The sequence below is a fragment of the Mustela lutreola genome, chromosome 10 (genome assembly GCF_030435805.1).
Source record: "Mustela lutreola isolate mMusLut2 chromosome 10, mMusLut2.pri, whole genome shotgun sequence".
In the NCBI taxonomy this organism is placed as follows: Eukaryota; Metazoa; Chordata; class Mammalia; order Carnivora; family Mustelidae; genus Mustela; species Mustela lutreola.
The window spans coordinates 17098377-17381654 of record NC_081299.1 but is presented as its reverse complement, the minus strand read 5'-3'; the positions used below and the strand labels follow the sequence as shown (position 1 = coordinate 17381654).

At 46.5% G+C, this 283278-nt stretch overlaps 10 protein-coding genes, 2 long non-coding RNA genes and 1 pseudogene across 27 annotated transcripts; 6 read left to right on the top strand and 7 right to left on the bottom strand.

Moving 5' to 3' along the window:
• The first annotated feature begins 50981 nt into the window (after nt 1-50981).
• Nucleotides 50982-64205, top strand: SRSF10 (serine and arginine rich splicing factor 10). 8 transcript variants are annotated; one of them, XM_059135027.1, is made up of 6 exons: nt 50982-51199; nt 52683-52789; nt 56334-56435; nt 57649-57811; nt 58044-58094; nt 58228-60285. In XM_059135027.1, exons 1-6 carry the CDS (start codon nt 51135-51137, stop codon nt 58523-58525), a joined length of 786 nt encoding a protein of 261 aa, XP_058991010.1. In that variant the 5' UTR covers nt 50982-51134; the 3' UTR covers nt 58526-60285. The 8 variants fall into 8 exon arrangements, with proteins under 8 accessions (XP_058991010.1, XP_058991014.1, XP_058991009.1 ...); XM_059135031.1 differs by lacking the exon at nt 58228-60285 and adding an exon at nt 61398-61626 and having other exon boundaries at nt 50985-51199; XM_059135026.1 differs by having other exon boundaries at nt 50985-51199; nt 58041-58094.
• Nucleotides 64206-65280: 1075 nt separating this feature from the next.
• PNRC2 (proline rich nuclear receptor coactivator 2) lies at nt 65281-68908 on the bottom strand. Its single transcript, XM_059135035.1, has 3 exons — nt 68724-68908; nt 67629-67834; nt 65281-67334 (listed from the first exon to the last, which is right to left on the bottom strand). Exon 3 carries the CDS (start codon nt 67314-67316, stop codon nt 66897-66899), a length of 420 nt encoding a protein of 139 aa, XP_058991018.1. The 5' UTR covers nt 67317-67334; nt 67629-67834; nt 68724-68908; the 3' UTR covers nt 65281-66896.
• A 29451-nt stretch (nt 68909-98359) lies between these two features.
• On the top strand, nt 98360-121674 carry CNR2 (cannabinoid receptor 2). Of its 2 annotated transcripts, XM_059135907.1 has the most exons (3): nt 98362-98746; nt 113009-113096; nt 120062-121674. In XM_059135907.1, exon 3 carries the CDS (start codon nt 120107-120109, stop codon nt 121187-121189), a length of 1083 nt encoding a protein of 360 aa, XP_058991890.1. In that variant the 5' UTR covers nt 98362-98746; nt 113009-113096; nt 120062-120106; the 3' UTR covers nt 121190-121674. The 2 variants fall into 2 exon arrangements, with proteins under 2 accessions (XP_058991891.1, XP_058991890.1); XM_059135908.1 differs by lacking the exon at nt 113009-113096 and having other exon boundaries at nt 98360-98746.
• LOC131809173 (uncharacterized) lies at nt 108474-125266 on the bottom strand. Of its 3 annotated transcripts, none has more exons than XR_009345079.1 (6): nt 125137-125266; nt 124359-124756; nt 115355-115545; nt 111156-111447; nt 109207-109263; nt 108474-109110 (listed from the first exon to the last, which is right to left on the bottom strand). It is a non-coding gene; the product is annotated as an uncharacterized LOC131809173 (long non-coding RNA). The 3 variants fall into 3 exon arrangements; XR_009345077.1 differs by having other exon boundaries at nt 124359-124416; XR_009345078.1 differs by lacking the exon at nt 111156-111447 and having other exon boundaries at nt 124359-124416.
• A 784-nt stretch (nt 125267-126050) lies between these two features.
• Nucleotides 126051-138379, top strand: FUCA1 (alpha-L-fucosidase 1). The gene is made up of 8 exons (XM_059135906.1): nt 126051-126493; nt 128307-128441; nt 130289-130426; nt 132903-133008; nt 134487-134687; nt 136009-136199; nt 137288-137387; nt 137605-138379. Exons 1-8 carry the CDS (start codon nt 126114-126116, stop codon nt 137743-137745), a joined length of 1392 nt encoding a protein of 463 aa, XP_058991889.1. The 5' UTR covers nt 126051-126113; the 3' UTR covers nt 137746-138379.
• A 4538-nt stretch (nt 138380-142917) lies between these two features.
• HMGCL (3-hydroxy-3-methylglutaryl-CoA lyase) lies at nt 142918-158313 on the top strand. Of its 2 annotated transcripts, XM_059137044.1 has the most exons (9): nt 142919-143046; nt 146475-146558; nt 148352-148459; nt 149139-149234; nt 150776-150924; nt 153199-153262; nt 154613-154801; nt 156430-156555; nt 157682-158313. In XM_059137044.1, exons 1-9 carry the CDS (start codon nt 142987-142989, stop codon nt 157781-157783), a joined length of 978 nt encoding a protein of 325 aa, XP_058993027.1. In that variant the 5' UTR covers nt 142919-142986; the 3' UTR covers nt 157784-158313. The 2 variants fall into 2 exon arrangements, with proteins under 2 accessions (XP_058993028.1, XP_058993027.1); XM_059137045.1 differs by lacking the exon at nt 149139-149234 and having other exon boundaries at nt 142918-143046.
• Nucleotides 158314-158661: 348 nt separating this feature from the next.
• GALE (UDP-galactose-4-epimerase) lies at nt 158662-163521 on the top strand. Its single transcript, XM_059137042.1, has 11 exons — nt 158662-159156; nt 160777-160902; nt 161052-161167; nt 161251-161364; nt 161652-161828; nt 162116-162229; nt 162325-162391; nt 162495-162580; nt 162677-162754; nt 162869-162983; nt 163151-163521. Exons 2-11 carry the CDS (start codon nt 160782-160784, stop codon nt 163207-163209), a joined length of 1047 nt encoding a protein of 348 aa, XP_058993025.1. The 5' UTR covers nt 158662-159156; nt 160777-160781; the 3' UTR covers nt 163210-163521.
• A 49-nt stretch (nt 163522-163570) lies between these two features.
• Nucleotides 163571-168157, bottom strand: LYPLA2 (lysophospholipase 2). 2 transcript variants are annotated; one of them, XM_059137046.1, is made up of 10 exons: nt 168001-168157; nt 166404-166506; nt 166088-166119; nt 165892-165957; nt 165378-165425; nt 165195-165265; nt 164978-165051; nt 164800-164901; nt 164524-164715; nt 163571-164438 (listed from the first exon to the last, which is right to left on the bottom strand). In XM_059137046.1, exons 2-10 carry the CDS (start codon nt 166479-166481, stop codon nt 164388-164390), a joined length of 714 nt encoding a protein of 237 aa, XP_058993029.1. In that variant the 5' UTR covers nt 166482-166506; nt 168001-168157; the 3' UTR covers nt 163571-164387. The 2 variants fall into 2 exon arrangements, with proteins under 2 accessions (XP_058993029.1, XP_058993030.1); XM_059137047.1 differs by having other exon boundaries at nt 164524-164697.
• Nucleotides 168158-170160: 2003 nt separating this feature from the next.
• Nucleotides 170161-176961, bottom strand: PITHD1 (PITH domain containing 1). The gene is made up of 6 exons (XM_059137048.1): nt 176704-176961; nt 175964-176007; nt 175527-175604; nt 172455-172559; nt 171649-171757; nt 170161-171094 (listed from the first exon to the last, which is right to left on the bottom strand). Exons 1-6 carry the CDS (start codon nt 176899-176901, stop codon nt 170993-170995), a joined length of 636 nt encoding a protein of 211 aa, XP_058993031.1. The 5' UTR covers nt 176902-176961; the 3' UTR covers nt 170161-170992.
• Nucleotides 176962-177085: 124 nt separating this feature from the next.
• Nucleotides 177086-223731, top strand: LOC131809726 (uncharacterized). Its single transcript, XR_009345271.1, has 4 exons — nt 177086-177300; nt 177400-177564; nt 207936-208128; nt 221882-223731. It is a non-coding gene; the product is annotated as an uncharacterized LOC131809726 (long non-coding RNA).
• On the bottom strand, nt 186699-203030 carry ELOA (elongin A). The gene is made up of 11 exons (XM_059137041.1): nt 202851-203030; nt 197673-197729; nt 196736-196842; nt 194144-195332; nt 193666-193780; nt 192774-192929; nt 192570-192667; nt 191467-191647; nt 191035-191146; nt 190194-190372; nt 186699-189275 (listed from the first exon to the last, which is right to left on the bottom strand). The coding sequence occupies exons 1-11, from the start codon at nt 203001-203003 to the stop codon at nt 189214-189216; spliced, it is 2409 nt and encodes an 802-aa protein (XP_058993024.1). The 5' UTR covers nt 203004-203030; the 3' UTR covers nt 186699-189213.
• Nucleotides 223732-232604: 8873 nt separating the features above from the next.
• Nucleotides 232605-237072, bottom strand: RPL11 (ribosomal protein L11). Of its 4 annotated transcripts, none has more exons than XM_059137040.1 (7): nt 236989-237009; nt 236705-236797; nt 236064-236214; nt 234765-234871; nt 234233-234364; nt 233116-233226; nt 232605-232679 (listed from the first exon to the last, which is right to left on the bottom strand). In XM_059137040.1, exons 1-7 carry the CDS (start codon nt 236992-236994, stop codon nt 232650-232652), a joined length of 630 nt encoding a protein of 209 aa, XP_058993023.1. In that variant the 5' UTR covers nt 236995-237009; the 3' UTR covers nt 232605-232649. The 4 variants fall into 4 exon arrangements, with proteins under 4 accessions (XP_058993023.1, XP_058993020.1, XP_058993021.1 ...); XM_059137037.1 differs by having other exon boundaries at nt 236064-236211; nt 236989-236998; XM_059137038.1 differs by lacking the exon at nt 236705-236797 and having other exon boundaries at nt 236989-237072.
• Nucleotides 237073-239314: 2242 nt separating this feature from the next.
• Nucleotides 239315-249443, bottom strand: LOC131809936 (elongation factor 1-alpha-like; annotated as a pseudogene).
• Between the last annotated feature and the right edge of the window lie 33835 nt (nt 249444-283278).

Genomic DNA, 283278 nt, shown 5'->3' with positions numbered 1-283278 from the left:
AGAGGCAGGCAGAGGGTGGGGGGGTGGCAGGCTCCCTGCTGAGCAGAGAACCAGATGCAGGGCTCGATTCCAGGACCCTGGGATAGTGACCTGAGCCGAAGCAGAGGCTTTAACCCACTGAGACACCCAGGCATCCCTATATCTCTGTCTTGTGAGAGTGTCTCAGCCAGGAGTTCTATTTGCCCCTTCCTGATCATAAACTCTGTGAGGATAAAATGACAGTACGTGAACTCCCCTCAGCCCCCACCCTGATTCTCACTGCACCATAAGCAGCAAACAGTTGGTGCTTAATAAGAACTCATTGGTGGTTTGATACTGGTTTCAAGTCTATTCCTGACAGCTCCTGCTTCTTTTTCCTCCATCTCTCCATCTTTCCCCCAAATATCCCCCCAGAGATTCACATAGTAGAGTTCCAAGAAGCGTGAAATGAGACTATAAGGTGGCAAAAGTTTAAGCAGCTTCTTGCAACCTGATAGGCAACAGGTGAAGGGAAAAGCTGAAGGGCTTCTAGCACAGGGTTCGGCGTCTTCCTTGGATCATCAGAGGTGGCAGAAGCATACAAATAAGGGGGAGACTTTTCGCGCTCTGTTTCTCTTCGCCCACTTTGAAGAGGACTCCCAAGTCATGCTGTGAATTTTGAAACGAATTTGGCTCAAATTAAAACACAAGCTAACTCTCTCTATGAACCTTTCCTCAAGAGTCTGCTTTTAGGCCAATGTTCTGAATTTAATGTAATTCTGAGCTGCTTGAGGACAGGTACAGGGTCTTGATCATTTTGATATCTCGGGTCTTCATGGTGTTGGGCAAACTGGAGACCAAAAAAACCCAAAAAACTCTATGCTGGCAACAGAAAAATAAATAGAAGCCAAGACAGCAGTTATGAAGGTCAGGAACTTGGGCCGTGAAGCATTCACGGACCGCCACCATACACAGAAGTGTGATGACAGGCCGGGGCCTCATGCTAGGATGTGAGCCGTTGCATTTCATCCTCTTAACAGCCCTACGAGGTAGGTGACAATTATGTTGCCCTGTTCAGTTTACCCGAGAAATGTGTTCCTTTCTAAAATATGTACTGAGCTCCTACTGAGGGTCAGGCACTACTGGAGGCACTTGAGTCAGTATTCTAGTGGAAGGAAGATAATAACCAAGCAAATAAATAAACAATCGTACCATCAATTCCACTCCTAGGTACGTACCCAAGGGAATGGAAACCAAGGATTCAAACAGATCCTTCTTTTTTTAAGATTTTATTTTTTTGAGAGAGAACAAGCAATCGAGAGAGAGAGAGCACAAGCACAGAGGGAGGAGAAGCAGACTCCCTGCTGAGCAAAGACCCCCCCCTCCACCCCAACACACACCCCCGACCCTGACACAGGGCTTGATCCCAGGACCCTGAGATCATGACCTGAGCCGAAGGCAGACGTTTAACCCACTGAGCCACCCAGCTGCCCCTCAAACAGATCCTTGTACACCTCATAGCAGCATTGCTCACAATAGCCAAAAGGTAGAAACAATCCGAGTGCCCATCAACAGGTGAATGGATAAGCAAAATGTAGTACATCCATACAATGGAATCTTATCCAGCCTTTGAAAGGAATGAAAGTCTGACACCTGCTGTAACACAGATGTATCTTGCAAGCCAGACATAGAAGGACAAGTATTGTATGATTCCTCTTACAGGAGGAACCCAGAATAGGCAAATTCATAAAACCAAAAAGTGGGATAGAAGGACGCTTGGAACGCTCAGTGAGTTAAGCCTCTGCCTTCGGCTCAGGTCACAATCTCAGGGTCCTGGGATGGAGCCCCGCATCAGGCTTTCTGCTCAGTGGGAAGCCTGTTTCCTCCTCTCTCTCTCTCTGCCTGTCTCTCTGCCTACTTGTGATCTCTGTCAAATAAATAAATAAAATCTTAAAAAAAAAAAAGAAAGAAAGAAAGAAAAAGTGGGATAAAGGTTACTAAAAGTAGGATAGAGAATGGGAGGAGAAAGGAATGGGAAGGTATTGTTTACGGGTGTAGAGTTTCTATCTGGGATGATGAAAAAGTTCCAGAAATAGAGGTGATGGTTATATATAACATTGTGAATGTACAGTGCTACTGAGCTATACACTTAAAAGTGGTGGAAGTGGTAGATTTCATGTTATGTAGATTTCACCACAATTTTAAAAAAAATCAATTAAAAACCCAACCATTTCAGACAGCAGCATGTGAACAAGGTGAGGCCATAAGAGACCAGGACTGAGAAGGGAGTTATTCTAGGTCGCGTGTCAAGGCAAATCTAGAGGATGACATTTGAACTGAGACTTGAAACGTGAGAGGTGTCAGCCATGTAGAGAATGTCCCAGGGGAAGGATCCTGCAGGCAGAGGCAACAGCAGAGAGAGGTTCTCTGGCAGCTGAAGGAGCCAAGGGCAGCAGGGACATTGGCAAACAAGAGGTGAGTATTAGGAGCTGTGGAGAGGTCAAGAGCCCTGAGGCCAGGAGGCCGGGTAGGAGGCTACTCCACTGTCCAAGATCTTCTCTTTCCTATCCATGCCCTCAGCCCAGATTATTCTCCCAAGTTCCGTGGCCTTAAGGTCCATTTAGCTGCTCATGTTATCCCACTTATATCTCCCCATTTGTAAATCAAGTTCGCATGCATCATAGATACTACTCAGGACCAAACCCTACTATTTCAAAGGATACAGCAACCAAAAGACATGCACAAAACATTCCTTCCTTGGGGAAGTCTGAGACCATCAGCGTGGCTCTCATAAGTACTTCCTCGCCCACACAGGAGACATTGTGATTTGGATTTAACATGTAAGTCTTAAGCAATTACATGTGCCATCACTTACATGAGGCAGCCATATTGGTTATGCGGCACCTTCTTTTTTTTATGCCCCATTAAATACACAGCGTATGTAACATTTTCCAACAAGCAATGCCCCATGAATTCATAAACTCTGAGTTTATTTATAATAAACAACCCAGGAAGATCAAATATATACTAATAAATGCATTTTACAGATAAAGCTTATTATCTTTCTACTAGTACATACCATTTATTTGCTTACCAGGAGCCCTGGGTTGGTTGGTTTGTTTGTTTTTTAAGGATTTTATTTATTTTATTTATTTATTTGACAGAGAGAGAGAGATCACAAGTAGGCAGAGAGGCAGGCAGAGAGAGAGGGGGAAACAGGCTCCCCGCTGAGCAGAGAGCCTGATGTGGGGCTCCATCCCAGGAACCTGAGATCATGACCTAAGCCAAAGGCAGAGGCTTAACCCACTGAGCCACCCAGGTGCCCCCAGGAGCTCTGGTTTGAATACAGAATATTTGCAATGGGATCTGAGTGGAGATCTTTTTTTGTCCCCCTGAAGGGTCCTTGGTAAAAAAGAATAGGTTACAGGTCTGCTGTTATAACTGTAAATGGAAAGTAACTATGTTCTCACCGAAAAAAAAAAAATGTAAACAGAACAAAAATACCTAAAATAAAAAGCAGAAGTCTCCCATTCCCCTCTCCAGTGTCACACACTCAAGACCTCCCTTCCCAGAGGTAACTACTGTTAGCAGTTTGGAGTATATCCTTCTAGTCCTTGTTCATACATTCATATACATACATGTATATATAAAAATATAACCACCTGTGCATTTCTTTTCATATAAACAGAATCATACTATTCGTATTTTTCTACTTGCTTTTCGAACATCAGTGTTGAAGATTTTTAATGACCATTCCTCATCCTGTTTAACCAATGTATGGTATTTTTTTAAAGATTTTATTTATTTATTTGACAGAGATTACAAGAGAGGTAGGCGGGGGGGGGGGGAGACTCCCTGCTGAGCAGAGAGCCTGACGTGGGGCTCCATCCCAGGACCCTGAGATCAGGACCTGAGCCAAAGGCAGAGGCTTAACCCACTGAGCCACGCAGGCACCCCAGTATTTTATTTTATATCCAGAACTAGTGTTTAGCCACTCACCTATCAGTAGGCATTTAGGCAGTTTCCTATTTTTTCATCATTACAAACAATGACAACAGGCATTGTATGGGACCCTTATTCAAACACCGTTGGGCCACGTGCCATATTTCTAAAGAATAGAATATTTCTGTAGGATATAGTATTTCTTTTTTTTTTTTTTAAAGATTTTATTTATTTATTTGACAGAGAGAAATCACAAGTAGATGGAGAGGCAGGCAAAGAGAGAGAGAGGGAAGCAGGCTCTCTGCTGAGCAGGGAGCCCGATGTGGGACTCGATCCCAGGACTCTGAGATCATGACCCGAGCCGAAGGCAGCGGCTTAACCCACCGAGCCACCCAGGCGCCCGGATATAGTATTTCTGTGGGATTAAGTAACTAGAGGTGGAACTTCTATGTTGAATGGGAGGCATATTTAAGTTTTTGATAGATATTGTCACGTCTTTCTGGCCTCCAAGAAAGTTGATGCTAATCTATGCCCCAGACAACAGGGTAAAACGTACCTATATCCCAGCACCAATAACCAACGCTTGCTATTATCGAACTCTATAATAGTCTATAATAGACTACTACGTTAGTAGTCTAATGGGCTTAAAATGACAATCTCATTCACTAATGGATTTGTCCTACAAATATTTTTCAGAACTACTGTGTGCTAGTCTCTGGGGGGCTGTGTCCAGGAGGGCAGAGAAGAGAGCAATTGGCAGGTCATTAATTAAAAGGCATCCCTCAGAGGAAAAGAGAAAGCTCTAGCACAGAGCTGGGCATATGCACAGCCAGGGTAGGGATCAGTGGCTGAGCTAGAGAATGGGATAGGGGAGAGTTGGAAGCGACAATACGTGGCCAATTACAGAGGGCATCCAACACCTGGGAGCAGAGTCTGGACCCTTCTCAGTGGATGGCAAGGAGCCAATGCAGCTTCTTAAGTGGCAGAATGGGAAGACCAAAACGAGTGAGTTCCCCCAAAGGCAGTCCCCAAGACAAGGATTTGAGTATGAGGGGTTTATTTGAGAGGTGATCACAGGAAGCACCAGTAGGGAAGTGGACAAGTGAAGTAGGGAAGAAAGGAAGACAAGAAAGGGGTTGGGGGGGGGGGGTTTGCTGGGTGACTCAGTGGGTTAAGCCCCTGCCTTCAGCTCAGGTGATGATCTCAGGGTCCTGGGATCAAGCCCACCCCTCTCTCTGCCTACTTGCCTCTCTCTGCCTCTCTGCCTACTTGTGATCTCTGTCTGTCAAATAAGTAAATAAAAGCTTTAAAAGAAAAAAAAAAAAAGAAAGGGTGTGTTGATGAGCAGGCTACTGCTGTGGCTAGGTGGGGCCCCATCCCACTGGGAATCCTCTGAGACTGTGTGGAACAAAGAGTTGTCCACCCAAAGGGCACGGGGGCTGGGGTATTTATCCCCAACTCCACCTCTTATTAACTGGGGCATCCATCATCTGGGGCACTAATTCCCCAATATTTCTAGTATTCCTGTGCACGAGACAAGCAAATTCCTGCAGCCTGAGGACACCTTCAGGCAGGGAGAAACAGGAAGCCATTCAGATGTAGATGATCTACAAGTCATCTCCAGGGTAGGCCTAGGCAATGTGAGCTGGCACTCATGGTATCTACGACAGAGTTTTAGGACAACTGACTGGCCCTAGTACCATGACCACAGAAGAACCTTGAGTAAGAGCATGTCTTGTGTTAAAAGAAATTAAAAGAAATCTGCTGAGAATGTGTTATAACTTAACCTACCAGCACCTTTATATCCAAAGCCTAATCTAATAATCGTAACTGTAGTAGTTAAGACAAATATGGAAAAGTAAGTCAGATGATCTCCATAAAACACAATAAAACACAATGAACTACGAGTAATTAGCTGTTTCCAAAAAGTCACTTACAACTGTCCCTTAATAATTTTCCCTGTGCCTCATGAGATCCCACATGTAAATAACTTCAGATTCTTTATGAAGACATAAAGTTTCTTCCTGACTTCACCAACCACCATCTACCAACTACCAACTACATTCTAGTTCCAAAGAGGATTTCAATGAAATCTAGCAAGCATATTGGCAAGAAAACCTTGATGATCATCCGAAGGTTCATGGTAAGCTTAGTCTCATTGTTACTAAGGCTAGACTGTTTTTTTTAGTAGAGTAGCAAGACGATGTTAGTCACCTTGTCAGGTCACCTGGTAGCTCAGTCGGTTAAGGGTCTGCCTTTGGCTCAGGGCACAATCTCAGCAGGGAATCTGCCTCTCCTTCTGCCCCTCCCCCCAGGCTTAAGCTCGCTTTCTCTATCACCTGTGCTCTCTCTCTCAAATAAATAAATGAAGTCTTGAAAGAAGAAAAAGAGAAGAGAGGAGAAAAGAAAAGAAAGGAAACGAAATGAAACAAATTCACCTGGCCTTTGCAGTTTCCTAGAAAATTTTCCCCAGTAGGAGGTCAATGGGGGCCTCAGAGCAAATCATGGTGACAGCGGTAAGGCTTGTAAAAGCTATACTGGGACTAAAAGTCAGAAGTCCTAGATCTTAAGGCCCCATTACTTATTTGTTGCAAGTCCCCCCATTTACTTAGCTAATATTTAATTACTTCACCCAGAAATCATTTTTCTGAGAATCTTTTTTGTGCTAGGCCCTCTATTAGGCACTAAAAATACAAAAAGTAACAAATGGGGGATCATATGATCACCTCAACAGATGCAGGAAATGTATTCGGTAAAAGTCATTATCCTTTCACGGTAAAAATTTTCAGTACACTCGGATAGAAGGCAAATCATTTAATCTGATCGTTGATATCTATTTTAAAATAAAACCCACAGAATACATCATACGCAATGGTGAGATGTCTGGCATCAGAAATAAGACCAAGATGCCCAGCATCACCATTTCTTCTCAACATTGTACCGAGGGTCCTAGCTAACGCGATAGGCCAATTAGGCGAAACAGAAAAATAAGAGTTACAAGGATTGGAAGTTGTCAACTCTGTCATAATATCAAGGGTCCATAGAAGTTTCAGTCTGTTTCTGGGATCTCTAATCTGTTTCATTGGTCTATTTACCTACATGTTATATACATAGAAAATTCAAAACAACTTCTAATGAACTATTAAAGTTAATCAGAAAGTTTAGCAAGGCTCCTGAATATAAAATACATACACAAAAATCCATTTTATTCCTTTGCACAGTTACAAATAGAAAATGAAAATTTGGGGCCCCTGGCTGACTCAGTCACAGCATGTGACTCTCCATCTCAGGGTTGTGATTTCAAGTCCCATGCAGGATGTAGAGCATACTTTAAATTAAAAAAAAGATAAGAAAATGAAAATTTATAAAAAGATGCCATGTGAATGGACACAGCAACCACAGGAACAGATTGTAGAGCCTGGAAACATACTTGAACTTCTAAATAGCCTTAAGAGATGATAGAGTGACATTACCCACCAGTCAGAGGACAGTCTTTCAATAAATGGTGCTAGACACTTGGCTATCCATTCAGCATTCATCAGAAACCTAAATATGAAAAATAAAAAGTATAAAAATTTTAGAAAGAGTGTTCCTGGCTGGCTCAGTCAGTACAGCATGGGATTCATGATCTCAGGGTCATGAGTTCAAGCCCCACATTGGGGGTAGAGATTACTAAACAAAAAAAAGATTTTAGAAAGAATACTTTCATGACCTCAGGGTAGGGGAGGATTTCTTTAAACAACACACGAAAAGCAATAATCATAAGAAAAAGATTGACAAATCTGATAACCCTAAAATGTAAAGTTTCTGTTTGTCAAATGGTATAACATAGAGTGAGAAGACAAGCCACAGAGTGAAAAAGATTTTGAAATACAAAATACCTACCAAAGACAAGTAGGACATAGAATAAATTAAGACCTCCTACAAATCAGTATGAAAATGACAGACAACCCAGCAGAAAAGTAGGTAAGAGACTTCAATATAATATCGCCGAAAAAGGCAACACCAATGGCCAAGTTTTAAATGCCAGTTAAAATCACAAGATACCGGGCGCCTGGGTGGCTCAGTGGGTTAAGCCGCTGCCTTCGGCTCAGGGTCCTGGGATCGAGTCCCGCATCGGGCTCTCTGCTCAGCGGGGAGCCTGCTTCCCTCTCTCTCTCTCTCTCTCTCTCTGCCTGCCTCTCCATCTACTTGTGATTTCTCTCTGTCAAATAAATAAATAAATAAAATCTTTTAAAAAAAAAATCACAAGATACCATTACACATCCTCCAAATTAGCCAAAAATATATTCATAATAATAACAATAAATTTTGATCTGGTAATAACAAGCATTGAGTGTGACCGTAGAGCAAGAGAAATGGCATCCCTATTTGGATGAAAATGTGTTTTGGTGCAACCACTGTGGGAAACAATTAGGAATTATCTAATGAGGTTGAAGATACCTAAATCCTTTGACTTAGCTATTCCACTTCTAAGTATGTGCTGTAGAAAATCTTGCCCAGTCATAGCTGGACACCAATTCAAAACTATTCATAGTCACATGGTTCCTCATAGCTAAAAACAATGGAAAACTCTGTTGTCTTCCACCAGTAAAATGGAGACACCCTGTGTCACAAATTCCCACAATGAAATACTATACAACAATCTAAAAGCAAGGATAGTGTCATTATAAAAGCCAGATTAGTTATCTGGAGTAGGAAGAAGGGAGCTGAAGATCGAATTGTGAATGGGGAAGGGGCATGCTGAGAAATTTCAGGGTGCTTACGGTGCTGTACATCTTTACTTAGGGTGGGAAGATACAGAAGTGGTGTCTTTAATCATTAAAAATTCAGGACAGCTAGGTGGCTCAGTCAGTTAAACATCAGCCTTCAGCTCAGGTTATGATCTTGGGGTCCTGGGACAGAGCCGTGCTTTCTGCTTTTCCCTTTCCCTATGTCCCTCCCCCCAATTTTTGCACTCACTCTCTCTCTCAAATTAATAAAATCTTTTTTTAAAATTAATTTATACACATGTAGGGGCACCTGGGTGGCCCAGTCAGTTAAGCATCTGCCTTCAGCTGAGGTCACGATCCCAGGATCTTGGGATCCCTGCTTAGTGGGGAGCCTGCTTCTACCTTTCCCTCTGCCTCTCCCCTTGCTTGTGTTCCCTCCCTCTCTCTCTCTCTGTCAGATAAATAAATAAAATCTTTTTTTTTTTTTTTAATTGCACATGTGACGAAGCACCTGGGTGGCTCAGTGGGTTAAGCCTCTGCTTTCAGCTCAGGTCATGATCCCAAGGTCCTGGAATCAAGCCCGGCATCGAGCTCTCTGCTCAGCGGGGAGTCTGCTCCCCCTCCCCCTCTCTGCCTGCCTCTCTGCCTACTTGTGATCTTTGTCTGTCAAATAAATAAATAAAATCTTTTTTAAAAATTGCACGTGTGTACTTTTTTATAAAAGTGAGAGTCTGGGGAAAGAGACATGACAAATACATAACAGAGTATTAAGATTCAGAATATACCAAAAAATTACTAAAAATCAATAGGAAAAAGACAAATCTATTAGTCCGGGTCTAGTCAGGAGACAGGACGCGCACAGTAATTTGAACAGGGAAAGCTCAAGAGCTAAGAACGGGGGTTAATTACTAACGCCAACCTTGGGTGCCACCCCCTTCCCAGTGTTTGCCCCAGCGGAGGCAGAGCCCCCACCGGAAAGAACGAATGTGAAAGAGCTTCAGACCTCATTGCAGGAAGTGTGTCATGGCCCACTAGATGGCAGAGAAGTTCGCAGAGATGACACAGGCCAGGGCTGGCCGGCAGAAAACTGGCCCCTTGAGCATCAACCAGACTCACTAGGACACCACTTGTCTAGAAAGCGGCCCAGTAGGGGCCAGGAGCACTCACTTAAGAAGATGCTCATGGGAGGCCCTTAACACTCACCAGGAAGCCCATGGGGGTGGCTCTAAAACTCAGTAGGCATAGCAGCCCTCGTCCCACATGCTGGTGGTCACTACGCATCACAGGAGCGAGAAAAGAAGAACACAGGCATCGGGAAGGGAAGTGTCCCTCCAGTGTGCTCTACACACAAGGCCTAACATCATGGCGGCCGCACAGTAGAACTACCTGCAGGGTTCCAGCTTCAGTAACACAAAGCAGGGCGTTAAAGGGTGGTTTTAGGGCCAAGATGCAAGGAATGGGTGACTGGCATCACAAACAGTAACCCAGACTGTCCTTAGAGGGATAGAAAAGAAGCTGGTAAAGGATTTATTGCCAGGGAGAGAAATTTAACCTACAGCAGGGTAAAGGCACGTGCTTTCCACTGGCAGACCCGCAAGGGAACTTCCGGGTGTGAGAGGCCCAAAAGGAAATCTGATGGGAAAAGTTACCTGCCAGGTGCCATCAGCAGAAAGAGGCTGGATACTGGACCATCAAACCCTAAAGCCAAACTGGGGTGGCCAGCCAGAAGAGGCATTCTCCTCTCCATGGAACTGTAAGTGGAGGTCTGCAAAAAAATGTGAGAGGACCTCAAAAAAACCCCACAAGGGGCGCCTGGGTGGCTCAGTGGGTTAAGCCTCTGCCTTCGACTCAGGTCATGATCCCAGGGTCCTGGGATTGAGCCCCCAATCAGGCTCTCTGCTCAGCGGGGAGCCTGCTTCCCCCTCTCTCTCTCTGCCTGCCTCTCTGCCTACTTGTGATCTCTGTCTGTCAAATAAATAAATAAAATCTTTAAAAAAAACAAAAACAAAAACAAAAACCCACAAAATCAGTTCACAAGACAGTCATCCTTGGACTTCCATCCAGCGACACCAACACCAGATTCCTGCTAAAACCACCAAGAAAAGCCTTTCCCTCTCCCTATTCCCACCCTCAAGGGACCCAAACCAGCAGCTGGTGAGACGGGGAGGAAGTGGAAGGAAAAAGTGACGATGACTACCAAACCTGGCACCCACCCTGCAACATTCCAAGCCTCGGGAAAGAGGAACTTTCTTTTTCCTGGAGAGAAAGAGGGAGAGGGCGCACTCTCGCAGGTGCACGGGAACTTGCAGGTGTGTGAGCAGGCTGTGGGGTGGGAGGCAGAGGGAGAGGGAAAGAGAGACTCCCCAGCAGGCTCCACACCCATCGCGAAGCCTGACCCAGGGCTCGATCTCACAACCTTGGGATCATGACCTGAGCCAAAAATCAGGAGTCGAACACTTAACTGACTGAGCCATCCAGGTGACCTAGAATGAGAAACTTTACACCGGACAAGAGTCTTGAGTTTTAAGTCTGGTCTTTTTACTACCTCATGTGCCATACCCACAATAAGGGTAAACCCATCAAAATGGTGTCTCTTGGTCCCTTCCCGCACCTCCAAATGACATTCATTCAATTTCTTAAGGTTTCGTTTTTTTTTTTTTTTTAAGATTTTATTTATTTATTTGACAGAGATCACAAGTAGGCAGAGAGGCAGGCAGAGAAAGAGGGAGAAGCAAGTTCCCTGCTGAGCAGAGAGCCCGATGCAGGGCTTGATCTTAGGACTGGCGGATCATGACCCAAGCAGAAGGCAGACCAGACTTAACCCACTGAGCCACCCAGGCGCCCCTTAAGGTTGATTCCTATCAACCACTTTCACAATTAAGTGAGGTGGCTTTTTTTTTTCCCCTTCCTACGCACAAATATTGTCTCTTTGTTGCTTAGAAACTTAATGATATTAATCCCCATTGGAGACCAACCCTCTCTACTTCAAGCAATAAGAGGTGCTCATTTCACTTGAAAGATCTTTTTTTTTTTTTAATTTCAAAGTTCTTTCTGATTCAACATAATGTATACGGTCCCTGTGTGCCTCAGACTTCTGAAGAAATGGAAAATTTTTTCCCAAAACACAAGTTTAGCTAAAATATGAACCACAACAAATAGTAAGTGGCCTAAGTCATGCTGCTTTGGCTAATAAACATTGCAGAAACTCCAAGATGTAAATTAATCTGAATTTGTGCCGTCTTGTCAGAAGACATGTAAAAAATTAATCCTGGTTTACCCCAATTATTCTGAACGAAAGAAAGAACATAAACAAACAGAAAAAAGACCTTCAGAAGCACTCGTGGGGCACCTGGGTGGCTCAGTGGCTTAAAGCCTCTGACTTCGGCTCAGGTCATGATCCCAGGGTCCTAGGATCAAGCCCCCGCATCAGGCTCTCTACTCAGCGGAGAGCCTGCTTCCCCCTCTCTCTGCCTGCCTCTCTGCCTACTTGTGATCTTTCTCTCTCTCTCTCTCTCTCTGTCAAATAAATAAATAAATAAAATCTTTAAAAAAAAAAAGTACTCATAAAGTTGTAAGCTCCTGCCAAGTTCTTTTTTTTTTTTTAAGATTTTATTTATTTATTTGACAGAGATCACAAGAAGATGGAGAGGCAGGCAGAGAGAGAGAGAGAGAGAGAGAAGCAGGCTCCCTGCTGAGAAGAGCCCGATGCCGGACTCTATCCCATGGACCTGAGATCATGACCTGAGCCGAAGGCAGCAGCTTAACCCCCTGAGCCACCCAGGCGCCCCCAAGTTCTTTTTTGTGCACCACAAAACATTTGCGCATATCCTTCCCTACTTCTGCCATCGGTTTATACCCTGGTTGATAGATCCATTTTCTTTTCTTTTCTTTTCTTTTTTTTAATTTTATTTATTTGACAGAGAGAGAGAGAGACAGTGAGAAATGGAACACAAGCAGGGGGAGTGAGAGAAGAGAGAGGCAGGCTTTCCGCTGAGCAGGGAGCCCAATATGGGGCTCGATCCTAGGAACCTGGCATCATGACCTAAGCAGAAGGCAGACGCTTAACAACTGAGCCACCCAGGCATCCTGATAGATCCATTTTCAAGACTACCAAAGGAAAACTTCAGATGCATGCCAGAAAAGACCATACCTTGTTCTCCTGAGCCCATAAACTGCAGCAGGGCTCCAGGACTTTCTGGCATAACTATATGAGTCACTCTATACAAAGATACCTACCCCATGCAAAGATCCAGCAGACCAGACTCTTTTCTTAAAGCATTTAATGGACATAATCACACTAATGATGACAGCATATCGAACTTGTATCCATGCGATCTCCCTATAAGTTAAAATACCATACCCCCCCCCCCAAAAAAAAAACCTGACCCAAATTTACTCCATCATCCTAATTTTCCTCGGGAAGCCAAAACTTAAGGCTCTATGATCTGTGCTGCTGGTAAGTAATACATTTTCAGACTGAACTGTCCCTGAGGTCCGTGACAGTGTTTACGATGCTGTAAAAGTAGACAAATCTTAAAAAGAATTTTTGGAGGTGCAAACCAAAAGTCAGACTCCACCTGAGACTAACAAAAGACTAGTGAAAAAATTATTTCCACTAACAGCAACTTTCTGAGAGTCCCTTCAAGACACTGTTGGATCCCAGCCACTCGTTCTCCGATCCCAAGGAAGACCCCTGCAATCGTTCTGCTGATTGGACCAAGTGCCACCATGACTTCATGCAGTCTTGGTGTTTCTTGCTGGAGAGACTGATCTCTATTTCTGTCTCCGTCCCTAAGGTTTCCAACAGCGATCCTACCCTGACTGTAAAACACTTGTTTCCAATGATTGCCTCAAATATATTCTATTCAATGTACTGATGCCCTGAGTGGACCACTCATTAGACTAATACTCTGCTGTCCCTATCATCAGCAGCCTTATCCTGCTTTTTTACCTCCCAATCCATGGAGCTCCCCAAAACGTCACTGGATGACATTTTGAACATGCCACTCTCTCCTATTCAAACCTCCTTTTACAATTAATCAGGACTCAGTCCTAACAAAAACCTAAATAGAAAACCTCATCAAACAAGTAATTCAAATAAAACTGTAAACCAACAACCATCCACCCACCCATTCATACAGTCCAGTAACATTGATGGAGCACTTACAAAGTGCCAGGCAGTTTACTAAGAGTTTTAGAGTAGCTTAGTGAAGGAAAAGACAAACTGCCTTCCCTTAGGAAGCTTCTATGGGGGAGAGGGGGCAGACAACAAACAATACACTGATTGTTTCAAGAAACAGAAAACACACCAGATTTTTTTTTTTAAGACTTTTTATTTATTTGACAGATCACAAGTAGGCCAAGAGGCAGGCAGAGAGAGAGAGGGGAGAAGTAGGCTCTCTGCTCTGCAGGGAGCCTACTTCCTGGGATCATGACCTGAGCCGAAGGCAGAGGCTTTAACCCACTGAGCCACCCAGGAGCCCCCACACCAGATATTTAAAGAGAGAACTTAGGGGGCGCCTGGGTGGCTCAGTGGGTTAAGCGACTGCCTTCAGCTCAGGTCATGACCCCAGAGTCCTGGGGTTGAGCCCTGCATCGGGCTCCTAACTCTGCGGAGAGTCTGCTTCTCCCTCTGACCTTCCCCCCTCTCATGTTCTCTCTCATTCTCTCTCTCAAATAAATAAGTAAATTTTTAATTAAAAAGAGAGAGACAGAGAGAACTTCAAGAATTGTTAACTAGGTAAATAAAGCTGTTCGCCGGGTAAGTAAAGGGTTAACATGCGAAAAGACTCTCAAGATTATCCTGGAAGTGGCCTCTGCAGGAAGCAGCTCCCACCCCTAGGGCAGCGGGAACTCAGGGTGGAGGTTAGGACCTTCCCAGTGGAGAGAACACAGGGTGGAGGTCAGGCCCGGCAGAAGGGAAACTCGGACTTCTAAGGAGGAGGTGCTGCCTGGCGGCTGCTGGACTCTCAAGAAGGTGCAGGGAAACTGCTTCTGGAAGGTTTACAAACACCGCAAAGGACCTGCCACACTGCGATGATGATTTGTCGCTGGGGAGAAGCTCAGGAAAGCAGGAAGCAAACCGGAGGCTGCAAGTCCCTTCCCCTTCCTCCTCGGCTGCCCCCGCCCCCGCCCCTGCCTCCTCCCCCTCCCCTGCCCCTGCCTCCTCCCCCTCTCCCCCACCTCCCCCTCCCCCCCACTTTCCCCCCACCTCCGGAGGAGGAGGATGTTACATTTTGAATAGGGTAATCAGGGTGGGCCTCACTGGGAAGGTAATGTTTGAATTGTAATTGAGAGTAATGAGATTTACTACTAATCTAACAATGATGGCCTCAAGGTGATTGTTGCACTACCAGTAACTGACCCGGACTAGCGAAATTCTTCCTTCCTAGGTTTCTATTTAATTCAGAGCTGCTCTCACGTCTCCCTTGTCCCTTCTCCATCCTCTATAACAGGCTCTCGACAGAGTGTGGGATGTGAGCTTACAAAGTCCTTTCCTGAAACTGAAAAGATATTTAATCTGAAGAGTTTTTTACAGGTGAAATCCCCTGGAATGACTCCCATCTGCCAAGAACATTCTAGAGAAAGCTTGTTCTCAGAAACCTACAAGATATAAACACACACACATTCTTCAGGCTATGAAATTACTGATGGCCAGGTTGGGAATAATCAAACTGGTAAAAACACTCATCATCTCAGAAACCCTCTTAAACAGTTGGCCTATTCCACTACACAAAATGTAAGGGCGTTCAGATAAAAAGTCAAACCCTGAATAGAGTGACCCACAGACTCAAATAGCCTAGAGCTACAAATGAAGACCACAAGGATATACCACAACATACCATCAGAATGGTTCCATTAGACTGAAAATGACAAGTGGTAACAGGGACCCAGAGCCACCGGAACGCCCCTATCTTGCGGGTAGGAATATAAAATGCTACCAGCTCTCTGGGAAACCTGTTTAGCAGATTTTCCTAAAGCTAAATACATGCCTACCTTCACATTCTGCAATTCTAACCCTAAGTATACACCCAGGGGAAGGGAGTGCACAGAAGGACCTGCGAAAGAATGTTCCCATCGGCCTGAATGGTACTAACCAATGACCGGAAATAACTCAAAGGCATCCAGAGATAAATGGAATAACAAACTGGTGTGGTCACAGGGTAGGCAGGACCCAACAGCAACAAACAGCCATCCCACACTCACCAACACAGACAAATCTCAAAAACATGGAATATTAAGCAAAAGGAGCCACACCAAAGAGCACATACTATATACACAAGAACAGGCAGAACAAGACAGAAGTCAGAACTGTAGTTACCTCCAGGAGGGGGCTTGTGTGGACGTGGTCACATGGATGTGTCCATAGGTAAAAAAAAATGTAAGGAGAGGGAAGGGGAAGAGTCCTGGGACCAGGAGCCACGGGTTAACTGTGGAGCTTCTGGTTGCCCACCAGCCCACCAAACTGTTCCACTGCTCGAGGGTTCCACGTATTTCTGCTCCTTACAGAGAAACCATGGGAAGGGGGCTGATTCCCCAGTCCTGGGGGGGTTGGAGGAAGAGGGAAGAGTAAATGATGCTCCCGCTTGCACGCTAACCCTCAAAGGGTTTTCGCACCTGTGCGGGAGGAACCTGAAGATTTGTCCTAAGCCACTCAAGGGACAGGCAAGGTAGACCCATAAACCAAACCAAGTAAGTCCTGGTCACAAAGGCAGTCATCCAAATAAGTCCCCGAAAAGGAAGCAAAATCCTTTACTTCTAGATGCCCCCTCGCCCCATGGCAGGCCTGCCCCCCCCCACCCCCACAGGCACCTCCTTCCCTCCCACGTGCAGGTTCAAGGCAGCCTCCATCCAGGGCTGGCTGGCGGAAGGGGAGGGAAGCCTCGTTATTTTCCATTGGTTCTGGAATCTTTGTTTCCCTTTGACTTGCATAGTTTCTCCAGGGTTGATTTTAAGGAAGAGAGCTCATGAAACTGGTCACCAAGGAGTGACCCGGACAGGTAAGCAAAACGAGCGTTTTACCATTTCTGTCTCTTCTCGGAATGCCATCTGCCACCATGTCCCTGTAAGATAATATTCTTGCCTGATGCCATGATAACCAAATGTTAATGGAATTATTTTGTAGGAAATCAAGCTTTCATCAAGAAGCCACACGGGGGGGGGGGGGGGTGCTGTGTGGGAAGAAGCCACATTGGGGGCCACCTGGCTGGCTCAGTCCTGGAGCATGTGACTCTTGATTTCAGGGTTGTGAGATCGAAGCCCCATCTTGGGGGTAGAGCATACTTTAAAAAAAAAAAAAAAAACAGCAGCACCAGAAGCAGCCAGACTGAACTGAACCAGTCAGGACCACTGACCTCCCCTTTGAGCTCAACAAAGGAAGATAACCGTCTTCTACTTACCGACTTCTTTTATCTGATCTTGAATCTCGTAGCTCCTCTCCCCTTTACGCAGACCCTTTTCCACTTGCCCTTAAAAAAATCTCTGACTCTGCTCTTTGGGGAGATGGATTTGAGGTTTGTGCCTCCCTTCCCCATCTCTTCTCCTTTCTCCGCTTTTCGAGTAAGTTTTTCTTGGCCTCACCCTCAGCATCTCTGCAATGGGCTTTGCTGCATTTCTGGCACAAACGAACGTGGACTAGCAACCCAAACCAGTTTATCATTAAAAATGTGGAAGCTTACAGCATCTTTTAAGGTTTTTTAAAAATTATTGTTGAAGTATAATTTGCACACAGAAAAATGCACAGGTCTTTTTTTTTTTTTTTAAGAGATTTTATTTATTTATTTGACAGAGAGAGATCACAAGTAGGCAGAGAGGCAGGCAGAGAGAGAGAGGAGGAAGCAGGCTCCTGGCTCAGCAGAGAGCCCGATACAGGGCTCGATCCGAGGACCCTGAGACCATGACCTGACCTGAAAGCAGAGGCTTAACCCACTGAGCCACCCAAATACCCCTAAAATGCACAGGTCTTAAGTGACGAGTTTGGACAAATATATAAAACGCTTAATACCAATACCTAAAACAAGTATAAAGAGTTAGGAGTCCCCAGAAAAAGAAAGATGAGACATAGCTTTCTTGACATAAGAAAAGTCGTGTTAGACCCCTGGACATCTTGCATGATCTATGTGTAACCCCCACTACTTGCCCAAAGCACATTTCTTGCAGAAGTTCGTGGGATATGTTGAAATTGCAAAAGAATCAACCCCAGCAGTCAGTGATTTTAAGGGAACAAAAGAATATCAGAACAGCCACTATCCGGCCAGGAGATGACCTAATAATATCAAGGACAGTAAGTCAGTGGTAAAACTCCCAGTGCTGATTCAAAAGTAAAGATTGGCCTGATACACATTCTTGAGTTATCTCTGCAGAATTTGAACCCCTTGAGTGCTCAGATACCGGACCAACGAAAGCCAGGGAACTATGGTACTGACCCTTGCTGGCCTCGCGACTTCGATCTCCTAAGACCTGGACTCTGTCATGTGAAGATGACTTTTGCCCCAAGCCAGGCTGCATTCCCCATCGTACAAGTCCCTTCATGAATCTGTGTGCTTATGTGCTCCCTTGGCTTCCCTCTTCCCCAGCCTTGGTGTTGGAGACACAGCTCCCTGGTTATCTCCTTTACTCACTGCAACTAAAACCCCTCCTTTTGTTTTTGTTTTTTGTTTTATTTTATTTTATTTTATTTGACAGAAAGAGACACAGTGAGAGAGGGGAACATGAGTAGGGGGAGTGGGAGAGGGAGAAGCAGGCTTTCTGCCAAGCAGGGAGCCCGATGCGGGACTCCATCCTAGGACCCTGGGATCATGACCTGAGCTGAAGGCAGACGCTTAATGTCTGAGCCATCCAGGTGCCCTAACACCCCTCCTTTTGCTATTCTTTGGCTCAGTTGTGTCTTTGGCTCAACATCCACCAACAGGTGAACCCAGGTTTGGGTAACAGCAGGACCTTTTTATCAACCATGAACCTTCATGAACCTTTGCCAGACGAGCCCCTTCAGAGGTGACCCATGTTCTGACTTTTACAGCCATGTATTAGTTTCTACCTGCTCGTGAACTACAGATCATATTGATATATATCATATGCTACAGATCATACAGATATATTATCTTGCTTATTTCATTCAACCCTAAATATATTTTTAAATCTAAAAAAAAGTTTATTTTTGATTATAGGTTGGGAGTGTGACTAAAGTTATCCAGCAGCTCTTGTGTCAGCCAAGTTACCACTTGCTTTGGGGTACCCCACTTCACTTAGCATGTGCCTGGCTCCACTTACAAAAATCTGGAGCAACACTTCATCTTAACACAAAAATTAGAAGGAAACATCGTCGACTGCACGTAATATCACAAACATTAAGTCCACATATAAATATTGAATATTACTCAAAATTCAGGTTTGAAATTATTGTTAGGGCAACTGGGTGGCTCAGTGAGTTAAGCTTCTGACTCTTGATTTCGGTTCTAGTCATGATATCAGGATCATGAGATCAAGACCCCACGTTGGGCTCTGCGCTCGGCAGAGAATCTGCTTGGGATTCTCTCTCTCCCTTTCCCGCTGCCCCTCCTGCCCCACCTATCTAAAATAAATCATGAAAAAAAAATAATAAGTAAAGAAAAAGAAATTACCACTCTTGGTCCCCATGAGGCAGGTGGGAACCTCTCCTGTCTATAGAGCAAGGCAAAAGGGCCCGCAGTGACCACAGACCCAGATGCAAACAGGCTCATTAAATGACCCACTTCAAAATAGCCATAGGCCCTAGCTGACCAATTGCAATCAAGAACAGGTCCTAAGATTACCAAAAAAGGGAAAATTCCATACATCCTTGCTCACTGCACCCTGTTAACTGTTGGGCCCTCACCACTGCCTCCAGGCTGGACATTCTCTCCTTTGCCTTCCTACCTGCCACTCCCTGGTTGTGTGTTCAGTAAGCTTTGGTATCTTTTGTTCTGCCTGGGGTGAATTCTTTCACAACTGCAGAGCCAGCCTCCACCGGATCCAAGAGCACTCCCATCCCAGACAAGCTTCCACATTGTCCTGGGTTCTGGGCTTCCTACCCTGCTTTTCTTTTTCTTTTTTCTTTTCTTTCTTTTCTTTTCTTTTTTTTTTTTTTTTTTTTTTTTTAAGATTTTACTTACTTATTTGACAGACACAGCGAGAGAGAGAACACAAGTGGGGGGAGTGGGAGAGGGAGAAGCAGGCTTCCCACTGAGCAGGGAGACCAACCCATGTCTCAACCCCAGGACCCTAAGATCATGACCTGAGCCGAAGGCAGCCGCTTAACAACTGAGCCACCCAGGCACCACCCCCCCCACCATATTCTGTTTCCAACTCTCCTTCCCCCACCCTCAATGGAGCTTCCTTAATTTCCCAAAAGTCTGACCTCACCCTGAGAGCCCCCTTATATTTGCCAAGTGCAGGCAAAGCCTTCCAAATCATTTTCCATTTACTAGAATGTTCTTTTCACCAATTTTTTTCTCCTCAAAAGGAACTTGTCTCTCCTGCTGGAAAAAAGACAAGTTCTTTCAGTCAGAAGGTTAGTGACCGTGACCCTCAGAAATTACACCCAACAAAGAGATTCATGAGTAAACAGGAATGTCCCAGAATTGCCACAGTGACACATGGGGCAGGGGGTGGGGGGTTTGCTTCTGCAGTTTGTGTGCACAGATGAAGTCCCATCAACAGACAGAAAGATTGTGGGTTTCACTGGATGACACATGGAAGGGCAGGAAACCAACTGCCTCCTCTCTGGGGCTCCTGGCCCCTTACTGGATCTCTCCAGGGGGGCTGCCAGGAGGTATCTCCCATGCTCTCTGCCCTCGCTGACCCACTCCCAGTACACACCTTGCAGCCCGCCTAGGACCAAGGCCCACATGTACCGTTGGAATGGCCTCTAATGTAATTGCCAACACTGCCCAAACCACTTCTGCCCTAAGGCACCCATCCCAGTGGTCACCTCCCTTGTGCCACCAGCATCACACTGACTTGGACACCCAGCTCAGCTCTGATTGCCCCGCATCTGGCCTGTAGCTTTGATTTCCCAGAAGCCGTTGCCACCTCCTTAGCAACTGTCAAACAAAGCTGGACAGGAGTGAAAGCAGTAAAAACAGATTCTGTTCCGTGACTGCTGAGGGTTGGGAAAATTGCTGAGCTCTGTTCCAATTTGTGCAAAGGTGACTGGGTGTTTTAAAGGAAAGATGAGGGAGGAGGAAGGGGAGAGGCTGGGAGATTATCCTTCCTAACAATGACTTTGCAAAAGGAATGGCTTTTAGGACCCTGGGAAAGCCACTCCTGACTTGTAGCAGATACCTGAACATCTGACAAGGACAGAAGAAGAAATTCTAGGGGCGCCTGGGTGGCTCAGTGGGTTAAGCCGCTGCCTTCGGCTCAGGTCATGATCTCAGGGTCCTGGGATCAAGTCCCACATTGGGCTCTCTGCTCAGCAGGGAGCCTGCTTCCCTTCCTCTCTCTCTGCCTGCCTCTCTACTTGTGATCTATCTCTCTCTCTGTGTGTGTGTCAAATAAATAAATAAATAAGTAAATCTTAAAAAAAAAAAAAAAAAAAAAAGGAAGAAGAAATTCTAACCTCCTTTTAGTAAATGGTCTAAAAAAGAGAGGTTAGAGCCTATGCCAGGTTCTGAATAGAACAGTGTAAGTTCTTTTTTTGACAGCCCTGAGTTTTTCCAAGAAGGACCACAAAAGGGGGCTGGATCAACCCAGAGACTCCTCCATAGGCTTCTAGAAGCCCTGCTGGGGTTGGTCGGGTCTCTTAGTGCTGGGCAGGGTAGGGGGGTGGGGGTTGGACAGAGTCATCATGTGCCAAAACATCTTGCAATTCTCAGTACCTGTTGCCCTGATCCTCCCCCTTAAGCTACTGACCTTGCCTTTGCTACTTGCCTACATGACTCCAACCTCCGTTCCTGCCCACAAGCTGCCAACACCACCACCAACTGCCAACTTATGTGTCTGTCTCTGCTATGGCCTATCTGCTGCTGGCAGGGGAAGAACTCCACTTTCTCTGTTGCTACAACCCTCCCATCTTTTCCGCCCAGAGAACTAACCTTGCCCAGGGTCACCAGGAGGCATCACCCTGGGCAGAGGGCCACTGCTTATATCCCACCCAAGGCCCCATGTCTGAGTTCAGAGAGGCCGAAGAGCTTCTTCCCCCATTGTCACCTTTCTCCCTGGAATATAATCCACCTACAGTTGGGATTATGAGAATCTATTCATCCCACCACCATCACTCCACCCCACCCCACCCCCACTGTCCCAAGTGAGAGCAGAGTTACCAAATTATTTCCCCTGGTGCTCTCAGACTTCTGTAGATAAACAGCTCTAATGCAGCAGGTTCTTTTTTTTTTTTTTTTTTTTTTTCTATTTTACAATGTAATCCAATGTGGATGTTATCTTTGAATCCTTCCCCTCATCAAGAGGCAGCTAAGCATTTGAAGCTCTCCCTCTGGGAAGTGATGGAGGATATAGCAGAACAAAGAGTCCATTCTTAGCTTTTGAGTTTCAAAATAGACCTTGAAATTCATGGCCAAGGCCATATTTGAGGTCGGGGTGGGGACAGGAGGAGGAAGGCAAGGGTAGAAGGATGTTGAATTTTACAATCTAAGTCATGAAAGATTCAGTGCATAAAATTTATGTCTCAATAAATTCAGAAGAATGTACAATAAATTAAGAGGAGTTTTTCTAGACCCAGGATTTCGAGGAGAGCAGGGAAGCTTAGTGCTGGTGTGGCTCTGAGAAGGGACCTTCTCCCTGCCACCCTCACCTGTCCCTTCCCAAGAACAGGAATAACAGTGGACTCCATAAAGGCTCACAGAGGGCACAAGAGCAGAGAAGACCAGAAGTGGATGCCCTAGGGCGCTCATAGAAGCTCAAGCTCTGGACCCCCAACTTCCAAGGTGCTATACCTGATTTTAGAGTAGTAAAATCTACTGAGAGGACCCCTGAAATGGTGTATGCTCCAGGATCTGTCCCTGAAGGGCCACTGAGCAGACCCAGGGAAAGCAGCAGGCCTGGGAGGACCTGACCCTGCCATCCAAAGAAACCCAGGCAGCCTATTTGAAGATAAAACCACAAGGAGCAGAGCGATTCCTCACTGAGGCCCCAAGCAACCCACCAGCCAACTGAAGTTGTAGAGTGATCCCAGCCAAGACCAGCAGAAGAACTGCCATGCCCGGCCCACAGAAGCCTGAGCAAATAAAATGGTGGTGGTTATAAGCCATAAAGCTTGAGCATGGTGTATTACACAGCAATAGATAGCTGATAAAGGGAATTTGGACAGGACATTTATTGGTAAAAAGAAATTTTTAAAAAATAATAGTTTCTGTAGCATGAGCCTTCTGTTTTTAAAGATGTGTATACCCATGTATTCTGAGTATATGCAGAGAAAATGTCTGGAAGATCACACAAGAGACTGGTCAGTGGTTGGAAAAGGGGGCTGTGGGAGAAGACAGGACACTTTCCATAGGTTTAGGCATTTACAAATGTGAGTTACATTTAAATAAAAGGAAATTCACTGAATACTTGGCTATGTACCAGGCACTGCACTAGGCATTAGGGTCCAAAATGAGCTAGGCATTGTCCCTGCCCTCAGGAAATTCCCAGCCCGAGTGTGGCAACATGCAAACAGTGGAGCCATGCAGACACTATGATAGCAATTTGGGAGTTGGGGGGCAGGCAAAAGAAGCAAATGACCTATGCCATGGGGCAGGGTGGGAAATGATAACACCGGGACAGGCTGAAAAAGTTCACAGCAGAGACTAAAAAATGGCTAAACTCAGAGAAGTTTAACAAAGTTGAACAAACTCAGAGAAGGCCTGAGCATTGGGCAGGAGGTGGGGATGGCACTTCCCTCTCTGGGCTTCAGATCTTCATTCCAAAATGAGGGAATTAGGCTAAGTAATCTTGGGTCCATTTCTAGTTCTGAAGCTATAGACCTTCACCTTCTCTCTCTCTACACAGGTAGCATACAGTACAAATTACAGAACTAATACCATTTTTAGCGGGGGCTCAACATGTGGACAGAACTAGAAATCAGGTCTCAGGATGTGAGCTTCTTAAACAGACTTACCCAGGCAAATACTTGTTTGTGCTTCCATGAATCAGATGACATATGTGCGGATTTCCAATGTCAGGTATAGTCCAGGAAAAGTTTTCTCTCTGCCATCTCTCTCATCTCAAGTTCTCAGCTAACACTCTGTAACAAAAGACAAATTAACAAGAGCAAAACAAACAGAACTTTATTAACATGCATATCTCAGGCATACATGGGAGAAACTCAGGGCTGAATAACTCAAAAAATCGCTTAGAACTCAGGCTTATGTAGCATCTGCAACAAAGAACAATACATTTCTAGAGAAATGGCAGCACACAGGAAAGTGTTTTCAGGTTTCCAAGGATAGAAAACTGTGTGAAAACAAATAAATGAGGGAAATTAATGGAGTAAGGGTTTTTTGAAGATTATTCTGGTGCCATCTCTGGGCTGGTAAGAGTCTAAAGTAAAGGAAAATTTATATCCTGTCTTTAAGCAGAAAGGGTGAAGGTATACTAACTTTCCCTGCATTTCCATTTTCTTTTTTTTTTTTTAAGATTTTATTTATTTATTTGAGAAAGAGAGAATGAGTGAGAGATAGAGAGAGCATGAGAAGGGGCAGGGTCAGAGGGAGAAGCAGACTCCCTCTCAAGCAGGGAGTCTGATGCCGGACTCAATCCTGGGACTCCAGGATCATGAACTGAGCCGAAGGCAGTTGCTTAACCAAATGAGCCACTCAGGCACCTTCATTTCCATTTTCTTAGTTGCCTTCAGCTCAAAATAATTCTTACATTAAAAAGGCATCTTTTAGGATTACATATTCTGGGGTCCATCACAAGTTATATGGACCAGGCATCCATCTGCAGATGGAATCACTGAAAAAGTTGGGATTTACAAAACAAAAGGTGATGTCTTATCCTCGTACCCAAGGAAGTTCCTAGAAATTGTCCAACCCTTGAATTCAGCTCAGGTCATGGTCTCAAGTTCATAAGATAGAGCCCTGTGTTGGACTCCATGCTCAGCAGGGAGTCTGCTTGAGTTTCTCTCCCTCTCCTTCTTCCACCCTCCCCCCAGCTCTTACTCTCTCTCTCTCTCTAGAAAAAACAAATAAGTTAAAAATAAATTAAAATTTTTTAAAAATCTGGATCCAGATGTGTGATCTTGGGCAACTTATTCTCTCTCAAATCAACTGTTCTCTGTTTCTCCATTTACATGTAATCCAAATGTAACTAAGCCTCCTTGGACCTACCCAACACTTAAAATCAATCTCACACATAATCACATTAATATATGCACACATACACATACAACATGTGTACAACACACATCCAACTGCAAAGACAAAGATGAATAGTGTGTGTTTTTCCTTAAAGTTTGGAGGAGGGAATTATAGTGTATATCATGGAGAAAACTTCCCCAAAATCTTGGCTCTGTAGGAGAGGAAAAAAAATTTTCCTTTACACTTCTGAATTCCTGGCTGAGATCCCTAAATGAAAGATTAACTAGAGGAAAAAGCCACCAAAGAGTTAGCTGTAGACTTCAGGATTAAATACCATCTTAACAGGGAAAGGGGAGAGGGGATGTAGGCATCTTAGGGGAGAATGAGTGATTTTCAGGAAAGCTGAATGGGCCCTTAGAAGAATAGGGAGAGATGCAATAGCTTTTTCCGTATGGAGGTGTCACTTCCAGTCTCCTCTCCTATGGTAAGAGTCTGTTTCATTTTTCAAGTGCCTATAGTTCAAAATAAGCACTCTGCCAAAGCGGCGTATTTGGGGCCAGCAGGTCCTGAACTCCCACCATCATATATTGGGGTAGCATGTTATGCTGACCTTCAGCTCTTTTCTCAAACTTCTCCCCTTCTGCAGTCCACGAGTTTCCTCTCTCCATCTCTTTCTCTGTTTCTCTCTCTCTCTTGGTCTCATCTCCCAGCCTCTCTCCATCCTCTCAGCTACTGAAACCCCTCAAGCCTTACCCCCCAGGTCCGGCTATCCCTTTGCTCAGAATACCAGTGGCTCTACCCGGCACCCTCCTTGGAGGATTCTCTGTAACGGATTGTTGAATTACTTCTGGTTTCAAAAACCAGAGGAAGAACACAGACCCTACCAAGTCATTGAGAGGATTCAATGAGATAAGTATGTCAAGCACCCTGCACAGAGTGGCAAATACATGGTTTTGCTTTCCTTTCTCCTGGACAGTAACTGGGAGATCAAAGTACAAAATGGGACAATAAAGCAAGCAGCCCTAAAGAGAACTGATAATCACTGAAAACCAGAATTCACACTGAGATTTTGGTGTACGTGACCTTGAGCCACCCTCCCTCTACCACATCTTTCTAAAGTCCCCACTATCTCCCTTCACCCAGTCATCCCATTGTCTTCAGGTGTTAATTCTTGTGGCCACTTTCCTGTTCTCTTACCCTGTTAAGACTACCTGACTCTTGCCCTGTTCTCAGCTATCTCCCAGTAGGTGTCCATGGACTTCCCTAAGTAAGCAGGTGAGTTACAGATAAAGGACCCACTCTCCATCCTGCTGCCTTGGAATGAATGCCTTCTACATTCTACTCGGGAGCCATAGATTGTTCCAGTCCCGGGCAGCAAAACCCAGCTACCCCCAGGTCTGCCTCCAAACATGTGGTTTGGCAACTTTTTAATAACCGAAGCATTCCTCTACTACCATGTGACCCAGCCCTTCCACTCAGAGTGTTACCCAAGAGAAATGAGAGGATATATTCACACAAGGACTTATACACAAATGTCCATAGCAACTTGATTTGTGGTAACCAAAATCTGAGAATAACCTAAATGCCTACCAACAAGAGAAAGGACAGACTACAATCACTCCACATGATGGAACCGGCAATGGAAAGGAATGAAGGGCCAGGCTGAGAAGCCACGCAGATGAAGCTCAGAAACATCGTGCAGAGAAAAGAAGGCCACCCCAAAAGGATACATGCCAGATGCATCCATTTATATGAACTTCTAGAGAAGGCAAAAGGAATCTGTGGGGACAGATAAGGGATCAGCAGGGGCCGGGGATCAGAGGAGGGGGCTTGAGGGAGGGGGGATGACTGCAAAGCATCAGGAAGAAACGTTGGGGGTTGATGGAAAAGTTTCATAACTTGATCACGGTGGTTCTTCCCTGCATGTATACACTGTCAAAACTCATCAAACTGTACGCTTGAAATGGGTACATTTTGTCATGTGCAAACTGTCCTCAGTGAAGCTGAGGTCTTAAAAAACACTCTGTTTCAGGGGTGCCTGGGTGGCTCAGTGGGTTAAGCCTCTGCCTTTGGCTCAGGTCATGATCTCAGGGTCCTCGGATCGAGCCCCACATTGGGCTCTCTGCTCAGCGGTGAGCCTGCCTTCCCCTACCCCCACACCCCCGCCTATCTGCCTACTTGTGATCTCTGCCTGCCAAATAAATAAATAAAATCTTTAAAAAAAAAAAAAAAAAAACTCTGTTTCAGCAGGGCTCTCAGTGGCGGGCTCTAAAGAGAACAACTGGAATGTAACAGCTGGGAGAAGGAGCCGTCCCCGTAACCTAAGGAAAGCCATTTCCAGTTCTATGGGGGGTGGTCTGCAGTATGCTCCTCAGAAGGCTTTGTCACCTAGGGTCCAGTTTCCTAATTCAGTTCACCATGCCAAAGTTCATCCTGCTGTGGGCTGAGAGCAGGCCAGAACTATTTCAGGCCCAAGGGCAACATCCTTGAGAAGTTCTATCTGGAAAGAGTAGGAGATCACCATGGCAACCTGTCCCAGGCCCAGCCCTGGCAGGGCTCCAAGGCACACAAATAAAGCCATAGGAATGTGGAGTGGGGCTGGGGCAGGGCAACTAGGAAGTTGCCAAGTTTCCATGAAAATCAACTGTGGGAGGCCTCAGCCTCGAGAAGGTGTCAGTAGGGAATTTGGGGTCCAGATAGAAACAGCCCTGGGAAATGTAACACATTCATACATACATGCATGCGTGCACGCACACACACACACACACACACACACACACACACACCCTGCTTGGAGGGCAGCAGTACTGTTTCTTTTTGTTTTTGTTTTTGTTTTTAAAGAATTTATTTATTTGACAGACAGAGAGTGAGAGAAGGAGAGAGAGCACAAGCAGGGGGAGCAGCAGAGGGAGAGGGGGAAGCAGACTCCCTGCTCAGCAGGGAGCCCAATACCAGGACCCTGAGATCATGACCAGAGCCGCAGGCAGAGGCTTAACCCACTGAGCCACCCCCGTGCCCCTACAGTACTGTTTCTTGAAAAAGAGACCTGATAAATAAGACCACTGGCTTCTGAGCCTGATCACAGTGATTCCAGTGCCTTTGGTCACTTCCTGGTAATCTCAGCGAGTTTCTGAACTGGTTACCCACATGGCCCACGCCCTGCCCCAGGCCTCCTTGGCTGACCTTCTCCATGAGACCTCCCCTGATCACCTTAAATCAAACGACAGCCTCCCCTCAATCCCCTACTCCTGCTCTGCTTTATTTTTCTCCAGGGCACTAAGCACCACTTGACATAACCATGGTTTACTTTATCTGGTTTGTTGCCTTGTTAATGCCAGCTCCGTGAGGGTGGGGATTGTCTAGCCTCTCTAATGCCCAGGACGGTGCCTGGCCCGTGGCAGGTACACAAGGAATATTATAGAGTAAATGTGTGCAGTTCTCTGAAGATGAGTTTTCTCATCAGCAAAACGGAGATAGTTCTACCTCTATGGGGTTCATGTGAAGGTAAGATGGGTTTCGGGCTGTAGGTCAAACACCCAGCCCTTAGTGGGGGCACTAGTATGGTTCACAGTTACAGCTTTCCTTCGGTGAGATGTCATCATGAACGGGCTTCACATTATCACCCCTTAGCCTTTTGGTCTTTATTTAAGAACACCTTTCACTGGGTCTTACCTTGCCTCCCTGAACCCTGAGCCCAAGCGCTTACCTCTGTCCTAGTTCTACAAAACCGCTCATTGGTAAAGACAAGGGAACCAGAGATTGGGTCCTGTCTCCAAATATTTGTTAGGAAACTGAGTAAATGAATTAATCCATTCCTAGGAAAGCAAGCTCTTAAAAATAGAAAGGCAATTTGAACAGACAGGCAATGTGTCACCTATTAAAAAAAAGGGAACAGGTATTTCTCGTATCTGTAACACGTGCCAGATGCCGGGTTAGGCACCTGACATGCCTTATGTTATTTTACCCTTGTGTCAACCTTACCAGGAAGGTATCTAAGAAGGAAGAAATTGAAGCTAAGAGGCTATGACACCAGCCTGAGACCTCACAGCACTCAGCACTGGGGCAGGAACTAAAGCCAGAGTTGCTCAAGCCCCAGAGCCTGGGTTCTTCCCATAGCCTACCCCACCTTCTTTGAAACTTCCCTTGATAAGAGGTCTCTCTGCCAAGCTAGGGAGTTTGGATATATTCTGCAGGCAATTCTAAAAATAAAAAAGCTACTGAGTGGAGATATACGAGAACTCCTAGGAAGGAAGAATTAATTTTGCCTGCAATAAATCTGAGAAGTTACAGAGCAGAGCTGCCAGGGACTTGTATTTCTGGTTCATTAACTCCTCTTTGTGGGGGCTGTCACTGGCGTTGGGTTCCAACACAAGACAATGAACAGCCCTCTCTCTTCACACAAGTCTTCCATCTTGTCCTATTTTCAGCAGATCTTCCTTTGGGATTTTTATCTATAGCCTTGTGCATGATTTCACTGCCAGAATTCAGCACGTTCTGGCAACAGCTACTTTCTGAGGGGCCGGGACCACCTGTGTTACAAACCTGTAAGAAAAAGCAGAAAGCAGGGACTCTGAACCAACTCTTCATGTTCAACAACTTCAGGCAGGGAGCTTGACGTCAGCCATGGTGAAAGTCTTTACACCCCAGAAACTGACAACTTCTACAAATCGAGGTTTTGTCCTCCTGCTCTAGAGAGCCAGTTGTGAAACACGGCACCAACAGGTGACTGGCACAGCTATTGTGAAAGGAGTCCGAAAACGTGAGTTTTAGCTTCATGTCATTCACTAACTCACTGTAAAGCTTACAAAGTCATTTCACTTCTCTCAACCTCAATTTCTTTATCAATTAAATAAATGCAGGGAGATTGAGCAGATTTAAAAAACAGACCTCCTTAGCAATCTGTCAAGCAATTTTGAATAATTTTTTTTAAAAAAGGCGGTGGACACCAAGGTGGCTCAATCAGTTAAACGTCTGCCTTCGGCTCAGGTCATGATACTGAGATCTTGGAATCAAGTTCCACAGGCTCTCTGCTCAGTGAGGAGCCTGCTTCTCCCCCTGCCTCTGCCCCTCTCCCAGCTCATGCTCACTCACCCTCTCTCTCTCTCTCTCTGTGTGTGTGTGTGTGTGTCAAATAAATTTTAAAAATATTTCAAAAGAGAGAAGAGAAGAGAACCATTCATTAATCCCCTGAGAAGCCCAAACAAGTTAACGTAAAAAATAAATTGTGTCTAGCGGTGAAAATCTTTCAAAATCTGAAACTGGGGGAAAGAGCAATTAAAGCAGTCAGCCCTCCGTTGCCTTCAGCCCAATGTGCAGAGCACCTGAAATGGGGCAGTCTCTGCCAGACATTGGCACTATCATGCTGAAGAAGCCCCAGTCTGCCAACCCCCACCCTCACCCTGGGAACTTACAGGGGAGGCAGGCAGAGAGACAAGCAGGCATGCATCGTCATAAATGGAATCTGGGACTCTGATGGGGTCAGAACCAGGCTTTAAGACGGCATACAGCAGGGGCACTATCCAAGTTGGAGAGCTGAGCATGGCTTGGGAGAAGGAACATCTAATGGGAATTAGGTCCAGAAGTTGAACATCTTAGGAATGTTGGGGATTTGCAAGTCGTCAAGACTAGCTGGAAAGCTTGGTACAAGTCATTCCTGGAACATTGCGTAGAGCCTTTGGTATCGGGGAGAAGAGTTCAGAATTTATCTTTAAGGGGAGTAACTTGAGCTTTAAAAAGCTCATTCAGGCTGTTATGTGGAAAATAAATGGAAAGGAAGCAACGTTGGAAGCTGGGAGACCTCTTGTAGCAAATGGGAGTCTGGGGACCTAAGTGAATGGATTAGGGCCTCATGATACTGTGATTTATAGTAAGGAATTCATATCTGGTCTTTGTCCCCAGTCCCTGACACAGGGCTACCAAAACCCTTATAAATTCCTAAGTGAGAAGAACACTAGGAGCATCTTATTTTACTGAAGGGACTCTAAGTGGGCTCCTGATGGTTCTGGGTAGGAGTTGCTCACCAAAAAGACCAAGCCATCATGCAAAGCTTAGAATTTCCAGCTACCCACCTCAGCCACCACTTCTCCAGACAAGGGATAGGGGCTGAAAATGGAGTTAATAATTGATCGTGGGGCGCCTGGGTGGCTCAGTGGGTTAAAGCCTCTGCCTTCGGCTCAGGTCATGATCCCGGGGTCCTGGGATCAAGTCCCACATCGGGCTCAGCAGGGAGCCTGCTTCCTCCTCTCTCTCTGGCTGCTTCTCTATGTGTGATCTCCATCTGTCAAATAAATAAATAAAATATTTATAAAAAAAAATAATAATAATAGTAATTGATCGTGCCTGTGTGCGGAAGCCTCCTTGAGACCCCAGTAGTAGAGGATTTGGAGAGCTTCCAAGTGGGTGAACTCTCCCACCTGCATAGGGACAGACACTCCAGTGCTCCAGATCCTCCCAGACCTCACCCTACGTATTTTTTCATGTGGCTGTTCATCTGTATCCTTTATCATATCCTTTAATAAATAATATCATATCCTTTAATAAATAACTTCTGTGAGGTATTCTAGCAAAAATCAAATCCAAGGAGAAAGAAGTCATGCAAACATCCAATCTGTAGCCAGGTCAGACAGAAGATGTAGGTAACTTGGGGACTTACACTTTGGGGTGGCATTTGAAGTGGGGGGTAGTCCCTTGGGACTGAACTCTTAACCTGTGGGATCTGACACTATCTCTAGGTAGACAGTCTCAGAAGTGAGGCAAACTGCAGGATATCCAGCTTGTGTCACAGAATTACTTGGTGTTGGAAAAAACCCCACACATTCTTGACCAGAAGTGTCAGAAGTATTCTCTGCGAAAGCAAAGGATAAGACTCTCAGGTTTTTCCAATACAGGGCTGTCTGCTTTTTGGGTGTTCATTTTCTTTGGGGGGGGGGTGGTTTCTCATGATTATGTAAATGTCTGTGTGCTTTTCTTGTTCATCTGTCTTGGTCAATTTAATTCTCAGATCCAGTCAGAAACCCAGATAGCATGGGGCAAAGCTTTGTCTCCCCTACAGAGCCTTTAGAGTTCCAGACCTGATTTTTATTTTTTTTATTTTTTAAAATAGGCTCCACACTCAATGTGGGACTCAAACTTGGGACCCTGAGATCAAGAGGCAGATGCTATACTGACTGAGCCAGCCAGAGGCCCCACTGATTTTTACCTCTGTATTCTGCCAATTGTCTTCTCAATTAAAGGTCTTTGTCTTAAGACAATCCAAAATAATAGGTGGCGAGGGTTGGAGTAAGGAAGGAATTGCCTTTAATGTCCTCCTTGCTGGTAGACTTACTCCCTTGAACTATCAGGTAATTCTTACAGAAAATCCTCTTGAAAGACATGACCCTTTCTTGAAGGACTTTGCTAAAAAGGGCAAAAAATCACAGAAATTAAACAGAAAATTAAACAGAAACTAAGAGCATTAAAATGACATTAAGAGCCCACAGAATCTGTGTGAAACTAAAAAAAAATTAAAAAAAAATTCAAGATTAAGCATCCAAGATAAATACTAAAACCAAAACCCTGGCTTCAGGAAGAAACTGCTGTTTCTGTTGCCGCCATGTTGCCTCAGGCCATCATTGGCTCTGTGGCCAGCATCTCTGTTTGACTCCAACCACTACTGTGCCAGGTAATGCTGTCCCTTCCAGTCAAGAACTCAAGTCAGCTTGCAACTACGGCAGCCCTGAAAGCCATTCACCTCTGCCACCACCCTTGCCGGGAAAATGGTGTCCACTCCAAGCCTTCTTCCTCATATCCCTCCTTCCTGAATCAAAGTCTCACATGACTGGGTCTCACTGGCACAGAATAATTCACGGGCCTGAAGCCTTACCACAAGAAGACATGGGAAATACCTTTCCGGGTTCCCCCTTGGGGAAATGGGACTCATGGGGCTGGAAATTCCCCACACAGTGAAACGTGCTGAGAAGCCAGAAAACAAAGCGTCTAATACAAGGTTTACATGGGGCACTCGAGGGAGCAATCCTGCAGATGATGAACATGTATATCTGTAGTTCTGGAAAGCCAGGGAGCATAGAGATGGTATCACGGGTTCAATTGTGTCCCTTACCCCCATATTCATATGTTGATGCCCTAACCTCTAGTACCTCCTTACAAATGTGTCCTTATTTGAAGATGGGGTGATCAAGTTAAAATGAGATAATTAGGGTGGCCCTAATCTAATATGACTGGTGTCCCTATAAAAAGGGGAAATTTCAACACAGGAGGAAGACCGTATAAAATGAAGGCAGAGATCTACAAGCCAAGGAGCAACAAAGATAGCCAGTGAGCCACCAGAAGCTAGGAGAGAAGGATAGAACAGACTTTTCCTCACAACCCTCAGAAGGAACCAAACCCTCCATCTTAGACTTCGAGCTTCCAGAATACAAGACAACAAATTTCTGTTGTTTGAGTCACTCAGTCTGGTGTTTTGTTACTGCAGCCCTAGGAAACAAATACAGATTGTAGCTATGCAAAAGCATAGAACAGGGAAGGCCAGGGAGGACCAGAATCTGGGGGACGTTGTGAAGAGAAACCAGCTCTTCCTTTACGATAAGAGGAGGAAAAGCTGGGCGAGGATTGTCTGAGACTGATTCCTCTGAAGAGGATGCCTGTGCAGGGATTTAATAGGAAACATTCCTGGGAATAACCTGTAGGAAGGAGCAGGAAGGAAAGGGGCAGAGCAAAAGTGCCATGACAGCAAAGGGTCCTGAAGGGCAACTTGATGTCCCTCTTACGCCTTAGTGTTGTCCCAGTCTGAGGGTAAGCTTGCTGGAGGAGCTATTCTCCCAGGCCGCAAGTCAGAGGTTAAGGGCTGCCCTTTGGAAGTGGGGTGTGAGGTTAAATTTCTAGCCACTTCTGGTTCTCTGCCGCAAATGACTTTGGGTAGCCCGAGGGCAGTCCTCAGGCAGAGACAGGGGTGCTGGCTGGGCAGTGGAAGCACAGGGGGAGTTGGTGTGCCCCCAGGCCGTGAAAGAGTCCAAGGCTACACAGATGCGGGTTGGGAGACCATTAAGACGTTGACACACCGAGAGGTTCTAGATCCCCTTCTGTTCTAATGAAGGGGGTTTAAAGTATAAAAGAGAAAGCGGATCAGGAAACCACAGAATGATCACCAGGCAACACTGAAGACCCAGCTGCGAGAGACCGTGACCTTGTTATAGCAACAAACACCAAAGCAAGCAGGTGTGACAGGATAACCGGGAAAAGAGGAACTTAGAACAGAGAAAGCGAATAGACCCAGAGGGGCCCAGTGTCTGGCAGTTTTAACCAATTTAAAGAACAGGTCTAATGGGAACAACTGGGTGGGAAAACTGGGAAGGGTGTGAAGGCATGGTGCGCATTTGAGAGTTAAGAAAGGAGTCCTGGGGAGTCAAGGTCCAGCATGTGGCCACGGCAGGGGGTACCTTAGGTGGAGCAGAAGTGATGGTCACTGGAGTTGAGGAGGTCAAAGAACTAACAGGCCACCCTTGCCACGTCACTGGCTGCCTGTGCTGCCCACTCCTTCTCATCTCTCCCCCCGCCCACAGAAGCCCCAGGACCAGAGCAAGAACCCAGGACCGGGTCACAACCATGTCACAACCACGCCAGCCTCAACTGCAGCAAAAATGACACATGACTTAGAAACTTCATTATGTAACTCAAAGGCTTTATTATTTAGCTTTACTATTTAGCTCACAGGAACTCAGACTCTACAAGACTGAAGACAGAAGTAATTTAAGAAACATCCACAGCAGTGATGGGTCCGGTTTCTTTAGAAAAGTATCCCAGAGGTGTTAACCGTCCTTTCAAGATGCAAGATGGCCAAGAAACAACAGACTGTCTCCTTGGTTTAGCCATTGGACTTGAGTATGAGGAGAATGCTGAAAACTGCAAGGACTTGGTACCAGATAATGCAAAACATACTGACAGTGAACAAAAAATGCAGAATCAGGGGTGCCTGGGTGGCTCAGTGGGTTAAAGCTTCTACCTTCGGCTCAGGTCATGATCCCAGGGTTCTGGGATCAAGCCCCAAATCGGGCTCTCTGCTAAGTGGGGAGCCTGCTTCTCTCTCTCTCTCTCTGCTTGCCTCTCTGCCTACTTGTGATCTCTGTCAAATAAATAAATAAAATCTTTTAAAATAAAAAAATTAAAATGCAGAACCATCGATCAGTCTGGATGTAAATAACCCGGGTTTTCAGGCTGATGTGATGGTTTTGGCTAAACTTCTTCGGGAAGTCATGGTGAGGACTCGGTCATGCTTAAGGCAATTTGTATTTTTGTCCAAGAGCTCCTGGAGCATCTTAGAGGTCCTGGAGGGAGGATGCAGTTGCCAAAGCAAATCAAACAAAAGGAGGGCTTTGTCTGGTGCCTTCATCAAGAATATCTCAGAACAGGAGATCTAGTCTTAAAGAAGCGGCTCAAATTCCACCATTGCCACACATTAAGGAGCTCAGGCCAAGGGCAGTGGTGGTGGGGGCCGGGGGGGGGGGCACACAGACTGGGGAAAACCGGAGGATGAACACTGTTAGGAGTTCAACTTCTCACCTGCTTCATACAACCGGGAATCACATACGCTCTAGCATATGCCTGGAAATCAAATGCCACATTTTCAAGGGAGGTTACCCAAAAGATTGATGATGTTCTAGGGATATACCATCATTGCTTTTTCTTTAATAAAGTTCAGGAAAGCGTGGAAAAGGAAATGGAACAGGAGCCTCTGGGGGGCTCAGTTGGTTAGGTTTCTGACTCTTGATTTCGGCTTAGGTCACGCTCTCAGGGTCCCACGTTCAAGCCCCATGTCTCCTTCTCTTTCTGCCCCTCCCCCAGCTTACACTTTCACACTCTCTAAAATAAGTCAATAAATCTTAAAAAGATAGAAAAAGGAACAAACAGGGCGGATGTGGGCTGGGTCATTGGCGTGAACACTGAAGACTCGGAGGAAGGCTGAGAGCCAGGTGCACAGCACAGCAACACTAAGGGGAATAATCATCACTAACATTTACTGAGTGCTCCCCACGGGCCAGCGCCGTGCTGAGTGCCCCACATGTCTCTATCCCATATCGTCTTCCTTCTCTTCCTTCGGGTCTCAGCTTAAGTGCCCCCTCCCGTCTAGACCCCCTCCCCAACATTTGCCCTCTCTATTCTCTACCTCAAGCCCTTCATAGAATATACATCAATTTATAATTATCTTAGGCTGTTTACTTTCTAGCCGAATGAATGTTGGATGCCAATAACCACTCGACAAGACTGTTGCTTTACCATCCCATTTTCCACCTAAGAAAATAGAAGCTCAGGGGCACTTGGGTGGTTCAATCAGTTGAGAGTCTGCCTTCGGCTCAGGTCATGATCTTGGGGTCCTGGTATATGGTCCTGCATCGGGCTCCCTGCTCAGTGGGGTGGTCTCCTTCTCCCTCTCCCTCTGCAGCTCCCCCTGCTTGTGCTCTCTCTCTCTTGCTCTCTCAAATAAATGAATAAAATCTTAAAAAAAAAAAATTGAAGCTCAGATATTAAGTTGCCCATGATCACATAGCAACATAGTGGCACACCCGAGGCTGGAGCCCAGGAATGCATGACTTCATAAGTCTACATTCTTGATGATTCCGGCTCCAAAAGATCAGCAGTGAGCAAGTGGAGATAACCAGGAAGAGGGGAGAGGATGGGGCCGAGCTGGCCGAGCTGGGCATACTGGGTGATACAGTAGTTATAGGAACAAGGCCTTCGTGCTAGAAATGGTTCAGAAGTAGCCCTCAGGAGGAAAGAGGTCTCCTAACCCACCTCCTGCCCCCAGGTGTTGGAGAAGCCGGCAATGAGGGCAATCTTTTAGAAAGAGCTGCAGGAAAACTTTTAGAGGGGCAGTCAGAACCCCACAGCTTAAAGGTTAAGTACCTGCCAAGCTAGACCCGGCTTCCTTTCGTGATTTCACAACACTCCACTGGGAGCCATCCATATTTTATTTCCCAAATGCATCTTGTATATTTCTCCCTCCAAGACTTGGAAGCTTGTCATTCTTTGAACCCCCAAATATATTCCCCATCTCTTCTTCACTCCCTCCTCTCCTGCGAGTCTACCTAATTATCAAGCCATGGCCCAAGTTCAATTCCTCCACTCGCCCTCTCCGAAAGGCACCAGCCTCAATCAGCCTTGTGACTCTTTCTATTCTCAGAATGCCACCTAGCCTGTGCCACTGACAGAGACCAACCAGCCTTCCTGGCGTCCCCGCAGCACCGAGTGGCATATTGCTTCCCACAGATCCATTTCCTGGCTGATACCTGGCTGTGGAGGAAAGGGAAAATGAGTTGGCAATGCATAGCTGGCTATTAATTGGTAGATCAAGGCACTTATCGCCCCATATCTAGCTTCTAGCAGCCTCCCATAGGCCCCACTAAGTTTCTGCCTATTTGATTCTGAATTATTATTTGAAGCCATTTATCAGTTTTGCACAGCAAACTTCGAAGGAGTTCAGTGGGCCTCCAGAGACACTGTTCTCAGATTAATACCAAGCTAACAACCTAGCTGGGTGTATTAGTAAACTGTGTAGTTTGCCAGCTAATATCAAGTCAAAATCAGAAGCAAGCAAGAGGAGATCAGGGGCTGCTGCTCAACAGGGACCATTTCCCAAGAAAACTTTGGAGACACTGAAGTGCAAAGATCCAGAACTAAATAAATTTCTGCTTAGCCATCCTGAGTCTGTTCCTGACAACGTTTAGAAGAAGCAAAGCAGCTATAAATCTTTCTCTGTGGAAGTTTTAAGACACAGTGCAGGATGGTAACTCCTATCCACAAAGAAAATAATTCACAAACACAAAGGGCAATTAGTAAAGAACGTGAAGACATGATTCTTTTTCCAGTTCTGCCCTGGATGATGTCCATTCCTTTCCCTCTCTGGATCTCAGTTTCCACACCTGAAAAATGAAGCCATATACCTCCAACCATAAAATCTGTTAACTGCTTTCTGCTCTCCTTATTACAAAACATCCAATTATTCATTAAAAATCATCAATCATAGGCTATCCTCAGGGCCACCACATATAACTGTCCAGGTTGTACACTGAGCAAACCCAGAGGTCACCATTCACATTATAGTCTGTGTAAACTATACCCTTGTGCTGGGTGATGCACAACCTAAACACCCATACATCACGACCTTGATTACGCTCTTCAATCTTGTAAATATTTAATGTTTCACTTTTTATTTTCTTAATACCCATCATTTCCCAACCTTGGGTTCCTAGCAGCAGAGATAAAACTACGTTAACATCTAGTACTAAGCAAAGTACTCTCTCACAGATTAACTCTTACTTATGGACTGGAACTGAGGACAGTGACATTAATACACTCTATTTATTGATCCCCTACTAGGTGCAAGACACTTACATCTGTTACTACATATACATATTTAATCCTTATGAAATGCTATGAAGTGTAAATTATCATCTCGATCCTTGGATTAAGTAAAGAAGATTAAGTAAACTGCCCAGGGTTCATAACCATAGCTAGAAAGGGCCTGGGATAGGATTCGAACCCACCTCTGAGTCCAAAGTTCATCCTCTTTTAATTCCACTACCCATTTCACCTGCTATATGCTCTGGAACCCTGCCCTGCCCCCTACCACAAACCTGATGGTGTTGTGACATCAGTGATCAAATGCAAGTAATTAGAATATTCAGTTAACTGGAAACAACAGTAACGGAGCATAACCACACTGGAAAGAAAGCCAGCACTCTCCAATTTCCATTGCGATGTTGTCACTAACTAGCCATGTATTCATTCAGTTCTCTCGAAACCTCAGTGTTCTCATCTGCCAAATAGGGATGATGGCTTGGGTCCTTTTAAGGCTATTCAAGTACCAGAAATTCCTATAGCCACAACAACGTGATTATTTGTATTCTATGGCTTTTAAAGTTCATCAGTCTTTTTGGCCCCAATTAAACTCTTGACTCTCTCAATCTATGACCACTTTAGCCACCATGGAGGATTCCTCGTGGTCCCTGTTTCTTCGGACATCCCTAAGGGCAGTCGTTCCTGTACTTCCCCCCTTGCTCTCAAGACCCCAGATCTGATAAACCGAGTTTATTCCATAGAATTTATGGAATTATATTCCATATAATTTGTAGCCTTTTATTTTTTTATTTTTTTTAAAGGTTTTATTTATTTACTTGACACAGAGAGAGAGACAGAGATCACAAGCAGGCAGAGAGGCAGGCAGAGGCAGAGAGAGAAGCAGGCTCCCCGCCGAGCAAGGAGCCCGATGCGGGGCTCGATCCCAGGACCCCGATCATGACCCGAGCTGAAGGCAGTGGCTCAACCCACTGAGCCACCCAGGCGCCCCAATTTGTAGCCTTTTAGACACTTGCTTATTACCATCACTGCCCTTGTGTGCTTTCCTCTCAGGTCTCTAGATTTTAGGGGATCTTCCTAGTGAGTCATGCACTGCATTCCTAAAGAGGGATGGCATGAGAGTTATGGTCAAGCAGGGGTGAAATGGAAGAATGGAAACTTTGCTCTTCACAGACCCTGTCTCTTGACTCAACATCACCCAACAGAACTAGAAGACATCCTAATGAGGAAATGCACAAACTTCAGATGCAGACCAGTTTTCCCAGTCACTCCAAATAGCCAGGTCACTGTGATGCTGATTAGAAGGGTGGACACAAGCAGAGATTTAAAAAAAATTATAATCTGTGCATTATTTTCCAGGTATAGCTAAAATTTTATGCTTCATAATACTTAGATGCAAGATATACTCTTTTCCTTATTTTTCTATGCCAAATTCTATCTGGCTCTGAACTCTTACCTGTCTGGATAGAAAAATGTAATCCTAATTGGAGGGAGGCCTCTACCTTCCCAGAACTGTGCTTGGGTATCAGGGCCTTAGGCAATCCTGAAATTGGGGGTAAGATTCTCTGATCTTTAGTCTATCCAAGTTGATGGGGAGATGCTCGCTATCCAAAACCATATGGCCCATTAAAAGATGACAGCCCAGGGGCACTTGGGTGGCTCAGTGGGTTAAAGCCTCTGCCTTCAGCTCAGATCATGATCCCAGGGTCCTGGGATGGAGCCCCGAATCGGGCTCTCCACTCGGCAGGGAGCCTGCTTCCCCCCTTCTCTCTGCCTCCCTCTCTGCCTACTTGTGATCTGTCTGTCAAATAAGTAAATAAAAACTTAAAAAAAAAAAAAAAAAAAGATGACAGCCCATAGCATCCACTGCTTCCATGTCGAGCCCAACCATGGAGACCCCACTCACCCCCCAAAACTCCCATGATGCTTAGGGTCTAAACCTCAGGGCTCCATGCAGCACTTAAAGCAGAGCTGCTGTCTGTCCTGGCATGCCGAATGATGGCTGGCCAGGCCCTGGTTTCTGCCACTCTTGGGACCACCACAGCCACCAGAGAGAGTTCTCTGTGGTCCCTGCTTCTTTGTGGCTCCAGCCCATGCTATCCAAGTCTTGAAAAGAAGGGTATGATGGGTAAAGCCTAGAGCACATGTTCACACTTTAGCTGCAAGGAATGCTGGGAAAACAAGGCTTTATAGTAACTAAACTGAGAGGCAGGCTTTGCCTCTCGCTGAGACACATGAAGTGGGGAATCCCCTGAACAGGGCGTGGGCAGGAAATAAGAACAGCAAATGTCTACACAGCTTCAACCTGTGGATCCTGGGGAAATCCCTGTCCTCTCTTAGCTTCAACTCCGACCGCCAGAAATAAAGACAACAGCACCTACTTCGCAGGGCAAAAGCCCAGGAGACAAGGCAAACCTAGGGGATCTGGCCTCCCCGTCTCATGGGTATGGCAAGATTGGGGAAAAGGAGACTGGATCCCAGGAAAGGGATGAGTCAGCCATAAGGAACATAACTAGAGGTGATTGTGTTTTGACCATCAGGGCAAGTAACTAAGCTGAAATGTCCATTAAAAGTGGGTATGGTCCAGGGGTACCTGGTTGGTTCAGTCGGTAGAACATGCAACTTTATCTAGGGGTTGACCCCCATGCTGGGTATAAAGCCTACTAAAAAAAAGTTTGATTTTTTAAAAGATTTTTTTATTTGAGAGAGAGAAAACATGAACAGGGGGAAGGAGCAGAGGGAGCAGAAGAAGCAGACTCCCCATTGAGCAGGAAGCCCGACTCAACCTGGGGCTCAATTCCTGGACCTGGGGATCATGACCTGAGCCAAAGGCATATGCCCAATAAACAATCACCCAGATGCCCCCCCTCAAATTTTTTTCAATAAATAAAAGTGGGAAGGGCCTAGAAGTCATTCCTTTCCAGCAGTTACCAGTGAGCAAAGAAAACGCTAGAAAGAGTCAGACTTAAAGAAAGGAAAAAGAGAAAAAAAGAAATGCTCTAAAGTGGGACACACTGTGCATAGGAGCCAGGACAGAGAAGAATGTCAAAAGATGGGGCAGAGGTCATCTTGCCCTAAATCAGAATGGGGTAACACCTTCAACTTCTCATCAAGGGCTCCAAGTCGCCTGATCCTCCCCCAGGCCAGCAGGCTATGAGGTAACCAAGTCACGCAGCTGTGAGTACAGTGAGAGTAAATAATTAAATCTCTGTGTCTTTGCTTTTTGTGCGTAAGGTCTCCCGTCTGTGTGTGGGTCGGAACTAAGGCGATTTTTTCCCATAATTGTGTGCCTTCTCCCATGTTCCAGGTACGAACATAAATAACAATTGATTGTGAAATACAGTTCCAAAAAGAATGTTAACAAACTTGTTTACTAGTATTTTTTGAACCTCTTCCATAGTTTGAACTTAAAAGTAATAAGAAAACTATGATTACATACAATGAGTGTCTGTATGTTGTATTTAAAAAAAACTCTGCACAATTCTCTGCTACATATATTTATATACCATACTGAGAATATATGCAAACACATACAAACTCTATGTTACATATACATATACATGTACATATATAAATACTTGTGTATACATATATACATACATGCATATGTATAAACAAACAGTACATTTTATTTTAAATCACTGAACTGTATATTTATAATGGGCATTATTTTATAATATATAGATTAAACCTCAATAAAGCTGTTTTTTAAAACCACCATGCATGAGATCTGAAAGCAAACCACAAACTAGCTGAATATATTTGCCACGAAAATAACTGGAATAGAGGCATCCTTACAATAAAAAACCCTTCAGGGGTGCCTGGGTGGCTCAGTCAGTTAAGCATCTGCCTTTGGCTCAGGTCTTGATCCCAGGGTCCTAGGATCAAGCCCCAAATCAGGCTCCCTGCTCAGTGAGGAGCCTGTTTCTCCCTCTGCCTGCTGTTCTCCCTACTTGCACATCCTCTTTCCCTCTCTCTCTTTGTCAAACAAATAAATAAAATCCAGAGGCGGGGGGGGGGGGGGAGATCCCCTCAAAATACTAAAAAAAAAAACCTTTATATCCCAGTAGGGGAATGGGCCAAAGAAGAAATACAAATGACCAATAAATATGAGAAAAACCATCTTCTCTAGCAATCAAATATATAGGTTAAAAAAAAAAAAGATTTATTTTAGGCAGAGAGAGAGAGGGAACCCACATGAGCACAAGTATGAGTGGTGGGAAGAGAAGAAAGAGAGAATTTCAAGCAGACTCCTTGCTGAGTTCAAGCCAGATGTGAGGCCCCATACGGGGCATGATCCCAGGACTCATGAGATCATGACCTAAGCCAAAATCACCAGTTGGATGCTTAATGGACTGGACCACCCAGGTGCCCCTAAAATAAACATGGTTTTAAGAAGCAAAAATTTGGAGACAAGGGGCTGGCTCAGTGGGAAGAGCATGCTACTCTTGATCTCAGCATTGTGAGTTCAAGACCCACATTGGGTGCAAAGATTAGTTAAATAAGTAAATAAACTTTTTAAAGATATTTAATTTATTTGAGAGAGAGAGAGAGCGAGTGCACGAGTGGCGGGGAGAGACAGGGGAACAGGGAGAAGCAGGCTCCCCGCTGAGCAGGGATTCCAATGTGGGGCTAGACCCCAGGACCCCAGAATCACAACCTGAGCCAAAGGCAGACTCTGAACCAACTGAGCCACCCAGGTGTTCCATTAAATTATTTTTTTAATGTTAAAAAAAAAGAAGTAAAAGTTTTAATTTGTAAAAATGGCAATTTCCTTTTTAAGATTCTATCCAGAACTGGGGAGGGTAACTGGCCCAGACTGAGGAAACTCCCGGGTCTACCAGATATCCACCTCCCTTCGCAACTAAGACTGAATTAAGTTCTCCAGCTCACACTTCCGTGTCACCCTTAATTTATATCTATTATGCCTTCTTGTTACTGGCTGTTTACATGACCGCGTCACCCAGTTAGATTTCAAAACCCCGAGACTGTGATTTATTCTTTAGTTTATCCCCACGGCACAGAATATAAACCCCACATATATTCATTGTATGTTTATTGAATGGATAAGGAGGGTGAACTGGTACAAGTTTTCCAAAAGGTATTTCGACCAAATATATAAGTCCTTAGAATTCATATTCTTTGACTCACCAGTTCAACACTTAGGAACGTGTCCTAACCAAAATGTACATAGAAAGTTGGATATACAATGATGTTCCTCTCAGGGTGAGTTTTAATCATGAAAATTTGGAAAAATGCAACTGTCCAGCATTTAGTAATGGATTAAATATTTTTCTATCTTTATAGTCTGTTTTTTTAATCATGGTGAAATACACATAATATAGCAATTTATCATTTTAACTGCTTTAAAGCATACCATTCAATGACATTTAGCAGATTCACAATGTGTAACCATTACCACCATTTAGTTCCAGAATATTTTTATCACCCCAAAAAATCTTGGACCTCTTGAGTAGTCACTCCTCATTTCCCCTTCCCCATCCCCTGGCAACCACTATCTCCTTTCTGTATAGATTAATTATGCTGGGTATTTCATATAAATGGAATCATACAACATGCAGTCTTCTGCATCTGGCTTCTTTCCCTTAGCATCATGTTTTCAAGGTTCACCAATGTTAAAGCATGGATTGGTACTATACTTCTTTTCAAAGCTGAATAATATCCACTGTGTGAATATACCATATTTTATTTTTCATTCATCAGTTGATGGATATTTACATTGTTTCCACTTTGGAGTACTGGGAATAGTGCCGCTATGAACATCCATGTCCAAGTTTTTGGTTGAACACCTGTTCTCAGGAGTATATACCCAGGAGTGGAATTACCAGATCATATGATAATTCTATGTTTAATTTGTTGAGAAATTTCCATACCATTTTCCACAGTGGCTGCGCCATTTTACATTCCCATCAGCCATGCACAAGGATTCCATAGACTAAAATTTTAGTTCACAGTTTTGCAGTGCAAGACCCTCCTGCCATGAATAAAAGAAAGTCTCTGCTTTTAATAAACTGACATTTGGCTTAGGGAGTCAGGGAATAAACAAGGAAATCAATATTAATCTTCTTCTGATTTTTTTTTCAGCCACTTAAAAATGTAAAACCCAGGGGGCCTGGGTGGTTCAGTGGGTTAAAGCCTCTGACTTCAGCTCAGGTCGTGATCCCAGGGTCCTGGGATCGAGCCCTCCATCTGCTCTCTGCTCAGCAGGGAGTCTGCTTCCTCCTCTCTCTCTGCCTGCTCCCCTGCCTACTTGTGATCTCCATCTGTCAAATAAATAAATAAAATCTTTAAAAAAAAAATGTAAAACCCATTCTTAGTATGCAGGTTACACAAAAACAGGCTGCAAGCCCAATTTGGCCCAAGGTGCTATGGTTTTCTGACCTGTGGCACAGATTCCCACTTACCAAGGCTGATTTGGCTGCTGCCAACCTGCCAGGTATAAAGATCAAAGCTGACCCCTGACATGATTTCTCACCATTGGTTACAATCAACCCTATGAGTAGGAAGAGGGAGGATTATTGTTCCGCCATGGGGTTTGGGAAGAATATGTACGAATCCAGATGATCCGGTTGGATGCCTCTGGATATCCCTGGACAGTTGTATTGTGAAGGGGCAAGTGCTGTAACCCTGGCCTAAGAAGGGCATGGTGACCAGGGGCTCAGACCACCACTGGGTAATCCATCGGGATTTGACGAAATGCTAGTGAGGATGAGGATAGAGGAGGAAGGAGAGGATGGTACCAGCTGTGACTACAGGGGCCCTCGTTCATTCCAAAAGCCTCCCTCCTTCAATTTTTCCCCTTAGTAAGAGACACCCCTGGAATCTATGAAGGAGCGGCGACTCAGTGATGTATAGAGAAGGGGATCTGCATAAGGCTTGAACTTTGGCCACCACGGAAGGTTGCCACTCAGATCTTCCATCAGGGGTGACCCTACCCAAAGGATGTAGTTAGCTGGGAGTCTCAGCCACAGTGCCTTCAGGATCCACTGCAATGTTTGATCCGAGGCTGTGCTCTTCCTAGGCAGACCCAACCAAAGACTGAGCACAGGGAGGATCCTAGGGTCTGGCCATTTCTCTCCAACAAAGGACTCCTCGATGCTCAATGAGTTGGTAAAACTCTCTAAGCTGTACTGCAGTACGAGCTTCTTCTTAGCCATCTCTCTTCCCTTCCCCTTTCTTCTCACAGGTTGAGATCTGGTCTGGAGACCTTCCTGGCCTCTCCGGCTCCCTTTCCTCCTTTTATTTCATAGACATTAGCCTCAAGAAATCACTTGCATTTTTCACCCCATCTTGGTATCTGCTTCCTGGAGGGCATAACATATAACCTAGCAATTCCCTTTCTAGATATTTGCTCATGAGAACTGAAAACATATATCTGAAAAAAAGACTTGTGCACAAATGTTCATGGAAGTTTCATCCCAAAACCAGAAACAACCCAAATGGACAGCAACAGGTGAATGGATAAACAAATTAGAGTATAGCCATGCATATTAGTCAGGGTGTATGTGTATTTATCCATTCATTCATTTATTCATTCATATAAAGAGATTTATTGTAAAGAATTGACTCACCTGATCATGGAGGCTGAGAAGTTTCAAAATCTGCAGTTAGTAAATAGGAGACTAATGAGAGCCAATTGTGTAAGTTCCAATCTAAGAGCAGGAGAAGACCAATGTCCTAGCCCAGTCAGACAGACAGCAAAATTCCCTCTTTTCCAACTTTTTGTTCTATTTCAGCCTTTCACTGAGTGGATTCCATTGTTCTATTTCAGTCTTCCATTGACCCACATTAGGGAGGATAATCTGCTTTACTCAGTCTACCAATTCAAATATGGGATGAGAGGGTTCAAAAACACCTTCACAGACTTACCCAAAGTAATGTTTGACCAAATGTCTAGCATCCCATGGCCCCGTCAAGTTGACTGTGTTTGCTTACTTTGTGTGTTTCAGTGTCTGACTATAGCTTGGTGATACTCAGTGATACTCAGTGTAGAGTCTCCTTAAGATTCTCTCCCTCTCCCTCCTCCTCGGTCCCTCTCCCTGCTTGCGTGTGCGCACGCTCTCTCTCTCAAATACATCTTTTTAAAAAAAAATCTACATTTATTAAAACTATTTAATGACCCTGGAAGATATTCTTTATAAAATATTTGGTGGGGAAAGAACACATTATAAAACTATATGTACAGTATGATTCCAGTTTTAACAATTACACAAATGCATAGAAATACATAAAGGTTTAACAGTAATTAGTTCTGAGTAGTAGGATCACAGGTGATATTTGTTTTCTTTATAGTTTTATTTCCGAAATTTTAAAAATAAACACTGGACATTTATAACTAAGGAAAATGTTACTTTAAGACAATAAAATGATGCCAAGATGGAACAAGTGATTTTACCTTAAGCAAATTCAAGATAGCAGTTTTTGTGCTAATAGATCATCTAAGGAATATAATGAACAGATGTGTGCATTCACAGTGAATTTACCCACCGAGCAGGACTAGCAAGAGCCAGAGGTTAAAAGAACCTTGAACATAAGTAAATTGATAATGTGTATATTATTTTTGTGCTGCAAAATTTCCAATTCACAAGTAAGAAATGTCTAAGCTAAGTCCTCCTCAGTCCAGAGAAGTTGGCCTGTTGCCTACTCATTAGTGAAAAGCCTTATAGGAAACATCAGGTGTGTCTTATTAAAGAAACTTAAAAAGCATGCTCCTAATTGATTGTTTGCCCATAGACAGAGACACAGTGCTGAGCACTGTCTGTGACAACTGCCTGAATTAAACAGTCGTACCAGGAAAATTAATCTTGATATATAGCTCAAACTTTCGGTTCTGCTTATGGAGACAGACTCAGAAGTCCTAGGTTTTAACGCACAGAATTTGCACCACTGAGTCTCCCTCTAGCAAGTAGCACAGCTCACTCAGGCACGATGTCTGTGCTACGGCACATAAATTAAAAAAAAAAAAGCTGTTTCAGGATCAAGGAAATTCATAGTTGTGTATTTTACATTTTGGTCTTTGTGTGGTTCTGAGAATACTATCCAAGGAAACTGGTTTTCTGACATAAATGCCAATGAAACATAATTTCTTTTTTTTTTTTTTAAGATTTTATTTATTTATTTGACAGAGAGAGATCACAAGTAGGCAGAGAGGCAGGCAGAGAGAGAGAGGAGGAAGCAGGCTCCCTGCTGAGCAGAGAGCCCGATGCGGGACTCGATCCCAGGACCCTGAGATCATGACCCGAGCAGAAGGCAGCGGCCTAACCCACCGAGCCACCCAGGCGCCCCTGAAACATAATTTCTTTACGAGGAGATGCAGTACCAACAGACCTTTCTCAGAGATGAACATTTGGCCTTGGGGAAAATTACCAGCCCTAGTATTGTGCTCAGAGTGAAATGTACCTCTCTTAACCACTCTGGGCAGCACTTTGATGAGGGAGTGTTGTGCTTCCATAGTTCCTCTGTATAGCTTCTTGCTCTCCCACCTGCACCACATCTATAATTTGGTAAAGCTGCAGCTGGCTAAAAGATGCTCACTCCTTCTATTTTTCCCAATATCATCTCTTTTTTTAAAGATTTTATTTATTTATTTGACAGACAGAAATCACAAGTAGGCAGAGAGGCAGGCAGAGAGAGAGGAGGAAGCAGGCTCCCTGACGAGCAGAGAGCCCAAAGCAGGCAGAGAGCCCGATGTGGGGCTCAATCCCAGGACCCTGACATCATGACCGGAGCCGAAGGCAGAGGCTTTAACCCACTGAGCCACCCAGTGCCCACCCCCCCGCCCAACCAATATCGTCTTTTTCAAGGCTCTGGGATCCTAAAGCACAAAAGATCACAGGGGCATTTGGTATGTGAAGCAGAAAGCAATTCCAGTTAGTAAATATTTGTGCCTCACTTTTCCTTTTATTTCTCAATCATTATGAGTAAGAACAGTAATTGCTAGCATTTAGAATGGACTTCATGAGCATGCCATCTGTGCGGGTTACACGGGCCACCACACTCCAAACTACCCTGCACTTGGCTTAGTGTTTGGCTACTGCCATCTTCATAATTTTTTATTTTGCCATGGGCCCCAGAGATTATGTAACCAATCCTATTAACATTTGGAGGGCAGAGTCTATTTATAAACCTTTACACACACTAAACTGAGTGGCTGGAGTACCCCCTGTATAAATTTCCTCCATCTCTTAAAGTAATCTATAGAAGGCTGTTTTCCAGCCACTAAAAAAATGTCTAACTCAAGAGGAGGGAGAGTGCTCAGCAAGTTCCTCTTACACAACCTACACAAACTTCTGGTTTTGTTTGTTTGTTTTAAAGATTTTTATTTATTTACTTACTTATTTGACAGAGAGAGATCACAAGTAGGCAGAGAGACAGGCAGAAAGAGAGGAACAGGCTCCCTGCTGAGCAGAGAGCCTGATGCAGGGCTCCAGATCCCAGGACCCTGAGATCATGAACTGAGCTGAAGGCAGAGGCTGAACCCACTAAACCACCCAGGCACCCTACAACCTTCTGTTTTAAGAAAAAAAAAATTTTTTTAACTTTTTGCATTACTGTCTTATATCACAAATCCACAATCACTTCAGTTGTTATTCGCTAATTTTTCTATGAAAACCTGTTTCATGCTTTTCATCACTGAATTTCCAGCATCTAGCACAATGTCTGACACATAATGGGTAATTAATAAATGTTTTTCTAAATTGTGTGCAAAGCTTCTTGGAAAACATAAACATAGAAAAACAACAGCTCTGGGGGCACCTGGGTGGCTCAGTGGGTTAAAGCCTCTGCCTTTGGCTCAGGTCATGATCCCAGAGTCCTGGGATTGAGCCCCGCATCAGGCTCTCTGCTCCTCGGGGAGCCTGCTTCCTCCTCTCTCTCTACCTTCCTCTCTGCCTACTTGTGATCTCTGTCAAATAAATAAATAAAAATCTTTAAAAAAGAAAAACAACAGCTCTGCTACAGAGCACAACAGACCATCACCACAGGTGTCAAGTCATGTAATTGCTTGATGCTGACCAATGCAAAATAATGCTTTTATGGCCCTTTATAAAATAAAAGCTCATTTAAATTAACAGCGCTTGGGTCCCTGCTATCTGTTTGGTATTGTGCTATATGCCAGAGGCATTTCAGTAGGTGATCCCTCATCTCCAAAAGTTGAATCTGATAGACCAGGGAATGATTCTTAATCTGTGGTCTGGTTAGGGTCCCTAGGACCCTTTCAAGGGGTCAAAACTATAATAAATATTATTTGCTTTTTCATGGGTAGTCTCTCACAAATATAGAGCAGAGCTTCCCAGAGGCTCCATGACGTGTGATGAAGGATAGTGGAATGTGAGTTTGTGTGTTATTACGACCTAAAACTTTCTCCATTTTAAATTCTAGTTCAGTAAGTATTGAAATGCCAATTGAATATTACCCCCACCTTAAAAGACCACCAGAGACGTGAGTCAAAGCCAATCAGCAAGGGTCGTTTATTGCAGGTTCGAACCTGGACCTCTGCGGCGCTCGTTGCTGATAACACCGAGAGGTCCAGAGCTGGGTCGGTGCAGGATTTTTATAGACAGATACAAACAAGTTTCGGGTGGGGCTGAGCTTATTGATTGATAGTTTGAACACAATTGGGAGTCTCCTGGTGGAATGTTACATTCCTGCTATCAAGCATCCCTGTTGATGAGATTTAGGTTTAAAAGAAATTTAACTTTATTTACTTTTCCTTCTACCTCCGCCTCCTTCCGTTTCTCATGGAGGGGAGGGTGACATTAGGGCTATTGATAAGGTAACTTCTTTGTAGTAAATCTCAAGGATATTTGCAAACCAGGGGAGACTCCTACCTTGCAGGACTGTGATCTCTGCAAGTTAACTATTTATCGTTTTATGGCAGTCAGGAGTGCCTGAGGAATGCTACACATATGGAGGGGAGCCGGTGAAGGGGGGGGGGGAGGTGCAAGGCGCCAGCTTTTGCTTTGCCCTCAGCCAGCCTCCTGCTCCTTCAGTATTAACAGCTGTAACCCACATAAGCAGAACTCTTTGGCGTCTTCCATAATTTGTAAAAGCGTTAAGAGGTTCTGAGACCCAAACTTTGGAAGGACCGTTTGCAATATAGGCCGTTGGCAACAAAGAACAGGTGTGGATGACTATGGAAACTAAAATGGGAGGTCTGGGTTCCAATCGAAAGATTGAGAGCGGCCTTTAATCAGAAGGAAATAGGATGGACAGGTGGAGAAAATGACCGAGTAGGGTTTGAGCGCGGGCAGCCCCCGCACAGGTTCTCAGGTAATGCTTCCACGATGTGCACAAAGCCCCGAGGAGGCAGGCCCACCCCTCGGCAAGGACACACGCCTCCTTTCCTTTCACACTCAGTACCAGAGGCTGCAAATTCTTCCCTCGCTGGTCAGCGATCTAAAAAAAAGCCAGGGCCTAACTTGGCCGAGACAGGAAATCATATGGCGGTCTCTAATATTTAAAACTCTGGGTAGCAATAAGTGTAAAAGTTCGTCGGAAGGGTTAAAACGTCTGCTTCCTGTCTTGGATGGGCAGCAAGGGGAATACCCGGGCAAGGCAGAAAAGGGCGGGAAAATAAAGCACTAAAGAAAGAAAGCGCGGGCTTGGGGGAGGGGAAGAGGCCGCGCAAAAAGCCAATGAATGGGAACGAGGCTGCGGCACGTAGACCCCCGCCGCCCGCCTGCGCAGGCGCACGCCCGGCGATCTCGCGGGAAAGAACCGTTGCCGGTCTCGGCGTTGAGCCCCGCTCGGCGGGGGTGGAGGCGGGAGTGAAGTCTCGCGAGAAGAGGAGGTTTCCTAGCGGAGCCCTCTGGCTGAGAGTGTCTGACGATCCGCCGCCGCATCCGCGGACGGTTTATTGAGCCCGTTAGTGCCCCTGCCGAGGGAGACTCCCATCGCCGTCATGTCCCGCTACCTGCGCCCCCCCAACACGTCTCTGTTCGTAAGGAATGTGGCCGACGACACCAGGTGTGTACAGAGGAGGGACCCTGGGCCTACCCGGGGAGGCCGCAGGCTCTTGGGGAGGACCCGTGCGGCGGCGGCGGCGGCAGGGCGCTGGGCCGGGGGAGGGGAAAGCGAAGATGGCGGGTTCCGCGCGGGCTTTCGGGCCCCAGCTAGGCCGCGGCGCCGGCTCAACCGCCGCGGGGGAGCGAGGGCGGCTACCCTGGTCCTCCCAGGCCGCCGCGGGGCACGCGGGCCGCGTGGCTGGGCTTCGGCCCCCCTCCCCCTCCGCACTTCAGAGCCCCTTCCTCCCCGTTTCCTCTCGGCACGTCCAGCCCCCGCCGCGGCCGAACATCCATTCCCCATTGATTTGAAGTTCACGTTCTTTGGGGTACACGCCCCCTCGCCCCAGGGGTTTTATGTTTGGGGTTTTTTTGTTTTTTTGGCTAAAGAATTGCAAGGAAATAACGGGATCGGGAGATGGGCGTGTATGGCGAAGCATTTGCAACCCTTTTTGTTGTTGTTGTGCTATAGTTCTGATTTTTGAAACGTTGGAGATGTTTGGAGAGAAGGAATGTCAAAAATTGGTAGATAAAATTGTTCCAGTTAGAAGGTGCGAAGTAGTTCCTCTCATTTCCCGGAAATAACTGGTCGCCCTTTGAGAAATGAGTCTTAGGGAGTCTCTACCATTCGGATGTTAATAAGCTAAATTGGATTAATCCAGACCGTGTCTTTGTTCTCACCAATTGTCTTAATTGCTTGTAGTTGCCGTCAGAATTTCTTGGAAGAGATCATATCACTAGAAGAGACGTTATGTTTCACACAATCACTCTAACCCCCGTACAGTCAGATTTATTTTGGTAGCCTTGTGCGATTTACATTTTACCGTCCTAACTTCTAAGTAGGAAAGTAATTCGTGTTCTAGCATCTAGAAAAATTTTCCCTTGTTGTTTTGACCTTCCATTTAAGGAATTATATATATATGTGACTTCTGTTTTTCAAATCTTTATCTACCTCCTACTAGGTGCCTAAACCTGTAGCTAAAATTTTAGGATAAAAGTGCTTGGTATTCAGAGTACTAATGTTGATTTGATCCTGTAAAAGTAAAACATTAGTATATGCAACCTAATACTACTATGCCTTTTATGAAAAATTAAAGGTGTGATTAGAAACTAGATAAATTTGTGATCAAATTTCTTTAGATGTCTTTAACTGTTGTTAATGTAAAGTAATAGATTTTATTACAAACTGCATTATCTTCCAAAAATCTTGGATCTTAGCATTCCTTTTTCGAAAAGATAGGTTACCTGGTTATTTCTCCTGTGCTCTGAAAGTTGGCTCTTGATGTTGAGATTTAGAAAGCTTGTCTGTTTCTGGTCACCCAGGGATACAGCACATTCCCTGTCATTAATTGACAGATTACAGAAAGTTACCTGTTTCTTACAAAGAAATTTTTTTAAAGAAGTGAACGTAAAAATTGGGGTGTTTTTTTTTTTTTATGATGTTTTAGGTCCGAAGATTTACGACGAGAATTTGGTCGTTATGGTCCTATAGTTGATGTGTATGTTCCACTTGATTTCTACACGCGCCGTCCAAGAGGATTTGCTTATGTTCAATATCCTTTCTTCAGATGGCTGATTAGTGAGGGGTGTTGAAGTTTGAAATTCAAGTTTATGTAAGAGGTAACATCTAAAAAGTAGTTTACTTTTGTCCTCTAATGTTTAATGTCTTCAAATTTTTGAAAATTAATTGACTCACACATTGCTCTTAACTATTTCTTAAAGTTAATCCAAAAATAGTAAAATACTTAAATTCCCATTCATGATGCTGAAACTCAAATCAATGATGATAAAATGTGATTTAAATTTGAATACACTCTCGTTGCTACCACCTTTAATGTAAGTCAAATTAAAAGTTAATATGTTCTTGTGCTTAGCAATTAAAGTTTGGTGTTGTCTGTTAATTTGAATCACTTGATCAAAAACAAATTGTATAACAATGAGGTAAACTTCTTTAATATTGTCCCCTAATTTGCTGTCCTCTGTTGTTACCTCAGAGAATGTAAAGCTGTACAGTTATGGCGACCCCAAAGAGAAAGCATGAAAGAACCTTTAGAGTAGAGTTCAACACTTAAGGCAAGTAGACAAGCCAAAGACCTCTTAAGGATCAGGCTTGAAGAGAAGGGAGAGTTTGGGAAAAGAAAAATTAAAGAAAAGCTGGAAGAAGGACAAGCCTAATGGGAGACAAAGCCTCGCTTTATCTACAAAAGGGGGAAAAGGTTGTTTTTCAAAGTTAAAGATAAAGCCATCTGTCATATTTGGCCAAGCATCTCATGACAAGTCCTTCTGACAAGCACTTAAAGAGTTAAAGGTCAAGATGAAGTTGAATGATGGCCAAGATTAAAGGAGTCATACCTGATGTATCCTACAGAATAACTATTTTCCTTTTTATTTATTTATTTATTTTTTAATGTTTTGTAAGCAGTTAATTTTCAAAACTATTCTGGTTTGGTCTAGTGACAAAACCTGTAAGTTGATTTATGTGGGCCTTTGATGTTGTGATTGTGGTCTTGTATAAATGCACTCTCTCAGCTTGTCAAGTTAAAGTGTACCAGGATATTATGTTGTTAAGCTTAAACCCGGCATATTTCTGTTTCGGACCAGATGGTCAGATCCAATGGTAGAAGGCAGTGCTCTTTGGAATAGCATGAGGTTCTGGGGTCAAGCCGACTCCCTAGAGCCATGCTTAACGGGGAGAGAGGTGCTAGCACTGGGAACTATCTAGAAACAATCTCTGGTGGTCTTGTAAGGTCAAATCCACTGGACATAACTACCTGTTTATAGATTTTAAAGTGGCTGTGGGTGGGGGGGTGTACACATACTCCAGACTTCTAAACTTAGCTCTGTGAAGCCTGCTGGTCCCTGCACTGCTTTAGCACATACCCTCAGTTAGCACTGAGTGGATTGCAGAAGGCCTTATCCTTTGTATGGGTGCCTAATCAGGATCTACAGAAAGTCAATCCCTGACCCAGAGTTTTAGGTGACATTACTTATTCAGTGAGACAGCAAAGGTTTGGGCTGTGGGCATCCGGCAAGGAAAAATTGTTACTGATTAAATTCAGTGGGTCTCTTGAAACTTAAGAGGGGTCCTAGTGAGATCTAGGGGAAATGTTGAAAGCTGCTACTTCAGCAAAGGTAATGATAAGGACAGTTGGGGGAATTGGTTGCAAAGCTCTGTTACAGAGAGGATAAGAGCTATATTTGGCTTGCTTTTTTTTTTTTTTTAAAGTGATGCTTTCTGGCTTACAATGTTGACCTGATTTTACCTGGTTTGGGGTGGCCTGGGAATCAAGATCAACAGTAGTTTGACTCAAGAATATGTAGTACTTGGGCCAGAGGAGAGTTGTCATCTAAAGGAGAATCATATACTTCTTATACAGTCTTTCCATGGTCTTAAAATAGTTGAAAGTGAGTAGGTCTCAGGATTTTGCAAAGATACCGAGTACAAATTTCTCTATAACTAGCATCCAAGTGATACTTGACCCTATTCCTAGTTAACCTTCTCTTAATACATATAGTAGAACTTTGCCCTAATTCGTCCAGCCTAGGTCTGTTTTTGAGGGTAGATCCAGAGAATGAGTTAATCTCAATAATTTTTAACATCTTTTGATTTTAATCCTCTAAAAAGTAAATTATATTCTGTCTTCTGGCATAGTAAGTAGTATACCATTAAGTGAACTTTTAATATTTTAAAGCCCATCTACATTAACCTTGAGGGGTGTTCAGTTTACAGCACTCAAGGTTCTAAACTCCCCATCAGCCTTTGCCTTTTCATATTGGAAAAAACGCCCCAATGATGTAGGACTTGGGGAAACCTGTCTTTCATTAACATATACGTAGTAGCTTCAGGAAGAGAGAGCTGGGAACTTGCTATTGTCCTTAATTCCTTTCAAAACAAAAAATAAGAAATCTGGTGAGGCAGACCTTTTAATACCTGGAATAAACCGTGGTATCAGTCTTGAAGAAAGTGTGTCTCTTTGAGGGTGTTTTTTAATCAGCTCAAGATCTGTACTCTTGTCTCCCAAATTTGAGAAAAAAAATGGACAAGTTGCAAGAGTGATTTTTAGGATAGAATTAAAATCTACACTCAAACTTAATCCCTTTTCAAAGCTTTTATATCAGCCACTGCTCTGAATATTTGCTTGGCTTCATCAGAATGGTGGTTTTAGGAGAGGAGCTGAATTTGGGCAGAATTAACTTTGTAAAGCCTAGAGTTCTCATAGTTAATTGCTGACAGTGAGGGAAGAGGGCGGGCAAGACAACCGCCTCTCCAATCAAAAACCAGTACCAGTAGTTCCTCTGTCAGATTTATAAATGTTATCTTGAAATTCTCAAGTTGAAAACCAGTGCCAGACCCACTTCTTTGCAGGGAGCTGTATGTTTAGTACATATGGTTAAGACTTTCCAGTCCAGGAATCTTTAGAAATGGTCTGTTATTTCTTGACCGCATGCTTTTATAGTCTATGCATGGGTGTAATATGCTTTTGGTATAGTGATATCTTCAGTATTTAATGCTTGATTCTGTTTTGATACCCACAAGTGGATAGCATACTAGTCTTCCCGTATGGTATAAGGAAGACAGCTACATGAAATAGTAGTGTCAGAGCAGAGAGAAACAGCAAAATAAACTTGAAGTTCATGTTTTATCACTTGTAAGGTAAGGTATATTCTGCTTGCTTACACAAGAACTATTGGCATTTTTTTTTCCTTTGAAACAAAAATATGAAAAAGTTTTGGTTTTTCAGAAATTTTTGTTTTAGTATACAACAGAACTGACATTTATTTTTCTTTTTTGCTTCTGTAAAACTTGAAACTCAGGAAGAAAACTTTTGATAGGATTACTTGGTAGTTCAGCTATAACCAATCTTATTTTAATAACTTTATAATATGTAATCACACGTGTTTTCACATGTATACTGTAGGAAATCACAAGTGCTTTAATGCTATGAAGTGTCTATAGCTGAATCAACCAACCTGAGTAGGTGAGGTCTGGATGATTTTCTAGAATAATGAGAGACTGAATTGTTCCAGACCTACCATCCAAACGTTCATTTGTTATCAAAGTATGCAAAACTTCCCAAGCCCCTTAACATTTAGCACATTTGAGGATGTCCGTGATGCCGAAGACGCTTTACATAATTTGGACAGAAAATGGATTTGCGGACGCCAAATTGAAATACAGTTTGCACAGGGGGATCGGAAGAGTAAGTACTCTTATGCTTAATACATGTTTATATATAGTATGTCATTTTTAAACAGTGCATTAATACCTCTTTTTGGAAGTATTCACAATTTGTCTATCTGTTCAAAATCTAGAAAGAGTTCTCACATACTTTGCAGAAAGTTAGAGTGCCTGAAATGTGTTTGGACTTACAAGAATGTGGATTTATACAGTCTGCTGTACCATGTTTTTAATAATTGGGGGTGGAATTAAAAGGGAAATAATTTGGAAACTCTTGGGTCTATTCAGCCATTTCTCTTCATAAAGATCTTCAAGTTATAATTGGGTATTTGACTGCTTGACTCTGGAAATGAACAGATAAAATTAACCTGAGAAAGATTACAGGCTAAACCTAGAATTGGTTTTATATTAGTCTGTGGTTTTTATTATGTGGGTAAACACCAGGTGTTAGCCACATACTAATGATGCGGGAGAATAGGCTTTAGAGTCTGGTAGGCCGGGGCTCAACCATTTTGTTACCTTGGGCAAGATACTAAAAGATAGAGATGAAAATAGCTGCTGGAGAGAGGAGGAACATGGAAGTTGACACTAGCTGCCAGTAATTCTCTGGTTCTTGGGTGTTTGCTGTGGTATTTATATAAACACACAAACTTGCAGTATCACTTCATAGACTTGAATAAGATAACAGGAATTCAGGACTGTCCAGGGATGCAGGTATGTCTGAGGCATCCAATAAGTGCTCTTTTCCACTTTTATTGTGATCTCTCAGAACCTTTTAACCATATAGCTCTGCATTTTAATACTAAAATACTGTTCCTAGGCCACCAATAAGTGTTTTGTCATTGTTAATTATGTTCCTAATAAATGAAAACCACACAGAATAATTCCAAATTAGCATATGGCTCAGTGTCATGTTTTAATTTGGAAATCTTAAAAATGTGAATTTTTTTAATGTTGAAATAATTGGCATATTTTTGGACAACAAGCTAAGCTAGATGGTGAAAAAGTCTCTGACAAAAAATAGTTGGGAAGGTAATTGAGAGTATCATTTTTAACAGAAAACAATATTCTGATAGACACCCTAAAAAACAAATGCCCTTTCTAAGACTAACAGTCACAATTGATCTTGACACAATTCGGGGGTGTAAGGGAAGACAGAAATTTTTCCTGTAATTTAAAGACTTAGAATACTAGGTTTTAATGTCTCTAAATATTTGTTCTATGTATATCATTAGCTCCAAATCAAATGAAAGCCAAGGAAGGGAGGAATGTGTACAGCTCTTCACGCTATGATGATTATGACAGATACAGACGTTCTAGAAGCCGGAGTTATGAAAGAAGAAGATCAAGAAGCCGGTCCTTTGATTACAACTATAGAAGATCTTATAGTCCTAGAAAGTAAGTGTGATGTGTAGTACAGTAATCTGTCAGAAAAGATAAATGTTTGTTAGCATTTAATTTTATCTTTCTGTACACTTTAATTATATACATTGTATGCTTCATTGAAACTAAAAATATTTTAGTGATTCATTTAAAAAGTTTTATGGCTCACTTTTTTTAATTAGAAACTTTAGAAGACTGTAAATAGACATTTGTCACTGTTTGCTCTTTCTGATGTACTTTTTAGCAGTAGACCGGCTGGAAGACCACGGCGTAGCAGAAGCCATTCCGACAATGATAGGTAAATAACTTTGCTTTGAAAAAGACTTCTATGTTTTTCAATTTCAGAGTGAACTTTTGCTCTAAAAATAACAAATTTGATTAATATAGAATCTAATTTTTACTCTAATTGTATCTCTCCTCTGTTTTGAAAGATTCAAACACCGAAATCGATCTTTTTCAAGATCTAAATCCAATTCAAGATCACGGTCCAAGTCCCAGCCCAAGAAAGAAATGAAGGCTAAATCACGTTCTAGGTCTGCATCTCACACCAAAACTAGAGGCACCTCTAAAACAGATTCCAAAACACATTATAAGTCTGGCTCAAGATATGAAAAGGAATCAAGGAAAAAAGAACCACCTAGATCCAAATCTCAGTCAAGATCACAATCTAGGTCTAGGTCAAAATCTAGATCAAGGTCTTGGACTAGTCCTAAGTCCAGTGGCCACTGATAGTATAAACCTTGATATTTTTAGGCATGTATCATTCATTTACTCATAGTTTGGTTTACTTAAATTATCAGGAATACAATGTTGCAATGATGCTTAAAAAACACTTGTCAGTTTTCCCTGTACCAGGCAAATGGTTATAATTAAAATGATATGCTGTTGAGAAGCCACTCTTAAGAGTCCAGTTTGTTTAATGTTACGGGCAGCTACCAATTTGTGGTGTCTCTGTATATTTTTGTAAAGATTCTCATTTTTTATGCTTGAAGTATTGGTGGAAAGATGTTGGTTGACCATAATTTGCAACATTGTCTTATTAAAAATAAACTTTCATAACCATATTTGGTAGAACTGTTAACCTAGAAATGTAGCTTGCTAATAAGATAGAATGATACAAAAGTGAAGTTGTAGCCACAGTACAACACTGACTGATCAGACACATGTAGGTTCAGGGTGGACCTTTTTGTCTTGTTAAGATGTCTAGGCCCGTGATAATAGTTAATTTATGACAGAGCGTGGAATAGTTCTTTTGTTAACCCCACTGTCTTGGGGAATGATGCCAACTGGGTTAAGTAGCATTTGGGGGAAGATTGAGTTTTTAACTGAAACATGGAGCCTTCACTGCTTTTTTCTGGTTTCTGTGAAGATTTGAAACATATAAACATCAGAAGAACTCACCTTAAAATTTAAGCAGGTCAATAATGGCAGAAATAATTTTAAGGGAAAAAAATGCTCTCAAGTAGTTCCTCTCAACTTCAAGGAGCATTGTTGGTGATACTGCTTAGTTTTCTTAACTGCTGTTAAAAAGCAGCAATAAATTGTTTCAGAGTAGATTTTGTTCATGCATATGCGTAGTGTAAACTGAATTTTGATGCTTATAGCACTTGGTCTGTGCATTTGTATCAAAATTTGCCTCCCACTTTATGAAGAGACTTGTTCTTCACACATCAGCTAATTTCAGGTGAGGCAAGTTGAAAGAGAACACTCCCATTCTAGGTGATCTGTGGTGCCATGAAATTTAAAATATTTTGGAAAAAGAATTAAAGAGTCCCATCTCTGAGTTTGATTTTCAATGTAGTACCTGACTAAAAAAGAAAACAAGACCCTAATCGTTTATAATTTCTAGCGTTTCTCTGAGAGATCGTTTGGGGGGGCAATAAGAGGGACTTGTCCAATCTCATTTCAGAATAAAAGCTAGCATCTTTAAAAATTTTAGATTGCTTGCTTGCAGGTATAAGTAAGAAATATTGTGGAGAAACGATTCCTTTTAGAGGATTACTTTTTTCCAATTTTGGTTTTAGTAATATAGGCCTTGCCTGTAAAGAACAAAAAAGATGGTTTTTAAATACTGTTTGTGGAATGTGTTTAAAGGATTGATTCTAGAACCTTTGTATATTTGATAGTATTTCTAACTTTCATTTCTTTACTGTTTGCAGTTAATGTTCATGTTCTGCTATGCAATCATTTATATGCACGTTTCTTTAATTTTTTAGATTTTCCTGGATGTATAGTTTAAACAACAAAAAGTCTATTTAAAACTGTAGCAGTAGTTTGCAGTTCTAGCAAAGAGGAAAGTTGTGGGGTTAAACTTTGTATTTTCTTTCTTATAGAAGCTTCTAAAAAGGTATTTTTATATGTTCTTTTTAACAAATATTGTGTACAACCTTTAAAACATCAATGTTTGGATCAAAACAAGACCCAGCTTATTTTCTGCTTGCTGTAAATTAAGCAAACATGCTATAATAAAAACAAAATGAAGGAAATAATGATTAACTGGAATTATTATAGTTTTGGATGAGATTCTAAAATAACAATGGAAACAATTCTTTGTAGATTTAGGAATATTTTTAATCAGTGTTGCACTAGGCACAACTTTTCTTTGGAAATGATAGAACTTGCCAGAAAGGTACATCTTTTATATACTACTTTAAAATTCCTTATGTGATGTCAGAGTTGTTTCATGATTGCTTATTAAGCCCCTTGGGGTTAAATAACATAGAAATTACTGGTAGAATTAAGATAAGTATTAAAATGAAATTTGAGTCCGCTAATTGTAAATTTATATTTTCATTATTGGATGGACCGGTAATTCTGCTCTTCCCGTCCTAAACAAGATGAATTGGGCCTTTTAGTTATGGCTTGATTTAAAATACTTTTGAATTGAATGTCAGTGAGCAGTTTAATATACTGATAACCACTTCGGGGAACTGGTTTAGGTATTTTATGGTTTGAATTCTAGCTGCTTTATAATGACAACAGTTATAGCTGATAGTTAGTATTTATGATGTGCCAGACACAGTCCTAAAATTTAATGCGTTAACTCATTTACTTTTCACAAAACCCTAGGAGAGAGATACTTTGGTTTACCCCATATCATAGGTGAGGAAATTGAGGCATAAAGAAAAGGCTATAAAGGCAGATCTAAAATTTGAGCTCAGGCCTGGTCCTTACTGATTTGTTTTTAATGGACTGTGTTTTGATGAAAGTATACTGAGGAGAGAGCCCATTGAAATTGCTCTCAGTCTTTGTGTTAGAAACAGAAGGCCTGATGATTTCATTTTTATACTTATGTCACTTAATATGACTCACCTTATTTTTTTTGAGAACTTTATAGTTATTTCTAAAGTGACATACCTAACCACTTCGAAAGGACTAAATTATAGTTGAACCATGATAGTTAGGATCCTATTCATACTTGATGAGGATCCTTGCACAGTGCTTTAATTTTGGGCTACATAGTTCACAGCTGTGGATATCTGCTATGTGTCTGGCACTGTTGTCAGTATTAGAGCAGATCATATGAAGACTCAAGTGAAGACTGACACTTCACCTCTCTTTTACTTAAGATCTCTGCATTTTGTTTTGTTTTGTTTTGAAGCCAAGTAAGCAAGAAGAAAAATGACAGATAATGCTTCAGTGAGAAAGGAAAGGTGCTACATAGAGTATGAGCTGTTAAGTTTACAACCCAGGGAAAAAGACCTGGGAACTATTGTACTATTCTCTTGAAAATTTGGCCCAGTAAGCTGCTACATCCAGTTCAACTAACAAAATCCTGTATACCACAGAGAAGAATAAAGAAAACCAAACTGACAAACATCCTTCTTTTATTTAAGACCAAACTGCAGCTGGAATACCCAGTACAGTTCTGCTTACTACACTTCAAGAAAGATCTGAGAAAGCGGAAAAAGAACCAAAGAAGGGCAGTTCAAGCGACCAAAGGGTGGGTGGAAGGTGCTGCAGTATGAATACTGTACGAATATTTTGACTCTGGTCTGAAAAGATAAAAGAATGTTATCGAAACTACATGGAATAATTGAAGTCCCTTCAAGTTTGAAAGTAAGCATTTTAGGACAAATAAAAGGAAATTCAACTTTGTACTTGTGGAAAACTAATCCCTAAATCTGAATAGGTTTATATTGATTCATGGGTAACAGGTCCGTAATAAATTACTGGAAACTAGGATGTCTGAATATCAAGGAAGACAGCCATAGTCTCTTACAGTGCCTCTATTGGTCTGTCTCAAACTGAATTGGGTGAGAAAGGGTATGGTCCAATATAAACTTTTTCTTGGTTATCTCTTAAAGTCAGTTTCATTTTTGCTATTGGCAAATCTTACCGTTGTTTATTCCAGTGCCAGTGTTTTTCTGCTTAATGATTTGCTTTGTTGGCATCTGAGTTTATTTACTTGTATGCCATGTGCAGTTTACATCTTCCTTACACTCTCCCAGATAAATTCCGATTATAATACTTGACATCTAGCTAAGAGGGTCCATCTCTTCTCACCTCGGTCCTAAGTCAGTATATTCAGCAAACATTTATTTACTGAGCCCTTAACTGTGGGCAAAAATTGTACTGGGTAATTGGGGAGAAAATTCACTTACTGAATAAATGTCTACTGAGCACAATCTAGTGAATCATTACAGTGTGACCTCATTGTTTGAGGCGTATTCATAACTCTTTTACACCATTCGTATCTTAATGTAATTATAAAACCCAGAATACTATCAAAGATAATTTTTGTGGTTATCTGCCATTTAAAAGTATCCAGTATTTGTTTGCATCCCATTAATACAAATAATGAAAAAATGTTTTAATCTGTAATAAACTGATTTATTGTGCAGTGACTGTAATATACTAGAGTCATATTAAATTGTTAACTCTGCCTCCTCAAACACATTAGGAAATAATCCCCAAAATAAGTATTTAACTTTGCAATAGATATAAAGGAGACTCTGGGTGCTATAATTAGATTATTTTGAGGCAGACAGAGAGCTGTTATCCCAGCTGATTTAGTATGTTCTGTAATTGAGAAAATGTTCACCAGATTATACTTTTTAGTGATTTACATGTACATTTTATAGGGGACATGTTCTGTGTATAGTGAATAAATAACTTTTATAGTATCACAAAAATGTTTTGGATTCCTTAGTTCCTTATTAGGATATGAAGTTTGTTTATATGTTGATTCTTCCATCACTCACATTTGATTTTTGTCAAATTTCTGCCGCATATTTTAAGCCTTTTATGTAAAGTTATTCATCTAAAAATATGGAAGTGTTTAAGCCATTTATAAAAATTTTTGAAAATATTGCAGAATACACATAACTGGGAAATAAGAAAGGGGAGGTATTTTTACCCCCATTTGGTTAAAAAAGTGTTTTCAAACTTGCTTAACATCACACAGCAATTAAGTGGCAGATCCCAGGTTATTCATGGTTTTTTCATTTGATGGTTCCTCTTTACTGTTTTGTGCCCCCGCCCTTTTTTTTTTTTTTTTTTTTTTTTTTTTTGTAATGGGAAGTTTTTTATAACAAAAGTAATATAATGGAATATAGAGTTCACATGTAAGGAAGAATTAATAGAATAATGAAAAAAGATATAGTATCAAAAAGTATTTTGTTTGTAATCTTTCTGGATGAAAAAGAGGTTAAATACAACATGAGATGACACAGCTATTGTGACTCAGGCTCTCTATCCTGGCTTTCCAAATTTCAATCTTGTATTGGTTTTTGACCATATTCTTGTTTACAAAATCCTGAGATACTTTGAAAAAGGGAGGCTATGACTTAAGACAGCACAGTGACAGCTGAGGAATATCTTAACAGCATTTCTACCAGGAGGTCAGAGCTTTTTAGGAGTAAACTGCTCTCGTTGATAAATGAAGTAAGCAGCCTATTTGTTGTCTGTCATTCAACTACTGACATCTGTTAAGATGCAATAGGAAAGTTTCCTTCTCCAGGTTTCTTTTTCCTCTGCCCACCCCCCCCCCCAACAGTGTTGGTTATGTTTATTGCATTGTGTTTATGTATTCCTAACAGTTGTTTCACCCTATTGAAGTCGGGACTCTATTTGGAATAAAAAGCAAGGCATGTAAATTCCTTTCATTGATAACTGACAGAGTAGTTTGTAATGAAGTAAAAAAGCCTTTGTGTCTAGTATTTTGTAGATCCCATCTCTTTGAATGCTAGAGTGAAATAAACTGGTCTAGGAGCCAAAAATTTTGGGGTTTTTTTTGTTTTGTTTTTTTTGTTTTGTTTTGTTTTTCCTTAGGTTTAGCTCTGCCTTCCATGTTTATGGCTGGGTAGGCTTTCTTCATTTGTGTAAGAGACTTTAGAGATGTTCTCTTCCTCCTGTTTTACAGAGTAACTGCCAATGAGAATGCAATTAAAGAAACTAGAAAACTTAATCCAAACCCTTTGTGCTTGCTTTGGGGAAGAATAGAACTTAACCAGAAATTAAGTGTAAGAATAGGTGATGTACCCAGACTCCCATCATACTCTACACTGCCATCAAAAAGATAATGACAAAATTCTAGCACTGACTATAGGCTCATGCTGCGGCTGATGCCTTCAGCCTTAAAGGATAGAAGGCTGATGCCTTCAGCCTTAAAGGATAGAGGTTCCCTTTAATAACTTTATGGTTCTCTCAAGTTAAGTAGTTTGGGAAAATCCTGTAGATTAACCAAAACTATTAGTTCTTGAGGAATGAGATCTGATAATTATCCTTAGCTATTGAAAACTTTATGGTTAGGTAAAAGCCTTTGGTACTCCATCCTCAAGTCTGAAGACTGGCCGTGTGAGTCAATCCCAGACCAAAAACCTCATACATAAGAAGTCCAAAACTAACATGCCTGGGCTGCAAACTATTAAATCCAGTGAAATCCCAGTGCAGTTAAGTAATATAACAATCCTTGGCATTGTTCGTAGACTTTACACTGGGAATGGAACAGGAAGAAAAATGAAGACTCCGATTTTTATTTTCTCCAAATTAGTTACCTCCTGATTTGCATGATAAAGTAATGGCCTTGCCCTGGGGTTCACCTATTGAACTAGTTGAAGCTACCCCTCTCACTTAGCAAATGTGGCTCTTGTGATGCCTTCCCCCACGCCCCAAAGATCCCTGGTGTAAATTATGCTTTTATATATAGCAGACAAATTGCAAGGGTCTTACAACTTGGGAGGAACTTTTGTTTTCTATAAATCTCAATCACCTTAGAATGTAGAAGAAGAGAGGCAGGTAATTAGTCCTGCTGTATTTGACTTGATGAATCAGAAGCTTAGTTTCCATGAAGTATTCTGTGGCCTTTTACAGTTAAATCTGCTGGGGATGGGCAGGTCATAATACAGTGTATCAGTCAGCACATTGGTTGCCTCTTAAAAACCAAATGTCCTTCCATTTTTCAGTTGGGTTAATTTATGTGCATTCTAAGAGTAAATGTTAAAGATAGTCATAACAATTTTTTATGAAATACAATTTAGCCATTGGGGGGGAAGAAGCAACTTTATTTTTTAATTTCATGCTAAATTCACATATGTACATTAAGTACTATGTAAACTTGAATTTAAGTTAGCATTATTTGACTTGCGCAGTATCACCTCATCTCAGTTCATTGGAGAACTACAGCTTGGCCCTTCTGCTTTAAAAGGTCAAAAAGTTGCCAAATTGGAATAGGGCACTTAAAATCAAATTTTAAATTGACTCTCCCACACACGTTTGTAATTTACTGTGTTAGCTGTTATATTTAGGTAAAACATGTTATCAAGGTTATTATGCAAGAAATTACATCTTTTGCATAAATGGTCCCCTGGGTTGCACTTAGACTAGTAACAAAAAATATATATACTGACAAACACTACACTATATTTGTTATAGATTACAAAAGTTACTGAAAGCCAGAATGAATCTTTAAAGTTGGAGGGACCCTTTAATAGTTAATCTTTGGGCTTAAGGAAGAAAAAATTAAACAGTCCCATACTGCATTTCACATCTCTTAAAAATAGGAAGTGTTTTAGCAGCTTAAAACCTTTACAGTTATATAAAACTTATTACACTAGGATTTACTTTGAAATATAGTTTACAACCAGATCAATTATACATACACTGGCACTTTAGCACAAGGGCAAACTTTAAAAACAAATTATTTTGGACCTTTAAAATCAGGCCATAGTATAAAAACAGTCCATGGTCTTACATTCAGCAAATTCATACTAAAATATTCTATTTTTGTAGGATAAATGCCAACAAAACTTTACATATGCTACAAGTTTATTACATATATTTACATGGCTCTTTCCTAGGTACTTAAAACTTTCACATTATATAGCTCCCCACTTTTAAGTTTTATAGGGAATGATTTTGAGACCAGATCACTGTCAGAACAGCTTATGCAGTGCTATAGTATAAAAATGTATTCTGAAAGCTGCTCAGTAACCACCAAATACTGTTTCTGTAAAAACGGGTTTTGGTGCATTAGTTAGCAGACCTACTGCATGAAAGAAATGGCCACTGGGTATATGGTCTCATTCTAAATTGGAAAGCCTCTAGTGCCCTTTCCACATTCACCAGCATACAGTTCACTAAAATCCAACTATTCGCTAAAAAAATTCACATTTTTTGGCAGTGCATCAGGTTGTTGGCATATTACTGGTTTGGATGTTTATAGGACTTCAAACTGTCAAATACTCAACTACCTTTCAATCCTTACATGTATTTTAACTTGGGTGCTCATAAGCAGATTGACTAGCTTTCAACAAGTAAATCTGATCCATGAACGATAACTCTTAGTTATTTCTGCCCAACAAACAAGAAAAGTTGATTACCATTCCCCAAATCTAAATTTGACAGGTTTAAGAGTTACACAGTTGAAAACACCATATCAATGTATAATTATCAATAATTTAGTTAATTTTTAAGTTGCACTGATACTACCATTACTTCACAGTGCACATAACATGTAAAATAGGTAAGATGAAGTCTAATTATATTTTCTACATTAGCAGTTTTACAAATAGATTAATTCCCTAGTGAATTTGGCCTGAAACAATGGACAACTACCCTGAAATATAACTAAATTTAAACATTAGTATTTTATCTTATTTTATACCTGCACTTTAAGTAAGGTTTTAAGTTGAAATGTCATTATCTCCTTATCAGAAGGATTAAAGGAGACTGGAACCCAGTGGCTTGGTGGTTTAGGAAGAACACTTGGTGATGGTGGCTCACTAAACTTGGCTCCAGCATAGTTTTGATTAGTTTGAGACTTAAAAAGTAAGCTAGGACTTGATAAGCTAGAGTTCCAGTTTTGATTATTTGGAAAATTTTTGTTCTTCCCCCCATTTTGCATGGCCTGCCGTGCAGCTGCTGATGAGGTGTAAGTATGTCCTCTTTCTTTTTTCTTATGAACAATCTTCATTTGGGAATTCTGATCCTTGGTCTTCTGTCTATTAAGCTGTTGCTGGTTCTTACTAACGTTTCTTGATTGAGGGGCTGGAATGTTGTACCTCTCTCCGCCACCCATCTTCAGCTTCTTTGTCACCTATAAGTAAATGGAAATAAAATACTTAGCAAAATTCCAGTAAGAGAAGTTCAAAAATTTAGGAAAGTTCTGTAGCCCCAACTTGTAACTCCAGAAATCATTTTGGAAAGACTCAAAACTGCTATCCAACTGCTTTAATAACTTCACCGGATGTTCACACTTAATTATGTGCATAGCCTTTATTACCTTCTTAAGAAAGCTTATCTGCAAATGTGAATAATCACGTGAAAAAGACAATTGGTTAAGATCAAAAGGATAAGACATCCTTGTAAACTTATAAAAATAATTTTATACCTTTCAGTCTGTTTTTCGGATTGCAGGATTTCGACTACCTGTCCCCTTCCTTGCTGCCAAGCCCAGGATAATAGATGTTGCTTTCTGCTGGATCCTTTCCTTTGTCTCAATACAGAAGTTTTCATGGGCCAATCTGCTGAGTTCAGCCTAGGAGCTGAGGCCAACATCTGAGTCTCCTCAGCACACAAGTTTGAGAGAAGTCCTACCTAGAAAAGAAAAGATTACTTCATTACTTCAATTCAAAAAACAAGGGGAAAGTGATCGCTTCTATTTACTACGTATGGAAATACAGTTAAGAATGGCTACTTCCTGAACTAATAAGATGGAAAATAATCTGGTAACTGTCGTCTTTAAGAACTCTTCTCGGCCTTGCGATCCAGGAATTGGGGACGGGGGTGGGGGGGTGTGGAGACAGGAGTCCCAAGTGCCACAACAAGGTGTGTTTTTTCCCCCCGGGGGAAGTTTTCAAAGTCTCACACGGATTTTGTCACTAAAACGTTCAAACCGGGGAACCATTAGCTTTTACAGCCATCCCAAGAAACGGGCTAAAAATCAGTTTTCTAAAGAGACGTTTTAAAAATCTTTTTCGAAATTTCCCATCTTGCGACACAGCACGTATCCTTTTTCGAAAAGCCTCCTCTCCCAACACGTCTACGTCATAAAAAGTGTCTCCTTTAGTTATGAACTCTCAACTCCTCCCCATTTTGGAAGTTTTCACAGGCCATAACCTAAGCCGATTTTCATCTAATATACCCAAGAATTCCTCTACAGTGAGCATTATACATCCGGGGTTTCATTTACTATCCCAAGAAATCATTTACCAAACAAATACGCCCTCTTTGTGGAAGGGTTAAGGGCCTTGCACACTTATTTTAACAGCCCCTGAGTCATTCACCGCGCGAGCCCAGAAAGTTCGGGTCTTCCGACGGGGCCTGGCTTCCGAAAAGCCCACTGTTCTCGAGCCCGGCTGGGGTGCTCCCCGGCTCCCCGCGCCCGACGCGGTTTCCGGGATCTCGCCTCCCCTCGCCTCCTTCCCCCAACAATGGGGAGTGCGGCCGCCAACATGGCCGCTCCCGCGGCGCCGCTGCCACTCACCGACTTCAAACTCGGATGGCGGCGGCTCCTGCTCGGCGTCGAAGCCCCCCTCCCTTTCCAGGGAGAGACGAGGCACGGAACGAACAAAGCCCACGGGCACCGAGGAGCTAGCTGCTGACCACCTCTGTGCCCCGACCCGACCTCCTCCTTCCGCCTCTACCGACAAAATGGAGGTGGCGACGAGCGCCGAAGCGGGGCCGGGAGGCCCGGCGGCCAATCAACAGCGGCCGACGCGCCGCCTGGCCAATGATAGGCGCGCCACCGCCTGTTGCTGGGGCCGGCGGGGGCGAGGGAGGCGAGCTTATGGCCCAAGGTTTGAAATCCTCCCCGAGAGGAGCATGTCGGGAACAACTGCTGCGGTCGTGCCCACGGCCAGCCGGTCCCCGGACGCGCCGGCCACGCTGCCCCCGGCCCCGCTGGGTGCGGCGGCGCCCGCGACCCCCCGGGCCCGTCTTGCCCACGCGCGCTCGGCGCCTGGGAAGGGGCGTCAGCCCGGGCGCTCGGCGCGCGGGTCCTGCGGCACCGAGAGACCCTGACTGGTCCCCAGCCCCCCCGGGGGCTTTACCCAAGCGGCCTCGGTTCCCGACTTGGGTTCGCTGGGCCGCGTGACCAGTTTTTAAAGCCGAAAGATGTGCGCCAAAGTTGCCTCCCGAGGCCTGGCCTCTGCGCACTTTGCTCCGGACGCTCCTCTCATCATCCTCGGTCGCGAGAACTTCATTGCAACCCCCAAAGCTCGCGGTTCCCTCTGGTGTCCCCGACCCCAGCCCCAAAACTTCCCGAAGAGGCCTCCCCCTGTGAAGGCGTTTCCCACACATGCGCGGATCAAGTCAGTCAGTGCCCCCTGTGTGTGTGTGTCCCCATGGGTCCTTAACTTCAGTGAGAGCCCTAAGTCGTCTCGCATGGTAACTGCTGCTGTCCCTATTTGTCACCCCTCTTCCCCACCAGGACCACCGCACCCTCAAGGGGCGAGGCCGGGTTTTAGTTTTCTGACCACAGTGTCTCGTACATTGTAAGTGCGCAAGAAAGGTTTGTTGAAAGAACCGGGGCTCCCTGATTCCCCTTTCCGCCCAGTAGTAAGTGGGGAGGGGGAGTAAAGCTGTAGCTCCGGTGATGATGCCGCGAGGTGTAGGGAAGAGGGAAAGGACAACAACTTTGAGGTAAATGGATAAGCGACCCAAAATGAGTGTTTTAAAAGAGAACGCCAAGTTCTATGAACGTGGAACGTGTTCACTGCAGAATTTATATATACTGTTTATAGGTCCCACATCATTCGTTATTTAACCTGCAGTTTTTTGCTTCCATCATCCCCCACCTCTGTGTCTTTCTGGCCACGGACCTTATGTTTTCTTTAATTTAAAAACAACAACAAAAAAAAAAAAAAAAAAAAAACCTTCCTTAAGCGACTGAACTTTAAGAGAGAAGTTTGTTAATCAAATTAATTTGGTGAAATTTATAGAAGATATATTTTTGAGCATGGGGCTTTCTGGTGCTAATCATATTATAGTCAAATAAGATGTGTATAATAAGCATCTGCTAGCTTACTGAAAATGTAATCTGTTTCCTAAAAACTCCGGAAGCGGGCTTAGACATCAGATAGTAGCCAGGCTGTATTTAATTAATGAGTTCAAGACTTTAACTTCGGAAAAGGCCCTTACTGTGAATTTTTTTTTTTTTTTTTAATATAACGGTGTGGTTTCAGTCTGAGCATTTTTTTTCTAATTCTTTTTTTAATAGCAAAGATTTATGAAGTGCCAAGTGTTTATCACTGCATTTTACATATTCTATCTGGTTGGATACTTGTATGAAAGTGTATTTTATATCTCTAAATGTTTCTTTTTTACTCAAATTCAATTAGCCAGCATATAGTACCTCATTAATTTATATGCAGAGTCCAGTTATTCATCAGTTTCATGTAACACCCAGTGCTCCTCACGTCACATAAGCTCCTGAATACCCATCACCCAGTTGCCCCATTCCCCCCCCAGCTCCCCTCCAACAACCTTGTTGGTTTCCTATAGTTAAGAGTCTCCCATGGTATGTCTCCCTCTCTGGTTTCTTCCCATTCAGTTTTCACTCCCTTCCCCTATGATCCTCTGTGCTGTTTCTTATATTCCACATATGAATGAAATCATATGAAATTGTCTTTCTCGGGCCCCTGGGTGGCTCAGTGGGTTAAGCCGCTGCCTTCGGCTCAGGTCATGATCTCAGGGTCCTGGGATCGAGTCCCGCATCGGGCTCTCTGCTCAGCAGGGAGTCCGCTTCCTCCTCTCTCTCTCTCTCTCTCTGCCTGCCTCTGTGCCTACTTGTGATCTCTGTCTGTCAAATAAATAAATAAAATCTTTTAAAAAAAAATTTTCTTTCTCTGATTGACTTATTTTGCTCAGCATAATACCCTCTAGTTCCACCTACAATGATGTAAATGGTAAGAGTTCATCCTTTTTGGTGGCTGAGTAATATTTCATCACACACACACCCCACATCTTCTTACCATTCATCTGTCACTGGGTATCTGGGCCCTTTCCACAGTTTGGCTATCGGGGACATTGCTGCTGTAAACATTGGGGTGCATGTGCCCCTTCAGATCACTACATTTATATCTTTGTGGTATCTAGTAGTGCAATTGCTGAGTCATATTTATTTTTAACTTCTTTTTTTTTAAGATTTTATTTATTTATTTGACAGACAGAAACCACAAGTAGGCAGAGAAGCAGGCAGAGAGAAAGGGGAGGCAGGCTCCCTGCTGAGCAGAGAGCCTAGCGTGGGGCTCTGAAATCATGACCTGAGCTGGAGGCAGAGGCTTTAACCCTCTGAGCTACCCAGGCGCCCGTATTTTTAACTTCTTAAGGAATCTCCACACTGTTCTCCAAAGTGGCTGTACCAGCTTGCATTCCCACCAGCAGGGTAAGAGGGTTCTTCTTTCTCTGCATCCTCACCAACATTCGTTGTTTCCTGACTTGTTAATGTTAGCCATTCTGATCAGTGTGAGATGGTATCTCATTGTGGTTTTGATTTGTATTTCCATGATGCTGAATGATACTGAGCATTTTGTCATGTGTTTGATGGCCATTTTTATGTCCTCTTTGGAGAAATGTCTGTTCTTGTCTTCTGCCCATTGTTGAACTAGATTATTTGTTTTGGGGGTGTTGAGTTTGGTAAGTTCTTTCTAGATCTTGGACACTAGCCCTTTATCTGATATGTCGTTTGCAAATATCATCTCCCATTTGGTAGGTCTAATTCTTTTTTATTCATATCATCCAAATATCAATCAAATTCATCTCCACTACACTCCCTCCCCATCCTCCTTCCTCCCTACACCAATTTGATTGTGTTACTATTTATTTATTTGGGGGGGGTGGAGAGGGAGACAGAAACTGAAGAGTAGCCTCCACACCCCATGTGAGCCCAATACGGTGCTCGATCTCATGACCCTGAGATCATGACCTGAGCCCAAATCAGGAGGCCTACACTTAACAGACTGAGCCACACAGGCACCCAAAACAAAAACAACAAACAAACAGAACCCACTTCACTAGCTCCAAATTGTATTACAGAATTCAGTCACCCTGCTCTCTGATTCTTACCTGTGTAAACACACGGGTAGTATTTTGGACAGTGATCAATACACACGATTTTCAACACACAGCGATTTTGATCTCTACTGTGCAGATGAAAAATGTGAGGCCCATAAAATTTAAAGCTGAGAGCTACAAGCTAAGTCTTCAGAGCCCGTGCTCTGTGTCCCCCTGAAGCACTTGTGTCTGAGTCCCCTCTGTCTTCCCCAGTGCCTGAAAGGTCCTCTGCCCGGAGCCCACGCTGAATGGGCTGGGTCAGAGTCTGGCTGCTCTCAGGAGAGCCCTCTTAAAGCCTTTACTATGTCCGAGACTCCCAGCAGCCTCCCAATACAGCTCCAGCCTCAACCTTCATTAATATTTACCAAGCACTGGTAACACTCAGAACTGGGCAGCAGGGGCCAAAAACACACCCTCTTTAGGACATCCGATGCAGCCTCTGCCTAGCCCCTCCCTGCCGGTCTGCAAAGTCAGGGCCACCAACACAATGCAATTAGTGGTTCTCTGTTCAAAAAGGAAAGTGGTGATACAAAGAAACAGCTCTCAGGATATAAATCAGCTACCCATGCTGGGAGCCAAACTCATAATAAATGTGTGGGTGTTTAATACAAAACATTTATTTAACCAAGATTTATCTGGTGCCTTCTTTGAGGCAGGCACTCTGCCAAGCCCTGGGGCTACAGTAGTGAAAGAGGCTCCATCCCAGCGGTAAAAGAACTCAAAGGCTCTTCCCTTGACAATTTATCAGAGAAGAAAGCGGGGTATCTGGAGAGATTCATTTCCTCAGTTCTTCCCCTGAGAGTCAAGGTCAGACAATGCCAATTGTCAACACAAAAATTAACCTGCTTACATTGCTACAGAGTTCGGGTTACAAACATTGAACCTGGGCTCCCTGGAATGGAGGGAAAAGGAAAGGGATTTGCACACCCCCTAAAATCCTCTCCCAGGAGGATGCATTTTGAATTACATACCAGTGGGAGCCAAAATCAACAATCTTTTACATCAAGTTTACCTACCTAATGTGTAAGTACAAGTGGGACAAAAAGGTGTTTCAGAGAGTCTGGCTTTGCAGGATTGGCAAGTTGCAGGCTGATTCTCGTACTTTAAACCCCATGAGTGGCAAGGTAGTGAGGCAATCACACAGGTTTGCCACACCTTTCAAGCATGTCTCTTTAGTCGGACCCACTGGCTTTCAGGCTGGATCACGCACCTCCCAGTTTGTAACTCAGGCTGGTTTGGTTATTGATCTGTAAATTCAGAGTACAACTTTGAATGCTGGCAGGCCCGTCAGTTGCTGGCTAATTTCAGTCAGGAGAAGCAAGTTCTTGGAACTTACCAAGAAAGCAAAGTAGAACACCTGTCTGATGTTTTGATGTGCCTTGCGGCTCTAATCTTGTTGCCAGACTGGTATCGAAACACACACACACACCCTTCAACACAACCTGAATGTGTTTCCTGGGGAAGCATCTGTCGCGCGTTCCCCAGTTGCTCATACATTCCCAAGCCTTTGCAAATCAGTCCTCGGCCATTACAGCCAATTCGGTGTAATCACTAAATAGGGTACAGGAAGTCAATGCTAAACTCCCACACTTCCTGTGACTCTGACCCAGGGCTTCTCAACCTCCGGGACCTTTAAAGGATTCTGAAGCATGGACTGCCACCCCAGAATCAGGATCTTTGAGGATGGTTGCTTTGGTGCTCCAACCCCAGCTAAAGGGGGGCAGAAGGCTTATTTTGAACTAAAAACACTTGAAAAACAGCAGGTGCAAAAGGTCACTCTAACCTCCCCTTCCTTTTTCTTCCTGAAAACAAAAAAGAATATTCCCATGTGAAAGATGTCCTCCTACATCCGGAGAGAAACATTCTTACCATCAGAGATGGGGGCGGAAGCCAAGAGAATTCCCTACAAACAGACCTGGTTAAAATAACTCTTACCTTCCTTTAGACTCCCCACATATTTTAGTTACTTTTCCGCAATTGTATCTCTTATTCAACCTATTATAAAAGCATTTAGGCTTTGCCAGGACTTTAGGTCTTCATGTCCTCATCACTTAAAATTTAGAAATATATCTGTGTGCTTGGGGCATCTGGGTGGGTCAGTGGGTTAAAGCCTCTGCCTTCAGCTCAGGTCATGATCTCAGGGTTCTGGGATCGAGCCCTGCAGCATCATCATCGGGCTCTCTGCTCAGCTGGGAGCCTGCTTCCTCCTCTCTCTGCCCGCCTCTCCACCTACTTGTGATCTCTGTCAAATAAATAAATAAAATCTTTAAAAAAAAAAGAAAGAAAGAAATATATCTGTGTGCTTTTCTCCTGCTAATGTCCTCTGTCAGTTTAATTCTCAGGCCAGAGACCCTAAGAAGGTAGAAATAAGGTTTCACTTCCCCTACACAGCTCACTCTGTGTTGAGAACTATGGCTCTTAAGTTTTTCTAAGAGTAATCCCCTAATGTGGGAGAGTATATATGAAGAGGACCCGGTCTGTCCTCTGTAATCCTCAAAGGTAGTCATTATACCAAACAACCAGCAAAAAAAATGAGCACTCAGAGTTATTTTAGATCAGTTTTTTAAAGTGTTCATCACCCAGGTAGACACCCAGAGTCCACCCTCAGTTTCCTTGCTAGTCTGTTGATCCAAGCTCTCCATTTCTTGGCCCGCTCCAACGTCTGAGCTCTCAGTACTTCAGGTCAGAAGCTGTGTGGACAGAAAGATGGGCAGCAACCTTGGGAAGAACAATCCAAACAGGTTCATGCTGGCAACCAGATTGATAACCAAAGGAAATCTGGAACACTTAATACTCACCGAAAAAAATAGTGGAACATGGGAGCCATCTAATTCTATTAAGACCATGACTATACCTGTCTCCCAGCTACTCACACTCATGGCAGGAAGAAGAGACGCGCTATCTTTAGGAATCATGGAAGGCTCTAAAGAGAATCCAATGAGAGAAGAAGCCAACTCAAACTCCCACTGTGTTTTCTCACAGTCGCTGAATTTCTGTAGACATTTTTCTCTTACTCCATTGTAAAACCTCACATTTTTAACATATTCCAAATCTACAATAGGGTTTTTCCACATCCATTATTACACTCAATCCTGGCATTAGTTCTACAGGATCAGCACTATTATCATTCTATGGGTGGAGAAACTGAGGCTCAGAGAGGCTTATCCGGTTAAGATCTTCTATCTTTAACATTTTTATTGGAGTGTGTCTTTTACATATGTGCATGTATTAACCATAGAAAAAGCAGGTCAACAACAACCCCAAAAACAACAACAAAAATCACTCCATGTCTTACCTCCTAGAGACGAGGTTTTGAGGGAATGTCCTTCCTGTCTTTTTTCCATACTGAGAGGCAATGTGTGGTGGGAAGAGCACAGACCCCAGAGCCTGCCCTGGGTCTCAGCTCTGCAGCTCACTAGCATATGGTATCGGCAGGCTTTTCAACCTTTCAGCATGTTAATTTCTTCATCTATCAAATGGGGATAATACCAGCACCTAACAGTGTAAGGATTAAACAAATCAACATCTTTGAAGTCTTTAGAGCAAGTGCTAAGAAAGCCCTCAATTACTGAGTTTGGGGGGTTTTATTTTCATAAAAATGGTAATGATAATAAATGATACATATTCTTTTGATCCCTGGTTCTTATTTTTCATGATTTAAACTCAGTATACTGTGAACCTGTTTCTGTGTATATATACCTACATACCTACATCACTAATGGTATTTTTTAAAAAGATTTTATTTATTTATTTGAGAGAGAGAGATTACAAGTAGGCAGAGAGGCAGGCAGAGAGAGAGGGGAAAGCAGACTCCCTGCCAAGCAGAGAACCTGATGCAGGTCTTGATCCCAGGACCCTGACACCATGACCTGAGGTGAAGGCAGAGGCTTAACCCACTAAGCCACCCAGGTGCCCCCACTAACGGTATTTTATGTTATGGCTTATCTGTCATTAATTTCACCATCCCCAACTGTTGCTTCCAGTTATTTGGTATACACACTGAGCTGAATATCCTTATAGATAAATCTTCCTTTTCTTAAATAAACTTCCCTTAAATAAATTCCTAGAGGTAAAACTACCACGGTAACTTTATAGGTTAGGACTTTTGATTTACACACCCACCATTAGGGCTTCAAAGTCAAGTCTCAGGCTTCTGGATCTACAGATACTATTCTCCCTCCTGGTTATTTATAGCTGCTTCTCTGACATGATCTGTCAGAGGAGAGGGTGAATTAATGTAGGAATGAATTAGTCAAAAGAATTTTAAAAGTTTTGTTTTATGGACCACAAGTTATGAATTGCCCCCAATTTTAAGAAATATGCCTGTGGGCCAGCTCTTTTTCAGGGAAGCTTGATGCTAGTAAGATCTACTTACTCTGGGCGCCTGGGCGGCTCAGTGGGTTAAAGCCTCTGCCTCTGCCTCTGCCTCTGCTTCATGCCTGAGCCTTTGGCTCAGGTCATGATCCCAGGGTCCTGGGACGGAGCCCCATATCGGGCTGTCTGCTCAGCTGGGAGCCTGCTTCCCCCTTCTGTCTCTGCCTGCCTCTCTAGAGGCAGTGATCTCTGGAGGCAGAGATCTTGTGATCTCTGTCTGTCAAATAAATAAATAAATAATCTTTAAAAAAAAAAGATCTACTTACTCATCACAGCTGACAACCTCCATAGCTATCCACTTGACAAATGTCTGGACTTTTCCACTGACTCACGCAGGCCAGTGTTTGTCCTCTGGCTGACTGCTTGGGTTTGGGAAGAAACCATGAGTTAAGCTTCTGTGGCAGAAGAGATTGGGTTTTGCCACAACAGAAAAAATGCACAGACTGGCATAGTTTTCATAGATGACTAAAGTGCTTGGCCTACTGGACTCCATGGAGCGACTCCCCTTCGTGTGAAAAGCAGGCACCAAGGCTGTCTCCATGAAAACCAGAGCTTCTAGGGCATGGAGAGAAGCAACCTGCCCAAGGACAGCCTGATCTCTTGACTCTGGTTCCCCAGGGCTGAATTTTTATGTCATCTCCTTGCCTATAACTGATATCTCTTTATTTTATTTTGTTATAACCATTAACTTGTAGGATCCAAAGGTGTGATCTTTTGCATATTCTAAATGCGCCCCTCATTAGATAATAGTATTAAGTATCGAGCACTTTGTTAAGAGCAAGACACTATGCTACACAATTTATATGCATTATCTTCTTTAAAAAGATTTTTATTTGTTTGAGAGAGAGTGATGGAGAGAGAGAGAGCGAGAGAGCGAGCATGAGCAGGGGGAGGGGCAGAGGGAGAAGCAGGCTCCCTGCTGAGCCAGGAGCCTGAGGCCTGGCCTGATCCCAGGAAGCTGGAATCATGCATGACCTGAGCCAAAGGTAGACGCTTGATTGAGCACTCAGATGCCCTATATGCATTAATCTTATTAAATTCTCACAATAACCCTACAGGGGTCAGTACTATTTCTATCCACATTTAACAGATGATAAAACCAAAGCTCAGAGAAATAGGTTAAGTGATTTGCCCAAAGTCACACACAGAGAACTCCAACATGGGTCAGTGTGATACCAGAACCTCTGCTCGGCCCCTCCGCTGGACTCTCCAGGGCCCATATTCCTAGGAAGAGCTCAGAATATGGCTTGCTGTGGGATGGGAGGTAGCCATGTTTCCAGGCTATCAGCAGCCCAAGAAACTTGCACAATATGTTCTTAATGCCTTTTAGGGGGAAAAAAAAAAAAAGCAAAGAAAACCCAGAGCATTTATATTCCTTCCTATATGGGTTTTTTAAAAAAAGGCATCCTGCCCACGAAGGTGCCTGCCTACAAGTGGGGATCCTGCCCTAAAAGGATACCATGAAGAGGTAGAAAATGAAGGAGGTCCTGCAGCAGTGAGCCTAAAGGGGGAACACTGCCCCCTGTGAAGAAATTGCAACCAGGTAAACTCACGAGGAGGAGTTACTGAAGAACCCCCCCAAAGTGCCCATGGTAGAAAGGCAGCTAGGAAAACACAAAGCCATCTGACAAGATTTGGGGTCCAGAAGGAACTTTTTTGCTCTTCTTCACCCTTCTTCCCTGACTACAATCCCAGAGATGTCAAAAACGAGCCAGCTGTGAAAGGCAGAATAAGGAAGAGCAGAGCATCCAACTGTCAGTCACTTTAGAGTCGTGATTACTATCTGGGCTGACCCAGTTTAATCACCAAATCAAAATTGAGTTTAAGATTTAAAATGATGCTGTGGGGTGTGTGGACCTGGTGATTCACGGACCTGTACCCCTGGGGATAAAAATATATGTTTATAAAAAATTAAAAAATAAAAAATTTAAAAATTTAAAAAAAAAAGATTTAAAATGACATGGGGCACCTAGATCCTGAGATTGAGCCCTGCATCAGGCTTCCTGCTCAGTGAGGAATCTGCTTCTCCCTCTCCCTGTGGCCCTCCCTCTCCATTCATGCTCTGTCTCTCACTTTCTCTCTCCCAAATACATAAAGTCTTTTTAAAAAATAAAATAAAATAAAAATAAAAATAAAATTTAAAGTGACATATCCAAAATCTATAAAGAACTTATCAAACTCAACACCCAAAAAACAAATAATCCAGTCAAGAAATGGGCAGAAGACATGAACAGGCATTTCTCTGAAGAAGACATACAAATGGCCAACAGACACATGAAAAAATGCTCAATACCACTTGGCATCAGAGAAATACAAATCAAAACCACAATGAGATACCACCACACACCAGTCAGAATGGCTGAAATTAACAAGTCAGGAAACAATGAAAGTCATCAAGGACACAGTGAAAGGGGACCCTTTTTACACTGTCAGTGGGAATGCAAACTGGTGCATTCACTCTGGAAAACTGTATGGAGTCTCCTCAAAAAGTTAAAAATACAACTACCCTACAACCCAGTAATTGCTCTACTAGGTATTTATCCAAAGGACACAAACATAGTGGTATGAAGGGGCACATGCACACCAATGTTTATAGCAACAATGTCCACAATTGCCAAAATATACAAAGAGCCCAGGTCTCCATCAATGGATAGATGGATAAAAAAAGATATGGTACACACACACACACACACTGGACTATTACTCAGCCTTCAAAAAGAATGAAATCTTGCCATTTGCAACCAAGTGGATGGAGCTAGAGGGTGTAATGCAAGCGAAATAAGTCAGAGAAAGACAAATACCATATGACTTCACTCATATCTGGAACTTAAGAAACAAAACAGATGAACATAGGGTAAGGGAAGGAAAAATAAGATAAAAAACAGAAAAGGATACAAACCATAAGAAGCTCATAACTCTAGGGAACAAACTGAGGGTTGCTGGAGGTGGGGTAGGGGGATGGGGTAGTTGGGTGATGGGAATTAAAGAGGGCACTTGATGTAATGAGCTCTGGGTGTTACATACAACTGATGAATCATTAAATTCTACCCCTGAAACTAATACTACATTGTTAATTAACTGAAATTTAAATATTTTTTTTAAATTTAAAGTGACCACAGGATTTTATCACCCTAGAAAAGGGTGGTAATGAAAATATCAACTAGTTTATTATACACAACATCCAATCAGACATTTGATTAATCAACATTAGACCGCCAATAGGGCCATCAGAAACATACTGGTTAAATGTCACCCTTCCCTAGGAATAGGCAAAAAGGTCACCTCACCATGATAATGAATGTTTTGTCCACTGGCTGGAGAAGAATTATCAACCTTGAGTGTATGTAAGAGAAGGACAGGGGCACCTGGGTGGCTCAGTCAGTTAAAAATCTGATTCTTGGTTTTTGTTTGTTTGTTTGTTTTTTAAATTTTTCTTTATTTACTTATTTGACGGGGGGGGGGGGGGGGCAGGAAGAAAACACGAGTGAGAGGAGAGGCAGAGGGAGAGGCAAAGTCCCTACCGAGAAGGGAGCCTGAGGCAGACTCCATCAACCCCAGGCCCTTGGGATCGTCACCTGAGCCGCAGACAGACGCTTAGCCGACTGAGCCACCCAGGCCCCTTCCAAATGGCTAATATTTTAGGTTCTGTGGGTCTGTCGCCGTCAAAAAGGAGACAGCACCGCGGCTGCAGCTTGAAAAGCAGCCACAAACAACATGTGAATGAGTAAGTGTGGCTCTTTTCAAAGAAAATGTTATTTGTGAACACTGAAATTGAAATTTCATCCAATTTTCACATGTCGTGGGATCCTCTTCTTCCGATGTCTTCCAACCACGGCAAGCGCGGAACCGTTCCGAACTCACAGGCCACAGGCGGCCAGCCCGCTGCAGGACCCCCTTGTCTAGATCACAATGGGAGAGAGCCGAGCGGCGCTCCCGGCGCGTTGGGCCCGGACACAGAGCCCCGGCAGAGGGCTCAGCTGGCGCGCAGACCCGAGGGCTGGAAGGAGTTCGGCGCGCTCCGAGGCCCGGGGGACCCCCGTGGCTAAACTGCCCCGAGCAAGAGGGGAGCATGCGAGCCGGGCGCGCGGAGCTTCGTGAGCCTTAACGAGAGGCTCAGAATTCACTCCCAACTCGGCAGGGAGCTCTCCCGGCGCGCGGGGCAAGGATGCGCCCTTGATCTAGTCTGTATTTAAGGACTCCTCCGCCTGCCGCTGGGCGCGACCGGAGCGCGGGGCCCGACCGGAGGCGGCGCGGTGTCCCCGGGGCAGAGGCGAGGCTGGCCTGGCCCCGCGTGGCCCGTGGCCCGGCGACCGAGCAGAGCCAGGAATGCGTTCAGACGGACTCCCGGCAGGTGAGCCGAGGCGGCCAGGAGCCGCGGCGCGCCCGACACCTTCCCTCCGGCCCGGCTCCCAGACCCAGACGCTCGAGGCCCCGCCGCGCCACGCGCCGTCCCGGGACCCCCATCCCGGTGCCCACGCCTCCCCGCCGCGGGCCCTCCCCGCCTGATCCCTCCGCCCCCTCCCCAGCTTCCCCCGCCGCCCCACGTGGCCTGAAGAAAACGCTGGTCTGAGTAACTGGGCCCTCGGAAGGGGAAACTGAGGCGCCCCGGAGCCCTCCTGTCAGGCTTGCGCTCGCGGAAAACTACCCCCGCCGCCGCCGCCCCCCCCCCCCCCCCCCCGATCCAGAGATTCACCTCGCGGAAGGCCTCGGTCGCGGCTCCCTCGGCTGCTCACGGCTCCACCGCAAGGAACTTGGAAACGAGCAGAAAGCTGCGGCGTCGAAACACAGCCCCCTCCGCGCCGCCTCACAGAACGTCCTGATTCTTGGTTTACACTCAATTCGTGATCTCGTGGGTCATGAGATTGAGCCCCCCCTCAGTGTGGAGTCTGCTTGAGATTCTCTCCCTATGACCCTCCCCCTACTCTCTCTCTCTCTCAAATAAATAAATAAATCTTTAAAAAGAAGAAGTTTGTAGCACTGGCTGGTTCAGTCAGTAAAACATGTAATTCTAGATGTCTGGATTGTGAGTTCAAGACCCTCAGTGGGTATAGAGATGACTTAAAAAATAAAATCTTGACAAAGAAGAAGGAAATGGAAGAAGAGGAGGAAGAGGAAGAGGGGAAGTTGTTTATGAAAGTAGTAACAGATCATTAAATGTGTGAGCCAAAAATTGAGAGAACTGAGGGGAAAAAGACATTTCAATAATAATCATTTGAGACTTAATACCACACTCTCAATAATGGATAGAACAACCAGATGGAAGATGAGTAAAGAAATAGAGGATTTGAACAATATAGTAAACGAACCAGATCTAATAAATATGTAGAGCATACTCTACACAACTACAGCATATATTTTCTTCCCAAATGCACACGGGACATTCTCCGGGATGGACCATCTTTTAGGTCACAAGTTAAATCTCAATATTTCAATAGACTTAATAATACAGGCATCATTCAAAGTATCTTCTCTGACCACAGCAGGATGAGGTTAGAAGTCCATAACAGAAGGAAAACTGGAAAATGATCCAAACTGTAGAAATTAACACACTTTTTTTTAGCAAATGCAAAATATATTTCAACTGTACATAACAGATTTTTTTTTAAGATTTTGTTTATTTATTTGACAGACAGAGATCACAAGTAGGCAGAGAGGCAGGCAGAGAGAGAGGAGGAAGCAGGCTCCCTGCTGAGCAGAGAGCCTGATGTGGGGCTCTATCCCAGGATCCTGAGATCATGACCGGAACCGAAGGCAGAGGCTTTAACCCACTGAGCCACCCAGATGCCCCCATAACAGATTTTTTAAAAATAAACTCTTCATTGCCATAAACAACTACTAGCAATAATACACATCAGTACAGTATGATGCAAGATTTAGCTATACATCCAACTGAGTCGTCAAATGGCAGTCATCCACTAAAAATGGCTTTCCCATTCACAGAGGAAAAGCACAATATAGATTTTTTTTTTCAAGATCCTATACCATCATATACCATCACTGTGTTTTGGCAATTTTATGCAAAACACATAATTAATATAGTTTATATACTATGGCAAGTTTAAATTCAGTGTTAATACCATGTAGGCTTCTTGCAAAAGGTCTGGAGATGGTTTATACCTTCTGATTCAGGGTCTTCACCCTCCCACTACAACACTAACTGTACATGTGGCCATGACAGCTGAACAACACACTCTTAAACAACAAGTGGGTCAAAGAATATATCATATGGGAAATTAAAAAATACTTAAAGTTGAATGACTATGGAAGTACAACTTACCAAAACTTTTGGGACCCACTGAAAGTGGTGCTAAGGGGGAAAGCTTTATATACAAACACATTAAAAAAACAAGACAGATCTCAAAACAACCATGTAACTTTACAACTTAAGAAAATAAAGAACAAACTAAACCCACACCTAGCAGAAGAAAGGAAATAATAGAGATTAGAGCAGAGATAAGTGAAATAGAGAATTTAAAAAAAATAAAAAACAAACAAAAAGAGGGAGAGAGAGAAAAATCAATGAAACCAAAAGTTATATCTTTGAAAAGAAAAAACAATGAAATTGACAAACTTCTAACAGATTGACTTAAAAAAAAATACTCAAATGACTAAAATCAGGAATGAAAGTGAGGACCTCACTAACAAATTTTACAAAAATAAAAAGATTATGAGAAAACTATGAACACTTGTACTCCAAGAAATTGTATCACCCAGATGAAATGGAAACATCCCTCAAGGTAGAAAATCTACCGAGACTAAATCATGAAGAAATAGAAAATCTGATTACACTTATAACTAGTAAGGAGATTTAATCAGGAGACTGAAACTCTTGAGAAAGGAAAGCCCTCCACCTAATGGCTTCACTGGTAAATTCTACCAATATTCAAAAACTAACACCAATCATTCTCAAACTTTTCAAAAAAAAGAAAAAAAAAAGAAAAGGAGGGAACAAGTCCTAACTCATCCTTTACTATTCTGATTTCAAATCCAGAAAATGACACTGCAGGATAGGAAAACGGTAGACCAATTTTCTTTATGAACATTTCTACAAAAGCTTTCAACAAAATACTATCAAATTGAATCCAATAGCATAGTGAACCAATTATATACCATGACCAAGTGGCATTTATTCCGGGAATGCAAGGATGGTTCAACATACAAAAACCAATCAAGGTAATACACCATATTAACAGAATGAAAGAAAAACACATGATCATCTCAACTGGTGCAGAAAAAACTGACAGAATTCAACAATTTTTCATGATAAAAATACTCAACAAACTAGGAATAGAAGTAAACTATTTTTAACATAATTACAGTCATATCTGAAAAACCCACAGCAAACATCATATTCAATGTGAAAGATGAAAACTTTTCCCCTAAAAGCAAGAACAAGGCAAGGATGTTCACTTTCACCATTTCTATTAAACATAGTCCTACAAGTCCTAGGCAGAGCAATTAGGCAAAATAAATAAATAACATCTAAATTGAAAAGGAAGAAGTAAAATTACCTCTGCTCACAGATGATATGATCTTATATATAGAAAATCCTAGGGTTCCTTGGGTGGATCGGTTGGTTGAGCGGCTGCCTTCGGCTCAGGTCATGATCCCAGGGTCCTGGAATTGAGTCCCGCATTGGGCTCCCTGCTCAGTGGAGAGTCTGCTTCTCCCTCTCCCTCTTCCTCTGCCTGCCTCTCTGCCTACTTGTACTCCGTATCTCTGTCAAATAAATAAATAAATAAATATTTAAGAAAACCCTAAGGTTTCCATCAAACATCTACTGGAACTAATAAATAAATTTGGAAAAGTAGCAGAATACAAAGGCAACCCTCAAAAATCAATTGCACTTCTCTACAGTTACAATGAAAATATGAAAAGGAAATTAAGAAAACAACTCCATTTATATTACCACTAAAAAGAATGAAATACTTAGTAATTAAGTTAACCAAGGAGGTGAAAGACATATAATGAAAACTGCGAAATTAAAGAAGACAAAAATGAATGGAAAGATATCGTGTTCATAGATTGAAAGATTTAATATTGTTTAAATGTTAATACTGCCCAAAGTGATCTATAGATTCAATGCAATTGTTATCAAACTCCCAAAGACTTTTTTTTTTTCAGAAATAGAAAGATCCCTCCTAAAACTTAGGAATTTTAAAAACCCTGAACAGCTAAAACAATTTTTCAATAAAAGCAGAAGAACAAAGTTGGAGTCTCATACTTTCTGATTTCAACACTTATTACAAATCTACAGGATTCAAAACAATATGATACCAATATAGAGATAGATCTACACATCAACGGAATAGAAATAAATCTTCAGGGGTACCTGGGTGGCACAGTGGGTTAAAAGCCTCTGCCTTCAGCTCGGGTCATGGTCCCAGGGTCCTGGGATCGAGCCCCACATCGGGCTTTCTGTTCGGCGGGGAGCCTGCTTCTCCCTCCCTTTCTGCCAGCCTCTCTGCCTACTTTTGATCTCTGTCTGTCAAATAAACAAATAAAAAATCTTAAAAAAAAAAAAAAGAAAGAAAGAAAGAAATCCTCATGTGTAAGGTCAACTGATTTTCAACAAGGGTGCCAAGACAACTCAGCAGGGGAAGGACAATCTTTTCCGCACATGGTTCTGGGAAAACTGGAGATCCACATACAGGAGAATGAAGTTGGACTCTCATCTCTCATCCTATACCGTAGACAAAAAATAACCCCATAGATAGATAGAGTTAAACAAAAGAGCTAAAACTCTTAGGAAAACTGGGAATAAAAGCTCACCACGTTAGATTTGGCAATGATTTGTTGGATTCTGACATCAAAGGCTCAGTGAGTTGAGCTTCTGACTCTTGATGTTGGCTCAGGTCATGATACCGGAGTCATGGGCTTGAGCCCCATGTGGGGCTCCATGCTCAGCGTGGAATCTCCTTGAGATTCTCTCTCTCCCTCTGCCCCTTCCCCACTCACTCTCTCTAAATAAATAAATAAAGTCTTTAGAAAAAAGGCACAGATAACAAAAGAAAAAATAGGCAAACTGGACTTCATGAAACCTAAAAGCTTCTGTGCATCAAAGGACAATATCAGTAGAGTGAAAAGGCAACCTATGGAACAGGAGGAAATATTTGCAAATTATATATCAGATAAGGGCTTCATATCCAGAATATATAAAGAAATCTGAAAAATCAACAACAGGACAACCTAGTTCAGAAATGGACAGAGGATATGAACAGATATTTCTCCAAAAAATACAGATGGCCGATGAACACTTGAAAAGATGTTCATCATAACTGATCATTAGGGAAATACACATGAAAACCACAATGAGATATCACTTGACAACCATTAGGATGACTATTATAAAAACAAAAACAAAAAGCAGAAAATAAAAAGTTTTGGCAAGGATGTGGTAACATTGGAAACTTTGTGCATTGCTGGTGGGAAAGTAAATTGATATGGCCACTGTGGGAAATAACACAGTGGTTCTGGAAAAAATTAAAAATAGATTTACCATATGAACCATCAATGTCACTGCTAGGTAGACACCTAGCAAGCAAATTGAAATGGGGTCTTGTACAGATATTCATTCTCAGCAACATTATTCACAACAGTTTATTTGTGGAAACAACCAAGTATACATTCACGAATGGATAAACAAAATGTGGTGTATATAAATATATAATGTGATATTATTCAGCCTTAAAAAGGCAGGACGTCTTGATATATGTTACAACATGGAGAAAACTTGAGGACATGATGCTAAGTGAAGTACACCAATCACGAAAAAATAAATACTGTTTGATTCCACTTACGTAAAGTTCCATGAGTCATCAACATCAGAGAGAGAAAATAGAATGATTCTACATTCCTACCCTGGCAAATGGACATTCATAACAACAAAAATCAACCTCTCTGGTCTGAAATAAGAGATGATGTATCTGCTTACCTATCCCTAAAATCCAATAGAAATGCAATCAGGATCTACTGGGATATCCCACAGTCCTGTGGCCGCTATGTCCTCAGAAGGACCCTGGAGCAGGCAGTGAGCACCTAAGGGCCTTGCATTGCCTTTCATCCTATTAATAGTGTTATTTGATGCACAGAATTTTTTAGTTTTTATGAATTCCAATTCGTCTATTTTTTCTTCCATTGTTTGTGCCTTTGGTGTCAGAATCCAACAAATCATTGCCAAATCTAACGTGGTAAAGCTCTTATTCCAAGTTTTCCTAAGAGTTTTAGCTCTTATGATGAGGTCTCTATCCATTTGTGGTTTTTTTCCATCTGTGGTATAGGACGAGAGTCCAACTTCATCCTCCTGTGTGTGGATCTCCCATTTTCCCAGCACCACGTGTGGAAAAGATTGCCCCTCCCCTGCTGAGTGGTCTTGGCACTCTTGTTGAAAATCAGTTGACCTTACACATGAAGATTTATTTCTGGGCTCTCTATTCAATTCCGCTGATGTGCAGATCTATCTTTATGCTGGTGTCACATCGTTTTGAATCCCATAGATTGGTAGCAAGTGTGGAAATCAGGAAGGGTGAGACCTCCAACTCTGCTCTTTTGTTTTCAAGTTTGTTTTGGCTCTTCTGAGTGCCTAACACCTCATCGCTTTCACTATATAATGTTTGTTAGAAGCTAGTCACTGAGTCTGGCCCACAGTCAAGAGGAGGAGGTCACACAAAGGTTGGGAGTACCAGGAGGCAAAGATTATTGGGAGCCCTTTTAGGGGCTGCCTACTACAATAGCTAACGTTTACTGAGGACTTCATACTTAAGTGATATGTATACATATTCATTTCATCCTGACAATAACCCTGGGAATCTGGAACTCTTATTATACCTAATTTTTACTAGAAAGGATTGAAGTTGAGAGAGATTAAATCATTTTACCTGCAGGTCTAAGGCTATAAATGGTGGAGCTGGGACTCAGACCCAACCTGTCCAAATCCAATGCTATGCTCATAAGTGTTGTCCTTACTACCCACGCACACTCCGCCGCTTCAATATATCAGATGAATATAAAATGTTATTAGTTATAATTAGAGCTTACATTTACGACTGGTTAAATCTCAGATGAATGCTCATGAGTAGAATGAACTCTTTTAGCTGTATTTAGCACTAGTCAAATGAATTGACTATTTTGGTTCAGAGTTAGCATGTTATGGAAATTGCTACCCACTGTGGAAAAGTGGGTAAAAAACTCGTTAACACAGACATGCTGAAGAATTTCCCATCTTGCTACCCTGGAAAACTATTTAGATTCTCTAGGCTTCTAGAAGTAGGACCTCAGCTTGAGGGAAGCCTCTGGAACTGATTTCATGGGCAGCTGCTTCAAAACATCAAATTTCACCTGAACTTCCCCAGAATTTCTGGGTCAGGCCACACACAAGAGAACTCTGTGAAAACAAGTTTCCACAGAACTTCTTGGCCTGAGAGAATCCTGCTTTCAAATAACCCCACCTCCTCCTCCTCCCCAGTCAGATTCTGCCTCTTGTGATGGAAGGCCTCCTTCCCAGTCTGGGAAATGTGTCAGGGGGTGTCTGATGGAGTCACAAAGACTCTTTGCTTCTCGTTCTCCCCTTCTTTTGTGACCACATTTGCAAACTCTCAGAAGGAAAACATTGGGTTGTGTTTTAAAGCCCAGGATAGAAAGCTTGGGTTAAAAGTGTTTCAGAAATGTCAAGAATGTTTTTAAACTTGGTCTTAAAAGATGTTCTTGTTTTTGTTATGTTTTTAGAAGTAGGTGTAATTGCCTTCGTGCTTCAGTTTAAAAAGGGAACCCACGCCGTCCCCATTTTTATCCCGGAGGCCCAGTTCAATGCCTGGAGCTGGGCTGGATGCAGTGCAAGGGCAAATAAAGACATTGGGTCTTGCCTTTAAGGAGCTTTGACAGTAGTATCCAGACTTTGAGCGACTAGTCCTGTCTACTGCCAGTATGTCAAGGGGCCTCAGACCTGGCGTACACCTCCCCAACCTCAAGTCACACCTCTTTTCACACAGGAGGGTTTCCAGACGTGAGCAGGGCAAGGATTTTAGTCTATTTGGGTCACGGGTATATCCCCCAGCACCTAAAACAGGGCCAAACAGGAATTAGGACCTCAGTAAACAGTCTCCTCGGAATGAATGAGGCAGTTATGAGATAGAGGTTAAGTGGGCTGAGTCCAAGGTCATCTTGGTTCTGGGTCTGAATCTCAGTGTGGCCCCTTGCTGGGTGGATTACACTGGGTTACTTATTTAACCTCCCTCTGACTCAGCTACTTCATTTGTTCATTTCTTCATTCGGCAAATGTTAGCTGAACACCTATTACATACCAAACACTGTTCTCGGCACCGGGGTGTAGTAGTGACCAAAACAGACACAGATCCCTGCCCTGGGCCGGGCCCGCCGTGGGCCGGGGGGGGGGGGGGGGGGACAGACAAATGCGCCAATAAGTGAAATATATAGTGGGTTTCAGATGATGAGTGCTCTGGAAAGACCGGGAGACGGGGAATTCTGGGGTGAGGTGGGAGAAGTTTTGCCTCCTGGCCTGTGGAACCATTCAAAGGCAAAAGTCCAGGGCACAAAGGGCTTACCCAAAGCACCCAGAGCTCCAGATATAGAATAGAATACTATGCTATGTTTCCATGTATAACATCGCACACATAACAAAGATCCTGACTGCTAAGTGTTGTGAAAATGAGATGAGAAAACATCTGTGATGAGTCTAGCTCTGTGCCTGGTACACAGCTCACCATGTGGCGATTATTATAATTTTCCTCTCCTACACTCCATGGGCATTTAAGTACCGACAGAAGGTGAGACCTGAATACTCCATTCCATTCTCTAATTTTATGGGAAGAGGGAGCTAAGGTCTAGACTTGTCCAAGATCAAATGGCCACGACAAGGCCAAGTCAGAACTAGAACTTGGTCCCTCATGCCATGCACTGTTCCTTCCTCTTCCAGCCAAGGATTCCCCACACCCCCTGCTTGCAAGCTATTGTTAAAGAGAATTATTCACAACACTTACAGAAGGTGATAAGGGGCGGGAGGGCGGGACCCACGGATAAAAATAACAAAGAAACAGCAGGAGTGAGGAGGGATTCTGGTTATCCTGATCTAAGGAGATTCTTGCTACAACTCAACAAGGCAGGAATGAGCACAGAAATCCCAAAGTGAGGGCCTGAGACCTTCAGGGGAGCCTGAAGAGAGCTTGGTCAAGGGGAGAGTATTTGCCACGGTTCAGCTGACAATTCAATACCATGAAATAACTTTGTTTTCCTGGAAGGCTCACGATAAACCGATCCATACTTCTCGAGCCAACTCTGGGTCAGGAGTATTCAGCCAACTGGATGATTTGGCCTCTGTCCAGAGTGGAAACAGCAGCTGCTGACTCCCTCACCCCACCCTGGGTTGCTTACTCACCAGGCGCACAGCCAGCCAGGCGGCAGGAAGCGCCTCCCTCTGACCCATTTCCCTTGACCCCTGCACTGGGACCTTGGATGCAGGCCCCTCTTTGTTCAGGGGACAGTTCTTCCTGCTCTTCCCCCAGCCTAGTGGCTCATTTTGTCCCCAACCCTCTGTCTCCTGTTCATCCACTCCCCTGAATTCTTTCAGGCAGGAGTGCAGTTGGGGAGTGAAAAGAGGGTAACCCCCCCCTAGGGGTTGTCACCCCCTCATTAGCTGTCTTCCCACCATCTCTATTCCATGCATCTTGCGCTCTCCAGCTCAACACCTGGACCCTGAATGTGTCTTTGGCCTTTTTGACTCCTCCCCTGTCCCAAGCACAGGTGGAAACAGCTGAGTACGCAATAGGTAGGTAGGACCCTTTACGAAAAATGAACCAGATCGGAGAAGTGGGACTGGTGCTGTGGCAGAGAAGACTCTGTGGGAGAAGGACTTGGGTTAGGCCTGGAGGAGTCAAGATCAAACAGGAGGGATGGGCCTGAGGGCTGGCAGAACAGCAGAACCGAGATGTGGAGACAGGAATACATGGGCAGCCTGAGGGAGGCCCTCTAACGAGTGGTTTGCAAATTTCAGATCGTGACCCTTCGGTGGGTGTCAAAATTATTTCTTTGGCTACAAAGAGCATTTTTTTAAAAGTGAAGTAGAATAGAGTAGAAGTAAGATAGAAATGAAACTGTCAGAGGGTTTCCCACATCGTAAGGATTATTACCATTTCCTGAAATTGACATTGCGATTTTATGTACAGTATGTAAGTGACAGAAGTGGACTGGGTCGTGATGTAAAATGAATTTGTCATAGATTACACTTAAAAAGAGTTAAAAACTGGCTCAGTGGGTTAAAGCCTCTGCCTTCAGCTCAGGTCATGATCCCAGAGTCCTGGGATAGAGCCCCACTCGACTCTTCAACACTCTGGCCTCTATTAGTTTTACCCTCCCAAGGGCATTCCATTTTTTTTATTTTTTTACGATTTTTATTTAAATTCCAGTTAGTTATCATACAGCATAATATTATTTCAGGTGTACAGCGCAGAGATTGCTACATCACTTCCCTCCATCAGCCTGTGCTCACCACAAGTACCCCCCTTAATCCTCATCTCCTGTTTCCCTGTCCCCCCCACCCAACTCCCCTCTGGTACCCATCAGTCTGTTCCCTAGAGTTAAGAGTTTATTTGCCTCTCCCTCTCTCTCTGTCTCTGCCCCCTCTCTCTTTTTTTTACCTCTTCTTCTTTGTTTTGTTTCTTAAATTCCATATATGAGTGAAATGACACTTGTCTTTCTCTGATTTATTTCATTTAGCGTACGTAATACTCTAGCTCCATCCACATCACCGCACATGGCAAGACTTTATTCTTTTTCATGGCTGAGGAGATGTGGTATATATATAGATAATATATATCACATCTATATACTGTCTATATATATACCACATCTTCTTTATCCATTCATCAGATATTTGAGCTGTTCCCATAGGTTGGCTACTATAGATAATGCTGCTGTAAGTATCGGGATGCATGTATCCCTTTGAATTAGTATTTTTGTATTCATTGGGTAAACATCTCCTAGTGCAATTGATGAATCAAATAGCAATTCTATTTTTAACTTTTTGAGGAACCTCCATACTGTTCTCCAGAGTGGCTGTACCAGGACTCTCATGCTTGTGTTTTCTCTCTCTCTCTAAGCATAAATAATATTTTTTGAAAAATCAAAAATAAACAATACAGAAGACTTTTTAAAAAAATGTGTTTGTCAGAGAGAGCACACAAAGCAGGGAGAGCAGCAGGAGGAGAGGGAAAAACAGACTTCCCACTGAGCAGGGAGCCCCCTATGGGACTCAATCCCAGGACCCAGGAATCATGACCTGAGCTGAAGGCAGAGCTTATCTGACTGAGCCACATAGCCATCCCAGTAGGGAAGACTTTACTGAATACTGCAATAGGGGAGAGACATGGGGCTCTACTCCCAGCATAGCCAGACAGCTGGGGATTCACTGCCAAGGAGCGAGGTAAAGGGTCAGTAGACAGAAAGTCGCTCACAGAAGACCTCCACCATAGGGACACTCTAAGCCAACCTAACAGGGTTCTTGTTGAAGGCAGGCCAAGGACTTGGACATCAAAGGTGAGAGATGAGGAACTTAATGTGTTTCAGAGGTGGGTACGATTTAGCAGGATTCTTTGCTAAGACCTGGCTCAGACAGGATAGGGACCAAGGTCAAGGCTGACTTGGAAAAAGGGGCTCAGAGGAGCCCAGCTAAAGTTCCATCAGAGTCTTTGTCAGCAAAACATCTCTCTCTGTGTTTCTACTTGTCCCTGATATTTATATGATGCTTTCCAATTTTTGCGTATAAATGTTAGGTAGTATTAGTAGTTAGGAAAACCGAGACTTAAGGAAACCAAGTCCCTTGCCCAAGGTCACATAGCTGTTCTCAGGCAGAACTGGGAATAGAGGCCCAGGTCCATCTGTGTTTAGACCCCAGATGCCTATTATCCTGCTTCTCAAAAATCCAAACCCAGCGTTCTGTTACTGAAGATGCCCCAGCGGAGTGCTATCTTGGAACTGGGGTGCTACCCCGCCTATGCTTGAACAATTGTCTGAGCCCGGTCATGAGCACCCAGGCTATTAATGAATGCTTCAAGTCTCAGATCTGAGCTCACCCCAGCCCACAGTGTTATTTATAGCATATGAGCTGTTTACTGCTGGGGCTGAGCAGGCCACAAGGAGAAAGAACAGACTGAAATACTCCCTTACAGGGGTTGGGCACCCAAACCCAAAGTTTAGCTCCAAAGTCCAGTTCTGTTGATCACCCCATAAGGCATCTCTTCAACTGTCCTCTCTCCTCTGCCCCCAGGGCCCCGATGGGCATGCTGAGTCCCTCAACAACTCTGGCCTGGATGCGAGGCAGCCTAGAGGGAAACACCGCGAAAGGTCAGTGATGGCCACCTCCTCCCTGCAGCAGGTTCTGGGGGCAATTTTTGTATTTTCCTGAATTTCAAAAATGTCTTTCTTGAAAATTATTGCTTGTTCTGGGAGACCCTTGGGTGAGTTTAGTCTTTTTTTTTTTAAGGTTTTACTTATTTATTTGACAGACAGAGATCACAAGTAGGCAGAGAGGCAGGCAGAGAGAGACGAAGGGAAGCAGGCTCCTCTGCTAAGCAGAGAGCCCCATGTGGGGCTCGATCCCAGGACCCTGAGATCATGACCTAGAGCTGAAGGCAGAGGCTTTAACCCACTGAGCCACCCAGGTGCCCCTGAGTTTAGTCTTAAGCAGACCCCTTTCGTCTGTAGCTCATCGTCATTGCACTCTGGGCAAGGCCCCTCTCCTGCATCAATTTACAAATGTACTGAGTTTCTTTTCTCCCCTTTCCTCCCTCCCACACCACAGGTAGCCCCTCTGTGTTACCTCTTGGATCCCTAAGTCTTCTTGACTTTAATGTATCCTTGCAAACTATGCTGCACTGCTTTCTAGGAGTGGGTGTTCTTAATCTACAAAAATAGTAGATTAGATAGTAGAATAGATCCTCGCTCCCTGTCTCATTCAGGGTCTTCTCTTTTGTAATTGACATCTCCCTCTGTGGACATCCTCCATTACTGCTACTTACTTTCATAATCAGAGAAAAACCCTCACAGCTAACCAAGGCTGAGTCTGAGGGATTTCAAGGGGAGCTGGGGAGGGACGTGAAGTCACACGTTTCCATCTTCTGAAACACAAAGGCTATGCCTTGGAAAAGAGGAGGTACCCCTGCAGAGGGGATGTGTGGGTATTCCTCTAGAAGTCTCCAGCTATCCTCACTGGGAGGTGCAGGAAGGGGAAGCAAATGGGTCCCAAGGGAAATGCCAGAGCCTCACTCTATTCGATTACAAAATCAAGGAATTCCACTCCTTTTGAGAAGTCCTATAGTTTGGCCACTTGAGCCCGTTCCCACAAGGAGCAGTGAGCAGAGCTGAGAGAGGCCAGGGCTCGACCGCCAGCCTTGGTTCTGAAGTTACAACCAGCTCTCCACCTGCCCCTGCACAAAGCTGTGTTTGCAATACTGGCCTTAAATTTTAGCAGATCCTTCATCCTCTTCAAGGGTTTAAACACTGACCCCACCCCCCAACACCTTAAGAATTACATTCCAAGGATGCTAAAACCTGGCCTGCAGACTACTGCGACCTGTCTTAGCCACTGCAGACCACCTTAATTGATCAGAGACATTTTCCTACTGAGCTCATACTCAGCTTCAGAATTCTTCTCGACCCTATGGTCGGGTTAACACACCAGACTTGGCACTAAAGCTAAAATCTAACTGCCACTATTAGAAACCCAATCATCTCATCTTTTAGAGGAGACTAAGACCCAGTGAGGGGAAAGGACTTGCCCAAGGTCTGTGGAGCTTGAGGATAGCATTGCCTAAGGATTAACATGATGATGCTAACCAAGTCTTCTCCTGATTCCAATTTGCCTCCAAATAAAACTTGAGTGACTTCACCTAAGTTGACTTGGTCACAAAATTTTATTGAGCATGTACTAGGTGCCAGGCATGACAGCCAGGTGCAGAGGATACAGCAGTGACTATGATGTGCTGTGATGATGACTGTGACTGTGCTGTGATGGGGTGGACGGTCATCTGAAAGGGAAGGACAAGAACTATAATGTAAGACATGTTTACGACTGTGGGGCTTGACCTTGCCTGGGTAGTCAGGGAGGGCCTCCCAGGGGAGGCAATGGCACTGCAGCTGACATCTGAATGATGAATTAGGAGGGAAGCGATTTCTAGTTGAGGGAACAGCAAAAGACTCTGAGGATGGAGAAAGTAGGGCATCTTTGAGGAACTGAAATAAGGCCCCAGACCCCAGTGGCTCAAATCTAGAGGGGAGAGGGGAAGAGGCCTCACCCCTACCCCAAATCCCTACCTCCCATCCCTGCCCTGTTGAGCACCTCTTCATTTTTTTAACATATGGATATCGTCTAATAATATCCAAGCCTTTTGCTCTTTTCTCTTAATATTATATTGTGAGCATTTTCCAAAGTGATTGTGATTTTTTTTAAAACTTCCTTTCTAACAGCTACATTACACTTCAGCACATCAATTACCATAATTTATTAAATAACACCTCTATTATTGGGTGCTTAGAATGCTTCCTGATTCTCACTATCATAAATAATACCAAGGTAGCCATCTTTGATCACCTTTGATCATATGATTAATTTCTTAAAATAGATTTCTGCAAGTTAATTACTGTTTCAAATGCTATGAGCATGTTTAATATTCATGAGAGCAACGAAAGCTTTGTGCAGTGTTGTCTCAGCTAATACCTGCGATCACCCTTTGAAGATTCTCAGGTGAGGAAGCTAAGGCTTGCAGGGGCGCATTTGACCCAGTTGTCACACAGGTGACAAGGGAGCTGGTTAAGAAACATGGACTGTGGGGTGCCTGGGTGGCTCAGTGGGTTAAAGCCTCTGCCTCCAGCTCAGGTCATGGTCTCAGGGTCCTGGGATGGAGCCCTGCATCAGCCTCTCTGCTCTGCTACTTGTGATCTCTGTCTGTCAAATAAATAAATAAAATCTTAAAAAAAAAAAAAAAGAAACATAGACTGTGAGGCCCACCTGGTCTTGTCAAATCCGCATCTCTAGACTGTGAGCTCTTCCAGCCGTCCTGCTGATTCTGATGAAGTTAAAGTTTCAGAATCATCGGGTGCCTGGGTGGCTCAGTCGGTTAAAGTGTCTGACTTTGGCTCAGGTCATGATCCCGGGGTCCTGGGATCGAGCTTCTTCCTGGGGCTCCGCACTCAGCAGGAAGTCTGCTTCTCCCTCTAACCCTCCCCCCACTTATGCTTTTTCTCTCTCAAATAAATAAATAAAAATCTTTTTTAAAAAATTAACAGTAAGAAAAAAATAAAGCTTGAGAAATATCCACCGTATTCAAGATCCTCATTTCCGGTTGAAAAAATTAAGACCAGAAAAAGAAAGTGCTTTGTCCCATGTAACATAGCTTCTGCCCAGGGCCAACAATGAATCCTTGGTCTAGACCACTTCCAGAACCTGTACTCAAACCTCCATCCTACACTGGAAAACCCAGTGTCAGCTTCCTTTCTTTCAGGTCACACTCCCACTAAATGTATGCGCGTGTCTGTCTCAGCACATGCTTGCTGATGTGCTATTGGTATGGGTTTTTTTCTTAGTTTGATAAGTGAGTCACCACAATTTAAATGTGCCGTATGCAACCCCCCAGAAGAGTACTTGTAGTAAAACTTTGTAAAGATAACACAATCTTTTCCCATATAAAAATCACCACCAACATTTGTGTTTAGTAAATTAAAGTAACTGGACGTCAGGCCTTTAAAAGCGAAATGAATAACAGTTTGGTCAAAACTTATCCCACAGGCTTGCAAGTGAACGCTGTTTTCACGTTCCTAGGTTAATTCAGGCACCAGCATCTGTATGGGAAACAGAGTCACCTAAAGGAGCCAGATGACCCAGATGTTAATGATTGCTTCCCCAGGGCCTGCTGGGAGAGATGCCATCTGAATACTTCTCCCTCCGTTGGGCGCTGGATACAGCCCTGCCTGAGGCCCAGCATGAGATTGATGCCTCCAGTAGATGGCAGAGTCTCACAGAACACGGGCTGGTGAGGCTGGCTGTCCCCACTGGAAAAACCAGCTGGAGAAGATCAGCTCCTGGGTCCTCCCCCTCCAGATGCACCCTCCCTCTCTGGGAAAAGAGAAAAGAGACTTCCTGTGTGGGTCCCATCAGCCCTGCGCAGGGTACCTGGGGAATCCAGAGATCCTGGACCAAGCCTGCAAGAAGGGCCTTTACCCACCGTCTCATCCGGGCCACCCAGGGTGTGTCCAAGGACCAACAACATCCCCTGGGAACTTGTTAGGAAGGCAGATTCTCAGACATCTCCCCCCCCCAAGCCAACTTCAGCCCTAGGGTGGGAGGAGCAGCAATCTGTGTGTTAACAAGCCCTCTGGGTGATTCCAATGCATAAGGAAGTTATAGAAACACCAATTAACTCCAACTTCCTCATTTTAGGAATGGGAAAATACGGACTAGACCAAGGAAGTGAACCCACAGCCGGGCAGTGGCTGAGACCCCCCTATTACCCAGATTCCTGATGTTTGCTCCCCCTTAGTCTTTGTTGTCTAGCATCCTCTGCCTCCACTCCCTGGAGGTCAGTAGAACCATCCCAGCTGTGCCATCTTCAGACGTTGCCAGATGTGCCCTCTTTGTAAGGTTGCTGGAGAAAATACAGAATGCTCAGTTAAATGTCAATTTCAGAGAAACAACAAATAACGTTTCAGCCTGTGTATGTCAGATACTGTCATCCCATATTTTTACTTGCTGAATCTGGCCGCTCTCTGCCTCAGGGGCAGAATCTCCCTTCCTGAGAACCATTGGCCCAGGTCCATTCCTTGGGGTCTGGGATGTGGGGGTCGTAAGTAAAAATATCGGATGAAATAATCAATTGCCATTCATTGGGGAGGGCAGGAACTTTATCAGACTCATCTCTGTACTCCTAGGAAGAAGTAGATTCTCATTTTACCTATCCGATAAACCATAAAACAGACTCTTAACTACAGAGGACACACTGTGGGTTGCTGGAGGGGACATGGGCGGGGATATGGGGTATGGGATACGGGTGATGGGTAGTCAGAGGGAACTCCTAATGATGAGCACTGACGGTTCACCTGAAACTAATATGACACTGTAGGTTAACTAGCTAGAATTTAAGTAAAAACTTGAATCAATCAATCTTCTCCCTGAGAATAGGATGGAAAACCCTTTCTCAGTACCAGGTACCTGAATACTTACTAAGCCGGGGACTGGGCATTAGGGACACAATCCCTGCCTTCAGGCAGCCTGTGGCCCGGCAAATAGAAATGAAAAATGGGGTTGGTTTGGACTCACATAGCATTTTTGAAAAGATTTGACTTTGTGGTCAACATTTGAAAATTGGAAGCCATTTTTACATAAAAGTCAGGATTTCTATTCTCTCTTGGAAAATGGGGCACATGTTCCAAATGCGTGGGACAACTGGCCCTTGGGTCTGCATTCCCATGCAGCAAGGCCAGGCCCTTGGTGAGAGAGGCCAGCTGCCGTTGACTGGGTCATGTGTCCCCGGCCCCCCAGGGCCCCCCACCACTCTCTGTCGTCCCATACCAGCACCCTTCACCCAGTTCTGTTATCTGGCGGGTGCCTATAGGCACTGGATTTCAAAGCTCTGATCTGATAGGCGGGAGGGATTGGAATGGAATGTCCTTCCAGGTGATCTGTGTAAGGCTGATGCCGTACCTCCATTTTGCAGAAGAAGAAACTAAGGTTTAGGAAGATTGAGTGAATTGCTCAAGGTCCTAACAGCTACGTTGGATTAGAGGACTCCAGGGCCTATACCTATGCCCCACCCTGACCAGGGTTCCTTGTGAGAAATAGCTCAATTACAGGGACAAAAAAGCTGTGGCACCGGGGACCCAGAGGGGAAGTGGTGACGAGGACGGAAGGCCAGACCTCCTCATGCTCACTCATCTGTGAGAAAGAGTAAACGCGAGAGAAAGCCAACTTGGGTGGCTGAGAACAGGAGCTCTGACTGGGACCCAGGGCAGCTCCCAGACACACCACCACCAGGACTCCTCAGTGCCCGGCGGGGCCTGGAAACTCAGCCACAGACCACAGTGAGTAACTTTCTGTTGTTGTTTTATTTGGGGGCCTCTTCCTCATTTCAGAGAACCTGTGTGTTTTGTGAAACCTGTGTTCCTCCTTTACCCCTTCTCCCCAGGGATGTCAGAAGCTGGGGGCGTGGGGGTGGTCTGTCCAGGGGCGGGAAACTGATCCCCTATGGGGAGGACTCCTAAGGTGTGTGAGGACCACTCACAGGAAGGCTCGGGGCTGTGCGGTCCTCACCCTTGGACAGGACCACGAATCAGCACTCACAGAAGGAGGTAGTCACCTCTACGCTGACAGCCTGACCGGGGCGGCTCAAGAGTGTGTTAGCGCCACACTAGACCCCGGGGAGGCCAAGGGTCTGTAGCAAGCCAGCACCCAAGTGACTCTCGGCGCTGGTAACTCCACGGCCTCAGGAAAATCCGCCCCCCTCCTTCCCACTCAGCTTGCTCTTCTGAGAGAGCAAGGGCCCAAGACCAGCACTCATGGGCCTGTGGGGAGGGCTGGCTGTGGTGATACTGGCTGAGAACCCCGGGATTAGCAAATGGCTTGAAGGTGGCAATTCGGATCGTCACACCATCTGCTGCTCCTGGGGAGCAGAGCCAAGGAGGAGGGGGCTGCAGGCTGTTTTTCCCTCGAATGGGTGGCAGGTAGACACCTTGAAGACACAAAGCCCAGGACTGAGGCAGAGAAGGGGCACAAAAGGAATTGGGGCAGACCCTGAGAGGCAGGACCCCAACGACGCTGGCCCTAGCATCAATTTCTACCAAAGAACCACGTCATCTTTTGGTGGGTTGAGAGCAGGTGGCTAAGGTGGGCAAAATGGTAGCACGGCTCAGCTGAGCAGAGCCCTCCAGTGTGTCTCCTGCCTTCCCTCCCCATCTTTGTTGCACCTGTTACTCTTACCCTGAGCTCTCAGATGTACACGGAATGTTCTTTGAGTCTTTCTCATTAAAGCACATTCAGTAGGACTCAAGAGCTCTCACTCTACCAGACTGGTCAGAAAAGGGGTCTCAGTGTGTAGTTAGCTTCTCTCCCTTGCCAGCATTGCCCACCGAATCCTAGGGCCTCATACAGAGCACGGAACAAGGGCGGCACCTGGTCTTCATGCTGCCCTGGCTTCTCCTATGATGGATGCCTGTTGTCCAAAGGGGTTGGATCCCTGAAGTCCAGCCTGTCCACTTCCCTCATGTGCCTGGAGTCCAGATTCTTTGCCACAACTTGAAACCACTGTGCCTTGGATTGGGTTACCACCCAGTAACTTCACCCAGAGGCCCCACGATCTCCCTAAGACAGCAGAGCCCAGGATGTGAAAACTCAAGGGACCCGGGACCCGGGGACCACCTCTCCTGTGTCCTTGGCTTTGGATCACAGATAGAGGGTCTTCTCCCCACCCACCTGGGACCCCAGCTTCACTTTCTCACTGAACTCGGGCTTTCACAAAGAACAGAAAAAAGGGATCTCTTCACACAGTTTCTGCTTTCTACCTCAACCCTTGTAAAATGTCCCTTGGCTGGGAGACACCGAGGCTGCTTTTTGAAGGGAGACCAGCAGTTGTACCCAAGTCCTCCTCACTGATAGGTCAGGTGGCCTGAGATGAGCCGCATCACCCCCCCCCTATTTTTTTTAAAGATTTTATTTATTTGAGAGAGAGAGAGCACAAATGAGGTGAGAAGCAGAGGGAGAAGCACACTCCCCTGCTGAGCAGGGAGCCAGATGGAGGACTCGATCGCAGGACCCCGGGATCTTGACCTGAGCCGAAGACAGACACTTAACTGACTGAGCCACCCAGGTGCCCCTCACGTCATCTTTCTAACCTGTAGTTTCTCCAGCTCCAAAAATGAAGCCCAACATTACCATCCTGCCTCAAAGTGTTCACTACGTGCGGTAGCTCTGTTAGCTCTGCTGCCTTCTCTTGCCCGGCGCTCACAGCAGCCCTAAGAGAGCTGCACCGTCAGCACCCACATCTGAGAGGTGAGAAACTGAAGCTCACGCAGGATTGAGACCTTGCCTAAGGTCATATAGCTGGTGGTAAATGGCAAAGCCAGGAGTCAAGCCCCGGGCTGTCTGAACACAATACCGGCTCTATTGCCATAAGAACCAGCAAGGGACCCTGCTACGGAGAGCTCCTTGAAAGTGCTGTGGTCCATCGCAGCCCCGAGGAACCATCAGCCCCCTTCCAGCTAAGCTCAGAAAAGAATTTAAGACCCATTATTCCCTGTTCCCTCCATTTCCTCGGGAGAGAGGGGGTCCACAGAGCATGGGGTGTGTCCTGCCCCACCCCCATGCAGTGAAGACCCCCAAAGGTCAAGGAAAGAAAAGGACAGATCAGTGGGGTAGACCAGAAGGGCAGGATCCCCCCCAAGAGTCATTAGGGCCAAGTGTGGGAAAGAAGGTTGCTGGGATCCCATCCAAACTGGAAGCATGTTGGTGAGACCTCTGGGCAGAAATGGGTTGGGTCAGATGTCCTGTGGGCTTTGCTGCCTCTAATCTCCTCCCCCACCCGCTCCTATCCCTACAGGGGAGCCCCTCAGTCTTCTACTCACATAGTGAATCAGAGGAAGCCCCTCCCACCACAACTCCCCTCTCCCCTCTGCTCTTCTCTCCCTGGGGGGTTGGGGCCACCCCAAAGTTCCTCTGAGAACCACAGCTGCGTTCACGGTGTTGCCTCTGCTAGACAGCAGATCCACACTCTTCGTGGATCTGTCTGGGTCCTGGGGGTATCTGACGGAGCTAAAAGCAGGGGACGGAGCCTGCTGAAAACCGGGAGGGGATGCAAGGTATTTCACGGACCTTCTCCAAGACTTCACATGAGTCCTATCTTAATGGTACCCACTTGGCAGATGAGATCACCTTCTCCAAGACTTCACATGAGTCCTATCTTAATGGTACCCACTTGGCAGATGAGATCACCAACGCTCAGTCACAGCAGGTAAATGGCAGAGACAAGCCGCAAACCCAGATCTGTGTTTTCATTATTTTCCACCAGCTTTGCCTAACAGGAAGGGAGGTGTTCCAGAAGGTTCACACCATTAGAAGGTCATGGAGCTTGGTTCCATTTTTTTAAAAAATTAGTGAGTAATTATTTTGCTACTTAAAAGGTATTTTTCTCAGTGTGAGAGCTTCTTAAGATAAACAGAAGAATCAAAAGCAGAAGTTAGCAGTGATCAAACAAATGATGATCTAATTTCTTCCAACCAGGATGTTTATCATTTGGCCATTGATATACAGTTTTAGGTTGATCTTTTTCTTCATCATTTATTATTTAATTTACACCCTTAATGAACCAGATTAAAGACATGATGCAAAAGGAACTCTGATGTCAGAAACACAAGGAAATAAGGAGAAGAAAGTTGATCTCTTCCCTGCAAATTTACCTCAAGCCTTAAATTGTGTTTATCTGATCACATTTCTTATATAGCTTACCAGGGAAATTACTGCACATCCCGAAATTCTGAAAAGTGTTAAAAAGAGAAGGGCGCCTGCGTGGCTCAGTGGGTTAAGCCTCTGCCTTCGGCTCAGGTCATGATCTCCGGGTCCTGGAATCAAGTCCCGCATCAGGCTCTCTGCTCAGCGGGGAGCCTGCTTCCCCATCTCTCTCTCTCTCTCTCTCTCTGCCTGCCTCTCTGCCTACTTGTGATCTCTGTCTGTCAAATAAATAAATAAAATCTTTTTAAAAAGAGAAAGAGAAAATAACATGTGCTCTGTCTTCGCCTGTGTCAGGCCTAAAGGCGATCTCCACTTGCAGGGGACATGCAGGGAGATGCTTGCCAACAGGGACCCGAGATCTATTTTCTCTTGCTTAAGATTCTTCTAAAAAGGTCCAAATCAGCTGTCTAAGTGTCACATGTCAGAATTCAAACCCTCCAGTCCCGAAAATGATTTCCCTTCTCCTGTTATATCTCAGCCTACTTTAATGTCCATTTGGTCCCCCAATAAAACATCACTTCAAAATGTGTTCACCCACCAGGCCATCTCTTCCATCCTGAGTGTACAGAGACCAAAAACAGGTGCCCCTTGGAAAGTGAAGAGAAGTCAGAATTGCTCTTCACAGATCATACATGTATTATAAATGGTTTAAAATAAATGCGAGGGAAAATTTTGAACCGATTCTCTTATTGAAAATAGTACATTTGACTTAAAATCACTTCCTTCTTCACGGGCCATACAAAATCAAGAAATGGCCCAACTGGGACACCTGGGTGGCTCAGTTGGTTAAGCAGCTGCCTTCGGCTCAGGTCGTGATCCCAGCGTCCTCGGATCGAGTCCCACATCGGGCTCCTTGCTCGGCGGGGAGTCTGCTTCTCCCTCTGCCTCTGCCTGCCATTCTGTCTGCCTGTGTTCATGCTCTCCCTCTCTCTCTCTGACAAATAAAATAAAAATAAAATAAAAATAAAAATAAATGGCCCAACTAATTCCCATTGGGGTTTCTAACATGATATATTACTGTGAAACAGTTCCTGAGTCACAAGAGACTAGACACATTCCAGTCTGACCCCCTCATTCTATTTTATTTTACTCTTTCTGTTTGGGGTACGATCCTCAGAGAGCCCAGCACATAGACAAGAGACATAATGGTTAACATTTACTGAGGGTAGACTGAGTGCCAGCGAGGCACTGTGCTACGCATCTGCAATGTGCCGCCTTCTCCATTTACTCCTCACAACGGCCCTGAGTGGAGAAACTTTCATTATCCCCTTTTTACAGATGAGGACACTGAGGCTCCGGGAGGTGAGGCCATTTGCCCAAGAGACCACAGATCTAATAAGAGAGGCAGCAGCAGAACTCACAGCTATGACTTGGGGCTGCCTTTTAAACCTCTGTCTATATATTCCTCCTCTTTTTTTTTTTTTTTTTTTAGATTTTATTTATTTATTTGACACAGAGAGAGCGAATGAGCAAGGGAGAGGCTGGGGGAGAGGGAGAAGCAAACTCCACACTGAGCACAGAGCCGGACACCGGGTTTGATCCCAGGACCCTCAGATCATGACCTGAGCCGAAGTCAGACACTGAACTGACTGAGCCACCCAGGTGCCCCTGTAAGTTTCCTTCTTAGCCTCCATTGATCCTTATCTGTTTATCACCTCCCTTTACGGAAGCAGGAGATGGAAACCCAGGTCTTCTTGCACGTTATGTACCAAGGGAATCAGTACACTGGGTCTGATCCCAAATTCCAGGCCAGAAATGAGAACAGGCCTTCCTCTTCACCACCCCAGGCCCCAAAGCAAGCAAATACGCATGTGCACATTATTCGCTCTATCACAAAGGGGTAGGCGGAGTGCGTGTGAACATCACCTCCCCCGAGGTCTGGCCCGTCTCCGGCTTCTCCCCATCTCTCCATGGCCTGATGGCCCACTCCAGATTTAATTCATTCATCAGCCTGCATTCAGCTTCTCTGTGACCTCTAGCCACTCTGTCACCACCCAGACGTCAGTGGCCTCAAGCCTGTGCATCAGCCCCCTCGCAGGTCCCAGTTTCCTCAATTATAAAATGGGACTACTTCCAGTGCCCTGGTTGGCTTGTCATGCAGAATATATGAGTTAATATGTCAAGTGCACAGAACGGTGTCCAGCACACGGTATACAACAAGCGCTCACTCAGTGTTACTTCCTATTACTGTCATGCTCACTGCTGTTTCAAGAACTGGCCTGCTCTGTCACCACTCCTACCTGCTGGGAGAACCAGTCCGAATCGCAAACCCCACTGCGGCAACTAGAAAGAACCAGAATCAAAGTTAGGGTAGGGACCCTGCCCTTTAGGATCCGGGGAGCCAGGAAGAAGTCAAGGAGGCTGGGGGAATGGCTCATGATTCCCAGTGTCCGCCACTCGGGAATATAGCCTACTCTCTGCTGTATAGAGAAGCCCCATAAAAAGTTCTCGTCATCATGGTTTTAAGGTCTTGTTTGCCCTACAAAGAGCACTTCATGGTCAGAAGGGGTGACCAGCCATCTCCAGGTATGATTTTAACAATGTTCCCTAACTGGGGTGCCTGGGTGGCTTAGTCAGTTAAGTGTCTGCCTTTGGCTCAGGTGCTGAACTCAGGGTTCTGGGATCCAGCCCTGCACTGGGCTCTCTGCTCGGTGGGGAGTCTGCTTCTCCCTCTCTCTCTGCCCCCACCTCACCTCCCACTTGCACTCTCTTTCTCTCTCTCCCAAATAAATAAATAATATCTTTAAACACACACACACACACACCACACCCTTCCCAATGACGGATAACCAAGCTTTCACACGTAGCCGGCCACCCTCAGGGTCACGGAGATCCACGCGCTGTGATCAGTCATTTAGACTTTACAGTGACTGAGCCTTCAAACTTTTCTGTAGCAGGTTTTCTTTGAAAGAGAGGTAGAGGCCTTTTAATTCCTATTATAAAGATGAAGGAGAAGGGCAGAGAATGGGAGCCCTGAATCACAGGGGAGCTCCCTGTTGGGACAGAACTAAGACACACGTCACCAGACAGCCCATCCTGAGACCCTCTGAACCCTGGGATCTGGTGAGGCAGGAAGCAGGGGACCTTATGCTACTCACGGAATTTCAAGGAGCCCCCCAGAAAGGATAGAGGTCCCCAGGAGAAGGCTGCAGAAGCCAGCTGAGCAACCGGGAGCAGAAGGTCTGATGATTACAGGTCTGAGCGTGGGTTCAAATTGGGCTCTGCCCTTCTGTAGGACCTCAGGCAAGTCACTTCGTCTCTATGTGCGTTGGTCGCCTTGTCTGCAAAACAGTGGCAAGGATAATAGCACTGCCTTCCCTTGCTTCTTGTGAGGATTAGCCAAGATCACAGGCAAAGCCATGCTTGGCACACAGCAAGTGGCGTGTATTAAGGTGCAGTCGCCCACGATCCTACCCTCCCCCGTTTACAGCAGGGTAGGTGAGGCTCCGAAAGGTTTGTCCTAAGTCCTCTCGCCATTGAGCCTTTGGGAATCACTTCCGAAATGCTAAGCCTGAGATGCCCTTCTTGCTGATACACACTCCGTCGGCCTTCTTTCCCCGAGTAAAGAGATCCATTGTGTCTCCTTTGGAAATCTTGAAGAAAGTCACCCTCCTTCAGGATTTTCACAAGTATCGGCAAGAAGTCCTTCAACCAATTCATTCGGCAAATATTTACCGAGTAGCTACCATGTGCCAGGCTGGGTGCCAGGCACTTGAGACACAGTAGTGACCGAAACAGACAACGAACACCTGCTCTCTTGGCGCTGAGATCCTGGCAGCTAACAGAGGCGCTGGCGGCCCTGGCTGGAGCAAACAGTCCAGGGAGGAAAGGAGGAAAAGGAGAGGGAAGAGATTGTTGCCCAAAGAATGGGAAAGATGCCCCTCCCTCCAGGCCGGCCACCAGCATCATGGCCTAAAACTGAGTTCTGACTCTGCCACCTGCAAGCTGCGCCACCTTGGCTAAATCCATCTAGCTAAGCCTCAGCTTCTCATCTTAAAACAGGGAAAGCAGTGCCTGGGTAGCTCAGTGGGTTCAGCGTCTGGCTCTTGATTTTGGCTCAGGTCATGATCGCAGGGTCACGAGATTAAGCCCTGTGTCAGGCTCTGTGCTGGAAATGGAGCCTGCTTGGGATTCTCTCCCTCCACCCCACCCCTTTGCCCCTCCTACCCACCTCTTCCTCTTAGAAAAAACGTCCGGGGAGTGGATGAGACAATCTATCCAAAAGTGCAATTTACAAGATAAAGGAGACTTTGTGGGTAAAATACCTCTTAGAGTGCCCGCCACAAAGGAAGTATGACAGGACAGTGACGAATTCATTTTCTTCACCTACTTTAACCATAGTGACATATGGCCATGGGCTGAACGCAGAAGCAGAGATGAAAATCCTCAACTGCCCAGACCGTTAAGAGGTTTCCCCCAAAGACATTCTCATGAGAAATATGTTATCCCTATTAGCGTGTAATAGGTATCTTCAATACATTTTTTAAGTTTTCAATTTTATCTTCTAATACAGTACATAGTAAAAGATGGAACCTACCTCAATGAGAGCCCTTTAGAATCTGGGTAACTTTTAGGAGGATAAAGGGGTGCTGAGATGGCAGAGTTTGAGAACCGCTGCTCCAGGCTTTCCGGAGCAGGCTTTCTCACGCCAGCTCGTCTGCAACCGAATGACCCCCCCACACACACACCCGGCCTCCACCGCATCCCTTGGGGTTAATTGCACAGCTTCCAAGCTGGAAGGACCCTTTGAGGTATAATCAAAAACCCAATGGTGATGCAGATGAGCAGACAGAGAAGAGGAGCCGTTTCGCCTGAGGTTACCCAGCCTTCAGTTCCATCCCAGACTGGAACCTGTCTCCTTGGCCCAGGGCTCTTGTCTGGACTGCAGGCTGACAGGTGCTGACTTCCTTTTCCCAGCCTGGTTAATAATCCGTCAGACTCCCCCGGCACTCCCCCTTTCATTCCCGTTCACTCAACGCCAAACATCCTGAATGGAAACATGATCTTTTCCCTCTGTTCTCCTAACACTGTCCCATCCCCCTTCATGACTCTCAGCCTTTCTCCTTGACCCCCTTCACCAGCCCAAGGGCATGACAGAGAAGCCATAGTCACTCTCATTCAGTGCCAGTTAGCAAAGAACTTGCGGAAGTCAGAAGAAAGCTGTAATATGCATACGTATTTTATATATATTGTCTGGCTACTGTATATTTTACATATATATATATATATATATATATATATATATATATATATATAATCTGCCATCAGTGGAGGGCTCACTGTGTTTCAGGCACCGTATTAAGCATGATGCTATCTCAATTAATTCTTGTGCCTCACCACCACCAATGAAGAGTGCGCTGTTTGTTTACTCCCATTTTACAGATGAGGAAAACAAGTGAATAAAGTAGTGACTTCATCTGAGGGCATAGAGCTAACGTTTGGTGGTGCCAGGACTGGAAGTCAGGTCTGTCTAACTCCAAAGCCCAAGAGCCTCACTGGCAAATCCTTGGAGGTGAGGAGATGAGGACTCCACCAGGTTGGTGGGGATAAGACTAAAATTTAGACCCACTAATGTAGCCAGGGAGGCATTACTGAATGAAATTGGTCAATAGAGGAAAAAGCCAGAAAGAGAAATGATGCAAATTGCCCCTGGGGCTAAAGACCAAAGATGGCCTGTGTCTGTTGTTAGAACCATCACCCTCGGCAGGGTCCTGCATTAGCTCCTGTCCCATTACGAACCTGACTTTGTCAAAGCACAAGGGCTCAAGTCCTAGTTCTGCCCGTCACTTGCTGTAAATTTTGGGTGACATGGCTTCTCTGAACTTGTTTGCTCAAGAAATGCTACCTGCCTCAGATAACAGTGGGGAAAATTATGCAAACTGTCAAATACGATATGGGCATTAGTAGTTCATTCCTTAAAAGGTACGTTGCTGGAGTATAAGGTAGCTGAAAAAAGGAAAAAGATATTTGAAAAGACTCAACCAAACTGTCCTGTGGGGAGATTTCAGATCAGTTAGTTGATTACGAAGAATTAAAGAATGTAAAATAACAGGGCTTTCATGCTCTGGGGCTTCAGAGGCATGAACAAGACTGCGGGTTCCTGGGGCCCCCAGCAAATTTCTTAAATCTCTGGGCCCCAATTTCCTCATCTGTAAAATATGGAAAATAATTATACCAGCTTTGCAGGGTTGTTTGGAGGTTTGAATGAGATAATGTGCAGAAAGTGCTGGTCCAGTGCCACGCCTCATCATCGTTATGCCCTGATCCTCTTTGCAGACGGCAGTGCAGGGCAGAGGGAGAGAAAGTGACTACGCCCTAGAACCATCTGGTGTCAGAGCCAGGCTCCAACCCTGAGCGTCCCATTCCTAACCTGGGACCCTTTTCTTTCCACCGTGTCACACACAAACACACTACAGCTCACTCAGAAACCCACGCGATTGCTTAATTGTTTTAAATCATTATGTAATCTGCACATCAACAATGCAGGTAGTAATCATGTCCCCAGCCACAGATGAAGAAACTGAGGCTCAGAGAATTTGAGAAACTGGCCCCCCAGGTCACACAGCCCACACACAGGGCTGGGATGTGAAGCCAGCAATGTTTCATTCCAAAACCTTGGCCCTTAATCTTTGCTGCAGTGGAAAGAGGCCTCAGGCACCATTTAGCTTAATTCCTCCCAGGAGAGAGGCTGGAGCTGATACAGATAGATGAGGAAGGAAGGTCCAGGGAGAATGAGTGTCGAGACAGCAGGCGGTGGCCCCACAGACTCCTGGATGGGAATGGTGAATGGTGGATGGACAGCCGACTTGGGATGGAATCTTCTAGCTCCACACATGGGGCATGAGTTTCTTTGCCAACCACTAGATATTTAAGAATGGCCTTAATGATGATCCTTTGTGCCAATTCTATAAATTACAAATTCTTTCCTTAAAGGACTGGAGGTGGCCTATATTATGAATTAGGGCAGTGGAAATAAAAGCAAAACATTAGAAACCACTTTTAAAAAAGAAGAAGAAGAAGAAGAAATGAATCAGGAACCAACCTTGAATGACTCAGGACTGCAGGTTTACATCGGATTTAGTTCTGAGCTTCCTGGCAGCTGAGGGAAAAGAAAACACAGAGTCTTTCTGAAGAAGACTGCTTTTTTCCCCAGCTTACATTTGTTCATTCATTCATTCATTCATTTATTAAATAAGTTGATTTTAAAATATCTAAGTGCCTGCTTTATGCCAGGCCCTGTGCTCCAGTGCTGGAAATCCAAAGAGAAAGTACTAAAGAAATCAGCCTTGGGGGTGCCTGTGTGGCTCAGTTGTTAAGCATCTGCCTTCAGCTCAGGTCATGATCTCAGGGTCCTGGGATTGAGCCCCGCATCTGGGTCCCTGCTCAGGGAAGAGTGTGCCTCTCCCATTCCCTCTGCTGCTCCCCTGCTTGTGCTTGCTTGCTCTCTCTCTCTGTCAAATAAATACAAATCTTAGAAATCAATCACTCAATCAATCGGTCTGGGCAGCCCTTTGCTTCTCTCCCCTAGGACAATTTCCACATTTTGCCTTGCATCAATAAACTTCTCCTGGACTTACACCGCAGAAGGGATTTTAGGTTCCTTCACCCACATGCTGTTCCCCCACCCCTCGGATGACTACCATAGTTGTCTATTTACAAGGTCAAGAGTACAAGGTCAAGAGCAAGGACAGTTGCTAGTCTTTCGATTCACTTTCTGCTTTTGACCTGCTGTTTGTGGTTTCCAGTCTTTCCAGAAATCTGGTTCCCTGGGCAAGCAGTGCTATGGTGAGGAGCTCATGGTGAGGCTCGGGATGAGGGACTGGGCAATGTCTGTCATGATTTGGGAAGAGAGAGTAGAGGCTCAAGGGCCATCTAATTGTCTCCCTTCTCAGGGCTGACTTCCATCTCCATAAGGGCTGCTTAGATTAGCTTGGAACCTGTCATTAAAAGAATTTTGTTTCAGTGTGAGGGGAACTAGAATACAAAGATGTCATCACTCTCTCGCCCAGATTCTACTCTCAAATCTAGAAGCTCACAGTCCAGGAAACAAGATGAGACATATATTATTGATACAAAGAATAGAAGGTAGACAGTGATCCATGCAGCAGGACTCAATGAGTTTGATCCACCTGGAGGGACTGGGAGAAATCAGAGAAGACTTCCTGGAGAAGGTGGCCTTGATTTAGGACCTGAAAAACATAGATAAGATTTGGGCAAAGGACAATAGCCTACAGCCCGAAACTCCAGAGAACTTCCTTACAACCTGCAGCCAAGTGCTGTCAAACACCAAGGGGAACTGGGAGAAGGAATGTGGAAGGAAGCCCGCATGAGTCCCTTCCTACAGCTGGACACAGCACAAGAGCCCAGCCTGCTGGGAAGCAGGTCCAGAAGGTCATGCAGGTCAAACAGATTTTTATTTTTTATTTTTTTTAAGTTTTATTTATTTAAGTAATTTCTACACCTGATGTGGGGTTCAAACTCACTACCCCAAGATCAAGAGTAACACGCTGTTTCATCTGAGCCAGCCAGGCCCCTCCAAATAAGTTTTTAAAAAACGTGATGGCTTTTTTAAAGCGTGATGGCAAAGTGTCAGCTGAGAATAAACAGAGAGATTTTCATCTGCCTCAGCTCTCAGATGTGGGTCAGACAAGACTGAAGCACAGAATCCTGTAAAATCCTATAAACTAACTCAATGAAGTCACTTCCTGCCTTTCACTGGACATGTGCTGGGAGCCAGGCACAGTGCCCCAAGTTTAGTAAACTCCTGTTACTTAATCTGCACAACAATGTGATAAGGGTGGTATTTCTCCCGTTTACAAATGAATGAGACAGAGGCCCAAAAAGATGAAGTAACTTGCCCAATGTCACACAGCCCATAAAGTAGAGAGCTGAATTCCAATCCAGAGAGGTCTGGTTGCAAAACCTGCAACACTGGGATTCGATGTGGTGAATATCCCGGAGGAGACTTAAAAAATCACCCAGTCTACCCACCTGCTTTAAAGATGAGAAAAGAGGGGCGCCTGGGTGGTTCAGTCAGGTAAGCAACTGCTTTCAGCTCAGGTCATGATTCCAGGGTCCTAGGATAGAGCCCCAGGTAGAGCTCCCTGTTCAGCAGGGAACCTGCCTCTCCCTTTCCCTCTGCCTCTGCAGGTCAAACAGATTTTTACAAAGAATAGAAGGTAGACAGTGATCCATGCAGCAGGACTCAATGAGTTTGATCCACCTGGAGGGACTGGGAGAAATCAGAGAAGGCTTCCTGGAGAAGGTGGCCTTGATTTAGGACCTGAAAAAAATAGATAAGATTTGGGCAAAGGACAATAGCCTACAGCCCGAAACTCCAGAGAACTTCCTTACAACCTGCAGCCAAGTGCTGTCAAACACCAAGGGGAACTGGGAGAAGGAATGTGGAAGGAAGCCCCCATGAGTCCCTTCCTACAGCTGTGATCTCCCCTTGCTTGTGATCTCTCTCTGTGCCAAATAAATAAATAAAATCTTTTTTTAAAAAGAATGAAAGAGGGGCGCCTGGGTGGCTCAGTGGCTTAAGCCTCTGCCTTCGGCTCAGGTCATGATCCCAGGGGCCTTGGATCGAGCCCCCGCATCGGGTTCTCTGCTCAGCGGGGAGCCTGCTTCCTCCTCTCTCTCTGCCTGCCTCTCTGCCTACTGCCTACTTGTGATCTCTCTCTCTGTCAAATAAATAAATAAAATTTAAAAAAAAAAAAAGAGTGAGAGAAAGGAAGAAGAAAGGAAGAAAGAAAGATGAAAAAAGAAAGACCCAAAAAGGAGAAAGGAGCTATCCAAAGACGCTCAGTAGCAGAACAGGAACTGGACCCCAGGACGGCACCCACCCACCCCATCCCCCACTCCCAGTCAGAGAGAAAAATGCTGGCTCTTGGCCTCTAATCTCAGCTTTTCACTGTAGGTGTAGTGACCACAGTCAGAGAGTCACGTTCTTTTCACCTCACAGGTTGTCCCTGGCTTTAAACGCTAGGAACAAGGGGGCAGTTGTTACCATGGCATTCATTTTCACTTCGTACTTTCAGTTCAGGTGGAAAAACCCCCCAGGGGCAACTCCCTGCACCTTCCCACCACCACCCCCTCACCTGAAGGTTCTCTTCCCACCCACTCAGCCCAAGCAGGCTACAGGCTGCGGCTTAGCTGCCGAGCACCAACATGCTATCTGACCAAAGCTTGTCAGGTAGTTCTGAGGCTTTGGCTTGTTCTAAGGCGGGGTGGCACTTGGTTGGTGGATCGGTTCTCTTTCAATTGTCCTTTTGTACAGAGTCAGTCACGAAATGGTTTTGTCTGCCTCCGTCCTTCTTACTATTTGGAACTCCCCGGACATGGGGTAAAAAACATGAACGCTTTCCCCTGACAAATGCACAGGTGTAAAGTCTTACACATGCTTGGAAAGGATGGAGACCCCATCACAGTGGACCCAGTGAAAAAGCCTCGGTAGAAGCCATCCGCCAACAGCTTTTTCCAAAGAGACTGGGACAGGTATTGTCCTTGTCATTTCATATGAGAGAAAAGGGGCTCAGAAAGTTGAAGGGACTTGCCCAGAGTCACATGACCAGCCATGGCAGCGGGTGGAACTAGTGGCCCTGCAGAGTCTCCCTCCGTGCTGGGCACTCAGATGCCGGTCCTTGCCCTGGGGAGGAGGCCCGTCTAGGAGTCAGACACTCTGATTCCAGAAGGTTTTTCTATCTGCCCACAGGGGAACCAGGCAGGGAGCTGGGTTTCCTGTTGCTCTCCGCATCCTGTTGCAGTCGGATGTTGTCTTGTTAGGCCCCCCCCATCCAAAGGCCTGCGTTTCCTGCCCTTATCTAATTTGGACGATACCACAGGTCAGTGGCCAGACCAGACCTGGGTGAAGCTCAGCATGCCGGCAGCCACCACACCGGCCTCGCTCTTCTAGGCTGGACTCTGCGTGGGGTAAGCCATTCTCTGATGAGAGGGGGACTGTTTCCTAAGGGAAATACGGGGACGGGGGAGTTTGGCTGGGGCAGTAGGGTGCAGGGAGGAAGCTTCCCAAAGTGGCAGGGTGGGGACATGGGAACTGAGAAAGCCTTGCACTGTCACTCATTCGTGACCAGTGCCGAGAACGAAGCTGGCACCGTTTCCTGTCTCAGCTCTGGTGTGGTTCTGGCAACACTGAGCACCTGCTCTCTGTCCCAGGCAAATGCCCCTTCACAGCTTCTGTGCACAGGGTCATCTCTGCGCCTCCAGACCAAGGGTCTCGTCTTGTGATTTGGGATATGAAATCTAGTTCCAGCTCCGCTGCCCTTTGGTTGGGTGAGCTCAGGACATTACATCCCTACCCCTGGACTGTTTTCTCAATGCTGAAATGATGGAGCTGAATTAGATGAGAGGTTTTTGATCTCCTCTTCAGACTGCCTTGAAGAGAGGGCAAAGGTGATATGAACACAGATTTTACCTGACTTAGGAACAGGGGTTCCATCAATTGTAAAAATTGTTCTGCTCTCTTAAAATTTTTAAAAACAGGGGCACCTGGGTGGCTCAGTCAGTTAAGTATTTGCCTTCAGTTCGGGTCATGATCCCAGGGACCTGGGATCAAGCCCAACATTGGGCTCCCTGCTCAGGGGGAAGCCTGCTTCTCCTTCTCCCTCTACTGTTCCCCCTGCTTGTATGCTCACTCTCTCGATCTCTCGGCCAAATAAATCAATATAATCTTTTTTTTAAGATTTTATTTATTTATTTGAAAGACAGAGATCACAAGTAGGCGGCGGGGTTGGGGGGTGGGAAGCAGGCTCCCCGCAGAGCAGAGGTCTGGAGGGCTCCATCTCCAGACCCTGGGATCATGACCTGAGCTGAAGGCAGAGGCTTTAACCCACTGAGCCACCCAGGTGCCCCTTTTTTTTTAAATTTTAAAATACGGGATTATAATAAGGGCTGCCATTTATTGAGCTCTTCAGATGTGTCAGGCATGTTATTCTTAACAACCACAGACAGTAGATGAATTATCCTCATTTGAAGATGCTCGGAATAATAATAATAAGCACAGGTATCGTATTAACTTACTTAAACCCTCACAAAACCCATCTTACAGATGAGAAATGGGAAACCCGAGGCATTTGGTATCTTGAACAATGCAGCCAGGCTGGAATTTCAAGGTACAGGATGTGCTGCTCTCCATACACTCCTACTTGGGGCCCACTCCATTTGAGGCAGCCCCTTTCCATCCAAATGGGTTCATTCCATAGGGAGTTTTTGAGCACCCACTGTGTGTAGGCATGTACAATGCACTGAAGACCCAGAAATAATGGAGACCCAGTCTCTGACCTTGACAAGCTGTGGGGCCTCTGCCAAGTGGTTTAATGTCTCTGTGAAATAACAATACCCATAATTTTTATTTTATTTTATTTATTTGGAGAGAGAGAACATGACTCAGGGCGGGGAGAGGCAGAGAGAGAAGGAGCAAGAGAATCTCAAGCAGACTGTGCTGAGTAAGAAGCCCGACCTGGAGCTAGATCCTAGGACCCTAAGATCATGACCTGAGCTGAAGTCAAGAATCTGCTGCTTAACGGACTAAACCACGCAGGCACCCTTTATTTTTGAGCTCCATGTCCCCTGTGGGGCTCGAACTTCCAACCCTGAGATCGAGTCACAGGCTATACTGACTGAACCAGCCAGGCACTCCAATACCCATACGTTTTATATTATAAAGTTATACGGATTATATTAGATTGTGGCTGTGGAAATTATTCTGTAGAATTTAAATTCCATACAAACGTTGGTTAGTTCCGTTATTAATCTGGTTGGAGAAAAGCCTAGTGCGGAACTGGTTACAAACTAAAGCAGAGTAGGGCTGCGAGCTTCCTGTGTGACAGGGCATCAGGGAAATCTTTACGGGTTGAAAGATGAGTTCTGAAGTAGGGTAAAGAAAGAGAAAGGAACCTTAGTGGGAAGGTGTGGGCAAAGGTGCAAGAAAGTAGAACAATCTGGGAAATGGCAGAGGATCTTGGGGAGTAGGGGAGCCAGGAGGGGCTTCCGGCAATGGCTGCTGAGCAGGGTGCCCTGCCCTGGCTCTCCAGGAGCAGTACACCACCTTGGCTTGGGCTAGCGCTATTCCCCTAAAGACATGAAGGAAATACCTGTCGTTTACAATTTCCTAGTTGCCACATTATTAAATAAATAAATAAGGAACAAGAGAAGGAAATGTATACTCTTACAGTCCTGTGTCATCGGTCACACGTGTCAGGGTCCCTCAGGAGCACATTCCCAGGAGCTGATGCATCCAAGTGCCCAGTCACATGGACCAGACCAGATTTCGCAGAGTTGCTCTCCAAAGTGGTTGTGCCAACTTGCCCCCCTCCCCTGGAGGCGCTGGAAGTCCTCGTTGGTCCGCGCCTTCTTCAACACTCTGTCATAGAAAGGTTGAATTTTTTACCAGTCTGGTATGAGGGAAACTTGCATTTCTGTGGTTGCTACTGAGGGTAGATATCTTTTCAAAGGATCATCGACCATTTCTTGTTCATGTCTTTATTCTTCTGTCTGGGTTCTCTTTTTTTCTTCAGAAATCTAATGTGAGGTTTGCCTGTTTTATTATCTTTTCAAAAAACTGGCTTCAGTCTTTCCAGTTTTTTCTAGTCTCCTTTGCTTTCCTATGTCATTAATTTCTGGTCTTATGATTTCTGTCTTCTGCCTTCTTTGTATTTACAGTTGTTCTTTTTCTAATTTTGTGATGTTTAGGACATTTGTCTTTTTTCTTCTCTAATATGAGCACAAAGGGCTATACATTTCCTTTTTGGTGCTGCGCAGATAGAGCCCACAGGTTTTAATGTTACAATTCTAAGTATTTCCTAATTCCCTTTCAGATTCTTTGACTCAAGAATTACTCAGGAGTCTATTTTTAATGCTTCGTACTTATGAAGTTTGTTAGTTATATGTTTAAGTTCTTGATTTTTAAAAAAAAAGATTTTGTTTTTTGACAGAGAGAGAGAGAGATCACAAGTAGGCAGAGAGGCAGGCAGAGGGAGAGGGAGAAGCAGACTCCCTGCTGAGCAGCGAGCCTAATGCAGGGCTCCATCCCAGGACCCTGAGACCATGACTTGAGCCGAAGGCAGAGGTTTAACCCACTGAGCCACCCAGGTGCCCCTAAGTTCTTGATTTTTTAACAAATTGCACTGTGGTTAGAGTACATGATTTATATGTTACAGATTATTTTAAATTTGTTGAAATCTACTTTTCACCCAAGACTCAGTCAGTTTTGATAAATGTCCACCTTTACTTGAAGTCAATGTGTATTCTCCAGTTATTGGGTGTTGAGTTCCATATAGGACTATTTAATCCAGGTTGTTAATTGCATATTCAAATCTTATACATTCTATTAATTAGTATGTTGTCTGCTTAATTGATCAGCTTCTGAGAAAAGAATGCTAGAATCAGTTGCTATTCAATCTCATTTCATCTCAAGCCTACAAGTATTTATTGAGTACCTATTATGTATTAGATACTACTCAAAGACCTTGTATCAGTGGACAAAATAGTTCCTTGACCTCACAGAATTTAAATTCTAGTGGAACAAACAGACAATGAACAATAAAACAAAATAAATAGGTAAGTGATGTAGGGTATATGTTAGAAGATGGTAAGTGGGGGCGCCTGGGTGGCTCAGTGGGTTAAAGCCTCTGCCTTCAGCTCAGGTCATGATCCCAGGGTCCTGGGATTGAGCCCCGCATTGGGTTCTCTGCTCCTCGGGGAGCCTGCTTCCTCCTCTCTCTCTGCCTGCCTCTCTGTCTACTTGTAATCTCTATCGAATGAATAAATAAAATCTTTAAGAAAATTAAAATTTAAATTAAAAAAAAAAAAAAAGATGGTAAGTGATATGGGGGGGGGGGTGGGGACAGAGCAGAGTTAGGGAGACCAGAAGAGCAGAAGGATAAGGTGAGTTACTGTATTAGAGTGGTAGGAAAGCTGTCATTGAAAAGGTAAAACTTGAGCCAAGACTTGAAAAAAGTGAGAGCCTGAGTCAAGCATATATCTAGAGAAAGAGGGCTCAGGCAGAGGGAACAGCCAGTGCAAAGGCCCTGTGACAGGGGGTTGGACCCATCAGGCAGCCAGTGTGGCTAAAGCTGGTTGACCAAGCAAAGCATGACATGAGGGAGATCAGAGAGGTAATGGGGCCAGAACACTTAAAGCCTTCTAGGCCACTGTAAGCACCTTGTTTGGCTTTTGCACTGAATGGAATGGTCCCTGTGCAAGGTTTCGAACAGAGAAGTTGCATGATCTGAAGTATTTTAAAGGGATCACTCCTGCTGCTGTGTCGAAATTAGATTAAAGATGGGTCTGGTTAAAAGCATGGAGCCCAGTTAGTAAACTATCAAAGTCAACCAGCAGGTAAGAGATGATGCTTGCTTTTTTTTTTTTCTTTTTGGTGGAAAATGGTGGTTTATTAAAGCACAGGGACAGGACCCATTGGCAGAAAGAGCTGCTGTACCGGGGTTGTGAGGAGTGGCTGGCTGATTTTATACTCAGGAATTCAATGCTTGATTTTTAAAAGCCTAAATAGTCTAAATAAAGCTTCAACTCCATCTTTTTCTTGGCTTATATTACTGTGATTCACAATTTTACTTCCATTTTGTTTTTATGACCTCCAAATCAATCATTAGCATTATTATTATTGCTTTTCTTAAAATTTTATTTATTTATTTGACAGAGATCACAAGTAGACAGGGCGGGGGCGGGGGGAAGCAGGCTCCCTGCTGAGCAGAGTCGGTCCCATGCAGGGTTCCATCCCAGGACCCTGAAATCATGACCTGAGCTGAAGGCAGAGGCTTTAACCCACTGAGCCACCCAGGCGCCCCTATTCTTACTGCTTTATACAGACATTTGTTTTCATTTGCTCATACATTTAGAAACATATCTGTTCACAATTCCTTCTTGCGTCTCTGTTCTTCCCTCTGTGAAGAATTTCCTTCTGCTGATGGCATACCTTTTAGATGTTTCTTCAGGAAGCGTCTGTTCATGGACAACTTGACTTTATTTCTTTAGTTTGAGTTAGAGTTTAGCGCCCCCCCTCCTTTCTTCTGGCTTTTGTTGTTATTGGAAAATCTGCATTTAAGTTTCATTATAATTCACTTGCTACTATTGTGTCCTTTCTGATTGCTTTTAATTTTTTCTCTTTGTCTTTCGTGTTCTGAAGTTTTATGATGATATATGTGAATATGGAATTAATTTGTTTTTAAAATCCTGCTTGTAGGGGCGCCTAGGTGGCTCAGTTAGTTAGCATCTGCCTTTTACTCAGGTCATGATCTGAGTAAAATCTTGATCCCATCTTGTCATGGGATCAAACCGTGGGACAAGCTCCCTGCTTAGCAGAGAGCCTGCTTCTTCCTCTCTCTCTCTCTGCCCTTCTCCCCAGCTTATGTTCTCTCTCTCTCTCAAGTAAATAAAAACTTTTTAAGAAAATAAATAATAGGAGCACCTGGGTGGCTCAGCCAGTTAAGGGGCTGCCTTCAGCTCAGGTCGTGGTCCCTGGTCCTGGGATGGAGCCCAACATCAGGCTCCCTGCTGCATACGCAGCCTGCTTCTCCCTCTCCCTGCTTGTACTCTCTCATGCTTTCTCTCTCGCTGTCTCTCAAATAAATAAATGAAAGTCATAAATATATAAACATATAAGTAAATAAATTAATAAATTCTGCTTGTAGTGCACTGTGATTTCTGCATCTGAGGAGGATAAGGAGAATTCTGGACAATTCTCCACTCTCCACAGCCCCTTCTATGACCTCCGCAATGCCCACCCCCACTTCTATTCTTCCCTTCTGAAACTCCAGTTAGATATATTCTAGGACTTTTCATTCAGTCCTTAGCCTCTCTTTCATCTGCCCCATCTCTTTGTCTCTTTGTGCTGCATTTTCAGAAATGTCCAGATCTACCTTCGGGATCAATGCTTTCCAACTAATCTGTTCTGTTCTTTCACCTACCTTTAAGGGTTCTTATTTCAAAGACTTTGTTTTTCACTTCCAGAATTCCAGATATTCTACTTGATTCTTTTTCAATCTGCCTAGGCAGTCTTCCATTATGTACTCATGGTTTTGATTCCTTACGGTTTAATTATATTAATCGTATTCCCAAGAATGACTGAAGTCCTTGAAAGTCTCATTCTACTGACATTCCTGAGAACTCTTATTCACATGTCCTTACATATTTTGTTATTTTACATTGGGAGTTCAAATCCCATGGGTCCCTTCATGTGGGAAACTCATGTACCCTGGCTAGAAGGTATATTCCTCTGGAGAAATTTCAAGTTTGCTTTCTAATAGTATCTAATGATGTCCCATGTAATATTTGGGTGCTCTGGTTTGGTGTTTCTCAATATTTAAAACATACTTATAAAAAAAAAGATTAATTATCTGACATTCAGGTTTATCTGGATTCTTATATTTTATCTGGCAACGCTGCTGATGTGACGACAAAGTTTTGTCTTTGTTGTTAAAACCTCAGCATCTTACTTACCAAAACAGACAAACAAACAAATAAACAAAAACAGAACAGAAAACCAATGGAAAAATCCCCTCCATCTTAGTATTCTGGATTCCTTTTTTTCTTGGTTTTGATCTCTTAGTTATTGGCCCTTGAAGATTTCTCTTTTAAAGGGAAGTCTCAGGATTGGTCTTTTTGGAAACAAAAGACTGAAAACCTCACAGGCCACTTCTGCATCTTGAATTCCCACATACCTTTCCTAAGGCAACCGGTACAGATCTAGTGACCCAGTAGAATGGAAAGAGGGCAAAATATAAAGGAACAAAATGTAAATTGCTATTTCAAGATGTGATTCCTCAACACAGGTAAAGGGTTGGTCTAGAGCTATATTGACTGTGTGAAGTCATTATTGCCTGATTGAAAAAGACTCCTTTCTTCTTCTCATTGTACTACAGCAAAGGCTTCTTGACAAGCCCAGCAGGAGCCAAGGGACCCACCTCATGGAGAGACGCTGGGTGATGGAGGCAGCCAATGGCTGTAAGGATGGCTTGGATTTAGACCCCATGAAAGAGTACATGGTCCTGAACAGTTCCCAAAGGATAGCTGTTGCCGTGCTGTGCACCTCTCTTGCCCTGCTAAGTGCCCTGGAGAACCTGGCTGTGCTCTGCCTGATCCTGTCCTCCCACCGGCTCCGCAGGAAGCCCTCATACCTGTTCATCAGCAGCTTGGCGGTGGCTGACTTCCTTGCCAGTGTGATCTTTGCTTGCAACTTTGTGGAGTTCCATGTCTTCCATGACATGGATTCCAAGGCTGTCTTCCTACTGAAGATTGGCAGCGTGACTATGAACTTCACAGCCTCTGTGGGCAGTCTACTACTGACTGCCATTGACCGCTACCTCTGTCTGTGCCATCCACCTACATACAAAATCCTACTCACCCGTGGGAGGGCACTGGCAACCTTGGGCATCATGTGGGTCCTCTCAGCATTGGTCTCCTACCTGCCCCTTATGGGATGGACTTGCTGCCCCAGTCCCTGCTCTGAGCTATTCCCCCTGATCCCCAATGACTATCTGCTGGGCTGGCTCCTGTTCATTGCTTTCCTCTTCTCTGGCATCATCTACACATATGGGCATGTCCTCTGGAAAGCCCATCAGCATGTAGCCAGCTTGGCTGAACACCAGGACAGGCAGATGCCAGGAATGGTGCGAATGAGGCTTGATGTGAGGTTGGCCAAGACCCTGGGGGTGGTGCTGGCCGTGCTTTTCATATGCTGGCTCCCAGTACTGGCCCTCATGGTCTACAGTCTGACCACCACCCTAAGCGACCAGGTCAAGAAGGTCTTTGCCTTCTTCTCCTTGCTCTGCCTTGTCAACTCCATGATCAACCCCATCATCTATGCCCTGCGGAGTGGGGAGATCCGCTCTTCTGCCCACCACTGGCTGGCCCACTGGAGGAAACATCTGAGGAGACTCGGACTTGAAGGAAACAAAGAAGTCCCAAGGTCCTCAGTCACTGAGACAGAGGCTGATGTGAAAATCACCCCGTGGTCTGATTCTAGAGGACTAAACTGCTCTGAATGCTGATGAGTTTTCACAGTTTTAAACAAGCTGAATCAGAGTCATTTCACTCCCTGGAGGAGCAGCCTTGACTCTATTGTCTTACTTGATCCAGGCCCCAGAGGCTTGCACACTTACCCCTTTTCGCTGATGACTGATGGCATTGACCCTGGCAGGTAACCTGGCCATACCTGTTTGCATGCAGACTGTTGAATACCTAAGCCCTGTGAGGAGTGGCAAAGTGGGCAAAAGGCTTGAGGAGGCTCAGTGCACGTTCAGGTTAGGAGAACCTCCCCTAACAAGAGGGCTTAGAGCTTGCATCCTCCAGAGAGCGCGGGAGCCAGATGGAGCCTTCAGGCTCAGCAATGAGGGACTCAGAGGACATCTGAAAAGATGAATGGATTATTTTCCCAGGATCTCAAGATGTCAAATGGGATGGCTGGCCAACCCTGTTCTTGCTTGATTGTTGGGACTTCCTTGGTTCTAAGGCTATAAAAGACCCCACTCTCTGGTCACCCTTTCCTACTGAGGACCAAAAAATTTGATACAATGAGGACCAAGGGTGTTGATCCTACCTCTTTCATAGGTAATTGACAAGCCTCTAGTTCAAGGAATCTTGTTATTAGGGCAATGACCCCACTTGACTCCCTGATAATCTCCACTCACAGCCACTGTGACCTCCTAGGTCCCTGGGAAATACAAGGGAGGCTGGGACTGGCTGACACAGAATTTTCAGAGAATTTTGTGGCCCCTCTGAAGTCCTTCCACTGGAAGCAGGCAATGGCTCAGTCTAACTCCAAGAAAAAGGAAGGCATTCACTAAGATTTTATAAAACCCCAAATCGTTCCCAGTTGCCCCTCAGTTCAGTTCCATTGTCTGTTTGCAAGACAAGGTACCCACTGTCCATTCACTCATGCACCCATCTCACAAATACATGCCAGCCTTTGTGCTAAGTCCTGGTTGTGCACCATAAATTAGATAGGTTCTCCCCCTGTCTAATGGGGTTTACATTCTACATTTTGGTGGGAAGACAGCCACTAAAGAAGATAATTACTGGTGGTACAATGAAGGAAATCATCAAGGTCATGTGATAGGGATTAATTGAGGCAACTTTAGGTACGGTAGACCTACTATGTGCTCTGGTCATAAATGCCAGCTGGTCTTTATTGAATCTTTACTATGTGCCACACACTGGGATAAGTGCTTTCAAATGAAGTATTTTACTTAGTCTTCAGAATAACCTGAACAAGAGGGTCTTGGTACCTTCATATTTTTTTGATAAGGAAACATTTAAGAGGCAAAAATCACTCGCCTGGGGCGCCTGGGTGGCTCAGTGGATTAGGCCGCTGCCTTCGGCTCAGGTCATGATCTCAGTGTCCTGGGATCGAGCCCCGCATCGGGCTCTCTGCTCAGTGGGGAGCCTGCTTCCCCTTCTCTCTCTGCCTAGTTCTCTGCCTACTTGTGATCTCTCTCTGTCAAATAAATAAATAAAATCTTTAAAAAAAAAAAATCACTCGCCTGAGATCACACTGCTGATACATACCCAAAGCTGGAGTTTCCAAAGCCTGCCGCCCTTTACCACTAACCTCTTGGCCTAGTTTAGTCAATTTCTGCTTGATTAGGAATAATACTCGATTTCTATAACATCAGATTGCTGCAATCTTAATGTTATTTCTCAATATACTTCATTTTATGTCCTGTATCAATTTCTTGGGGGTTCCTGGCTGCCTCAATTGGTGGAATGTGTTATTTTTTATCTCATGGTTGTGAGTTCGAGCCCCACGTTGGGTGGAGGGAGTACTTAAAAATAAAAATCTTAAAAAGAATTTTTTTCCACCAAGTGGCTTTAAACAACAGAAACTTACTCTTTCATGGAAGCTTCTGGAAGCTAGAAGTCCAAAATCAAGGCATCACCAAGGCTATGTTCCCTGCAAAGGTTTAAGGGAGTATCTTTCCTTGCTTCTTCCAACCTTTGGCAGCTCCTGAAGTTCTTTGGCTTGTAGCAACATAACTTCAATCTCTGCCTTCATATGACCCTCCTCTCTTCACCTTATCTCTTGATGTCTTCTTTCAAGGATGTCAATCTTTGGATTAAGACACATTCTAATCCTGTATGACCTCATCCTAATTGAACAAATTACATCTACAAGGACTATTTCCAAATAAGGAAACATTCACTGGTTCCGAGTGTACCTGAAATCTGGGGGGACATTATTCAACTCAATACAGTCCCCCAAGAACAAAGTAAACCCCTCGATTACAGTCCATATCATGGACTGTATTAAGTGGCAGTCACTGGCTAGTCTTCCCCCATGAGATGACCTCCATGTTCGAGTCTTGGTCCCCAGTTCTCTGGACAATCCAGCATAGAGCCTTTTTTTCCCCTAAATTTTTATTTAAATTCTAGTTAATTCTAGTGTTCAACGTGACGAGTGCCCTCCTTAATACTTATCTATCACCCATTTAGCCCTTCACCCAACCCCTTCCCTCCGTCAACCCTGTTTGTTCTCTTGTTAAGAATCTTTTATGGTTTGCTTCCATCCCACTTTTTTTCCTCTTCCCATATGTTCTTCTTGTTTGTTCCCTAATCATAATATATATGTATATACATATATATGCACACATATATAATATAAATATAAATAAATATATAAATATATATAAATATAAATTTATATATAAATTTATAAATTTATATTTATATATATATTTATTTCCACCTCCCCACATCTTTAACCATTCATCAGTCAATGGGACACTTGGGCTCTTTCCATAATTTGGCTATTCTTCATAACAGCATAGTCTTTTTTTTAAGATTTTTTTTTTCTTTGAGAGCAAGAGAGAGAGAGAGAGAGCCTGTGCACAAGTGGGCAGGGGAGTGGGGAGAGGCAGAGGGAGAAGCAGACTCCCCACTAAGCATGGAGCCCCTTACAGAACTGGATCCCAGGACTCCATCCCAGGACCCAGGGATCATGACCTGAGCCCAGTGCAGACACTTAACCAAACAAGCCACCCAGGTGCCCAAAAGCACAGAGTCTTAAGAGTGCTGGTCAACATCTGTGGAACAAAACTGCTCCTGAAAAGCACTTTGGAACATCAAATTTCATTTTAATCCAGATACCTATCTTTTTGTAAGGCAAAGACATGGCATGAGTTTTTAAGGTAAACTTGTGACTCCTTAAAAGTTTGGACATACCTTTCTTTATTCGTTGGCGGGGTCTTTTCTCCCTTTAGCAAAGAAAATGCTTAAGTTCCTAGAATAAATCAGTAAATATTTAATGTTTAAGGAATAAAACTAGAGTTTAAAAAATCATTGAATTAAATGCACTTCATCACTTTCTACCTCTCTCTTTTCACATCCACGCTTCATTTCTGCCCTAAGTAAAGAACTAGTTTATGGAGGAGGAGAGCAAGCAGAGAAGGAGGGCCCTGGATGCAAGAGAGAGCTGCCCGCATTGTTTGGATGATGGAACGGGCCCATTCAGTGGACAAGACTTGCCCAAGACGACCCAACAAGATGGTATCCAGTGCTAGAAATGCAGGTTTCCCAACTTCCAGCTTTGTCCACTCTGTCGTCATGTCTCTTGCTTGTCCCTGCAGATTTACATGTTGGTTATGAGAATAAGGAGCTGCGAAGGCCATAGTGTCCCATTTTATCCTCCCCATGATGAGTTCTCTAACACCAAAGACCATTACTCACTCTGATCACGAGAAGATGTGTGCAAACAAAATGGGTTTTGTCTTGGTTTGGTTTTTTGAGGTGTCAGTGCTTACTGTTCTGGGCACTATTTCAATATAATCTTGCAGAGAAAACACTAGAGATAAAACAGCTGTTCAATCAGCGAAAGCTACTGTGTTTCCTTGCAGCTCCTGGAATGAGGAAGTGCTTGGTTCTGTCAACACAGGTCCCTGCCCCTCCCAGGGTGTGAGAGAGGAGCGGCTTGTTCAGAGGTACAGATTCCCCACCAGGATACCTGGATTCTCCTCCTATCCCTGCTCAAATGAGCAGTGTGATCTTGGGCGACTCCAGTTCCCTCCCTGGGCCTCAGTTTCCTCCTCTGTAAAATGGGAAGAGTAGGGAAAGGGATAGCATCCACGATCTCCAAAGTCCCTTCAAACTCTGATATGCTGCAGTTCTCTCACTGATAGGTGGGGACTGACTGTGTGCCACGTGGGGTCATTAGACCTTTCCCACCTGATGACCTGTTTGAGCACACAGCATACAAATTGTAAAGCAACCGGTGACCTCCCTACCAGAGAAGGTTGACATGGGAACTTCTTTGACCTGCGGCTCTCAATTTCTCACCCTGCTTACTCGAAAAACGTTCCTTTGGGGGCAGCCAAAGGGTCTTATTTTCCCAATAAGACATTAAGCTCTCTGTATTGCCTCAGAATCCCCAAAGCAAGCTCAATAAATACAAGACAGACAAAATGATCACAGAGGCTCTTCCTTATTCAGTGCCCACCTTTCTCCTTCCTCTTCCCTGGTAATACTTCCTCTCCCTATACCTCCACCCCATATTTCTGCTAGGGCTATCACGATGCCTTCCCATCTGGTATTCCTGCCTCCCGGCTTGCTCTTCTTTACTACAGTTCAAGAAGTCCCCTATGGCTCCCAATGCCAAAATGGACTACTCTCAGCGCTCGGCACGCACTGGGGCTCCCATACTTTCACGACTGAACCCGGCTGTGATGTCCCTTCCCCAGCATTCATTCGTCCGTCCCGCGGAGCGCGGTCAACGACACTTTGTGTCTTTCTCCGTTTGAGCACCAGGGGGCGCTGCAGGAACGGCCGATCCGGAGGGGAGGACAGTCGCCAAGCAGCCTGGGTTGACACGCCCCTTTTCCCTTCCGAGCCAATCATTAGTGAGAGTGGGCGGAACCGCGCGCCGCGTACCTGCGCGTTAAGAGGCGGCCGCGTAGGCTTGGAGGCAGCGACCCGACTTCCGACATGAAGTCGAGGTCGGTGGGTCCCGGGCCGGTGCTGGTGCTGCTGCTGCTGCTGCTGCTCCGAGCGGCGTCCGTGCGCGGGGTCCAGCGTCCGCGCCGCTACACCCCGGACTGGCAGAGTCTGGACTCCCGGCCGCTGCCGGACTGGTTCGACAAGGCCAAGTTCGGGGTGTTCGTGCACTGGGGCGTGTTCTCGGTACCGGCCTGGGGCAGCGAGTGGTTCTGGTGGCACTGGAAGGGCGAGGGGCTGCCGCAGTACGAGCAGTTCATGAGCGACAACTACCCGCCCGGCTTCAGCTACGCGGACTTCGGGCCGCAGTTCACGGCGCGCTTCTTCCACCCGGAAGCCTGGACCGACCTCTTCCAGGCGTCCGGGGCCAAGTGAGTGTCGCCGCGGAGCCCGGCGGAGCCCCGTTCCCGGCTCGGGCTGACGTTAGGCAGGTGGGAACCGAGCGGGGGGGGGGGGGGTGCGCCGGCTCTCCCGGGGTCGCTCAGCTGCGGGTCTGACTTCCTGAGCCCCCTGGTCCAGTGATTTGCCTCCTGAAGGATGCAGAATTGAATGTGGCACGCCGGGTCACGCGGAGGAGGCGTGTCTGCTTGAGGATTAGAAGAAAATAAAGGTTTTCTGAAAGGCCGTGGGCTGGACAGCCCTCGGTGGCTACGCCTGTATATCGAGACGATCGAGCTGGGTGATACCTAATGTCCCTTCCAGGTCATCAGGACAATCAGGATTCCAGAATTTTCATCCTGTGGTCTGGCATTTTGTCACCTCCCTGCAGCCTCCTTCCATGATGATAGAAAGGGATTGTGTTAGTTCCTTTCAGCTTTAACATCTCCCAGCGGAAAAGGGAGGGAAAGAGAGTTCTGGTGCGCAGTGTATTTGGACAACGGGACCGATTCCCACTCACCTGCCTTCTCTGTGCCTTGCACACAGAGAGTGCTCAAGAGACGTTTGAGCTATTTTGAGAGCTGTCAGAGCTTTGAGTGTGGAGGGTTCAGAGAAGTGAAAGTGTGGCGTGCTGAAATGGGGAAGGGAGAGGCTGTTGAAGGCTGGGGCCAATACCGAAGGACTAATCCTGGAGGGTGGTATGTTGCCAGGCTTGAAGTCAAAGAATGGTTGCCCTCAGCTTCTAGAAGAAATAGCTTGGCGGCCAGGAAGGAAGCGGGTTGGAGGAGGGTAAGATGGAGGCAAGGAGCTCCTGGCTTAGAGCAGTCTTCCGTCCTTACCTTGTCTCCTTGGTCACCTCCTGGGTTTTTGTTTCCCTTGGACCTTGTACTGAAGAAAATTTACAGCTGATGTTTAGTGTGTGCCGATAAATATATGGAAATATAAGCGTCAAATAAACACATGTGGTGGTCACTGTCTAATAGGAGCCTTAGAGATCCCTAGTTTACAAATAAAAATTGAAATCTTGGAGAACTTTGTCCAGACCCCTTATTCTGTGGCCCAGATGACAAGCCCAGATGGAGGAAGGGAACTAATGTCCTACACCCAAATCTCAAGACTCCAAGCCAAAGGTTCCTTTCACCATACCAGGGGTCTGCAAACCATGGCCAGAGAGAGAGAGGTCCTCTGCCCGTTCCCGTAAATTCCATGAGATGAAAATGATCTTTACATTTTAAAAAGGTTAAAAAAGAAAAAGAATATGCCACAGAGAGGAATGGAGCCCTCGAAGGCTGAAATACTATCTGGCCCTCTAAGTCTTGGAGCTCCCCACACCAGCCAGTGATTAAATGATCATGTGCAGGTATCATCAGTTTTTCTGCTGTACAAGCAAATGAAATGTTGAGTGTTATTTCAACACTGCACTTTTCTCCCCAGCTCTTTTGGTCCTGGTCACCTCTGTAAATGAGAGGCAGTTCATGTGACCTTTTCTTTTGCTTTTCTGTCATCTGCTATTTCCAGAACAAGAGAGCTAAGGGCCACTTCTTTTTCTTATCTACTCCTTCCTTCCCTCTGGGCCTCCTCCTTGGCTGGGGACTAAGGATTCTGGCTTCCTTAAGTTTGATTCCATCCCTAGAGCAGTATCCACGGGGAGATGTGCCCGCAGCATCTCCCTGTGGATCACCAGCACAGTCACTCAGGCAAGTATATTTCCTGTGGTCAAGTTCTTGCAGCCTTTTCTAAAAGCGTGGGGCATGCGGGGTAAGCTCATGCTTGTGGCCCACCACCTGCTTTCTTTGCTGTCCACAGGTATGTAGTCCTGACGACAAAACACCACGAAGGCTTCACAAATTGGCCAAGCCCTGTGTCTTGGAACTGGAACTCTAAGGATGTGGGTCCCCATCGTGATTTGGTTGGTGAGTTGGGAAAAGCCCTCCGGAAGAGGTAAGTATCTACAGATGGTTAATCTGTCATCTCTTTTCACCTCTCATTCCTCTTTGCTCTTGTGTGTTTTCTAAGTTTGCGTGTAGTGAGTAAACCTAAAAGGCTCTGGCATTTGAATTAGCAGTGTTTGATGCTTGGCACTTTACAGGTGACCAAAGGTGACATCATCAGAGAAATTCATGGTCCTGTTTAGGTGAGGGATACCCAACGTAGCCCACAGTGCTTTGTTTGCATTCTGCGAAGGATTCTTTCTGGAAGGCCTTCCAATTCAAGGCCTTTTCCAGGGTCTGACGAAGGACTGGTTCTGTCATCTTTGTGTCCCCCTTAGCTGTCCACCTGCAGCTAGAAAGTTTGGGTGACTGCTAGGTCAAGAGGGAGCTGACAAAGGCAGCAGTTAAGGGAGCCAGAAAGTGAGGTAAGGAGCCGCTTAGACGATTCTAAGTAATGTTCCCAAATATATGCCACTTAATAAGAAGTAACTTGCCAAGATCAAATAGCTTGGAAGTGGCAGAGGCGGGATTTGAACCCAGTTATTCTGGTTTTGGCCCCTACAGTTCTGGGTGTGATTGTCTACAGAGAGGAAAGGTGGTATTTGTACCTTACCCCATCTCAGCTCTGTTGTGATTTGGTAAACTTGATGCACTGTTTAAGGAGTAGGCCAGCTACTTGTTTGTATAGGTAACATTTGATTGGAACACAGTTACGCCCACTCATTTATGTGTTGTGTCTATGGGTGCTTTCAAGTTACAGTTTCAGAGTTGGACTAGAGACCGCAAGGCCTGCAAAGCCTAAAAATGCTACATGGCCCATAAAGAAAGAGTTTGCTGTCTTTGAAGACCTGCTCAGTATTCAGTTTCCCAGTGCGGTGCGCAAAGTCCTGCAAAGAAAACAGTCCTGCTATAAAAGTCAGATGTCGATCAGACTGGACTTTACCATCCTTGATTTTTACCTTCTTTGTATCTATTTAGTCCCGGAGTCATATGATGAAATAGCTAACTCGGATTCTTTCTGTCTTATCTGTGCTATTGCAATGTGATCCTTACTTCCCACTGCAGTAAGGCCTTTCTGTGACACTCACCATTCATAACTCAAAACAAGTTCATTGTGTACGAAAATAGGTCACTTGGACTCTTTCATTTTGGTTGAGAATTCTTGACATTTTAATGTTAAGAACTGTTAGCAGATCTTAAATAAATGAAACAATAAACCCACGTTCATTAATTTCAGCTACATAGAAAATGTTGTGATTTTCTAAAATGTTGTGATTTTAGGAAACTGTGATTTCAGTTTCCTAGTATCTCTACAATATGTATTCTTACAGTTGACAGAGAAAACAGTTTTTTAAAAGGACCATGTGTCATTACTGAGATAACTGACATAGATAAAAAATGGCTTAAATGACATTTGAGGGGCACCTGGGTGGCTCAGTGAGTTAAGTGTCTGCCTTTGGCTCAGGTCATGATTTCAGGGTCCTGGGATGGAGTCCTGAATGAGGCTCTCTGCTCAGTGGGGTGTCTGCTTCCCCCATTTTTCCTCCCCCACTGCTTGTGCTCTCTCCTGCTCTCTCTCTCTCAAATAAATAAAATTTTTCCAAAAAATGACATTCGGTGCTAAGGTACTTAAATATAAAAAGTAGTCCTGCGTGTGATCAAAAACCCAGTAACTTTGTTTAAGTTAACGATAAGAGGTAATTTAAGGAAATGGTTTGCGGTCCCCCTTGCCCCTGCATGCCCTTACTGGTAAGTTTCGCTGAGATGTAAAAATGCTGCCACATGTTGATTTTTCTTAAACAACATTATTTTTTTCTTTGTTTGATGGACATTTGCTGTTCTGTTTTTCTATTTAAGGAATATACGTTATGGACTCTACCACTCACTTTTAGAATGGTTCCACCCACTCTACCTACTTGATAAGAAAAATGGCTTCAAAACACAGTATTTTGTCCGTGCAAAAACAATGCCAGAACTATATGACCTTGTTAACAGGTAAAAAAAAAAAAAAAAAAAAAGTTTTTGTCCTTATGACTTTTATTAATGAAATCAGAACTTCCTATAGGATACTGTTAAGTTAGGGGAGAAGGGGAAAAGGAAGGAATGTGGGGAAAAAAATCTATAAGACGTCAAAATGAAAATAGTGGTTTGCATTAAGACGGAAAATATTTTTTCTTCCTACTATTCAAAACTCCCATAATGTGGTCATATTGCTTTTATAGATTGAAACAGACCGAGGATGGGGGTTTTTAAGTTTTAAAGTCAAGACTTCAGTCCCTCCTTGCATGCTGGTTTCTTTGTCAGGACCTTGGAGAGAGGCAACATGACCCCCAAGGACCTTGCACTGGATTTGGGATCTGGCAGATTTGCATGTGAACCCTGGCTTTTGTTACTCACCGGCCTTAAAGGAAATACCTTCAATACAGGGCTCAGAATGACATGTGAAAAACACTTGTCATCTTGCCTGGTACAGAATAAGGATGCTGTTACCGTTATTTTTCTTAAAATGATCACTTTCACATTGGGACTCATCACTAGTCTTCACTGTGCTTTATTTCTGGTTTGCCCTTCTTGCAAAGGGGGCTGGCACACCCAGGAGGGTGGATCTTTAAAGCTCTAGGGGCAGCCACCTCTGCCTGGACTCTCATTTTAGACCAGAACCAAACAAAGTTCCTTGCATCCAGATGACTTCCCTAAGGAAACAGTAGGTCCTAAGAGACCAGCAGAGGCTTGGAGACAGACAGAACTGTATCTGAAATCCACTTCTTTTTCTTGCTGGCTGTGTGGCCTTGAATACCCCCCCCCCCAATCTATTGAGATCGCAGTTTCTTTATCTGTGAAATGCGGATGACATACACCACAGTGGTGCTGTGAAAACTAGGGAGGTGCTGAGTAGAGAGGGACTCGCACAGTTTCTCGTTGACAGTAAAACACAGACCGTCTGCATTATACTTGCCTCTTAGACAGGCATTCTTTTCCTTAGAATCTGCATGCCGTCCTGATTACAGAAGACAGCCTAGGACCAGGCATCAGCAGGTGTGCATTTGAGTTCCAGCTCCTGTTACTTGGAAGTTTTGTCACCTAAAACAGATTGCCCTGTTGAGCCTCCAGTTCTTGCGCTCTAAGTGGGAATAATCATGCTTACCTTATGGGTGTGTCTGAATGCACGTGCGTGCACACGCACACACACACGCCACGTAGAGGTCAGAGTGGAATATGTGGAAGCTGTGGCTGTGTGGCTCAGGGGGACTCTAGAGATCCTTTGTAGTGGAAGCTTTGGGCAGTTGTCCAAAACAAGTGCATTTCCTGGAATAGTTCAAGCTCTTAAAAAAAATTTTTTTTTAATGAAAGACAGATAATTTTTTTAATTTAAATTGAACTTAGTAAGTAACGTATTATTAGGTTCACGGTAGTTTAGTGACTCATCAGTTGCATAGAACACCCAGTGCTCATCCCATCACGTGCTCTCCTTTATGCTCCTCAGCCAGGGACCCCATCCACCCACCCATCTGCCCTCTAGCCCCCCTCAGTTTGTTCCCTAGAGTTAGGAGTCTCTTACAGTTTCCTCTCTCTCTGTTTTGATCTCATTTTATTTTTGCTTCCCTTCCCCTATGTTCTTAGTGTTTTGTTTCTTAAATTCCGCATATGAGTGAAATCATCTGGTATTTGTCTCTCTGTGACTGATTGATTTCACTTAGCATAATACACTCTAGTTTCATCCGCATCTTTGCAAATGGAAATATTTCATTCTTTTTGATAGCTGAGTAATAGTCCTGTGTGTGTGTGTGCCTGTGCGCACATGTGTGTGCCACATCTTTATTTTCTATATTTTGGCTGTTGTGGACATTGCTGCTATAAACATTTGGGTACACATGCCCCTTCGGATCCCTACATTTATATCTTTAGGCTAAAGACCCAGTAGTGCAATTGCTGGGTCATAGGGTAGCTCTATTTTTAACTCTTTGAGGAACCTCCATGCTGTTTTCTAGAGTGGTTGCACCAGCTTGCATTCCCACCAACAGTGTAGGAGGGTTCCCCTTTCTCCACATCCTCGCCAACCTCTGTCATTTCCTGACGTGTTAATGCATCTTAAATGCAGAAACCTTAAGTCTGTACTTCTGGAGCACAGAAAAGGGTTCTGGACTCTTTTCATTGGAATTAGTTGCTGCAAGGGAACCAAATTACTTATGTGCTGATTACAACCCTGTTTTTTTCAGAAGACACTGAAAAAAGATTAGGAGGAAATGTTCCAAAATACTGTGTACTAAACAGCGGTTCTGTGAGCGACATTAACAGAGCTATGGTTGTTGTTTTGTCTCTTTACTTTTCCGCATTGTCTGGACCATGGTAATTATATGGCACTTTCACAATGAGAGAAAATCTTAAAAGTATTTGTTATAAAATAGATCCATGACACTTTACTGTGAATAGATTCAGATAACAGATGTTGTCCTAATCGCGTGTCTTCCAGATACCAACCTGACTTGATTTGGTCTGATGGAGAGTGGGAATGTCCTGATACTTACTGGAACTCTACGGAGTTTCTTTCTTGGCTCTACAATGATAGCCCAGTCAAGGCACGTGATTGTACGACTTCTCTCTTATGAACCTGTTATGAGAAAAGAAAGAGTAAGAAGCCAAGATCCAGAGTAATAACAGTGATAACAGCAACAATAATAAATCCTAGTGGCAACATGGAGGTGGTAGGGACCAGGGGATTTCATGGATGTTAAAGGTTTCTCCTTTAATTCTTTTCCCCGCCTTCCTTAGTATAAGCTTTCTTTCTCTCCTTTAATTCTTGATTTCGACAGCAGAGGTTTAAAGCTTGTTAAATTTAAGTAATAGAATAGAAGCAGTACGTAGAAGTCCGAGAGAGTTAGAGAAAGTAAAATAAATATTAAGCATGCAAACATTATAAATGAGAAAAACATCCCCCAAAATTAATATACAAAACCTATACAATTAAATGATGGGAATAAGATGCACCTATTTATGCCCTCATCTATCTGTGCTGGTTATGCAGCTTAATTCCCTCTTAAGTGGGAATTTCATTTCTCTTACATCCATGATAGATTAGGTGACATCACACCTGGATCCTACCCACCAGGATCAGTGTTCCCCATTTAAGTTAGATAAATAACTCTGATGTGATGTCATATTGTCCACATACCTGTCTACTCAGCCAGTCTTTGCTGGATCTCTAAGGGCAAGAGCAGTTTTATTCCCCTTGGATACCCCAGTACAAGAATCATAGAAGTGTTCATCATTAACCTTAAGATATTATGGGGGGCACCTGGGTGGCTCAGTTGGCTACGTGTCTGCCTTAGCCTTGGATCACAATCCGAGGATCCCAGGATCAAGCCCCGCATGGGGCTCCCTGCTCAGCGGGGTTTCTGCTGCTCCCTCTGCCTACTGCTCCCCCTGCTTGTGTTCTGTCTCAAGTTTTTAAAAATCTTAAAAAAAAAAAAAAAAGATATTCTGCATTATGATTTCTCGTAGTTCAGCCAAGATTTGAAGGAAAGAAAATGTTTCCTGACTTATCTTTACCTGGGAAAAAGTCAGGGCCATGCAGTGGAAAGCAGTCAGGTTCACATACCTGATTCACTGTCAGCTTCCTGAAACTGCCCAGGGGTATGACCTTGGGCATGTCTTGTCCTCCCCATTTCTCCTTTAATAGAAGAAATAGTTTACCGGATGATCTTTCAAAGAGGCTCTTCCAGCTCTGACATTACATGTGGCTTGACCAGGGTTTCTCAGCCTCAGCACAATGGACATTTGGGGCTGGATATTTTGCTGTGAGGGGGCTGTCTTGTTCGTCCTAAGACATTTAACAGCATGCCTCGCCTCTACCACTAGATGGCAGTAGCACCCCCACCGTGGCAACCAAAGTGTCTCTAGACTTTGACAAAAGTCTCTCGAGCACAATAGCCCTCAATTGAGAACGGTTCTAGACCAAGTCCATTCCTTATGTTCCCAAACACAACTTATCAACCTGCATTACGTAAGGAAATTAAGTGGTTTTACCCCCAGATGACCCAGTACTCTCTTCTTTTAGGAACAGGTAGTGGTAAATGACCGGTGGGGTCAGAACTCTTCCTGTCACCATGGAGGATACTACAACTGTCAAGATAAATTCAAGCCAGAGAGCTTGCCAGATCACAAGTGGGAAATGTGTACCTCCATAGACAAGCTCTCCTGGGGCTTTCGTCGGAACATGGTGATGGGGGACATTGCAAGTGAATGTGAAATCATTTCGGTAAGAGCACCTGTGAGTTACTTGTTAACTACTGTCTCAAATTACCCTTCTAACTAAGAGTGTTGGGAGCACTCTGGATGGAAGTGCAGGTCGATAGAACCCTCTGGGGTCATTGTCGATAGAACCCTCTGGGGTCATTGAACATAACCATAGACACCTGTCCTGGGGAATCTGGGTGGCTTAGTTGGTTAAACATCCAACTCTTGGTTTCGGCTCAGATCGTGACCTTGGAATTGTGAGACTGAACCCCACATCAGAATCCGCGCTCAGTGTGGAATCTACTTGGGATTCTCTCTCTCTCTCCCTCTCCCCCACTATCCATCCCCCTCAAATAAATAAATCTTAAATTGAAAAAAAAAACAAAAAACAAAAAACACCTGTCCTAAGGAAATAATAATAATTACAGAAGAAAGTCTTACATATAGAGATGTTCTTCCCAGAATTTTTTGCAGTTGGATATGTGGGTTGTTTTAATTTCTTGCAGCCATAAAGGGATATTTAAGTAGATCTGGGGATTTTTCTTAACCATTAAAATTTTTATCAATGCAATATAGGTCAATGCATAGGGTTTGAGTGAAAAAGTAAGTTACAAATTATCACAACTGTATAAAATGTATTTCCATCGCACAGAGAAAAGACCAGAGGGAATATCAAAAGTCGATGGTGTGGTGTCTTTGGGTCACTCCAATACATTCTTTTTTAAATTTTCTGAATGTAATTTTTCTGGGTCCATTTGAAGCATACCTATTCAAGGTCACAGCAAACACACGCACGTGCACACACACATGCATGTACACACCAGGCACACCACACCACTCCAGAAGCCTTGAAGAATATATCCCTTTACAACATGTTTTCCCAAAGGGACAGCATATACATTTATGTCGCCCATTTTATACAGTGTTCCAAATTCTGCATTCTCTTCCATGTTCCCCAAGTCTCCCTGGCACCCACTCAACAACCTCTCTCCTCTGATCCGCATACTCTTTCCTCCTACTTCTCAGCTTCCCTGATCACACTCTGTGCAGCCGCCACCTGGCCCATCCCACTGTGTGCCGCACTGGGGGAAGTGTAGGCCGGTGATCAGTCCGTGGAATTCGAATTAATATATTTCTCCACTTGGTAGCAGGATTTTTAATTTTCTCATATAAGCCTGTCCTGCTTTCATGATGACAAAAAACAGACTTTTCAGAAGGATAAAGGCTATTCACCAAAGGAGAGAATGTGCCCCAGATTCTTTTTCTTCTCTTCATACCTGTGGGCTCTAAGTGTCCTGCTGGACTTGGCACCCGATGCTGGGATTCCATTGTTCTCTCTCCAGGAACTGGTGCAGACCGTGAGCCTGGGAGGCAACTACCTTCTTAACATTGGAGCAACTAAAGATGGACTGATTGTTCCCATCTTCCAAGAAAGGCTTTTTGCTGTGGGGAAGTGGCTGAGCGTCAATGGGGAGGCGATCTATTCCTCTAAACCATGGAGGATACAACTGGAAAAGAACACGACGTCTGTGTGGTGAGCTCGCCCCCTGTCGCGTACGGGACCAGGACGACAGCCCCTCCCTGGCTGGCGCCGCCTCAGTCCACAGTGTTACAAGCCAGGGTAGAAGCTGTCAGGAGGAAACCCCAAAGCTGCGCTTTTGCTAGTAAATTTGTACCCCAATTTATGCCTTAAGCCACCAGGGTATCTTTGACTAGTGAGAGGTCTGGTGACTTGCTGACAGGAGGAGCTACCAAGTATCTGTGAATATACTTGACCTTGTTACCCTTCCTCCCCAACATGGTACTAGCCGACGCTTGCACAGCACCTCCAATGTGTAAGGCTCCAGTCCAGATTCTTTCCACTCACTGAATCCCCTCAACAGTCACACGAATGGATACTGTTAATTATCCCCATGTTCCAAGTGAGAAGGGGGACCCAGAGCAGCGCTCTTCCTCGCCTGGGATCACAGACCCAACTCACGGAGAAGTCGTGATTCAAACTTGGCTTTGTGGACCTAGTTATTTGACCTGCGGCCTGTGTGTTACAGTCTGAAATAGGGTGATGATACTTAGCTTCCTGTGGTGGTTATGAAGTGTAATTTACGGGAAGCGCCGAGCAGAGCACCAGGCGTGTGCAAAGTGCTTGGTGAAAGGCCTCTGCGCCTGTGATACCAGCGGACGAAGCTCTTTGCATCCGGGGAAACACGTTCATCTTAACATTTGGGCTGAACTCCTGTTTAGGGATTTTCACCCTCTTGTCTGTGCACGGCGAACTCCCGGAACAAATCCCTCTTCACTGCACATTTTATTGGAGCCTCTGCCATTTTCCCATGGATTTGGAGTTGAAAAAAAGATTTGAATTAAAAGGCCCATGGCTTCAGTATGCGATAACTAGCGTAAGCGTTAAAGATGTTTAAAGAAAACTTAAGCAGTCCCCAGAAAGAGTCTTACCGGGCTGCCTTCTTCCCCCAGAGCTCTATAGGTAGTGAGTTAGCGCACTTCCTAGGGCACTGACAGACTCAAGGCGTTGGGGTCGGTAGCCAATTGAAGGGGGACTACATGAGGCTTTGTGTCAGGCTCTCAAGCCAGGTGTTTCTGACATTGATGTTTCTTTTTTCCCAGGTATACCTCAAGAGAATCGGCGGTTTATGCCATTTTCCTGCACTGGCCAGAAAACGGAGTCTTAAACCTTGCATCCCCTGTAACTACCTCGACTACACAGGTGAGGAGCCTCAGCCAGTCTGTTCCGAGAGGCACCTTTCCTAAAGGAACTGGAGGTCTTTTCTACTTCTTCCTTCCTGCCCCAGGTCTCCCCTGTATTGCACCCGCCCCTTCTAGATCATCCGCCCTGCCCCAGTGTGACCGCCTCCCATCACGTTCCAGCCATATTCTGTACTCAGTGTGCTGATGTCTTCTCCGTTCCCTTTTGCTTTCTGCAGATAACGATGCTGGGGATCCAGAAAGATCTGAAGTGGTCCACAGATCCGGAAGAAGGTCTGCTCATTTACCTGCCTCAGCTGCCACTCTTCACTCTGCCAATTGAGTTTGGCTGGACTATAAAGATGACAGGAGTCCATTGATCGTTGGGAGTTCAGGCAGAACTGCCTCCTCTTTGCTGCTTTGGTTTTCCTCTTATAGCACCAGCATTGTAATAAACTACTTCTCTACTCAGAGATGGCTTTTCCAACACATTTTAATCAAAGGAACTGAGTGCATTATACTGATGTCTCAGTGGATCAGTGGATCAGAGAATCTGAGATCCATTGCTAGCATACCTCTCCCTGATCAGCAGGAGGCACTAACCGGTTAAGCTCTGAATTCATCCTTCTGTTCCTAACCTGGGAAATTATCTACCCCAGAAACTTCATTCCATTCTCTGTGTTTGAAACCTGTCTCCTTAATCAATGACTTCAGATTAAGGAATGAGCCAAGTCACCCTACTGCCTATGGAAAGAAGTAGAAAGGATTTGGCAAGCTCAGCCGTTTGCTGTGTACTTAGCATCAGTTGTCCCCAGCACCCCTCAGAGGAGGAGAGCCTGGAAGGGAAGGAAAAGCTTTGCTAGAGCTGCTAGTGATCAGCCCTTTGGAAGTTTCCAAAGCAAAGTAGGGGCTCAGAAAATCAGTCTGTTTACAGTGGTATTTTGAAGAAAATGAATGTGATTCTGCCCTGCTTTTTAAAATATGATCCAATAAATAAATTTTTATGTCAAATCATTTCTACCAAAAAGCATGTTGTAGTTTTCTTCTCCCAGTTTCTTAAGGACTGCTTATGAAAAGCTTTGTTTCTGTTAAAGACAAAAAACAAAACCCAAAGGACTTGTCAAGTCTTCTTAATGCCAAACAAAGAACATAATTCCTTTGGTGTTTCTGCTTCTCACTTCTAGTACCATCCTTTTGAGTTGGCTACTAGTTCAGCCCCTTTGATTATTACAGATATAATCAGATTTTCTCTTTCTTTTTTATTTAATAGATATATTTATAAATCTTTACCCAACATTTGAGGAATATTTGTTTTTCTCAAGCACATGGAATATTTACAAATGTAAATACCAAAGGAGCACTATCATACAGATGGGTGTATCTGCAACATAATTAAAGGACCATAAAAATATAAAAACTTGAAGGAAAAAAATCTATATATTTGGAAATTTTAAAACACACTTCAGAATAAGTCACTGATCAATGAGGGCACCATACAAGGAATTAGGAAATACTTAGGATAATACTGAGACCACAATGTACTGAGCTTTGTGAGATGAAGTCCTTAGGGAGGATTCTGGGAAGATGGCAGTGAGTGGGCACCAGGAATCTGTCTCCTGACCTCGACAACAGTTAACACTGGCAGAATCTGGTGGAACTCTTGTACAAGTCCGGAGTCTCCCAAGGCTCCGGTTCCAGAGGAAGATTCAGATAGTAAATTGTGGTTTGGGTCAATCCACCTACCTATCCCCCAGCCACAGCCATGGAGCTGGCAGTGATGAACATGTTCCTGGAGCAACTTACACACAGCCTGTGGGAGTCAACATGGGCAAAAAGGACGCTGTTCTCCAAATATCTGGGATTTGAGTTTTGAGCTCTGATCTCTGATTGCTGCTTCTGATCACAGAGGTACAGGCAAAGGGGTGGGCAACCGTTGTTGGACCTCTCCCACGGCGCAAGCCCTGCCTCTGGCTGAAGTGATTTCCAGTGGATTTAAGGGACTGATACCCCCCCATTCAAATATTCCCCCTTTTGGGAGCCAGATATTAAAAATTAGGACATTCAAAAACAACTGCATGTATGAGGAAAATTAGAAAATGACCACATGCCCACGGAAAGGCTCAGAAAAGAGCCTAAGTTTACACCTCTGGCTCATCTGTAGCCAAGAGACCGACGACAACAATCAAAATGCAAAAATAAAAAAACCCAGCAAGTCCTGGGAAGTGGGTAGAGGGAGGAGGTATCTGACTTCCAGAGTTACCACATTATTAGAGTCCAATGTCCAGATGTCCGCAAAGAAATCACAAGGCACAAAGAGATACAGGAAAACATGGCCCATTCAAAAGAAAAGAGTGAATCAACAGAAACTGAAACAAGCCCCTGAAAAAGACCTGGTGGCAGATAAACTAGACAGACCTTAAAACAGCTGCCTTAAAGATACTCAGAAAAGTAAAGGAAGCTGTGGGGAAGTCAAGAAAATGATGTATGAATGAAACAGATATATGAAGAAATGGCTAGATAGATAATCTAAGAAGAAACCACACACATAACACAATTTTGGAGCTGAAAAGTACAAATGAAATGAGAAATTCCCCAGAGGGATTCAAAGGCAGATTTGAGTAGGCAGAAGAAAGAATATTGTACCAGAAGATAGGACAATGTAAATTACTGAGTCTGAGGAATTGAAAGAAGATTGAAGAAAAACCACGTTAGAGCAAAGATAAACAAAATAGAGAAAAACAACAGAGAAGATAAAGTTGGTTTTTCGAAAAGATCAGCAAAATGACAAACCCATAGCTAAGTTGGACTGAGGAAAAAGATCCAAATTACTAAAATAAAAATGAAAATGGGACACTACTATGAGTTCTACAGAAATGAAAAGGATTATGGGAGCACTATAGAGCAGCTGTACTCCAACAAATTGGGTAACTAGATGAACTGAGAAATTTTCTAAAACACAAAACCTACCAAGACTAAATCACAAAGAAATAGAAAACCTGAATAGACGTAGAACAAGTAAGGAGATCAAATCAGTAATTTTAAGATCTCCTGACAAAGAAAAGCCCTGGAACCTTCTTTGGTTCTTAGCTTCTTTGGTGAATTCTACTAAACATTTAAAGAACTAACATTTCCAGAAAAGTAAAGAGGAGAGAAAACTTCCTAACTTACTCTATGAGGCCAGCATTAGCCTGGCACCAAATCCAGACAAAGACACTAGCAGAAGACTACAGACCAACATCCCTTATCATCATTGATGCAGAACTCTTCCACAAAATACTAGCAAACCAAAATCAGCAACATATTCAAAGTATTACACACCATCACCAAGTGGGATTTATTCATGGGATGCAAGGATGGTTCAAGATACAGAAATCAGGGGCGCCTGGGTGGCTCAGTGGGTTAAGCCGCTGCCTTCGGCTCGGGTCATGATCTCAGGGTCCTGGGATCGAGTCCCGCATCGGGCTCTCTGCTCAGCGGGGAGCCTGCTTCCTTCTCTCTCTCTCTGCCTGCCTCTCAATGTACTTGTAATTTCTCTCTGTCAAATAAATAAATAAAATCTTTAAAAAAAAAAAAAAAAAAAAAAAAAAAAAAAAGATACAGAAATCAATCATTGTAATAAACCACATTAACAAAATGAAGGGAAAAAAAACACTGTAGCAGAAACACATTTGACAAAATTCAACACCTTTTTGTAATACATATGCTCAAGAAACTAGGAATAGAGTGGCACTTGGCTGGCTCAGAAGAGCATGCGACTCTTGATTTCAGGGTCATAAGTTCCAGTCCCACACTGGGTGCAGAGATACTTAAAAATCTCCTTTAGGGAGGCCTGGGTGGCTCAGTCAGTTAAGCATCTGCCTTCGGCTTGGGTTATGATCCCAGGGTCCTGTCAGAGAGAGAGGGTGTGCTCCAGCAGCAAGGGGGAAGAACACAGGGAGAGGGAGAAGCAGACTACCTGCTAGGCAGGGAGCCCAATGCAGGGCTCCATCCCAGGACTCCAAGATCATGACTTGAACCAAAGGCAGACACTTAACTGACCGAGCCCCCAGCTGCCCCTAATTCCTGTCTTTTTAACTTCAGGAAGTGTTTGCAGTTTTCACTGTGCAATTCTTTTTTTTTTTTTTTTAAGATTTTATTTATTTGTTTGACAGAGAGAGACCAAGCAGGCAAAGAGGCAGGCAGAGAGAGAGAGAGGAGGAAGCAGGCTCCCTGCAAAACAGAGAGCCTGATGCGGGACTTGATCCCAGGACCCCGAGATCACGACCTGAGCTGAAGGCAGAGGCTAAACCCACTGAACCACCCAGGCGCCCCTTCACTGTGCAATTCTTGAAAGTCAAAAATTATAGTCATGAACATCACACATAAATATTTTGAAATAAATGTCATGCTAGTAGTTTTGGGTCATGTTCAGTCCTCTAGCTGGAGGTTTGAGAATTCTGTGAGTACAGGTCTGTTATGACGGAGGGAATTTTGGGTGCTGCAGAAGCAAAACAGAACACTTACCAGGTTTTGTTCTCTCCATAGCTAAAATCTGAGCCCCCTGGAGGCAGGGACAGTACCCTCTCTGCTCCCCTAAGAATGCCAGTCAGTGTACTTAACATTTGGATATCCACCCACCCAGAAGCCACAGTGACTAATCACGAAATGCAAATTTGATCATCTCTTTGTTTAAAATCCATTAAATGAATTGCTATGTGTTCTCCAAAGTCGGTGCTATGGTCCCTGTCAATCTCTCCCATCTTAGTGGAAAGTCTGTCCCTACTCCCTCGCAGCTCTGCAGTCATTCTGGCCTTCTTTCCATCTTCCTAAAACAATTTTTTCCCCCAAACATTTCTAATTGAAGCCTACAGTAAGCCTACATTGCAATCTTGTTGACATATATAACAACAAACAAGATTTGCAAAGCAATACTTAACTTTATTACTTACACAGTACACTCCAATGCTTTTTTTTTTTTTAAGTTGGCACCCATTAGATTAATGTTATAACCAGTTAATGGGGTACAACATGGTTGAAAAACACTGCTCTAAGCATTCAATTGCTTTGCCTCAGGGTCTTGGCATATGTTATGTTCTCTGGAAAGTTCTTCTTGTGTCTTCTTTATCTGCATAAAATCTTACCCATTTTAAAAGGATGAAATCAAAGGATGTTTCTCGCTCACTAGAGCGCGCGCGCGCTCTTCCTCTCCCTCCCGTCGACTGCCAGCATGTAAATCCTGGAGATCGTGATGGAAGAGTTAACACGGCCGGAGAACTCAGAACAGCGCATGGCAAAATGCTCCGTCTTTTATTGCGAAAGGTAGTAATTATGCAACTAATTGTGTGATTATTAATATGTCTTCCCAGAGCTCCCGAACTCTAAACCCCTTGATTATTTCTTGTTCATTTTCATAGTCCTAGCCTCACTTTGCCATGGCAAGTAGAAAGCACTCAGAAAAAACATAATGGATGAAAAAAAAAACTGCCCAAATGGAATGAAAACCTCCTAGAAGCTGGAAACAGCCCTCGCAGGGCGTCTTTACGTTACTCCAGAAGCACCGCCCCCAAACGCGGGGCACGCCCACCCGGCTGTCGGCGGTCACGTGGGACTCAGCTGGGGGCGGCGGGGGAAGCTGGGCCAAGATGGCGACCATGAGGAACGCGCTGCCGCGGAGACTGGTGGGCTTAGCGTCTCTCCGGGCTGTAAGTGCCCCGGCCCGCCGAGGGGTGGCCCTACAGGCACCGTGACAGTCGGGGTCGGGGCCCTGGCCCGTGGTGGCAGCGCTCTGAGAGGCGAAGCCGGGCAGTTGCCCAGGCCACTGTCCGGAGGGCCTTGGAGTCTCGATCTTTGTTCCGCCCACATCTCTTGAGGGACTTAGGGAGAGTGAGGACCAGAGATGGGGAACGACTTGCTCGGGTCGTGGAGACCTGGGGCGCCATCCCAGGTGCCCTGATTCCGTCTAAGGCTCTTCCCGGCCACCCTGGCACCTTCTCCCTCTGAGCTCTCCAAGCTCCTCAGAAGTGATACGTATAATCTTCCAGTTCCGAGTGGAAAAAGCGAGGTCCTCCCTCTCCCTCTGCCTGCTTTTCCAGCTCTTGCTGCGTTTGGGGACTTAGGACCATGTGCGACTGATTGCCTTGGAATTGTACTTTGGGCATGTTGATCCTGATGTTTCCCCCACCAATGCTCAGTGACTGGAGGGGAAGTGTAAGAGACCTAGTTGAACGAGGGGTTGAAGAAATAAATGGTTTTGGCTAAAGTTGAAGCTGTGGTTTCCCAGTGGTTCTGCCACTTTCTAGGTCGCATGACCGTTGTTTGCTCTCTAAACCTCAGTTTGCTCGCCTGTAACATGGGTAAACATTATCTAAGTTCTTTAGAGGTTAAGGGAAGCAATTTGACATTGCTTTAGCTCAGAATAAGTGATAAATGAGGTGCATTAATTTTGCTTTGATTTAAAAGGAGTCTAAGTGTGTAGTGGGGAGATCACACCATCTTCACAAGTGGGCCCCTCAGAAAGCCACTTTACTGTCTACTAGGCCACCCACCCCTACCGATCATTAATGTGTAAAATAAAGATGGTACTTCCAACTTGGAAGACTAAGAAAATTACGTGAGATGGTGGATATTAATATGCTTTGAAAAAATTCCTGGTGTAATGAGGTCATAGATCTGCCGTGGGGTTACTAGCAGAGGGTTGGTGTCAGAAACAGATGGTTCAAGCCAGAATTCACTTGCTAGCTGTGTGATTTTGGAGAATCTTTCTGAGACTGTTTCTTCCTGTATGAGGTTGAGATAATGATAGTCCCTGCCATGTAGGTACTAAATGAGGTACAGATCCTGAAGTTAGCACTGGGCTTTAGTTGGTATTAGCTGTTGGTATAGATAGGCCATAGCTCAGGAGGCTTGGCCCTGGACTTCTGTGGTTAGAGGAGATACTCTCTGAGCAGGGCTATACCGAGGGAATGAACTGGGTGTTTAACCAAGACAAGAGAATACTGGTGGTGGCGGGGGAGGGTGTCGAGGGCAGAAAGGTGGCAGAGGCAACGTGGCCCAGGGGTTAAGAGCTAGCGCTGTAGATCAACACTGCCAGGTTCAGATAATGACTCTTGCCCAGCTAACCATGTGATCTTGGGAAAGTTACTCAATCTCTGGGCTTCATATTTTTCACATTAAAATGGAGATTGTAATAGTTCTACCGAATAAGCTTGAGAGGTTGATAAAGGTTAATGTGTCAAAGGCTCGTACGAGTGCCTGGCAAATATTAAGTGCTTAATAAATGTGATTGTTTTATTTTTATGTGAAGAGTTGTTATGGGAAAGGAGATGGAATTTTTTTTTTCTTCAGATTTTATTTATTTGACAGAGACACAGTGAGAGAGGGAACAGAAGCAGGGGGAGTGGGAGAGAGAGAAGCAGGCTTCTTGCCAAGCAGGGAGCTTGATGCTGGGCTCAGTCCCAGGACCCTGGGATCATGACCTGAGCTGAAGGAAGACGCTTAATGATCAAGACACCCAGGTGCCCCAAAGGACGTGGAATTAAGTTTGTTCTGTTTTCGTAAAAGGAGCTTGGAAGCAGGTCTTGCGTGCTTTCAACAATATCCAGCAGTTATCTCTCAAGCCCCTGTTATGTCCCAGGGCCTTAGAATTACAGCAATGGATAAAACAAAGTCTCATGCAGCTCACATTCCAGTGGGATCAACTTAGGGCAGTGTATCAGCAAAGGCTGAACAACCCTGTTGTAGGGACATTCAACTGGCAGGGACCTTCCAACCTAGCCTGGTAACTTCATGCAATTCAATGGCTCGTCACTTTAGTCTCTAGGAAGTTTTGCTGGCTGAAGGCAAGGCCAGTTCAGGTGAGTTGTTCAAGTTCCAGCTGATCTGTAGCAGGGAGCGCTTCCTTCCTTGAGGGTTTCAGGTGTTTGGGATCCTTAATAGATTACCGAGTGCACGTCTCCCCTTGCCCCACTGCAGTATGTTTATCCTGCCAGATTTACCAGGTTAAATCTGGTAAAGCAAAGTTAATTTGAAGAGTTACAATATTAAGAACAGAGGAAAGAGGGAAAAGAAGCTTCATATTGCTTGGGGGTAAGGTGGAGAGGATTTGGGGCAGACTCTAAGTGGAAAAGCCTTTTTTTTTTTTTTAAACTGTCTTCAGCTGTTGGTGTCCTCTCTCCCCAGTCGTACCCCTTGCCATCACCCAGCCTGTGACTGTTACATAACAAGTCCTCCTCCTTCCCCCGGGTTGGCTATGCCCTTCATGCATTTATTTGCTATTCCTGGAGAGGGAATCTCAAGCAGGCTCCATACCCAGGGCGGAGCCTAATGCAGGGCTCAGTCTCACAACCCTGAGACCATGACCTGAGCTGAAATCACGAGTCGGACGCTTAACCGACTAAGCCACCCAGGCGCCCCGGGAATTAGAGTTTTTAAATAGAAAATGTTGAGGGTCAGGGGATCGGCAGCTTTACAAAGGGCAGTCAGAGGAGGCCCATCTGGCTGAACGATGAGAAGGAGCCAGATGTGGAAGAGCATTCTGGGCGGAGGGAGTAGTAAGCCGTGGGGCCCTGCTGTGGGAGGAAGGCCACTGGGGCTGCAGTATAGGGACCCTCTACTGGGGGTGGGGTGGGGAGGGGAATATGAGGGAGTCAGGACAAGTAAGGAGTTCATTGGGGATGTGGGACAGTAGAAACAAGTCATGAGTTCACTGAGATCAGCAGGAACCAAATGATAAGAACCTTCTAGCCCACGGGGAGTGGGGTAAGGGGATGAGTCAGGTTTCTGGCTTAAGCAATGGAATACATGTGTTGCTTTTTACTGAGAAAGCATGAAGCCAGACGGAATTTAAACAGTTCTGTTTGGGGAGGTGCAAATAGGTTTGTGTAGGAAACAACCTACATGCTCAGCTGGCAGACGGGCCGTTGGAAATGGGCCGGTACTAGGAGCAGGAATCTCGTGCCCATTCCTCAGTGAAATGCTTTTGTTCTTTACGTTTTTCCTTCTAAAACCATCCAAATGAGAGATGCTGCGTCCTATCTCAGTGAAGAGGGGTCCCTTCTTTTAGATTTGTCTTCTTGGAGAATTGTGACAATCTTCTCCCAACCCTTTTTGTTTTTCCTCTTTTAAACCAAAGGTCAGCACCTCTTCTCTGGGTACTTTCCCAAAGCGAGTGAAAATTGTGGAAGTTGGTGCCCGAGATGGACTGCAGAATGAAAAGGTAAAGATGGAAATCAACCAAAAGAGGTTTTTCGAGCAGTGAGAGTTGCCTGTGGTGGGCGCAGAGGGGTGGACAGAGCTGTGCCAGATCGGGTTGCCCCAGCTGATGCCAAGCAAAGTCGAGAGGTTGAGGAGGCCAGGTGGGGTGGGGTGACAGTACAGCAGACTAAGACGGTGGCATATCAGGTGTGGTGTTGCCCGGTCCGTGCGGCAGGGCAGATGGGAAAGGCCACAGGAGAGTGGACGGAAGGTGAGGGCATGCCTTTCACCTGGCAATTCCAATTCCGCATGAGGGGACTTACCAAAGGATGTCATGAAGGCCACATGCAAAGACTTAGCCTTGGAGATGCTCCTCACAACCTTGTTGTAATAAAATAGTTGGAAACCGCCTCAGTGCTCAGTGTGGAGAAAGTTAGCTCAAATATACTTTAATGACTTCATTAAATGGATTAGGAAGCTGTACTAATATAGGAGTATGTTAAGTGACTAAACAGATTATAAAATCATAGGCATTTTCTTTAATCTTGCACTTCTATGTAAAACAAAAAGCTTATACATCTGTGGGAACATCCGCCTAGAGAAGGATCTAGAACAGTGCTGTCCAGTAGCACTTTCTGTGAAGATGGAAATGTTCTAGATGTGATCTGTCTTGGACACGTGGGTTTTGAGCACTTGAAATGTGACTGCTGTAGCGGGGAAACTGAAATTTTGTTTTTATGTAATTTAAATTCATGTAAATTTAAATAACCACTTATGGCTAGTGTCTAATATATTGGACTGCACAGATCTAGAAAGTCACATTATGATGTAACTAGTGTTATCTCTGGGAGATTTTAAGGATGTTTTTGTTTGTTTGGGGCATGTTTTCTGAAATAATTGTGCATTATTTTTTTTCAATCGGAAAAGCTTTTTCATTTTTTGGAAGGCATAGCTTCAGTAGTGAGAACTTATTGATAACAATAAACTAAAAGTTATGTGAGGGCAGAATCGTGTCTGTTCTGTCCACTGCTGTATCCCTAGCACCTAGCACCATGCCTGGAACATGGAGGGCTCCAGAAATTACTTATGGGATGGATTAAGGTAAAGTAATGGGAGAGAAATTGATGGGGTTGGTGTGAAAAGGCCTGGGGAGAAAGACTTTGAGTTCTTGGAATTTTTTTTATCTAATCCTGTAAGCACTAGGGAGCCATGGAAGGCTTTTGAGCAGGAGACTGAAACAATGGAGACTGTTTTAGAAAGATTCCTGTGTGGGATGAATTGGTAGAGTGAGACCATGCCATAACATACAGGGAGGAATGGTAGTAGATTTGGAGAGAACCATAGAATCTAATGAGCAACTAGGCATGGTGGGGGAGGGAGAGAGAGAAGCGGGAGGCCAACCATGGGAGGATCAGGTCTGGTGCGAGTTCAGAGATGGAACAGGACCCAGACAGAGGGTTAGTCATCACTGCCCTATCAGGCCACGGCACATGGCTCTCAGTTGGTTTACGATGGGGTCATAAATCAAGAAACAGTTAAGAAAAAGGCTTTATGATACAAAACTATTGTTTCCGTGTACACATTTAGTCCTCTCAGGCGAGAAGCTGCCTCCCCTGCAAAATACTATCTGTAGAACTTGAAGCTGTCCCCCACCTGTTGGCCTGAATTACACGTGGATTCGTGCTTGTGTCTGAGAGTAGAGATAGCGAAGTGCATGCTGTAGCCAAGCTTTGGACTAACAGGCACTGTGGCTGAGGCCATTTGGTTCCCACTTTTGCTGACCCGTCTTTTCTGGTGTTTCTTTCTCCATCACAGAATATCGTATCTACTTCTACAAAAATCAAGCTGATAGACATGCTTTCTGAAGCAGGACTCCCCGTTATAGAAGCCACCAGCTTTGTGTCCCCCAAGTGGGTGCCCCAGGTGAGCCCCAGCCCTCAGTAATCGTTTCTCAGATGAGACAGATGTGAAGTTTTGCAGTTGCCCTGGAAGAACGTAGATGTTGGGAACATAGGGCTCCAGACCTCTGGCTTGCTCTCGTGACTTCTGTAAGCATGGGGCAGCAGAAGACCATCACCCGGAAGGCAGGAGGCTTGGATTCCATCTTGGCTTTGGCCCTGACTTGCTTGGGGACCTTGGTGAGATCTTCCCCTCTCCGAGCTTAGGGTGGCCTCTCAAGCCTCTTCTGGCTCTGGAAGTCTAGAATCTCTAGCCCTGTCTAGAGATGTGGCGTCTGTGTTTGTAAAAGGGAGAGACAGATGACTCCTGGTTCACAGAAACAATCAAGTAGAAAGAGAGATCTTGTTTCAGCTGAGTGTTAAGTAACAGAGTTTCTCGGTAAATAGCTGGTAGTGTTGTCGCCGCTTGTGAGAAGCTGTTAGTATTAGCCGTAGGAGAAATTGGGGGACTTACTTGCACCAAGGAGCCCTGGGCCCATCAGCGGTCAAACAAAGAGTACTGGAGAGAAGCACTGGAGAGACCCAGCTCTGCAAAAGGACTCCTCCAGGGCTTCTAGACAACAGAGATTGTGTGATAGAAACACTTTTTCTACCTGTGCTCTCTGCCTTGGCAGTGACCTGGTAATGTCTCCTTTGGCTCCCAGATGGCTGACAATGCTGAAGTTTTGAAGGGCATCCAGAAATTTCCTGGCATCAACTACCCAGTCCTGACCCCGAATATCAAAGGCTTCCAGGCAGCAGTAAGAGACTCGCTTGATGGCGGGGGGCCCCTGAAATGAGATTGATGATGTTGGTCCCTGTGTTGTCGCTGGGCCTAGTCCCTGTCCTGGGCCATCTGTCTGAAGGGCTTGCCTCTGGTAATGATGAGCACTGTCAGACAGACCCAAGGCAGTCCTGGCCCTGCCACCCCCAGCTCTCTGACCTTGACCAGCTGTTTAACCTCTCTGAGCCTCAGATTATGCCTGTAAATTAGGGCTGATCATAGTACCTAATGCTGGAAGGATTTCAGAGGCTAGAATGCACCCTTATTACTTAACAAGAGGCTTGAAGAAAGTAAGTGCTTAGTAAATATTAGCTCTTGTTGTCATTATCCATTTTCTCCTTAGAGAAGATCGTGCTCCCCACAGTGGTTGCTGGTATCTGCCATCTTTCCTGGAGTGTTGGACAAGAATGTCACTGGGGATGCTGATTGTGAATTTAGGCAGAAAGCTGTTCTCTCTCTATATATATATATATATAATTTTTAAAAAGATTTTATTTATTTATTTGACAGAGAGGTGATCACAAGTAGCCAGAGGCAGGCAGAGAGAGACGGGGAAGCAGGATCCCCGCTGAGCAGAGAGCCCGATGCGGGGCTCGATCCCAGGACCCTGAGATCATGACCTGAGCTGAAGGAGAGGTTTAACCCATTGAGCCACCCAGGTGCCCCAGAAAGCTGTTCTTTTTTTTTTTTTTTTTAAAGATTTTATTTATTTATTTGACAGACAGAGAACACAAGTAGGCAGAGAAGCAGGCAGAGATGGAGGAAGCAGGCAGAGAGCCCGATGCGGGGCTCAATCCCAAGACCCTGGGATCATGACCTGAGCCGAAGGCAGAGGCTCCAATCCACTGAGCCACCCAGGCGCCCCAGAAAGCTGTTCTTAAGAGTGACATCCAGGACGGTGATGACAGCAGCCGTGCTGGGCCCTGGGGGAAGGCTCAGGGTGGTTGTGTTTCTTTGATGGGGCTAGAATTCACTGTTTTCATTCCTAGGGCTGCCATAAGAAAATACCAAAAGCTTAGGTGCCTTAGAACAACAGAAATGTGTTCTCTCACAGCTGTGGTGGCACAAAGTCTGAAACCCTGGGGGTACTTGGTTCCTCCACATACCACTGTTCCCTCCTGGGGGCTGGGAGGATGTGGCTGTCCTAGCTTCTGGTGAAGACCGGCAGCTCTTGCTCACCTCACTCCCATCCCACCTGTGCCTTCACTGGCCTCTGTGTGTGTCCTCACATGGCCGCCATCTTAGAAGGACGCCATTCCTATTGGAGTCACGACCACTATGACCTCATTTTAACCAATTACTGCTACACCTACCCTATTTCCAAATAAGGCCACATTCTGAGGTACTGGGGATTAGGACTTCTACAGACCTTCTTTTGGTGGGGGGTGGTCACAGTTCAACTCATGATATTTGTGTGTTATAAAATTCACTGTAAGACAAGGGCTTTTGCCACTTTGCCAACGCTGGTGTTCCTCAAAGAGAAAAAAAGCTGAAAGGAATTCACCCGGCTATTGGCAGATTGCCGCTGGAGCCAAGGAGGTGACGGTCTTTGTTGCTGCCTCAGAGCTGTTCACCAAGAAGAACACCAATTGCTCCATTGAGGAGAGTTTACAGCGATCTGACGAGATCCTGAGGGCGGCTCGGGCCGCCGGTATCCCCGTGCGTGGGTGAGTCACTCCATGTCAGTGCCGCCTGCCTTCTCCTCAGAACCATTCTGGAAAGGTGGCCAGGCTCTGACTCAAGCCACCTTCCCCCTACAAACTCCTTATCCTGAGCACAGGCTGCCTACACTCTACACCTTGACATCTCTCCTCGAGTAGATGTGGTCAGAAGAAATCCTGGCAAGTGCTTTCTCCAAACCTGGTTTTGGGGTCTGTTCCCCAGAGGAATCCAGCAGGACAGGACACTCCCTGGAGTCTGTGGAGGTCAGATGAATCCCAGCTCCAGCACCCCCAATCACACAGGTCTGAGGAGCCCTCTCGGCTTCTAGGTCTCCAGCATCACATCTTTCACGCCAGAGTGCTAGGCATCATCCCTGTGTTATCTGACTGTGACCCCATGGTCATCCAGCAAGCAGGGCTGTCCCTGCTTCCAGAGGACAGAACCGGCTCAGGAAGGCCGAAGAGTCGGCTGTGAAGTCATACACTGTCTACACTGCAGCCAGCGTGCTCTTTCAGAAAGTGCACGTGTGATCACCTCACTCCCTGGTTAAAACCTGTCAGTGATGCTCTCTGGACTTCCCACTTGGCTTCCGAGACACTGCCTTTGTCTGCAGCCTCGTTGTCCACTGCTGCTAACCATCCAGCCCTGCCTCCTCAGCTTGCTGCATTCCAGCCTGACTGGAACTTCAGTCCTTACTTCCATGCTCCCACTCTTGCCTCTGGGCCTTTGCATGTGCTTTCCATAGACTTAGTCCTCTCCTATCCTACATCCTACTTGTCCAGGCTAACTCTGCTCATCCTCTGGCTTCTCCAGGAAGCTTTTTCTGGCCTCAGCTGGTGTTAGTACCCCTCATCGGGCTCTCAGGGCCCCCAGATATCCTCTGACAGAGCACTTGGCTTCATGTTAGCTTTTTCCCTGCCTCCCACTCCCGATGGACCCCGCACCCCGTGAGGGCAGAGCCCACGTGCCACAGTTCATGGTGGGCTCCCTCCCGCAGTGCAGGGCCAGCACGCCAGGGCGCTGGGGAAGCAAGGGGTAGGTGGCTTTGGGGGGAGGGGTGCGTGGGGAAGCAGGGGCCCATGGGGTCTCCCTGACTCCAAGCCTGTGCTCGTTATCAGCATCTCCCATCTCCTTGCTCAGCAGTGACTGCAGAACAAGGAGGAGAAGGAAGTTGGGAAAACACTCTGAGAACTTTGGGCCCAAAATGATGTATCCAGACAACATCTGTGTTGCTTCTCACATGCTGAAGAGTTTGCCAAACTCTAAGAGCTCTCAGTGGGGCCTTAGCTCCAACAGGGCAGGTGGGAACAGAAGCCCACCAAGATCCAAAGATCCAAACTCCTTCCCACAGCCGCAGGGCACCGTGATTGGCCTGCGCCCTCCTGTCCAGCCACGTGCTGTGTTCTCTGTCGCTGGCTGGCTGTGCCCAGATCTTCCGTCCTTCTGAGCTTGAGCACATCTTCTCTACATCCTGGGCTCCACGCTGCTCTACTCTCTGCCCGGGACGCTCTCCCAGTGGCTCCTGCTGCCTGCTCCCCTCTTCGCTCCCGTGTCACGGCCTGGAGGTCTTCCTGGGCCACCCTGGCTACGGCCAGCCTCTCCTGGCTCCCGCCACGCCGCCGTTCTTCCCTTCGTGGCACATCTCTCTGGGATCATTTCACCTGTTCCTTCGGTTGCCCTTTCACCAGCTCGCTCGCTAACTGGAAGTAACCTCCATGAGCGTAGGGACCTTGTCCGTCTTTTCACTGCATGACCCAGTGCCGGGCACGTAGTGGGCAGCTCTCTCAGTATCTGTTGAATAAATGAGTGTGAATCTTCGGGCAGCTCACTGGAGCAGCCGATCCTTGGCCCTCAGGCCAGCCCAGCCCTTTTGTTCCTGCTTGGTTTCATCTGTCCGTGGTCCCCTCCTGGGACCAAGGAGTATGGGAGTAGGGGACCCAGCTACCTTGCGGCACATGTTCTGCTTGATCTCAACGCCCTACGGCTCCGATGCCTGCTCACTGCCCCCTTCGGCTGGCTTCTCTCCTCAGGCCTGTGCAACCCCAGCTTCCCCAGCAAGCAGCAGAGGAGGCCCATCCCTTCCCTGCCCTGGCTCTCCGCCGCCCCCTCCTGGCCCCCCATGTGCTGCCCACCCCCCCCCCCCCGAAGGAATCTCCCTTTTCCGGGGGCATTTGACCTTGCTGCACCTCAGAGATGACTGTCAGACAGCTACCCAGGTCAGCCCTGCGGGCCTGGGAGCTCTGGGGCCCTGATACCATCCCTCCCCTGTCCTCCCGCAGGTATGTCTCCTGTGTGCTTGGATGCCCCTATGAAGGGAAGATCTCCCCGGCCAAAGTAGCTGAGGTGTGTGTATATCGGGCCAGGGGTTTTCCAAGGGTTGTCTGCCTTGCCTGCTTGTGAGGTTCCCCTCACCACCTGTTCCTGGTGGGTCACTGATGTCATTCGTTCCCGCAGCTCCTTCATTGCGCCCCTCTGGGAGCACCGCCCAGCACTTGCTCCTGGAGGCCCACCTCCTAGTGCGCTTGAAGCCCTACCCTCTGCCCCAGCCTGGAAGCCTCTGACTCAGTTTGCCGTCTGGTCAGTGGACAGGTGATAGTTGAGGTGATCCGTGGAGGGGCTCCCTGCCCAGGCTCCCAGAAGTTCCTCACCCTCGCTGTCCTCCAAGCGGGAACCAAGTCAGCACTGAGGAGAGCAGTGTGGGAACAGGGTCTGAGCAACCCAAGGACATATGCCCCTTCGTTGTCAAAGTTACTGTGCAAATTTGGTGTTATTGTTAGTCCATTTCTCAAGCGAGGAAACACACACACACACACACACACACCCCCGCCCTTCCGGCATAGCAGGGAGCATCAAGGAGAGAGCGGTGCTCCCGAGAGTGGCCGCTCTGCCCCTGTCCCAGCCTCCCGTCCCGCCAGCCCTCCCTGCCGCTGCGCAAAGCCTCGCCACTGCTTCTTGGAAGGAGAGATGGAAGCTCCAAGCACCCCCGCCCCAGCCAAGGAGCAGCCGAACTGGGTTGGGGCCCCAGCGTGTGTCACTCCAGAGGCCCCCCCCCCCCCCCCCCCCGCTTCGCTGTGGCCTTTGCCTCCACCCGCTGTCCTCAGTCTGCTGCCCGGGCGGTGGGGTGCTCGCCAGTCCCATGTGCCTGGCAGGCCTGTGCTGAGTGTCCTCTGCATCCCTGCCCTGTCGCACCGTCCACTTGTGGCAGCGCCATGTGGGGCAGCATCTCCTCGAGAGGGGCACACGTTGCACTGGTTTCTCAGTGTTTTCAGGGATTTGCAGATGAGCTTCTAAAAGTTTAAACAGGTACCTCTGTTGAAAATAGCTGCTCAGACCCACGAGGTCGCAGATCTTACTGAAGACGGTTCTGTGAGAGGAGTCCGTGTTCCTGATTCCAGTTGTTGGCTCTGACACAGGGTGTGGAGGTGGCACGTGAAGTCAGAGGCCGCGGGGGTAGGAGCGGGTGGGAGGAGAGCTCGGGCTTGCAGGGCCAGCTCTGGTCCTTCCATCTCCGCTTCCTAGTGAGTAGAGAGCGGTTTTCGTCCCCACTCAAACTTGTAAGCAGCCTACGATCGGACAGGAATTTAGCGTTTTGGACAGGGAGATGTCCTGCCCAGGATCTCTGCTTCTGAGGTCTTGGACACTTGGCTTGAGGAATCTGATGTCCTCCAAGTGCTTGCTTGCTTGCTCCCCCAGGTCACCAAGAAGATGTACTCGATGGGCTGCTACGAGATCTCCCTGGGGGACACCATCGGTGTGGGCACTCCTGGGATCATGAAGGACATGCTGTCTGCGGTCATGCACGAGGTGCCCGTGGCTGCCCTAGCTGTCCACTGCCATGACACCTATGGCCAGGCCCTGGCCAACACCTTGGTGGCCCTGCAGGTAAGGTGGGTCCGAGGAAAAAGGCGCGTGTCCGTCCTCCAGGAGGACATAGTGGCAGGCCAGCTAGGCTCCTGGGTTCTTTCAGTGAGCACTCACGGATACTTGTGTGCCAGGCCCTGGGCGGCCACAGAGGACACGGACATGTGACCCTGGCCTGTAAGGGTGTGTGAGGGGGACAGTCAAGGGAGTTCCGTGGTAATCCTCATGTGTTAGGACAGGTCACTTGCAGGGAGGAAGCACGTGACTAAGGATGGCCTCCGTCCCAGCTGGGGTGGTCAGAGTGGATTTGCCATGAGAGACCTGAGTGAGGCCTGGAGGATGTGAGGAAGAAAAGCAGTTGGAAAAGGGGGAACAGGAAGCTGACTAGGCAGCCCTGGGCTGAAAGGCTGAGGTGGGGTTTGGGGAGGACACACCCCCCAGGCCCACCAAGTGTTGTGACTGCACATGCGCTTAGGGAGTGGGCAGGGGAGGTGAGGCAGAGAGGCAGCAGAGGTCACTCCAGGGGTGCTGCTCCCCAAAGATTGAACTGAGGCTTCAGATTGGGTTACCCTCGAGTTTTGCTCCTTGTGGGCTAGGAAGGAGGATTCTGTGAACTGGCCGCCCCTTAGAAGGAAAGTTCTGTGTCTGACCACAGGCTGTGTTTGTCTTGTATCTGACCTTCCTGTCACATTGGTTGAAGTCTGGCCTGTGGCCTTTAGGTTTGCTAAAGCAGTCCTGGGCCGTCTTTGTTCTTAGAGTTTTTTTTTCCTTTTTTGGTTGGTTGGTTGGTTTTTTTTGTTTTTTGTTTATTGTTTTATATTAAGTTATCTCCTAGAGGCTCAGGTCTCTAAGCCACATGACTCTGTAACTTTGTTTTCTCCATTGTAGCTGTCCAGGTTAAGGTCTGTGAGAGGTTTGAGGGGAGAGGAGAAAGGGAAACGTCATTAGGAAAGTGGGCTGCCCTGGCTGGGGAAAAGGGATAGGCCGCCTGGGGTTAGAGGTCCAACTTGAAGTGAGAGCAGCCTTACTTAGGTGGGGGTGGTGGGGGGTAAATGAATCACCGGAAACAATAGAGGCCTGAATCACCTGAAACAATAGAGGCTTCCTCCCTGCAAGTGACCTGTCCTAACACATGAGGATTACCACGGAACTCCCTTTAGGTTTGCGATCAGGAAGGACCTGGGGAGACGTTTCAGGGTCAGGAATTGAGCATGAAAGGAACCAGGGAAGATAACCCTGGCTGAGGAAACTGTCCACAAAGGAGACTCACACTGTTTTAGGAACTGAAAAGAACCATTGAGGGACACCTTGGTGACTCAGTCGTTAAGCATCTGCCTTTGGCTCAGGTCATGATCCCAGGGTCCTAGGACAGAGCCCAGTGTCAGGCTCCCTGCTCAGCGGGAAGCCTGCTTCTCCCTCTCCCCCTGCCTGTGTTCCTACTCTTTCTGTGTCTCTCTCTGTCAAAGAAATAAAATCTTTAAATTAATTAATTAATTAATTAAAAAATAAATAAACTCCTTAGCCAAAGGAAGGAGTAACTCAGTGGAATTTCAGGCAGCAGTTGATTGGGAGGTTTGCAAGGACCTCCTGGCTTTGTAGACTCTTGTCCCCACAATGACACCCATGTTTCACCATCCTTGTGTTTCCAGATGGGAGTGAGTGTCGTGGACTCTTCTGTGGCAGGACTCGGAGGCTGTCCCTATGCACAGGGGGCATCCGGAAACTTGGCCACTGAAGACCTCGTCTACATGCTGTCTGGCTTAGGCATTCACACGGTAAGCTTGCCTGCCCCCTGGTGGCAACAGCCCTGAAATGACTAGAACTCTCCTTGAAGTCCGAGGACAGAAGCGGATTGGGGGTTTTTTTGTTTTTTTTTTTAAAGATTTTATTTATCAGAGAGAGCGAGCACAGGCAGACAGAATGGCAGGCAGAGGCAGAGGGAGAAGCAGGTTCCCTGCTGAGCAAGGAGCCCGATGTGGGACTCGATCCCAGGATGCTGGGATCATAACCTGAGCTGAAGGCAGCTGCTTAACCAACTGAGCCACCCAGGCGTCCCAGAAGCGGATTGTTTTGTTGAGGTTTTTTTGCTGATAGCGAGGAGAGTTAAGAGGTAGCAGAGGAGGCACCAAGGTGTAGGGAAAGGGCCACATCCGTGACCTGAATCAGTTCCCTCTGGACCTCTGTTTCATTCCACAAAGAGGGCAGGAGAAGGAGACAGCCCTCCCCAGGGCTCTGTCAGAGTCAGTGAGGACCCTCAGTGGTGGGTTGGAAGCAGTACCGCGTCTGAGCTTTGGGACCAGATGGATCTTGGTTTAAAACCTGGTCCTCCACTCACGAGCTGTGTGACCTGACAAATGATTTCACCTCCCAGGACCTAAGAAATGTGAATGCTGGCAGCACCTCTCTCATGGGGCTGCAGTGACTAGGTAGGAAAGTGCAGAGTGCCCAGCCCAGAGCTGAGCGCATGGTACACACCAGTACATGGGAGCTCCTGGCACGGACAGATTTTTGGGATGGTCCTTTCAGTTGGTGCTTCCCTCCTGGCTCGCTTTACCTGGCGGTCTTTATCACTTCAGTCCGCACTTGCTGACTGCTGCGGGCCGGGCCCTGCGCTGGGCGCTGGAGACGGGGATGGAACAAGACTGGCAAGATCCCTGCCCTGGTGGCAGCAGTAGAAACCATTCCACAGACGGAGACATCTTACAGAGGGGGAGCCTGGGGGGCTCACCCCAGATGGCAGAAGGCTGCAGCCTTGCAAGGAGAGGCTGTCCCAGCACAAGAGGAATAAGAACCCATCTGTCTTCACCATTACTCTCTCAGTACTGGTTTTGGGTCCAGTCCAAGGTCTCCCTGGACACTGCAGGCATGGCATAACCTAGAGCATCCTCTTGTTTCTCGAAGGGTGTGAACCTCCAGAAGCTCCTGGAAGCTGGGACCTTTATCTGCCAAGCCCTGAACAGAAAAACCAGCTCCAAAGTGGCTCAGGCTACCTGTAAGCTGTAAGCCCCTTTGGGGGACTCTTTGGGAATAGGGGCACTCATGAATGATTCAGGAAAGAGCATGTGGAAATGGGAATGAAATCGACCGGAGCGGGCACCTCCCTAGCAGGTCCCCACATAGGTCTCCTGCAAAAGGGAGGCAAGGGACAGGAGCTGCTTGGCCTCTGGCCCTCCTTGCCAAACTCTAGTCTGAGTGAGAAGCCTGGAGGGCTGTGGGTCTCCCTGCCCCATGAGCCCCGGCCCAGGAGTTGAATGCCCAGTTCCCTGGTGCTCGGGCCCCATCTCTGGGTGAGGTCCGTCAGCAAGCTACACAGCCTGACCCTGCTGTGGCTCTGGGGCCATCGCTGACTTCGGAGGACAGAGGGGCCTGGAGGAGTTTTTCCCCAAGCTGACAGAGGACATTTGCAAAAGGGGTGAAGGCTGAGCTGCTCTGGTGACCACCTGCCAACGCCAGCGTCTTTGGAAAAGGCCCGCTCTGAACATGATTTCAGAGCACAGCTTGTGTAATTAAAGGTCTAATGGCATAAAAGCGTGTACCAGTCTGTGTTGTGCAGTTGTGTGCGCAGGAACGGGGGAGACCGGTGGGGAACAAAACCTCTCCACAGCAGGGCATTCTGAGAGGAACGTGTACACCTGGAACTAGTCTGCAGGTCTCTGGATCTTCTCCGTTTCCCCGCCTGATTCCGGAATTCCTAATGACTGCAAACCCATGGCTTCGGGCCCGCTCTGGCCTGGCCGGAACACCCTGGCGAGGTGGTTGCCGAGGCTCCTGGCTCTGTGGGCAGGGAGGTGCGGGTGTGGGCGCTGCCGTCTGTCCCTGCAGGACTCCGGGCCGGGCTCCGACGGCGGCTCATCAGGATGCCATCACTTGGCCCCACCTTTCCTTGAAACCGAAGCGCCGCCTCATTTTCTAGCCGACTCTGGGAGGCGGGATGCGGACACACCTATCATCCCTGGCGGTTCGTGGTGGGGGCTGAGCGCAGTCGGCAGCGCGATCTCTCCCTTGCCCGCAGAGCCTTCCCGGCCTCGCGGGGAGGAGGCCGGGGGAGGGTGCAACCAGACCTTCCAGAACTAGCTTCCTTCGGTCAGCGCCGCCCCAGATGGCCTCTGGGGCTCGCGGTCGCTGATTTCCTGCGGAGCAGGGCTCGTCCGCCCCGCCCCTCGCCCCTGAACCGAGCCTCGCCGCGCAGGCGCCTTGGCACCACAGCGCCTTTGGTCCTTCCCCGCGCCCGGTAGCGCGCTCCCCGGTGACACGTTTCCTTGGGGGCGTGGAGGGGGCGGGGCCAGGTGGGCCGTCGGCTCTTAAAGGGACCCGGACGCGGGGCGCGGGAGGCGGCGCCGCTGGAGGCAGAGCGGGGCGCGCGCGGTTTGGAGCAGGTTCGCTAGGCGAATGGGTGGGAGGCCTGGCGGGCTCGCGAAGGACTGGGTGGTCTGCGGAGAGCGAGGGAGGGCTTCAGGGATCCGGGCCGCATCCTGGGTAGAGTCCTACTAGGGCAGGCTCCTGCAGCTTTCAGCTCCCGCTGCCTTGGCTGGGGCGGCACGGGTTCATTCATTCCCGACCCGGGGACTCCGAGCTCGGCCCCCTCGGAGCCACGGCCCAAATCCCAGACCGACGCTCACCGCCTCCTCCCCTCCATTTTGCAAACTGGGAAAGCCAAGGCGGCGACAGCCGACCGAGGTCACCCCGCTGGTCCGGGGCGAGGCTGGCCTCACCAGCCTTTCCGCCTCCTGCTACCCCATCCGCGACCACTTCTAGGGTTTCCGCACGGTGGGGTGGGGGTAGGGGCGGCCTCGGCCTCCGGAGCAAAGTCCAACTGAAAGCAGTGGTGAGGGGGAAGGGTGAACCGCTTGGCGCGAGATTAGCGAGTTGTGAGCGTGGAGATCCGGATTCTAGCCGGGCTATCACAGCTGTGTGTCCTCAGGCAAATTACTTAACCTTTCTGACCTTAGTATCCTTCTTGGTGAAGTGCCAGCCGTCACACCTGGCTCATCAGGATGTTAAGGGAATCCAAGAAAATAATGCAGAAGTGCCCGGTACAGAGTCTGGCACGCAGCAACCGCTAAGAGTGTGGGAGTGGATAAGCCCAGAGGGGGGATTGAGGCAGCCAGGAGGAAGGCGGCTGCGGGCCAGGCCACTCCGAATGAAAGACCTGAGTGTCTGGAACCTCCTCCCCCCACACCCTCCCACCCGCCCGCAGAGTTTGTTCAGGGCGGAGGTGCACACCTGGCAGTGGATTCAGAACCAGGGCCACGTCTACACTGCCTGTCTCCGTGGGGCCCAAAGTTGGATGGGATCGTTAGCTCCTAGCGGGCAGTGACCCAGCTGGCCCTGGCATGCATTGGTAGAGGCCAAGCCAGCCTGATTGACCTGGGGTGGGGCCCATTCCCGGACCTTGGTGCTGCAGCCCCAGAGTTGGGCTTTGCCTGCCTGGCAAAGCACCCCACCCTGGGGCCATTTGGTATATTTCCTGCTTCCTCCCAGCTGACTGTTGGAGAGGGAGTCTGGGGCCCTGCCTAGAGCAGGCGGTATTAATCACTGGCCAGTTTGCACCTAGTGATGGCAGGACTGGAAGGCCTGAATCGGAAAAGGCAGAACCTCCTACTGGGCTCTTGGGAGGCGCAGTGCTGCTGCCATGTTTACTTCTGGCCAGGATTGCCTAGTCCCCAGACACTTTGGAGGCTTTGGGTTTCATCTTCAGTCCCAGGTAAATTGGGAGTAGAAATTGTGGTGCCCGCACATCAGTCTCCCCACCCGTTGTGCCAGGCCTTTCAAAGCACGTACCACATCACGTTTGTACAATTACAAGCTCAGCTTCTAGAGCTAGAAAGTGAGGCCAGGAGAGAGTAAGTGAGCTCCAAGGCCTGCAGCCAGATGTGGAGCGGGGCCGATTCCAGAGCCGCGCTGTTCACCAGGACACCCTGCCAATGCCTTCCGCTATGAGCCGGAGGCCCTGAGCGGGCAGTTTCGGCCCCCTCTGACACTGTGTTCTGGGCCAGGTACGATGGCGGAGAAGGTGCTGGTGACGGGCGGGGCTGGCTACATCGGCAGTCACACCGTGCTGGAGCTGCTGGAGGCCGGCTATTTGCCCGTGGTCATCGACAACTTCCACAATGCCATCCGCGGTGAGCACAGGGGCGGGGGCTCGGGCTTCAGGCGGGGATGGAAGGAAAACAGTGGGTTCCACACCACCTTCTATGGGTGTGGGTCTCCCTCATCACTGGGGAGCCCAGGACCCATGTCCTCCTCTGATGGCACCCTTGTGTTCAACCAGGAAGGGGCTCCATGCCTGAGAGCCTGCAGCGGGTTCAAGCGCTTACAGGCCGCTCTGTGGAGTTTGAGGAGATGGACATCTTGGACCAGGCAGCCCTACAGCGTCTCTTTAAGAAGGTAGGTGCTTGGAAGGCAGGGAGGGGGCACTGCCAAGGGCCAGGCCTATGCAGCAACCTCTGACCCTGGCTTCACCCCTGCAGCACAGCTTTACGGCAGTCATCCACTTTGCGGGCCTCAAGGCAGTGGGAGAGTCCGTGCAGAAGCCTCTGGATTATTACAAAGTTAACCTGACTGGAAGCATCCAGCTATTGGAGGTGAGACAAGCGGCAAGGTCACAGACACCGGGAGGCCCAGGCTCCCACCCGGGCAGGCAGGACCAGACACTGGATGAGGGGCCTCGAGGGGACAGTCAGGCGGGGCCCAAGCTGTACCATTTTAGACAGGTCTCTCCACCTCTCCCTACCTTTCCGCCCCAGTTTCACCATCTGTAAACAGGAATGCCCAAACCTCAGCCCCTCTCCTCTCCCCTGTGAAGGAGGAAGGGGTGGGGTAGAAATAATGTGCCAGGCAAAGGCCACTGACACCTCCCCTCCGTGGCCAGGTCATGAGGGCCCACGGGGTGAAGAACCTGGTGTTCAGCAGCTCGGCCACCGTGTACGGGAACCCACAGTACCTGCCCCTGGATGAGGCCCACCCCACGGGTGGCTGCACCAACCCCTACGGCAAGTCTAAGTTCTTCATCGAGGAAATGATCCGGGACCTGTGCCGGGCAGACAAGGTGAGGGCCCTCCTTGACCCAGCCCTGGCTCCACTCACAGACTCCAGGCATCCCGGGAAGCTGAGGGTGGGATCCTGAGCATCACCCACCCAGGAGGGAGGACTCCAGGAGCTGCAGTGACTCGCCCCATGTCCTGGCCCTGGGCGGGTGGACCCAGCTACTTTCCAGGGATAGAGATCAGGCATGGCTGGGGTGCTGGGGGTGCAGGTAAAGAGCTTGGGATTGCGCCGGCACGGGGCCTGCACCCTCACTCTGCCCCCACACGTCCCCTGACCTGTGTCCTGCAGACCTGGAATGCAGTGCTGCTGCGGTACTTCAACCCCATAGGTGCCCATGCCTCGGGCTGCATTGGCGAGGATCCCCAGGGCATCCCCAACAATCTCATGCCCTATGTCTCCCAGGTAAGGGGGAAGGGCGGGGGCGGGGCGGGGCTAGGATTGAAGGGTGCAGCTGGTTCCCAGGGCCTGGGAAGAGCTGACTTGGATCTCCACTCCAGGTGGCGATCGGGCGCCGGGAGGTACTGAATGTCTTTGGCAGCGACTACAACACGGAGGATGGTACAGGTGAGCCGAGGACCAGGAGGACCCAGGAGTGGGAGCTGGGGGGAGAGGGAGGGCTGACAGACATGGTACTGAACATCCCCCACACCCAACCACCTCTCTGCAGGTGTCCGGGATTACATCCATGTTGTGGATCTGGCCAAGGGCCACATCGCGGCCTTGAGGAAGCTGAAGGAGCAGTGCGGCTGTCGGGTAGGGAGAAAGGGAGAAGCTCGTCTGGAGAGGGAGACGGGGTCCAGAGAGGACAGTTGGTCCGACCCGCTCCACCACTCCTTCTCTCCTGGGCAGATCTACAACCTGGGCACAGGCACGGGCTATTCAGTGCTACAGATGGTCCAGGCCATGGAGAAGGCTTCTGGACGGAAGGTAGGCCGGCTGTACTCCAGCCCCACGTTGGCACCCCCTACCCCGGCTTCCAGAGCGACCCAGGCCCTTCCCAGGGCCAGCTCAGCTAAGCTATAGCTGCTTCCTCTCTCCCAGATCCCGTACAAGGTGGTGGCACGGCGGGAAGGCGATGTGGCTGCCTGTTACGCCAACCCCAGCCTGGCCCTCAAGGAGCTGGGCTGGACAGCAGTCTTAGGGCTGGACAGGATGTGTGAGTTTCTGCCTCGACCCCTGACTCTGGGTGCTGGCTTGACCCCTGGGAGGGAGTCAGGGGCAGGGCAGGGGCTGCCTGGGTCTGAGCAGGCCCACCCTGGGCTGCCCAAGATGGGGGGTCCTGCATCCCAGTGTGGACCCTCACTCCACCTCCCCCCATCACAGGTGAAGATCTGTGGCGCTGGCAGAAGCAGAATCCTTCAGGCTTCGGTGCGCAGGCCTGAGACCCTCCCCTGCCATGCACCAGGAAGGGAAAGGACAAGCGCCTGCTCTCCAGCCTCTGGTGGGAACCCAGGGGCCTCAGCCTCCCCTACCTCAAACCCCAGCTGGGCCTTCTCAGCCTACCAGGCATGAGGCCAAGGGTTCCACTGATCAGGAGCTGGGGGGGTCCGAAACTCTTCTCTACAGCAGGGTCCAGGAACCCATCGGGACCACCAGAAGTGAATGGGGGAGCAGGGGGCCCGAGACAGGCACTAATTTATACTGCTCTGAAAGAGCTTTCCGAAGTATTTAAAATAAAAGTTTTCTAACGCTGAGATTCTTACACACAATCAGTCCCTACCCCTCCGACAGAACCATCCAGCCTGAGAGTTGAAGCAATTTAATTTTATCGGAATCCAGGACACAACAAGAAAAACACCCAAAACCACATGGAGACAGAAGACGAGACACAACTCCTCCCGCACCGGCCCCCCCGCGCTAGAGTGGGGACAACGTGGGGTGGGACAGCTGGGGGAGACCTTGAGCCTCAGTCCAGCCCTGCAGGCTCCAGGCCTGCGGGGGAGCAGGGTAAGGGGGGGGCAGGGCCCAGCCCCCACATTGGGGAGGCTAAGGGAAGGCCCCCTTCAAAGGACTCTGCCCCCTCACCAATACCCCTGCGCAGGGGCAGGTAGCCCACAGCAGCACAGGGGCCCAGGGCCACGGACACATTCATGATTGAGAAGCAGCTGGAGAGGAGGAGGAGACGCACGATTATCTGGGCAGAATCACTTGGGGGTGGAGTGGTAGGTGGGGCCTGGGAGGGCCCCATGGGCCAAACCCTGAGGTCACAGGAGGGGGCCCAAAGCGGGGCTAGTGAGTGAGGTCCTGAGTGAGTGGGTCAGCGGCTGGGCCCCTTTCTCCCGCTGCCTACAGCCCTACCCAATACTGCTGCCGGGTGGGGGGGCCTGCCTCCAGGGACACGGGAGAAGAGGGCAGCCCACCCCCTGCTGCAGAGAGCCAGGAGGCTGAGGCCAGGAAGGAAGGCCTGGCCGGGCCTCAGCCCACCTGCCCCAGAGGCCTATGGAAAGAGGACAGGTCAGGGATGGCGGGGACGGGCTCGACCGGCTCAGATCCAAGATGGTGCCGCGCGTGCTGGGCCCCCCAGGAGCTGGGGGACTGCGCTGGGGGCCAGCGCCTCTGGTTAGACAGGAGGCAGCAGCTTCTCAAGAAACTCCTTCACAGCTGCCATCTCCTGGGGGTGAGGAGGGATTGTGAGAGGCTCCCAGCTGGAGCGGGGAGAGAGGGCTAGGAGCAGGAAGGGGCCCCTCATCACTGACCTGAGGACAAGAGCTGTGCATGACACCTGGGTAAGTCTTGAACTGGACCCTGGCAGGTGTGACAACAGACCGGAGCTTCTCAGCCGTCAGGGCCCCAAACCGTACTGGAACCATGGGGTCCAGCTCCCCATGACACTGAAGGATGGCCAGGTCCTTGGCACTGCCATTGGCTGCCTGTGGGCCAGACAGGACCTCCAGGGCAAAGCCAATGCTTCGGCACAACTCCCAAGCCACAGGAGCCTCAACGGTCAGAAGTGGGGTCGCGGAGACACTCACCTGGGGGAAGGCCCGGTGCAGAGGCAGCCAACAGCTCAATGCGACAATGCCAGCCAGAGGGTGGGGACAGGTAAGGGCCGTGTAGAGGGACAGGGCCCCACCCTGGAGGGAGGAGAGAATGAAAGGTCATGAGGGCACAGCCCACCTCCCCCCTCCCACCCCCTCTGTCTCCCCTCACCTGTGAAAAGCCTCCCAGGACGATTCGATTAGCAGGGATCCCATTCTTCATCTCGTGCTCAATCAAGGCCTTGACTGGGGGAGGGGACATGACTGGGTAGGGGAAAAGCCGCTGGGGGGCCCGAGGAAGGGAGCCGGACACTGCCCAAAGCTTTCTTGGGGGGGGGGGGCAGTGTGGAGAGAGGAGGGCGGGTGGTGAGGAGGGGCCGGGGCCTTACTGTTCTCTGCTGCCTTCTTGATGCCAGCCTCGTCCTCGGGGGCATCTGGACTCAGCCCCATCAGGTCAAACCTAGGGGAGGAGAGAGGTGTTGGCTCCTGGAAGGCCCTGGCCAGCCCCCTGCGGCTTTCTCCGCTCCCATCCTTTCTCCCCGGCCCCCCGCACAACACCCCCACCAACTCACCAGGAGGGCATCACCATCTTCATGTTGAGGGTCACAGGAATCCGGGGTCTGGGGAGGGGCAGCAAGAAGGGCCATGATGTGCAGAAGGGATGAGAAAGCCACAGCAGAGAGCCAGGAGAGGGCAGAGTAGCCCCTGGGGGCCCCTCCCAACAGGCAAGGCCTGTGTTTAAGGTGTTGCCAGGCAACCTGCCACGTGGGGCTGGAGGCTGTGGCTGGGGCACCAGCAGAGCAGCAGAGCCTAACATTCGGGTGACGGGGGTTCCAGCTCAGTGGGTGAGTACTTGGGGAAGGGGCCCAGGATCTCCTGGGTCTAGGAGATCCCTGCTCTAGGAGGGCCTAGGGCTGGGGGCTGGGGCTCCAAGCTCCATGGGAGTGAAGGCTGAGAATGGCACCTCTAACTGCCCTGGGCCCAGACCGCAGGATGCAGCTGGCAGGAGAGAACAGGCCTGAGACCACAGGACCACCCCCCGCTGATCCCCAGCCTCAGCTCCTTCCTTGCTGGGGTGACACTCACGCATGGGGACAGATGTACTTGACGTGAGGGAGCCGGATGGTGGAGAGGGCGTCAGCCCAGCTGTGCCTGTAGGAAGGGGAAAACGGTACCGATGTGGGGAGGGAGAGAGGGAGGGTGCAGACCCCCCCCAATCCTGCCCATTGGGCCCTTCTCCACCTTCCCAAGGAAGTGCCCCCTCCCTCTCCAGGTCACTCACCCTGTGTCTCCAAGTCCATGTAAAAAAATAACCTGAAAAAGGGTCAGACATGGGGAGGTGGAAGAGGGCAGTCACCACCCTGCTCTCATTTCCCCGCAGTCCTCCAACTTCGGCGCCCCCCCGCGCCCCCAAGGACCTGGGGGGAACTGTGGCAGCAGCCAAACAGGCTATTAACCCGTCACCCCTGGCTTCAGTTTGCTCCCTTCTCAACTGTATCACCTCCATTTTTCCCCACACCCCTTCCAGCCAGTTTCCCCAGCCGGGCTGGGGGCCGGGCTGGGGGCTGCTGAGGGCGGTTGCGGGTGGGGGGCCTTACCGCGGCCGTTTCCCGCTCAGCTCCAGACACGGTGGCAGCATCGGTGAGCAGGGGCACAGACATGGTGTTACCACACATACACTGCAGGCTCCACGGCTGGGGCCTGTGCAAATTCAGGGGAGCGGTCAAGAGCAGGACCAGGCAGTGGGGAGAGATTCCTGATACAGGAGAAGAGCCTCAAACCGAGGGCCCACTCAGACTGTCAGTGCCCCGTAACACCCTAGGTTCTGTTCCAGGGTGCACCAAGAAAAGACAGGCAAGGCAAGGCAAGCAAAAAGTCTCAGGCCAGAGCAAGTAGGAAGTTTGCCTCCCTTCCAGGGGTGAAAAGCAGAAGAAGCCACCCTAGTGCCCCTGATTCTGGCCCACCACATAGCCTAAGCTTGCTGGGGATCCAGAGGGGCAGAGGGAGGGCTGAGGGGCTGTGGGGAGGGGAGCCAGGGCATCTCCTGCTGTCGTGGTCCCCCCACTAACTCCCTCCTTCCTGCTCTCTGATCATCGTGCCTCTAATAGAGCCCCGGGTTCCCTCCTCCCCAACTCCCAGCCCTATTTGAAAACGAAGGGGAGTAAAATGCCAGAAAGTATGCTTTCAGACCCTACCCCCAACATCCCCCCACACACATATTTTCTCCAACCCCCCCCCCCCACATCCAGCCCCCACCCGGCCTTCACAAGCAGTTTCTGGCTCAGCCATTCCTAAAGCCCCCGGGGCTGCCCATGTCCCCAGAACGAGGCACAGACTCCCATCCACTACCCACCCCGTAACTGGTGCCCCACGCCCCACTGAATGGTGCTACCTGCTACTGCTAGTGCCCACTGAATCCAACCAGGTCCCCCAGTTTGACCATGCTCTGGGACTCTCCCAAGCACACAAAAGAATGTGAGGCTGGTGGGCTTCTCCGCATCCTTAGCATCCTCCAAAGTCCCCAGAAGCTGCCTGCCCCTAGGCGCCTACCTTCCCAGTGGTGTCCACCCCCCCACGCTTCCCACAGCTTCAACCTTCCATCTCTGACCCCAAATGTGCCTCTCCATGTGGGATCCCTCACCTCTGACCCTGGGGTCCTTCTTCCCACACAGGGATGCACCTTTCACCCTAAGCTGGGATCCCCTTCCTTCCTTGCTGGGACACTTCCACCTCTCACCCCAGGGTCCCCCTTCTCAAAGTGATGTCTTTCCCCCTGAACAGGGAAGGGAGCTCCCCACAGTAACTACTTCCACCCTAAGCCAAGGGCTCCCACTCTCCACACTAGGAACGACTGTTCTGACCAACGGTCGCTCCCTCCCTACAGTGACATTTTCTACCCTGAGCCAGGACCCTCTCTTCTGCCCACAAAGGGGTGTTCTACTTTTGACCCCGGGGAGCCCCAGCCCCACAATGGAATCTTCCACTTCCGACGCTAAGTCCGTCCCATCCTAACCGGACGCCTTCTTGCCCCTCTCTACCCGCAAAGTCCCCAGGACCGGCCAGCGCCTCTTCGCACTTTACTCCCCACCCCCATCCCTCACAACCGCGGTCGCCTCCCCACTCGCTAGGACCCCCGCGGAGGTCCGTTCTCCTCCCCTCGCCCTCCCTCTGTCGGCTGGCCCCGGACAAGGGTACCTCCACTCCCTGGGGGTTTCGAGACCTCTCGGGCGATTCTCCTCTTTCTCCTGCACAGACACACACTCTTCCCCCTCGGCCGCCCCCGCCGGAACTTCCGTTCGAGTCCCGGGAACCCAGCCATCGCGCTGCCGGAAGTAGCCTGGCCAGCGGTACGGAACCCGGAAGTGGGCGTCGGCGATCCGCCAGATAGGAGCTGCCATGTTGGGTACGGTGGGGCCACTCCCCGTAATGAAGCCACCGAGTCCCCGGCAGGTTCTAGGCAGCGCGTCGGTAATTCCCGCCTGCTACCACCGCCCATGCGCCTCCTGAAGGAGAGCTATGCGGAAGGAGAGCCAGCGCTTACACTGGCATCGTTTCGGATGGGTCATACACTGGATGGAGGGCATCGTGCACTGAAGACATCCTTAGTGGCCATCTCGGCCTCCACTCTTATTCTAAAGATGAGGAAACCGACGCTCAGGGAGGGGAAGAAAACAGCAATTTCAGGATGACACTGTAATGCTGCCTGTCTGCGCCTGCTTGCTGACCTGTAACACGGTGATAAACACCACCCTGCCTACTTCACAGCTTTACTGTTAGGCTCAAATGAGGCCGTGTGGAAATGCTTTATACACTGTAAAATTACAGCCTGAGGACTTAATGACTAAAAAGAACCCTGGGAAAACAACAGAGATCACATCAGGACAGCTGGACAGGATGCGTGTCTTAGCTCTGCCCTCAACAAGCAATGCCTTGTGGACAAGGCACAGAATACCGTCAATGAGCTCCCGTTGTTAAGAACAAAAGGGCTTCATTTTGTCCCTTGATACACTGATAAAGTGGAAATGGGCTCCGGGGCCACAGAAAGGCTGGAAAGGGCAGCTAACTGGGTTGAAGGGCTATGTCCCTAAGAGAACATGTGGGCACCTACAAACAGGAAATGAGGGATGCTGCTACCTCAGTAGCTTAGGACTCATTCGCCCAGTGTAACCTACAGTAGTTTTCTTGAACTGAAAGAAAACAGCAAACTTGGGAACTCCAAGTACTTTTCCAGACTGAGAGGCAGTTTGTCTGAATTGCTCAACAGGTCACAAAAACAGAGCCTAAAATACCAGGATTTTGAACAGGAAATCTTTTGAGTCCTGAGGACTGCAACAAGCCGAAGAACCAGACTGGATGTCAGAAAAGGATGAGTGTGCCCAGACCACGTAATTGCCAGCCACCCACCCCCTGCTCCAGGAGCTCTGCTATGTCTGCTTATAGAAGAGCAAACAATTCCTCCTGCACCCCCAATTACCTGGGACCCTGGGGCACTTCTTCAAGTTCTTGTACAAATTCTTCAGAGTGAAGTTTCAAATTCAGAAGCCCAATCCTAGGGCCTGCCTACAATTAGGCTTTAATTAGTGGAACTAATGAAGGGATAGTCTGCTCTAAGACGTTCCTCCTACTCCAAATTTTAAAACATAGTCTTTATTTTTTTTTTAATCTCCAAAATGATCCAACTGAAATAAAGAGGCTGTGGCTGAGGAATGGGACCCTTAGAGCATCAAGAATTGTATTTGCACTCTGGTTGATTTCAGGTTACGTTTTAGAAATCTTGAGGCTTGACAAAGCTTGGTGGTGGCAGGCTTTCCCTTGGACAGGCTGGAGAAATAGTGTGGGCCAACACTTCAGAGGAATTCTCTCAAGAGGATGAGATTCAACACTAATTACCATTATTCACTGTTTCTTTTTCTGCGAAGGAAGAGAATACTGACCATCTCAAATCCCCTCATTTTAGATACTTAAACTGTCTCCAGTTGCTGTCTTGACTTACAAAATTTAAGTCCAGTCGGGTCCGCAAACGCTGCTCACTTACTTTCCTTGCTCTCATTTCTTCTGGTGAGCTCCAGAATCTGTTCTCCCTTGTTTTGTAAATGTCACTCCACAAGTTACTTCCTCTCATGAGAACTGGACCATGGTTTGTAACCTCACCTTCCTCTTTACAAAGTGTAGGGGAGTGGGGGTGGGGTGTAGGAGTGTTTTTAGTCCACTGTACCTTTCCTGGAGAAAATGATCTAGTCTTAAATTGTGGCACTAAAACCTACTTAGTACAAAACAACAACAGAAAATGTCAAAGTTCCCAGTAAAGTAAAAGTTTCATCAGTACTACCAAGAAATCAAAAGAATATACAAACATTAAGTCTGGCAAAGATTTATTAGGAAGCTTATTAGTTACGGTGAATAAAAACCCATGAACAGAAGAACTGAGATCTCCAATATCGGGCATTGCGCTTACGACACTAGTTAGAAGCTAATAAACATTAAGGATGTCCCAAGTGGAATCTTACCTAAGTCCCAATCTTATCCAACCAGGGTAACTCACACAGAAATGATGCCCATGCTCTCCCCAGACTGCTTACCTAGGCAGTAAGAAAAAAGACCTCCTCAAGCTATTAAGCATCATCAGGCGATTCCTGCTCTTCTAGCTCTAACCATGGGACACTAGTACATGACAGACAACTCCAAGCTGGGCAACTTGACAAGAATGCTGAACGCTGACAGGAAGAACGAGCAAGCAGGGACAAGGATTTCTAGCTGGAGACCCTCCTGATGGCTAACAGAAACACAATGCTGAGGGCTTCAGAAAGTTTACTGGAGCCCAGGAAATAGTTTCCATTTTTTAAAAAAACAAGTCACACAAAATCCTGCCACAAAGCAACAAGACACTTGGGATCCCGTGGCCACACTGACTGGAAAGGCAGACATTACCCAAAGACTGCCAGATGCCGATCAGCCCATGACTCAATTTCTAGGCCCTAGAGAACCACGATTGTCCTCAGCACCCACACTACCCTCTCCGGTGGCGTGGGCTTCTTCCATCAGCCAGGTTTCTGCAGCAAGCCCCAAAGACAAAGCTTGGCAGAGGCTGTGGCACCAACTCTCTCTGGAACCTTCTCTCTCTGTCCTCCCCAACAGGATGCTGTACATCTTCACCGACACAGCGCCTCTGTGGGAGCCCTGGCCAGTCTTAGGAAATGAAGTGTGTCTGTGGGGTAACCTGATGGACCCTGTGGTCTGCTGGGTTGGCTGATGCTTCGTAATTGCAGATGGTCACCTCATGTCGGCGAAGCTGCAAGAAAAGGGAGAGTCTGGGTCAGCGGGTCATTTCCCAGACCACACACTGGAGTAGTCCTTATTCAGGTTCATTTCTGGAAGTCATCTCTTCCCCCTTCTGAAACTTTTATCCTAGGGAGACTGCAAAGATCACTATCAATAATTCACCCCATAACTCAAAAGATTTATTCCCCCACTATTACAGTGCCATCATGAGAGAAGAGGACCTTATCTATCTTGTTTATTATCTTATCTCTGGGTACCTGAAACAAGAAAAGTTATCAAAAATGTCAATGAAGAAAAGAATCTCAAAGTGAAAAAAATGAATTGATATCAACTTTATTAATTCAATTCCCTTAAAAATACCTATGGCCTGTCAAAAGAGATGGACTGTTTACAGAAACGAAACCAAGAAAAATTATACACAGATTGAGAGCAAGTGGTATCTCACTTGCTCTTTTTTCCTTTCCTTAGAGTGTCCATATCACAGCAAACAGATGTAATCAAATGTATGTACATATGTGTAGGTTGGCGGGGGGGAGGTTAGGTATGCTTCCCGCCCCTTCTTACCTCAGTCCATTCTCCTCTCAGACCAATATAGAAGACCTTTGTGGTATCAGCTCCAAAGTTTTTTGAAATATGAATTGAGAGATGATAGACGTTTGAAAAACGAGAAATTCTAGAGTATGAAAGGAATGGATAGAGAAGACACAGGTTAAAATTCAATGACTATCTCACCACCAGGGAAAAAAACAACAATTTCAGCTCCAATTTGTGGTTAAAACCCAGGTAAATGTTGGAGAACATTTGGACTCTTATGTATCATTCTTCTCTTCTGGACAAGAATTGATTCAGTGGAAACTGCCTGAGCATCTTAACCAGTCCTGCTCCAAGCAATAGGAATAGAAAAATGAGTCAACACTGCCCTGCCCTCAAGGAGCAGGAATGAGAAATGCTATCTGACCAGGCAAGGCTTCTAACCCAAGTTCGGTGTTGATCTCACCAAACTTCCCATTAGGAAAAAGAACCAGTGAAGACGTAAGGTGGTCTTGGGTAACGTGGCCTACTGTAAACCCACTATGCAAAGAAGAATTCTGAAACCATCTTTCCCAAGACCGCCCGAGGAGATCACTCAGATCTGTCAGCTTACAAGTTTAACAAGTCTATGGATAGCACTCTATCTCTGCCAAAAATTAACCAAGCTAAGGATCAAGTTTCCTCCACTGTTTGAACTCATTTCTCATGCTAAGAAAGCAGGAAATAGGCCAAAATTAAACTGTAAGCTCAGTAAGTGCTAATGCATATATGTTCACTGCAAATGAACACCTGCTGTTCCTCAGGAGACGCCAGAGAGTAGAGCCAGGCCAAGTGCTTACTTTGTAGCATACTCTAATTCTCCCGTAAGATCCCGATTCAGACTAAAGGTCTGATCTGGCTCCCTGTCTGTATCATCAAAGGACATCTGTGGAATGTTTTTGTACCTGAGAAAGAAAAGGGAAGAAAAATCAAGAAACGTGCCTTATCATACTGTGCATATTTTTCAGTTTTTCAAAAACTCCTATTGACTCAACTGCCTTCAGTTTTATCAAAAGGAGATCAAATTTTAGGAATGGCATTTTACTGGCATTTATACACAAATATCTTTAAACCAACAAGAAAAGAGCTGAGAACTGCAACATAAGCCAGTGGCATCTTTGAGTGGGTTAAGATCACATGAGAAGCAACACACAAAGAGGAGGCTCAAACCAGGTCACGTGCAGCAAATGCATGGAGAGAATCAGCAACTCAGCATATTCAGACCAAGCTGAGGAGGTTAAATAAAACAGCTTACTCATGGGAGAAAAAATACTTTTGGCAGAAACCTATTAAACAAAGTTAAGAGATAAGAGCAGGTAACTTAACCCTCGAGCAATTTTTGTGTTCAAAATTACCCTATATATTGAGTCCTCTTACAGTTCTTTAAGAAAAATAAAATTTGGGGGTTTCCATTTTGGAAAGAGCACAAAAGTCTGCCAACTCACAACGAGCTTTGGAAAGTCAAGTAAAACTGCTAGTGAAGAAAAAAGTTTTTCAAAGAAATATCTAAGAAAGAGCTGTCTCCTCCATAACTCACAGATTCTAAAGACTTAAGCCACACCCCCACCATCTCTACAGTGTTTTATTAACACACCCACACAGGAGGGGCCTAGACATTAGGGGCAGCAAAACACATGTAATTTCAGAAACCAAATGTTTGCTTCAAAGTGTTTCTAAGAATGATGCACAGAATAATAACAGTGAACATTTATGAGTAGCATTATGACAGGCAGTGTAGCACTGTAGTTAAAAGCAGTGTCTCTGGAGCCAGACTTCTAGGTTTAAAGCGTGGCTCTGTCACTTACCAGCTGTGTAATTTTGGGGAAGTGATTTAACCTCTCTGTATCTGTTTCCTCACTTAGAAAGTGGGAATAGTGATAGTACATATTGCATACAATGATGAGATTAAATCAATTCTAAGATATGTACACTTTAAAATTTGACAATGGAAAATTTCAAATATATACAGAAGCAGAGAGAAAAATACAATAAATATCCATTTATTTATCAGCTTCAATAATCAACATTATCTCTATTTCCTATCACCCTCATTTTATTTGTGCTTGATAATTTAAAGCAATCCCAAACATTTCACTCATGTATTTCTTTTTTTTTTTTCTTAAAAGATTTTATTTATTATTTATTTGACAGAGAGAAACACAGCTGGGGCGCCTAGGTGGCTCAATGGGTTGAGCCTCTGCCTTTGGCTCAGATCATGATCTCAGGGTCCTGGGACTGAGCCCCATGTTGGGTGCTTTGCTTAGCAGGGAATCTGCTTCCCCCCTTCTCTCTGCCTGCTGCTCTGCCTACTTGTGAGTTCTGTCAAATAAATAAATAAAATCTTTAAAAAAAGAGAGAGAGAGAGAGAGAGAGAACACACAGCAAGAGAGGGAACACAAGCAGGGGGAGTGGGAGAGGGAGAAGCAGGCTTCCCGCTGAGCAGGGAGCCAAGGTGGGGCTCGATCCCAGGACCCTGGGACCACGACCCAAGCCAAAGGCAGACGCTCAATGACTGAGCCACCCAGGCGTCCCTTTAGTATTTATTTCCAAAAAGTAAGAACTTCTTAAAATACCACTCTTAAAATGATACCATTTTACAAAAATTAACAATTGACAATAATTCCTTAAAATCCTCTAACACCTCGTCTGTGTTTAAATTTCATTAAATACCAACTTAACCTTTCTAGATGTGTCAGTGGCATGTCACTGTTGAATAAGCAAATTTTTAAAAATTAATGGCATGTAAGAGAATTACAATGAATGACACCTTAGATCTGGTAAAGTATAATATATGTAAAGTGCTCAGAACCAAGGACTATTTAAGTATTTGTACCTGCCCTACCATAACTGGACATTTATTATGTTCTGGACTTACTATATAAGCTCTTTACATGTTATGTATCAATCATCTCCACAGTCTTAAGAGGTTCACACTATTACTACTGTCATTTTACATATGAGAGCACTGAGATAAAGAGAAGGAATGCCCCAAAGTCATGCAGCTCACCAGTGGTACAGCCAGAATTTGAACCCAAGCAGTTTATTCCAGAGCCCACTCTTCACCACAACGCAACACAGACTTCTAGTTTTCTCAAGTCTATCCATCTCCCCAGTAAACAAGTCTCCAAAACCATCAACTCAAACGTACTGTTTCCTTAAAATGATTAAATATGTGGGTTTGGTTTCAAATTCATGTTTCTAACTTTCAAAAACAGTATCAATTTCTTAAATTTCTCACTTAAATTGACCAATTTTTCAGGAAAAAAAAATTTTTATGTATAAAGTTCTTCTGGTATTTCTTTCTCTACCAGTCAAAAATGTTTCCCCTTACTTTTAGGAAGGCTATGCCGGACTAAGGCAAGCTGTCAAAAATGGAGTACTAACCCTGGTAGCAGCAGATCCAGTGTTACAAGAGGTTTACAGAACTTTGCTAACTACAGGACATGCACATGCAGATGGAGAAGTAATTCCGTGTCAACGAAAACACACGCTAAGATTTTAACCGTGTGAAATAACACGAGTAAATTTGGAAACTAAGCCCAAGCGTAGAAACCACAAAGATCATGGAGATCTGCAGCTGGGTTACTAAGAAAACAGCAAAGTCATCAACAGTTGGCCTTTAATGGATGCTCTCTCGATGAATGGTGTCACAGCAAGTACACAAGCTACTGGCCCTAAAGATGGTTAATCTAAAAAAGTCGTTAAATCAGGAAGAGGTAAGTGTATTCTGATACAGAACAAGACCAAGATTTGGGGGGAGGGGGATATTTAACCCAGTAAAAAGAAAAAAAGTGTGTCATTCTGGAATAAAGTGCTACCAGAGAAAAAAGAGAACTAGGAGCTTCCTGAGGGCCTGAGCCCTCACCACTTACAGTCTCATCTCAGAGGGGTGTGAGTCATCGTCCTCTCCCATTATGATGATGCCTTTGAGCTTGACATTGCCTGTAAATCTGCCAGAATGCAAAAGAAGTTGTCAACCTGGGTATGAACTTTTGTGAAGCTATGTGACCCTGGACAAGACCCTTCCCCTTTCTGGGCTTCAGTTTAACTCATGTGTCAGACTTGTACCAGAACATTTCTAAGATCCTGTCTGCCTCTGGCATTCTGCAGTTCTAAGATATTTACCTTGACTCCTCAGTTATCTTTCAACAGATATATCTTTATGCTTTCCTCCTCAAACCCACCACACTGTAATTTCTCCCATTTCTAGAAACAGATGTGTGCCGTTGACACAACCAATGAATGAATCCTGAGAAGACAACTGGGTATAGCCTATCTAGCCTGAGGCAAACACCAAGGAGATACTTACGGAATATTAAACAGAAGCTCTTCATCTGCATCACTTTCAACAAACTGGAGGGGACGGGGAGTGGGGAAGAGAAAGCAACAAATATTTGCTGAGAGCCTACAATTTCAGGCGTCTTCCACCCTGTTCTATGACTGGAGTTCAAGGCCAATAGTCAACCTCCCTGGGTGTTCCGGCACTTATTAACTTGATGCTAGTAAGTTAATAGTCTATAGACCATCCTCTGGGAGGGTTCTTCAATAGGGAGCCCCTGAATGAACTTCCAGACCCAACTAGCCTTCTGAAATCGTGTGTAAAAATCCATGCCAGAGCGTTCAAACGGCTCTGTGACCCCACAGTGGTAAATACTCTAGAACGGGTAGCACGCTTCTTCCGCCTAGCCTGTCTTTGGTCTGCATCAGGTGATATGATTAGGCAGTCACTGGGACTAGCAGTCAAACAGTAGGGAAAACGCCCTCACGGCCATCCTCCGCCACCTCCTGAAGCTCTGGAAGAGAATACTGACTGTGTAAAGCCAAAGCGCCCCTTCCCCTCTCTGGGCCTCAGTTCCTCTATCTGCAAAATGGGGAGACTCGACCCTGTTTTCTTCCCAGGGGCAGGGCAGGTGACGGGCACGGGAAAGCGCTTGGCAAGCGGGTTGTCGTTATTTTTAACAGCAGCACGGAGGCCGACAGAGAAGACGGGAGGCCCCGCGCGGGTCCCCGCCTCGCCAGCCCGCCCGCCCCAGGCCCCGGAAGGCCCACCTTGGAGCGGTCGGTCCGCTCCTCCCACGGCTTGAAGACACCGCGGCCGCTGCCCTCCCGACTCTCGTTGAGGCACTGCAGCCGCTCCAGGTCGATGCGCAGGTAGAGGCCGTAGGCCAGGCCGCGCTGTTCGGGCGGCTCCTCCCGCTCGGCGGCGCAGCGACAGCCGCCCCCGCCGTGGCTGTGGCCGTGCGACATGGCGACGCCGCCGCCCGCGCGTCCCCTCTGCCCCGCCGCCGCCACCGCCTCCCGCACAGCGCTCACCCCACTCCGCTCCGGCCGCCAAGCGCGCCGCGGCCGCCGCGTCGTAAAAGGCGCCCCTGTGCGGCGCATGCGCCCGGAGAGAAAGGGGGCGGGACTCGGAGAAGGTTTGACGCTTGACAAGCGCTTGCAGGTGCCAGAGCGTCAGACCTGGAGGGGGATGGTATGGCTCTCCCCGCTACTCAGGTGTGGAAACTGCAGCTCAGAGAGATTAGGCTCCCGTTCCGAGTAAATGACGGGGTTGGGATTCGGTTCCTCCTCCTCATTAGGCTAAAGTCTGTGCTCTTTTGCCACCAAAGTTGGGAGTTGGTCGAGGAAAGCGTGAGCAGTGATAAGGTTCGGAGGGTTGGGAGCAAAACGTTATCGCCGCTTCACATGTGCACCAGCAGGCTTGTAAAGCTCACAGACTCACTCTCATAACCACTCTCTTCATAGTGGGCTAAGCGGTCGAGAGCAGGCTTCACGGACGACGACCGGATCTGGAGACAAGTCCTGGGTCTGCTACTAACACTGTGACGCTCTCAATAAGTCATTTTCCCCATCCCGAGACTTCGTTTCCTCGTCTGTAAAGTGGGAATGATAACATGTTATAGGATCACAGTGAGTATTACATGAGATCATGAATTTAACTCTTCACAGTGGCTGACACATGGTAAAATTTCAATGGCTGAGTCAGATCTTGGTTCAAATCTAAGAACCGCGGACTTCCTAGCCATGTGGACTTTGGCAAGTGACTCAACCTCTCTGAGTCTCAGTTTACCACTGTAAAGTGCAAAGATCGGGCTAGATGACCTTTAAATCCCCTTGCCATGTGACATATCAGAGCAGTTTTTTCAAAAACTGTGACCCATTAATGGGTCTTAAAACCCATTTAGACTGCTGTGACTAACATTTAAAAAAATAAAATAGTGTATAACTTAAAAATTCAGAATATATCACACAATTTATAGAATTTTGGTTCCAGTTTGGGATTTGTGTACTCAGGTGCAATGTAAAGTGTTTTTCATGTTGTGGGTTGAAGTCAAAAGAATTGGAAGCCAGTGTTTAGAATTGAAATGATTTTGGATTCACAGCAGACTGTGTTCTTACTGCTGGTGGGGAGGGGGAAAGACACAGGATGTAGAGAGAGTTATGGGATACTCTGGATACCCCGTTGCCTTTCATGCCTGGCTCTTGTCTGGAGTGCCCAGACAAGACTGGGGGCTGGCAAAATACAACAAAAAGATATCCATCTGGTTAAGTTCTACTAAAAAATATTTTGATGTCTGCAGTGCCTGGCTGGCTCAATCAGTAGAACATGCGATTCTTAATCTCAGAATTCTGAGTTCCAGCTCCACACTAGGCGTGGAGCCTACTTAAAATATTTTGATGTCCTAGTTCAATTCTTTGTGAAATAGGCAAGCTTGGTTCTGGTTCAGAACAGTACAATGTCACAGATTATTTCTACTTTGCAATCGCAGTTTCAGGCTAGGAGTCTGGCACATAGTAAACACTTGGCAAATATTTGTTTAATTGGATGACAGAAGCCTTTCGTTGGAAAGACCATGCCCCACTGCAGGACTAACACAGGCCTTACCCAAAACAACTACTCACTTTTGGCTTCTTTCCTGTCATTTTCATCACTCTCATCCTTTACTGATTTGTTGAGTACCAGGTTCCAGGCATTATACTCATGATTCTGTAGATTACCTGGGCAGTTTTTTTCTGGGGAAGTTTGGCTTGGACTGGGTAATTTGGAAAGGCCCTACTCACCTGTCTGGTTGATGTCGGCTGTCCACTGAGGCAGCGGGGCTATACGCCTCTAGCAGGCCACCTGAGCTTAGTCACGTGGTGGCAGTTACAGAGTTCTAGCAACGAGAGATGGAAGACCCAATTGCATGTGCACTTTTTAACCCTCTTCTCCTGTAATTTTTGCTAATGTGCCATCAGCCGAAACAAGTTTCATGGCCCAATCCAAACTTAAGGGTGGAGGTATTGACTACACCTTTTGACTGAGAGAACTACAAAATCCTGTGGCTCCTTTCCCCTCCTCCCCAATATGTCTGTATTAATTATCTTCTGTTATGTAACCCATTACTCCAACACATAACAGCAAAACAAGTTAGTATTTATCTCAGTCTCTCTGAGCCAGGAATTTGGGAATGGTTTAGGTGGGTGGTTCTGGCCCAGTTCTCTCACAAGCCTACAGTCTTTCAAGGCTTAACTGGGGCTGGAGGATCCACTTCCAAGATGGCACACTCACATGGCTGGCAAGTTGGTTCAGGCTGTTGACTGGAGGCTTCACTTTGTTTGTCATACACACCTCTCCCTAGGACTGCTTGAGTGTCCTTAGGACATAATAGCTGGCGTTCACCAAAGCAGAGAGAGAAAGGAAGAAACCACGTGTTTTATGTGCTAGCTTAGAAATCACGTATTGTCAATTCCCAGATATCACATGGTTCCACAGGTCAGCCATATTCAAAGTGTGAAGAACCTGTGTCAGAGTACAAATAGCAGGAGATAGAACTCATTAAAGGCTGGCCACGACACTACCATCCATGCTAAGTGACCATTGACAATGTCTTTCGTTTTCTCTTATACTTAATTCGTAATTTAAGTGAAGATAAAATTCATCTCGAAATTTGAAGATATTGCTGTTTTCTTCTAGCTTTGAGAAGTACACTGCCATTCTGATTCCTGATTCTTTGCATGGGTGTCCCCCCTGCTCCCTTTCTGGAAGCTTTTAAGCTTTTCTCTTGGTCCCTGGTCCTCTGAAATGTGATGATGTTGTGCTTTGTTGTGGCTCTTCTGTGAGTCACTGTGCTGGAGACCCGATGGACCCTTTCAGTTTTAGAATCTTAGAACAGAAAGTGAGCATACAGGTTAGGACATCCGCACACTTGTGCACAAGGCCCCTTGCAGAGGAATGCAGTTAGGGGCATGGAGAAAAGGGGGCATGGGGCTATCGTCCTGCTTTTCTTCCTTCCACCACCCTCTAGAGCAGAGCTCTGAGAAGCCAAGAAATTTGAATGTGGCCTTCCAGGTCATTGTGAAGGTTTATTTTTCAAGGTAGCCCAATAGACTGTATTTCATTTAACAGCTCATGAAATCCATTTGTAACTTTTTAAAAAGATTTTATTTATTTGAGAGAGAGACTGAGAACACCAGTAGGGGAAGGGGTAGAAGGAGAGGGAGAAGCAGACTCCTTACTGAGGAGGGAGCGCCCTGGGATCATGACCTGAGCTGAAGGCAGACGCTTAATTGACTGAGCCACCCAGGCGCCCCTCATTTATAACTTTTTTTAAGATTTTTTTTTTTTTAATTTGACAGAGAGAGAGAGAGATGGAGAGAGAGATCACAAGTAGGCTGAGAGGCAGGCAGGGAGAGAGGGGGAAGCAGGCTCCCTGCTGAGCAGAGAGCCCAATGCGGGGCTCCATCCCAGGACCCTGAGATCATGACCTGAGTCGAAGGCAGAGGCTTAACCCACTGAGCCACCCAGATGCCCCCATTTATAGCTTTTTAAGTATGCCTCCAAGGTGTGTACTTTTACCCCAGTCCTGCAAATATTAGGTATGGCCTACTGGGCAAGTTGCTTAGTTACTCTCCTCAGATTTGTCATACCTAAAATGGCAATAATAATAATAAATAATAATAATAAATTCTGTAGGGTTTTACTATCAGGGTAATGTGAGATCATGCTTGGAAAATGGAACTCAGTAGGAAAAAAGTTAAAAAGTAACTCACAGTTGCTATGAACAAGACTTTGGCTTAGCGCCTCCGTCTGGTTGAGTGGGAAAACTGCAATTGCTTCAAAGGGCTGGCTTTGGGCGGAAACCAGCAGTTGCAGAGTAATTTAGCTCTGATTTGGGAATAACGCCCTTTTGCCTCTGCTTACTGGGCTTACTCTACCTGTCCCTTCTCTTGAATTCCTGTGCTGCAGGAGTGACTGAGAACAGATGGAAATTCTCACTAACTTCTAGGACTCTGTGGCGTAGGTAGGAAAAGTTTCCAATTTTTTTCTTTCTCTCATTCTCTGGTTCATTGGGAATATTTCTGTGGTTCAAGGACTGCTAAATTTGTACCTTCTCACCCATCTTAATTAGGCTGGAAGGAGAGAACCGTCTTTCTTTTGGTTGCCTCTGTGTGGCAATCTGAGAATGTGGTAAAATAATCTCTAATAACCACATGGCACTGATAATATGCCAAACACTTGGCCGCAAGGTCCCTAGGGCTTTACTTATATTGTGTTTTAAACTTCATAATTGCAGGTGTCCTATTATGATCCTCATTTTATAGATGATAAAACTGGAGCTCAGAGAGGCTTAGCGACTTGCCCAAGGTCACACAGCTGATGAATATTGGAACCAGGACTTAAACTCAGGCTGTCTGTACTCTTAACCACACTGAACCTTCTCCAAATAGTAATTACCATTACTGAGTATTTCTGAGTGCCAAGGTGAGACCCCAGAGCTCAGGCTTTTAATCACCAGGCTGTACTTAACCATTGGGGTTACTTTGGACATTCATTTCCCTCAAAGCTTCAGTCATAACAACAGTCCTTTACTAGATGCCCATTCCGTGTGGGGTACATCACCTTATTCATCATCAACATGCTGGCTAACATGTCCTGAGCGCTTTCTATGTGCCAGGCACTGTCTTTGGCACTTTATATGTTTTAACTCATTACATCGTTGTATAATAGTTCTGCAGGGCTGATGTATTTTCCTCATTTTTGGAGGAAGATACAGAGACACAGAGAGGTCAAGGGACTTGCTTGAGGACACACAGCTAGGAAGTGTGGGATTTGAAGCTGGGTGGCTTTGTAGATTACCTGGGGGTCCAGGGCTGTTGTAATTGCTTTGGGAGTCTTTGATGCTGCTAGCGAATATTTCCAGTTCTCTGTGTCCAGGCACATGGAGGGGTTGTACTTCCTTATCTCCTTGAATTTCGGCACAGTCAGTGAAACATGGTGGAAATGATGGCTGTCACTTCTGGACGTAGCTTAGCGGCCTGTGCAATATTCTTCACGTGTCCTGAAAAACGTAGCAGCACAGGTAGTGCCCTCCTTTGCCTGGGTCCCTGAGAAAGGATAAAGCAGAGCCCCATCAGACCCACAAAGGACACCTAATGTGAGAAATAGACCCTGTCATTTGGAGCCACCGAAATTTGGGAGTTGTTACTACAACATGACCAAGTCCAGGGTTCCCCATCCTCAGTACTATGGACATTTGGGGGCTGATAACATTTTGCTTTGGGAGGCTGTCCTGGTGCTGTGGGATATTTAACGTTTTTTTGCCAAGTGTCTTATTAGGGGCAAAAGTTGGGAATGACCTCCAGCCTTGCCTAACAGTCTGAGTATCCTGCCAGTCTGAAGCAGACCCCATTTCGGCATGATTTCTTTCTTTTATTTGTTTATTTATTTTGAAGTTTTTATTTATTTATTTGAGAGAGAGAGAATGAGCATGAGGGAAAGGGAGAATCCAAAGCAGAGTCCACGCTGAGTGCAGAGCCCGACATGGGCTAGATCCATGCGATCACGACCTGTGCTGAAGCTAAGAGTTAGACGCTTAACTGAATGAACCACCCAGGGGCCCCTATTTATTTTAATATGCTGTTAGATTCTACTAATACTTAGGATAGTCACATCAATATTCCTAAATAAGATTGGTCTGTAATTTTTTTGTTGTTCAGTTTTCATCCAGTTTCCATGTTGGTGTTATACTAACTTCAATAGCATTTTCCTTCCTTTGGTTTGGCTTGGAATAGTTTAAGTGGCCTTGGTATTATCTGACTTTAAGGTGGGAAGAATTTCTCTATGAAACCATCCACCTGGGAGGCTCTACAATTACTTTCCCTGTTTCTTCTGTAATGGCTCTGTTTCGACTTGACATCTCATTAGGAGCCAATTTTGGCAAGTTTACACACACACACACCCAGAGAATTATCCACTTCATATAGGTTTCCTGATCTGTTTCATATATTTGTGGCCCAGGACTTTAAGAACTGGGAAATTTTACAAAGAAGTCTAGATTTCCGGGGGCACTTGGGTGGCCCAGTCTCTTTAGAATCTGCCTTCGGCTTAGGTCACCAGCCCAGGGTCCTGGGATAGAGCCCCTAGTTGGGCTCTCTGCTCAGTGGGGAGCCTGCTTCTTCCTCTGCCCCTCCCCCTGCTTAAACACTCTGTCTCATACAAGTAAATAAAATCTTTATTATTTTTAAAATTTTAATTGTTTTTATTTGATAGAGAGGGAGAGTGAGTGAGAAGGGAACACAAGCAGAGGGAGTGGGAGAGGGAGAACCAGGCTTCCCACCAAGCAGGGAGCCTGATATGGCTTGATCCCAGGAAACTGGCATCATGACCTCAGAAGGCAGACACTTAATGACTGAGCCACACAGGCGCCCCAATAAATAAAATCTTAAAAAAAAAAAAAAAAGAATTCTATATTTCTGTCTTTTTTTTTTTTAAAGATTTTTATTTATTTATTTTACAGAGAGCGATCACAAGTAGGCAGAGAGGCAGGCAGAGAGAGAGAGGGGAGGAAGCAGGCTCCCTGCCGAGCAGAGAGCCCAACGCGGGACTCGATCCCAGGACCCTGAGATCATGACCCGAGCCGAAGGCAGCGGCTTAACCCACTGAGCCACCCAGGCGCCCTATTTCTGTCTTTTTAAAAAAAATTCTAAAGATGTGACAGCACTGGGCCCTGCCTTCCTTCTACTTTGAGACAATGGGGGATCTAGGTAAATAGCTTTCACTTCCTGTTTCTGTCCACCCCCACTATTATCTTATACCAAACTCCTGGCATATGAGTTTGTGATTCCTGAGATAAGAAGGAATTAGGAAGAGTCTCTGCTGTTCCTGTGGTTGTTCGGGGCTATAGTTTAAGGGATCTGAAAGAACAGATAGAAATCCAAAAATAGAAAAGTCGAATAACCCTCTCTGGGGCAGCACAGACTAGGGTTTCAGTTATCAGGAAGGACTTGCTGACCTCAAAGTTAGTGCTCAGCTTGTGACCCTAAAGCTTCAATTTCTATCAATAGGAAATAAAGCTTTTCCTTTCATTCCGCGTTTCTAGAGAATGAAGGAAGAACATTTAAAAATAATATTGAGGGGCACCTGGGTTGCTCAGTCATTAAGCAGCCTCCTTCAGCTAGGGTTGTGATCCCAGGGTCCTGGGATCAAGCCCCACATTGGGCTCCCTGCTTGGCAGGAAGCCTGCTTCTCCCTCTCCCACTCCCACTGCTTGTGTTCCCTCTCTCACTGTGTCTCTGTCAAATAAATAAACAAAATCTTCAAAAACAAACAAACAAAAAAACCAGTTCTTATTAAAAAATAATAATAATTAAAAAAATAATATTGAGTTCCCTTTCTCTCATTGAATCCTTACATGAATTCCCGTGAGGTGTCATTATGCCCATTTTACAGGCAAGGAAACAAAGTCCAAGAGGTGTCACAAAGCTAAAGGATGGCGGAGTTGGGATTCGAACCTGGACCTCTCTTCAAAGCTGATGCATAGTTTTTCCACTATGCTAGACATTTCCAAACCAGGCTGTTCATCACTGGGGAAGTACTTGAAAAGTACTTACTTCCAGATCCAACCTCTGATCTATGTGAACAGATTTCTGCGGTGGGGCCCAAAAGAAATCTGTATCTTAAACAATGATTGGTGCAGTAATCTGATTACTGTCTCCTCTGCTAGATGGAAGCTCCAGGAATGCAGGGACCCTGTCTGTCTGATTCAGTGACACAGGACGGGGGCAAAGTGTGGGCTGTGTCATGGAATGTGCAAACTTCCCAGCTCTGACCCATGGGTCAGCTGGAAAGAGCTTATAAACTATCTGCAGCCAACGAGCCAGAGCAGTTCTCCAACTTTTTAATGTACATTTTAAGAATTGCTTGGGTTTTTTAAATTTTTCATCTTTTTCAGTGTGCACGTTAGGGCCCCAACTCCAGAAATTCTATACTTGAGAAACACGGGTGTAGCTATATAAAATTTTCAGTGGCTTGCCCTTTCCACAGAGGATTCTGAAAGGGGTTGAGACAGTAGGCATCACAGAAAGAGAAGTCTGGGGGCGTGTGAAGACAGACTGCCCGTTTCACCATTTGAGCAAAGAATCAAGAGACCTGAGTGGATGTGGAACCCGAGGGGAGAGTGTCTATGAAGGGGGCATCTGTCAAGGTGATGTGCCAGCCAGAGGGTTGTTCTTGGCATTAGTTACGTGCAGCAGAGAGAAGAAATCACTGTTTGCAACAATTAGGGTGTTTTTTGGCATTGGGGTTTGGCCTAACGTGGGTGTGTGTGATTGTATAGATGGTTAAATGTGACTGACCACCTGTGCTTGGGAGTCCGGCCAGTACACAGCACCTTGCTCACCGACTGTGAGCTTGCATGCGTTCTTTTTTTTTTTTTTTTTAAAGATTTTATTTATTTATTTGACAGACAGAGATCATAAGTAGACAGAGAGGCAGGCAGAGAGAGAGAGAGAGGGAAGCAGGCTCCATACTGAGCAGAGAGCCTGATGCGGGACTTGATCCCAGGACCCTGAGATCGTGACCTGAGCGGAAGGCAGCAGCTTAACCCACTGAGCCATCCAGGCGCCCTCTTGTTTTTTTGTTTTAAAAATGGGGCCCTGACCACCTACCTGGAAAGATCACTATGATCACTGAGACAATGTAGGGGAGTTTGAGGGTATCTTCGACGTGTTGGGTGGTTACTCTTACCTAACTGCCTGCTGGACAGGTGTGCTTCTCTGTATCTCCAAGTCTCATCCAGGTTCTGGCTCAGCAAATGTTGAATTAATGAGTAAAGAACAAGGTGCTAACTTACAAACTCCGGGAAAATCATCCATCAGATACCACATTCCGTAATTTACTTCAAATGCATGGTAACTTCTTACAGTGAGCAATCGATCCAGCAAAGGTTGGGGAAAGTTAAGGCCATACACCAAGAATGCCCTCTTGAGGAGAGAAGGATAATAAAAATGTGCTTCTGGGAGATGATGTCGGTTTGATGGAAGATCCAATCCAACACAGGGGCGCCAGTTGAGCGTCTACTCTTGGTTATGGCTCAAATCCTGATCCCAAGGTGGTGAGATGGTGCCCCATGTTGGGCTCCCTGCTCAGCATGGAGTCTGCTTAAGATCCTCCCTCTCGCCTACCACCCCTCCCAGGCTAGTGATCTCACTCTTAAAAGAAAAAAAGATACGATGCAATGTATGCAGAGGCTGCACCAAGCCCTGGGCTCCACTAGCCAGAGGCTGAGGGTCCTGCTAGCCAGGGCCAATGGGCAGGGCCTGAAGTTCTTGCTGACGTGACCTTTCTGCATCGGTTGTCATTATGCTCTCATTGGGAAGTCCCTGAAGACAGAGGAGACTCCCCTGGGTCCTTCACATGCCTGGGGCACTGACAGGTGGAGTGGTACCCACTCTGCAGCCAGAAACCTGGGTTTCTCGCCTTTTCCTTTGCTGCAGGTGGGCTGCATGATCTCCCCCAAGCCCCAGCTTCTGCTTGTAATACAGGGTTAATGTCTCAGTCTCAGGAGGTACTTGTCATCTGAGGTTCCTCCCTTTGCTCAAGGGTTCTCCTCCCCGACTCCAGAACTCCCATCCCCAGTCCCACTTCGCTACAGAAATCCAACATCCTTTACATAGCCCCGTCCAGGGATTAAGCTCTCTGCCACACAACTCAGGAACCCGACTCTTGGTGACCAACTGCTATTCGCAGACACAGTAAGGGAGAAAGGAAAAAAAACACAGTATGGGGTTTTTTGTTTTTGTTTTTTATTTAGACATGGAGTTTTCCTTCCTTTTCATATAACTTATCTAATTAAAATATTCATCTTGGTAGTTACCACAAAAAAGTAACATAGAAAATTGTATTTACATTTTGGGACCAAAATACAAATGAAGAGCAGGATGATACCTTGCTCCTTTCCCTCCCACTTCCCAGAAAGAGAAAGCCCCAAAGAAACTGCTTATTACACCAAGGATCACAAAGGGTTAATTTGTCATTTGGTGATCTGTATGTAGTGTAGCACAGGAAAACAATTGCACACGTTTTCACAAATGAGACCAAAGGTTCAACATCGTCCTGTGTGTCTGCTCTGCAGCCACTTCAATAACCAGGTGAGAAGGTTGCTCAGAAATTCGGCTTTTCCTCTGCCCTCCTTACTCTTCTCACCAAGTCACATCCCTGATGCAGACACGCTCGGAGGGGGAGGAGGGAAAGATCTGGCTCTAAGCGAACAGGGCAGATCAAAAAACCTGTATGTGCTAAAAATGGGCGGCGATGGTGGCACGAACAAATGTGTCCTTCCTTCCCTCCCTGCCTAAAAACTCCTAATAAAGGAGATGAGATCCTGCACAACTGAATCTGCAGTAGGAAAAACTGGTTTCAATGACAAAGACTTGAACACACAGCTAAGAGACAAATTCGAGCTGGTGGACACCCGCAGGGAGCTATTCCAGGCCACAGCTGTCTGGCCCCGGCTCAGATGTTCACTTGGCTTTAGGGAAGAGGCTTCCTGATACCAGTTTTGCGGAGCGGGCCAGGGCTGGGGGTGAATGGTAAGACAGACAAGCAGGAGAGAGAGTGTTTTACCCAATTCAGAAACACAGCAGATGAAAACACGGCACTACTCGTGTCCTGCTGGGACAGGCAGCCTGTGCACCACGCACACCCGACACTGCAGCTTTGGCCGCACAGCGTCTCTGCTCGCTCTGGAATCTTCAACCAGCCTGAGGTCTGCGGGACGGTTAAAAGCAGTGGACTCCCTGTTCTGGGCTGTGAGGGAGCTGGTCAAAGGGACTCACTGCCGAGCTCCTGAGGCCATCCTGTGAACCATGCCCTCCGCCTACCGCTTAGGCATCTTAAGGACAGGCACCTCAAGTGTATATAGCACATCTATCCCCCTGGGTCACAACCAAGTGGGTTCCTACGAGACTGGTGCTCATCCCCAGCCGAGAAGGGCACTGATGCTGCCCTCCTAAGGGCTGATCTTGCTCCTGTGTCAGCTTGCAAGTGAGCCTCCCTTCCCAAACCTTGGTGTCCTTGCGGTTCTCCCCCGTCCTGATACTATAGCTCAGATACTTTCCCTAAACTGGCTGTTCCCCTGCCTCAAATTCTGGCTTAAACACTTAAAAAGTAGAGAGCGCTTCATCTGCAAAGTTCTCTGCAAAACATAGCGAATTCTTGTGCTCTTTCAATCACATGATCTTATCTTTTAAAGAAAGGCAAAACAAAACCAATTTTGAACACAGCATTACAACTTTTAAAACCACTCACTTCTGCTAGCAGTTCACAGGGAACAGGAGATTAAAGTGCTGGCTTCTTAGACTTAGTTGAATGGGGGGTAGGGGCACAGAAAGCCCTGCCATGTGTGCTCCCCCTGCTGGGGGGAGAAGGAAAAACAGGGGAGGACCTAAAGTTTTGAATCAGAAATTGTAAATCGTAAAAATGTTGGGGTTCTGTGCAAATCGATCCCCCAAGGCTCTGTGTCCTCTAGTGAGCCTCTAAAAAGTGGGAACTGGCAAAAAGGATAGGGCAAAGACTCTAGACCTTTACAAATAACCTCCTTTAATAAATACTATTTAATGAAGAAGAAAGAGATGCACCTGCATAGGAACTCAAAGCAACACTGAGAAGGGCCTCAGAGGTGAGGGGTCTGCCTTGAACACTTCCGGTCTCTATATCGAGGCGCCCCTCCAGGACAGGCAGCCCAGGACCCACTCTTGGCCCTCTGTGCAGCAGGCACTACACAGGCTCTGAGGACGCCCAGCCCTCCCTCTGGACCAGAGTCCACGTAGGGAGGCTGATCTGGGACAGGGGAATGGCTTTCACTAGGTTTTTAATCTAATAATAAAGGACTCTGAAAATAAAAGGCTAAGTGTATGGTAGAGGACCTAAAAAAAAAAAAAGAAAAAAGAAAAAAAAATACTGGGGTAATATAAATACAATCTGGGGGCAATATTTATTAATTAAAACTAGGTCTTATAGTTTACAAAGAAGCTAATTAACAACAAAAGTATAATTGACCTTAAAATCCTCAGTAAGACTGAGGCTTCACATCTTCTTCAGAATTCTGAAGTGTTCTCCAGGCCAGGAGGCAGTGGCTGCGGCGCGCACAGGGGCAACACCTGCGGGTCGGGCCGGGTTCTGAGACCAAATGGTGCCTCCAAGCAAAGGACCCTGGTCTCCTGTGGAAGTTCCATTCCCAACCCCCACTGTCCTGGTACTCCTCCCCGCCAGTTTCGTCTCCCAGGCGAGTCCTCAGTTTATCGTCGAGAGAACCTGTTCTTGAAAGCTTTAATCGTCTTGGCCATCATTGGGGCAATTTCTGTGAGAAGAGAAATAGTTTAGACACACACTGTCAAGGCCAAGCCCTGCCGCTCCCGGCTCTGCACCAGCGGACAAGGGGTACGAGGTTCTCCTCTCCCAGCACAGCAGAAGAGCAGCACAGAGCTCGGCTTCCAGAGCACCCACTGGACCCGAAACCATCCCCAGCTCTACCTGCGACCACTTCAGCAAGCCCTGGCTTGTGCAGTAGGCGGCAGAACTGGGATTCACTGCCTCCTGACTCTCACGGCCGTTCTCAGACATAATTTCACTCTGCCTCACCAACACCCAAACCAGCAAAAGGCAGCCCTCTCAGTCGCCTCCACCCAGGGCAACAACAGGTCCGAGAGGAGCTCAAGGTAGAGCCCACCTAAGGACGCTGGCATGCCCTCCTAAGTGATTCACCTGAGCACAGCCAAAGCTCACGCCAGGACCTCTACCCGCCCCAGGACGCTGGTGTGAATACACAAGCCTGCTTTTAGGGGAGGAAACCCCCTTAGAGTACTGGACATAGTCTATGGTAATAACACACTTAATGAAACACAAAATACATGCAACTAGATATAAAAAATAAATATTTGGAAGCTGGGGGTTATAGGTCATACACCCTCCAGAGAGAGGGTCGTTCAGCAGTTAACAGTAGTGGTTATAAACCCCACGTTATTGCCTGGTGAACAGACTTATGTTCTGGTTTAAAAAAAAAAAAGGCAGAGTGCCAAAATGAATATTCACTAAGATCGCTATCGGGAAGCTACTCGTGCATCAGGCACAGAGCAGGGGAAGGAGGCACCACCATTTAGAGAAGCTGCGGGCAGAGCCTCACCCTGTTGAGCACACAGAGCAGGATGCAGCGGCCTGGACCCCAAAAGCCTCAAACAGTGGTTCTGAGATCCCTGAGCATGAAGCCCGAGTTACTTACTCTTCACAGTTGGCTTCCTAGGATCGTAGGAAACAGTGCTGAGCACGGGAGCCAAGTGGGCCCCGCTGGTGCTTGGGCCGTCGTAGGCCGGCTCCTCTGGGCTGGTACTGAAGTTGCTGCCGCTGCTGCTGGCCGATGGGGCATGGCTGTTCCCCGAGGGGTACGGGGCCGGCTTGATCCTGCAACACAGCGCCAGCAGGTTAGGCCCAAGTGTGAGAAATCTGCCCTCCGCACCAGCAGCCTGGGGCTGGCCTGTCTGAGGAAGACCCCATCCGCTGGCTTTGTGCAGCCAACCCGCGTGCCCCAGCTTCTGATGGTGGCACAGAGAGGGCGGCATCCATCTGAAAGTGCTAGTGCGACTGAGCTCATGCAGTCTCGCAGCAGCATGCTCTACTCTTGTTACTTTTGTTTTCAAGTAATCTCTACCAAGTCCATGACCCCGAGATCAGGGGTCGTATGCTCCAATGACTGAGCCAACCAGGAGCCCCAGGAACGTGGTTTGTTTAAATGGAGAAAGGGAAAGCCCAAGGGCGTGTCTCCCAGAAGCCGCGTCCTGATCTCCATTTCATCGTAACCCGCTGAGCAGCAGGAATAATTACTGGCCAACACTGCAGTCACAGGCCTGGGGTGGGCCGAGGTTGGGGGGAAGGTGGGGACGGCGGGCAGTGTCAAGGGCTGAGCTGGCCAAGGTCGGCCTCCAAAATCCACTCCGCAAGGCCATGCTCTCACCCCAAAAATGAATCACTTCCTGCCCCTGGACTGTCTTGTAGGGCCGAATGACAAGGTCCTGGGCTCTTTTCCCCCCGAGCACACAGAAACTCGAAAGCTGCCAAGAGCTTACCTAATTTTCTCAGGCACAGCTGCTCCTCCGGTTCCAAACTTCTCCTGTCTCCGTCGAACATCACGAGGCGGTTTGGCCACAGAGTTGACAAAGGCCATCTTTGCTTGTCGGCCTGATGAGAAATAGGGACATCAGTACCTCCTTTTTGAGTGGAGATGCTGCTGTGGTTTTACTGATCTATGCTATTAAGAGATAAAGGCTCTTCAGGTGCCCCCAAAGCCAGGGGATTATTAACCCTGAAAATCCCTCTAGATAGTATGTGTGGTGGCAGAAAATACAGCTTATCCCTGCCCCATTTCTGCACGAGCAAGACAGATTTAGGACCTGGAGGCTACCTCAGCCCGGCCTGCTAAGGCCCCGCGGTCAACAGGAGCCCAGGGCTCCATGTTTCACTAGCCTGCCCCGCCCTGCCGGGGTCCCCTCGCCCATCACCTTTGGGCTTATTGGCATGTGCAGATCTGATATTCTTGGTCAGCACTCGCAGCCGCTGCTCCCGGGCATCCTGAAGCCGCAGGTACATCTCCCGCCATGACTCATACTCTTCAGGCCTTTCTTCCTTAAAGTCTCGGTGACAATGAACTTTCCATAATTGATCTGTTTCTTCAATTAATACCTAAAATCAGAACCAGGGCATCATTTATATGCAAGCACTCTGACACAGCCCTTTTCCATCTTAATCACTTCGGGGTGACCACCTTCCTCATGGTTTTTTGGTCTTCACAGTAGTAGTGTTGTATTAAAATAAACCATGGTTCTAGAAAAAAAAAAAAAAAATCACCGTATTTAAGAACTGTTAAATGTGAGGTGCTATACTGGCTGCTTTTGGGGGCTGTGGGGTGAGAGAAGACAATTCCTTTAGGAAACCATGACAGGGAGGACTGAGATGATGACACATCCAAAATGAACCCTAGAACTGGAGACAGCCCCCTAAAGCAACCAAATGACTGTGTCCCAGCACAGTGAGAAAGATATTTGGTCACACCGGGATGTCTCTAGGAGACTCCTAGCAAATCTGTGTTTTCTTTCTTCTTTTTTTTTTAAAGTTGGGAGGGAAGGGGACAGAGGCAGATAGAGAATCTCAAGCAGGCTCCATGTGTAGCACAGAGCCCGACATGGGGCTCGAGCTCACATCCCTGAGATCATAATGTGCGCTGCAATTAAGAGTCGGCTGCTCAACCAACTGAGGCACCAGGTGTCCCTGTGCTTTTATATTCACCAGACGCCTGTCCCTGGTTCACAAAGCTCTGTCCTTGCCCTGGCTCCCAAGGCTGTGCTGCCCAAATTCTCCCCTGCCCTCTGTGACTGAGCAAGGGAAGGGTGGGCAGTGTTTCTCTGCTCCTTTTGAAGCCCATCTTGATTGGATGCCAGGAGCAGGTGCTAAAAATATGCATGTTGCCTGCAGGCAAACCAGCCTGCCCAGAACAGTGAAACCACCACTGCTGCCTGCCCTTCACCCACTGCAGACTCGGAGGCGAGGCTAGTTCTGGAGACACGGGCCAGAAAATGGCCTTCCCTGTCCCAAACAGGATACTCACGTGGTTGTACTCCTCTATGCGGTATAGCTGATCAGGCGTACACCTCTCCAAAACAGGTTCAAGAACAGAATACGGGACACCACCCACTTCAAAGATTGCTGCAGAGAATCAAAGATCAAAGTGTTGAATATTGGCCAAGCAACCCAATGGTGAGGTCCCAGTGCCACAATGTATTTAAGAGCAGGACAAAAGCAGGTGACTTACAATCGATGTTGTTCTTAAGTACCCGGATGCATTGCTGGTGCAAGGTCATCATTTTGGGGAGATAGGCACATTTGGAGCCAGAATACACCTGCATCTTAGAATTCATTCTTCGTCCAGTGAATCCAGCTTCCTCCTCTTCCTGGGGTGAAGACAGCGCTACAGGGCAAGGAAGACAGGACTGCACGTTACAAAGGGCACTGAGCTCTGCAGGGAGAGCTCTCTCTCTCGCCCTTCCACGGCTTCCCAGTGCCCTTTCTCAAAGGCAACCAATGCTACCAGTTTTGTGTATTCCTCCAAGTCAGTGAAAAAATAAACAAATGTGCATTTTATTCCATTTTCACCAATAACACCCACTGTCCTTGTTCTTTCATTTACCGTATTCTAGAAATCTTCCTTTATCAGACCAAGTCTGTCCACACTTACCACAGCTGTAGAGGAGGCCACTGTGTGGATGAACTATAGTGATTGTCTCTTGCTGAGCACACTTAGGTGGCTTCTAATTCTTGTGCTCAGAACTTTTTTTTTTTTTTTTTTAAGATAAAAAGCTCATACAGAATGTAATAGAATAAAGGGCAGCTGGTAACAGTACAGCAAAGATTTACCAAATGTGGGAAAACCCAAGTTAAGAGCTTTACCAGCATCATCACTTTTAACCCACTGAAGAGACTTGTGAGGCAGATACCATTACCGTGCCCACTCCTAGCACATGAAACTGAAGTCTAAGGAAATTATTACCCCAGTTCATAGAACCTGTAGAAGCCAGAGCTGGGATTTAAACCCAAGCCATCAAACTCCAGAGCCGGGGAGGCTATTAAGTGCACCAAAATCTTAGGATATCGTGAATAAATTGTTAAAATCTTTTTCCAGTTAAAGAAGGATGCAGAAGATTAACCTTTTCGCTTTGGCGGGAAGGAGGACATCAGTTCCAGGGTAGGAAGTGGCCGGTAATTGGCCTGTATCATGGGTAATGGGAGGTCTGGCAACACTGGCAAGGCGTCCATGGGGACCTGCAAAGACAAGACCAGTGAGTGGACAGCCCCTATTTAAGAGCACAGCTCTCTGCCTTACAGCCCATTCCCAGCCGTGCAGACGAGGCAGACAACCTCACAAGCGGACCCAGGCTGGAGAGGGGCTGCCCACTAGGTCTGATACCACGGAAGGCAGAAGTGGAGAGACAGGCCCAGCATGATAGAACAAATGCAGGAAATACGCACCTTGGCGGCTAGCTGCCCTGCCAGAGAGGCCTGGAAACTGAAATTCAACAAGCCGCGTAAAAGCCAGCCAAGCTGAACAGAGGCGGGATAGGTCCTGGGAGCTCTACAGGGCCAGATGCTCCAGCTGGGACGTCCCCAAGTGGCGGAAGGGCTTACCTTTTTCAGCTTGGCTGAATTGGCTCCAGCTGGCTGAAGTTTCTCTGACTTGTTTTCATTCACTTTAGGTAATTTCTGAACTGAGTCCAAGTTTTTATTCATGCTTTTTGAATCATTTTTTTTTAGTCCTTTTTCTCCAGGAGTGGTGGCTGAAGTTTTCACAATCTTTTTCTTTTTCTTCCGGGGCTGGTCATAGCTGAGGTATGACTCAAAAGACATAGTAGGCTGCTCAAATTCATCCTCCATCTCTGCCTCCTCGACCCTGGCGAGGGAGCCCACAGACTTTCTGTCTGAATGAGAAGACTTTACTTTCCCTTCTGAAGTCTTTAGGTTGTTAGAAATCCGGTCTTTCGTCTTGGGCAGCGGGTCTCCCGCCCCCTTTCCTATGTCTAAGCTGTCGAGACTCTGCTTGTTTTTGTCCGTTTTGGTTTTCTCTGCATCTCTGTGCTTTGGCTTGTTTTTCAGGTGGTTGTCTGAGGCAGCTTCCAAGGCTGGGAAAAACTTCTTCTTGGAGCTGCCCTCCTTCTCCTTCTCTTTCTTGCCTCCGCCGGAGGGCGGCTTCTCCTTTGTGCTATCCCCGGAGAGTGGCCTTCGGTTTTCCTCTCTGGAGACGGCCTTGTGTGATTTCTCTTTGCTCAAAGAGAACTTTCCATCTCCCCTAGCATCCACTGGACGTTTTTCCTTAGAAGATCTGTGCTCCTTGTTCTGACTCACGGCCCCTTTCCCGTGGGAATCCCCCACGTGTCGGTCCTGACTAATCCCCAGTCTGTCCTGAAAGGCATTACTATGGCCTTTCCCAGGTTTCTGGTGTGGAACAAAGGGCTCGTGGTCCTCCTCCAAGGATCTGTAATGGTCCACGGTCATCTGATGGGGACTGGCAGACGATGGAGGGGACTGAACATGGCCATAATCAGAAGATTCGTGGTCTGAAGAATAAACCGGTGACACTCTGTGGCACCTCTTTCTCTCATCTCTCCTCTCTGGAACGTGGGACACTTTGTGAGTTCTCTCGGGTTCTGAGAGTTTTCTGTGTTTTTTCTGCCTGTGATCAGGGCTATAGGATTGGCTACTGGAGGCTTTCCAGTTTTCCTGGTCGTCTCCCTCTATCTCCTCCTCCTTCTGAACTGCTTCCCTGGGGCGCTTTCGGGAATGGCTCTTCTCAAAGTCCTGTTCATCAGGCTCAGTGTTTCTACAGTTAAAAAAAAAAAACAACAAGTAAACAGAGCAGATATAAATCTCAGTGTAATCCTTGTTCAGAGGACAAAGTCACAGAACCTGAACTCACAAACAGAGATGAAAAGGATGCAGAGTTAGAAACAAGGTCTTGGGAAGAGGATGAATGGATCCTGCTCAAAGATACTCAACTAAGGTTTGAGACTGGGAAAATTCAAATAATTAAAAAAACAGAAAATGATGCATTTAACTGCAGGACAAAAGGATCAAATATCTTTTTTTTTTTCCCTTAACATTTTATTTATTTGACAGAGACAGACACAGTGAGAAAGGGAACACAAGCAGTGGGAGTGGGAGAGGGGGAAGCAGGCTTCCCGATGAGCAGGGAGCCCGATGCGGAGCTTGATCCCAGGACCCTGGGACCACGACTTGAGCCTAAGGCAGATGCTCAACAACTGAGCCACCCAGGTGCCCCAAGATCAAATATCTTGAGGACATGAAAAATGTTTAAAAAATTTTCAACACAGAGGAGCCTGGGTGGCTCAGTTAGTTAAATGTCTGCCTTGGGCTGAGACCATGATTCCAGGGTCCTGGGATCAAGCTCTGTATGGGTCTCTCTGCTCAGCAAGAAGTCTGCTTGTCCCTCTGCCCCTGCTCATGCTCTCTCAAATAAATAGAATCTTTTAAAAAATTGGAAAAAGAGAATTTCAACATGGGGACATATTTAACTTGTTACCTAAAAAAAGGAGTGGTTGTTTATATAGTTCGTTCACAACTATATAAAAATGTCTTTTACAAAGAGGGTAGGGGGCCTGAGTGGCTCAGTAGATTTAGCGCCTCCCTTCAGCTCAGGTCATGATCCCTGGGGTTCTAGATCAAGCCCCAAATCCAGCTCTCTGCTCTCTCAAATAAATAAAAATCTTAAAAAAATAAATTTAATTAAAAATAAATAAAAAGAAGGTAGAAAGAAACATATCAAAACGTTAATAATGCTTATGTTTGGATGGCAGAACTGTAAGAAATTTTTATTCTAATTTCTATTTTTTTGTATTTTTTAAAATCCTGTAATGATCACTGATTACTTTCATAATCAAGGCAAAATAAATATTTTATTTATTTGTTTTTAAAGATTTTATTTGTTTTAGAGAGAGTGAGAGAGCATGAGCAGGGGTGGAGCAGAGGGAGGAGAGGGAGATAATCTCCAGCAGACTCATGCTGAACACAGAGCTGGAAAGACATGGGGCTCAATCCCAGGACCCTGAGAGCATGACCTGAGCCGAAACCAAGAGTCAGACACTTAACGGACTGAGCCACCCAGACACCCCCAAAATAAATATTTTAAATAAGAAGGGTCTATAAACACTTCAAGTACCAGATTTAATCATGAAGTTGAACAAACCTACAGAATACTGTTCTCACCGTTCCACAGGAACCAGTTTCTTCCACTGGGCCACCAGATCCCTGGCGAAACTTCCAACATGCTCGTGTTTTCGCAAGCTATTTACTGTTTTCCCAACTCCAGTCTCCTGCAGATTTGACAAAAGAATTGTTACAGGGTTGTAGAACTTCACTCAACAACTTTCTAAGGAAATAAGGCCCCTTGCTTGGAGAAACTCCTTCCTAAAACATACCTTGCAAGTCTTAGTACAAAATTACTTTGTGTTTATGCCTCAAACCTCTAATGACACACAGTAGCAAAGCACACCAACCTCAGAAGTGGAAAACAGTATACTAAAACACTTCTACAACTATAACAATAAATAACAAGAGTGATTCCAGCAAGTGTCAGGCACTGATCGGAAAGCTTCTGCATACAAATCTCACGAGTCCTCACAGTAACTCTGTGAGGCAGGAATCTGGTCTGTTTGACATGGAAGAACAGCCTAAAGTCATAGAACTTGGATCTGAATCTAGGACTAGTTGATGCCAAAGCTAAATTTTTTTTTTAAATTTAAGATAAAATTCATCATTTTAACCATTTTATTTTCAATTAGCAGTAATCACACCGTAGATAAACCTCATTGGCTGTAATGTCACTGCGCAAAGCTCACTTTAACCTTTTTAAAGTATATAGTTTATTGGTTTCCAAGACACAATATTGCACAACGATGACTACTAGTTCCAGAACATTTCCATAACCCTAAAAAGAAATGCTTTTTCTCCCCACTTCCCCCACCCCTTACCATCCGTCTATGGATCTGCCTATTCTGGACATTTCACCTAAATAGAACCATACAATACGTGGCCTTGTGTCTGGTTTCTTTCGCTTTCAAAGCCCATGCTTTTAAACTTATTGTACAATCTCTCCAGTGGGAGGGGGATGGAATATAGTTATATAATATCTAACACTTCTTACCGCAAGAATGTCTACTGTAATAGGCAAGGTGGAGAGTTTCTTCAAATATTTCAAGAGCTGCAGAGAGAATAAAATAAATGTTAATTTCTTTTCTTTTCTTTTTTTTTTTTTAAGATTTTATTTATTTATTTGACAGAGTTCACAGTAGACAGATAGGCAGGCAGAGAGAGAGAGAGAGGGAAGCAGGCTCCCTGCTGAGCAGAGATCCCGATGCGGGACTCGATCCCAGGATCCTGAGATCATGACCTGAGCCGAAGGCAGCGGCTTAACCCACTGAGCCACCCAGGCGCCCAAAATAAATGTTAATTTCTATAACCTCATAATCATTCACTGGAACAAATAATACGATGGTTAAGTGCTTATTGGGTTCTGTGTGTTGTACAGTAATAAGTATGATTATTATCTCTATTTTACAAGCATGAAAACAGGCTCAGAGAAGTTAAGTTACTTGCCCCAGGATGCAAGAAGGGCCAGAGGTCCTCAGGTCTGTGGCTTTAGATTCCCCGCTTTCAACTACTATGTAACATCTGGGAGGGTATGGAGGGTGAGGGGAGGTAGGACTTAGAGACCCAAAGCTACCAACTCTAATAAAAGTCATCAACAACTATCATTGCTCCAGATGAGACAGAATTTCTGAGAAACATGTTAATTTAGGGAAATCACCTGTGGACCCACCACAGAGGAAAGTGAAAAGGAGAAGAGGTTTCTCTAGGAAAAGGGTGTCCCGTTTCCAGGAAGAGTCACAGTTTAACAGAATTGGGGTTTGTTTTTGTTTTTATTTTTTTGATACAAGTGGAAATTTCAAGACCAATTTCAAGTTGGCGGAATCAGAGGTTTGCTGGTACAAATTGTGAACACAAAATATCTGGGTAGATTAGAAAAGTGATCTGGGATTGGCCACATTTCCTTTCTAGAGTCGTAAAACTAGGTCAAAATCAGGAGTGCAGAGCTGTTGAAACAGAGTTCCGGAGTCAGAGACAGGCTTCAGTTTGGTCCTGTCATCTCCCTGCTGGTGATTTTGTGCAAATCATTAACCAGCTTGAACCTCAGTCACTTCATCTGCAAAATAGGAAATGATCCTGTCTCTTTACAACTTTACAAACTGTGAGGATTCAGAGACAAACCACGTGCAGTCCTTGGCCATAGTGCCTGGAACACTAGAAAAGTTCACGAAAGTTGTTTTTTTTTTTTTAAATACATGATTATTAATCATTTCATTCATCAACTGTGAGCTCTTCAAATGTCTGCCCTTGATCATCACCCAGACAGTCCCCAGCTAATTCCTACTTACTCCATTCCTACCCAAAGTCCTGACTGACTATGCCTCTTTTCAGGAAATGTTTACATGTGTAGAAACATACTTACCATTCAAGGAATGGTGCAAAGTACAAATAGTTCAAAACAGATTAACTGTGACTACTTTCACATTTAAAGCACTAGATAACAAGATCTGTTCTTTTTCCATGTGCAGCCTGGGCTATAATTAGTATGCCATATTGCTATTAGGTGGAGTAGCAAATATGTTTTTCTGGTCATTCTACTTCAATAATTACTGAACTTCATCTCTAGGCAGAGCAATTGGATCACAAGTGATAATCTCATTTGGCTGGGAACAAATGAGAAGCCAAGTAATATATCCAGGGAGTTTCACCTTCATAGCTGAATGAAAATTATCCTCCACTTCAAATCTGATCACCACCACCAACCAACTCAGGATAAAATGTATGTGTTTCTTGTCACTCAAGCTATGGGTGCAAAAATGAATGCCAATTCCTTTTCTTAGAGGAAAATTTAGGATCACTGTAAAGGTTAAAAATGGCTGATTCCGCTAATACCATTCCCTGGAAGGCATTTATAGACTACCTACTGTGTCTGTGAACTATTTGTGACTACTGTCTGTCTGTGACTTACATGCGTTACCTCATCCTCATTAGCCAATTCGAGAAAGTGAATATTTTTCTCCCCATTTCAGATATTGAAAAAGCCCAGTAAGGTTTGGTAACTTGACGAATGAGTTAGTAAGTCAGGTGTGTCCACAACAGCATGAACTACAAAGATGGGAGAAACATCCAGCACAACACTATCCTTAGAAAATAGGAAAAGAAAATAGAACAGGAGCTCATGTGCCTGGAAACAAAGCAGAGGAGCTCTTCCTCAGTATTACACTGCTGGATGGTTTAGAGTCCACAGAGTAAAGGAGGTCACCATGGGACTCTGTCCCAGGACCTCTACAAAGCCAGCATTTAAGGAGGGGCCAAAAGTCATGGAGGAAGTGTTCATCTCAAAGCCCAACACTAATTGGTAACATAAATGCTGCCTTTCTACTTTGCTTTGAGTTAGTGAGAGGGACTTGAAAGCAGACAAAACTAAAACCCTAGAGATTTCAAAGTGACTTAGCACAACATAAGAGAAAAAGGGCTTCAGAGCCTCTCTATTTTCAAAGAGGTTCAAGAAAGTACAAAGCAATAACAAGGTAAAAGCACTCTGCGCATCTTCAGGTAGGTGGGAACTTGCTGTTATCAAACCAAGGGACCAAACTCTTGCAGAGTTTGCAAGAACTGCTAACAGCTCATTGAGAAACGCCAAACATTGGCATGGATGGTACATGCTCAGGAATCTCACGTGTCCTTTGCACTCCTTCAACCCAAAGAGCAAAAGATGTTCCTAATGACCCCTTGTTCTCCACTTGCTATCAAACTGTGTTCCTCCTAGTTTTCACATTCAAAATATAACACAGGGCAAGTAACTCTACCACCCATAAAAACTGGTTTCCAATTAAAGAGTAGGAGCCAAGTGACCCTGGTCTGATACCTTTTCCCCAAGTAAGTCCAGATCATTGATGGACTTCGAGCTAAAACAAAGCCACAGTTAAATGCTGACACTTAAATCAAGGAAATCCACGAACATAGGTCTGGAATCAACCCTTTGGCTAATAATGGTTTGAAATCACGAGTTAGTTGCAAATTCATTACTGCCATATAATCATCTTGTAATTTCAAGAACAACCTGTGGGAGCTTGTTGGGTTAAAACAAGGCTGAGAAGAAAGCCGGTGTGCCAGCTTGCAGTTTTCCCTCTGCAGTTAGCTCACTTCTGAATGTCAACTACTGTGCTCTTTGCAAAAACGATCTCCCAACATTTTCTCATCTTTATAGTGCAAAACCAGAAGTTTAGGAGGATTTGCTCCCTGGCAAGTGAAAGCCCAAGCAGTCATAATGATCACTAATAATTCAAGTAGGATGAAATCCCAACGAACCTTTTCCTAATTTGAAATCTCATGCACATCAATTACTAGAAAGACTACTTCAAAATTTAAACTGTAATGGGAAAATGACTATAGATACTACCTGATCCTTTTTTTTTTTTTTTTTTTTTAACTTATAGTATTAAAGACCAGACTGGTAGGGGAGGGAGTAGAACATAATACTGCTTTAAGGTTTTAAAAATCAGTCACAAACCTACAGTGTTAAGGAAAACCAACCAGTGCTCAAAAATAATGACCACTGGGATGCTGGGTGGCTCAGTCATTTAAGCGAATGCCTTCAGCTTAGGTCATGATCCTAGGGGCCTGGGATCAAGTCCTGAATTGGGCTCCTCACTCTCCAGGGAGCCTGCTTTTTCCTCTGCCTGCTCTGCCTGCTGTTCCCCCTGCTTGTGCAGGCTCTCTCTCTCTCTCTCTCTCACTTTCTCTCTGATAAATAAAATCTTTTAGAAAAAAAGTAATAACCATTTATTAGATTCCACAAAGGGTTATTGTAAAAAGAAACTTGTAAATGTGTCTGGCTACTAGGTACTGGAGCTGCAATGAAATATATAACAAAGAATGAAGCATTTAAGTTTTCAGATTTAAAACTAAAATGGCTTCCTGAAGAAGTGGCTCTAGTTATCCATGAGAAGAGTTAAAAAGTGGCCTGATGGTGAGATGCTTTGCACAGCCTTTAGAAGTGGAGTGGGAAAACCTCATCTATGACAGGCTGGGAACAAGGTGAAGAGAGAAAGGAGCCCTTCAGGAAACAAACAAACAAACAAAAACCCTGTAAAGATTGGTGATTAATATCAACGGAGCACTTCCTATAAGCCTGGCCTTCCCCCTCTGACTTGGGTTCTAGGAAGAGGTGAGTGAGCTGTTTAAACAGATGGAGCAAAAAAACGTCCATGTCTGGTAAATGGATGAGAACTCAAATCTCACCGCCGCTTCACCTCGTCTGGCTCCCTCCATTACTTCCTCTTCAGAAGGCACGCTGGGGCTCAGAGATCCAACTCTCTCCCAAGTGCACACTGAGCCAGAGTGCTCCCAGAGAATGTCTAACACCTAAGTGTTTTCACCAGTGTATTTCGGTAAAAGAAAAAATTCTTAACATCCAGACACCGAGAAGCTGGATAAAACAAAGTCGGGAAGGAAGAGGAAAGCGTTCAACTTAACAAAAACAGTTTAAAAAAAAAAAATTGGAGTACAATTAAAAATGGTTGCCCATCACTCGCAGCAACGAGAAAAGGTAGCTCTTACCTTTCTATCAAGGCCGAAAGGAAGTCGAACTGCAACTTCTAACCTTTTTTGTTTTGGTTGTTCCGACTGCAACCCAAGTTTTAAGGTGTACGTACAGCTAGGGGACGTGAGGTTTATTCTGTTTTGTTCTGAAAGGGATCTACTGAGAAAGCGAAAAGGTCCACGTTCCGCGATCAAGTCGGAAAGCCCTAAAAACGTCTCTCCGAGACGCAGGACCGCACTCCGAGCCTAGACTCCACCGGAGCACAGCAGAACCCGCTCCCTCTCCTCGGACGAACATCCGAAGACACCAAGCCAGCAGGCGCGTCTCGCAGGGCGAGGACCAGCTCCAGCGGGCTCGCCCGCGGGAAGCAGCTGGCCCGGGACGCCGAGGGAGCGGCTCCGGGGGCCCGGGAGGCCCGCCGCGTCCGCACGGGGCGCGCCGCAGCCGCCGGGAGCCCGCGGGCGCCCCCATCCCGGGCCCGCCGGGAGCCCCCCGCCCCCCGGCCCCGCGCGGGCAGCGGCCCATGGCCGCGAACTTGCCGACCCAGGCCGCAGCCCGGCGGGGCCTGGCTCCGGGTCCGAGCCCCCGCGGCCCCGGCCAGTCGGGAAGGGGCCGCGCCCGGGCCCGCGACCGTTAGGGGGCCGCGCCGCGGCCAACGCCCGGCCCGCTCCGCGCTGCGCACTCTCTCACCTTCTTCGGGTCCGGGTTCGCGGCCAGGCGCGCCTGCAGCTTCTCCACAACTTGGAGCGCCGACTCCGCCGCCATCGCTGTCACTGGCGCGGCCTCCTCGCCGGAACTGGGCTCGCGTCGCGTCCTCGGGCCGCAGCTCCGCCCTCCGTGCATCCCCGGCGGAGACGGAAGCGACTGGCCCCTTCCGGGCCTCGGCGGCGGCGGGGCGGGGCGGGGGGCGCGGGAGAGGGAGGGGGCGACCGGCTGCAGGCCCCGCCCCCAGGGCCGGGGGAGGCGGGTGTCGGAGGGTGGGGGACCGGGTTCTCCGCTGCCGCTCGCGAGGAGCTGGGACGCGTGGTGCGGGCGCGCCGGCTCCGCGCTAGCCGCCGCCGGACCGCCGAGCTTCGGTCCTCGGCGCTCGGAGCTCACGCCGAGCGGACCTCGCCGCGGTCAAGACCGAATGCGGCCCCCGCGCGGGACACTGGCTCTATCAGTCCTGCCCTCGCCACGCCCTGCCCCCCACCTGTCAGCGGGTCTGGGGTCCGCCCGCCCGCAGGGAGCGGGCCGAGGGGAACCGCAGCGACCACCCGGGCAGAGCGCACGGAGCGCCAGTGGCTGGGCTGTCTTATTTCACCCTGAGCGCAGGGTGAGATGAGTTCTGTTGTCCCCGTTTTACAGATGAGGAAACAGGCTCGGGAGCCCCAGTTAACCTGTATGTGGTCACCCAACGGGAAAGAGATGAACTTGGAATTTGAATCTAAATGGTTTAGGTCCACTGTGAGGGCCCATCTCTGAATTGGCCCATCTCTGATATTGAGGGCCAGAAGGAGAAAGGAATTTGTCAAAAGTCAAACAGCCTAGCTGCGTGAGATAATAGTGACCTCCTGTGTCTATGTGTCTCACTTTCCCCCAGAATAGTGTCGGTACATAGGTGCCAAATAAAAACATCTTGAGTGAACGGATGAATGACTGTTTCCTTGGGCCCGAATCACACCAGCCCAAGACATCATCCTAGAAGCACTAAATAATACTATAATTACTAGTAAAAGAACAAGGAAACAGTTGAAAACTAAAAATGTCAGCATTGATTACATCTGGATTAATTAGATCAGATTAGATCCTAATCCAATCTCCAGCAGCAACTTGGCAATGTACTTAGCCTGACCTCTCACTCTCTAGCCCAATGAGGGAAAAAGCCCAGAGATTCTTCCAGATCCCAGTTATGGGCAAAGGAGGGGGAAAAAAAAAAAAAATATATATATATATATATATATAGTAGGCACTCTCTCTCTATATATACATATATAGTTTCTTCGAATGAGCTTTCATTCACTCACTATGCCGAGAAGCCCTCCCAGCTGTGCTCCCACCCCTCAGCCTGGCATCCCTCCCTCTGCAACTGACCCCTTTCAGAATCAACTGATTCTTCTGTTTCTCAAGTGCAGTGACCAACCTGTTCAGTATTAAATCTGCTGCACAGCACAATAGAGATGATATAATCAATACTGGATAAAAAGTCCATACAAGATTAATGACCACCCACTTGATGCCCTAGGACTCAATCGTGGGGTGTAACAGAAAAGACATCAAATTCCGTGTGAGGAGACTTGGATTCTGGTCCTGGTCCTTGAGTCTCCCTCTTCTCCACAGCAAATGCTTTTATATTTTAAATTCCTTCCATTTTGAAAATGTACCATTGGTGTAACGAAAAAAAAAAAAAAAAAAAACAGGCCGATTCTTGAAGCAGAATTGCTGAGTAACCGACCTGGCATATACTTGGAGCACATGGAACATTTTTGCGCATGTTACCTAGGGAGATCTCAACAACCAGACTGAAAAGAAACAATGCATGCTGCTAGGGATGACTGGGAAGGGCGCACCCCACTCCTCTGCCCCGTCTGTGCCAGCCCAGGCCAGGCTTACCTGCAAAGTAAAGAACTCTTGTGCTTGAATATATCAATACTTCTCTGGTTAGTAAATTATGTGTCATTCTGATTAAAGAGAAAGTTTTGAACCCGTCCTAAAAATGGTATTCTGCATATGTTCACTAGGGATTACCATTGCAATCCTTGGTTTATACAGGGTGTTGAACACCAGAATGAGGGGCGCCTGGGTGGCTCAGTGGGTTAAAGCCTCTGCCTTCAGCTTGGGTTCTGATCCCAGGGTCCTGGGATCGAGCCCCACATCGAGCTCTCCACTCAGCAGGGAGCTTGCTTCCTCCTCTCTCTCTGCCTGCCTCTCTGCCTACTTGTAATCTCTGTCAAATAAATAAATAAAATCTTAAAAAAAAAAAAAAACACCAGAATGAGTTCCCTAAAGTCAGAGGCTATTTTGTCCATCTTAGATCAGCAATACCCAACACACAGGTGACATTCCATGAAGGTTTGTTGAAAACTGAACTAATTATTATTAAACTAAGACCAGCCCAGATTATTATCTGAAAACTTTTGGGGGACTCCCTAGCTCTCTTACCTATACTATAGATCCCCCGTGAGAGGAATTAAAAGACCCATCTTATTCTGCCCAGAAGGCAATTTAAGGTTATACTGTGGGAGAAAGATGGGAATCTTCTGCTAGGCACACTTTGAGTTTTTGCAACAAGTAGGGTCTGCTTTTATAATGAAAATAGATTTTTTTAAAGATTTTATTATTTTTAAGTCATCTGTACACTCAACGTGGGGCTTGAACTTACAACCCCAATATCCAGAGTCATATGCTCTACCAACTGAGCCAGCCAGGTGCCCCATCATGAAAATAACTTAAAGGTATTTTAATTTTGGAAAAGAGCAATTTCGGGCTGACTGGTACTGGAGTCATTTAAAACACTGAAAAACAAATACACAAACAAAAACACCCAAATATCCTGTCCTCAACAGCAGAGAGGAGTCCTTGCTTTTCATGGAACGGTTAGGGGAGGTTCCATGGGCTGAACCGTGTGTTGAGGGAGGACGACTGATGGATGGAGGGCTCCCCCTTGCACCTCTCCTGTTGTGGGTCCTGCCACTCTATCTTACTAGGGAAGCAGAATCTGAGGTTGGCTGGATGGTGAGTGTAAAGGATGGAGGGGTGACGCTCAGTGACAACCTGAGCCCCAGTTCCCAACTCTAGAAGTGCTAACAGTGGCTCCCGGTCGTTCCCTACATTGGCAGAGACTGTTTCCTCCTACTTTATATATTTCGTGTGAAGTTTATTAATGTGTTATGTTAAGCAACTGGTATACAGTAGGGTTCCCCCGCCCTTTTTTTAAAGGAGCAATTATTGGGGGAAATTCATTGCTTTGGTTAAGAGAATAATGCATTCTGCCGTAAAGGAGAATATAAAACCCTCCATCTGGGCAGTTTCATTCTGCACAGCTGTAGCCACTGTTTTCTTCCCCAATGGCTCATTTTTTTTCTGAATTGACTACATTCATCTTTGTTCCACATCCTTCGAACATGCTCAGCTGGTTATGTACTTCGGGATGGCATCTTTCTTGGTTTCACAGGCTGGATCTGCCTTCCTCAAATACAGCAATGCAAGTGGAGAGCCCCCTCCAGGAAATGGTCTAAGATTGGAAATCCACACCTCTCACAGACTGCCTTGAAGGTGGATTAAACCCTCCACTAACAATGTAAGAATACCAGGCCCAGAAACTCTCTGAGGCTCTCTGTCTATGAGGGCTGAGCAGCATTCTGTAATGGCCATAGAGAGCAGTCCGCGGAGACTCTGTATTTCCCAGGAAAAGAAACTACCCTAAAAAATTTAAAGTAACATGTATATACTTTGATATTTTTATACAGTATGAATTTATATAAACTGTATCTAGGTAGTAGCCTAAATGCCTCTTCTTAGCTCTTGATTTTTGTTAGAGCATTTATCGCAATTTGAAATTACCTAATTTAGGGCTTCATGTGTTTATAATCTCTTCCCATTGTGTAAATTCCATGAGGCATTGCTGTGGCTGAAACAGTACTTAGAGTACTTAGAGTAGGCACTCAGTGAATACTGACAGAGCGGCATGCAAGCTTCACCTCCCAGCACCACCGTCTTGTAGATTGAGATTGTGTATGAACATACCTGGCAGAGAACTATCGACCAATAATGTCATCTTTATTAATCCTCACGATACATTTCACAGAAGAGGACACTGGTGCTTAGGAAATGTAAGTGCACCTGTGCCTTCAGCCCCCGGAACTCAGAATGTGGTTGCAGTCTTTGCTGAAAATGCCCTTGGAAGGAAGTTGTTCAAAAATATGTACACCAGGGGCACCTGGGTGGCTCAGTGGGTTAAAGCCTCTGCCTTCAGCTCAGGTCATGATCTCAGGGTCCTGGGATCGAGTCCCACATCAGGCTCTCTGCTCAGCAGGGAACCTGCTTCCCCCTCTCTCTTTGTCTGCCTCTCTACCTACTTGTGATCTCTTTCTCTCTGTGTCAAATAAATAAAATCTTAAAAAAAAGAGAGAGAGAGAGAGAGAAAGAGAAAAAAAAATCAACTTTCTTTAAAAAAAAAAAAAAAATATGTACACCAAAGGCAGTGGGCCTGGAACTGCCAGGGCCGGACACTACAGAGAGAAAGGGGAGGAGGGCAGGCGGTGAGGAAGGAGGAACACTGACTGGATTAAGTCTGGATTGATTAAATTATAAATAAATAAAACCCACGCCGCCACGGCAGGGTGGGGCAGGGAGATCTGCTCCTTGCCTTCTAGGTGGGTGGGCCCAGCTCTGTGTTACTCTTACACCCGCCACCCGCCAGCAATCTTGTGAGGCTTCTTCAGGAGGGAGAAGGCAAGGCTCCAAGAGGCTGAGCAACTAGCTGGAACGTGGTAAATGACAAACCCCAAATTGGCTCTGCTTAGCTCCAAAGCCTACCCTGGCCTGCCTACGTGTCTGAATACCTAATGCTGGTCACCTCTCCTCCATCCCTGACTCACTCCCTGCCCCTGGCCAGCCCTGGTTCCTTATCAGTTAACTGAGGAGAGCTGATCAAAGCGACGGCAACGATGATGATGATAAAAATCCAAATTCTTGGCACTTGCAAAATGCCAGGTATTATGCTAAACAATTTGCATGAACTATTAACTTTATCCTTATTCCTACAACAGATCTCATGCACTCTCCATTTCACAGATGAGAAAACTATGGATTTAGACCTACAAAAGGTCACAGAATGTGTAAGCCACAATGTCAAGCATCAAAGCCATGTTTGTCCTGCAACAAGGCTCAAACTCTTTGACCTCACTGCCCGTTGCGAGAGAAGCCACCTGGGAAGACACCATCCAACTGACACACTTCATTCATTCAATCAATGAATTTAGATTTGGTAAGTATGCTGGAGTGGAATGGGAAGGAGGAGATGCATTTTGATGAGGAAGGCAGATTAGGAAGGTCTTAGAGGCCATGGCAAGGAATTTGTATTTTACTGTAACCTTTTGAGGATTCAAGGTAGGAGAGTGTTAAGACCTATAAATTAAGTATTTTAACACTGTAGACAATGTGCTAAGAGTTAAGGACTACAATTAATCGGATATTGTCCTTTAAAACAAACTCCTCAATCCCTTTTAAAAGTCACTCAAGGGGCACTTGGGTGGCTCAGTGGGTAAAGGCCTCTGCTTTTGGCTTGGGTCATGGTCCTGGAGTCCTGGAATGGAGCCCCCCATCGGGCTCCCTGCTCAGCGGGGAACCTGCTTCCTGCCCCCCTGCCTGCCTCTCTGCCTACTTGTGATCTCTGTTTGTCAAATAAATAAACAAAATATATATTTTTTAAAAGTCACTCAAAAAAATAAATAAAGTCACTCGATTGGGGCACCGGGTTGGCTCAGTTGGTTAAGTATCTGCCTTTGGCTTAGGTCATGATCCCTGGGTCCTGAGATCAAGATCGAGCCCCACATCAGGCTCCCTGTTCAGCAAGGAATCTGCTTCTCCCTCTCCCTTTGCCTGCTGTTCCCCCTGCTTGTGGTCTCTCTCTCTCTCTCTCTCTCTGCCAAATAAATAAATAAAATCTTTAGGGGAAAAAAAAAAGCCCCTCAATCAGAAACCTTATCTAATCACCCTATATAAAATAGCACATGCAAAGATGCGCACACACATCTGTCACTATTTTCAAAAAACTTACATCCACCTGGTATACTTGTATATAGTGTTTCTCTTTCTCTATCCTTAGAATATAAGTTCCATAAAAGCAGGGTCTTGTGTTCACTGCTTTACTCATTACCACCTAGAATAGTGCCTGGCACACAGCAGTCAATAAATATTGAATGAATACGTAAGAAAGGTACATTATACCTCCCCTAAAATACAGTCAACATTTGTCCAGGCTTGTTCCTCTCCTCAATGCTGTATGAATGCTGGTTTCTATTCTCACCACTCTACTGGAAACAACTTTTCTAAGGTCACCAGTAAAATCCCAGTTGCAAGCTGTTTTTCTGGTGGCAGACCTTTCTGCTACATACAGCTGACATCGGGGATTTCTCTTCTCTGGGAAACGCCACGCTATGGGCTCCCATGACACTTCTCTCTCCTGCTTCTGTTCCTTCTCTGTCTCCTTAATGGTCTCCTTTCCCACCACTTCTGTCCCTTAAATGATGTAGTTCCTCTGGGTGTAGTACTGGGCCTGCTACTTTTTTCATACTATAGTCCGGGTGTTCTCAACCTCTCTCAGGGTTTCTACCACTCTCTATAGGCTGGTCATTCTCAAATCTATAGGTTTAGTCTCAAACTTTAGAGTGCCCGGATGGAGTTCTGAATTTGTTGGGATGGGCATTTCCTCCTGGATGTCCCCCTGCATGGCCCTGTGACTCAGCAGATTCAAGGTGGAAACTGCCATCTTCTCCTTAAACCTCCCCTCCTCGCCCTTCTCCTCCTAAGAGCTCTTGAGGCAGAAATGACTAAGAGCACCATTGCCCCCTGGAAACTCCAACACTCCTCTGCAGGGGAGAGCAGAGACCTGTTCTCGGGCTGGGAGGATCTGTAGCAAAGCACAGCCACCCTCGCTTCTCTACCAGAGGGCTTACACTGTCAGCTTCCAGGACTGTCTGTACCCAATAGCTCTGTTCCAAAACCTCACCCTGCTGTTTGTTGGGTATCTCAACTGCAAGATGTACAGAAGTGACCTTATCCACCCACCCCCTTCTAAATTTGCGTTTCACCACATCTACAGCTGGAACCACCATCTACCTTCAGTCTTCCAGGCTAGACATTTGAAAGCCATTAAAAAATATATTATTTATTGGGCGCCTGGGTGGCTCAGTGGGTTAAGCCGCTGCCTTCGGCTCAGGTCATGATCTCAGGGTCATGGGATCGAGTCCCGCATCAGGCTCTCTGCTCAGCGGGGAGCCTGCTTCCCTTCCTCTCTCTCTACCTGCCTCTCCGTCTACTTGTGATTTCTCTCTGTCAAATAAATAAATAAAAATCTTAAAATATATATATATATATATATTATTTATTTATTTATTTGACAGACAGAGATCACAAGCAGGCAGAGAGGCAGGCAGAGAGAGAGAGAGGGAAGCAGGCTCCCCGCTGAGCAGAGAGGCTGATGCGGGGCTTGATCCCAGGACCCTGAGATCATGACCTGAGCCGAAGGCAGAGGCTTTACCCCACTGAGCCACCCAGGCGCCCCTGAAAGCCATTCTTGATTCCCCTTTTCTCTCCTACCACATCTCATTAAACAGTGATTTTCATTCCCAAATGTTTCTCGATTCCATCCTCTCCTCAAAATCCCTGCCATGGTCTTTCTTGGGCTCTTAAATGATGTCCACTCTCTCAGACTTTCCAGCGGCAAACTTCTCTAATGACAGTAGAGACCTCTCTTGGGGGGGGACAACTTTTAGGCAGAGCACGGCAGGCAAAACGATCTAGCAAGAGTTTTGTTTTCAGAGCTTCTTTTTCTGTCAAATGATTTATACTTTTTTTCCATCTTGACATAAAGTTTCCTTTTTTTTTCTTTTTAAAGCTTTTATTTATTTATTTGAGAGAGAGAGGATGAGCAGGGGGAGGGAGAGGGAGAAGCAGACTCCCCACTGAGCAGGGAGCCCGATGCGGGACTCTACACTATTTCTTTTCTCTGTGCCTCTGCCCGAGCCAGTCCCTCCACTTGCACACCCACACACTCTTAAGACTCAGGCCGCCACCTTCAGGAAACCTCCCTGCCGTCGGTCCCCCAAGGCTGCTGTGGTGCTCCTCGTCAGTCCTTCCCTAACACGGTCAGCTTCTCTGTCCCCATGTTTGCATCAGTCTCTCCTGCTAGCCTGTGAACTTCTTTGGGGCAAGAACTGGGGTTTTTGTTTTTGTTTGTTTGTTTTTTAGTTGAGTCAAATAGCCTCTCCCTAGCACACAACAGACCCTCGGCTAAGCTGTAGTTAACTGAGTAAGGGAATGAATGAATATGGACCAGGAAGAGAGGGCTAACTGCACTGGAGGGCCAAAGGAGGCTTCAGAGAGGGACCATTTAATCTAGCTCTTGAAGGATGAGATGGAAGGAATTTGCCAGGGGGAGAATGAGTGGAAGAACACTCCCGGAGAGACAACAGCAGGTATAAAGGCACTGGGGTTCTGACAGAATCTGCAGTAGTGGAGCAAACGGAAGCATGGCTTGCGTGGAGAGTAAATGAAGGAGAGCCAAGGGAAAAGGCAGTGCTCACGGGGTACTTCCCCTTTGCTTCAATCTTGACCAAGACACCCTGAAATTGATAAACACATCCACGGCTACTTCCAGTGGTATTGTGAGAGGGCCTATTCTTCTACCTTAAAAACAGAAAGCAGGTCATCTGAGCACAGGTGCAAAACCAGCCACACAGAACACAGAACCACCATGTTCAAACCAGCATGACCTCCAGCCATACAGAACCACTGTGTTCAAACCAGCGTGACCACCCTGCAGCCCTCAAGGAACGTACTCTCTAGAGAAGTTGTTATGTATGTAACCAAGAATCAGAGAAACTGCCACCACAGAGACCAGGCTTGATCAGCAAATCAAATATTGGAAGACCACTCAGGGGAACAGAGATGCCTAAGACAGGTTGGCTGATTCAGAGTCACCCATGGGCCTAGATTCCTCCCTGCCAAGTAAGAGGTCCCGCTGACCTGGAATGAGGGAATACTAGTTACGGTAACAACACCAGGAAAAATCAAACGGGAGACATAGTATTATTATTATTTTTTAAAAGATTTATTTATTTATTTATTGGACAGAGATCACAAGTAGGCAGAGAGGCAGGCAGAGAGAGGTGGAAGCAGGCTCCCCAGTGAGCAGAGAGCCCGATGCGAGGCTCGATCCCAGGACCCCAAGATCATGACCTGAGCCGAAGGCAGAGGCTTTAAACCCACTGAGCCACCCAGGCGCCCCGAGACATAGTATTATTAACATAAGTGAATGCTTTATATGCTTTCTCTTTTGTTGTTGTTGTTATGTTTTCTCATTCAAAGGACAGCCTCATGAGTCAGGTTATTACTGTCGCCATTTTACAGAAAAAGAAACTGAGGCTTGGTGAGTTAACAGAAACCACTGGCAATGGAACCCAGGTCTCTGGCTGTGAAAACAATGTCTTTTCTACTTCACCACAGACAAGGCTTCACTCTGCCTGAGCGATGAAGGAGGGAGAACCCTCTGTGTGGTGGGGAAAGGGGCACATTCAATTCCGGGTGTTAATGGGAAACACCAACTCCTGAGGGAGCACTCACCTCTCAGCCTTATTATCCTCAGGCTCCTGTTAGGATAGTTTCTATGCTAATAATTATCAGAGATCCAATCTTGTCCTCCCTCAAGTGCCAATACTCCTTTCAAAAGATACTTCCCTAATCACCTAAAAGAATCACAGCTCCCTTAGCGGTGGTCAGTTCCTCTTTTTACTTTCTGGTCTTAACGGGCAAGACACAGATAAGTCTTTCTCAGTCTGTTTTCTCCTCAAAGCAGAGGAGTTATACTTGTCGAATAAGTTGATAGCTAAATCAATAATACTTGTGTCAAGAACAGCAAAATAAAGAAAGAAATATCATGCTCTTGAAATAGCCCTTGAGGGCGCCTGGGTGGGTTAGTCCATTAGGCAGCTGCCTTTGGCTCAGGTCATGATCCCAGGGTCCTAGGATCAAGTCCCGCATCAGGCTTCTTGCTCAGCAGGGAGCCTGCTTCTCCCTCTGCCGCTCCTGCCTGTGCTCTTTCACTCTCTGACAAATAAATAAAATCTTAAAAAACAAACAAACAAACAAACAAAAAGAAATAGCACGTGATTCATTCAACTCTTTAGTGAGTCCCTACTCTGCCGCAGCGACTGTGTTTGGTGCTGGGTGTCCTAAGAGGGACAGACAGACCCCAACCTACACAAGGAGTCCCGTCTAGCAGGTGTGTTATTCAAAAGAAAAATTCCATGAGGGAAGCTCTGAATCTATCAGCAGCTAGAAGACAAGCCAAGGACTCAAAACAAAAATTCTACTGAGAGGGACGCCTGGGTGGCTCAGTTGGTTAAGCAGCTGCCTTCAGCTCAGGTCATGATCCCAGCGTCCTGGGATCGAGTCCCACATCAGGCTCCCTGCTCAGCAGGGAGCCTGCTTCTCTCCCTGTCTCTTCTTCCACTCTGTCTGCATGTGCTTGCTCCCTCTCTCTCTGACAAATAAATAAATAAAATCTTAAAAAAAAAAAAATTCTACTGAGGAAGAAGAAACACCTACAGATACATAAAAAAGATGATCGATCGTAGCAGTAATCCAGGAAATGCAAATTAAAGCCACAATGAAATGCTATTTCGAGCCCAGCGGAGTCAGTACCTGATGGGAATGGCAGGCTGGCAGACCTGAGGTGACGGGACGGTGAACGTGAGCAGGCACCGAAGGAGCACGGGGAGAGCAGGCACTCGGTCACTATTTTGCCAGCCCCAACACAGGAAAGCTAGAGTGGAGACGGCAAACAGGAAGCTCGAGGGCTACGTACAACTGGCCGCCATGTTTTGTTTGCCCTCACTGAATTTACAACATCAACATTTGCCAAGAGGAAAAATCAGAGAATTTCACAACTTCTCTCCAAAAATGGTAAAATTTGGCAGGTCTTGGGCCAGTCTCCACCAGGTATGTGCCGGAGCTGAGTAGCGGCAGAAGTCTGCCTTCTCACCGCATCCCCACTAGTCCCTCAGCCTCTGGCACTGGGGCTGCTGGGCCCACTTCAGTTACTTTGAGCTCTGAAAGCACTGAATTGTGCTCCCCCTTGACTGGAGATTTAATGGGATCCACTCTCGGGGACAGAATCCAGAGACTGGGATTACCAATTCTGCAATGGGGCCAGGAATTGGAGCCAGAGACAACTTCTTCAGCGAGATATTTACTTACTATTATCCCAAATCCTTACAACTTTGCAGGAAACCAAGGCTCAGAGAAGTGAAAAAATTGCTCAATGAATTGCAAAGCTGGGATGCAAACTCAGGAATCTGATTTAGGGTTTAAACCCTGTTAGGAGCTGTGCAAGAATTACATCATTTAATTCTCACTTCAACTCTGTAAGATGGGGACAATCATGATCTTTATTTGACTTAAGAGAAAATGAAGCCACAGAAAGGCAATGACTTGTCAAAGGTCACAGAGCTAGTAAGAAGAATGGGGCTGAGCCACAAGGCCTCCCTGTAGAGCCCGAATCTCAGGGCTACATGAGCAGGTTTCTGGAGCTTCGGGGGATCACGTTCCTGCCTCCCAAGTCTCACCAGTTCAGTCTTCGGGATCACCACTGCTCACAGGTCAGTGCCTGCCTTTCAAGACAGAAACACTTTGTGTTTGCTTTTACTACTAAAAGGGGACACCGCATACCAACCTGCAGCGGGCTGTCTGCCGTAACACACCACGGAGCACTTTCCATATCGGCATTGGTCCATCTCAGTGGAAATACGGTGAATTATTTAACTTAGCTCCTTATAAGCACTTAGGTTGTCTCCCGTTTCTTCTTATTTTATTAAATGATATAGTAAACACCCTGTTCACCTGAATTTGGGTACACTTGAACATTTATTTCTGTAGGATAATTCCAAGCAGAATTATGGGGTCAAGGTCATGCCTATATAAGATTTTGGTAGACGTTGTCAAGTTTCCCCCCAGAAAGGCTATCGACGTACATTCATTCCCACCAACAACCTATGAGAGCCTGCTTCCCACGCTCCTGTCTCCACAGGGTATAGCTCTCCGTTGCTTTCTCTGCACCACACTCAAGCTGCCTCCCTACGGCTGCCTTGTCATTTTTGTAATCAGTTCAGTTTCACCAGTATGATTACAACTATAAAAGGAGCAAAACAGAATCATCTATGTGTAGTGAAACGGGGGAGGGGTGCAGGAAACACACCAGAACAAGGGCAGCGACTGGATTACATGGGTCTGAACGGATTAGACTTTTTTCCCCAGTATTTTCCAAATGTTCTTGCATGAGGTTTGCTTAGATGACAATAGGGGGAAAACTTCTCCCTTGCTTCCCCCTTATTAATTTTTTAAAGAAAAGAGGCCCAGAGTGTGTCTTAGGGATGGCATGGAGGAGAGGAGCTAGGGATTGCTCCCTGTGAGCAGGATTTTGTGGAAGACGTGTCATCCCCTCGCCTCAAGTGGACAGGATGGGTAGTGACAATGGTGAAGAAGAAAAGGAAGTGGCTGGAGCTATACTCAAGGCCTGAGGCAAGAGGAAAGAGATTAGGAAAAGCCTAGAGCTTAACAGTCACTCAATGTTAAATCACACTTAACATTATTCACCTAAATTGCCCAAGCCTGATGTCAGTGGCCGGTCCTAGATTCTTACCCAACCCCCCGCCCCCAGCCACCAGATCCTGCTGACTCTATCTTCCTAGCCTCTCTCCAAATCCACTTGCTTCTCCCATCTCCTTGAGTTGAGGCTCTTATCCTCTCTCACCTGGATCACCAAAATAACCTCTCAACAACCACCACCTTGGCCCCCAGCCCCGTTCATTTCCCATAGAGCTGTCATTTCAGAGCAATTCTAACATACAAATCTGGTTTTGGGTAAAACCCTTCCCTATGGCCTGCAGTCCTGATTCTCGGTCCCGGCTACACATTAGAATCACCTAGGGAGTTTTTCAGATGACCCCAAGGAACCAAGTCCCCATATGCTGAGACTCAGACTAAACTGGTTTGGGGTGGGTCCAGATTTTTAGTTTTGTAAAACCTCCTCCCAGGTGATTCTAACGTGCAGCCAGGGTTGAGAACCACCGGGATCCATGGTATAGATCACAGCTTCCTTCCCATGGTTTTCAGGGACTCCATGTCATTCAATCTTTCAGCACATATGTATTTTTTTTTTTTAAGATTCTATTCATTTATTTGACAGAGATCACAAGTAGGCAGAGTCAGGCAGAGAGAGAGGAGGAAGCAGGCTCCCTGCTGAGCTGAGAGCCCGACGCGGGACTCGGGACTCCAAGGATCCTGGGACCATGACCCGAGCCGAAGGCAGAGGCCCCAACCCACTGAGCCACCCAGGCGCCCTGTATTTTTTTTTTTTTTAAAGATTTTATTTATGGGGCATCTGGATGGCTCAGTCGGTTAAGCGTCTGCCTTTAGCTCAGGTCATGATCCCAGGGTCCGGGGACTGAGCCCCATATCTGGCTCCCTGGTTGGTGGTGAGCCTGCTTCTCCCTCCCCCTCTGCTGCTCCTCCTTGCTTGTGCGCTCTCACTCACTCTCTCAAATAAATAAATAAAATATATATAAAGAAGATTTTATTTACTTATTTATCAGAGAGCACAGACAGAGAGGGAGTGGCAGGCAGAGGGAGAAGCAGACTCCCCCCCCTGAGCAAGGAGCCCCATGTGGGACTCGATCAGACTCTGGGATCATGACCTGAGCCAAAAGCAGACACTTAACTGACTGAGCCACCCAGGCAGCCCTCAACAAATATTTATTAAGCACCTGCCATGTACCAGAGAATCTGCTGGCACAGACGCTAAGCGAAGAGTAACACTTAGACCTATGGTTTATCAAGGGCAATCCAGCTCTTAGTATTCTGAGCCTTATTTCTGCCTCCTCTTACCTCTCACTCTGTTCTGTGATCATGACCTGAAACTTGCACTTCTGCAGCCTATGAACATGCCATTGTCTCAACCCAAATTCCACCCCTCAGCCTCCTGGCCTACTTAAGACTCAGCTTGAGAACCACTTCCTCTGAAAAGGCTTGACCTAACCCCAGCCCTGAATCTGCCCTGATGATCATCACACTTGCCACTGTACCTACTGTCATCGCTGTCCATTTCGCTGTCTGGTGCCCTCACTATCCTGAGAGCTCCTTGGGGACAGGGAGAGTGACTAAACCATCTCCCCATCCCCCATGGAGGTGCCAACTCTTGGGTCTGTAGAAGAGGTACTCCCAGGGGGGCAATAAATGGTATGAGCAAGGGATGAGCAGAATGGAAATGAGTTAGAGGAGAACTGCAGCCTCAGAAGCTTCGTGAAGCCGAATTCGGGATGTGAGTTTCAAAAACAGGCAGCCCTGTGACCACCAGGGAGGCGGGGAGAGAAACACAGTATTACAACTGAGAAAAACAGGCGCACCTGGGTGGCTCAGTTGGTTAAGCATCTGCCTTTGGCTCGGATCATGATTCCAGGGTCCTGGAATTGAGAGCTCCCTGCTCAGTGGGGAGTCTGCTTGTCCCTCTCCCACTGCCCTTGCTTGTGCTCTCTTTCTCAAATAAACAAATTGCTAAAACAACAACAACAGAGTAGAGCAGTGGTAGCAACCTGTTGCCTTCCTTCTTGCGTGGTGAAGTCTGTGTTCTAACTCATACGCTTATTATGTGACTTTGGGTTAGGGCTCCCCTACTATATGCAGGGCTGGTGGCAGGAGTACAAATGGAGGCCCATACTCCGTATGTCCGAAGAGCTAAAAATTATAAACTAACAAACCATTACATATAGCTTCTATTCTATTCTGCTACTTTAATAAAATTTACCTTCATAATGACCTGGAAGGCTAGGTTTAAATCTGGACTTCTCAGAGTTGTTGGGATTATGATGGCGCAAAGAAAATTAGTCCCTAACCTAGCCACTTCTCTTCCCACCTGTGGTAGGCAGGATAACGTGCCCTTTGCCCAAGGTATCCACAGCCAAAGCCCTGAGGACTATGAATCTGTTATTTCACACAGCAAAGAGGAATTAAGATTGCTAATCACCCAACCTGGAGATAGGGAGATGATCCTGGGTTATCTGGGTCGGCCCAATGCCATCACAAGGATCCTAACAAGGGAGAGAGCTGAGGCAAAAGAAATCACTGGAAAAGGCAAGTATATGGACTCTTCTATAGAGCCTCCGGGAAGGGGCAGAGCTCTGCCAGCACCTGGATGGCAGCCCACTGAGCCCCACTTCAGACTTCTGACCCCCAGAAATGTGGTTACCTCTGTGATAATTTTTTACAGTAACACTAGGAGCCTAGTACATTGCCTGAGGCTCTGTCCTGCACGAGGGCCTCAGGCTCACCTGTGGGGCCATTTCAGCCACAAAACCAAAGTCACACTCCCCCAAACAACTGCCCCTTTGGTACCCCTTGGGCCCGGGGGGACACAAACTAGCGTTCTTGGGAGGAAAGACACACAGAGGAGACTCTGGAAGAGGGCTGAGGCTATTTGAGCAAGGAAAGGTGGCTTTTTGGCACTTAGAGTATGGTCTGGAAGAGGTATGGGCTCTGGGTTGGCACAATTTCTGGACCACTTGGCTTTCTCACCCTGTAGGGAGGGACACAGCTCCTAAAGGGGGTCCAGGGAAGGACCCTGTAACGCACAGAGCCCAAGAGCTCACACACAGCACTGTCATGGGTCAAATGGCTTTGCCTCCCCAAGCCTCATCTGTAAAGCCAACCATTCAGATCATTACTGAGTACCTCCTCTGTGCCACGTGTTACGCTTAGCGACAGCTGAATGGTAGGTCAAGCAGCTAGCTGATACGGAGGAATCCCTTGATAACATTAATTTACTTCCCCTCCTGCTTAATCTCAACTGAGTCGTGGGCTTGCAAATTAGAAATAGAAACCCCATGCTCAAACTTTTCAGGGGACTTCATCTGCTCCTGGGAGGAACCTAAAATGCTTTGCAAGGCCCTGCAAACCCAATGTGCCCTCCCCACTCCGCCTCCTCCTGTGCTCCTCTGCACAGACCTTGGGAGTCCCCAACTGCACCAAGGGCCTTCCCTGCTCCTGCCTGGCCTTCCCTTGCTGTTCCTTCTGTCTGCAAGGGTGTGTCCTCCACACATACCCACCCCTCTACCACCAATCTCTTTTAGGGCTTAGTTTAAATACCATTCTCTTGAGGAAGCCCTTCTGTTTCCCCCACCCCACTAACTAGAGCAGCTTTTTTTTTTTTTTTAAAGATTTTATTTATTTATTTGATAGAGAGATCACAAGTAGGCAGAGAGGCAGGCAGAGAGAGAGAGAGAGAGGAGGAAGCAGGCTCCCTGATGAGCAGAGAGCCCGATGCGGGGCTCGATCCCAGGACCCTGAGATCATGACCTGAGCCGAAAGCAGAGGCTCAACCCACTAAGCCACCCAGGTGCCCCAGCAGCAGCTTTACCTGCTATCTTCTCTTCCAGGTCCACGTAGCCCTCTCTGGCCCTTACCATGATAACCATCATATGACCATCTGGGTGACTTTTTGTGGTTAACAGAACATGAATCTATTTTTGTAACTTCATTTTTTTCAAGACAGAGTCCCAAGGGCGCCTGGGTGGCTCAGTGGGTTAAGCCGCTGCCTTCGGCTCAGGTCATGATCTCAGGGTCCTGGGATCGAGCCCCGCATCAGCCTCTCTGCTCAGAGGGGAGCCTGCTTCCCTTCCCCTCTCTCTGCCTGCCTCTCTGCCTACTGTGATCTCTCTCTGTCAAATAAATAAATAAAATCTTAAAAAAAAAAAAAAAAGACAGAGTCCCAAATGTATTACTTTTTATTTTTACTGTTTTTTTTTACCTTTCTCCTGGCAAAATAGACACAACATAAAATTAACCATTTTCGCCATTTTTAAGGGTCCAGTTCAGTGGCATTAAGTACATTCATGGTCAAGGGACCAGCACCTCTAGCCATCTCCAGGACTTTTCCACCATCCCAAACTGAAACGCAACACCCATGAGACAGTAAGTCCCTATTGTCCCCTCCCCTCAGTTCCTGGGGACAATGTCCTACTGTCTCTGTGAATCTGACTAGGGACCTCATATACGTGGAATCATACAATACTTGTCCTTTTGTCACCAGCTTATTTCACATGGCACAATGCCTTCAACGTTCCTCCAATTTGTAACGTGTCAGAATTTTGCTTTATCTTATTTTCTCGCTCCCTCTTAAGGCTGAATACTGTTCTGTCGCTGTGGATGTGCGACATGTGTTTATATACTCATCCGTCGATGGGTACTTGGGCTGCTACCACCTGTTAACGATTGTGGATAGTGCTGCCACGAACATGGGCGTGAAGAGTTCTGTTCCCTTGCTTTCAATTTTTCTGTATCTATATGTGGAAGTGGAATTGCTGGATCAAATGGTAATTCTATGATTAATATAGGTTGTTTTTTATCTGTTCTTCTACTCTCCTGGCTCCCTTCCTCCGCCACAGCCTTTAGCCCCGTGAGGGGAGGGACCATGTCTGTCTTCTGGGACCAGCATGAGCCGGTGCTTCAATCAGTGTTTGTTCAGTGAATGAACAAAAGGCAACTTGGCTGATTTGGGGGCAGGAGGCCTGAAGCAGATGGAAACAGAAGGGGCAGAGATCCCTGACAGGTTTTCTGTCCCAGAGGGCGCCACACCAAAGACGGTGCCCACAAGGGGGTCCGTTTTGTTCCAGTTTTTGTTTTTGTTTTTTTAAAGTTTCCATGCCTTTTTGTGGGGCTCACCCTCCCTCTGGTCTTAAAGCTTTTAGAAGGAATCATATAAAAGGGAGTTCAAGTATCTTAGCCTCTCTTTTCTTCTTGAGGCAACAGAGCATAATGTGAAAGCTGTTTTTTGAGTCAGAGGAATGAGCTTAGAATTCAGGCTCCCCCGCTTCCTGGTAGTGACTCTGAGCCTGTCTTTTGTCATCTGTAAAATGGGAATATTATACAATTCATAGTGCAATTTTAAAGATTATCTCAAATATGTAAACAGCCTGGAACAAAGGAGGTGCTGTCAATGCTGGTTCTCCCTTATCTCCTTTTCTAAGAGCCACTACACACATCATGTGTGCTCAGCTGGCCGGCATGATAAGCCCTATTTGAAAGCCTTTATGGTTTTGATCACCATGAGGCAACTTCTAAAACAGAGACCAAAGGAACGTATTCTGGCAGAGAGGAGCTCATTATACACCATGCGTTCTCTCCACGGAGGCTGAGCCCACAATTAGAGGTGAACTGGTCCTTACTATTCTCAGGTCAAAAACGTTAGGCATGCTGACAAACACTGAACACATCTGAAACGATGACGACAAGAACACCTCAAGGATGCGCCATGCTGGACTTTGCGTGGCACTTCCTCACAGGTTCTCTTTCAAGCCTGGCAGGAAGCAGATGGAGAGCTGGAGGAGTCGTCTCAGGTTACAAAGGCTGCATATGGCAGTGGGGTATAATGAAAAGCATTCAAAAGATCTGGGTTCAAATTCCAACTCTGCCCTTCATTCATGTTGTGATTTTAGGCAAGATCAAGTAAATGAGACCCAGCTCAGAAATGATCATTACTGAGGCATATGACTTTCAGTCATTTGTCCTACAATGCATGGTATTTTGCTTCTTTGAGAGACAGGAAGGAAAAACTGAATACACAGGGGCAAAGGACAGCAAGTTCTACTCAGAGTATGTTTGGAAGACCATCACCTGTGAAATGCAGATTCTCAACCCCATGGCAAATCTACTGAATCAGAATCCTTGGGAGGTCCGGGATCCATGTTTTCATAAGCGCTAGGAAATTTGCAAGCCTGCTAATGGTGTGAGAAGCGCTTTGCTATGCACAATGCATAAACGAATTCATTTTGTATTCTGGTAACTCCCAACTTTATACTAACTTCCTCCACTTGTAACTGCTTACCTGACATCTTCATATAGACATCTCAAATATAATGTGTCTAAAACCAAACTCTTGATTTCTCTCTTTACATCTGCTCCTTTTGTAGGCCTTCACTGGGAACCGGCTCGGCAGTCACCCAACTGTTTAAACCAAGAACCTAGGTGCCAATCTTGATGTCATCCTCTCTCCAGGGTCCCTTTATCCAATCTGATTCATCAACAAATCCTGTCAATCATCTTCAGGTAGATGCAGAATGAAACATCTAGAATACTTCCCTACTCACCACAGCTGCACCACTACCAAGCTGAAGTCCCTCACACTCGCTGAAGGGTCTCCAATCCATCCTCTGCCCTCAAAGCCTGCGGTCCTCACTGCTAATCTTGGAAAAACATGCATGACGATTGGCTCAATCTAGAGACCCTGAGATCCTGACCTGAGCCGAAATCTAGAGTCGGATGCTTAACCAACTCAATCACTAAGTAGCACTGCTCTCTCTCTCTCTCTCTTTTTTTTTTTTAAATTTGACAGAGAGAGAGATCACAAGTGGGCAGAGAGGCAGGCAGAGAGAGTGGGGGAAGCAGGCTCCTTGCTGAGCAGAAAGCCCGATGCGGGGCTCGATCCCAGGACCCTGAGATCATGACCTGAGCAGAACGCAGAGGCTTAACCCACTGAGCCACCCAGGCATCCCTCTACTATTTTTTAATTGAAAATTCTATGGAGTTAATTGCAGACTCACACACAGTCATAAGAAAATGTATATTTTTCCCAGCTTTCCCCAGTGGAAATGGTTTGCAAAATTATAGTATTATATCACATCAGGATTCTAACATTGATACATCCTCCTCATTTTTGTCGAACTTATTTGTATGTGTATGACTTCTACTTTTTGCAACTCTGTAAGTCTAAAATTATTCCAAAATAAAAAGTTAAAGGGGTGCCTGGCAGACTCAGATAAAGGAGCGCACAGCTCTTGGTTTCGGGCTGTGAGTTCAAGGTCCCCCTTGGGGGAAGAGCTTGCTAAAATAAATAAACTTAAAACAATAATAAAAAGTTAAAGAAAAAAGGTAGCTGATGAAACGCCACAGCAGGGGAACCTACATCAGACTTCTTCAATCCCCTTTCCAGACCCACCCTCTGCCACCCTTCCGCCACACAACAAATCCAAAGTCTTGTCTTTTCTTTTATCTTTTCTTTTTTTTTTTTTTTAAGATTTTATTTATTTACTTGACAGGCAGCACAAACAGAAGGAGCGCGGCAGGCAGAGGCAGAGGGAGAAGAAGGTTCCCTGCTGAGCAGGGAGCCTGCCATAGTGCTCAATCCCAGGATCCCGGCATCATGACCTGAGCTGAAGGCAGACGCTTAACTGACTGAGTCACCCCAGTGCCCTCTGAAGTCTTTTCAACCACAGCCTCTTTTCCTTCCTTTCTCTCACTCTCTTGCTGTGCTTAGCATACTGGCCTTCTTGCTGTTTCTCAAAGCAGCCAAGTCCTTTCTCATGGCAAGATCTCTGTTAGTTACCCAATCGAGAATTAGCGCTGCCCTTGGAGATTCACAAGGCTGCCTCCTTCTCGTCCTTCTTCCGCTGGAATGTAACTCCCCTAACTTCCGAACACCTTCTGTCATTCTCTACCGAGTTACATTTCATACCACTTCATGGTTGTTTGATGTTATACATTTGTTTACTAAATGTAAGCTCCACAAGAGTATGTACACCCAGAGATTAAACAGTGCCTGAAACATAGCAGCCTTTGACAAACATTTGTGAGACGAGTAACGAGACTGATGATATCTGCTCCGTTCTATTTGATTGAATTTGGTTCGAAACAAAGGCTGTTTAGAAGTTGCTGATGCAGGGTGCCTGGGTGGCTCAGTCTGTTAACTGTCTGCCTTTGGCTCAGGTTATGATCTGGGGGTTCTGGGATGGAGCCTTGCATAAGGTTCCCTGCTCAGCAGGGAGTCTGCTTCTCCCTCTCCCCCTCCCCTTTATTCGTGTGTGCCTGTTCTCTCAAATACATACATACATACACACATACACACATAAAATCTTTTAAAAAATGTTTACCTTAAAAAAAAGTTGCTGATACTTGTTGGGGACCTACTATATGGCAGACACTATACAGGAATGGTCTTATTTAGTTCTCAATGATCTTGTGCAACAGTATTTTCTCCACTTTTTTGGACAAGGAAACTGAAGCTCAAAGAGGTCAATGCATAAGCTCAAGTTCAACAGTACATGGCAGGTCTGAATTTAAGGTCACTTTATCTTAGTTCTAACTGCTATTACAGCCCAGTAGGAGTCAGTCTTGGCAGAAGCCACCAGTCTGTACAATTATGTGTCTCTAGTTTAGATGAATGAGGCTTATTTAAGATTTCAGATGGTCTAGACACCTTTTATACTTTTTACCTGGAGACCCTCCTTGGATCTTACTCTAATATGTCAACTTCTCTCTTAAAATATAAACCCTCAAACTGACTCGTCTTCCAAATATTCTCTAATCAGTGGCAAATGCTTTGAAAGACTAGACCAGGGTACTAGGTTAATGTGTCTCAAGCTAAGCTCCCTGGCCTGTAACTGCTTTTCAGAACTACACTCGATGACTTCATTTGTTGTTTCCACTTTGATAACATGAGAAAAATATAGCCTTAAAAATTATAGAACAAAGCCTATCATATCTATAGAGAACTCCTGATATTCTGGAGGGATAGAAGACTTTTGAGAATTCTCCAAATGTATACTTCTATGTAACTGCCTCCAAAACATGAAATAAAGTGTACTGGGAAAAAGGACCGTCAGATAACTGCTGATCATGTAAATCCAGGGCTACGGTGCCTTGTAAAGCTAGGAAACTCTCCAACTTTCGCTTGACCTGTTCCATCTCCTCAGATGTGTGATTTTTACACTGGATTAAAAATTTTTTTGAAGATTTTGTTAATTTATTTGACAGTGAGAGACATAGTGAGAGCGGGAACACAAGCAGAGGGAGTGGGAGAGGGAGAGGTAGGCTTCCTGCAGAGCAGGGAGCCCCATGCAGAGCTTGATCCCAGGACCCTGGGATCATGACCTGAACCAAAGGCAGCTGCTTAACAACTGAGCCACCTAGGCACCCCTACACTGGATGAAGATATTGAAAACAAATGGCTTTCCCTCTTTGCTGCAGGGTACACAGCGCTGCCTACACAGAGGCTGAGCCACATCGCAACCCATGTCTTGTTTATTGTCCATCTCTCCTTTAGAATGTAAGCACGAAGGCAGGGATCTTTGTCTCTGTTCATTAATGTATCCTAAGAACCTTAAAACAGTGTCGAGCACAGAGGAGGCACTCAAAAAATTATTCAATAAATGACTTTAGGGGCACCTGGGTGGCTCAGTGGGTAAAAGCCTGCCTTCTGTCATGATCCCAGAGTCCTGGGATCGAGCCCCACGTCGGGCTCTCCTCTCAGCAGGGAGCCTGCTTCCTCTTCTCTCTCTGCCTAATTGTAATCTCTATCTGTCAAATAAATAAATAAAATCTTAAAAAAAAAATAAATGACTTTAGAAGGGCACTTTTTTTTTAGACAGTTATGGATTTATTTTAGCACACTAGAAATTAATAAGCGTGCAAGCCTGAAGGGTCAGTAGCAACAGGTTCTTTCAGGACCTGTATTAAATAGTATTTCCTTTAAAAAAAAAAATGATTTTATTAGACAGAAAGAGAGGGAGCATGAACAAGTTGGGGAGGTGGCCTGGGAGGGGCAGAGGGAGAAGCCAACTCTCTGCTGAGCAGGGAGCCTGACCCAGGGCTTGATCCCAGACCCTGGATCATGACCTGAGCCGAAGGCAGACTCTTATTAACCAACCTGAGCCTTAACTGGTCCTGAGCCACCCAGGAGTCCCAAATAAGAGGATTTCCCAAGTAACCTGAAGATACTATATACAGCAGAGACAGACAAATTTGCCCTCTATACAGCACAGACAGGCAAATTCAAATCCTTTGCCAGAGGGACACCAGAGGGACTTCGAGAACAAGAATTGTATCCTAGACTCTTCAGATCTGGCCGTGCATACAAATCATCTAGGAAACTTGCCAAAAGTAGATTCTTGGGTTCTCTAAGCTTTCTGGGTTTGGGGCCCAGACTCTATACTTTAAATGAACGTCTCAGGTGATTTTAACAGTCCAGTATCGGTGAAGGATTAAGTCTTAGGGACTACTGGATCAGATGACCTGGGGGCTTTCCCCCCCTCCAATATTTTATTTATTTGACAAAGAGAGAGAGATCACAAGTAGGCAGAGACGCAAGCAGAGAGAGAGGGGGAAGCAGGCTCCCCACTGAGCAGAGAGCCCAATGGGGGGCTTGATCCCAGGACCCTGAGATCATGACCTGAGCAGAAGGCAGAGGCTTAACCCACTGAGCCACCCAGGTGCCCCTCTGAGGGCTCTCCTAACTAAGAAGTTCTAGCTTTGTTATTGAGACATGACTGACTACACCGCAGAACAATGTTTTTCAGACCGCAGATTTAATGGGTTAGAACCAGCATTAGGAAAAAATTACACACAGACTAAAAATGCGGATGCATGGCGTACAGTAAGGGTTATCATTCCTTAAACCATTTTTTCAATGGTGAGTGCATGTACAGTGGTAACACAAAATACATTTAGTTCTTAAGAGAACTGTGGTTAAAAAATATTGGCAAGCCACTGCTGTTGAGAAAAATGAACCTTAACTTTCTTTTTTTTTTTTTTCCTAAGATTTTATTCATTTATTTGACAGACAGAGATCAGAAGTAGGCAGAGAGGCAGGCAGAGAGAGAGGAGGAAGCAGGCTCCCTGCTGAGCAGAGAGCCCGATGCGGGGCTCGATCCCAGGACCCTGGGATCATGACCTTAGCCGAAGGCAGAGGCTTTAACCCACTGAGCCACCCAGGCGCCCCGAACCTTAACTTTCTATGTAATAAAAATGTGAATTTCTGAGCCCCAATAAGTTCAAGTTTCCGAGTGCAGTTCAGGAATATGTATTTTTAACAGGTAACTGATGCAGATGGCCCTAGACCACATGTGGACTACTGTGTTCTGTGAACTCAAACCTGTCCACAGGACCTAACTCCCCCAGAGCTTTTCAATTTTGGGGGCTAGGGTACAGTATGGAATGCCCTCAGGAGGAACAAATCCAACCCTCCTTTTTGTGGTGGCAGTAGGGGATGACCTGGAAAAGCACAGTTAGCATCACTCTGTCATATTGAGCAGGAATCCTATTTTGCTATTTATAACAGGGCAGTGGATTTCTTTTCTACCTGAGAAGCTGGGGAGGTAGGATGGACATGGGACTTTTTGTCCACTGAGCAGCAGACTGTATCTGTTTGGTTCAAGGCTGTGCTTTTTAAGGTAAGCGCTCAAGCACATGTTGAATGAATGTCAAGAGACAGAAATCCTGAACTGAACAGACAGGAAACTGTAAGTGGTCCCTCTCCAAGTTGCCATCACTCCCAAAACCCAGTTCTTCTTTTTTTTTAATTTTTCTTCTCTTTTTTTTTTTCAGATTTTATTTATTTATTTGACAGGCAGAGATTACAAGTAGGTTGAGAGGCAGGCAGAGAAGAGGAGGAAGCAGGCTCCCCGCGGAGCAGAGAGCCTGATGTGGGGCTCGATCCCAGGACCCTGGGATCATGACCTGAGCCGAAGGCAGAGGCTTTAACCCACTGAGCCACCCAGGCGCCCCTAAATTTTTCTTTTTAAGTAATCTCTACACCCAACATGGGCTCAAACCCACAGCCCTGCCTTTGAAGAATAGCTCCATTACCACCACCGTGACTTTGGACAATTCATTTCCTCCTCTGTGCCTTTCTCTGTGTCTTAATCACTGTTAGCACCTCACAGTGCCATGAAAATGAAATAAGTTAATCGGTGCCTGTCAGAAAGAATCCTGACATCCAAGAAAGCAGAACCCTCCCCTGGAGTTTGCCTCCATGACCTCTCATGGGCCCAACAACCATTGTGTAATCTATCTGCTATCAGTAGAGGTAGAGGAGACACCAGCTGGCAGCTAGTGGGGTTCTTCATGGGAAAGGAGCCTATGCTATCCATCAGGGACCTACATGGTATTGGAGATGCTTAGGGGCACCAGGGTGGCTCAGTTCATTAAGCATCTGCCTGTGGCTCGGGTCATGATCCCAGGAGGGAGTCTGTTTCTCCCTCTGCCACTCCACCCACTTGTGCTTGCTCATTCTCTCTCAAATAAATACAAATCTAAAAACAAAAACAAAAACAACAGCTGAGATGCTTTAATTCCAAATTCTGTGCCCTTACACACCATGATATACCACATGTTTAAGCAGAACCAATCTCTAAAAGCAAAAAACCAGAAATACACTATAGGAAAACACTTTCAGAGGCAGTCACCATGGTATTAAAGGGTTAAAAGTCTTGCTATCAAAGCACATTCAACAGGGTAACTGAGGGAGGTGTAGAACAGCACTTTGAATGCCTTTGCCTTCCAAGCTACTTTCACACCCCAGGTTAACTGTGGACATAATTTATCTAAAAGCCAATTAAATTAATAGTGATACATACAATTATGTAACACCTTAAAATCAAATTATAAAAGGTCCTCAACTGATACAATCACAACTCCTCATTTTTGTTCGGATTTGTGAAAACACAAACCTCTGCATCTGTTTCCTGAGCCTTCCTGCACCTGGAGCAGAGTGAAGTTCTGTCCTCCTGGTGGTGCCCCAGGCGCGTTACTCTGGATTCCCCCCTGACAACCACACACTGTGGTTTCCATAACAAGCTGCTTGCAAGTGGTTCTCTACCCCCAGGCACCAGTTAGGTCCCTAGTGAATGGCAGCTTAAACTATCCACGTGGGTGGTTCCTGGGCCCTGACCTGGTCACTCACCTGGAAAGCCTGGGCCTTAACCCCTTAGGACTCAGCCACTGGCAGCCTACTACTCACTGTTGTCCTTACCTACGAGTTGGCTGGAGCACCTCAACCGACATGTGGACTTTAACAGACTGCGCCTAGCAGGTGGTTAAACTGCACCAAAAGGCAAAAGCACAAAATCAGAAGATAAAAAGTTCATAAAGTCTCAGACAAAATCTAGCAGGTCAGTCTGCTCTGGAGGGCCAGATGGCTTGCAATTTTTTTTGTTCTTGTCTTTGGGTCATGATGCTAACAGGGCAAGCAAAGCAGAAAACAGAACACAGATGACGTCTCTCCAGCTTAGTGTTCTTTTAACACCACACCATCAGATAACTTGAAGATACTATGCAAGGACCTCACAGATACTGCACAGAGGGCCAAAACAAGAGCTTGTATTAGGGCACGGGGCAGTACTACAGAACTCACTCGGATATTCAGTGCTGGCCACACAGATAATGCAGTATATCCCATACCTCTAAAAGATGGTGTATTATAAAGCCGCCATAATGACACGAGAATATACTTAAGAGGAAAAAAACACAAATTAAAATTATATCTTGGGGGTGCCTGGGTGGCTCAGTAGGTTAAAGCCCCTGCCTTTGGCTCAGGTCATGAACCCAGGGTCCTGGGATCAAGTCCCACATCGGACTCTGCTTGGCAGGGAGTTTGCTTCCCTTCCTCTCTCTCTACCTGCCTTTCTGCCTACTTGTAATCTGTCAAATAAATAAAATCTTAAAAAAAAAAAAAAAAAGCCTACAAAGTACAGCTCTGTTTGCTAACTAGTGTTTCTCATAGAGGAGGAGCACCTACTGTCCCTAGACCTGCAATCATCATGTATCTTAGTTACTGGGCACACAGTCCTACGGATTGGTATTTCCTACCAACCAGCTCAAAATAGTAACATATCCATGTACACACACTATTCTGAAAAATATTGGATCCCATCTTTAAAAAGAACCCTAGACTACTCTTACCTGGATTGATCTCCCCTTTGCCCAGGGGAAACTTAAGTAGTTTCCCCATTTCCTTTAAAAATCTATCTTACTGCAGAAGCAGTAATGGCAGGTTGTGATGTGGCCTCTCACTAGCCTGATCTGATCTACTCTGGACTTCCACCCTTGCTCTCCAGTTATAATCTCCTGGCCGTTTGTCAACCACACTGGTTCCCTCCAAGCCTTCGCACAGCTAGCTGGCCCCATCTCATTACCTGCTCGAGTATCAGTGACCATCCTGTACCCACGCACACAGCGACTCACTACTTGCGTTATTATCCTGAATCCTAAAATGTTTGACACCCCTGACCTATAGGCACTAATACAAACAGCAGCCCTAGTTAAAGAAAAAATTGAAAGACATCACAAAAAAAATTTTAAATACCCCAGGATCGGGACAGATTATTGCCCCAGACTGAGAACACTGTCATAGAGGATAGTTGAGGAACTAGAACATTCACTCAGCAAAGTAGCATCCAGTATTTTCTGGGCCTGGTACTGGAATAGATGCCTGCTGGAGCACTACTGTATTCTGAAGACAACCATGTGACATGGGGGCAGAGGGTGACCTAACACTGATCTAAGTTTTTTCATGGATAATGCTGAAGTAATGAGAAAAACAGCCACACAGCAAGAACTTCACAAAACTAAATTTATTAAAGAAATCTCCATGGGTATTAGGTCTTCCCTCCCTGTTTTAGCACTAGTATGTAGGTAGTTTTTAGGCATTAGTGTGTGCACACAATTACCTATGGATCTCATTAGAAAGGCAGATTCTAATTCAGTAGACCTGAGGTGAGGCCCAAGAATTTTAGCTAAACCCCAGGGGACTGTATCCACTTAGTAGCAAGTGAATGGATGTAAACTCAAAACGAATGTCCTTTAGAAACCAATGTGAAATGTTTGGAAGTCATGCTTCTAACCAGGACAGGAGGCAAGCTTTCCTGGCCCTGACCCCTCTGAAGTGGTTAGGGAAGTCTCCCATTTGTTCCAGGCTCCAACATGTTTCAGGACTCACCCAGACTATCACTGAGAGGTAGGGCTGAAACCCAGTCAGATCACCAAACTCCCAAGAGTTCCTTTTTCTACTAGGCCAGGAGCCCAGGGAGTTTAATTTTTAAAAATGGGGAGTCAGGGGCACCTGGGTGGCTCAGTCTTTAAGTCTGAGCCTTCAGCTCAGGTCATGATCCCAGGGTCCTGGGATTGAGCCACACACTGGGCTCCCTGCTCCGCAGGAAGCCTGCTTTCCCTCTCCCACTCACCCTGCTTGTGCTCTTGTTCTTGCGGTCTCTGTTAAATAAATAAATAAAATATTTTTTAAAGGTGGGGAAGGGAGTCAACTCAACTGAATACATGACATGGCAGGACCAAATGAAGGATAGGGAGGTTCATATTAAATAGGAACCCAAACAGAAAAAGATACAGATAACAACAAATGGCTGCAGCAGTAGTAAAGGGCCATTCACTTTCTACACTTACTTCTGAAATGCTTTAAACAAAATGAGCATAATGCTACCTGCTCTGTACAATATACTGACTCCCCAAGGCAGCTAGCACCCGCCGGCAGAAGTTATATATATTCACCAACAATTTGTTCTCACGTGTATATTCCAGTTGTAGTTGTTACTGTAATTACAGAGGTTAAGACAAGTCAAGTACCCCCTCCCGCCATGAAGCTGAACCACAAGAATCACTCCCACACAAGTTTCACTCTGTTTATAATGTGATAGTGCTGGCCCTACAGTCAGACTGGAAAGTGAATGCATGCTAATATTTTAAGTGAAACACAAAGTATATGGTAATACATTTTATAATTCTCCCCTTTAACCAACTGTATCTGACCTCTCTGGGTAAGACTTCATTATCACAAAGACAGAAATGTCATATTTCCATAACAATGAAGGCACATCAAAGAGATTTCTGGGTTTTAAAGTAACTACAAAGGCAGGCAAGAAATTAGAGAACCATTTAATGGCAGTGAAAAGGCCGCTTGAGAAAAACTGAACTCATTAGTCACAAGTGAGTAAATTATTGAACTGAATTAAAAGGTGTTCAAAATGTAAACCCTAAATGGAAAACTATGAACCATCAGCCAAGCACTGTGTCCAATGGCCAGAGAAATGGTGACTTTTGAATGTCACTGGTTCAGTGACAAGGAAAAGACAAGAAGTTTTACTTTCACACCAGAGGAAGAGCTAACTATTAAGGGTAACATTTCTCATATACTAAATTAGCCCACAAAATTAGCCCCTTTTGAGCCCTACATGCCTGGCACAAGTCTAAGAATTCTGTAAGTATTAAACTATTTAACCTTCTGAGGGCTATCACTAGTCTCCATGATACAGATGAGAAACTGGGGCAGAGATGAACTTGCTTAAGGTAGCACAGCAGATAAAGAGGAGGACAGGAATCAAATCCAGGAAATCTGCCTCAAACAGCATGCTCTTCTAAGCTTATTTTTGCTTCAACAATCCTATACATTCTCATTTTAAAGGAAAACGGAATCTGAACAGTTAAATCAAAATTTAATCCCAAACATGACACGCTGAAGCCTGTAAAATTCCCTTCCTCAGACACAAGTGCTGGTATAATCTCTAGTGAAAAACAGAATTACTAAATAGAAGGGAGCCTCCTGCAACATGGGAACACTGTACCCCACCTTTAACCAAAGCGCTACATTCAAACCCCAGCACTATATTCATACCCTCCCCTCCTCTACAATCAGTTTCCATGTGACTACTGCACCGCCACAGCCTAACGACAAGAGTGTGGGGAGCACAGGAAACGCTGCGAAGCTCACGCTTCGATCTGCCAGGAAACACTGGCATCCAGAGGACAACAGGGTCGTTACCAGCTATTCCCATCGAAGCTTTAAGTGGCTGGAGGTCCAGGGACTTGAATATGGCCAGGCTCCTTTCACAGAACACACAACAGTAATATACATTTCACTGAAAAGTTTTTATTGGCCTTTTGGATAGAAACGGGAATTTATTTGCCAGGAAGGATGATCCCATCATACTGAAAGAGAAGAAATTTTATTTTTTCACAACAGGAGGCAACAGCAAAGATGGCATCAATGGCTAACATTTGAGAACTCACATCTGATACATAAATTCAGCTCTGAACCCCACATCCCTTCTGAACTAAGCAGGAAACTGGCCAGTTTTAACAACTGCTACACTGTGCTAAACTGCACCACACCTTGAGGAAAGGGGGCTCCTATTAAAGACCTATTCCTCCCCTTCCAGATATCTATATATGTGGGGGTGGGGAGAAACCCTGATTTTGGGTGTCCGAACCGCCAACCCTGGAAGCCCACATTTGCCAAGGTGCCCAAATACTCTATCTTTAAAGAAACTACCCACCAAATGGTGCTAGATTTTGCACCCCCAAATCCCAACTCCATTCACCAACACCACATTCCACCAGTTCACCTGAGATAAATCAGCTTTACCTTCTGCTGGAACCAGCGCATGGCCTCCTCTTTGCTGATTCTGTGTTTGGCCCCAATGCAGCCTGTCCTGCGCTTCTTGTCTGCGATGCTGAAACCTGGCCTACCCAGCACCTGTCCCAGGAATAACCAACAGTCACCTAGCCAGCTCACAGTCAAGAGTAGACGGACAAGACTCACACATTGGAGATTGATCATCAAGAGTCACCTGGTGGCCCAATGATTTCCGGAACAAGAGACCCATGATCTCAGGGTCTAATAAACCAGTTACCAGCATCCTGGACAACATACAACACTAGAGGTCTGCTTTGGAGGCTGGAACTTGCAGTACCCCCCACTTCCCTGCCCAACTTCCGACAGGAGCTGAGGAGTCTCCATCACTGCTCCCCAGTCTCCAAAGCACATTATAAAAGTAACATTTAAAAAGGGGGGGGGGGAGCTTACTGTAATATGTGCATTACAGAAAACTTAAGATTCTGAGAAGCACAAAGAAATAGTTATTCTTCTCTTCTGCTTCAGCTCAAAAGTGCTTCTTAAAGGCTTGCTGTTCTCAAACCCTATGTGAGGGTGCTGCCATGACTCGGTTCCACACTAGCCAGGACTTCCGGTTTTTGCTGCATGGCTTTACAATTGGGCAAACATGATGCAGTAACACAAATGGTCATTTCTACATTGAAATCCCTATCCTGACTGAGCAGACAGACACCTCACCCAACTCACATCTACGTCCTCTGGATGGAACACACGCTACCCCCAAGGTCTAAGGGAAGGAGCTGGGAAAGGAGCAGCCTCCGTACAGCCAATCCACACACCACATACAGCACCAAACTCTCCAATTTTCAATTCAGTGGGTGGAAAAGTTCTTCCTTCCACTTATTAGCCACACTAGTGCTTGCTAGATCCCAGACATAAGCTTCGTGATAGCAGGATCTTGCTTATCTACTCAGTGCTGCATCCTGCCACCTGCCACAAATGAGGCATATCTTCCCAAGGGGCAGAACACAAAGGCAGACAACACTCCAGGCTTCGATCCAACATCAAGGCAGCACGCACAAAATAAAGGAGTAGCAGATCCCACTCTCCTCACAGATCAGGAGTAGAGAAGACTAAATATTCGTACCACATAGAAGTCCAGGCCGTAGATCCCAATGCTTGGGTCATACTTGATACCCAGATCGATGTGCTCCTGGATCCCAAAGCCAAAGTTTCCAGTATCAGAGAAGTTATTTTTTCTTAACTCATACTCTCGAACCTAAGGAGAAAAATGCAGCAATCACACTCATTGTCATCTCAAATAAACCCACATTACTAGCTTAGACCTCAACACTCAGGACCCCAGAGATGCAATTCAGTATAATGGATCCTAAGCAGAATCTCATCATTTCCCCAAGACACCAAATCACATCCCAACGATGGATGTCATAGAACTTTCCAAACATCTAAAAGCCATGGAAAAATCCAGAGAAATCATGAAAAACAGTTTAAATCTTGCTGAGTGCAGGAAACACCCTTTAGAGATTAAAAAAATAATAAAATAAAAATTAAAAAGCCAAGGCACCAAAGACAGTACATGAAGTATAACCACCACCACCATAACTATCTACTTGTTAAGTCGACACTCTATTATTATCCCAGAATGAGATCAGCCTCACCTTTAGACCTTTCTCCAGGATTTCTTCTGCCTTGGCCCCACGGACTGTGCAGTGGACAGCAATCTTTTCATTTCTCCTGATACCAAAGGATCTAACCGTGTATCTAGCTGCAGGCAGGGGGAAACAAGGAGTCAGGTATCGCACTCCGACTGCACTCACCTCTTCCCCGGAACATCATCTCCATAACTCCCAAGAAACATTAAATATCTACCCACATCCCAAGTGATGGCATTCCAACCAGTATCACCCACATCTTGTTTCTTCCATAACACAGAAAACATATTTTTCAACTCCCAAGTCCTCAGTCATACTTAGACAATTAAGAGCTCAAAGGAAACGCTTGGGTGCCTGTCAGTCAAGCTCTTTCTACCTTTGGCTCAGGTCATGATCCCAGGGTCCTGGGACAGAGTTCTGCTTTGGGCTCCCTGCTCGGCGGGGAGCCTGCTTCTCCCTCTCCCTGCACTCTCCCTGCTTGTGCTCTGTCAAATAAATAAATAAAATCTTAAAAAATAAAAAAATGCTTGAAGTCATAATGTCTAAGTCTCAGGATGGGCCAAGTTCACAGCCAGAACAGGCCTCTGGAAAGAAACAGGATGACTGTGTTCTAAAGAAAATAAAACATTAATGAAAACACCTAAGATTCTCTAAAGCGTTATTCTAAGGTTGTCCTCATATTACAGATGAAGTTCTGGGAGGTTAACTTGTCCCAAATCACAGTTGGTAATAAAAGACAGGATCTGAACCCAAGAACTTGCCGTATTCCACTACCATAAAGCAATGGAACTTCAAAAAACAAAAAAAGCAACAAAACAACGCTAATGTCTACACTGAATTTGTATATGGCAGGCACTTCAAAGAATCCGTTTGATCCTTCACAATCTTATTACGTGTTATCATCCCCTCTAGATAAATAAGGAAGCTAAGACCCAGAAAGGCCAAAGTCAGACCAGCAAATGATGGAGCCAGGATCTGCACGCAGCCCGTCCAGGTACACAGCTCTGTCCTTAATGGAGCTTATAAATTCCAAATGTATATCAAGCCAAATACTATTTACGACATTCCCAACATTTCTAACTTTTCCAACTTTCCCTGGAAGAATCTCTACTTGGGACTAGTCCTCCCTTAATTTCTACTAACTTAAAAACCTGGTATTCCAACAACAAACCCCACCCTGATGCTTTTAAGGGACACCAACTGTCACTTTCAAAATGGGCACTAAAGCGGCTGGACGCCAGGTCAATCAGAAAACATGCAGGCATACCGAGTCTCCGGTCCTCTCCCCCAGCTGTCACCACTCACCTTTGGAGAACACGGGGGTCTGGCCTGTGAGCTGCTCCAGCACCTTGGCTGCCCGGGTCAGTCTGTCTCCACTCTCCCCCACGCAGATGTTGAGGCAGAGCTTGCGGATGCGAAGTTCCCGCATGGGGTTCTCCTTTTCACCTTGATCCTGCTGCAACAAGGGAAGCGGGGCAGTCAACACACAACCCGACCCCGGACGGCCGCGCGCCCAGCGTCTGTATACACAGCATACCTACTTCCAAAGCCCTAAGAGTTTAGAAAGTATCACGGTGTCCGTGTGGGAGGCACCACGGCAGAAGACAGCTCGGGACTGGCTTCCCTCCTCCACCCACAGAACGGGCTAACAAAAACTTAGGATAGGTATCGGGAGTTAAAGCTACAGGGAGAAGAGGAACCCCAAGGAGCTCAGCGTGTAGGGTGTCGGAGCGCGTCCGCACTATCCGGCCGACCCGGGCGCAAACGGAGTTTAAACGCCGGGGAAACAGGAAACACGTGGTTGTGCGACCTCCCCCATTCCATCCCGAAGCAGCCCGCCGGCCGCGGCAGGAGGCTAGCGCCTTCCCCAACCTGAGGCAACAGGCTGAGGCTCCCTAGCACCCAGCAAGTCTCAAGTTCCCGGGACCGTTAACAGGTCTGCACACCGTGCGCCAGCCACTTCGTTCGCTCCCCTGGCCCGTCCTGCAGCCGACGGGCCGAGCTTCTGAGCCCTCCCGGCGGCTGCCCTGAGCCCGCTCCTAAGAGGGAGGGAGGGGAAACCACAGGGTTCAGCTCCGCGCCCTCGGCCCGCACGGCTCTGCCAGTTTCGGCACGGCCAGCCCTACGGGCTCCCTTCTTCTCAGGCCGCGGACGAGGCAGCTCCCGCGGCCTCGGTCCGCCGCGGATGAAGGCGGATGAAGGGAAGCAAACCCAGGCCTCAGCTACTCACCGCCATGGTGGAGAACAGGAAGAGAAAGTGAAGCTTCCGGCCCAGGGCCTTATGGGTCGGGAGGCGGGCTCTTTCCCCCGGATACCCGGAGAGCTGCGGCGGAGGAAGAGGGGCGGGAGCGGCGCGGCGTACTGTAGGACTCGGTCTGGTGGCAGCCGCCCACGACCGCGAGCCACCCTCGCGGACCACCGGGACCCCGGCTTTCCAAAAATTCTCTTTTAAAGCTCCCTGAGCCGGCTTTTCCTTGAACTTCGGTCTCGTGGGCGCCCTTCCTTCCCACAGTCTCCGAACCTTGTGGTTCTTGGAGTGATGAGACTTCCAGGACTACGTGAAGTCAGTTGTGCAAACTGTAATGCATATAATTTATTCGGTAACATTGTAAATAAATGGAATTTATACAGTGAGAACAGGGTTGGCTTAAGAGGCCTGAGCTGTGGAGACAGTTTGCTCTTGTCTTGGCTACACGACCCAGAGCAGATTACTAATTAGACCTCGTTCAGCCTCGGTTTTTCTCGGCTTTAATATGGGTACCTATATTATAGAAGATTGTGGTGAAAATTGTGTAGAGTACAAAGTTAAGCTCGCAAGAAGGGTTACTTTTTTTTTTTTTTAAGTTTCTATTTATTTGACAGAGAAATCCCAAGTAGGCAGAGAGGCAGGCAGAGAGAGAAGGAGGCAGACTCCCTGCTGAGCAGAGCCAGCAGGATCTGGCTGGATCCCAGGACCCTGAGATCATGACCTGAGCCGAAGACAGAGGCTTTAACCCACTGAGCCACCCAGGCGCCCACAAGAAGGGTTACTCTAAATATAAACTCACTGTATTCAAGCAACCCTTTACCTCCACCCCGCCAAAAAGTGTTAGATATGGTTTATAATCAACAGTCATCCTGCACGCACAAAAATGGCTTGCAGATTAGTTTCTGTCAGGCTCCAGTGGCAAACAATAATAGGGCTTTCTGGTTTATGCTAATCCTCAGCAGCAGGACCCTCATCCCGGGGAGAACTTGGTATTGAATCTGCCAGTTTCTCTAACAAGAATAAATGGGCAAAGGGCTTTGGTGGAAAAGGAGGCAAGCCTCTCGCTTCTGCCATAATTCCCTTCTCCCACTGCTACAGGGGAGGTAAAAGCCCCTCAGGCTCTTCTGGTTTCATCCAGTAGGGATGCAAGGAACTTCTGGAAAGCTGGGCTGGTGGAGGAGAGCAAAGAGATATCCACCTTCTCCCAACCTGCACCTTCGAGCTTCCTCCATCAGGCAGCCAGTCACTAGCCAGGGTTGAGATCTCAGGCCTCAAACAAACCTCTGGGAGGAACAGAGCCAAGGGAGGGGCTGCCCCAAAACTTGGAAGAAAGAGACAAGACTGCTGAATACAACACACGATCCTGGATTTTCTTTTGCTATAAAGCATGTTTTTGGAATAATTGACAAAGTCTGAATCAAGTCTGCAGATTTCAGAGGTGTACCCATGTTAATTTAGTATCTTCATTCTGATTACTTGACCTTGGTTATATCAGAGAATATTGTTGGATTTACAGTGTTTGTTGTAAATGGCCATCGTGTCTTCAGCTTACTTTCAAATCAGGGAAAAAGTGGTAAATAAGATTCGGGGAATCTGGGTGAAATGGCCTCTTGCAACTTTGTGACTCAAATTGTTAAACTGAAGTTATGAGGGAAATATATACCTAGGAAATATAAAACAGCTCATCCTATAAATCTCAGGCTCATTCCCTTCCTCTCAACTTTTCTGCAACGGAAATTTCCTGTAATAATGCTCACTTGCCTCTAGTGTCCACACCATGTGAATGAGAGTAGCTGATTACCATGCCCAGCTGGTGCCAGTTCACTCAAACTTCAGCATCCCTGTGGAGGAAGATACTGTTGTTTTCCTGTTTTAAAGATAAGCATAGCACACAAAAGGATCAGTAACTTTTATAGATACTATTTAAATTAGGCAGTTTAACACCAGAGTCTTGGTGTTCATCTAGGAACTGATGAACTTGGCCTGGGCCAAAAGCTGCCCTAGACTTTCCCCTTTACACCTGTTCCTTCCTGTGACCCTAGCTCTCTGGTTCTTGCACCAGTCAGGCACCAGAAGGAAGATGAGGGGTAGCATTAGACTGAGTACCCCACCTTCTTCCTCCTTGCTTACAACATCAAGGTGAGCAGAGGCAGAGGCAAAAAGTCTTGCTGTGCTTTATTCCCATGCCTCAAACTCATTAGCAAAAAGAAAAGTGCATTAGCAAGGCAGATTTAAGACCATTCAGGCAAGAGAAGAGTAAGTCTAAAGCTTCTCCTTGAGCTGTTCTTTTCCAGCTGTGGCTCACTGCTCACTTCCTGGCCGCTTTCATGGCAGATTTGGTGACTTTACCACCAGTCACTGCTTTTTTCTCCACAGCCTTGATGACCCCAACAGCCACTGTTTGCCTCATGTCATGCACAGGGAAGCGACCTAGGACACAGGGCATGAAAAAACAGGTGGAGAATACTACCAGCACATGAGCTATAGGACACTGGCACAGGAGGTCAAGTGAGTGATACTCTGAATTACACATAGGAGTGCATTAACTTCAGCAACTCGTAGATCTCATTATATCTATTTTACACTTGGGGAAACTGGGGCAAAGAAGTAGAAGGTCACTTTGCTGTGATGGTTGAAAACCCAGAAAGTCTCACACCAGTACTTGCATTTTTAGCCACTGGACTGTCCTACTTCCATATGTAAAGGTCACAGGGAAAACTGCTTTTAGTGCACCCACCACATGCTAATACTAATACTCCCAGCCTCCAAGCTGCTAGCACCTTCTCTGTAACCATCACAACCACCCATATGATGGATCTCATATGCATTCAACTGTGAACCTGGCAATTGCTTCTCCTAGAGGTTCCTGAATGCTCCTCTGATTTCAGGTTATGGAGGGCAAGGCTTTGGCATCTGGCTTCAACCTCATAGTATTTTTGGCAGAAGTAGAAAGAACTAAACCAGCTTTGCAAGATTCATGTGGCAACTTCTGTGGCCCGCCTCTAAAATTAGCCTTTTGAAATTCACCCCCTTCCCCATTAACTGGGAGGCCCTGATGGCAAGGACTTGTTTGTTTACAAATATCTTCTAGCACAGAGCAGGCACTAGGTAAAATTGCCTACTCTCTATATATTTGAATTCAGAACATTCTAAGTTAATTGTTCAAACCTAGCCACGCATAATATACTTGAAACAGACTCCTAGGCTGCAGCCTTGACCAGCTGAATCTCTCAGGGTCTGAGCCTCTGGGTTTAATAGGGTCCATCAGTGGTTCTGATTATCCCCCAGGTTTGAAAACCACTACACTGAATAAGAAGGAAAAAGAAAAATCCTTCCTAATTTCTGCTTTATTAACTTCCTCTAAATCAGGGTTTCTCAAACTGATGTGCATCCCAGTTACCTGGGGATCTTGTGAAGCTGAAGATTTGAATTCAGCAGGTCTGGATGGTGCCTGAGGTTCTCCACTTCTAACCCCCTCCCAGGGGATGCCCGTGCTGCTGGTCCACCCACCACACTTTGAGTAACAAGTCTCTAAAGTGGCCCTGCCTTGCTGTGTCACCCTAGGCAAGCCACTTTCCTTTTTTTTTTTTTTTTCTTTATTTTTTTCCCCCTTCTAATGTGGAACTCTGGTCCTTCTGACCAGGTTCTGCAACCTGGCTTGGGAGTGACACGTTGGTTCCCTGGCTCCAGGAGGAGGAAGAGGCCGCTCCTAGGATCCAAGTGCTGTCCAAGGTGCTTATCAAGGGGCGGGTACTCTGAGAAGCTTTCCACACACATGGGCTTTCCTGGAATCACCTGAATGATGGCCAAGTCCCCAGACTTCAGGGCTTTGGGATTGTCTTCCAGCTTCTTGCCCGAGCACCGGTCAGTTTTCTCCCTTAGGTCTGCAAATGTGAGCCATGTGGCAGTCCAGAACTGGTGAGCAGCCAGCTGCCATGCTCTCAGGGTGGTTGAGAGTGATCATCTGGAACCCACGGTGGGATGGGAGCCGGAAGGGTATCAGCCCAGCATCCTCCAGGCAAAGTAGTCCTAACCAGCTAAGAGGTCAGGCACCTGGAACACTATGTATGTATGTATGTATGTATGTATGTATCTATCTATCTATCTATCTATGAGAAAGTGAAAAAGTGCACCAGCAGAAGAGGCAGGCAGAGAGAGAAGCAGGCTTCCTGCTGATATGGGACTCTAGACCCCAGGACCCTGGTATCATGACCTGAGCTGAAGGCAGATGCTCAACTGACTGAGCCACCCAGGTGTCCCATCTTGGACACACTTTAAATTACAGTGAGCATTTGAACATTTGTAGAGTATACCAAGTTCTGTGCTAAGCGTGTCTCATGCATTCTAATTTAATTGGCTTAGCACAGGGCATGGATAATTTACCCATGATGAAATAGCAGGAAGTGGCAGAGCTGGGGATGAGTGATACTGAAACCCACACACATACATGTTATTTATGTACTACTTTTCCCGGCCATTTAGAAAAATGCATTACAGTAGCAACTAACTAACTTGTTAGGTGACCTGTTGGCCCGAGGTCAGCTGTTTTACCTATCATCACCTCGTGTAATGCTCCCAAAGTCACTGCGAGATAGTGCCAGCCTCCACCTTCAGAAGCAAGAATGTGCCAGGCGTTGCATTCAGAACAGCCTCCACATTCTAACTCTGGGCCAAAGAAACACCTGAGAGCTCTAACATACAGATTCCCAGTTTCCACCCATGTCTACCAAATCACTCCCTGGAACCACTGGGGAAAATGTTAGGAATCTGCATTTTTGAGTTGCATCCCAGGTGATTCTAATCCACCTGATTTGAAATTAACTACTTTAAGTCTTTAAGACCATACTGTGGAAATAAACAAGAAATTGAACTGCATTGTTTTGTTTAAGGGCAAAGTGACAAAGAAGTTATAGTCAGGATTCTAACCTGAACAGTCTGACTCTACCTACACTGCCGGTCAGTGCTCACTTCCTGAATGACCCAGTGAATCATTCTGCTCATAGGACAGTGTGACTATCTCAGGTGACACCCCTTAAATGGGCCTCCTCACCTGGGAGATGAGCCTCATTACTTCCAAGGGTGGGTCATTCTTACTGTCTCACACAACGTAGCCCTGCCCGATGTCCTTCACTGACACATTCCTCACATTGAAGCCCACATTATCTCCATACAGGACCTCAGCCAGGGCCTCGTGGTGCATCTTTACACACTTGACCTCTGTGGTGATATTGCAGAGGGCAAAGGTCACCACCATGCCTGGCTTGAGGAAGCCTGTTTCCACCCACACCATGGGCAAGGTGCTGATGCCTGAGGGTTGGGGGGACAAAGCAACCAGAGCTGTCAGCAGCCAGACTTCAGTGAGCTCCCAACCCCAAGCACCCCCATATAACATATACTCACCCCCAATCTTGTATACATCCTACAGAGGCAGCCACAGGGGCTTATCTGTAGGCTGGGCAGGGGCCATGATGGAGTCCAGTGTTTCTAGCAGTGTCATGCCCACCATGTTTCCTTCCTTCCTGATGATCTTCCAGCCTTTAAACCAGGACATCTGAAAAAGCCACCAAATGTGCAGCTTGCTTAGCTTGAGGGAACCTGTTCCAGGTGCCAACGTGTATTAAACATGGGACCTCAAGCAATTTTTAATACATTCTGAGCTTCAGCTTCCTCATCTATGAAACAGATATCACCACTTACCTTGCAGGCTCAAGTAAAGGCACAAAAGACCACACACAATCCACCAAGCACAATGTTCGACATGTACTATACACCCACTAAATGGTGGCCGTTACTCTAAATCTTACAGGTTTTGCTCCTCACTGGAGCCAATATTTTTAGGAAGCAGAGATTCCTTGAATCTGATTAGCCCTTGGGTCTCATTTCATCTGCTCGTTATACAGGAGAAGCAGAGAAAACATGCAGTACAGTTAAGTAAGACTCAGGAATGAGAATACAAACAAGACTCAAATACTCTAACATTTATACCTTCTAAAGACTAGTTATTCCCCAACATCTTAGGCAAGGGCAGCATTATTGAGCATAAGTCCTTCTAGAAGGATGACCTTAAGGATGACAGTGCATTGTATACAGGCCTTTTAAGTAGATACCATATTTGTTTCTCTAAAAACCTTGGCCAAAGCTCACCAGAGATATCATCTTTGCCTTCAGATATGGATTAACTGGGATTCCAGTTGACACCTTTCTATGGGCCAACTTCCCGCTCAAACATCAGCCTCATTGATGAAGATAAGCTCTTCTGTTAGTTTGAGGAACTTAACAACTAACTTGGCTCTATGCCAACTCAGAGGCCTAACTAAGTCTATGAGGTCAGCATTATCCCCATCTTAAAAATGGGAAAACTGAGGTCTCTGATGTCACAGGTATTTCTTGGAAGTGGAGGCTAAACCCTAAATCTACTATGCAGTCTACTGACTGCATATTTTGTTCTTTTAGCATCTAGAACATACTAGATATGGCACATGGGTGGCTCAGTCGGTTTGAGTATCTGCCTTCAGTTCAGTCATGACCCTGGGATCAAGCTCCACATCAGGCTTCCTGTTCTAGGGGGGAGCTTACTTCTCCTTCTCCCTCTGCCTCTCCCCGTGCCTAAGCACGTACAGTCTCTCTGTCAGATGAATAAATAAAATCCTTTAGAACATACTAGATGCCTAATAAATACCCAAAGGTACAAAGAATGAAATCCCCTATTTCACTAGCTGAACTATGTGGTAATACTTAGGAAATGAGGAAATGGGCATCAGAGCTTCAGGTTTCAGTTCTACTGTTGCTTAGAAGAGCCCCCCACCGCCCCCTTCACCACCCAATATAGAGGAACAGATCATACCATGCCTCCCTCACCCTTACCTTTTTCTTAGCACTTGTCATCATCCACTGCATTACCACCATCCCCAGAAGACCTTTAGTGTCCCAGCACCGTGTCATCTTGTTTGCGACCACACCTTCAGCACCAAGGACAGTGTCCAGTATGCAAATACCACCGTACCACCCAAAGAAACACACTGCCCAGTGATAACTCTAATCTCTCCTAAGGACAATTGGGCAGTATGTGTCAGAAGACTTGAAGATAATGCCTACCCTTTGTTTCACTAGAAACTTATTCTAATTAAGTTGAGGACACATGCAAGGATTTATTTATGAAGATGCTTATGGCAGTTTTTAATGAAACTAGAAACAATATTCTTAGAAGCTGGTGACCTTGGGCTATTAGTTAACTACATTGTGTCCAAGTTCTCTTATTTTACATGGGAATAAAATGCCTTCTTTACAGGGTTATGTGCATGTAAAGTGTTTAGTCTGGTGTGTGGCACATAGTAATCTCTCAATACCATTTTCCCGGGACGCCTGGGTGGCTCAGTTGGTTGGACGACTGCCTTCGGCTCAGGTCATGATCCCGGAGTCCCGGGATCGAGTCCCGCATCAGGCTCCCAACTCCACGGGGAGTCTGCTTCTCCCTCTGACCTTCTCCTCGCTCATGCTCTCTCTCACTGTCTCTCTCTCAAGTAAATAAATAAAATACTTTAAAAAAAATACCATTTTCCCTTAATAAAGGGTATGACCACACAGTCTAATGCACCTCTGTGATCTACAACATAAAACACCCACTAAGTACTCAACACGTTTAAATGGAAAAGGAAATTTTAAAAAATAAGGAGTTTTATAGAAAATTACATACAGTTTTAGTCCAGCTGTGGATATCTAGAAAGAACTGCATGAAAACTAGGTTATCTATAAGCCATGAAGTTTATGCTTCATATCTGCATGAAAGGGTCATTGTAAAAATGTTAGACATTACTTTTATCTTCAGAAAAAGATTATGCTATGTAAACGTGGAAGAAAAAGCTAAGAACCCTCAAGACAGTTGTGGAAAAGGTAGGCTTTAGGCAGTAAAGTAGGAAGGGATAGCAGCTAGTATTTGAGCACTAACTGTATGCATGATCTGATCTCATTTAATTCTCACAGTCCCATGAAGTGAGTCCATTAGGAATTAATATTAAGAATATTAATTCCTTATTGTGGGCAAGGGAGAAAGCTGGGGTTTGACCCCAGGTCTGATGCCGGAGATAGACTTCCTTTGTAGGGAGACACTCATTTAATAATTTTAAACCCTGCTAGACTCTGGGATCCATGAGCACAGTGACTCTATATTAGACACACTTATATTTCCCTGACAGTTCCCAACTTGCCTAGAGAAGTAGATGCTGTGAGCATGGACTAGAATTCCATACTTTGCCAGGACTGCTCAACAGAACTTTCTGCAATGATGGAAATATTTTGTAACTTCACTGTCCGATATGGCAGCCATATGTGGTTGTGCTGCCCTTGAAATATAGCTAATACAACTAAGGAACTGAAATGATTTTATGCTACTTAAATTATTAAAGTTAATATCTGGGTGGCTCAGTTAATTGTCTGCCTTCAGCTCAGGTCATAATTCCAAGGTCCTGGGATCAAGCCCTGCATCAGTCTCCCTGCTCAGTGGGGAGTCTGCTTCTCCCTCTCCTCCAACCCTCCCCTCCCCCACTTGTGTTCTCTCACTCACTCTCAAATAAATAAATAAAATCTTAAAAAAAAACAAAACTTAATAACCCCATGTAACTAAATGCTACATTGCACAATGCAGCTCTATGCTTACTAGTTGTGTAGTCTTGAGTAACCTCTATTCATCTGTAAAATGGGGATAATTCACAGTGATTGGCCCATTAGCATGCTATAAATTCTCAAAGACATTCAAAGATTTGGGAAGGTTGCATTTGATTAATCCCATCCCAGTCAGTTCTCACCTTGGTGCTGGGTTCTATCATGTTGTCCCCATACCAGCCTGAGATGGGCACAAAGGTGACAGCTTCTGAGTTGTAACCGAACTTCTTGATATAGGCGTTCCCCTCCTTGTTGATCTCCTTAAAGCGTGCGCTACTATAAGGAGGCTCCATGATGTCCATCTTATTGACTGCCACAATGAGCTGCTTCACACTCAGCTTGTAAGCCAGGAGTACATGCTCATGGGTCTGCCCATTCTTGGAAATGTCAGACTCAAATCCACCTACACTGCTTGCCATAATCAGCACAGCGCAGTCTGCCTGGCCCAAGTGACAGAGGGGAGAAGGCCCAACTCAGACTTGGCCAGGGACACCCGCTGCCCACTCCCGAAGCAGAGCCAAGACGTCTCTGGTGGGACACCCACTGCCCACCCCCAAAGCAGAGCCAAGATGACACTGCCCATCCCTGAAGCACAGCCAAGACAACTCAGAGCCAAGATGACAGAGGTGCCTGTGATCATGTTCTTGATGGAGTCACAGTGACCTTGGGCATTGATGATGGTGATGTAGAATTTTCTGGCCTCAAACTTCCACGGGAGATGTCAATGGTGTTGCCATGTCCCCACTCTGCCTTCAGCTTGTCCAGCACCCAGGCATACTTGAAAGAGCCTTTCCCACCTGGGCCTGGAATAAGAGGGAAAGGCCTAGGGTCACCCCTAGATCCAAAGCTGCCCCATCAACCAAGAAGGAAGTTCCAAAATGAGTTGAGAGTCAAAGGGATGGGAACAGGGCAGTGTACGGAGAGACCTTTGAATTTTTCAAACAATAGAATTTATTACTTGTATAATTTTCTCTTTCAGAGCTGGTTTGAGAGTCACAGCGACCCAGGGCCAAATGATAAAGTGCCTAGGCAGGCATGCGGACCTGGCACAAGGTCAGCAAGCCCTCACATCAGTAATCGCAAACACGTAAGTAATGCTGACCCTGAACTTGGAGCTGTTTTAAGCACTTAACGTGGGTTAGCTCATTTAATCTCACAACAACTTAGTGAAGTATTACCCTTATCTTGCAGATGAAGAAACAGAGAAATTAACTGACTCACCCAAGATCATAGGATTAATAAACAACGGCGGCGTCAGGATTTGAACCGCAAAGCATCAGACTCAAGTTCAAAATCTTAACCCCTACCCTATGTTAGTTAAGTGGTATCTATGACTGATAATTAACCATGGCAGCCTGGGGAATTTGAGCTGCTTTCAACCCTGGTAAAAAGCTACCAGAAGCTGGTAGCATATTCAAGTTAACATGCTGGTCTCGGGTATACTCTACCACTTGCCAGCTCCAGGGTCCTGAGCATCTGTTCATTTTGGCTCTAATTAGAGGGAAGAGTGGAGAAAAGGAAAGACTGGAGACCAGGTGGCTTCCTTAAGAAAACTAATTAGTTTGAAAGATAGAAATAGAACCCACATGTCCTAACTTATGCTACTGTAGGAACTTCTATTTTATGAAGTCCATTAGATAAGCAGCTATCAAAGAGTGGTCAGGGACGCCAAAACCTTTTAGGGTTTGCATGGTCAAAGCTGTTTTAATAATGCTAAGACATTATTTGCCTTTTCCCTCTCTCATTTTCTCATCTTTGTGCAGTGGTGTTTTCTAGAGGCTAAATGACAAGTGAAATCACAACAGGTTGATTGCAGAAACAGATGAGAATCCAGCTGTCTTCTATTAAGCCAGACATTAAAGATATCAGCAAAAACGTCACCCTCCCAAGATTCTTTGTTTTGAAAAACAGTTATTTTTCATACATAAAAAAGTGTCACATTTACATTAATATAAGAAGTTTATTACTACTATTTTTAAACGAATGAAGCATTTTTAAACCTCAGTTTCAATTTTGAATATCATAAATATATAGATCTAATTTACATAAACAAACTCATTGGGGTGCCTTTAAGAATGCAGAGGGTTCCTGAGACCCGAAAGTTTGAGAACCACATCAATTCATTTGTTTTTCCATAGCAAATGGCTAGGCTTCTACCATATTGGCTAGGGACCAGTCTCTTTCTCACGGTTCTAACGATTTCCTTGGCAGCCCCTGCCACATAAGCGCCCCCACAACAATTCTGACTGTATCCGAGGAAGCCAGTTGATGGCACTGATTTATGACCTGTTGCTTTTTCTCCTCTGTCCTATTTCTATCTCTGCAGCAGCTGGTTCTACAGACTACTCCGGTCTTGTCTGATGGTTCACCAACTCTAAGATCTCTCACTCCCCTCCCTGGCTCTCCCTCCTCCTTCCCCTGCATGGGCTCTTGCTCTGCCCATCCCAGGGCTCTGTCCCTCATTCTTTCCAGCTCACTCCCATGGTTTAGTCTCTAGCCTGGGTTTCCGTCTTGAGCTCCAGACTTCAATATTCAGCTGCCCTCCTGGATGTGAGCACAGAAAGCCCCGTGGACACCTCAGATTTCCCACGTCTAGAGCAGACCTGTTCGGACTCCAGATCAGCTCTGCCGCTGGTAGTCACTGACTTTCCAATTGCCAAAGCTGGAAACTTGGAAGCCACCCTCAACTCTTCTTCTTCCCTTACCCCCTCCTCTACAGCTAACTCCTAAGTTCTATGGATTCCCCACCTCCACATCCTTGGGTTCCACCCATTACTCTCCATGCCCATTGCTGCTGCCTGAGCCCAGGCCACCGTCCTCACTCCTGTGGTCGATGGCAACAACCTCCTGACCTGCTTCCCAGCCCCTAGCATTGGGCCCTTTAGCCTGTTCTCCCCATGCTGCAGCAGTGTGCTCTTCCTAAAAAGATCTTGCCTGATTCCCATCACTCCCATGCCTAAAACCCTTTAGTTGCTGCAGGGAAAGTGACCAGGCTCTTTGGCAGGACATTCAAGGCCCACGTCTCCTGTCCTACCAGGCAATGACTCTATCTCAGATGCTCTACACCTGCTGTTCCAATCGCCTTGTGGTCACAGACACCTACCCCATTTCCCCAAGGCTCAGAAGAGATCCCTTCCTTTGGGAGTCCTTCAAGGCTTCTCTAAACATGTTCATTGTCCATGACCTGGGCTCCTACAACATCCATGCTGTTACAGAGCTTACTGTGTGATGGAAGGGTGCGTGGCCAGGAGTTTCTGGGGGCAAGGCTTGCCTTTAACACTGTATCCATGGGGGCTACCCTAAGGTCCATGGTAGATGCATGGAAAATAAATCCTTTCCCTGCTTCTAAATGGCAGCTTTAGCTCCTGAGATATGGCATGGCATCTGTGTCACACTGGGATTTAAATCTTGGCACCATCCTCAGGTAAGTTACTTAACCCTTCTGAGCCTCATTTGTCTCACCTAGAAGATGGCAACCACAGCACCTGCCTGGCATGATTGAGAGGGAAAGTGCCTACCAGCCCAGTAGGTGCTCAGCGGAGGTGAGCGTTCACCACCCCCACCAGGAGGAGTCCCTCCTAGGGAATCCAAGGCTAGGAAGGAGGGGTGGGGAGGCGCAGGCAGAGCAGCCTCACCTCTGAAGTCTCCTTCTCAAACCTGTCGACGGTCCTCTTGTCAATGCCATCACATTTGTAGATGAGATGCCCTGTCGTGGTGGACTTGCTCGAATCCACGTGGTTGATGACCATAATGTTGATGTGGGTCTTCTCTTTGCCCATGCTGGGAGTTGCTCAGAGAGAGGACAGGCATTCTTGGGGCATGAATTGCCCACTATCACTTCTCTTCCTTGGGACTGGGTCAGCCCAAACAGCAGAGGGTGAGGCAAGAGAAGAAAACAGGTGGCCAGGAGGGCGGAGAGGGGGGTCTCTTCAACACCTCACACCTGCGGATGCTCTGGTCCCTCCGACAGCCCCAAGGAGAATGTGCCTACCTCCAGAGCCAGGAGAAGCCCCTCCGTACCTCCTCCCACCTAGAACAGACCAACACAGCACTGCGCCCCACCCCCTTTTACAGACAAGTTCTCCAGCCCGCCCCTTAGGTCCCTTGTTCCTGTTGGCCTGCTGGCCCTGGGATGCATGGGAAGAACCCAGCACCCATCTCACAGGGGGTGGACTCTCCCCCTCCAGCCTGGGATGAGGGTGAGCCTGCTGCCCACTGAAATGAGGCTCCTTTGGGCTTTCAGATGCTGATTGATACCCCACCACCACCCCTAGTACCAGGCTGGGCATTAGGAAGTGGCCCTAGGAAGGGTGGCCCTAAGTGACCATTAGGAAGGGTCAAAGACGGGCCTGGGGTGGGAGGTGGTCCCCAGACTTGCTGTCCCTGGGTATTCAGGCCTGTGTGTGTTTGTGGGAGGGAGGCGTCTAGGAAAGGGTGGGGAGAGACGGAGCAAGGGGGTCAGAGCTCTAGCCTTTCACATCGGTGCCTCTTGGTCCTGCCTGGGCATCACAGACCGCATGGATTTATCCCTGTCTCCAGCCGCCTGCATACGGCCTGACCCATGGCAAACCCTGAGTTTGGTGAATGATGCAGAATGACTGCTACCGCCTTCAGGGCCCAACTCCTGTACTACTGTCACCTTTATGCGACCGCTAATTCCACCTGAGCGATGAGGGCGTTGAGGGTCTGGAGCAGGTCTGCTGGGGAGAAAGTAGCAGGACTCAAGTTGTCTGACCCCAGAGTCTCCACCAGAGCCCAGCGCTGCCTCTCAGTGAACTCATGCCTGAAGGAAAGCTGTAAGTCCGACCCTACTCATCTCCGTGGTCCCAGCCTCCAGCCCTGGCTTGCTAAATGAATGTTTAGGGTAGGACCTGGGAAGAAGATGAACAGGGACTGGGGGGCGGGGAAGTCTCCCACAGGGAAGGGCTGGCCCCAGAACTGAGGACAAGCTACTGGACTGAGGCCAGTACCATCCTGGCAGCCTCCAGAGGTTCTGGAACCCTGTGCCTGGAGACCCGTTTGGTGAAAGGGAAGGTGGCAGAAAGAGCGGGCTTCTGAGAAGGCTGACCCAATCGGATCAGAGTCCTGGCCACGCCACTCCCATTCATTCAGTGGTTCTTTAGCCCCTCCGGGTGTGGGTGTCCACCAGCTTCTTGTTGTGGTGGTGATTCAAGGAGATAAGCCCCTCACTGGTAAATCTTGATGATACTGATAAAGGCTCCTTCCAAGAACTTATGACACAGTGGAAACACACGGGGGCGCTCTAACCACAAACTACAGGGTAACGTGCTCTTAGAACCTGGGCAACAGTTAGGTGGGACATGGGGGCAGCTATTAGCTGGGGGCTATTACATGGGGACTATTAGCACAGCACTGAGCTGATCCCACTGCCCCACCCCTGGCCCTCCCTCTTCCGACACAGGTGGTGGCAGAGAAATGATCTGTGAGTGGTGGGATCCTGAAGCTAATTTCACCTTCATCTAAGCTTTGTTTGTCACTCATTATTTGGCATCTGGGTGTGTTGATACTTCCTTAGCTGTAAGTCCCACAAGTTATAAGAGGTAAAGTGAGGCCCTTGGGATCGTTGTGTTTATCACCATCCCTGGTCGTTCAGCTTCTGATTCTGAGTATCTGTGGAGCGTTGGGAAGGAAACTGGTTTCAGGATCCAAAGACCTGGCGATACAGCTCTGCCTGTTCATGGCTCGTTCCCCTGGCTTCTGCCTCCTCTTCATTCTCACCAGGCCAGCCTCTTCTTGCAGGATGGAAGGAGGGAGCTCCCTCCCCACACCAGCAGGTTTGCAGCAGCAGCCCCCTCCCCAGTGTGTATAGTCCAGGAGGTTCCCAATGCATGGAGGGGTGCTCGGGAGCTCAGTCTGAGCAACAACCAGAATCTAGAGACCCCACAGAGTCACCAGCATTCTAGAGGCAGGGGAATAAGAAAGGGATGAATGGGGGCAGAAGGGAGAATGCTAATGGATCCTGAGCCATGTAAAGAAACAGCCCAGAGGAAGGCTTTGGAGACAGAGACCCCTCAGTGTGAATCTTGGCCTCAACCCTTACCCTTAACAGGTGGGCAATTTGGAGCAAGCTGGTTGCCCTCCCTGAGCCACATGTAAAATGGAGATAACAATCCCTGCTCACATGTACTGAGTATGTATCGCGTGCCAGGTACTGTGCTGAGCCCTCTGCATGCAGTTTTCCATTTGACCCTAGAAAACACTCTCTCATGTAGATAGTCATATTAGTAACAGACAAGGAAATGAAGGCTAAGTTGTTTATTCGGGAACACACAGGTCATAAAGGGCGGAGGCATGATTGGCCCAGGCATTCTGAGAACACTCAAAATTATTATTTCACAAGGTTGTTGGGAGATTAGATGGTATAATTTACAGCTGTTAATTATTTTCACCAGTTTGACAGGCAAAAAGGAGAGAGCTTAAGGCAATTTTGTTTTAGATTTCCATAATTACTAAATACTTTTACAAAGTAATAGTTTTCTCCATGTATCTTCTCGCATGAATTCTCTGTTGTTATCTTTTGATTCTTCAACTAGTGGGGATTTGAAGTCTACTCCTTTCCCGAGAGATCAGAAGACTTCAGGTTGTAGAACTATCCTGTCCAATACAGGAGTCACTACCCACATGTGGTGGTTTAAATATAGATTAATTAAAATTAAATAAAACTTAAAATTCAGTTCCTCAACTTCAATGTCCACAAGTGACAAGCTCAAGAGCGGCCATTTTGAACAGCATGGACATGAAACATTTCCATTATTACAGAAATTTCTACCAGACAGCACTGCTCTTGGAGAAATCAAGTCTGGTCTTCTGAAACCTAGAGATGGGGCCATAGTGCCAGGAGCTCTGGTTCCAGCTCAGTCACTGATTGGCTGGACTACCTCAGACAAATACATACCTCTGGGCCTTGTTCCTTCTCTATAAAATGTGGACAAAGGTTAAACAAGGTAATGCATGAAGGTCTTTTAAGGTCTGACCTTCTGGGGGCAATTCTGGGAGCTCTGGATTCAATTTCTGGTCACCTCTCTCCTAATCCCTCTCAAAGCCTAAGCTTCTGAGCTGGCTCTGCTATAAAGAGGAACTTTGGTGAACTCATTGGCCCTCTGGCAGTTACTTACTATGTATTTAAGGGACAGCATCTGATTGGATGTGGCCAAATCTGGGCCAATCAAAATCTTTCTAACCAGATCCTGGTTTGAGGATCTAGGGTCAGTTAGTGGGTCTCTACCTGCGGTAGAGACTATAACAGAGAGAAGCATTTGGTGATGGCTATACTGGGGGAGAAAGCCAGTCTAGAGCAAGACAGGGAGACAAGGAGAGGGAAACACATCAGACCTTCGGGGAGAAACAGGGAGAAAAATCCCCATTTCAGCAGCTCTTGGAATCTTTGAGACGCCACTGAGTCTTTGTAAGAAATTCTCCCCACTTCCTTCTTTTGTGTGTGTGTTTTTTTTAAATTCTATTTATTTGACAGAGAGAGAGAGCACTAGCAGAGGGAGTAGCAGAGGGAGAGGGAAAAGAGGGAAAATCAGGCTCCCTGATCAGTGAGGAGCCTGGTGTGGGGCGATCCCAGGACGCTGGGATCATGACCTGAGCTGAAGGTAGACACTTAATGACTGAGCCACCCAAGAGGAGGGTGCCCCTCCTTCTTTTCTGTTAACCTCTAGTTAATTTCTTTTTTTTTTTTTCAAGATTTTATTAATTGACAGAGAGAGACACACACAGTGAGAGAAGAAACACAAGCAGGGAGAGAGGGAGAGGGAGAAGCAGGCCCTCTGCCAAGCAGGGATCCCAGTGCGGGCCCAACCCCAGGACCATGGGATCAGGACCCGAGCTGAAAGCAGTCGCCCAAACAACTGAGCCACCCAGGTGCCTGAGCTCTAGTTAATTTCTATCGCTTGTCATCAAAAGCTTCAAACCCATGTGGGTTAAGGCAAAAGGGCTTGGTTTATTGCTGTTCTGAAAAGTTGAGTGAGTTTTCAGCTGAAAGAAAGAGAAAGCTAGACAAGGACACCCCTCACACATAGACACCAATAACAAACTGAAAGGAAATCCATCATCAGTTATTAGTGTGATGGATGCTTCTTGAGCACCTATACCGTAGCCAATGCCTTACAGAGATTACTTTATCTAATCTTCACAAAAACACTTGAGAGGTAATGCTTTCCCCATTTCAGAGGGAGCTGAGGCACAGAGAGGTTAGGGGACTCATGCAAGGACACACAGCTGGTGAGTGGCAGAGACATGGTGCATCAGGGTTTGTAAGATGACAATAAGTGGGGTCTTCTCTGCAGAAGCACAGCTTGTGAGTGAGGAGGTTTCCTGGGTGGGGACCTACTTGGCCCAGAGAGTAAAGCAAGCCAGAAAGATCACATGAGGTATGATTCAGTTTTTCTGGCTACAAAGAACACAGCAACCTTTCTACAGCTCGAAGCGGGAAAGGGTAGATTGGAGAGGAAAATCCTCTACAGTAAAAAGCCCTTGTAATCTCAGCATCTTCTGTTCTCTGTCTTAAGATTTCTCTTATGAAAAGCCTTTCCAGAATGAGTAAAAATCATTCCTCTCTTAACTCCGTGGAAAGCATTAAAGGGAATAGGAGAGGGAAAAACAGTCCCCAGACCTGTTCTGGAATCCAAATGTTTCCTTTGTATTTCCATCACCTTCATATTCAAAGGTCTGTTATAAAACAGGGAAAAGAGGCCCTACCAAAGCACAAATAGGCACATAGCCAATAAACCAAGAAAGAACATTCAGCATTTTGAGGAATGAAAGAAAAGCACATTGAAGCAGCGTACCATTTTTTACCTTTCAGGTTTTTGAGCAAAAACTACAAAAAAAAGTTGGAGGGGCGCCTGGGTGGCTCAGTGGGTTAAAGCCTCTGCCTTCGGCCCGGGTCATGATCCCAGGGTCCTGGGACCGAGCCCTGCATCGGGCTCTCTGCTCTGCAGGGAGCCTGCTTCCTCCTCTCTCTCACTCTCTCTGCCTACTTGTGATCTCTGTCTGTCAAATAAATTAAAAAAAAAAAAAAGTTAGAGAAGACATGGAAAAATGGCCACTTTCATACTTCGTTGCTGTGAGTTTCAGTCAACATATACTTTCTACAGGGCATTTTGAAAATCTGAATCTGAAACCTTAGAATATGCATTCTTTTTATTGAATTCAATTCTAGGTATTTACCAAAAGGTGTTACAATTATGGGGGTATTCTTTCTAGAATTATTTATGACAATGAAGGGTCTCTGTGGTGGGCTGATACTACAGGGATGCTGGGGACACTTGCAGGGTTTAGGGCGGCTGTTACATATCAACTGAAGGAGAAATATTTCCACAGTTTATCAGTTGTACACCATCCCGTCTATCCCTGCTTTATTTTGTTTTTAAAGATTTTTATTTATTTATTTGACAGAGAGAGACACAGCGAGAGAGGGAACACAAGCAGGGGCAGTAGCAGAGGGAGAAGCACGTTCTCCACCAAGCAGGGAGCCTGATGCGGGGCTCCATACCAGGACCCTGGGATCATGACCTGAGCCAAAGGCAGACACTTAACGACTGAGCCACCCAGGTGCCCCTGTAATGCTGATTTTAAAAAAAATTTTTTTAAATAGTCTCTTTGCCTGCTGTGGGGCTTGAGTTACAACCCTAAGGCAAGAGTCACAGGCTCAAGGGTTGATGGGGGGGGGTGGGGGGCTGGAGGGGCGGTAACTGGGTGACTGGCACTAAGTAGGGCATGTACGGTAATGAACACTGGCTGTTATATATTCCTGATGAGTCACTGAACTCTACCTCTGAAACTAATAATGTTAAGTCAAGTAAATTTTACATTTAAGTAAAATATATTTAAAAAAAAGAGAGAGAGAGATGCGGGCTCTACTGACTGAGCCAGTCAGGTGCCCCTAAAACAATTTTTTTTAAAGATTTGATATTGGGGCGCCTGGGTGGCTCAGTGGGTTGGGCCACTGCCTTCGGCTTGGGTCATGATCTCAGCAGGGTCCTGGGATGGAGCCCTGCATCGGACTCTCTGCTCAGCAGGGAGCCTGCTTCCCCTTCTCTCTCTGCCTGCCTCTCTGCCTACTTGTGATCTCTCTCTCTCTGTAAAATAAATAAATAAAAATCTTAAAAAAAAAGATTTGATATATTTATTTGAGAGAGAGAGGGAGAAAGAGCACAAGCGAGAGGAGGAGCTGAGGGAGAGCGACAGGCAGACTCCATGCTGGGCTCAGAGCCCTACTCAGGGCTCCATCTCAGAACCCTGAGACTGTGACCTGAGCTGAAATCAAGAGTTAGACACTTGGGGCGCCTGGGTGGCTCAGTGGGTTAATGCCTCTGCCTTCGGCTCAGGTCATGATCTCAGGGTCCTGAGATCGAGCCCCGCATCGGGCTCTCTGCTCAGCAGGGAGCCTGCTTCTGCCCCCCCCTGCCTGCCTCTCTGCTTCCTTGTGATTTGTCTGTCAAATAAATAAATAAAATCTTAAAAAAAAAAAAAAAGAGTTAGACACTCAAATGACACCCTCCCAGGCACCCCTCTAACTTTTTTTTTAAAGATTTTATTTATTTATTTGACAGAGAGAGATCACAAGTAGGCAGAGAGGCAGGCAGAGAGAGAGAGAGGGAAGCGGGCTCCCTGCTGAGCAGAGAGCCCGATGTGGGACTCGATCCCAGGACCCCGAGATCATGACCTGAGCCGAAGGCAGCGGCTTAACCCACCGAGCCACCCAGGCACCCCTAATTTTTTTTTTTTTAAAGGTGGTTTCTGCTTCTTCATAAAGTTGGAGCTGGGATCTAGGATTTTGTTTCTAACTCTTCTGGTCGAGCACAGGTCCTGGGGCAAGATTATGTCATTACTCTGATGGGAAATGGAATGTATGTGTGTTCTCAGGGTTTTAGCATGTCTTAGTTCTCATTTTCAGTATGGTAAATACTGAAAGAAATAACACACATAAACAAAAGATCTGTAGGGGCTTCAATAATGCTCAACAGTGTACAGGAGTCTCAGGAAGTCTGAGAATGGCTCATCCATACAGGTGGATATCAGGGTCATTTTCAAGGTTAAAAAAAAAAAAAAAAAGTGGGGCATGTGGATTGCCCAGGATCGCCGACTAATGAAGACCGAAGCCTGGATGCAAATACAGGCTTGTCTGATCGGAGTCCTTTCTTTCTCCTGACTTACCAGGAAGACCCTCTTTCAGTATAGTGTGATGTCTGTGTCTGTGTCTCTCCTGGCAGGGACCCACACACCTTCTCTGCAGCATCCAGCACCCCACCCCGGGCCCCGCCCTTCCTGGGCGAGCAGTGGTTGTTTGTTGAGTGAGTAAATGAATGACCCAGTCCAAAAAGACACGGTTGAAATTCTCCCTGGGAAGAGAGAGAGTGCAAAGTTAACCAAACTCCTGGCACCCTTGGCCCTGCTCCTTTGCCTCTGTTCTTTGGCCTCAAGTTTTCTGGAAGGGCTGTCAGGGATAAGAAGTTGTGGGAACAGCAGTTGCTGGGGAATACCGTCCCTGTCCTCAAGGAGCTCCTGAACAACAGGTAAGAGAAGCCCAAATGTGCAATGACCTGAGTAACAAGTGCAACAGACAAGAGAGGGAGCCTGGAGGGGCTGTGAGGGCAGGGAAGAGGGGTCCTACCTTGATTGTGCAGGCATGGGGAATGTCAGGGAGGTTTCATTTCCAAGCTGGACTGGAGTTGGCCAGTTGAAGACGTGGAGAGGACAGTCCCCAGGCAGGAGAAGAACGTGTGGAAGAGCCAAGGGAGAGAGAGCTTGGGGAGCACCAGAGACAGGAAAGATGTTCTGGCAATACCCAGAGAGGTAGGTCCCAACCACACAGGGCCACAATGACCAGGGACAGAGCTCAGGGAGTGGGGAACCATATTGGTCTGCTCAGGCTGCTATAACAAAATACCACCAGTTCCATAGCTTAAAGAACAGAAATTAATTTTCTTAGAGTTCTGGAGGCCAAAAGCCCAAGGTCAAGGTGGCAACAGATTCAGTTTCTGGTGATGGTTTCTTCCTGGCCCGTAGATGGTCACCTTTGTCCTGGGTCCTCACATGGTGTTGTGTCCTCTGTGCCTGCGCTGGGCAGAGGGCGGGGCCAGGTCACTGTTTTCTCTTCCTATAAGGACACAAGTCCAATCAGATCAGGACCCCACCCTGTGACCTCATTTAATCTCAATTACCTCTTCAAGGCCCTATTTCCAAATACAGTCACATTGGGGCTTAGGGCTTTACCATGTGAACTTGGGGAGAAACACAGTTCAATCCATTGCAGGTGCCATTGGAGGTGGCTGGGAGGTGCTGGGGTCAGGTTGGCCTGTAGGAAGCTCTGTCTGGCTGCAAAGGGGAAAATGGGTGAGAGCAGGCAAGTCTGGAAGCTGGATCAGCTGTTGTCCGGGGGTGAGAAGTGCTGCCTAGATCAGAGGCATGGCATTTGGGGTGAAGAAGGGGCAGCCATTTAATGAGCTTGAATCCACAGGACTCCATGTATGGGGTCGTGGGGAAGAAGAGGCAAAGACAGCAGTCGGGTTTCCAGTGTGGATAATGGGTGGTTGTAGGGTCAGCTTTCTGGGCAGGTGACCTGCCCCATTCCATACTCAGAAGGGCTCAGTGCCTATTTAATGTCTTGTTGTCACTGTCCTGAAGTTATTAATAACTTTCTAAAAAAAATTTAAAAATTTATTTGGGAGACAGACAGAGCAAGCAAGGGGAGCGGCAGACAGAGGGAGAAGCACCTGCTGCTCTGGAATGCTCTTTCTCCCTCTTTGCCTGTCAAACTCCTATTCATCCTTCAAGACCCCGTTCAGCTTGCAAACATTCATTCTCTTTCAGCTGATCCTTCTGCTTTTGGTCATCCGTTCTAGGGTTTATCTCTCCCTCTTCTGTGCCTCATGGAGGCCCTACCATAGAACCAATCACTTGCTAGGGTGGGTTTTCTTAAAGTGTCTGTCCTCTGCCAGAACCAGACAGGGAGCTCTCTGCTGCCTCCTTTTCTATCCCATCACAGGGTCTGGCACCAGTGAGTGACCAGCAAATGCTGAACCGGACAAATAACAACGAGGTGAGAATGATGATCATTCCCAATGACAGAGTCACATGAAAACTGCTGACAGCCCAACGATACAAGTATGTGGCGGAGTGGCGAGGAATACCGACTCTGGAGCCAGACAGTCTGGGTCAAACCCCAGCTCCACCCCTTCCCGGCCGTGCCTGGGACCCCCTATCTTTGCTCTCAGTCAGGCACAAGAGGGTAGTAGGGCTTAAATGACTTGGTGCAGGTGAAGGGCTATGAACGCGATCTGGCGTATAGTAAGTGCTCAGTAAACATGCAGTATAGATGTTAGCAAGGGATGAAATATGAAGGCGGACTCTTCACTGTTTTGTACTGGTAGTGGTGGCATCTACCATTTCCTAGACGCTCAACTACATTCCAGAACTTTGTGTAACTTTCACGGAAAATTCTGGAATAGCTACTAGTATTACCACCTTTCCGTATGAGGATGCTGAGCCTCACATATCTCTGCCGGGTAAGTAGCAGAGTCCTTCTGAGGCGCTCCCATGCCCTCTTCCCCTGTGTCACTATTTCCAAGCCCTGCTTCTGGATGAGGCCTGCGGATGGGGGTAGGGGGCCTGTGAGGGAGTTTCCTATTTCTGCTAGCCCTGTTCCCGGGGATGCTGAGGGTGACGGTGTTGAGGGGGGTGTCCAGTGGCAGGGCCTAGCCAGGTGCCTGGTGGGGTGGTCTGGCCTGGCTGTCCTGGGATGGTTTACTTACCCCCCTTGGCTCCTGGAGAAGGAGCGGTGGGACAAGAGGAGCCCAACCACGTGGGACAGCAGTTGGAGGAAGTGGGGGGACACGCCGCCTGTCTTCTTCCTTCCTGTCCCCTCGGTCTGGGCTCAGTGCCCACCTCCCAGGAGATCCAGGAGAAGGGGTCAGAAAACCAGACTTACCTGATTCCTGGCTGAGCCAGGGCCACTGAGGGACAGAGAGAGGCAGGCCTGAACCATCCCCTAGGCAGCTTCCCAGGGGAGGTGACTTCTCAGCCGAGTCAGGAAGGATGACTCTGAGTCAACCCAGAAATGTGGGGCACAAGAAAGGCCCCTCACCAACCCTGGTCTGCTCAGCCACAGCCCAGCAATTCACCATGGCTGTTACCAAGACATGACAAGAGATTCTCAGACCCTCTCCCTCCCCATGACACACACACACACACACATATATACTCAAGGACAAGACCCCCCCCCCCCGCAGCAGGACCCCTTTGCTGCAGCCCCACACCCAGTCTGATCTCTGTTCCAATACCTTGTCGCCCCTTTCCATCATTCCCTCTCTCCTGGGAGTCTTGCTTCCTGGGTTTAGATGCCAGTTTCATATCTACTTGCATGTGACCTTGAGCACATTATTCAAATTCCCTCATTTTGCTCCTCACCTGTAAACGAGGGTAATAATCCTTCCTGGTCTGTCGGAATCATTGAGACAGTTAAGGGTCCTAGCTCTGTGAAGTACGTGCCTCAGTGCCTGTCCCTCAGTGGTGGTGACTCAGCTTAGGATCGTGTCTGTCCTTATCACCCATCTTGGCCTTGCTCTGGCCCCACTCTCTCTCCCCTTTCACGGGGGGTCTTGCCTCTCTGTCTCCCAGCTCATTGTCCTCCCTTCTCCCTGGGCCTCTTTTTTTTTTTTCCCCTCCCCCCCCCTCCTTCTTGAACCTGAGCCTCACAATACCTGAAGGGTTATGGAAGGAGAAAGGGCAATCATTTCTCCAAAGAGCAATGCTGCCTGGCTTAGGTTCCCCGGTGGAAAGAGGGGACAGGGCTTCTGCCCAGCCTGAGAACCTAGGACACCACCTGTCGATCCAGAAGGAACCTCTGTAAGCCAAACCCCCACACAGAGACACACCTTGATAGGTCAGGCAACTGCCTGAAGCTGTCTTCCCATCAGTAAAGCAGGAAGAGAAGGACTTGAGCTAGATGCCCCTGGATGCCCTCGGGGACACTGTGGGGCTCTCCATAGGATGTGGAGAGCATCTCATGGACATGGACTTGAATCCTGGGTCCTCCTCTACTTCTCTAGTCATCTTCTCCTCTCTAAGCCTTGGTGTCCTCATTGGTAAATTGAGGCCAGACAATAATCGCTGTCTACTAGCTCTCAGGCCTAGTGGGAGGAAGCAGTGTTGAGAGGGGAAGAAAAAGAGAATTGTGCCAAGTTGGGGAATGAGCACTGCCCATCGCCGGCCAAGCTCCACACCTGGGCCAGCAGATGGCGCCATTGTAGCGCCTGTGTCTCGGCCCCAGGTCTCTTGGCAGTGGGCTCCCAGGATCCAACCCCACTACCTGCGTCTTCTCCGATGGGGCATTTGTTCTATGTGGCAAAACTTGGTCCAGAGTTAATTAAAAGCCCAAACTTCGGAACCAACAGACCTGGACTGAACGGATTCTACTCCTTTAAGGAAGGCAAGGTGACTTTGGGTAACTTGTTTAACCTCTCTGAACCTTAGTTTCCCCAACTGTAAAATGAGGATGGCATCATGTTTCTGGGGTTATCCAGAGGATTGATTCAGTCTAAGAAGCAGAGGCTCCCGCACCACCTGCAGGGGGCCAGTGCTCAGTAGCCTGTGAGCAAGGCACTTCCTTCACAGCTGCCCGAATTCAGTCACACCATGTTACATCCCTCACCCCACCCCTGCCCCATCCTGTCCCCAGGCCTTCACTCCTGCCCTCTGCCTTCCCTCTGGAATGTTCACCCCCTCCCTGTTTTCATGACTTTTGAGACTTGTTGGGTTTTTTTCCTAGTTGCATTTTTGAACTTAATTGGGATATAATTCATGCAATAAAAAATCAGCTCATTTTAAGTGTACAGATCAATGATGTTCAGTAAATTTAACAAATTGTCCTCAAGACTTGATTTTCTAAATCCTGTATCTCAAATGCGCCTCTCTCCCGAGGCCCAAACCCCTTACCCAATGCCCCTTGGATGTTGTCCCATAGCTGTCCCCCACCCCTCCAACTCAGTACCTCCCCAACCAAAGTCATCATTGTCTCTCCCTCCTCCCTTCTTCTCTTCTTGCATTTCCCCCCTCCCTTCTTGGCTTCCTACCAATTTCATCTTTTTTCTCTGGGTTCTCAGTACTTTGCTCTGAACCTGGCGTTCAGTAGGTGCTTGGAAAAGTTTGCTCTATACGTGAATAAAATACACAACATCCTCCTGTGACCCAAGTTTGAATCCTCGTCCCTCAAATCCTGCCGGCCAGCCACCCTGTCTGTCTGGAGTCCATCCCTGCCGCGCGGAGCCCCGCTGCTCGTCTCACAGCCTGCCCCTCACTGTTGCAGTGGCCCCTTCCCTGGGCGCCCCCATGCCCTGCCTTAGTCTCATCCCCTCTGGAATTCCATCCCCCCATCTGGTCTCCCTGGTCCCAGAGTGAGTTCTCCAAAAAAAGACTATCTGACCTCATCACCTCCACCCTAAGAGTGTGCTACTCATTCTGCCACAGCCAAGTCCAGACCCCCTAACCTGACGAGGGCAGCCCATCATCCATCAGTGTTCGGGGAACCCATCTCTCCAGCCTCCGCCTCACCCCTCCCACCTTTTCCAGCTCCTCCGGGCTCTTGTCACTGCAAACCACAAGAGCATGACACAAGAGTATGACACCACCGCGAAAAGGTGGGACTGGGCTCAGCCTGGCTGGGATTCACCTCACAGCCTCAATGCCTCTTTGACCCTCAGTTTCCTCCTCTGTAAAATGGGAGTTGTAATAGCACCGATGTCTTAGGATTGTTGTGGGGATTAAACCAGGCGATGAAGGTGCAGCCCTTGGAATAGGGCCCGGTACACAGCCAGGGCTCAACAAACCTCAGTTTCATTTCTCTGCGAGGTCCCCAGGCACACAGAGGTCGGTCTTTGCGGAGACTGACTGCGGAGACTGTCTTTCCCCTTTGTCTCCACCGGGGGCGCTGCAGCCCCTTGCACAGCCCCGCAGAGATGCACCCCTCGAGTCAGTTTTAATCAGACCTCCTTCACAGAACTCACCACACTGGGACCCCTCTTGCCACGTCCCCGGGGCGAATCCAATGCCAAGTCTCCAAACAGCTCTCAAATCTCTCCCCCGTCTCTGCCTCCCGCTGCCACCCCCTTACCTCAGCAGCATTGTGCCCTCCCTACCTCCATCCTGCCCCTTCAGCATTCATCCCAGAATGAACAACTGTGCTCCCCGCCCCTCCCCTGCCACGGTTCATCGGTCCGAGCTTGGTCTGGCGGACCCAGCCGGGTGGCAGACCCCGTTCCTTCTGCCTATGGGTTCCAGCCACACTGGCCTCAGGAGTGCTCATCTGCCTCCCACCCAAGCCCTCTGTCCCCACCCCATCACCCCCTATGAAGCCCCTTCAGAGCCTGCTCTCCTCCGAGACAGCATCTCTGACCCTCCTACTCCCATTAAATCAAGATGTCCCATGACATGTCTTCCTAGCACTCTGCTTCCTCCCCGTAACCCTTATCACAGTTTGTAATTATATATTTGAGTGGCTATTTGATGAACAGCTGCCTCCTGGCTTCCTTTGGAAGCTTCCTGAGAGCAGAGGCTGTCTTGTTCCATTGTGTCCCTAGTGACCCAGCATATACCAGTGGGACGGCCGAGTGGAGTTTGCCTGTTTCCTTATGTGTCCCCTCTGCTCTCTTGCCAAGATCCCAAGGGGAGGATGGTAATACAGGTCTGTATTTCCAGACAGAACCCCGATTCCCCCTTGACCTGGAGCAGACATCTCATGGGTGGATGACTACATCTTCTTCTGTTCTTCCTAAGGTTGATAGGTTTTTCTTTTCTTTTTTTTTTTAAAGATTTTATTTATTTATTTGACAGAGAGAGATCACACAGACTGAGAGGCAGGCACAGAGAGAGGGGAGGTAGGGTCCCAGCTGAGCAGAAAGCCCGATGTGGGGCTCAATCCCAGGACCCTGAGATCATGACTTGAGCCAAAGGCAGAGGCTTTAACCCACTGAGCCACCCAGGCACCCCCTTTTTTTTTTTTTAAGATTTTATTTATTTGTCAGAGAGAGAGAGAGAGAGCATGAGCAGGGGGAGTGGGAGGCAGAGGCAGAAGCAGGCTGAGCAAGGGATCCCAATGCGAGACTCGATCCCAGGACCCTGGGATGACGACCTGAGCCAAAGGCAGACGCTTAACCAAATGAGTCACCCAGGCGCCCCTAAGGTTGATACATTAACTATGCTTAAAGAATCCAAAATAATATCTGTGGTAGGCATTGGACTGGCTCTCACTATCCAGTTGTTTCCCCAGGAAAGCACATTCTCTGGCCATGAACATCTCTGCAAGCCTTTGTAATGCTCTTTCCCAGCTCTGGTCAACACTGTGCTTCCGCAGGGCAGTGTCCCTCTTTTCTGGCTTTTATAGAAGAGAAGTGAAGGCTTAGGGAGATTAAGTGCTGTGCCCCGAGGAGGCCGAGCCGAGGGCACAAAGCCAGGCAGGCCTCCCTGTCCCAGCCCCGTGATTTTTCACTCCGTATCTCCCCCGCCTGTCCCACGCCATCTCCACAGGAGCAGATACATGTGTCACTGTGCCACTGTCCCCTGTGCTAGAGTGGTGCCTGGCCAGGAGAGGGAGGGCTCACAATGACTGTTGAATGTATGAATGTGTGAATGAATGCTTTCTTCATGGCGGGGGGGGGGGGGCAGACCCCAGACACCCTCCCAGATTCCAGAGACCACCCAGAGATGCTGTCTCTAGCCTGAGCTCCATCTCAGAGCCCAGGAGGGAAGGGAGAAAAAGGGGCTGGATAAGAAGAGTCACCGAAGGCAGCACTCCTGAGTACAGCACTTCACAGTTTGCAAAGCTCTGCCGCTCCCTGCGCCTCTTATGGAGATCTCCAAGGAGTTCGACAAGTAGCAGAATAAACAAACAAGAAAAAAGAAAGAAAAGCTCTTTTTTCCCCCCCTCTTTGCAAAGCCACTGTGTGTTCTCTGTAAACAATTCAAACCTCAATGCTCAATGCAGTAAGTAACTACTTTGTACACACGGCCATTCACATTTATATTAAACATGATTGGGGCGCCTGGGTGGCTCAGTTAAGCCTCTGCCTTCAGCTCAGGTCATGATCTCAGGGTCCTGGGATCAGAGCCCCACATGGGGGCGCTCTGCTCAGCAGGGAGCCTGCTTCCCTGTCTCTCTCTGCCTGCTGCTCTGCCTACTTGTGATCTCTCTCCCTCTGTCAAATAAATAAATCAAATCTTTAAAAAAAAATTGTTTAAAAATAAATAAACACAGTTAAGTAAAATGTAAAATTCCACTCTTCAGACTCGCTAGCCACATTGAAAGTGCTCCGGAGCCACACGTGGCTAGGCGCTGTCTACTAGACAGAACAGATACAGATCATTTCCATCACTGCGGAACGTTCTATGGGACAAAACTGATTTATGACATACAAATAAGCAAAAGGAAGGGGGAAACCACCTGCAATGCCAGTTCCCAAAGAAAACCACTGCTGACATTTTGGCGTGGATGTTTCCAGTTTTTTCTAGGGGCGGGAATTATATGCTGTTTTTTTTCAAAAACAGGTTAATACTGTATAAACTATTTTATGGCCTGTTTTTTAACTTATCAAAGTACTACAAATATCTTTTCTGTATCACCTTTTTAAACAGTAGCACAGTATTTGTATGACTACCATAATTAATGTACCCAATTCTCCATTCCCAGGCATCTGCATTGCCTTCCTCCCCCTGCCCTTTTTTATAATCTCTCAGGGCAACTATTCTTTTTTTTTTTTTTTTAAGATTTTATTTATTTTATTTGAGAGAGAGAGAGAGAGCAGGAGTAGGGTGAGAGGGAGAGGGAGAAGCAGGTGCCCCACTGAGCAGGGAGTCTGATGCAGAACTTGATCCCAGGACCCCAGTACCATGACCTGAGCTGAAGGCAGACACTTAATGACTAAGCCACCCAGGAGCCCCAACAAAACTGATTTAAACATTTTGTGTAACAAGGGCTCTATTTTAATTTGAAATCACTTAATTATTTTTGTAAAAGTGGTCGTTAGGGTGCCTGGCTCCGGCAGTTAGGCATCTGACTCTTGATCTCAGCTCAGGCCTTGATCTCAGGGTTGTGGGTTCAAGCCCCACAATGGGCTTCATGCTGGGCATAGAGCCTACTTAAAAAAAAAAAAGGGTAGAGGCTCATTATAGGAATTTAAATTAAATACATAAAGTACAAAGAAATTTTTAAAAAACCCTCCCCAAATTACTCTACTCAAAAATAACCACATTTTCTTTCAACTTTATAGTGTAAGATTTTTTTCAAACAGACAAAAAGGTTGAAAGAGTAGCATGTAAACACCCATACACACATCACCTCAATTCAGCAATTGAAACCACCACATTTTAAACATGTGGGGGCCCTATTTCTGAGCTTCTTTGTGATCTAAACAGATACAAATGTGTATATATAAGAATGACGTCACACTTTACATGTTGTTCTGCAATCTGGTTTTTTAAAGTTTTTCACTTATAATGATCATATATTGCAAATATCTTTCCAAGTTTCACTAAATATCCTTGCACAGAATCATGTTTAATGGTCCCTTAGTATCAGTTAGATGAATCTATCATTCTTTTCATAACCAGCCTCCTATGACGGGGCATTGGTGTTTCCAATTTTTCACGATCACGGGGAAAAAAAAGTTAAGTGACAATCCCTGTGTCTTTCTGTCTTTGGGTGGTAACATTCTGAAGGTAATTCCTAGACCGGAGATTCAGTAGCAAAATGACAAGCCATCCACAAAGGTTGTGCCCATTTACAACGGATAAGGCACCAGACTCTCCAATTACCACATCCTCACCAATACTTTTACTCTTAGGGGAATTGTGTATTTAAGTTATTTATTTTCATCTCTCTAGAGATTATCTTGTTTTGATCCAACTTTTTGAATTTTAGAACCTAGCACAATAGCTGACACATAATAGATGCTCAACAAACAAATGTGGAATGTATGACTGTTGCATCTTATGGCTGAGCCTAGGGAAGGGCACGGTACAGAGAATTTAGGGGAAATTCATCTTAGCAGGCAGGGTAGGCTTTAAAGTGGACACATAGATAAAATACCCCATAAAATGTTTGTTGAATCAGCAAATGCTTGAAAATCCTTTAGGGAAGATGCCACCGTGGATACCAAAAAATAACTTCTCAGTTATTCGAACACTTGAATGCATTTCATGTATATTTCCTCAGCACCTACTATGGTGCAGGAACTGTTCTGGGTAATACAGTAGAGTGTGAAACAAAGCCCCTGCCTTTGTGGAACTGACATTCTAATGGGGAGATATGATAAGCATATTTTAAAAAATGCTCAGAATGTTCTTTGATGGTGATGAATGCCAGGAAGTAAAGGAAAGCAGAAGAGGGTCTAGAAAGTGGCAGAGGTGACAGAGGGAGAATGGGGTGCTTCTTTTTGGGGAGTGGCCAGGGAAACCTCCTTAATGATGAGCAGAAGTGAACCCTGCAGATGGATCCAGAGTAGTCTCCTTTAGCAGAGGGGAGAGCAAGTGCAAAAGCCCTGAGGCATGATTATATTTGGCTCCTCCAAGATCGGCAGGGATGCCAGAGTGGCTGAAGGGAGGGAAAGGAAAGCAGGAGGAGAGTAGGTGAGGAGGGACATGTCCAGCTCAGGTAGCACCTCCTAGGTCATGGGAAGGTGCCCAGATGCTCTTAAAGTGACAAGGGAGCCATTGGAGCATTCATTTGAAAAGAGGATGGAAGTAGTTTGACTTATGTTTTTAAAAGATCCTGCTGGCTACTGTATGGAGAATAGAAGGCGAAGCGGGGAACAAGGGCAAAAGAAAGGAATCCCACCAGAAGGCTTTACACAGATCCGGGCAAGAGAAGATGGTGACTCAGAGTGGTAGCATCAAGGCAGAGAGCATCAGATTCTGAACACCTTTTGAAGGTAGGGCTGGAGGTATTTGTGCCGGGTCAGGTGTGAGTGTGAGAGAGAGGGGTCAGAGATGACCCGCCCCAAGCCATAGGAGGGATGGAGTTGCCTTTCGCTGAGGTGGGAAGACCAAGAGAGGATCAGGTTTGGGGGTAAAAATTAAGACTTCTGTTGGGCTATATTGAGTTTGGGTTTCTTGTTAAATAGCTGAGCAGGGATGTGTGATTCTAGAGTTGATTGGGAAGGTCTGGGTTGGAGAAACAAATCAACAATCATCATCATCAGGATGTGTATAAAGCCTCAGGACCAGAGGGGAGCACCCTGGAATGAGCTGGGGAAGTGGAGAGGACCAAGGGCCAACTTCCAGGGAATGCCAGTACATGGAGATTGGGAAGATGAAGGAGAAGGAGAATGGAAATGGGTCCCAAGAGATGCAAGGGGAACTGAGAGAGGAAGGTCAAGATTCAGGGAGGATGTGTTCAACTAGGAGAGCTCAGTCACCTCGTCAGATGCTGCTGATGAGGACTGGGCATTGACCATTGCATCGGGCAGCATGAAATCATCAATGACCTTGACAAGAGCACTTTCAATGGGTCAGAGTGGATGAAAGCCTAACTAAAAGGCACTGAAGAAAGAAGGGGACAAGCAATTAAGATTGTCAATCGGAAAACTCTTGGAGAACTTCTACTGTAGAGGGAAAGCCAAAGAGCCACTGTGTGTGTGCGTGCGCGCATGTTAAGACTGGGAGAATGACAGCATGATTATGTGCTGATGGGAAAGAGCCAGCAGGAGAGAAGGAAACCTGTTGCTGCAGGAGATGCAGGAGGAATTGCTGGATGAGCTCTGGAGGCAAGAGAGGAGGCAGTATGGTGCCCTTGCGGTGGGGGTGGTCTTGGAAGCACACAAGAGGGCTCCTTGCAACAGGGAGAGGCAGAGAACTGGCCCAGACACTGGCAGGTGAGCACAGGGTGAGGTGGGAGCCAGGGGAAGTTTCCTTCTGATTGCTTCTGTTTTCCCAATGCAAAAGGTAGCAGGGTCATCCTTCGGTGGACAGTGGATAGTGCAGGTTCTTTCCCCGGGGTTGCGCAGATAGCCGTGGCTTCTGTAGACCACCAGATGATTATGTTGGCTTGTATTTAGGGCCACACACTCTGAAACACCTTTGAAAGCCTGGATCACACTGGGCATAGTGAGAGCCCACACTCTGCTGGGAGTGGGGGATCTGGGGCCAACTGGGGGCAGGTCCTGTGAGGTCATGTCCCTGTCAAGGTATCTGTGCCTACAGGGCAGGATGGGAGTGTAAATCCCTAATAGTGATTCATGCATACGGTGGCATCATCTGGTGTAACACTCTTATTTCACAAGTTTACTTCACAACATCATTATTTCATCTTATTTCCCAGCTCAGGGTAGAGACGTTCAATGACTCACCCAAGATCAAGCAGCAGAAATCCCATCGCCCCTGCCATCATCATCTTAGTAGCTACAGCCTGCACTGGCCTCACAGTGCTGCCAAGCTACCTCTCACTTCCTCCTTCCAGCCTCTCTGAGTGGCCACTCTCATTGGACAGGTAGGCAAACATCACAGCACAGGTAAGATGCCACCTGGGGGACCATCCTCTCACCCCTTCTGTAAAATATCTTGAGCAGAGACTGACTGGGGCTGGTAACCCTATGAGACAAGGCAGAAGGGGGCTCCCCTTGAAACCCGAGAGCAGTAAATTTAAGACCAATAAGGGGAAGTTTTGCTTTGCACAGAGGGGGTACTGGCTAAAAATACTAGTGGCTACAAGAAGTATTTAGATGAATTCATAGATAGTTGATCTTCACACAACAGTTGGAGTGATCTTTTAAAAACATAAATCATATCATAACACTTCACTGTTTAAAACCTTCCTCTATACTTAGAGTAAAATCCAGACTCTGCCCCTGGGTGGTTTTCCTGCCCTTTTCTCCTGCCCGTCAGCAACTTGCTTATTTGGGTCCAGCCTTGCTTCTCTCCTTGCAGTCTCTTGAGCATGCCAAGTGCTTCCTGCCTCAGGGCATTTGCATGTGCCCTTCCAGCTGCTGGACTACTCTCCTCTCTGCTCTTTGCCTGGGTGACTTTCTTATCCTCCATGCTTCGTCCTAAGTGTTACCTCCTACAGGGGGCTTTCCCTGCATGACCTCTTTCTCATCCTCTGTGCCTCATCCTAAGTGTCACCTCCTACAGGGGGGCTTTCCCTGCATGACCACCCAGCTGACTCAGTACGTGGTCACTTGGTTTTGTCACCTTGTGGTTTTCTTCCTTGCCCTTATCACAAGACACATTACGTTATTTATTTTGTGTCCATTTCCTTCTGTGGAACAGTGGGTTCCATGAGGGCAGGATCCTTGTCTGTCATTCCACCCTCATGTCCCCAGAACAAGTACGCTGCTAGCATAGTGCATGGCATGTGCTGGTTATTTATTCAGTACTGACTGTGCCGGACATTGTCCTAAAAACTTTCATTTAAATTAATTCACTCAATCCCCACACATCAACCCTATAGAAGAGGTAGTATTAGTATCATTCTTAATTTATAGATGAAGAAACTAAGGAACAGACTGGTTAGAAATTTACCGAAAGACACAGTTAGTGAGTGGCAGAGAAAATATTAAAATCCAGCCAGGGGAGCTCCAGAGTCTGCACTCTGAACCACGACTCTGCTCCCTCTTCAGTATTTACTGAGAAGAGCATCAGTGGACATTTCAGGAATGAATGAAGGAAGAAGAGGTAGAGGGATTGGTACAAAGGCCCTTGGAATGTGGGTTTGGGATCCAGCTCTGTCTCCTGTGAACTTGGGTCACCGATCCTAACTCTATTATGAAATAAAAACACAAGTGTCTGGCTGGCTCGATCAGTACAGCATGCAACTCTTGATCTCAGAGTTGCAAGTTTGAGCCCCACATTGGGCATGGAGTTTATTTAAAGAAAAAAGAAAAGAAACAGAAACACAAAATCTCCCTAAGAATGCCTCAAAGTACAAAGAAAAACCTAACAACCTAGTAGGAAAGTGGGCAAAAGGCTTGAACAGGCAATTTACTGAAAAAGAAGCCAGGATGAAAAATGAACAAATAAAAAATGTTTCCTCTGATTAGGGAAATGCAAATGAAGACTGACCTATTAGGAACAACGAAGGAGTCTAATCGTGGGTATTGGTGAGGATGTGGAGCAACTGGAACTCTCCTTCACTGTGTAGACAAAGTGAAGAGTGTTCATTGGGACCAGCACTTAGGAAAACAATTTGGCAGCAGTTGTAAAGCTAACAACGTGCATACTTGATGACCCACGATTTAAATCTTAGGCATGAAGGCTAGAGAAACTCAGGTGTGCCTGCACCAGGAGACACATATTAGAAAACATATTAGACACATATTAGAAAACAATGGGCACCCTACATGCCCATTGACTAGAGGGTAGATGAAGTAATGGAAATCCATGTAGATTATGGAGTACTAGGCAGTGGAGAAAAATGAATCAATGACAGCTGAAATGCAAGGTCATATATTGAGAAACACAGTGACCTTGAAAAAAATCAAGCCACAGAGAAATGCCTATGGGTTGTACTATTCACATAAAAGTAAAAAAGCAAACGAAACAGTATGTTGTATAGGATCCACCCCCATATGAGGACACTATTTTTTTTTTTTTCAAAGCAAGTGAACTGTGACCACAAAATTCCATACTGTGTTCACTTCTGGAGGGAGGCAGGGAACAGAACTAGGAGAACAGAACAGGGGGCCTCAAAGGTGCTGGTAAAGTGCTAGTTCTTAAGTTGGGCAGTGGGTCCACAGATGCTTATATTCATAAACCAGACACTCAACACACATTTTTTTTTTGTAATCATCAAATATTACATAGTAACAAAAATTGAGAACTTCTGTAGTTCTTAAAGTTGTTATATGGATCAAATGGAAATGTTGATAGAGTTGTTCATTCATTCCACGGGCATCTGCCATATGCCAGGCACCCTCTCAGACGCAAAAAGAGAGAACATGATCCAATTAGGAAGAGGTAGCTCAAGGCAGAGCAGTGAAGAGGACCAGCTCTTTGGAACCAGAAAGGCCTGGGTATGAATGCCCAGCTACTGGGCAAGTTACCCAACCTCTCTTGTCCTCAGTTTTCTCATCTGTAAATCCAGGAATAACACTCTTGGCAACGCTATGAGGCTCAGTTAAAGCTCTAGAGATAGGTGGCTCGCCTTGGTACTGAGCACTTAGCAAGAGCTCAGTAAATATCCCTGTTTGTACAAATCGCTGAGTGGAGAGGAGTGTTTCACTCTGCCCCCGTGAGCATTGAATGGGAGGAGAAGTTTGCACTGACTACTGACAGCTCCCATGGGTGACAGAAAGTTGGAGGCAAGGCAGAGACTGCATTCTTGTCTCCGAAAGATCCATCTGGGCTAAAGTGAGGGGCTTAGACCAGAACCGGGAAGTCTGTTTAAGAGGCTGTTAAAATAATCCAGGTGAGAGATTATTATAGAGTCCTGAACTAGCAGGTCTGGAGTGCACAGGGACAGGAGGAGGGGAAAGGACATATTCTAGAACAACTGGGAAGGCAAACCTAATTGGACTGGAAGACCGTGTATGGGGGCAAAGGAGAGAACTCACTTGGGATAATATCCAGATGTGATACCCCGAGACAGGAACCCAGAAGGCCAAGGATGTCGGAGGGAAAAGCAAGATGATGCCTCCAGAGTTGGTTGAGTTGATTTGGGGTGTAGAGGGGGCACTAAGTGGAGACGTGAGGATATACAGCATTTACTGCACCTGGGCGCTCAAGCAGAGCTCAGCGTGGAGAAGGTAACTGGGAGTGGGTGAGGTTATCCAGGAAGGGTATGGAGGGCACGCAGTAGTGCAAGGTGCTTGTGATCCTAGGGGCAGGAGGAGGAGGAGCTGGGGAGAGAGGAGAAGAGCTGAGGGTGAGGTGGGAGAACAGTAGGAACGGGGTTTTCCTGAAGCTGAGCGAGGCGAGGGCTTGAAGAAGGGTGTGGCCAACCCCGAAGTCAGAGATCACAGAGAGGCACCCAAGAAGCCACCAGATCTAGCTATCAGGGGTTGTCAGTGCTGTGGGCAGGAACATTTTCCCAGCACGGTAGGATGCAACTTTGGAGGAGCTCCACAATGAAGTACTTTTCTTTCCCAATGTACCTTCCCATGTCTCCTCTAGAGCTCCCATTTTCCCTGCCCCCCCCCCCCCAGGTCCTCAGCATATTAGATCAGTTTTTATTCCTGCTGGGACTGTAAACTTCAGGAACCACCACCAGGAATCCTGCAAAGCATAGTATCTCATTTGAGCCTGTTTCAGTCCAAGAAGTCGGTATTATTTTCATACCCATGTAACAGATGAGCAGAGGCCCTGGAGTCAGGGACTTCCTTAGCCAATACAGGGGATAGGCTCCATCCCTAACTTGCGGGTGGTGGTCAAGAAAAACCCAGGACACGTGAACCTATGACATTGATCTGTGTGGGTCTCAGACTTGAGCCCGCACACAGATCACCAGAGACTAGTACGAATTTGCAGACTCTTGGGCCCTAACTGCAGAGATTCAGGTGCAAAGCAGTGTCTGGGGACCTGTTTGGTGAACCAGCATCCCAGGTGATTCGTGCAGGTGACCAAGGGCCTCTCTGGGGGCAACCCTTAAACCAACCGCGCGCCGCGCACACGGTGGAATTTCAGGCAGCCGAGTGGTCCTGGACCCTGAAGCTACTGGTTTCTGGCCATCGGTTAGGGCCCTGGCTGCAGCTGGGAGCTGGGCTGGGGCTGGGGAAGGCAGAGGGTGGTAATAAAGAAACAACAGGAAGCTCAGCTTTTATTAGCGCGGGGTAGTCGCAGCTGCAGGTGAGTAATCTGATTTCTGCGGCGTCCTGTTTTCTCGGCTGCCTGGCGGTTCCTCGACACCCACTCACCTGCCACCAGCCACGGGAGAAAGGGCGGGCGGGAGGGAGGATGGGCGTGGGGCGCCACCCGCCCGGGTCCCTCGCCCGCGCCCACGCGGGCACAGCCGCCGCGCCGCGGCCACCGGCGCGCACCTGGCGCGTTCCACTGCGGGAAGCGGGGCCCGCGCGGCCCGCGGGGGAGGTGGCGCGCACGCGCACTCGCGGCCCCATCTCGCCTCCCCACCGCGCGCCTCCCCCGCGCCCCTCCTGCTCTAGCTGCGCTCTTGGCCGGCGCTTAGGGGAGTCGGAAGGCCTTGTGCCCTCCTGGCGTCGGGCTGGTGAGACGGGGAAAGTGATGTGAAAGTAAGCGCTGGACCAAATACCCAGACGTCAGGAAGACCCTAAGAGAGGCAATTCTCAACTGCTCTGTGCCTCAGTTTCCTCATTTATAAAATGAGAATGATGAACTCTTCCTCATGAGCCCGTAATGCTAGCGAAGCACCTAGAACACTTGTGCACAATAAGGACAGTAGCTGTCGTCGTGGTCATTGGTGTTGCTGTTAGCCCTATACAGAAGCCGCATTCTCTCTTCTTACCAGGGACGCTGGCCTTCCGTGCTTCACAGCCCTCATCTGGGAAATGGGGAGGTCGGGGAGGGCTTGGATGGGAAAGTCTGAGGGTCTGAGAGACCCTAAGAGGCCCTCAGACTTGCCCAAGACTGGGGGTGGGTTCTGTCCTTAACTAAATCAAGTTTTCCATTGTGAAATGGGGTTAATAACACCTTCCCCGATACCCCATAGGGATGTAAAGACCAAATGAGAAACCCAGAAACACTTTGTAAATTCTGAAGTGCTGTCCACGTGAAAAGAACTGAAATTATGATTTTTTCCAGGTGCCTCTTTGTCCTAAAGGGTCAAGGATTAATCAAGAACCAAACTAGATTTAGCCAGTGAGCTTCCAAGGATCCGCAAGAGAAGGGCCACCTGGCATTCACCTTCTCTGGCAGAGGGCACCGCATCCTGCCTCATCAGCGGCAGGGTGGAGAAGGAGGGAGATCCACCCTCAGGCGGTTCATGGTCTAGTTCATGGTCTAGTTAGCCAAGAGGTAAAGGAGTCATGGGGGCTCTGAAGGTGGGGGGAGTGGACCTCCCACCCCCTGGGAAGGATACAGGGAAGAGGACTTCTCAGGGGAGTCGGTCTTGAGAAGACTCTCTGAAGAATGGTTGTAGTTCCGGTGGGGAGAAGGGGAGGCACATTCCAAGCAGAGACAGTTCCGGGAGAAAATCTGAGGACAAGAAAGGATGTAACGTGTTCAGGGAAGGGCATGAAATGTGTCAGAAGTGCTGGATGGGGAGAAGAGAGGGGTGCAGGGTGAAGATAATTGGGCAGGGCTTCCAATGTCACTGTAGGGAGCTTGACCTTGTACTGGGGTTGATGGGGAGGCTTGCAGGGTTCGAAGCCGGGGAGGAGTGTGGTCAGCTGTGGGTTCTGTGGGTTCACAGTGAGATCACTGTGGCAACAAGGATGGAGGATGGATAAAACGAAGAGGAAAGAGAGGATGGATTGAAGCTGTTGCAGTGAGTTAAAGGTGATGTGAACCAAGGCAAGGGCAAGGGGGCAGGAGAGGGGGACGGATGGCAAGAAACTTTCCGAAGCAGAACAGCAGGACGTAGGGCAGAACAATTTGCAGGAGAGAAGGTAAGGACAACTGGATTTTCTGTCTCTGGAACCTAGGAAAGGAGCAGGGGGAAGTCACTTTCAGGGTACATGTGAGACATCCATTTCTTCAAGAGCCATCTGTGCCAGACCCCCAGATGTGGGAGTAGATAAAATCCAACATCATCCATGAGAAATTAGAGAGAGAGAAGAGAATACTGTATTAAGAATCTTTGGTTCTAAGTGACCCAAACTCAATTCAAACCAAGTTAAGGGGGAAATTTTTTTTTTTTTTAAGATTTATTTATTTGTCTGAGAGAGAGAGAGCGAGAGAGAGCACGAGCACAGGCAGACAGAATGGCAGGCAGAGGCTGAGGGAAGCAGGCTTCCTTGCTGAGCAAGGAGCCCAATGTGGGACTCGATCCCAGGACGCTGGGGTCATGACCTGAGCCGAAGGCAGCTGCTTAACCAACTGAGCCACCCAGGCGTCCCAAGGGGGAAAATTTTAAAGGAAAAGGAGAGATTGAGAACGAAGTGGGTCCTTTACCTTTAAGTTTCAAAGCGTGTGTCAGTTTGCGTGGGTTCCTAATGATGTCGCACCCCATCAGTCAGTTTTGTTTGTTTCTGTCTGTCTTGAAGAATGGACCTCCTTCTCTCCCATGGCAGATGGACCATCTCCAGCCCCAGGAAAGATGCTCACAGGTTCACATTCTGTCAACTCGCACTCCAGAAGGAAAGGCCAGTGGTCCCTACTAGCTGTATTGATGGTCCCAGGAAGGGCTCCGATTGATCCAGCCAGCATCACATGCCCCAGCCCAGTCATTGTACCCAGGAGAATGTGGCATCCTGGTTGGCCTCCTTCCCCTTCCCAGCATGTGGGAGCCCGTGATGGGTTAGCCCACATGGACGGGAAATGAGAGGGGTTGGAAATATGACAGATAGGCTCAATAAACTACAACCCCACTCAGTTCAGTCCAAGGCTTGAGAACGGAACTCAGAGAACTCTAACGTCTATAAGTTGGCAGAACTTAAGAAGGTGACCGAGGAGTATGAGAGAGGTTCTGGGTCTTCCAGGGAGGAGAGAAGTTCTGCAAGAAGGGAGTGGACAGAGGCAAATTCCAGAAGGGGTGACAGTTTCCTACTCTTCTGGGCTCTACCCAGCCACCCTCACCTGGGTGGAAAGGCTGTGGACCTTGGACCAGCCAATATAGGTGCTCCCCCTCCTCCAGTAGAGCCTGATTCCTTATTTGTGAAATGGTGATTCCAACAGAAAACCCACCCTAGAGGGTGACCGAAAGGTATGAGCAAGATAGCGCTGGGAAATGCTTCTCTCGATGCCTGGCACATAGTAAGTGCTCAATAAATGGGAGCTGTGTACAGAGCTGGTGGAAGAAATCACAGCAGGAACAGCACCTGGATTCCTCCTAGCCTGATAGGGTGGAAAGTACAGCCAATAAATTCAGCACAACAGAGGCGTCATTCATTCATTCATTCGTTCACCAGTCCTTAACTGAGCACCTGATGTATAGCAGTCTCTGACAGACACAGCAGATGTCACAAAGGCTAGTACACAAGAGTCTACGATAGTGTGGGATAGAGACATGGTGGCCGACAGTTAGGACCTAAAGTGATAAGCTGTAGGGACTGGGCTGTAGGAGCCCAGAGAAACTTAGTCCTAGGGAGGCACCCAGGCAGCCCCCTAAGAAGTCCGAATTTGAGCTGGGTGAAGACAAAGACAGCTGGCATTGCCTGTGTGCTCACAGTGGGTCAGGGACTGGGTGTGCCAAGCATATGAGGTGGGAACTGTTGTCCCCATTACGTGGATGAAGAAATGGAGGCCCAGAGAGGGTAGGTAGCTTGCTCAGAGTCACCATGCCTATAAGTGGGGGCACTGGGGCTGGCCAGGGGCCTGACTCCCCTGGATGAGTTTAGCAGGTGGAGAGAAGAGAGCCAGGGTGGCAGGCAGAGGGGGAAAAGACCATGTGACCCAGCCATTTGGGATGGCTGGGTTCCCATCCCAGAGAGGGAGTCAGGATTCCCACACAGGAAAGGCCACGCCTCTGAGAGTGTGGGGCAGGGACAGTAGGACAGCACAAGTTGGGACTGGGCACCTCCAGCAAGTCTGGTGCCTCTTGGAACCTAATTCTCCTTATCGGTAAAATGAGGGTAAGGAAGTCTGCTATCTTCATCCTCATTTCACAGATGAGGAAGCAGATTAGATCAAGGCCATCTGGCTGCAGGGCCCCCACACTGAGCCACAAGACCGTGTTTCTGTTGGAGCAGATGAGATGTGGAAGTTCACTGCCAACCCTCCTCTCTGTCTCAAGGGTAGCCATGAAGAGCACCCCAAGGGCAGTGGGGAGACTCCACAGGAGCGGCCCTTAGAGGGCCCCAGAAGACAGTCCCGTGCTCATATACAGAAATCCAATCTCTTAATGCCCTGAGAGGCAATGTCATGCATGCACAGGGGGTACAGTGCCTGTAACTTGCGAATGTAGAAACTGAGCCCAGAAAGAGGGAAGTGACTTATCTAAGGCCACACAACCCCCTGGTGGGGGAGATCCATCTACAATGCAGGTTGCCTGACACCTGGTCCTGTGCTCTTTCTCCATTCCAAAATCCATTCCTCACAAACGACCTCTCCCCTGCCTAGATGCCCGCAGTCTCTACCGGTGCTGAACAATTGGTATGGACCAGGGGTTTCATCTGCCTTTATCTCTGGTCCTCCCAATTACCCTGAGAATATTATTATCCAGGGTAGCCATAAGGGCTAGAAATAGAGATAACACATGGTTTACTGATAGTACGTTACAAAACGTGTAGAGTTAACCGTCGGCCCAGACTCTGCCACCCTAGAAGTGATAAAATCCCATTTTACAGCAGACAGAACTGAGGCTGGAGATGTGACCAGATTGCCTCAGGGCCTCACAGCTAGGAAACAACAGGGTGAGGATTAGTGTGAGGACATTTCTGACTCCAAAGCCGGGGTGTCCTGTCCCCACCCCGAGCAGCTGTCAGGTAAGGGATGAGAGGACCTGCTGCCATGGGGGGTGAGGAGTGCCGGCTGGAGGCGCTGATCCCCAGGGACGAGCGAGGTAACGATTCTTATATTGGCTCAACCAACAGTCCTCAAAGTCAGGCTGCCTGGGTTCAAGTCTCCTTCTGCTACTCCCTCGTGCTGTGCCCTCAGGTAAGCCACTGGGCCTCTCTGAACCTCAATTTCCTCATCTGTAAAATGGGCATGATAATAACATTACCTGCCTCAGTGGGTTGTTGGAGGGTTAAATTAGAAGAGTGTGCAGCGGGGCACCTGGGTGGCTCCGTGGGTTAAAGCCTCTGCCTTCGGCTCAAATCATGAGCCCAGGGTCCTGGGATAGAGTCCCACATGGGACTCTCAGCTCAGCAGGGAGCCTGTTTCTTCTCTCTCTCTCTCTGCCTGCCTCTCTGCCCACTTGTGATCTCTGTCTGTCAAATAAATTAAATAAAAATCTTAAAAAAAAAAAAAAAAAGAAGAAGAAGAAGAAGAGTGTGTGGCACACACCGAGGGCAATGGAAATCTGGCCTCTTGTTGCTGGTACCCTGTACGCATGGCATGTGGTTGGGGTGTTCTGTCCTATCTACCATGAACAGTGCTCTCACAGCACTTCTGTGTTCTAGAGCTGGCCGCCGGGGCTCTGCCAAGTGCTAGCTGTGTGGTCTAAAACTTAGAGGGAGGGGCCCCTGGGAGGCTCAGTTGTTAAGCGTCTGCCTTTGGCTCAGGTCATGATCCCAGGGTCCAGGGATGGAGCCCCGCATCGCATTGGCCTCCTTTCTTGGCGGGAAGCCTGCCTCTCCCTCTCCCACGTCCCCTGCTTGTGTTTCCTCTCTCACTGTGTCTCTCTCTGTCAAATAAATTTTTAAAAATCTTTTAAAAAATAAAATAAAATAAAATGAAGCTTAGAGGGAGACCAAGGTCAGGCTCATGGAGTTTAAGCCCCGGGTCGCTCACTTACATGGCCTTACACGTCATTTTGTATTCATAATTTCATATAGTTTTCTTAAGGGTGTTTCCCAATATCGTATAGTCTACTAACATCCTGCAGAATGTGGATCCGCCCCTGTGAGTGCATCGTACTTGGTCTCTCCGGTGCCTCAGTTTTCTCATCTGTTAAATGGAAAGAGAGTTATCGCGCTGAGTAGAGGCAGTCATACGTGTAGGCTGCTTAAAAAGGGACTGGCACATAGTCAATGCCCAAGAGCCGTTGGCTTCTCAAGTGAATCTCCAGCTAGTAAATATGCTAAGTGCTAGTGAATGTGCTACATGGTTTCCATTGGTCATGTTCTTTAATTGTGTTTAGTCGTCACAGCCACCCTGCCCATTTTATAGGTGAGAAAACAGAGGCTCGGAGAGGTGAGGTCACAGAGCTTGGAAGCCAAGTGGCTCTGATGCCAGAGCCATGCCCCTACCCATTGCCCTATACCTCCCTGCACTTGATCTTAGCCCGAGAAGTGATGCCCTGATACCTCCCTGTTTATGAGGGGGTTCCTTGCAGCTGGACCTGGAAGACTGAGGTCACACTGCAGGCAGGCACTGGCCCCTTGCAGGGAGTCCGTGAGACCTCTGTCGGGGAAGAGCCACCCCCTCCCACCCCAGGCCAGCTGGGCCCCGGGCTCTGCCACACCTAGTACCCTTGTCCCTCCTGCTCTTCTAGAGCTTCCTCTTGAGCCCCTGTCACCAGAGGCCCTGGCCCAGGTGGGGCGGGGGCCAACGGGTGACAATGACCGATTTAGAAAGTAAAGTTGCTTCTCAAACAAATAAGAAAGAAGAGGAAAGAAAGAAATGGCCTGCCCGCTTCCTGCCCCACTCTCTCTCCCAGCACCTGGGGCCCAGCTGCGAGCTTTTCACTGCGTGTTTGTTCATCCTGCCTCGAGGAGCTTCTTCTTAAAGCTCCAGGGCCCCCTCCGCTTGGGTGGAGGGATGATCGCTGGAGCCAATGGAAATAAGCAGCCTCCGTGATTGCTGCATTGTCCCTGTCTAGAGGATTGTGTGGGACAACAATACCAATAATCCTAACAATCTGGGTTTCCTGCACTTGGCAGAGGGGGGCTATGGGCTTACTTGGGTGTGGCCATCCTGGCTGTGATTTCTGAGGTGTGAAGGCCTGGGCAGGTCATTATGTCTCTCTGGGCCTCAGTTTCCTTGCCTGCAAAGTGGGGACGGGGAAGGCTGGTGGAGGCAAGCATGAGCACCTAACACGCAGTGCACGGCCGAGTGGCAGCTACTTGATGCATCACTAAAGCTGTGGTAGCCCAGGAGCACAATTTTAAGAGCCTTCCCAGACGTGGTGGCAGAGCTCAGTGGAATGGAAGGTGGAATGATAAGATCTGCTAGGTTCTAGCCTCTGTTGTAAGGGCTTTATGTACAATCGCTCATTCCAGCCTTACCGCCCCATGTGGAGTAGACACTGTCATCCCTGTTCACAGATGAGACCGAGATACCAAAAAGTGACCTGGCCAAGGTCACTACCTCCAGCAGGTGCAGAGCCAGGATGAACCCAGCCTGTCCGGGTCCAAAACCAGTGCTCTCAGCTGCATCCTCGGCCCTCGGGGCTGCTCTGGCTGCACGGCGTCTGCTTTGCCCGGTCTCCGCGAACAAACCATTTCCTTCTTGGACTCAGTGCTTGACCTGCAAACCCGTAATACCTGGCTACAAGACATTATATAGTCCTAAGGGAGAGGCATGGTCAAATTAACCGAGCATGCAGAGAAAGACCTCAAGTAAAGGTACTCTTTACAAACACGGCTCTGGAAGCCGTGGCCATCACTCCTGCAGTTATTAGTTTCAGAGCCACAGGCGAGAGCCAGCCGAGAGGATGCTGAGGGCCCTGCCCAGCTCTGAAAATCTAAATCCTGTGGTTGCAGCTGGCGAGTGACTCCAGGAGGCACCTGCTGAGAGGTGGCTCCACCCGTTGGGGCTAAATAAATCCCCAAGGCTGCCACCGTGCAATCTGCCTGTCATCTGCAGTAATTAATGGCAAAGTCACCAACCCTGCTTCTCTGCCTCCCTTCCATCCCCCACGAGCTGTGTGGCTCTGGAGAAATCGCTCAACCTCTCTGAGATAGGAAAAGGACACAACCTTGCAGAGTTTTGATGGATTAGAGATAATGTAGACAAAGTGCTCAGTATAGCGCGGGTGGTGATGAGGACCCGAACTCAGGGCCCAGCTGGGTCCCATTCCTGACTGCACCATTTCCTATGTGCCTGGGTGGGTCACTTGGACTCTCTGAGCCTGGAAAACGGACAGGCACAGCACCCGGCGTACAGTTGTTTACTTAAAGACTGTGCTTGGCTGTGGCCATATTTTGCACTTTATAAGGATGTCCAGAGACCCTGAAAGATCCTGGGGGTATAATGTTCCCTCCGGCACAGGATTTCTCTGTTTGCCCCTCTAGAACGAACTCCCCATGGCCCTTCTCCATCCTGTTCTGTTCCCTGGTAGGTGAATTTCATGGGTGACATCAACAGCCTCCTTTGCCCTTTAGCTTCTGGTTGGGAAGCCTGAGGCCAGAGGGTGTGTGATTACTCCCCCAGCCCTTCATCTAAGGACTCTGGTCCCTACAGGGGGTGCCGTGCGTGTCTACCTCTCTGGGCCCAGGTCTGGGTAACTTCTCCCTCTCCATCCTTCGGGCTAGAGGTGGTAACAGCTCCTCTTTGTTGCCAAGCTTAGGATACTGCACCATCCCCCCTGATTGCCTTGAATCCTGACCACCTCTTTGTTAATAGCCTCTTAATTAAACTCTCTGCAAATGACTCCACTCGAGCGCACCATCTGTTTCCTGCCAAGGCCCTGATCATGGTTTTAGCGTGACATGTATCCTGCGGTATTTGTCAAGGACTCCAGGTATGGCAGAATCATAAAAACCCACAGTGCTTTCCCATATACGTATTTATCCACTCGAGCAACTGCTGTGTGTCAGGCTCTGTACAGGGAGCTGGGAGCAGAGATGACCTCAATCTAGCTCCTGACCCCCAGGAGCTCCTGGACTAGCTGGGGAGACAGACACCTTAACAGATGACCACAATATTTGCCAAAAGCCATTTCAGAAGCACATACAAAGCCTGAGGCTCGGCAGGGGAGGGACAGTCATACTGTGGGGAGGCTGGGAAGGCGGAGGGACTTCTGAGTGGCAGCATTAAAAGATCGTTAATAACATTTTATTTAACTGAGTATTTAAAAATATTATCAATGTATAATTACATTAATTAAAAGTGATATAAAGATTCTTAAGGATTTTTGCATTTTGGGGGCACCTGGGGGGCTCAGTCATTAAGCGTCTGCCTTCCTTTCAGGTCCTGATCCCGGGGTCCTGGGTTCGAGCCCCGCATCGGGCTCCCTGCTCAGCGGGAAGCCTGCTTTCCCTCTCCCATTCCCCCTGCTTGTGTTTCTGCTCTCGCTGTCTTTGTCTCTGTCAAATAAATAAATAAAATCTTTTTTTTTTTTTTAAGTGGGGGTTGCATTTTTTCTAGGTCTTCAAAATCCAATAATGATTTTACACCTGTGCCACATCTCCGTTGAGCCAGACCCTGTTTCCGGTGTTGAGCCGGACCCCGTTTCCGGTGCTCAGCAACCACACTGGTCTTGGATGGCATCTCATGGAGCAGCATGGATCAGGGTCTGCGGAGCCTCACAACAGATCTGCCAGCTGGATGGTGCTGTTTCTCCCATTTTAAGATGAGGAAGCAGACTTAGAGGGACTCAGAGAGGGGTCACACTCCCTGATGGGATGTGACTTGAACCTACATCTCTGGTGGTTCCAAGGCCTGTTTCCTGCTGCTCTGTTCTGCCTCTGGGCCAATCCCCGCTCCCCAGAGTGAAGTAGCTGACAAGGGCTGAGAAGACAAAACTTCAACTGACGTCCTCTGACCCCAAATCCTGTAATGTTTCTACATCAGTTGATTCTATGGGACAGATTGGGGGAAGGTAACAGGCCTCCAAACTGGCCTCTGACCTCTGTTCATCTAGTATCCCTGAGGATATGGCGGCTGAAGAGAACCAGGGACTCCTCGAAAGTTGTACAATTCTCTTTTGGAGGGAGCTGTGATTGGGTGGAAGGCCTGGGCTGTGCCAGAGGGGAGGTCTGCAGT

What these genes read in the sequence shown, in the direction of transcription:
- RPL11 (XM_059137040.1), bottom strand. An exon ending in AACGAAGTGGCTGGCGCACG is followed by an intron (nt 236,215 to 236,704) that starts GTGTGCAGACCT and finishes CCCTTGTTGCAG; the next exon opens with CAGGATCAAGGTGAAAAGGA. An exon ending in GACCCCCGTGTTCTCCAAAG is followed by an intron (nt 234,872 to 236,063) that starts GTGAGTGGTGAC and finishes CCCTGCCTGCAG; the next exon opens with CTAGATACACGGTTAGATCC.
- LYPLA2 (XM_059137046.1), bottom strand. Translation starts at nt 166,481, where the DNA reads ATGTGTGGTAACACCATGTCTGTGCCCCTGCTCACCGATGCTGCCACC. An exon ending in AAGTACATCTGTCCCCATGC is followed by an intron (nt 165,426 to 165,891) that starts GTGAGTGTCACC and finishes GCCCCTCCCCAG; the next exon opens with ACCCCGGATTCCTGTGACCC. An exon ending in TGCACAGCTCTTGTCCTCAG is followed by an intron (nt 164,439 to 164,523) that starts GTCAGTGATGAG and finishes CCTCACCCCCAG; the next exon opens with GAGATGGCAGCTGTGAAGGA.
- PITHD1 (XM_059137048.1), bottom strand. Translation starts at nt 176,901, where the DNA reads ATGTCGCACGGCCACAGCCACGGCGGGGGCGGCTGTCGCTGCGCCGCC. An exon ending in GAATTAGAGTATGCTACAAA is followed by an intron (nt 171,758 to 172,454) that starts GTAAGCACTTGG and finishes TTCATACTCTAG; the next exon opens with AATTTCTCGTTTTTCAAACG. An exon ending in TGAGAGGAGAATGGACTGAG is followed by an intron (nt 171,095 to 171,648) that starts GTAAGAAGGGGC and finishes CTTTTCTTGCAG; the next exon opens with CTTCGCCGACATGAGGTGAC.
- HMGCL (XM_059137044.1), top strand. Translation starts at nt 142,987, where the DNA reads ATGGCGACCATGAGGAACGCGCTGCCGCGGAGACTGGTGGGCTTAGCG. An exon ending in GCTTAGCGTCTCTCCGGGCT is followed by an intron (nt 143,047 to 146,474) that starts GTAAGTGCCCCG and finishes TTTAAACCAAAG; the next exon opens with GTCAGCACCTCTTCTCTGGG. An exon ending in CCCCGGCCAAAGTAGCTGAG is followed by an intron (nt 153,263 to 154,612) that starts GTGTGTGTATAT and finishes TTGCTCCCCCAG; the next exon opens with GTCACCAAGAAGATGTACTC.
- GALE (XM_059137042.1), top strand. Translation starts at nt 160,782, where the DNA reads ATGGCGGAGAAGGTGCTGGTGACGGGCGGGGCTGGCTACATCGGCAGT. An exon ending in TACAGCGTCTCTTTAAGAAG is followed by an intron (nt 161,168 to 161,250) that starts GTAGGTGCTTGG and finishes TCACCCCTGCAG; the next exon opens with CACAGCTTTACGGCAGTCAT. An exon ending in CTTAGGGCTGGACAGGATGT is followed by an intron (nt 162,984 to 163,150) that starts GTGAGTTTCTGC and finishes CCCCCATCACAG; the next exon opens with GTGAAGATCTGTGGCGCTGG.
- ELOA (XM_059137041.1), bottom strand. Translation starts at nt 203,003, where the DNA reads ATGCACGGAGGGCGGAGCTGCGGCCCGAGGACGCGACGCGAGCCCAGT. An exon ending in AAACTGGTTCCTGTGGAACG is followed by an intron (nt 195,333 to 196,735) that starts GTGAGAACAGTA and finishes TTTTAACTGTAG; the next exon opens with AAACACTGAGCCTGATGAAC. An exon ending in GCATAGAGGAGTACAACCAC is followed by an intron (nt 191,648 to 192,569) that starts GTGAGTATCCTG and finishes TTCTGATTTTAG; the next exon opens with GTATTAATTGAAGAAACAGA.
- CNR2 (XM_059135908.1), top strand. Translation starts at nt 120,107, where the DNA reads ATGGAGAGACGCTGGGTGATGGAGGCAGCCAATGGCTGTAAGGATGGC.
- PNRC2 (XM_059135035.1), bottom strand. Translation starts at nt 67,316, where the DNA reads ATGGGTGGCGGAGAGAGGTACAACATTCCAGCCCCTCAATCAAGAAAC.
- SRSF10 (XM_059135026.1), top strand. Translation starts at nt 51,135, where the DNA reads ATGTCCCGCTACCTGCGCCCCCCCAACACGTCTCTGTTCGTAAGGAAT. An exon ending in AATGTGGCCGACGACACCAG is followed by an intron (nt 51,200 to 52,682) that starts GTGTGTACAGAG and finishes ATGATGTTTTAG; the next exon opens with GTCCGAAGATTTACGACGAG. An exon ending in AGCCATTCCGACAATGATAG is followed by an intron (nt 58,095 to 58,227) that starts GTAAATAACTTT and finishes CTGTTTTGAAAG; the next exon opens with ATTCAAACACCGAAATCGAT.
- FUCA1 (XM_059135906.1), top strand. Translation starts at nt 126,114, where the DNA reads ATGAAGTCGAGGTCGGTGGGTCCCGGGCCGGTGCTGGTGCTGCTGCTG. An exon ending in TTCCAGGCGTCCGGGGCCAA is followed by an intron (nt 126,494 to 128,306) that starts GTGAGTGTCGCC and finishes TGCTGTCCACAG; the next exon opens with GTATGTAGTCCTGACGACAA. An exon ending in ACAATGATAGCCCAGTCAAG is followed by an intron (nt 133,009 to 134,486) that starts GCACGTGATTGT and finishes CTCTTCTTTTAG; the next exon opens with GAACAGGTAGTGGTAAATGA.